We start from the raw sequence: 288358 nt of genomic DNA on the forward strand, positions 1-288358 counted from the left end.
TGATATGCCACACCTGTCAGGTGGATGGATTATCTTGACAAAGGAGAAATGTTCAGCTTTTGGTGCATATGGAAAAACACTGCAATCTTTCATTTCAGCTCATGAAACCAACACTTTACATGTTGCGTTTATATTTTTGTTCAGTATAATTAAAATGAAAAGCTGAAATGTCTTGAGTCAATAAGTATTCAACCCCTTGGTTATGGCAAACCTAGATAAGTTGCTTAACAAGTCGCATAATACGTTTCATGGACTCGCTCTATGTGCAATAATAGTGTTTAATATGATTTTTTGAATGACTACCTAATCTCTGTACCCCACACATACAGATAATTGTAAGGTCCCTCAGTCGAGCAGAATTTCAAACACAGATTCAAGCACAAAGACCAGGGAGGTTTTCCAATGCCTCACAAAGAAGGGCACCTATTGGTAGATGGGCACAACAAAAAACAGATATTGAATATCCCTTTGAGCATGGATGGTGTATCAATACACCCAGTCACTACAAAGATACATAACTCAGTTACCGTACAGGAAGGAAACCGCTCAGGGATTACACCATGAGGCCAAACTACAGAGTGAAAAGAAGGACGCCTGTACAGAAAAAAAACATGCATCCTGTTTGCAATAAGGCACTAAAATAAAACTGCCAAAAAACTGGCAGAAGTTAACTTTATATCCTGAATATAAAGCGTTATGTTTGGGGAAAATCCAACAGAACACATCACTTAGCACCACTGTTCATATTCTCAAGCATGGTGGGGGCTGCATCATGTTATGGGTATCTTTGTCATCGGCAAGGACAAGGGAGGCTTTTAGCATAAAAATAAATGGAATCGATCTAAGCACAAACAAAATTATAGAGGAAAACCTGGTTCAGTCTGCTTTCCAACAAACACTGGGAGACAAAACCTATGTCAAGGTTTGAAAATGGCTGTGTTGCAATGATCAACAACAAACTTGAGAGCTTGAATACATTTTTAAAGAATAATGTGCAAATATTGTACAATCCATGTGTGGAAAGCTCTTAGAGACTTACCCAGAAAGACTCACAGCTGTAATCACTGCCAAATGTGATTCTAACATGTATTGACTCAGGGGTGTGAATACTTAGTGGTTCGTCCTTTAAAAGTTGCAGCGTACTGCAGCACAGCTTGAGTGGTGCCGCAGATATTATTTAAGTGCCATCCACTGATACCATTAATGCTAGTTAGTGCTAGTTTGACCACCAGAGGGCATCTTTGAGAAGCATTTGATTGCCTTCAATAGTGGTTGTACTAGAGAAATTAAAACCTTTTTTAACATTAGTATATGGGACTGATTAAGAAATTTTGCTTAATTAATTTGATTAATATTATGGTGATTCTATTCCAAGAAAAACCCTCTGGGTTTCCGTTAGGATGGAACGGAAAATATGGCGCTGTACAACGTGACAGTCAGGAGTAGGCTACAGTACTGGGCTATTTAGCTAAAGAATCCCCGTGGTGTGCGGGCACGCGGGAGACCGGAGTTCCCCATGTTTGTCTCAGAGCAGCGCGAAACGGTGCTAAAATAGTTGTAGGCTATTGCGTCAAATCCTATTGCTTCTAACTTCAATATGCTCTTTAAATAAATAAGACCTACACCACTTTTAACAGCACATTACTCAACACTAGTGAGACTCATGTCACCTACGGTAGGCCTACAGTATATCTAAAAATGATGTGACTCTCTGCCAATAATTAAATATAGAGGATTGGAGGATACTAAATTAAAACCAAAAGCCGCCTCATGGGTCTCCCAGTGGTGGCCGGCACGGGTATCTGTAGCAACGCTTTTTGCATTGCGATGCAGTGACTTAGACAGCTGCATTACTGGGGAGGCCCCATCCACAAAGTATCAAAATACAGAGAGGTGTTGGCAAAGGTATATTGTCCTGCTAATAGCCCATAATGGGCTATTATAATACTGTACATGGTGTCCAGGTCAGGATAACCAAAACATTTCTTTATTAAAGACTATCAGAAAGAATGTTGGTACTTATTTATTTTGATCCAAATTCATGAATGAGTGAGTCACTCAGCTTTATGTAGGTGCCGCTATATGACTGTGCCATGAACTTGATAATATATAACGATATTTCGGAGGTTCTTTTGTTTTCAAAAAAGCGAAAGTGAGTGATTTGTAAAGGCCAAAATAATATTTGTAAAGGCCAGAACATTTATATCTGTTTTTAGAGGGAGAAAAATGCTGGGCCAATTGTGCGCCGCCCTATGGGACTCCCAATCACGGTCGGATGTGATACATAATAATACTTTTTGTTGTATTATTTGTTTAGTCTTTTCTGGTGGATTAAACTGAAATTGCAACCAATCATGGCCGGTTGTGATACAGCCAACCTAACTAAGAAATACATTTGACGATAGAATTCTACCCCTACCCTCCTTCTAGGCAAGTCTATTGTCCAGCTACCTGCTAATAGCCATAATGGCGCTGTACAACGTGACCGTGTGTGCTTGAAATAGTATTTTCCAGAAAGCAACTTTGTTCCTATATTTCTGTAATTCAGTGATATTTATTCCCATAGTAATTAGTTATGGATCCATAACTAAATAAACATTGGCATTTTGAAAGAGTATTTTTATCATTTTATTAACGAAAGCATAAAGATGCCATTATTAGTTACATTGTTTAAGTTTGAAAGTGCAGACTGGCACTAAGAACAGCGGGAACATTTCCCTAGTCAGCGCCATTATTAGTTCAATGCCCCTTAGTGTTGCTCTGTGCTACCCAGTGTGGCGTGTGCTCTATCTCCCCCTTGCGCTGGTCTGGAGACATGAAGTGGTGACGCAGGGTACTGTACTAAACCACAAATTACCTCCAAGTACCGCAGCATAATCGCAAAACTTTTAGTGGAGCAACCACTGTATGTACATTAGATATTTCTGTATTTTGTTCTCAATACATTTGCAAAAATGTCTAATATTGTATTGAGAGTAGATGGGTGAGATTTTTTTCTATTGAATCCATTTTGAATTCAGGGTGTAACAAGAAAATATGGAATAAGTCAAGGGGGATGAGTTTTATATTTTGCCAAATTCTGTTTCCTCCGTTTGGTTTTCCAGGTTTCTGTTCTCCCATTTTTTCAGGGTTTCACTCTCAAATGCACACTTTTTTTAAAAATAGAAAAACAACTAAATTGGATGTTCAGGAGACTACAACATTTTAGACACTTAGATTTTTGGTGTAGTTACCCTTTAATTCCGGTGTGCACCTAGGGTGTTTTTGTACCGCACATGTGATAGTAATTTAGGTCGATCTGCTAAATGACAAATCTGCAATCTGTAATTTAATAGTACAGATTGCAAAACAAATACCCACTGGATTGATGCAAATAATTGAGAAGGTTTTTGGGAAAGCCTTTCCATCTACCGGAAGATTTTTCTTTAGCATCACTGCTAACGGCTACACAAAATGGTAGCTGCGCACAACGCACATTCACACACATGGAGAATTCTTGTTGCCTCTTCAGAAAGTTGCAGAAAATACGAATCACTAATGCATTCTGTTCATGTCTTTTGATAAATTTGGGCAAATAATAATACATTTAGTTGACTCCCTACTAAGTTCAATACGTTGTTGAATTCCGTTTTATTGTCTGGATTCCGTGATTCCATCCGCATCACAGATTTTATAAGGCTCTACTCCCCTCATGCTGCAGCTTTAGCTCATCACGAAATAACAGTAAAATACTGTGAAAACCAGCATGCTGCAAACGTTCTAAAACGTTTTGCCACCAGAGCTTGTTTTGTTGACATATTTTGCCCTCACGCACTGTTGCTCCTACGCACTAATCTGGCGAGCACCTTTGGAGCTCCGCCCAAGCAAGGCATTTGATGATTTTGGAACTTCCCCAAGTTTCGCATTTTAGGGAAGCCTGGTTCGAGATGAGGTTAAGTATCAGGTAACAGAATGCTGTTATAATTATGAATGGTAAAGCCAGGATAAACACAGTAACCAAATCAACATACAGTAAAACATTTACATTTCCTCTCAAGACAAGCAAACGTTTTACGTCTATGAAAACATTGACATTTACTAGCGTGATGTTGCTACAGTATGTGTGTGTGGAACAATATTGGCTTATTTCCCTTTAGCCATGAAACAGCCATCCACAAGTGAGTTACGTGGGCCTAGCTAAACTCAGAGAAAATGTAATCATAATCAACAGGCTATCCAACAATCTCAGCCAAACCCCCTAAGCATTCAGAGACAGCACGTCAAGCTGTGCTAAAATGTAGATCAGCACAACTCTCCCCCGAATAATTAAGGAAAATGAATGTCTGTTCAGATAATGGCTCAGAATTACAAGTAAATCCTAAAGGAATCCCTCAAAAACCATCATTTAAACTTCACAAAGCAATCGGGTTTTACTGCTAAGGCATTCAAATGGAAAAACAGGCCCTTTTCCATGAACAAATTTAGCTCATTGAGTATTTGGCTCACCTTCGTGGCAGTAGTTTCCCTTGTAGCCAGTGTTGGTGCAGTCACAGAGGACCTCTCCCTGGTGGATGGAGCAGAGGCCTCTGTTGCTGCAGGGGTTCTGTTTAATACACAGGTATTCCAAATCATTCTGAACACTCTGGCCATCCAGGAGCACTGGGAGGGTCTCCCCCAGCTTCAGGTTGGTGATCAGGCCCTGGAAGGGTGGCTCGTATTTGACGGTGCTGGACGTGAGGGCAGATAGGCGCACGTCTGGCGAGATGCCGCCTACGTAAAGGTCACTGGCCACCACCATCTCACTCCTCTTGGACTTGACCTCGGCCACCTTCTCCTCGTTGTCCACCACCAGGGTGGTCGCTCTATAGTTGCGGGTGAGAAGCACGCGGTGCCAGCGCTGGTCGTTGACGTGGGTCTCCGTGTGCAGGGAGGCCGGCTCCGCGCAGTGGATGGTGAAGCGCAGATGCAGCCGGCCGTCTGTGATCAGAAGCTCCAGGAAGTCACAGTTCCCTCCGTCGTCCAAGTAGAGTACCAGGGCCTTGCTGATGTTGGTCTTCAGAGTGAAGCTCAGCTCGCCTGTGACCTTGGCCTCCCAGCGGCCGTACCGCGCCCACTGGCCAGGGACTCCCTCGTACTCCAAGGCCGTGGCCATGACTATCAACAACAGCCCAGTCAATACCAGGGGCCACACGGCCCGGCCTTCACATAGCGCCTTGCTACTTATCATCTTCCACTTCTGGCCCTAATCCCTCCAACTAGGTCTTGTTGCTTTTAATCCACCACCGCTGAGAGAGGCAGAAATGATCTCCAGTCTACACGGTTGTTGTGTTTTCCCTAAAGTTTACAGAAATAATATGATTCCAATGTCTCTTTAGCTTTGCCTCTCTGTTCTGATTATCTTCTTAGCCTCTCCATTGAGTTGAATAAAAACAGGGAATAAATTCCCAAAATGTGAAATTGTGTCAGTTATTCTCCAGAGAACAGGCTACAGAAAATGTTCTGGAAACATGGTAGAATCCATATGTTTAGGAATCTAGGAAGTATAACATACTGTTGCCTATGTTTAGGAGTCTAGGAACTAGCACATTTACAAAAGCAAGTGAGGAGGGGATTGCTGCAGAATGTTGAAGTGAAGCTGGTTTGGGCGACAACAAAACTAATTCAAGGCTTTCTGTTCCTCTTCCCCTTCCTTATCAACCAAATGCCCTCGCCTCCTTCCAGCAGCAGTCCAGTCCAGTCTGGTCTCCAGGAGTTAGCTAGGCACAGAGCCAAGCAGAAACAGGTGCAGGCCCCATCTTCCTTAGTGTCCCACTGCTCTGGAATACACACAAGAAAAATATGTTAGGAGAGGAAAGAAAGATAACTGATAATCATATGAAAACTCCAGCGGCTGGAGCTACTGAAGCTATGTAAACGCACATAACAAAATAATGAAGTACCATAATAGGTTACAGAAATGTAAGCTCTAACATTCTATAATAACTAAAACATTGTATGTTTTTAATCTTCTGTAGTTACATAAATCATAATTAAATAATGACATAAAAACAAATAATGAAATATGGCACAGGAAAAAGAGAGAGCGAGAGAAAGAAAGAAGAATACTTTAGAATTGCATTGCTTTATTTATTAGTCCCCCCCGGCGACACAGCAGAGAAGCCAGAGAGGCAGGGGAGGAAAGATTATTATACTTAGAGACCAATGGAGGCTTGGAAGAGACTCGGGCCTTTTCAATCACGTCAATAGGGTGCGGGAGCTTCATTTGAAAGCACTGCAGATAGTATACTGACGGAGTGAGAGAGACGAAGACGCAGAGCTATCGAGAGAGAGCAGATTGCTGTGTTTATGTTGGGCATCTAATTAAAACAGGAAATGTCTTTTTAGCAAGATTACCATTGTAAGTACTGTGACCTTTCTCAAAAGGTAATCAGTTAAAAGTAACCAGGAAACACTGGGTGAAAGTAGTCTCACAACACAAAAGGACTGTAATTGTACAGTCCTCTCTTTATCAGGATGGCCCTGCTGTTGCACTTTGTCACTTTCCAGTGATCTTCTAAAGTGATTCCGTGTCCTTGAGTATGACATCTAACAGCAATCATCTTGCATAATGAGCGGTACATCTGCAGAGGGAGGGACACCTTTCAATTAAGAATAACTATCAGGGCCTGTCAGTTATCTGCTAAGGAGTGGATGAAAAGCTGAGAGGAAAGGGAACAATTCCCCCTTTTATGCATGCCGCAAAATGACAATATCAACATGAAAACATTTGGTGAGAACAACAGCAGACAATAAATATAATTTAAAAGTACCCACTTTCAATTAACACAATTATAGTCAAAGAGCCAGTGTGGTGCTGTAGTTCCAAGTTTCCCTTGCTGCTCCTTCTAATAAATGTAATCAAATCAAACTCATCTTGATTAAAAACAGGGCCATTCGCCGCTCCACCTCCAACCACCAGAAAATGCAACAGACCGCATGTCTTTCCAGACAAATCAGTCTTCGTCTGCCTCTAGGAAAACGCCTGCAGAATCAAGGAGCGAATTGCCTTCGGATTGTTAGATGAATTGCTATGGCCTGTTGTGACGGAGGCATTGTATCCCGCGGAACACAAATCTCACCGCTCTGATGCCAACGAAGGCACAGGCCTTTTGCATATTGGATTGTCACTTGAAAAGAAAAAAGGCTTATAGTGACAGCCTTCGTCGAGAAATAACACAGTAAAACACCCAAATCAAAGACAGGGGTTATGGAAACCAATTGATTGCAGAACCACAAACACACTGAATAAATAAAGCGAGTGCAGATAGGGGTTATAGTTGATGGACTTAAACCAACGGATCAACAAGCCCTTACATCCACCTGTTATTCAATATAAAAACAGCATTCACGTTTTGTTAGCCTGAAGTATCTCCACACAGCAGGCTAAACACGAGACCAAGCGCGAAGCCCAGAACAATAAAACATGTCTCCTTTCAGCTAGACAACAGGGGTGAAGCTGGGGCTTACAGGGCAGAGCAGAAAGCTATGTTCGGAGGAAGAAAAAAAAAGAAGTGATGAGCCCAGCCGGTTCAGTTTCCAGTGGGCTGAATCTAAAGAACATAGTCTAGAGAACATCCTTCCCAGATCTGCTTTGAGCTGGCGAATTCTCCCTCTCTGAGAGGAGAGGTATGAGCTGACAGGCTGGAAAACATGTTGCAATGCAGCAGGAATTCTAATGACATACCAGACACCAGAGAGACCAGACTTAACCACCGTCGCTGGTGGCCTTTATAAACACCGACAATTATAAATAAAAGCATTCAAAACTTGAGCTCATTAACAATGCATATCACACAACCAACCTTTTGGGGGAGGGCATGTTAATTGACCTTGCAGGAATACAAATCACTTTCGTGCCAACCCACTCTGGGTCGTGTTGAGTGGCTGGATACAGTGAATGCAGTGAATCTCCTTCTCTCTCTTGGACTGTGGCTGTGTAGGAAAGGGCAGAGCTCCTCTCAGATGTGTCAGAGTCAGAGTGGTGGGATGCAGGTACTGAACAGCCCTCTCCTTTTCCCTTCACTTCTGAACGCCACTGTTGCACCAAGGATCCTCCAACTCACTGAACAGAGACGGCTAGGTGATGGTGAGGAACCATAGTTGCTTCTGAAATGGCATAGTGCACTATATGGGGAAAAGGGTGCCGTTTCAAAGGCAGCCTAGGGGAATTGCAGCCCAACTGGGTGGGGGGGGGGGAAGGCTTATGCATTGTATTTTTTGTCTGAGCCACACCCCAGTCAAAAAGGAGAAATAGTAGACATATCATATATCGTCAAGGACAGTCTCACATATTTTGGTGAAAATTGAGGGGGCAGAGGGGCAGTGTAGTGTGTGAAGGAGGGGATTTGGAGCATTCCACCAGGAAGGGCAGGGCATATGACTTATAGATGAGATCTTTCAAATGCTCACATTTATTATTCACAGCAAGGAGGATATCTCCTACTACTGGCCTCCATCTTCAGTGCACTCAGAAAGGCAGCTTTGAAGAAAGAGCTAGTGGTGACCGCATCCAATGTTAACGCTCCTTGGCCAGGTTTTATCGGCAAGAATAAGATTGACTTATTTAGATAACAAATATGCCCATTTAAATCTGGTAACTATCCATGGCTAATGCAAATCCAGGCATCCCCAGTCCTAATCAAAAGAATGTATACCAGAGATGAAAATATCCAGAACTCTTGAAGACAGTCAGTGTGGGCCCGAAGGATACAGCTGTGAACACGCTACCCAACCTGCTCCACACCTCCCCGGCTCTGCACTAACTCCTCGTGGCATCTGTGTCAAAGTCCGTCACATTAGAGCACCACTACAGCTTTCTTCATACACATTTACCTACTTACAGAGTCCAAAACAAACTGACAGAACACTGCAGTCCAGACCCCACAATGCATCACTTCAGCTGGGCACAACACTGTGCATTCCAAACACGAGTGTTCGATAACAACTGAAAAGATTCTCTTTATTGCCCATTACTCATATACTGTATACAATATCTATAACGCATGCCAATGTCAAGAGGCCACTAGATGCACCGTTACTTTGAAGTCTATCTACAGAAGACCTTATAGGACGTACACCAAATCATGATAGACCAGCTACAGTATATGTGACTCATTTCAGGAAACTAGGCGCATCACGCGTCACTATTTCACAGGAGCGCCATTTGAACGTAAACTTTTTTTAAAATCAAAATACCTCCTGGAACATGTGAATTTAATGTGCCTTAATAACAAACTTGGATGCCATCTGTAAATACGAATAAAATCGTTAAATTGCGAGCCTAGTTGGTTTAGCCAAGGGAAAAAGTCAGCAACCTTCCCGTTAGCCATGATTGGCTGAGATAATGGGCTGGAAATGCCGAGAGATGAGTTCGGATTGGTCTGCCATGTAGCACCTTCTGTCTGTAACATGAGCTGGTCAGTATGTGTAGGTCATCCTTTCTAACGCAGCTTTTTTGAAAGATATCACGTAGTAGAACTGCTTAAGTGTTACTCTCCACTTTCTGGAGGACCGAGTTTTGAAAATCAGTGGAATTAGAGTATGATAGCTAAAGAGATGGGTGGGGCTAAAGCATAAGAGGGTGTGAACGATGCTGAATGAGTGTAGACAAAGAAGAGCTCTCCAGTAGGTACCAAAACATTCAAGGGCCATTTTCTCAAAAGTGAGGTTACAAGTTTATCAACTTTCAAAGCAGAATTACTTTCCCATTGCTCCTCAACTGTAGTATTTGATATACAATATTCTAGCTGAGTCTCTACTTTTATCCAATGTAAAAAACACTTTTTCAAATGTTGCTACATAAGACCGAATCAAGCCGGGCTGTCACAAATAACCTATAGTCAACCTTCTCTCAAAGGTCCACAGAACACCAGGGTCAGTAAAGTTTCCAGTCTGGCAGTAACTGGACCTTGTCATCCTGACCTCTCCAGAGAGATGAATAAAGATTGAGTAGAAACACGAGCCAGTCAGTTTCCATCCACCTGTACAGTCTTTGGAGCTGCAGGCCATCTGACCCAGCCTCTGTCAGCACTGTGCACTGCAGCAGCCTCTCTTCCTATGCTCTGTTTTCCCTCCGTGTCTCCCTGCACTTCCCTCCGCCTCTCTCTGGGCCAGAGAGATGAAACGGGTGGAAGGGCCCTGGGGAGCACCTCCACTGAGCCTGCCATAAAGAGATGCACCCAAACAGTGGAACGGGCAGCCCGCCACTGAACACACAACAAATAAATTACCAAACAAAGATTCATAATGGTATAGCACTTTAGGAGTGGACATTATTGTATAACAGTGAATCATCTTAATTCAGCAATTCATGTTTCACAGAAAGATATACAGTAGTTGGGAGGAACAGATGCGAGGAAAGGTCTGTTAATAGATTTGTGGTTAGGGAGTCATACTCAGCATTAGGCAAATTAGAACAAGCTAAAGGGCATTCCGGCTCTGTCTCTTGGGTAAAAAGCCAAGGTCAGCTATTATGTGCCAGGCTGTAATATGTAGATACAGTGAGGTCCAGAATTATTGGATCCCTTGATAAAGATGAGAAAATAGTGTATCAAATAAATAAATACCAATACTGACCTATATTGTATGCTCCAAAAATGTTTACAATTATTTTATACTAACACAATTGCTCAGAGGAAGACATTTTGCATTGGCCATCTCAGTCTCTGGACTTGAACCACATTGAAACCCTGGGGTTTGAATTGAAGAGGGCAGTCCATAAGAACAGATGAAGGATATCAGGATCTGGAAAGATTCTGTATGGAGGAATGGTCTAAGATCCCTCCCAACGTGTTCTCCAATCTCATAGAACATTTTAGAAAAAGGCTCTGTGTCGTTATCCTCGCAATGGGGAGGGTGCTGGAGTATTGAAAACAGGGGTGCCAATCATTTTGATCTGTATCTTTCTTAATAAAAAAAATATATATTATTATTTTTAAACATTTTAGGGGGTAGATCAGCTTTAATACTGCAGATAGATTGTGGCTTTCATCAATGTTGTTGTCTGCATCACTTTCTTTTGCATATATACACTACTGTTTAAAAGTTTGGGGTCACTTAGAAATTTCCTTGTTTTTGAAAGAAAATCACATTATTGGTCCATTAAAATAACATCAAATTGATCAGAAATACAGTGCAAACAGTTTTAATGTTGTAAATGACTATTGTAGCTGGAAACGGCTGATTTAAAAAGAAAATGGAATATCTACATAGGCGTACAGAGGCCCATTATCAGCAACCTGTGTTCCAACGTCACATTGCGTCAGCAAATCCAAGTGTATCATTTTAAAAGGCTAATTAATCATTAGAAAACCATATTGCAATTATATTAGCACAGCTGAAAACTGTTGTTCTGATTAAAGAAGCAATAAAACTAGCCTTCTTTAGACTAGTTGAGTATCTGGAGCATCAGGATTTGTGGGTTTGATTACAGGGTCAAAATGGCCAGAAACAAGGATTAAACAGGATTAAATGTCAGGAATTGTGAAAAACTGAGTTTAAATGTATTTGGCTAAGGTGTATGTAAACTTCCGACATCAACTGTATATACTTCAACAACATTCACATAATAAATATATATTATATTATATACACACACATAAGTCAATGCGGAAAAAGTTTCTTCAAGTGCAGGCGCAAAAACCATCAAGCACTATGATGAAACTGGCACTCATGAGGACTGCCACAGGATAGGAAGAACCAGAGTTACCTCTGCTACAGAGGATAAGTTCATTAGAGTTACCAGCCTCAAAAATTGCAGCCCAAATAAATGCATTATTTTTTATTTAACTTTTAATTTAACTAGGCAAGTCAGTTAAGAACTAATCAGTATTTACAATGACGGCCTACCAAAAGGCAGAAGGCCGCCTGCGGGGACATGGGGATTAAAAATAAAAATAAATTTAATAAAAATATAGGACAACACACAGATCACGACGAGACAACACAACACCACATAAAGACAACATAGGATGGCTGCAACAGGACAACACAGCACAGTAGCAACACAACATGGCAGCAGCACAAAACAGGGTATAAACATTATTGGACACAGACAACAGCACAAAGGGGAAGAAGGTAGAGACAACAATACATCACGCAAAGCAGCCACAACTGTCAGTAAGAGTGTCCATGATTGAGTCTCTGAACGAAGAGATTGAGATAAAACTGTCCAGTTTGAGTGTTTGTTGCAGCTCGTTCCAGTCGCTAGCTGCAGCGAACTGAAAAGACGAGCAACCCAGGGATGTGTGTGCTTTGGGAACCTTTAACAGAATGTGACTGGCAGAACGGGTGTTGTATGTGGAGGATGGGGGCTGCAGTAGATATCTCAGATAGGGGGGGAGTGAGGGCTAAGAGGGTTTTATAAATAAGCATCAACCAGTGAGTCTTGCGACTGCTATACATAGATGACCAGTTTACACAAGAGTATAGAGTGCGGTGCTATGTCCTATAAGGAGCATTGATGGCAAATCTGATGGCCGAATGGTAAAGAACATCTAGCTGCTCGAGAGCACCCTTACCTGCCGATCTACAAATTACGTCTTCGTAATCTAGCATAGGTAGGATGATAATATGAATCAGGGTTAGTTTTGCAGCTGGGGTGAAATTGGACCAATTACGATAGAGGAAACCAAGTCTAGATTTAACTTTAGCCTGCAGCTTTGATATGTGCTGAGAGAAGGACAGTGTACCGTCTAGCCATACTCCCAAGTACTTGTATGAGGTAACTACCTCAAGCTCTAAATCCTCAGAGGTAGTAGGTTGCTTCACCGAGTTCAAGTAACAGACACATCTCAACATCAAAGGAGACTGCATGAATAAGGCCTTCATGGTCGAATTAGATTTTTGGTTCCAACCGCCATGTCTTTGTGAGACGCGCAGTAGGTGAACGGATTATCTCTGCATGTGTGGTTCCCACCGTGAAGCATGGAGGAGGTGTGATGGTGCTTTGCTAGTGGCACTGTCAGGGATTTATTTAGAATTCAAGGCACACTTAACCAGCATGGCTACCACAGCGATACGCCATACCATCTGGTTTGGGCTTAGTGGGACTATCATTTGTTTTTCAACAGGACAATGACCCAACACACCTCCAGGCTATGTAAGGGCTTTTTGACCAAGAATGAGAGTGATGGAGTGCTGCATCAGATGACCTGGCCTCCACAATCACCCGACCTCAACCAAATTGAGATGGTTTGGGATGAGTTGGACCGCAGAGTGAAGGAAAATCAGCCAACAAGTGCTCAGCATATGTGGGAACTCCTTCAAGACTGTTGGAAAAGCATTCCAGGTGAAGCTGGTTGAGAGAATGCCAAGAGTGTGCAAAGCTGTCATCAAGGCAAAGGGTGGCTACTTTGAAGAATCAAAAATATATTTTGAACTGTTTGTTTACCACATGATTCCATGTGATATTTATTATTTTATAGTTTTGATGTCTTCACTATTATACTACAACAATGTAGAAAATAATAAAAATAAAGAAAAACCCTGGAATGAGTAGGTGTGTCCAAACTTTTGACTGGTACTGTATATTCAACAATCTTTTGTCTCTTAATTTCCATCATTAACAACTAAGTCGACAGTTCATACAAAAGGATTGTTACCTATAACCAGGATTGCCATTGCATTTTTGTCAAACAATTATTATTTTAGCAAACAATTATTGTGATTCATCCTATATTGTCCCAAACATCCTTACCGCCTAGCAACAGATGTGGGACACACACACACTCACACACTCAACCCCTTTCCCTCGCAATCAACCATAAACTCAGATGCTCAACGGTTGTTACATCCCAGAGCCCAACTCAAGAAAGGACTTTATTTACGAATGCATATACAGTTACAGCCAGGGTTGGGTAAGTTACTTTCTAAATGTAATCCGTTACAGTTACCTGTCCAAAATTGTAAATCAGTAATGTAACTTTTGGATGACCCCAAACTCAGTAACGTAATCTGATTACATTCCGTTACTTTTAGATTACTTTCCTCTTAAGAGGCATTAGAAGAAGACAAAAATGTATGTTACCAATTGAACGACATCTATTGATTTATCCTGCAATGTTAAAGTTCACATAGCTGGCCATATATGGATGTTACATTTTACTTTATGGGTTGGTTATGTAGCTTCTTCTAACCCATCGCTTTCTACTACATATACAGTGCCTTGCAAAGTACTCACCCCCCTAGACGTTTTTCCTATTTTGTTGCATTACAACCTGTAATTTAAATGGAATTTTATTTAATTTTCCTGTAATGGACATACATAAAATAGTCAAAATTGGTGAAGTGAAATGAAAAAAATAACTTGTTTCAGAAAATTCCAAAAAATAAACAACGGAAATGTGGTGCGTGCATATGTATTCACTCCCTTTTCTATGAAGCCCCTAAGTAAGATCCGGTGCAAACATTTACCTTCAGAAGTCACATAATTAGTTAAATAAAGTCCACCTGTATGTAATCTAAGTGTCACATGATCTGTCACATGATCTCAGTATATATACACACCTGTTCTGAAAGGCCCCAGAGTCTGCAACACCACTAAGCAAGAGGCACCACCAAGCAAGCGGCAAGCAGCAAGAGCTCTCCAAACAGGTCAGGGACAAAGTTGTGGAGAAGTACAGATCAGGGTTGGGTTATAAAAACTTTGAACATTCCACGGAGCACCATTAAATCCGTTATAAAAAATTGAAAGAATATGGCACCACAACAAACCTGCCAAGAGAGGGCCACCCACCAAAACTCACAGACCAGGCAAGGAGGGCATTACATCAGAGAGGCAACAAAGACACCAAAGATACCCTTAAAGGAGCTGCAAAACTCCACCGCCGGAAATTGGAGTATCTGTCCATAGGACCACTTTAAGCCGTACACTCCACAGAGCTGGGCTTTACGGAAGAGTGTCCAGAAAAGAAAGACATTGTTTAAGAAAAAAATAAGAAAACACACTTGCTGTTCACCAAAAGGCATCCCCAAACATATGGGAAAAAGTACTCTGGTCAGATGAGACTAAAATTTAGCTTTTTGGCCATCAAGGAAAACGCTATGTCTGGCGCAAACCCAACACCTCTCATCACCCCGAGAACACCATCCCTATAGTGAAGCATTGTGGTGGCAGCATCATGCTGTGGGGATGTTTTTCATCGGCAGGGACTGGGAAACTGGTCAGAATTGAAGGAATGATGGATGGCGCTAAATACAGGGACATTCTTGAGGGAAACCTGTTTCATTCTTCCAGAGATTTGAGACTGGGACGGAGGTTCACCTTCCAGCAGGACAATGACCCTAAGCATACTGCTAAAACAACACTCAAGTGGGTTAAGGGGAAACATTTAAATGTCTTGGAATGGCCTAGTCAAAGCCCAGACCTCAATCCAATTGAGAATCTGTGGTATGACTTAAAGATTGCTGTACACGGCGGAACCCATTCAACTTGAAGGAGCTGGAGCAGTTTTGCCTTAAAGAATGGGCAATAATCCTGGTGGCTAGATGTGCCAAGCTTATAGAGACATACCCCAAGAGACTTGCAGCTGTAATTGTTGCAAAAGGTGACTCTACAAAGTATTGACTTTAGGGGGGTGAATAGTTATGCACGCTCAAGTTATTATTTATTGTTTGAAGATGCAAAATATTTTTTGTTATGAAACAAAGTGGTAGGCATGTTGTGTAAATCAAATGATACAACGCCCCCAAAATCTATTTTAATTCCAGGTTGTAAGGCAACAAAATAGGAAAAATGCCAAGGGGGGGTGAATACTTCTGCAAGCCACTGTAATTGACATTTTAAACCAAAGTCTATCAAAATTCCAGTCATTATAAAACATGTTATCCCCCTTGATCTTCAAGAATAGGCCTTGGAAATATGGAAGTATAGATTAGCAAAATTGTTTTACCGGAGCATGACCCCAAAACTAGGGACTTATTAGCCAGCCCTACTGTGGTGTTTGTGATTTTGTTGTCATGGAGGACTGATTGGTCTCATTGAATTGAGTCGAAATATAAATGCTGCGCTCATGGAATAGCATGCTTTGAGCACGACTGAAAAGTGCTATTTACATGTAAAAAATGAATGCCATATTCTGCATTTGCTAAAGGCCTATTGTTTACCTTTTTGTTGGTGACACTTCTTCTCTTGATAATATGCAGCTGTTTAAAGGGCAGATCCACAGATGAAAGAACAAAACGGTTGCCCAGCCTCTGTTTTGTTAACAAGCTGAGGGATGGAGAACTCTTTGATTAACAGACAGACCTATGGATGAAAGGACTGACCATCCATGATATAAAAAGTATTGTTTTAACCATGTTATGAGGCTGTACAGTGTTTGTTTACATTTACAATGGTTTATAAACATTGGAGATAAACAAGCTTATATTTTGGGTTCTCATGGAGTGGGACAGGAACTAAGCTCATGAGGGACTTAAGCTATATTCTTCAAGAATCAATTATATAAATTGTATATATATATATATATTTATATACAACTTATAAGTCCAAAAATGGATGTAGCAACTACAGATTGCCCCTTTAAGTCTATCAAAATAGTGCACGTTTGAACATGTGTCCATAACAACTATGGATGATTTTTTTTCTCAGCATGAATTAGATTGATCAATAAAATACCCACTTTTATTCCATAGGCTTGGATCCGCATTATGCAGCTGTTACAAAAACACTTTTTTCACTGACTGTCCACTGGTTTCAAAAACAATGATTGATAGACAGCATAAACTTCTTGAATTCAACCATTATTGGGTTCAAATACACATTTAGATTTGTGAACAGCCATCCACAACAACCACAATCTGTAAGGCGCAAATAGCTAAATGAGAGAGCAGCAGTGTGATTCACATCACTGTGCTACGTAGATATCAATAATGAGTGATATCCGTATCACTGAAGACTACACCACTGCTGTCATCCTTACCTCCAAGTGTTTATTCAAGTCAGTTTATTCAAGTCATCCAAATAATCTTTGGATGCCGATAGAAGTCGCACCAAGACATAGCTTGGACTGTAGCCTAAAAACACCTTTTCCTGCTATTTTCCCGCGATCCATCAAAGACATTTGGTGTGTCATCATAGTGGTCTCTGACTTGTGGTCAGACTCGCTCAGGCGGAACAAACGTAAACGTGTGCCTTTTTTCAATGCTGATTTGAATGTCATTGAGAAAACAGAGTGCCAAAGATTTGTTTGCGCAAACATCCTTTCTGAATTGAAAAGTTATCTTCGAAGTAATCATCTCGTTTTTAAAAAGTATCTGTAATCTGATTACAATATTTTTGTTGGTAACGTAACGGATTACTGTTACTGTTTTTTTGGAATCCGTTACTCCCTATCCCTGGTTTTAGCTGTTTGGGAAAGCATGCAAGATTGAGCAAAATTGGCAAAAATTGGGAGATTTTATTATCCAATGTCAAGTCCTAGGTGATGGAGATCAGATACACCTCCTTCCCCTGAAACACATACTGGTCCGCCGTTGTGACCATTTCCCCAAGCATCTCTGTCCAGTCAGACCTTTGAATATTTTGTGCCACCAGGGTCTGATTGTCCGAGTGTGACCTCCCTCCCCATGGGTTACTGCAGCCAGTGTTGCCAGCACTGCCACTACCTGGGTGGGGGCACCCCACCGGAATCCCCACCGGCTAAGTACAAGGTCGTCAAGGTTCTCATTAGCAGCGTTGAGAATTTCCTTGTATATTATGCTCTCCCATCAGGGGGCTCTGGCTTTGTAGGACCAACCCTGCCAGGCAGGCTCATAATCTTGAGGGCGCTGTGCTGCTCTAGTAGATCTCTGTTCACATTCCTCTTTCTGTTTTGGCTGCATATAGGCAACTGTACAGTAAGCCCATGAAACAGTCCCTCCATCAGTGCTCAGACTGTCCGCAATAGGCTGACAGAGGCTGAACTAAGGGCTTGTAGGCCTGTTGTAAGGCAGGTCCTCACCAGACATCACCGGCAACAACGTCGCCTATAGGCACAAACCCACCGTCGCTGGACCAGACAAGACTGGCAAAAAGTGCTCTTCACTGACGAGTCGCGGTTTTGTCTCACCAGGGGTGATGGTCGGATTTGCGTTTATCGTCGAAGGAATGAGCGTTACACCGAGGCCTGTCCTATGGATCAGGATCAATTTGGAGGTGGAGGGTCTGTCATGGTCTGGGGCAGTGTGTCACAGCATCATCGGACTGAGCTTGTTGTCATTGCAGGCAATCTCAACGCTGTGCGTTACAGGGAAGACATCCTCCTCCCTCATGTGGTACCCTTCCTGCAGGCTCATCCTGATATGACCCTCCAGCATGACAATGCCACCAGTCATACTGCTCGTTCTGTACGTGATTTCCTGCACGACAGGAACGTCAGTGTTCTGCCATGGCCAGCGAAGAGCCCGGATCTCAATCCCATTGAGCACGTCTGGGACGTGTTGGATCGGAGGGTGAGGGCTAGGGCCATTCCCCCCAGAAATGTCCGGGAACTTGCAGGTGCCTTGGTGGAAGAGTGGGGTAACATCTTACAGCAAGAACTGGCAAATCTGGTGCAGTCCATGTGGAGGAGATGCACTGCAGTACTTAATGCAGCTGGTGGCCACACCAGATACTGACTGTTACTTTTGATTTTGACCCCCCTTTGTTCAGGGACACATTATTCAATTTCTGTTAGTCACATGTCTGTGGAACTTGTTCAGTTTATGTCTCAGTTGTTGAATCTTATGTTCATACAAATATTTACACATGTTAAGTTTGCTGAAAATAAACACAGTTGACAGTGAGGACGTTTCTTTTTTCCTGAGTTTATTTAGTGTTCCATTATTTGACTCTATGAGAACTGAGTAATTTTTAGAATAGCCATTGAGTAGTCTGTGTCTCTGAACATTTGGTTGTCAATATGCAGTTTATGAGCTACGAGACCTATACGCTTCCCTTTTAATCTATTCTCCTTGAAGATTGCAGAACGGCGCAAAGATCTTCACCCAATCTCACTCGTGAACTGATCATTCATGCCTATTTTCGTGCCAGCGAGTATTTTACCTAGGTTTTTACCCATGACTTTATCCTTAAAGAAAGCAACTTTGGCAACGATTGGGCGCTCATATACTCTTTCAGGAACTTCTCATTCTCGAATACCAGTAAGCACTGGATTTTCTCTCATAGATCTAGTCTGCATGTCAAGTAACGCTTCTCTCAGAAAGATGTTCTCCTTTTTAAGTTCATTAACGTCCGTTTCTATCGTATTGACTGTCCCTTTTAGCTCGTTTCTTTCTTTCTCCATTGTCACAGCTTTTTCGTCACTCATTTCGAGGCTCGACTTCAACCCTTTACTGACTAATTCAAGTATGCCCAGTTTGTCATTTATCAACTTTAACAGATCACGTTCCACACTTACCAGTCCTGGTGGTGAAAAGCATAAATCATCTGTATCTGTAGAGGAGTTGCGTTTCCTTTTAGAGAGAGATTTTCCTTGTTTACTCTCCGTCATGTTTAAGTGTTACTTGTTTTCGTAATATTTGTCGATACATTTCTCAAGCCTTATGATTTGTTTTGTTATCCAGATTAAATGTTATAACCCAAGAGTGTATGAAGTGCTAATATAATAGTCTAACTTACAGATATTGAATATTACGTTTTTTTAAGGCAATCTGCACCGCTGGGTTCAGTCCGCCATCTTGGAATCTACGTGCGCAGGCTGTTGGAATCTACGTGCGCAGGCTGTTGGAATCTACGTGCGCAGGCTGTTGGAATCTACGTGCGCAGGATGTTGGAATCTACGTGCGCAGGCTGTTGGAATCTACGTGCGCAGGCTGTTGGAATCTACGTGCGCAGGCTGTTGGAATCTACGTGCGCAGGCTGTTGGAATCTACGTGCGCAGGCTGTTGGAATCTACGTGCGCAGGCTGTTGGAATCTACGTGCGCAGGCTGTTGGAATCTACGTGCGCAGGCTGTTGGAATCTACGTGCGCAGGCTGTTGGAATCTACGTGCGCAGGCTGTTGGAATCTACGTGCGCAGGCTGTTGGAATCTACGTGCGCAGGCTGTTGGAATCTACGTGCGCAGGCTGTTGGAATCTACGTGCGCAGGCTAGATTTTTAAAATTACTTAATTAAACTGTACTAGTAGATCGACATTTGTATCAACATTTGTATCATTTATTTTATACAGTCTATTTTGCTCATCTTTATCAAGGGATTCAATAATTCCAGACCCCACTGTATATTACAGAAACTACACGTTTCATAAGTAGCAAGATACAATTGCAATGTTCCTGAAACAAATCAAATGATTGCACAACTCTAAGATGTGCAATGTTCCTACATCATTAAATTACTGAACGAATTGACACACAAAGAGATGCATGTACAGTGTTTGCAATTTGTGCACGCACGCACACACTCACCAGGGGACAAGTACAAAAGAGTATGAAGTGTCAGTAGATCTAGCACATGCACAGGGAAAGTGAGAGATGGTGACACTGAGTAATGGCACTTGATTGGAAAGACCAAGAGCCGTGAGGTGTCCCAGAGGAGTTGAGTGGGCCATAATTAATAGCGACGTTGCACATGTAAGAAGGGGATCACACGGCTTCAAAACGAGCCACTAAAATCAGACGTGGAGTGGCAAAGGAGGCTCTAGGACATAGGCTAGAAGCTAGCAGGAATAACCTGGGGCCTCTTATCAAAGGTGTGTGTGCACAAAAAAAGACTAAACCTTGCGTGTGCTATTTTCCCCGCAGAGGTTGGAATTGATCTATTTTGAACATGACAGGAAAGTGTACATATTTCCACCAACAGCACAGATCATGCGATACGCACAACTTCTAGCGGTTAAAGAATTGTAGTGCAAGCAAATATTGTTATTTTGGGGTAATGGTAGTCTAATAAAAATGCTAAAACGTAGGCCTAACGATGAAACAGATGCATTTGCCGTGGGTAAGGAGATCGCATAGCAGCACGCAGAATGTTTATTTAATTTTTATTATATTAGGCCTAAATTATTATCATATTGCAGGACATGTCTCTCCTTTTCTGACATGGTTTATTCTGCTACACAACAGATACTAGGCTACCATAGGGCAGGGCGATATGGCCAAAATAGCATATCATATGGTATTTTTCAAAATTGACGGTATGACGGTGTTTTATGTTTTTGATTATAAAAGTTCTAAATGTGCTTTATCAGTAGTGCGTGGCCCTAGTCTTTCCCCCATTCTGATTGTTTGATACTGTTCAATTAAACCTCAACCTAAAATACTTTTCTACATTTCCTGCACTCATTTGAGATCATTTCCTGCACTCATGTGAGATCATTTCCTGCACTCATGTGAGATCATTTCCTGCACTCATTTGAGATCATTTTCTGCACTCATGTGAGATCATTTCCTGCACTCATGTGAGATCATTTCCTGCACTCATTTGAGATCATTTCCACGATGTGAAAAAATACTAGGCCTTATTTTTAACCAAATGTTGCAATTGCGATTTAGATCAAAACACTTGGGTGAACTTCTGGAATCATGGAAATAGAATGTTTATTATAACTCTATAGTTAGAATATAAATAATAGTGGGCACTTTGAACACAGTGTTGTTTGACATGACAACGAATGAAAATGCCATGGACAAGTTATTGTGACAGGGTAGAAACCAAAGTGATGTTCAGTGTTTCCTAGGGGACCCTATAATCTTTGGCTACATTAAATCTTTATTCATATAACCAACATATTCATTCTTCGCCTATTCCTCTTTGATTTAGAAGATACTGTTGCACAAACATGCTGATTTAGGCCTCCACCAGTACTCAGTACTTTTATTAGCTAGCGAATTAGCATTAGTGGCTAACACGATGTAGCTTAACTTGCTAAGAAAATACAAAACTAGCTGTTTGCAGATGTAAGAAACAAACTAATATTGTAATTATAGAACGCTTGTGGATTTATGTTAAGATCAAAGTGGAAACAACATCATTGTCATCAACATTGTTGCATGTGCTGCATTGACCATGCAGACTGAACGTTAGTGTCTCATGGCCAAGCAACAACAAATGCGCTCCTTGAGTGACAGGATGGGACTAGGTCTGTGTGGAAAGCGGCATGGAGAGAAAGAGAGCGGAGAGGGATGACTCAAGTAGCGGAGTAAACTATAAAAATGGACGTTACACATGGCGTATTACATTTAACAAACCAAACATTCAAATACCGTTATAGAAGGTAAAGTTAAAACCCAAACCGGTCCATGCATAAATACCGGTATATAGTAAAATACGGTATACCGCCCAGCCCTAGGCTACCATTTATCCATCTCTAATTCAATAGTAAATAGACCGGTAGCCTATTTTAAAATGATTTGACAGTATGGATAGGCTACAGTATTGCTGTGTGATAGGATTAGGAGCGGGACATCATAGCCTATTTCATTTCAGAGCCTGTACCAAGGCAGGAGATAAAAACACAAGCATCTATTGATAAACAAAATATTGAACAACATCTCATCTCTTGCATAGTATGGGCTGTAGCATTTACTTTTAAATTGTTTGATTGTCTATTCAATCTTACAGAATGCACGGCCAGTGTATTTGCTCGGCCCTAAACTATGTGCTCTCTGTCAGCTGGAGCTGCATGGCAAATGGCCAGGAAAACAAGAAAAACAGAAAGGATAATGATATAAGGGCCAGTGGTAACTTGTATCTGTACAGGGTGAACTCTACCTATTATTGTCTTTAGGAATTCTGCCTTACCTGCAATGCTTTCATCCCCCACACAAGCCTTTGGATGCTGTAACATCCTGTGGAGATTGGGCCTGGGTGATCAGGTTAATGTGACTTGGTATCGTTTGAATGAGCAATGGTGGTTGGTTTTGGTTTGAAAGAGTCACACATTAAAATAGGACTGGGTGGTATACAGTATTTTACTATACACACACACACCGGTATAACCATGGATGGAGTTTTTACTTTACTTAATTTGTCACATACGCCGAATACAACAAGTGTAGACCTTACCGTGAAATTCATACTTACAAGCCCTTATCCAAACAGAAGAGTTAAGAAAATATTGACCAAATATAAAATTTAACTAGGCAAGTCAGTTAAGAACAAATTCTTATTTACAATGACGGCCTAGGAACAGTGGGTTAACTGCATTATTCAGGGGCAGAACGACAGATTTTTACCTTGTCAGCTTGGGGATACAATCTAACAACCTGCCACCCCTAATAATAAACAGCGAGTAGCAGCAGTATACAAAACAAATGGGGGGAGTCAATGTAATAGTCCGGTGGCCATTTTATTAATTGTTCAGCAGTCTTATAGCTTGGGGGTAGAAGCTGTTAAGGAGCCTTTTGGTCCAAGACTTGGCGCTCCGGTACCACTTGCCGTGCAGTAGCAGAGAAGACAGTATGACTTGGTTGACTGGAGTCTCTGCCATTTTTACGGGCTTTGCTCTGGCACCACCTATTATATAGATCCTAGTATTTGTTCAAGCCCTGCCACATTTGACGAGCGTCAGAGCTGTTTTAATAGGATTCAATCTTAATCCTGTATTGATGCTTTGCTTGTTTGATGGTTCGAGGGCATAGCGGAATTTCTTATTAGGTGTCCGGATTAGTGTCCCACTCCTTGAAAGTAGCAGCTCTAGCCTTTAGCTCGATGCGGATGTTGCCTGTAATCCATGGCTTCTGGTTGGGATATGTACGTACGGTCACTGTGGGACGATGTCGTCGATGCACCTATTGATGAAGCCGATGACTGAGGTGGTGTACTCCTCAATGCCAATGGATGAATCCTGGAACATATTCCAGTCTGTGCTAGCAAAACAGTCCAGTAGCGTAGCATCTGTGTCATCTGACCACTTCCGTATTGAGCGAGTCACTGGTACCTCCTGCTTTAGTTTTTGCTTGTAAGCAGGAATCAGGAAGATAGAATTATGGTCAGATTTGCCAAATGGAGGGCGGGGGAGAGCTTTGTATGCATCTCTGTGTCTGGAGTAAAGGTGTTCTAGAGTTTTTTTCCTCTGGTTGCACATGTGACATGCTGGTAAAAATTTGGTAAAACTGATTTAAGTTTGCCTGCATTAAAGTTCCCGGCCACTAGGAGCGCCGCTTCTGGGTGAGCATTTTCTTGTTTGCTTATGGCCTTACAGAGTTGGTTGAGTGCAGCCTTAGTGCCAGCATCGGTCTGTGGTGGTAAATACATGGCTACGAATAATATAGATGAGAACTCTTGGTCGATAGTGTGGTCTACAGCTTATCATAAGGTACTCTACCTCAGGTAAGCAATACCTCGAGACTTCTTTAATATTAGACATCGGGCACCAGCTGTTATTGACAAAAAGACACACACCCCCACCCCTCGTCTTACCAGACGTAGCTTCTCTATTCTGCCGGTGCATTGAAAATCCCTCCAGCTTTATAATTATCCTTGTCGTCGTTCAGCCACTACACTGTGAAACATAGGATAATTGTAGTTCATCAATTTTATTTTCCAATTATTGCATGTTAGCAAGTAGAATTGATGGCAGTGGGAGTTCACTCGCTCGCCTTTGGATTCTCAAAAGGCAGCCCAATCTGCGTCCTCTTTTCCTCCATATTTTTTTCACTCAAATAACGGGGATCTGGGCCTGTTCCCGGGAGAGCAGTATATCTTTCTCGTCGGACTTTGTGATGAGTAATCCAATTTCTGATGTCCAGAAGTTATTTTCGGTCATAATAGACGGTAGCATTAACATTATGTACAAAATAAAAATAAGTTACAAGCAACGCAAAAAAAAAAAAAAAAATAGCACAATTGGTTACAGGCATGTAAAACGTCAGCCATCCTCTTCGAAGCCATCTTAACATCCATTCAATGTTTGGTCTGATAAATGTGATACGCAACTCTGTGTTTAATGTCCGTTTCTATAGATTACTCTGTTTTCTAGTTGAGTACTTTCTCTATTCTCCAGCTGCATGCCGCTGCTTCCTACACCAAGCCCCAAGCACGAGTCAAACACTTTCTTGCCATTCACTCTGCAGTCTGCATGGTCAGATAGATGCAACAAGATGTTGGTGACATACTGCTTTCCACAAGCATTTTATAAATTACGCTATTAGTTTGTGTATCTTAATGTCTGTAAACTACTGTCTGCTAGTTTGTCATTTCTTAGGAAGTTGGGTCTTAAATAAATCTTGTTCACCGCTAATGCTAATCGTTAGTACATTTAGCAAGCTAGCCAGCTAACAAAGAGTCAGAGCATACGTAGATAGCTAATACAGTCTGGTACTAGGGCGGGTGTAGGCCTAGAATATGTTAGCTAGCTGGCAAGCTACAGTACAGGAGGTAGAAAACATGGACTGTAACATCCAATTAGGGTTCCCCTGGACACATCGACCAACATTTTTAGTTCAAACCCTGTCAATAATTCCTCCCTGGCTTATTCATTCGTTGTCATGTCAAGCAAGGTGCTGCCCAACTATAGAATTAGAATAATCATTCAATTCCCATGATTTCAACAGTTCACCAATTAACTAGGCCTAGATTCTTTGCCCATATCATGCAGCCCTGCATGACATTGTGGAAATGATAACAAATGTGCAGCAAATAGACATTTTAGAAAATCCTGAATTTTTTATTTATTTGAAGTTGGATTGAACAGTATAAAACAATCCGAATGGAAAAAGTCACATTGAAATCACGTATAATTTATGTGTTGCCACCCTAGGGTCATGAACTGATCATAAAGCATATTTACTACTTTTATTATTCAAAAACATAAAATACCGTCAAATACTGTCATACCGTCAAAAATGATGTGATATGTTGGTCATATAGCCCAGCCCGACCTTTAAATATTATAAATGGAATGAAATGCCTTTGTTCTGCCTCGTATCCTGTATCCTGTCCATGGAGAATGGTTATATGATATTTTCTAATATCCATTTCTTTTTTCATGCTTTGGCTTGGAACCATAAGATGTGTATGCCTAGACTGTAATGCCTGTTCATGCCTTGTATGTGATTTCATTCAGTTTATAAAGTTATTAAATAATACTTGCGTTTTGCATTCACTTCTCATGACCATTTCCTGATCTTAGTCAGCTAACCGCATAAAACATGGTCTAACTATAATATCAAATAGAGTCAGATAGTCAGGTTTATCAAATGTAGAGTGTTCAATATTATTTAGCACTACACCAGTGTTTGGCATGCTACATGCTACATGCATTTGTTGTTTGAAAAAAGGTCAATGCTTATTAAAACATTCTAATTTTAAATCATTCTGACCACACCGCTACCGAAATGTGATCAAATGTGCCATTGTGCTTTCTTTTAGAAACTGTCATGGCCCAGTTCCAACATTACCAAATGAACTCATTCAGCAAATGAGGGTGTTTTTGTTAACATACAAGGTGAATTGGAGGGTGTTTTACAGGCATGTTGTAACGCTCTTTCACGAGCGCACAAATATTGCATGGCACTGATTTGTCAATGAAAACATGCGTGTATGTTGTTGAGTGCAACAGTACGATAAATCTCAACAATTTGTTGAGCACACAAATCCTAGAATCTCCACATAAGCCAGAATTTAATGCGACATTTAATCAGAGTTAATAAATGAGGACCCAGGATTCTATTATGCCCCAAAGCTAGTGCACACACAATGTGTTCACCCTTTGGTTTGTTGGTCTGTATGTGGAGGTTGTTGGTCCTCAGAGTCTGAAACGTTGTGGTGGTGACTACACAATACATTTTAGTCATACTGCTTTTGCATGTAAAGAGAGCCATCTACAATGCTTTAAGACATTTTTCAAAATTGGTTGCGTTACAGCCTCAATTTTAAATGGATTAAATTGAGATTTTGTGTCACTGGCCTACACACAATACCCCATAATGTTAAAGTGTAATCATATCTTTTGACAATTGTACAAATTAATTTAAAAAATGAAACAGTTCACTTTTCAGAAAAGCTGAAATGTCTTGAGTCAATAAGTATTCAACCCCTTTGTTATGGCAAGCCTAAATAAGTTCAGGAGTAAAAATGTGCTTAACAAGTCACATAATAAGTTGCATGGTGTGTGCAATAATAGTGTTTAACAGGATTTTTTTATGGACTACCTCATCTCTGTATCCCACACATTCAATGATCTGTAAGGTCCCTCAGTCAAGCAGTGAATTCCAAATGGAGGTTTTACAATGCCTCAAAGAAGGGCACCTATTGGTAGATGGGTAAAAATAAAACAAGCAGACATTAAATATCAGTTTGAGCATGGTGAAGTTATTAATTATACTTTGGATGGTGTGTCAATACACCCAGTCACTACAAAGATACAGGTGTCCTTCCCAACTCAGTTGCCAGAGAGGAAGGAAACTGCTCAGGGATTTCACCATGTGGCCAATGGTGATTTTAAAAAACAGTTCCAGAGTTTAATGGTTGTGATATGGGAAAACTGATGATGGATCAACAACATTGTAGTTACTCCTTAATACTAAACTAAATGACAGAGTGAAAAGATGGAAGCCTGTATAGAATGAAAATATTCCAAAACATGCATCCTGTTCTTACAAGGCACTAAAGTAATACTGCAAAAAATGTGGCAAAGAAATGAACATTTGTACTGAATACAAAGCGTTATGTTAAGGGCAAATCCAACACATCACTGAGTACCACTCTTCATACTTTCAAGCATGGTGCTGGCTGCATCATGTTATGAGTATTATTGTCATTGGCAAGGACTAGGGAGTTTTCTTTTGTTGATAAAATGAAACAGAATAGAGCTAAGCACAGCCAACATCTTGGAATGCAGAACCAGGTTTTCTTCTAACACTGGGAGACAAATTCACCTTTCAGCAGGGCAATAACCTAAAACACAAGGCCAAATCTAGACTGGAGTTGCTTACCAAGATTGAATGTTTCTGAGTGGCCTACTATGAAAATATTTGTCAAGACTTGACAATGGCTGTCTAGCAGTGATCAACAAATCAACTTGACAGAGCTTGAATAATTTGGGGGAACAATATTGTACAATCCGAGCGTGGAAAGCTCTTAGAGACTCACCCAGAAAGACTCACAGCTGTAATCGCTGCCAAAGGTGCTTCTATAAAGTATTGACTCAGGGGTGTAAATACATATGTAAATGAGACATTTCTGTATTTAATTTTCAATAAATTAGCAAAAGATGCTAAAAACATTATGGGGTATCGTGTGTAGATAGGTGAGAAAAAGTATTTAATCCATTTTGAATTCAGGCTGTAACACAACAATATGTGGAATAAGTCAAGGGGTCAATAAGTCAATAAGTCAATAAGTCATTGCAATTAATTTGCAATGCGGTTAGCCCTGGCTGGGAGAACAGATTGTCCCTGGCTTGTGGCTGTTTAAAACCCTGCTGTTTGTTGCCGTTTCCATTGGCCTTGCGAGCTGTGCTGCCTGGAATTGCTAGAGTACCAGCATTAGCCTACATTGCTACCATCATGCCGCCAAGGTTAAATACGATTGGAGTAATAGAGAGGACAGTGTTTCACGATCACAGGTGGGTAATCTTTTAAAAATCAACAAAAATGTGTCTCAAAGCAATTGTTACCGCAACTGGAAAATAGCTTCAAGAGCTTTTTCCAAATACTGGGTGACTCACCTAACAAAAGAATGGACCAGAGATCTGGACCTCTCTGACCAGAGAGGTCCAAGAACTTTAGAACAGTTTGCAGTTCTCTCAGGGAGAAGTGGATGTCCTGGAAGAGACTGGCAGCAAGATTACAACAAACTAAGTCAACGTGAGGTGACATCAGCACTGTCTGTCAATCATTATTACAGATGCCTGGGAAAGCAGACTATCTAGAGCAGGGGTGGGAAACTCCTGTCCTCGAGGGCCTGATTGGTGTCACACCTTCACCATCCCGATCAAACAGCTAATAAATCAAATTGGATTCTAAACTGAAGATCATGATTAGGTGATTATTGGAATCAGGTGTGTTAGTTGGGGCAAAGCTGGGGCAAAACTGTGACACCAGTCAGGCCCTCGAGGACTGGAATTGCCCACCCCTGATCTAGAGGAACAATGCAGGAGAAATAACATTGAGGAGTCTCCACATGAGACCTGGACAGAGTCTGAGGGGGAAAAGTTTGAAAAATGAGCACCGAAAAGCTGCAGACGGATCAAAGGAAGTGTGGAAGGACCACCAGAGGGCAGGCTGGGCTCACGGATGGTAGCCCAACAAGGCATGGGAGACAAGGTAACCAGAGGCAATTGAGCACAGCTGACACTGCTAATGAGATATTCTCCTTCCCCTATAAGAGAGAGTATGGAACCAACAGGAAACGGGGAAGAACTAACTCTGGAAGATGGCCACCGAGAGAGAGGAGCTATCTATGAAGAACCATTAAGACGGTGACAATCCGGTGACTTTTGTTATAGTTTAAAAGACAATCATATTGTGTTCCTGTTTAATCTGGAGAAGAAGATTTTCATTGATTATGTTGGAGTGTTTGTGTTGACCAAATGCACTCAATATAGAATTGTGTTCAATCAAGAAACCTACTCCTGACTCGTTTGTTCCACCTTCCCACTTTAGAGTGACGCCCAATTAGTTGGTCCGCTCACAGAAGATTGAGGTGGAGCGCGCCCACAGGTCAGGAAAACCTGTAACCGGCCCAGGCGACAGACCCAGGGCAAGTTCCTCAGGTTCAAGAACAAGATGGCAGTTCTGGAGCGAGCCAAGAACTTGAGAGGAATCAACATCTTCCTCAACGAGGACTTCTCTAAAGCTGTGCGCCATGAAAGCTGCCAGAGAGCGAGGGGACATTTCTTACATCCACTATGGCAAGCTCATTGTTCAGCCTCCCTCCCAAAAGCCTGGGACGAGTGAGAGAGCCAGGCTTCCAGGTCAGTAGCGTCAGCCCCACATCACACACTAACAGGTGCCTGATTAACTGACTCTTACCTAAACCATGTTTATTTTTCCCCCATATTATGTCTATCGCCGATCAGCTACCCAAAGACCCAAGAACAGCCCGTATTAATAAATGAAGCCTTAGAAATAAGGTTAATGAAATATTCTTGCAAACATCGGATAGCATTAATATACTGGCCATCTCTGAAACGCACATAGATAATTCCTTTGATGATACAGCAGGAGCAATACAAGGATATACCATCTACAGAAAAGACAGGAATGCCTATGGGGGGTTGCTGTATATGTTCAGAACCATATTCCTGTAAAGCTTAGCGAGGATCTCGTGTCACATGTTGTGGTTGCAGGTTCACCTGCCTCATCTAAAGCCTGTTATTTCGGGGTGCTGCTATAGGCCACCAAAGCACCAACAGTCAGTATTTTAATAATGTGTGCAATGCTTGATAGTGTGTGTGTGTGACGTTAACAGAGAGGTCCTGAACATTGACTGGTTAGCAACTAGCTGTCCTCTCAAGAGGAAGCTTCTAACAGACTGATACCTCTAATATGACCCAAAGTTATCACTCAACCAACTTTAAGTGCATACCAATAGTGTTGAATCTGTGACATCCACTCGTATCTGATCATATCGTCACTCATGCTGCAGAGCTTTGCTCCGAAGCAATGTTTGTTTCCATAGGCTGTAAGTGACCACAACATAGCGTCCATGGCAAGGAAAGTCAAAGAACCAAAAGGTTGGGCCTAAAGTATTTTATAGGAGAACATACGTTTTCTCAGGACTCTTTTGTTGAAGATGTGAATAACGTATGTTGGTCTGAAGTGAATCCAGATGCAACATTGGAGGTATTTGTAAAATGATGTTCCCCAATTGTTGACAAGCATGCAGCTGTTAAGAAATTAACTGTGAGAACTGTAAAATCCCTCTGGATTGATGACAAATTGAATCATTTTATGGTTCAAAGAAACTATGCAAAAGAGGTGGCAAACAAGTCAGGTTACTTAGCTGATTGGTTATACTGTGAATTGAGAAATTGTGTGATGAAACTTGAAGAAATCGTATAACCAAAGCAAGCTGAATGACAGAAGCACAATGGAAAAAGACTTGAGTACCTTAAACGACATCACGGGCAGACAACTCAATTCATCTCCATCGTTCATCGTCCCTTTCTGTATTGCCAATCATTTCAATGACTATTTCACTAGTGAAGTAGAAAAACAGAAGGGAAATTTCAACTTTTAACAGTGAACCATCGTATTTTTGTATAAAAGATCTAATAATACTGTTTTGAATTTGGTCAAGTTAGTGTGGGAGAGCTGGAAAAACGATTGTTATCCATCAATAATGATAAGCCATCAAGTATAGACAACCTTGACGGGGAAACTATTGAGAATGGTAGCAGACTGTATTGCCACCCCTACTTGCTAGATCTTTAACCAAAGCCTAAAGGAGTGTGTCCTCAGGTGTGAAAGGAAGCTTAAGTAATTCCACTACCTAAAAAGAGTAAAGCACACTTTGCTAGCTCTGACAGCCACCCAATCAGTTTGCTGCTTGCTCTTAGTAAATTGATGGAGATAATTGGGTTTGAACAAATACAACGCACGTTTTCAGAGAAAAGTTAACAAGTGACTTTGAGCATGCATATAGATAAGGGCACTCAACATGTACTGCACGGACTCAGATTGGTTCAAATAAACGGATAGTAAGATGATAGTTGGAGCTATATTGTTAGATTTCAGTGCAGCCTTTGATGTCATTCATCAAAATTGTTATTGAAGAAACTCACTTGCTTTGGCTTTACATCGCCTGCCATCACATGGTTGGAGAGTTATTTATCCAATAGAACCCAGACAGTGTTCTTCAATGGAAAGTTCTCTAACATCAGATATGTACAGTGCGATGTCCCTCAGGGCAGTTGCCTTGGGCCGTTACTCTTCTCTATTTTTACAAACGATTTCTCACTGCTTACATGAAGCTAGAATGACTATGTATGCGGATGATTCCATACTCTACATGTCAGCATCCAAAGCCAGTCACTGAAATCCTAAATAAAGAGTTAGTTAGTATCAGAATGGGTGATAAATAATAAACTGGTCTTAAATACATCTAAAACTAAAAGTCTTGTGTTTGGTTCAAAACATTCTGTAAGACCTAAACCTCAACTGGACTTCTGCATAAAGGATGTGACCATTGAGCAAGTTGGGGAAGCTACACTCCTAAGTATATCATTGGATTGTCAGTTATCATGGTCAAATCATATTGACAAAGTTGTTGTGAAGATGTGGAGGGGGGTATGTCTGTTATAAAAACATGTTCTGCGTTGTTTACACAAATCAACCGTACTAGTTGTTTAGGTTCTGATCTTGTCCCATCTTGATTACTGTCCGGTAAAATGCTCAAGTGCAACAAAGAAAGACCTAGCAAAGCTGCAGCCGGCTCAAAACAGAGCAGCACGCCTTTCCCTTAACTGCACACACAGAACTAACATCAGCAACATGCATGCCAGTGTTTCCTGGTTGAGGGTTGACAAGAGATGAACGGTCATTACGGTCATTAAAATTCCATATTGGTCTGCTTAAATCAAATAACATTCAGCTCAGACACCCATACATACCCCACAAGACATGCCACCAGGGGTCTCTTCACAGTCCCCAAGTTAAAAAAAACCCGGATGAAACAACATACATCAGTTTTGGTTTGTATTGTTTGTATCATTTTGTTTTGTATTGTTTGTATATCGTTGTATTTGACATTTGTGTTACTGTCCTTGTCTATCAGTGTCTCGGTGTTTTTGTTACTTGTCATGATTCGTGTTTCTTGTGGACCCCAGGAAAAGAAGCTGATGCTTCTACAAAAGCTAAATGGGGATCCAAATAAACAAATAAAATGCTGGAGTACTTGTCTCTTTGAATCACCCTCATGGTCCCATCTCCATGCCCTACAAGGTACAGTATGTCAGCACCAGGGTATGCGTTGGCACTTATGGTTCTGTGGTTACTGTTTTCGGGTGCTATGTGACATTAGTTCCCCCTCATTATCCATACAGGAGATGGACACTGAAATGCAATGGAGAGAAGCAAGGCTATATGACGCCACACTGAGTAGAAAATATGCTGCAGCAATGAGCATCATATCTGTGTGCGACAGTGAGTAAATAACAACAACAAAAAGCGCTCCTCTCTCTCCCTCTCTCTCTTAGCCGGAAACAAAGTCATTTGGTGGCTGACGATCAAACGTATAGTACCTGCAGTAAGGGGAGTGTGAGCGACGAGCTCATGAATAATTCTGCGGCGGTGCCTGGCCACCTGTTATAGGGCTCTGCTAGGACACACAGAGAACCTGTGACGTGACCCAATGACATTAGGGTGACTGTGTGTGAGGAGATCTCTGCCTCTCACTACACCCCATGCACTAAGGGAGCACAGCAAAGTGATACTCTATACGCACTCTACACCAGTCAACCTTGGCCATGATGAGGAAAGTCAAGATTCTGGACAGGATGAGATCATCAGGTCCCGTTTTTGCCCTCACTGGATCCTCAGGGTCGGGCGATATGGTCTGAAAATCTTATCTTGATTATTTCACATTTATTGGCGATTCACGATGTATAAAGTACCAGTCAAAAGTTTGGACACCAATACTCATTCAAGGGTTTTTCTTTATTTTTACTATTTTCTACATTGTAGAATAATAGTAAAGACATCAAAACTGTGAAATAACAAATATGTAGTAACCAACACAGTGCTAAATCAAGATATATTTTATAATTTGAGATTCTGTGTAAAGCTGTCATCAATGCAGGGTGGCTACTTTGAAGAATCTCAAATATATTTTGATTTGTTCAACACTTTTTTGGTTACTACATGATTCCATATTGGTTACATCAGCACCTGTCACACCCTCTACTACTCATCCTGTGTCTCCCTAACCTGCCGCCACTCCCCCAGTGCTCCCTCTTTCTCTGTGTGTGTGTGTGATTGCAGATCCTCACCCGCTGCAACCTGTTCCATAATCAAGACCTCAACAAATACTCAGCCCTGCCATTTCCATGCTGCCAGATCGTAACCTCTGCTCAGTCAGTTTGCGTTTTTAGCTGTTTGTTCCTGCATGGATACTGTTTTCGTGTTGTGCCTGTTTTCCCTTGCCTGACACTGTTTTCCTCTCCACTACAGTTCTGTCCACTCGGACTCTGGTCCCTGTCTCCAGTCCCACGTCTAGTCTGTCCTGCTACTCTGTCCTGGACCCCCCACTCTACTGCTTCCTTGGATTCCTCTCCGGACCTTCTTACCCAGCCCCAACTCCCCTCACTCCAGCCTCAGCCTCAACACCTGGCTCCCTGCAACCCGCCTGAGATTTCCCTGGCCTGCACCCCATCTTCACCCTGTTTTTCAAGAAATACCTTGGCATTCAGGCCCTTTACTCAGTACTTTCTTGAAGCACATTTGGCAGCGATTACAGCCTTGAGTCTTCTTGGGTATGATGCTACAAGTTTGGCACACCTGTATTTGGGGAGTTTCTCCCATTCTTCTCTGCAGATTATCTAAAGCTCTGTCAAGTTGGATGGTGAGCGTCGCTGCACAGCTATTTTCAGGTCTCTCCAGAGATGTTCGACCGGGCTCTGGCTGGGCCACTCAAGGACATTGAGACTTGTCACGAAGCCACTCCTGCGTTGTCTTGGCTGTGTGCTTGGAGTCGTTGTCCTGTTGAAAGGTGAACCTTCGTCCCAGTCTGAGGTCCTGAGCACTCTGAAGCAGGTTTCATCAAGGATCTCTGTGCTTTACTGCGTTCATCTTTCACTCGATCCTGTCTAGTCTCCCAGTCCCTGCCGCTGAAAAACATCCCCACAACGTGATGCTGCCACCACCATGCTTCACCGTAGGGATGGTGCCAGGTTTCCTCCAGATGTGACGCTTGGCATTCAGGCCAAAGAGTTCAATCTTGGTTTCATCAGACCAGAGGATCTTGTTTCTCCTGGTCTGAGAGTCCTTTAAGGGCCTTTTGGCAAACTCCAAGTGGGCTGCCATGTGCCTTTTACTGAGGAGTGGCATCTATCTGGTCACTCTATCATAAAGGCTTGATTGGTAGAGTGCTGCAGAGATGGTTTTCCTTATGGAAGGTTCTCCAATCTCCACAGAGGAACTCCAGAGCTCTGTCAGAGTGACCATTGGGTTCTTGGTCACCTCCCAGACCAAGCCCCTTCTCCCGCGATTGCTCAGTTTGGCTGGCCGGCCAGCTCTAGGAAGAGTCTGTGGTTCCAAAGTTTTTCCATTTAAGAATTATGGAGGACACTGTGTTCTTGGGGACCTTCAATACTGCAGAAATGTTTTGGTACCCTTCCCCAGATCTGTGCCTCGACACAGTCCTGTCTCTGAGCTCTACGGACCATTTCTTTGACCTCATGGCTTGGTTTCTGCTCTGGCGTGCACTGTCAACTGTGGGACCTTATATAGAAAGGTGTGTGCCTTTCCAAATCATGTCCAATCAATTGAATTTACCACAGGAGGACTCCAAACAAGTTGCAGAAACATCTGAAGGATGATAAATGGAAACAGGAGGCTCCCGAGCTCAATTTCGATTCTCATAGCAAAGAGTCTGAATACTTATTTAAATAAGGTATTTCTGTATATTTTTTTCATCCATTTTAGAATACGGCTGTAACGTAACAATATGTGGAAAAATTCAAGGGGTCTGAATACTTTCCGAATGCACTGTATATACACACAGTTGATTATTGTGATACAGGCATTTGGAATATCACACATTTGAATTAATCAAATTAATTCGCTATATAGCCCAGCCCTACCAAAGGCGTGCCAAACTGGCCAGCTGACAAGCCAAATACTTGGATATGAGGCCCAGGGCAAAACACTGCATTTAAACATTTTGTGTTATAGATTGGGCCATTTCAATGTAAAAAGCCCAATGAGCAGTAACAGTTCACAGGAGCACATCAGATTTGGTGTCAAACGAAAGCTAGGAGTCTACATTTTTTAGACATTAAGGCATATATACATTTTTCAACCATTTTCCATCATAACGTTTTTAAATAAGCAAAGCTTTGATTTCTGGCCAACCAGATGGAAAAGGAGTCTTAGAAAAGAAAACCTTTTCAAACAGGTGTTAGAAATACATCAAAACACAATAACGTTGAAGTAAAGACCCCTGACAACTAATCAACATTTATATTTAGTATAAGTTCAAGAAATACGTTTAAGAAATATTACCTGGTGTCTTGTCATTTTGTTACCAAATTATTATTTTTTCTAATTTCTCTCCCTCATGAGGGGGATAATGAAAGTTCACAAAAGTAACAGGTAAAGTTAGATTAAATCATAAACCAATTGGTTAAGTAATTCAAATGTGTCATTCTTTTACCAAATCGGTAACAGAATGACAAAAAAAATCTCCAACAGAATGACTGCAACTGAATTGGCTACAATGGGAATTCGTAGTAGTCAAACCACAGTTAGGTCACCTGCTACTGTCCTCCCTTCCACTGGCCTACTGTTATGTTCAGCCAAATGTTTTCTTTCTTTTTCTGTCACGTGGTGGTGAAAGCAAAGTGTTAAAACAGTCTGGACAACCCCTCCCTCTCCCCAGTTAAAGTCACCTCTCCCGTCTCTTACTACCCATGAGCTCCCTCTCTATCCATTTACTCTAACCAGCCCTCTCACCCACTGAACACCGACGGACACCGGACATAGAAAAGTAGTTGAACTTTGGTCAGTCCAAATGTTTCACAAGTTTGGACAGCACAGTATTGTAGAGCACAATAGAGTACAGTATAATTTACTGTCTTGTACTGTACTTTACTGTGCTTTGCACTTCCGGTGCTGTACTGTGATGTCCAAACTTTTGACTGGCATCTTTGTAACGTCCAAAATCGAAGTCTCAGTGCCATTCTGTTATTACCCATACACACCACGTATTCGCTCATCAGTCATCTCTAGATTAATACAGAAATGATCGACAGATGTTGTTAACCAAGAACTTGTTCACACAAGCCCATTTTTAAAAAAAAAATACAGAAGTAGTGTCTAAGTGACAGTTAATAAAAATACTGAAAACCAACTTGACCCAATTTCAATTAATCTCATTAGTATACAAAAGGGATAAATCTAGTCCAACCGGAACAGGAACAACTCTGGGTATTAATGACCACTGTCATCTGCTGTTCACATTCTAACGGACACCACTATACTGCATCTGACAGTGAGAGAAGAGGAGAGAAGCAGAGGCCTGGGCTGAGAGAGAGAGAGAGATTGGCATCAGCTACAGTCCAGTCCATACATCAGCCAGCCTATTGCTTATTGGCAGGATGTGTCCTCTGTCATGGTGGGGGAGCCCCCAGGGTTGAGCAGAGCAGTTCTTTCTCAATGGGAAAACAGTGTTGTACTAGAAACAATCATGTCTATGGTACGTGAGGACAAATGAATCAAGGATGTGTTGTATAAAACCATTATAATCAAATATGTACAGCCATACATTTAAATGGAGAACGAAAGCTGAATTGCTGTAGGGTCTAACGACCTAAGTCACCTACTGTACAACTACATTCTTAGTCAATGAATGGTAATGCAGTGGCCATGTGTCATCCTTGCTTTGAGCGGACTTCATTTGATTAGTTCCCTTCAGTTCCGCTCCACGACAAACTGTTGCAACACTTTTAAAGACGCTGTACACGAATATGTTCGTTCATCAGCATAAGACCCCATACTGCGTTGAGGCACGCAAAAAAAACACGGTACATCTGGAACCACTGTGTACTGTATACAGGTGACTCGAGCTAAGTGACCATAGAATACGTGCAGTACAGCTCACCGGACAGTCCTACTGTAACTCAAATACATCTGAGCGTGCTCCAGATTCTGTTGACTACAGCATGGGCTCTAGTTAAGCGTGAGCATTTACGTCAGTCCCAAGTCGTTCCACAAAATACAATATACCAGGGGTGAACTGTACAGTATACAGAATGGCACCAGTCACTGTCACCCCCGTATAGTGTACAGCCCCCCCCCCCCCCCGTAAACTGTACAGCTCACCCCCCGTAAACTGTACAGCTCACCCCCCCCGTAAACTGTACAGCTCACCCCCCGTAAACTGTACAGCTCACCCCCCCGTAAACTGTACAGCTCACCCCCCCCGTAAACTGTACAGCTCACCCCCCCCGTAAACTGTACAGCTCACCCCCCCCGTAAACTGTACAGCTCACCCCCCATAAACTGTACAGCTCACCCCCCGTAAACTGTACAGCTCACCCCCCCGTAAACTGTACAGTCCCCCCCCCCCGTAAACTGTACAGTCCCCCCCCCCCCCCGTAAACTGTACAGTCCCCCCCCCCCCCGTAAACTGTACAGCTCACCCCCCGTAAACTGTACAGCTCACCCCGCCGTAAACTGTACAGCTCACCCCCCCGTAAACTGTACAGCTCACCCCCCCCCCCGTAAACTGTACAGCTCACCCCCCCCCCCCCGTAAACTGTACAGTCCCGTCCCCCCGTAAACTGTACAGCTCACCCCCCCCATAAACTGTACAGCTCACCCCCCGTAAACTGTACAGCTCACCCCCCCGTAAACTGTACAGTCCCCCCCCCCCCCGTAAACTGTACAGCTCACCCCCCGTAAACTGTACAGCTCACCCCGCCGTAAACTGTACAGCTCACCCCCCCGTAAACTGTACAGCTCACCCCCCCGTAAACTGTACAGCTCACCCCCCCGTAAACTGTACAGCTCACCACCCCGTAAACTGTACAGCTCACCCCCCCCCCCCGTAAACTGTACAGTCCCGTCCCCCCGTAAACTGTACAGCTCACCCCCCCCGTAAACTGTACAGCTCACCCCCCCCATAAACTGTACAGCTCACCCCCCCGTAAACTGTTCAGCTCATCCCTGTGTATTGTACAGCTCACCCCGTAAACTGTACAGCTCAGCCCCCCCGTAAGCTGTACAGCTCCCCCCCCCCCCCCCGTAAACTGTTCAGCTCATCCCTGTGTATTGTACAGCTCACCCCGTAAACTGTACAGCTCATCCCTGTGTATTGTACAGCTCACCCCTGTGTATTGTACAGCTCACCCCGTAAACTGTACAGCTCACCCCGTAAACTGTACAGCTCACCCCGTAAACTGTACAGCTCACCCCGTAAACTGTACAGCTCACCCCCCCGTATGCTGTACAGCTCACCCCCCCCGTAAACTGTACAGCTCCCCCCGTAAACTGTTCAGCTCATCCCTGTGTATTGTACAGCTCACCCCTGTGTATTGTACAGCTCACCCCTGTGTATTGTACAGCTCATCCCTGTGTATTGTACAGCTCACCCCTGTGTAGTTCACACTGTATAGGAATGATGAACATCTAATTCACCAGACATGAATTCCAATCTCTCCATCACTAATGTTGATGAAGTGTCTAACCACACAGCAGCATACAGTAGTAGCCCATCCTCTTCAGTGAATGGAAGGACACCCCAGTGAGAGGCTGATGAGTCCATTATTCATGGTGTTCTGACTGGCCATGTAGTAGCCCTAGATAACTGTGGAGAGGGGTTAGGAGTTCAATGGGACACTATTTCCTCTTGAGGAGTGCAAAGCCAATTTAAGGGAAATTTCACGATAAATGTATGCCAAACAAAAAAACTTTGATTTCAAAGTTTAATTAGTCATACAACTATATGCACAAAGACTACTTTTAACAATTTCTACTAACATTTTCCAAAAACAAATTTAGTGGAACTGTGCAACTTTGGTAATGGAATTATGGTAAAAATTTCCCTCAGATTTTTATGTGACTACATTTTCCAAAAACTCTTAAATCTCTGCTCCAAATTAAGATTCCAAGAGGTCCGCAGAAAGAATGGGGTGTCAGCTATGATATGACACCTTGACTTTAAAAAAAAATCTATTTTGGTTATTTAACTACAGTAAGTGAAGTGGATTTACACCCGCTAACGGAATTGAGGTAACAGAATTACATCATGGGTCCCTGATCTGTACTATACAGAAATGCATAATTATGGTTATGAATGTCATTTCACAAGTTTGTACATCACAGCGCAGCACAACAGAGCACTGTACAGTACAGCCCAGCAGAGTAGAGTTCAGCACTGTGCAGTGGAGTAGTGGTTGTCGACCGGTGTGCAGCGGTGTGCGGAACTTTCCCTAATCTTGATGTTTTCGGGGGGTTTTTACACTCCCTTATAAAACGTGACCTATGGAATGTGTTGATATTAGGGGTCATTACTTCAACATTGTGTTCTGATATATTTCCGATACTTGCTACGACCAGTAGATGTTTCTTAAGACCCCTTTTTCCATCTGTTTACCCAGAAATCAACGTTTTTTACTTGCTGTATGCCTAATTTTGAAGATTTGGAAAATGTTGGTGCTCATGGGTCCTTTTTTGATGGAAATACCCCCTTCGCGGAGTAGTCTTGTAACTGATCTGGAGTGTGTGTGTGAAGCCTGAAGTGTTCAGGGCGAGTCAAGTTAACTGGAGCGGTGTCAACAGATCGCTGATGCACTGCGGGTGGCACATTAGTAGGTCATGCTGTTACTGTAAGTCCTCTATACCACACCGCTGTGAGTTTGATTACAAAGACAATCCTTACACCAAATGATCTGTGTATCCTTCTAACAGGTGTTCCCCTTCATGGCAAACGCTTCTCCCATACCGCAGTGTGAAATCAGGCAGAGTGAAGTACACTTCTGGAATGTGGCACAAAAATCACACACTAATTCACATCCCACTGATTCCAAATCAAGTCCTTTGTAAAAAAAAAAAAAAAGACAGTAGTTTCCTCTCTCTGCCTTCGTCGAGACGCCGAATATGATTTAGCTTACCTTCCCCATTTGCCCTGTACCGTCCTTCATAGCGATCACGTTGTCCGTTCCACCCAGTGTCTGATAATAACCGTGTTGTGGTCGGGGAGGGTGGGGGGAATCATCAGCACGCGCTGTGGGAGGTTAGCTCCCCTCCTGCTGGCTCATCTTGTCTGCCATATTGTGTGTGTTGGGGGGCCCACAGGGTTTGTGGGAACATGAACTCTCTGCCTTCCCCACTGAGACCAAATGGCTCTCTGCTGAGGGTGGCTCAGTGCCGCTGTGCATCACCACCCTCTGCAGCTCCACATGGGCCAGACACTCGTACTTGAACTAGAAGAGCTCCGTCTGCTTCCAAACGACAAACTACACTGCTATGCTCTTTGATTCAGGCACAGTGCATAGAACATGATGGTGTCTGATCTCCAGATGATGATGCACTCATTCAACACGGAAAAACATAATCAAAGATTCAAGCTGGGAATGGGTGTGGGCTAGACAAGGTTAACGCCAGTGGAGGCTGCCGAGGTTGGGTCGGCTCATAACAAACGGCTGGAACTGAGCTAATGCAATCAAACACATGGAAACCAGGCGTTTGATGTTGTTGATACCTTTCCAGAGGATTCCCCTCCAGTCATTACTCCTCCCCGAATAAGGTGCCACCAACCTCCTGTGGTTAACAGATCTGTGAGGTAAGTCATTACTGCCTTAAAACGTAATGTAGGCTAGGACGATCCATATTATACACAACTGGTGTCATGTGGGCAGTTGTGGACCAGAGAAGAAGATTAGGCTTTGACTGATAACAAGCCTACTGTAGAGCCTGGCTGGAGGAAAGCTTTTGTTTGCGTCTATTCAGGTTTTTTAGCTTCGAATCAATAGTGAAGCAACAATACATGTCAAGTTACTAGCCTCTCGGCTAGAGACATTACTGTTCACAAAGAAAATCACTCAGCCCTCTGACATGCATGTCCAGCTGACACTTACGTCCAGTGACAGCCACACACAATACCTTTCACTGGGGACGGTGTTCCAATGTATGACACAATAGCATAACACGAGCAGTGCATCTTCGCTTTAAAAGATGCGAGTCAACCCGTCTTGGTGTTGCCCGTGTTTTAAAGGTTATCGAGCGCCTTTTAAAAGGAAAATGCTCACTGGCCATTGAAAGAGTTGTAATGAAACAATCCATTTTTAAAAATGACACCATACGGTAAATGATACGTTGAGGAATATATTTTACGTGATTATGGTAAATGATGGAGGGATCCGGGAGATAAGAAGAGATTGTCCCATCATTTCTCTCTACCCTGGAATGTCACCATCCATCAGCGGCAGAAAGTGATATTTCCTGGAACAGCTCGACAGGCTATCCTTAGGCTGGCCATAGACCAGGGCCGTGATTTATGATCCTCACAACCCCATAAAACTCAAAGGCCCAAGGGAGAGGGGAAAAAAAGACATCCTCTGGCAACCCCCATGTTGCCAATTATGGTTGCAAATGAATAAATCCCTGTATGGCCTTCACTTTCAATTGACACTCTTGTGTGGCCCTCATTGCTCATCTCCACACACAACCTTCTCACCTCCGGTTCTCCGACTTCTCTCCAACCTGCCAGGGGTGGCATCACACCCTGCCTACGCTTCTCCTGTCATCTCTGGCTGTTCATCATGGCCTCCAGATGGGAAGCTTTTCATTTGTGGACAACGTCTATGCTCTGCTACTCAATACCAATAAATTCCCGGGCAACCATTTCCTAAACACGAATACAGAGATGGGAGCCACAGAACAGAATTGGCAGAATTGGTTAAAAAGAGGAGAACTAACACATCTATTGCCCATTTTCCTCCTTCCGTTTCCAATACAGTTTCATATGCACGGCACCGTATGTATGAATGAATGAATAACCAGTGAATACACATGTGTATGGTCTCAGTTGGCCACGCAGAACGGACACAGACTCAGTGAGAAGCTCTCGGCGGGTACACACAGTCGACGGCTCATTCTCTATGGGATTTTATGGTGCTTTGGGTGAGAGGACATTACCAGAGGAAGCGGAGTAGACAGAAATGTACCGTGTAAATAGGAGAAGTGGGTGGCTGCATGGTGTTGAGGACTCAGCCCTCCTCTCGCTGTCTGCTCAGCCTTGGAATCGGCTAGCTGTTAGCTGTTATGGCATAATACTAGAAATAATGGCTTGTGGTGTTGGAGTTGAATTCATACCAGCAATTCCTTTCAGTGTGAATAATAATCTCCACATTAAACGTTAAGTATCAGTTTGAAATCTGCACGGCCCTAGGACCAAGCCGGGCCACTTTTAACACAAACACCCGATGACAATGTTCTGACACCATATTCTGGAGGGGAACATCAGACCAATTGATAGTGTCTTTTGGCTGGAGTTGACATTATGAAAAGAGATGGCTTCTTTTGAAGGGGAAAGTCAGTGCAACCAACAAACTGTGAAGACAGTGAATAGGACTCGGAGGCCTACTTACCAGGTATTGGAGTCCTGGTTAAAGACCGGTTCTACAGACAAAACCATATGTCTACATGGCATATTTCTACAGACAATGTAGCTTTAATATCTCTTCACATCTATCTTCACATATTCGGACATTCCCCTGGAGAATATAGTTCCATGTTCTCTTTCCTTGTGGAGAAAGAAAACATGCATACACTACCATCTGCAGATTTGATTCAAACAGCCAGCGAAGAATTCCACAGCATCAGTTGTGAAACGCCTCTGCGTGTTCATGCAATCTTATCAAAGTAACGATCAATCCACGAGCAAGCCCACCGCCCACACGTTTTACCTTACCCTCTCGTATATCAACCCCCACTTAACCATCAACCCCCCACTTAACATTGATACAGACGGTAACAGACGGTAGCAAACGTAAATCAGGCCTTAGACCATTTACAACCTTTCAAACTAGAAAATCACACACAGAACACTCAAATCAACAGAATACTTCAATATCAACTATCCAAACGGGGGGAAAAAACATCTTAAAAGAAAATAATACAGTTTAAATTTCTAAAATCAGAGGAGCCGATAACTTTTTCTCCTATTCCTAACGAAATGCTTACTCATGTACTGCTGGCTTAGAGATAAATCCAGACCTTCCACCGCAATGGACTCACACTCCTCCCGTTTTGGAACATTGAGGAAGAGCTGCTCCCTCCCCGATGCGTCAACACTACAGCCTTGTATTTAACGGCAATATTTAACAGCCAGAGTCATCTGGAACTATGGTGCACAGGAACAGCACAGCACAGCCATACATGGGTAAAGAGAGACAAGAGGGTAGTGGTGATAAGAGATGATCTGTTCCTCTCTACTGCTGATGCTGCGAACTCTCTGCCATATATGCGAGCCAGGAGAGATTTGCATTGTTAAGGAGGCCTGCAGTCTGCTCTGCATGTGTTAAATGAGTGAACACTGGGCGTGTCTGTTCAAAGCAACGGCCAGCAACAGCACTGGCCTTCTGAATCGGTTAGCATCCCAATCACGTGACTCCAACCAATGCTCTCCAGCCTCTCCTGGCATTATCACTCTCATACCATGACTGTTTTTTTTGCCTGCTACAATACGGCTCCTATTTGGTTTCCCAGGACACAATGTGACCATCAGCTACTTTAATAAAGTCACTGTGTAAATACAGGATGTTCACAGATCAGGTCACAGTTACCACTAGCTACCAGATCTTCTTCATACCTCTTGGGCTTGTAGGTGTAGGGCTGTGTACAAACTAGGGGTGACATTTTGACAGGAGGAAGAGAAAAAAAATGACCATAGCATTTCAAATACTCATCACAGCACTTCATTCAAATGAGTGACACAGTAGGCCCTACTGCAGCTTGTGATAGCGTCGCATGCTTCGCAAGTTACACACACGAGAAGTGTTTTTGGTGTCATTTACACATTTTTGCATTCTCAAAATGAGGCCCTTGGTCCAACATGGTATCTGTGTAAACACGACAGGCACTGGGAGGACTGACATAACGTGTCTCGGGAGAATATTGAAGTGTGAAGTTTAAATTTAGAAACTAGAGACTTGGCACTGCATAACAAAAAAACACCAGATGCCAATTCTTAGAGGAGCCATTAAACAGGTCCTGTAAACAGCCAGATTGTTTACTTATGTTAAATATATCTGTGAACGTCACGATTCAATTAATACATCAAGAGAATTGGTTTGTTTTTCCACATGGGTACAATTTGTACAGGATGTAAAAAAATGAAAGTTTAAAAAAAGTATTATGCTGTTATGAAATTATTTTAAAAAATTCATCAAGTGCCACATAGATGTGCAATAAGATGTTGGTCGCTTAACTGTTTTGTGGCAGAAGATAAAGAAACCAGGGTTTGCACATTAGTCTGTGTCTGTGTGCATGTCTACGCATATTTAAAAAGTACATGTTTGTACATCTTATATACAGTATATAAAAACTCACCTCTTGAAATTAGTGGATTAGTCGTTTTTTTGGGCTATTTCAGCCACACCTGTCGCTGACGTGTGTAGAAAATCGAGCACACAGCCAATCTCCATTCTACATCGGCAGTAGAATTTTCACGAGATGTAATGTAATCCATAGAATGTGTATGACAGTTCAGACTTGCAAAGGCTGCCTGCGATGGATTTGTTATTATAAATGTTTATACTGGTCATAATGGTCACAGTGTGGTAGTCTTTTCGACATTTCATTGAGCAAAAGTATTAAGGAAGTAAAAGCCTGTCTATAAAAAGCACCGGTTGTGTTCAGTGATTGAAGCAAATAAAAACGCCTGGGCTATTAATTGTAGTTTTACGGTATAACATTTTTGATTTGGCTAATTTTTCAATATAATATACTCTACGGGCATATCAAAGTTCCAGAATGGGGATCAAAATTACAATCTGGTTCTTTGAATTTGACCTGTGAAAGCCTAACACTGTAAGATCGTATTTCATAACTTTGCTAGTCCTGTTGGCAATAGAGCAAGCGTTCAAATGATGCCCACCTGACCCTGATTGCAATTTATAAAATGGGCTGTATTTGGATTTTGTAAACAACAACGGTAATTGTGTGATGGCGAGGATGCAGAGCTGTGTTCCATAGAAAACAACTACAAGTGTGCTTCCTCTGGTTCCTCAACGGCACAGCTAGGAGAGCTCATGTAATCTCATTAGGTGCACACTTTGGAGAGGTGTGTGGTCACCAGTTAGTGCGGAACTGGTGCGTTCAATCGCTCTTTAAAGGATTCCTAGGTGTAATAAATATATGTGATAAATATGCCAACTTTGATCAATTATTATGCTTTTAGATACAAAATGGCAAATATGTCAACAATCCTTCCCCCAAAAGACCATTCTAGTGATTACATTTTGAGAAAATCCCAAATATATATATATATTTTTTTTTTTCTGGTTTCATGAGGAATCACTCAGAATGTATTAAAGGGAGAACCAAGATTACAATGACTCACCAAGGGGAATTAAACCACCGACAAACAAACCAGGCTAGGCATAACCAAGCCGAGTAGTTGGCCTTTTTATGTGGAAGAAAGAAAACACTTTCATTCTACAGCTGTATTTGTCACCTCTACAATGGGACGGCAGCTAGCCTAGCGGTTAAGAGCATTGGACCAGTAACCGAAAGGTCGCTGGTTCAAATCCCTGAAATTTGGAAAAATCTGCAGTTCTGCCCTTGAGCAAGGCAGTTAACCCACAACAACATCTTCTCCCCGATTCTCAGTAACAATATTGTCAGTCTGACCCTAAAACAAAATTGTCATTTTCAGGACTTTTATTTTATTTCACCAGGTAGGCTAGTTGAGAACAAGTTCTCATTTGCAACTGCGACCTCGCAAACCACCCTTAAATGTGATTCATGTTCACACACAGGTAAAGATAGGTCAAGCCCTTTCACGGAATAACTCAGAGGAACTTCAAATGTGTGAACAAAGGTTTAAAAAAAATAGTACTGTAGCACATCTTGCGGTTTTGCAAAATAACTCAGCTTTCTTACTCACACACTGAAGCATAGGTGTGAAGTAGTGCACACTGGGAGTGGTAGAGCAAATAATGACAATTACTGTCAAAACGCATATACTAATGCACAATCATCACAACCGAAAATAGCTATGATTTGCAGGTATCAGATCAATGCAGTAGCTCTCTCTGTGAAACTCAACCAAAATTGCACAGCTCTCAAATTGCCACTTCAGCACCGAATTCAGGATATGCCAAATGCCCAACTACATGAACAGGCATTCTGAAAAGGAATTGGTTGGAAATACATTCCGTGGTGTTTTTCCACAACAAGATTTTTTGAATTGCAGAGATATCCTTAAAAGCACCCTCCAACACGTCACACAAAAGACCATTATGAATTACAGTGAGAAGTGTCATTTCATCCTCCAAAACATGTAACACAAAGCAGGACCGTGTCTAGCTCCTAGAAGCAGAATAAGTCAAATCAAACAATGATTTTGCTACTGTGTTTTTTAATGACTCCGTCATTTTTCATGCTCATTGGGTCACTATCGTGTTATACATTGAGGTCCAAAAGTATTGGGACAGTGGATTTTTTTTTATGTTGTTGTTTTGGCTCACTTGGGATTTAAAATGATACAATGACTATGAGGGTAAAGTAAGAAAGTTAGACGCACAAATATCAATCATTCCCCAAAAATAATTTTAACCTCCCCTGTTATTGTTATAGTGAGAGGTTGTCATGTCTTGGGGGTATGGTATTTGTGCGTCTAACTTTCTCACTCATCATTATTCACGATTCATTCAGGATTATCCGTAAACATGGTACAGTAGCAACCACATTAATGTAGATGTGTTTAGAAACATATTCTATTCTTATTTACAATAAAAGTGACTCCAAAATGGTACAATACATTATTGACCATTCATTTCTATTGAAATAATCTGAAACACGACCAAAACAAACAGAAAATGCATCCAACAAATGTGTAGTCACAAGCTTGATGTGGTGATTGCGTGCTATGAACATGGGACCAAATACTAAACTTTTGACTACTTTAATACACATACAGTTGAAGTCGAAGTTTACATACACCTTAGCCAAATACATTTAAACTCAGTTTCTCACAATTCCTGACATTTAATCCTAGTAAAAATTCCCTGTTTTAGGTCAGTTAGGATCACGACTTTATTTTAAGAATGTGAAATGTCAGAATAATAGTAATGATTTATTTCAGATTTTATTTCTTTTATCACATTCCCAGTGGGTCAGAAGTTACCAGACACTCAATTAGTATTTGGTAGCATTGCCTTTAAAATTGTTGAATTGGGTCAAACGTTTCGAGTAGCCTTCCATAAGCTTCCCACAATAAGTTGGGTGAATTTTGGCCCATTCCTCTTGACAGTACTGGCGTAACTGAGTCAGGTTTGTAGGCCTCCTTGCTCGCACGCCCTTTCTCAGTTCTAACCACAAATGTTCTATAGGATTAAGGTCAGGGCTTTGTGATGGCCACTCCAATCCAATACTTGTTGTCCTTCAGCCATAACTTTAGAAGTATGCTTGGGGTCATTGTCCATTTGGAAGATCCATTTGCGACCAAGCTTGAACTTCCTGACTGATGTCTTGAGATGTTGCTTCAATATATCAACAACATTTTCCATCCTCATGATGCCATCTATTTTGTGAAGTCCATCTGTCCCTCCTGCAGCAAAGCACTCCCACAACATGATGCTGCCACCCCTGTGCTTCACGATTGTGATGGTGTTCTTCAGCTTGCAAGCCTCCCTCTTTTTCCTCCAAACATGACGATGGTCATTATGGCCAAACAGTTCTATTTTTGTTTCATCAGACCAGAGGACATTTCTCCAAAAAGTACTATCTGTGTCCCCATGTGCAGTTGCAAACCGTAGTCTGGCTTTTTATGGTGGATTTGGAGCAGTGGCTTCTTCCTTGCTGAGCAGCCTTTCAGTTTATGTTGATATAGGACTCGTTTTGCTGTGGATATAGATACTTTTGTACCTGTTTCCTCCAGCATTTTCACAAGGTCCTTTGCTGTTGTTCTGGGATTGATTTGCACATTTCGCACCAAAGTATGTTCATCTCTAGGAGACAGAACACGTCTCCTTCCCGAGCGGTATGACGGCTGTGTGGTCCCATGGTGTTTATGCTTGCGTACTATTGTTTGTACAGATGAACGTGGTACCTTCAGGCGTTTGGAAATTGCTCCCAAGGATGAACCAGACTTGGAGGTTAACCATTTTTTTCTGAGGTCTTGGCTGATTTCTTTTGATTTTCCCATGATGTCAAGCAGAGGCACTGAGTTTGAAGGTAGGCCTTGAAATACATCCACAGGTACACCTCCAATTGACTCAAATTATGTCAATTAACCTATCAGAAGCTTCTAAAGCCATTACATCATTTTCTAGAATTTTACAAGCTGTTTAAAGGCACAGTCAACTCAGTGTATGTTAACTTCTGACCCACTGGAATTGTGATACAGTGAATTATAAGTGAAATAATCTGTCTGTAAACAATTGTTGGAAAAATGACGTGTGTCATGCACAAAGTAGATGCTAACAAACTATAGTTTTGGCAAGTCGGTTAGGACAAGAACTTTGTGGAGTGGTTGAAAAACGAGTTTTAATGAATCCAACATAAGTGTATGTAAACATCCGACTTCAACTGTAAGTAAATTTAAACAAATACTTTTGGTCCCCTAAAACAGAGGGACTATGTACAAAAAGTGCTATCATTTCTAAACAGTTCACCCGATATGGATAAAATAACCTCAAATTAAAGCTGACAGTCTGCACTTTGACCTCATAGTCATTTTATCATTTCAAATCCAAAGTGCTGGAGTACAGAGCCAAAACAACAACAAAAATGTGTCACTGTCCCAATACTTTTGGAGCTCACTGTATTTTCACAAGCAAACATCTCTCCCTCACTATTCCTAATGAGAAGTTGGCCTGGGACAGTGTGGGATGTTATCAAGTCTCCAGACAAAGGGGGAGAGAACAGGCACCTGGTTAAATAAAGGTGAAATAAATCAATAAAAAATATATTTTTAAAGGCAGCAGGGGCAAACGACCCTCATCCCCTCACACATCCCCTCAGAGCTCTGTACCAAAACAGCTGAGGTGCGCCTGGGGCTACGACATCTTAGCCAGGATCTGAGAGCCTCGCATGGGATCAATGAGCATTGGCATCGATGTGCTATGGAGGATCTACATATAGGCAGGAAAACACTCGAGACAAGCTGCTATAGAAGAGGCAGCCTAAGGCGAGGGCACAAGCATTTTTTTGCAATGCGGCATAGGGATGGAATTCTCTGTGCGTGTACTATACCAAATCAGCATGAGTCGCTCTCCCAGGAGGAAAGCCTGCAGAGACAGACAGTGTGAATTGAAATAAATGAGTGTGCTTCAGTGTTTACCAGCACAGGCCCTGCTCACGAGTCAGTGGGCCATCCGAGTGTGACAGGTGTGGTGCCTGGGCCCAGCACAGAGCGGTGTGATGGATGGACACCCAGACAGCTGCTAAACATCTCTAGATCTACACGTTGCCTGATGCGTCGCTCACTGACCGATTGCACCCACGTAAATCTCAGGTCTGGTCAATGCGACACGATAAGCAAGAGGCACTGGGGAAAAAACAGCAGATTGATCATTTTTTTTCTCCATCTTACCTTGTTTTTGTAATAGGTGAATCCTTTCTCTGCCTCCTTTTCGTTTAATCATGTCCTTCTCCTGCAGACCCATTTCCCTCCTGCCTTCAGCCAGATGAGTAGGAGTCTTTATTGAATAATGGCTGTGTTTGCCTTGGCTTTAATACATATGATCCCCAGTGTGACCGTCCCTAACAACAGAGTACTGATGGATACTTTAAATGTGCTTTACAGCAGTGGGCCAACATTGGTGCCTTTCTGTTGGGGTTGCCATTTGTTTCCATGGACTACCAGGTACCTGCATAATGTATTATCCTGACAGGCTGACATCCTGTTTTATATCTCTAAGGGCATGGACTACACTGGGCACATTTTGTTTAACAGCACAGTTGGAGTATTCTGCCCTCCTGTCGGTCACACAGTAACAGTGATGTATCAGCGGAAATACTGACAGTTGCAATGTAACGTTACACTTCCCAGTGTGGGAGCTTAACTGAGATAGGACAGCTTTGCCCTCTAAGAACACACTGCAAGTTCACACAGTATCACTATTGTCTATTCTTCCTCCGACTATGACGTTTCATTATCAGCCTATTACACAACTCACGGTGATGCTTGACGCACAATAACCATGTCATAAACAAACATGCGCGAGTTTACCACAACGCCTGGGCTAAATCCATGTACAAACTCACGCAGGAGTTTGCTATCTAAACTTCCTGAAAGAAGAAGCGTCTTACAATGCTCACTGCACCGGCTTATGAATTGTTACTGGTCGAGACAGACAAACTGACTCAATACAACAGGTGTTGTACCTAGGATATCTTTATTCTAATTTAAACATGGGCTACTCCCAGAGAGCCACACACTCTCACGTCCAATGTGTTGCCACATCCTGAGACGCACTAGCTCTGACGACAATGAATCAGACCGGCCTCTCTCTATTCTCCAGCTCTCTCTATTCTCCAGCTCTCTTGCTCTCTCTATTCTCCAACCTATGTTCCGCCTATGTGGCATCTTAGCAGCCCCTCAGGGTTCGCAATGACTGGCAGGTATTTTGGGCTGTAATTTCCTGCTTCTAATAGGTACCAATCAGATACTCCGCATCATTCACCTCTATTAACGCAGCTTGTTTTGTTCAGTCATCTCCAATTTCCACTCCTGGATTGTAACAGTATCCTTCTGGATACAAATACAAATCAACCTTAAGTGGTTCCTCAAGAAAATAGCGCAGTGACCCACATGGGATTTTAACCAATAGTGTTTTGTTGGTGACAAGGCCCTCCGGACTCTGCACTGCTCCCTTCAACATAACGCCTCGTATTTCCTTGTGCACTGGGGACTTACGGAATTTAGCAACTCAGTCCAGTTAGTAAGCAAAGTTCAACAGAGACAAACTCCCAGAATGAAATAAATAAAGCAAGGGTCCCTGAAGGTGTAGAGAGAAGCAAATATCTAAACAGTGACCTTTATTCCTCTTCATCATCCAGGGAAGCGATCCCCGTTTGGCTGTATGTGCAGCTGGCATGCGGCTGAGTCACGCGTCAGGCCTGATTAAAAGCAGCAGTTCTCTCCGGGCAAGCCCTATTTCTTTCGCAGGGCCAGGAGTGCAGCGGGCCAGGGCCACTATGTTCAGTCTGTGGACACGACCTTGGTGGGGCATGATGGCGCGAGAGACCCAAGCCAGGGCACCACAGTGTCTACAACCCCATCAACACACACAAACCACACGCATGTTATCTCCAATTGGGCTCATCATTATCTCGAGCCCTACACCTTGTCCCCCCCCCCCCCTATTGGATATTGACTGATATGCTTTGACTGAAATTTCTTGTCGAGAATCAAATCTACCTACAAACCAAATATTGCTGCATCACAGTTGATTTTCTAGAGCCGTCAGAAATAATACACATGTTGAAAACGGGTGTATATCAGATACCAAAGTAGTTTTAGAGATAAATCATCAAACTATCCTAAAATATTCCTAAAACAAAAATCCCTCTATGGCAACAGTCCAACGCTCAGTTTTCCTTATTATACATATAGCAGAAACCATTACTGTCAGATGAAGGCTGTGATCAAATCAGCTCTACTGCATAACAGCGCTGGCATTATGAAGCAGCCATGTTCCTTAAGACAACAGATGGTACAGTGTTCAATGCAGTAACATCCTTAGGGTGGTAAAGACATCCAGCAGCTTTCCACATACAACTGGTGCTTAAAGCTTTGTTCAAGAGCTGGGACATTCATTCGCTGTTCACAAGTGTAGTGCTGAAACGAGATACCATAGCACTGAGCAGAGCAGCCTTCCCTCTTTCACAAGCTTTTAGATAGAGATGAATGTAAATAAGACAGCAGAGTGTTTTGCTATTGCTTGGATTTACTGTACGGCAACCGAATAAGAGACTAATGAAAATAAGCTTATTCTTTCCTCCTGCTCCTTAGACTAAACTCATTCCCATCAAGATGTCGATTGCCACTGGCCATCTAAGACAATTACAAGGTCATCTCTGTCACGTCTAGACTGTTAATTTGCACCCTTCTCCCGGCAATTAAAACACAAGCACTGGGCAAGAAGACATGTCATTAGTGGACTGTAAGGAAGCGAATGAACCTGGGGCAAAGAATCTGTCGTAAAATGTTCCTTCACAAATCCAGCAGTTATACTGACCTCTTCCAGAGCCACCTCCTCACATCATCTATATGGCGTGTTATGATATGTCCAGATAATGCGATTGTTGTGTTGTTTTTATACTCAAGCTGCCCTCCTGGCCAGGCCTCTCTCCTAAAAAGAGATACGATTATTTTCTGAGGTGATAAATGGCTAAAGAAAGGATATCATTGTAGCGGGAATAACAAGCTTCCTTTCTGTCCATCGGCGTGAGTATCAAATAGTAAAGAGGTAGCCTCTGTTTGAACAGGTCTGATTATCGGAGCTGCAGGCTACACTCGGCCACTAAATCAGATGGTCCATCAAGACGGATATCAAAAACACAAATCAACAGAACATATCTGTAAGCTATTTAAACATAACATTTAAGGCCTCCCGAGTGGCGCAGTGGTCTAAGGCTGTGCCACTAGAGATTCTGGGTTCGAGTCCAGGCTCTGTCGCAGCCGGACGCGACCGGGAGACCCATGGGGCGGCGCACAATAGGCCCAGCGCCGTCCGTGTTAGGGGAGGGTTAATGAGCATTGAGTGGGCATTGTGTCAAGAACCAGTGCGCAGCTTGGTTGGGTTGTGTTTCGGAGGATGCACGGCTCTCGACCTTGGCCTCTTCCGAGTCCGTACGGGAGTTGCAGCAATGAGACATGACTTACTACCAATTGGATACCACGAAATTGGGGAGAAAAAGGGGTAAAAAATGATGAGAAAAAAATACATAACATTTAATCATTCTGCAAGTCTTATTGATCATCATAGAAGCTAGTCTGGCAGTGTCTGGAAGTTCCAAGTATACAGTGCCTTCGGATAGTATTCAGAACCCTTGACTTTTTCCACATTTTGTTACATTACAGCCTTATCCTAAAATTGATAAAATACCAAATGTTCCTCATCAATCTACACACAATACCTAATAATGACAAAGCAAAAACAGATTTTTTAAACATGTTTGTACATTAAATATCACATTTACATAAGTATTCAGACTCTTTACTTAGTACTTGAAGCACCTTTAGCAGCGATTACAGCCTGGAGTCTTCATGGGTATGACGCTACAAGCTTGGCATACCTGTATTTGGGGAGTTTCTCCCATTCTTCTATTCAGATCCTCTCAAGCTCGGTCAGGTTGGATGGAGAGTGTCGCTGCACAGCTATTTTCAGGTCTCTCCAGAGTTGTTAGATCGGATTCAAGTCCGGGCTCTGGCTGGGCTACTCAAGGACATTCAGAGACTTGTTCCGAAGCCACTCCTACGTTGTCTTGGCTGTATGCTTAGGGTCATTGTCCTGTTAGGTCAACCTTTGCCCCAGTCTGAGGTCCTGAAAGCTCTGGAGCAGGTTTTCATTAAGGATCTCTCTATACTTTGCTCCGCTCATCGTTTCCTCGATCCTGACTAGTTTACCAGTCCCTGCCGCTGAACAACATCCCAACAGCATGATTCTTCCACCACCACGCTTCACTGTTTCCTCAAGATGTGACAATTGGCATTCAGGCCAAAGACTTCAATCTTGGTTTCATCAGACCAGAGTATCTTGTTTCTCATGGTCTGATAGTCTTTTGGTGCCTTTTGGCAAATTCCAATAGGCGGTCATGTGCCTTTTACTGATGAGTGGCTTCCGTCTGGCTACTCTACCATAAAGCCCTGATTGGTGGAGTGCTGCAGAGATGGTTGTCCTTCTGGAAGGAACTCCCATCTCCACAGAGGAACTCTGTCAGTGACCATTGGGTTCTTGGTCACCTCCTTGACCAAACCCCATCTCCTCCGATTGCTCCGTTTGGCTGGGCGGCCAGCTCTAGGAAGAGTCTTGGTGGTTCCAAACTTCTTCCATTTAAGAATGAAATGAAGACTAAGGAGATTATTGTGGTCTACAGGAAAAGGAGGGCCGGGCACCAACGGGGCTGTAGTGGAGCAGGTTGAGAGCTTCAAGTTCCTTGGTGTCCACATCAACAACAAACTACAATGGTCCAAACACACCAAGACAGTCGTGAAGAGGGCACGACAGAGCCTATTCCCCCTCAGGAAACTAAAAAGATTTGGCATGGGTCCTGAGATCCTTAAAAGGTTCTACAGCTGCAACATCAAGAGCATCCTGACTGGTTGCATCACTGCCTGGTACGGCAATTGCTCAGCCTCTGACCGCAAGGCACTACAAAGGGTAGTGCGTACGGCCCAGTACATCACTTGGGCTAAGCTGCCTGCCATCCAAGACCTCTACACCAGGCAGTGTCAGAGGAAGGCCCTATAAATTATCAAAGACCCCAGCCACCCCAGTCATAGAATGTTCTCTCTACTACCGCATGGCAAGCAGTACCGAAGTGCCAAGTCTAGGACAAAAAGGCTTCTCAACAGTTTTTACCCCCAAGCCATAAGACTCCTGAACAGGTAATCAAATGGCTACCCCTCTTTTTACGCTGCTGCTACTCTCTGTTTATCATATATGCATAGTCACTTTAACTATACATTCATGTACATACTACCTCAATTGGCCCGACCAACCAGTGCTCCCGAACATTGGCTATCTGCATCGTGTCCCACCCACCACCCGCCAACCCCTCTTTTACGCTACTGCTACTCTCTGTTCATCATATATGCATAGTCACCATATCTACATACTACCTCAATCAGCCTGACTAACCGGTGTCTGTATGTAGCCTCACTACTTTTATAGCCTCGCTACTGTATATAGCCTGTCTTCTTACTGTTGTTTTATTTCTTTACCTACCTATTGTTCACCTAATACCTTTTTTGCACTATTGGTTAGAGCCAGTAAGTAAGCATTTCACTGTAAGGTCTACACCTGTTGTACTCAGCGCATGTGACAAATAAACTTTGATTTGATGACCTTCAATGCTGCAGACATTTTTGGGTACCCTTCCCCACATCTGTGCCTCAACACAATCCTGTCTTGGAGCTCTACGGACAATTCCTTAGACCTTATGGCTTGGTTTTTGCTCTGACCTGCACTGTCAACTGTGGGACCTTATATAGGACAGGTGTGTGCTTTTCCAAATCAAATCAATTGAATTTACCACAGATGGACTTCAATCAAGTTGTAGAAATCTCTCAAGGATGATCAATGGAAACAGGTTGCACCTACTTATGTAAATAAGGTATCTGTTTTTAGTTTTTAATACATTTGCAAAAATTTCGGAAAACCAGTTTTTGCTTTATATTATTTTATACTAATACAAATGCTCAGAGAAATTCACAGGTAATAAAATCCATCAACAACAAAAATGTCAAAATTATTGGCACCCATTTCAAAAATTCCAGCATTGACCTCTTGCAAGGATAATGGCATAGAGATTTTTTCTAAAATGTTTATGAGATTGTAGAACACATTGGGAGGGATCTCGACCATTCTTTCCAGATCATTGAAATCCTTCTGTCTGCGCTTATGGACTGCCCTCTTCAATTCAAACCATAGGTTTTCATTGGGGTTCAAGTCTGGAGACTGAGATGGCCATTGCAAAATGTTGATTTTGTGGTCAATTAACCATGTCTTTGTGTATTTTGATGTGTGCTTGGGGTTATTGTCTTGCTGGAAGATCCACTTGAAGCCAATGTTCAGCTTCCTGGCAGAGTCAACCAGGTTTTGGGCTAAAATGTCCTGGTACTTGGTAGAGTTCATGACGCCGTTGACCTGAAAGTAACAACAGCGAAAATCCACTTTTTTAAGCAGAAAGATGACGCCCAGAGCTTACCCATGATGTCGCACAACGATTTAAGTCAATAAGTCGTCGTTTTAGTCAAAGTATGATATATTTGGGCTTGAAGTGGGAAATCCGTGTCAGTGCCATAAGTTTCCTCAAATGAGATGACGTGCAAATACTTTTCAGACTACGTTTCTTTTCAGGACTGGGTATAATTTGAATGTTACCACCCACCAACATGGCATTGTTTTTTAATCAGAAACACCTACAAAGTTCTCCCTCTTCGCGAGTCGCGACTGAGCTGAGCCAAACAGCCTTTCTACTTCCACTAAGCTTCCACTAAAATTGGATTTACAAACTTGTTGTTGCACGCCCACTTTTTTAACCAGACAACAATCATAATCCATTGGTTAATTTGTTCATTTTCACTTGTTTTTTTTCCTGGTCTGTATTAAAAATATAACATTTTATAAATAATAATTGAATGATAGGATTGCATTTTTCATCCCTGCCTCCCCTGTCACCCCAAGATGAATGGTTTTGAACACTAAAGTTCTGCTTTGATTGCTGCAGCTAGGAAGCACTACTTAACTACAAGTGTCTAGTCTATAATGAAAAGGCACAGAAAGAAAACGCAAGGAACTCGTTAATCTACTGCATTTTGTTGTGCCGTCGGTACATTTGTATTGGTGTTTCGTCCGCTCAGGGTGCTGTTACATATCATTGAGGGGCATGCTATCATGGGCAAAATCATTGTAGCCTTTCACTTCCCCTGTGGGAACCATGAGCACGGGCTGTCTTGGCTTTGCTGTTCCGCAGCCGAATAGCCCATCAGCAGCCTACCAAAGGTTACACCTTGTCCATTACAATGTAATGTCTAACTCGGATCGTTCACTAGTTATCCATATTCACTTTTTCTATGGCGGATTCGCGGCCGCAATAACAAGGGCCCCAGGACAAGTGGAAGCAAAATAGCCCCATAACATCCAAGATCCACCCCCATATTTTACAGTAGGTATGAGGTTATTTACTGCATGCATATGCATCCTTTTTTCAACCCCAAACCCACCACTGGTGTGCGTGGTCAAAGAGCTCTATTTTCATGTCCTATGACCAGAGCACCGGTTCCAATTCAAGTGCCAATGCCGTTTATCAGACTCCAGGCGTTTACATTTATTGGTTGCTCTCAATAAAGGCTTTTTTATGGCAACCATTCCAAAGAGGCTATTGGCACGGAGGTGGTGTTTAATTGTAGATTTGGCGACCAGAAGATGCACCCAAGTTCTGTAATTCTCCAACTTTGGCCCTTTACATTTTTTCTTTGCCTTCCGAACCATCTTTCTCACTGTGCGTGGGGACAATATACACACTTGCGTCCAACACCAGGCAAGTTTACTACTGTTCCAGTGGTTTTAAACTTAAATGTTGCCGTAAGTGGTATATTTTTGCTATTTTTTGTACCCATTGCAGGATTTATGAAGGTCAACAACATTTGTCTCTATTTGTGAGCTCTTTGCCTTTTCCCATGGTGATGGATGACAAAGGGATTTTACATGTGTTACCTCATTTGTATACCCCAGTGAAACAGGAAGCCATGGAAAACCACAATACAACAAAAGTTAAATGTTAATGCAGATTGAATATTTTGGATTGATTTTTAAGAATCTTTAAGATGCCAATAATATGTGCATAATCTTTTGGAGAGAAAAGGTATTACTTGTTAAACAAAATATATTTATTTGAGCAATTGTATTAGTATAAAATAATAATTAATTTTTTTTGCATAAAATATAGCTCAGTATTTTATTTATGTATTTTCTACAGTCATTTTCCCTCATCTTTATGAAGGGTGACAAAAACTTTGGACCTGATTGTATGAATGAGTGAGGCCCAATGTTGCTGTCAGTGTCTCTGCTGTGACCCACCCTGGATAAGTTGTCCACTGGGGTGTGAGGTCCAGGTGTGATGATGCTACTTCATTCAAGTTGCAATGCAGACGTTTTTATCTCAATATCAAATCATATCTCAGTAACAATTAAGTACTTTACTGTGTTTGTTTTCAATTAGAAAGGGGGAAAAAATTGCTTCTTAGAAAAGGGCAATTTCTCAAGCAAGAATGTTGCTAGGACTGTCTGTAATGACTTTCCGAACAACTCTTACACTAAAAAGAGCATTATCATAATTTTCACAACATTATTCCAACCATTATTCATAAAACAAATTAGTGCTGTTTTTACATCCCTTCCAAATGAACCTTTTGTGAACTGCTGTGTTAATCATTTCAAGTAACAGTGGACCTAATTAGTGAGAGAGAGTAGTTGTGGGCCTTTGGTAAGAAATCACATCGCAGGGTCTAGGACAGGGTCCTGCCCCCTCCCCTCCCCTCCCTGGGTGCATGTTTTGGTTTTTGCCCCAACACTACACAGCCGATTCAGATAATCAAAGCTTGATAATAAGTTGGTTAATTGAATCAGCTGTGTAGTGTTAGGGCAAAAACCAAAATGTAAGCCCAGGGGGGGGGGGCCCTGGACCGAGTTTGGGAAAACCTGATCTTGGGCACCTCTACCGGCTGAAAGTAAGGTGTCGATGGTGTGTTACCCTCATCTGGCAAGGCGATGGGGTGGAGAGAAGATGCGCCGCCAGAAGTCTGGAGTGACCTTGTGTGTTTAAGTTCAGTTACCTTTCAGAGACCGGGAGATGCCCCCAGGTGGACTGCGACTATGGAGTCTGTGTGTAGCCAATGGCTGGATCAGTAGCTTATTTAATTCCAGAGGAAACAAACGTGACAAAATTACATAACTGTCATTAATGGAGGAGCTGTGCCTCATCTACAACACTGAGCACCACCTTGACAATAGTTACACTGAGCACCACCTTGACAATAGTTACACTGAGCACCACCATTACAATAGTTGTCAAGTGTTAAACGACCCAATGCCTACAACTGCTTATAGGCTACGCTAGTAATAAAGTCTAATTCACACCATTCATCATTGCGTGATGTGAGCCAACAGACAAGCTATCCCTGCGGTCAATATTGCCACTTCTACTACCCATGCAATGAGACGAATGTATCCTCTCCCCTATAGGATTTTGACTATCCTCTCTCCTCAATTGATGCTGCTGTAACCCAGACAATGCAGAAAGAAACCGAATGACTCGGAGAAGCCCTCATTTATAGCATAAACATAACGCATGTCGTATTACTTGACGACAGTCGATGATTTTTGTCGATTGGAAAGCAGCAACATTATTATTGTAGACTAGTGCAGACAATCACAGGTCTGATGATAGCGAGGTCCATAGCCTAGGCAACTGCAAAGCCATACCACGGGTCGGGGAGTCTAGGGGAACAACCTTTACTATAAAACACCTGAACCAATATTGAAATGTTTCTTTATCGAGGTCATTCCCCATGGAAATATTCAGTGGTCTTACCTGGCCATTATTCTGTACTCCAACACCCGATACACAGACAACGTGGTTTGTTAGAATTATCCCGGAGTTCGCGGCAGAATTCTCGAGGTTTTGAATATTTAAATAGAGCATGTAGGTGAAACGCTGCAGACTTCTTCGTCTTCTGGAAAGACATGCAGTTATGAACCCAGTCGAACCCCCGGAATCCCCGCATTAGACAATAGTTGTCTTCCTCCACCGCATTGAAGACAGCAGCAGAATCATCACTCCCCCCCGACTCAGCGGTGCTGATGGTTCGGTATTGGGTTGAGGGCGCGGTCAACGGTAGTTGACCAATCATGTGCACTCCCAATGAAATGTACATGTGCATTGCCATGGAGGACAATCACAAATGTATTGGGTTGAACCTGTAGTCCCATCTTTCTCATTACCCTGTCAAATACATAGCAACATAATTGGGACATTTTAGTGATGGATTTCATCGAATTTGATTGAATAGTCAATTGAAGGACAGGTGTAATGGTGGGAGGAACTTCTGAGCATTTCGGGTATATAACTTAACCAGTGCTATTAGTTTTTTTTGTTCTTTAAGCCTATTGTATACCCTATTTCACATGCTAAATAGTCTGCTTTCATGTGTATAAAAGCTGCACACATGATAACTGGCCTTGGACCTAATCCAAGCCCTTTATTTTCTCTCTCAGCTCCATAAAGCTGTAAATGCAGTGTGACAACACCATACGGCTTGACCATCTCCCTCAATAATAACCTTGCTTGCGTTATTAAAAAAACCGACCACAATATAAATAGGACTAGCCCTTGTGAGATGGCTTCAGTTTTCACAGGCCAGTAATAGCCTACAGGATACCAGAGGTGGAGTTACTATGGTGACAAATCGTCAGCTGGCACCAGGTAGCCTACCAAATTGGAAGTTGACAGGAGCCAGTAACACCTGAAGGTTACAAGTTTGCAAAATTAGTGGTTCAAATAAAGACGGCACAAAAGTACTAAACATTATTTCTCAAACTGAATATCTACAAAAGTCCAACACAACAAAATGCTCTAAATTGGAATCTGTTTGAAAGACAAAATTATTGATTTTGCTCTATTATAAAATATAAAGAATGTTTTTTGCAATATGAATAGATTTCAAATGATAGGCTATTATAAACTGGGTGGTTCGAGCCCGGAATGCTGATTGGCTGACAGGTGTGGTATATTTAAGCAATAAGTACAGAGGGGGTGTGGTATATGGCCAATATACCACGGCTTAGGCCTGTTCTTACACACGACGCAACACAGAGTGCCTGGATACAGCCCTTAACCATGGTATATTGGCAAGTGTAAAACAACCCAATGCCTACATCTGCTTATAGGCTACACTAGTAATAAAGTCTACCCGGGGTATACAGACCGATAAACCACGGCTTTCAGCCAATCAGCATTCAGGACATGAACCACCCAGTTTATAAACCATAGGTATGACAAAACATTTATTTTTACTGCTCTAATTACATTGGTAACCAGTTTATAAATCGCAATAAGGCACCTCGGGGGTTTATGGCCGATATACCATGGATAAGGGTTGTATCCAGGCACTCCGTGTTGCGCCTAAGAACAGCCCTTATCCGTGGTATATCGGCCATATACCACCACCCCTCGGACCTTATTGCTTAAGATTAAAAAGTGTGACAGTGTGACAATCCCGGAGAGCACCGTCTCAGCTCTGTATTGAAGTTCCTAGAAACCACTGCTCAGAGTAAATTAATTGCCTTCCCTCATGGGAGCATCACTTGGGAGTAACAGAGCAAGACAGATAATTGCTCAGCATATTGTATGTACACAGGTAGCAAAAAGTCCAAAGTACTTTGGCATGATGCCATTTCTATTCTATGATGTAGAACCATAGAAGATCTTTGTGCCTTTTAAAATTGTACAACAATATAATGTAATCAAACATGAACATGATTGGCTAGCTGAGAAAAGAACCTCAATTTACCTAGTCATCAACAATCCACTCCCACATTTTATACACAAACATAGGGCTACACTAAAAACAGGAAATGTGAAAGAAATATAGAACGCTAAATACCAGTGGTAGCCAGTGTTGACAAAACCTCACCACCTAGCGGAGAAGCAACCTTCAGCAATCATGAGCCGTATACAAGCACATACAGAGATATGCATCTACTGTACTCCAGGTTTACCTACTGTGAAAGCTCTGGGCAAATAATACTATGGCTAAGAAGGCTGAGAGAATGAAGGAATTAATTCATACGAAAATAAATACACAAATCAGCACAACATGTAATGACTGGATCAAAGTATCATTAGCAAGTAAACATATAGTTACACAATCCTTCCTCAGGTTCAATAGCTCTAAAACTTGGGAACAATGTGGACATTAAGAAAGTCCGAAAAATGTGCAATGTTCTTAGCGTGCATTGTATATCCAAACATGAGCAAAAACACTATCACACAGATCTTCAGAGTGTCATTGCTGTCGGTCCGCATTTAAGTTCAGCTTGGCAGCATGGGAAACGTTTGTGTTCTCGTCAATGCTGGTCTTCATTCTGATGTGAAAATTAACTAGTAAGTGGACCACAAAATTCAGGAAAAAATAAATGCAGTCTAAACAGGATTGCTTTAGATAGGAATTGTTTAGAGACTACTTGAAAACACTTGCAGCTAGAGCATTTGATCAGGAACATTGCTCACACTAGGAGATGTTGACATGCATAGTGTACAAAACATTAGAGACAGGTTCTTTCCATGACAGACTGACCAGGTGAAAGCTATGATCCCTTATTGATGTCACCTGTTAAATCCACGCCAATCAGTGTAGATGAAGGGGAGGAGACGGGTTAAAGAAGGATTTATAAGTCTTGAGACATGGATTGTGTATGTGAGCCATTCAGAGGGTGAATGGGTAAGACAAAATATTCAAGTGCCTTTGAACGGGTTAAGGGAGTAGGTGCCTGGCACACCGGTTTGAGTGTGTCAAGAACTGCAACGCTGCTGGGTTTTTCACACTCAACAGTTTCCTATGTGTAGAATGGTCCGCCACCCAAACGACATGCAGCCAACTTGACAAAAGTGTGGGAAGCATTAAGTCAACATGGGCCAGCATCCCTGTGGAGTCCACACCCGACGAAGTGAGACTGTTCTGATGGCAAAAGGGGGTACAACTCAATATTAGGAAGGTGTTCCTAACATCTTTTACACTAGATTATTCCAACACCTATACCCTGCATTATCCTAGCCCTCTTGCCTCAAAAAGGTGGACATGAAACACTTCATCCTCCAGAGGGTCAGGTGCTTCCTCTGCAAAGGCTAGGGAGAGAGAAAGGTGTGCTGTGTTAAGCTCACCAAATCAGCCATATTGAAGAACCGCAGAGCTCAAAAGAACTTGCACTGAACAAAAATACATTTGTATAACTATGGTAACTGAACTCAGCAAAAAAAAAGAAACATCCTCTCACTGTCAACTGTTTATTTTCAGCAAACTTAACATGTGTAAATATTTGTATGAACATGACAAGATTCAACAACTGAGACAAACTGAACAAATTCCACAGACATGTGACTAGCAGAAATTGAATAGTTAATATTCCTTCGACAATAAAAGCGAATCCGACCATCACCCCTGGTGAGACAAAACCGTGACTCGTCAGTGAAGAGCACTTTTTGCCAGCCCTGTCTGGTCCAGCAACAGTGGGTTTGTGCCCATAGGCGACGTTGTTGCCGGTGATGTCTGGTGAGGATCTGCTTACAACAGGACTACAAGCCCTCAGTCCAGCCCCTCTCAGCCTATTGCTGACAGTTTGAGCACTGATGGAGGGATTGCGCATTCCTGGTGTAACTCGGGCAGTTGTTGCTGACATCCTGTACATGTCCAGCAGGTGTGATGTTCAGATGTATTGATCCCGTGCAGGTGTTGTTACACGTGGTCTGCCACTGCGAGGACGATCAGCTGTAGCGCTGTCTTAGGCATCTCACAGTACGGATATTGCAATTTATTGCCCTGGCCACATCTGCAGTCCTCATGCCTCCTTGCAGCATGCCTAAGGAACGTTCACGCAGATGAGCAGGAACCCTGGGCATCTTTCTTTTGGTGTTTTTCAGAGTCAGTAGAAAGGTCTCTTTAGTGTCCTAGGTTTTCATGACTGTGACCTTAATTGCCTACCGTCTGTAAGCTGTTAGTGTCTTAACGACCGTTCCACAGGTGCATGTTCATTAATTGTTTATGGTTCATTGAACAAGCATGGGAACAGTATTTAAACCCTTTACAATGAAGATCTGTGAAGTTATTTGGATTTTTACAAATTATCTTTGCAAGACAGGGTCCTGAAAAATAGACATTTATTTTCTTGCTGAGTTTATATACCTGTTTGTGAAAAGCCTCAAGTATTGCACTTGAGAATTTGAGAAACAGAATAACAAGTGGTCTACAGTAAAAAAAAAAAAAAAAGTTTAAAAAGGTGATAAATGTAATCTTAAATCGCCTAGTCACATTTCAAATAGATTGGACAGGAGCCATAATCTAATTTGTACCAGTTACGGATTTAAGATAATAGGCTATGCACTAAATTGGCAAAGTGCCATACCTAATTGCACTAAGCTGTAAAAAGTATGGTTCATTTGCACCAAGACCAAGTTTGAGACATCCAGGTAAAGATTGAATGTAAAAGAAAAGAGGTGAATTGAGTGGTGTGCTTGTACCTCTGTGATGTAGAATGTGTAGGGGCTAAACCATATCAGGATCGTGACTGGCACTCTTTGTTGGTTTGCAGCACTCAACAGCAAGGCGGCTGCGACAGTCTTTGTGACAGCTCACCCCACAGGCTAGAATGGAGAAGAGAATGAGTGGTTACTCTGAGGTTAAATCTTTAGTAACATCTGAAAACAGATAGGATTGTTACTGGTATTGCTATTGTATTGCTCAATAGCTAGTGTATCCTTGGCTTCCTATAGACAACCCCACCCCTTCACGGAGTACCTTAAATAAGGCATCTGTCTTATTTTAAATACAAATAAATAAAACCTGCACTTCTTTTCCTGCTAGCACTGACTTTGCTGATAAGTTCGAGAAAAATGTTCTTACCACAACTGTGATGTGGTTGTCTCACCTACCGATCTTAAGATGAATGCACTAACTAAGTTGCTTTGGATAATGACTAACCATGCCAAAAAAAATATTGCTTGTGTGTTCAAATACACAATAGGTTTTGCTTGAGGTATAGTGCAAACACTCTCACTGAGCAAGAGTATCTGGTAAATAACAATCTCTGAAATATACACTGAACAAAAATATAAACGCAACATGTAAAGTGTTAGTCTCATGAGCTGAAATATATATATATATTTTTTTTTACCAGGTAGATTGACTGAGAACACATTCTCATTTACAGCAACAACCTGGGGAATAGTTACAGGGGAATGAATGAGCCAATTGTAAACTGGGGATGATTAGGTGACCGTGATGGTATGAGGGACAGCTTGGGAATTTAGCCAGGACACCGGGGTTAACACCCTTACGGCAAGTGCCATGGGATCTTTAATGACCTCAGAGTCAGGACACCCGTCTCACTTCCCGTCCGAAAGACGGCACCCTACACAGGGCAGTGTCAATCACTGCCCTGGGGCAGTGTCAATCACTGCCCTGGGGCATTGGGATATTTTTTAGACCAGAGGAAAGGGTGCCTCCTACTGGCCCTCCAACACTACTTCCAGCAGCATCTGGTCTCCCATCCAGGGACTGACCAGGACCAACCCTGCTTAGCTTCAGAAGCAAGCCAGCAGTGGGATGCAGGGTGGTATGCTGCTGGCAATTAAGTTAAATACATTTTTTTAAATCCCAGAAATGTTCCATATGCACAAAAAGCTTATTGTTGTGCACACATTTGTTTACATCCCTGTTAGTGAGGCGTTTCTCATTTGCCAAGATAATCCATCCACCTGACAGGTGTGGCATATGAAGCGGATTAAACAGCATGATCATTACACAGGTGCACCTTCTGCTGGGGACAATAAAAGGTCAACACAATGCCACAGATTTAAAGTAGAGAGCTCTACTATAAGCCACATCTTATTTTAGAGAATTTGGCAGTACGTCCAACCAGCCTCACAACTGCAGACCACGTCATCCCAGGACCTCCTTTCCAGCGTCTTCACCTACGGGATCATCGGAGGGGGGGCAGGGGTGCTGAGGAGTATTTCTGTCTGTAATAAAGCCCTTTTGTGCAGAAAAACTCATTCTGACTGGCTGGGCCTGGCTCTCCAGTGGATAAGCCTATGCCCTCCAAGGCCCACCCATGGCTACGCCCCTGCCCAGTCATGTGAAATTCATAGTTAAAGGGCCTAATGAACTTATTTAATTTGACCTATTTCCTTATATGAACTGTAACTCAGTAAACATTGCATTTCCATTTTTGTTCAGTATAATAATCTACTAATATATTACATACCGTTGTGCGTGGGGCGCAGGAGGCGCGGAATTCTGACAGATCCGTGCATTACTGTACCTTCACACATCTTGTAAAACCCCCGGATCGGTCACTTTTAGCGTTTAAAGGACAGGTTAGTGGTGACTTTCAAAATGATACCGATTGCCGAATGATCATTTTATCCAGATTGCACGAAGCAATTCAAGTCTATCGTAAATCAACAGTGAGCAGTTAAGTCTTGTCTGTAACTATCCTTTTCAGCATTCTCAGGAGTCAAGTCATTTGCAGACAACTTGATTGGTTCAAAACCATTAGTACAGAACAGACCTAAAGTATGAAACAGAAAATGAAGTGTCCACCGAAAGAGATTAAATGTGAGAGAAGCACTTTTAACAATAGGAAACAGAACCGGTGTGGGTGTGTTTTGTTACATAATATTACCATCAGCACCCTTACTGTTCTACATCCTAAATGGTGTTCTCTGAAAATCTTATCCCACAAGCTCAACCACGCTAGTCATAATTTGAGCATCCTCTGATATGGGGGGGGGATCTATACATAATTTGTACACACAGGTCTTGGTACTAAATATTTACACCATATTGTTTCATATGTATTCACTTAAGATTCAATAATGATTAAAATAGCTTTTACATGGAGTCGTACATAGTTGAAGCGTAGGCATTCTTACAACGCCTTTACAGTGATGGCAAAGTGTAGGCTTCATGCAGGTCATCTCTCAAAACGTGTTTATGAACCCCCATCTTGCTGTTCAGTAAAGAGCTGGCCTTGGTGACGTAGTCGATCATCTCCTCACTGATTCTACCATCTCTGAGCGGGATTATTTTACGAATTATCTTTGAAAGACCCAGAGAAAGGAACCTGCTTTGTTTAGTTAAGATGCTGGCCGTTATGACTAATACCGTAGCTTGAATTATTAATTTACTATATCTATCATGAATAGTTATGACTTGTGATACTCACCGACTCTTGTCCAGGTCATCAAACTTGCAGAGGTATGGGAAGTTGGTCCTAATGATCTCAATTTCCTCCTGAGAGATGTAGCAGTCTTCATCGGCGTCGGAATTCTTAAACACTAACTGAAATTATGACCAAATAAAGGATCATTGTCATGTTTCATAATTACATTTAATGTGTTGAACAGCCTACCTCAACCATCTTCTGTATGTGTTTATTGCTGATAAGGTTGGCTTTGGCCTTCACTGAAGATGTCCATTCCTCTATCACAGGCAGGCTCGTGGAAAAAGGACAAACCAAAACAGAATTGTGGCAAGTAGGACTTTCCTCTAGATTACACATAATTTCACCTCGCCTGGCGGTGCATGGCTCCCTCTGCAGGGACAGCTGATAGATCTCTTCCTCTGAATGGTACTGGTCCAGAGATACCGGACAGGAACAATACACAAAAATAAAATGCTAAAGCTAACCGGTAAAACAAATCTATCAAGTCATTCAGTATCAGTCACCCGGGCCAAACCATGAGCAGGTTGAAACCATGAGCAGGCATACAGCTGCTGGGTCTTGTCCAGGTTGACCTGGGTCTTCTCGCAGTCGCTCCAGTTGGGCAAGGCCACGTGCACTGCTATCAGGTCCTTGAGGTGCACTCCCAGGATGGGGAAGCGAAAGCCCGTGCTCTCTGAGATACGCTGGCGATACTGGCTGTAGTTCCCACAGGAGGTCACAAGCTCCACCAGGTTGTTGAATGCCTGAGAGAATAGGGATGTCACAGAATGATAGACATCACTTAAGTTCGCCAGCAAGAAAAACAAACATTTCACTCAAACAGAAGGGTGAACTAACAAAAGACTCACTGACCAACAACCAAAATGAAATAAGTTAGGAGGGGTTGTGAAAGACACTCATCATGCTAGTCCACTAAAAGTTGACTAGCAACAACAACTGTAAACTAAAAGACACCTAAAAAGGTGGCACAAACCTCAATCAGACAAAGGATTATTTTTCTAGAAATCAGATAGGGAGAGTCCCTCTACATCTCTCAAGAGGACTGGGCCAGCTACTCTTAAATAGCACCTGGGCAGGCAAAAAACCTTCCCACTAACGTGATGGCAACCAGCACAGGTGGAACACATACTGACTAACGAGGTGACACCAACCAGTGTGCCATGTGCGCTAAAGTGCTATACATGCTAAAGTCCAACCTCAAAAGATAAATGGAAAAACCAAAGCCTGTCGAGCAGAATCCAGTGGATATATAAATAACTGGGCCACATTTTGACATTGACCTACATTCAAAATGTAAACGTTTAGTTGTAACTGATAAATGTATGTTTTCAGTCTTCTTAACTAAAATATTATCAAAAGTCCTTACCTTGCTCACATCGTTGCTAATGTGGGACTGTGTGTCTTTGAGGCGTCCGATGGAGCTGTTACTGAGACCCCCCACTACTGCCATCAGAGTGGTGAAGTTCTGCAGCTGTAACATCCTCTACAGAGAGACCAGAGAAAAAATATAACCCATCTGAGCACTAACATCGCCAACAAAAGCACAACAGGGGACACAAGACAGACCAACGTCAAGAGGCAGTTTGGGAGTTGACTATTTTTCTGACCTGGCGGTTGACTCTCTTTCTGACCTGGGGGTTGACTCTCTTTCTGACCTGGGGGTTGACTCTCTTTCTGACCTGGGGGTTGACTCTCTTTCTGACCTGGGGGTTGACTCTCTTTCTGACCTGGGGGTTGACTCTCTTTCTGACCTGGGGGTTGACTCTCTTTCTGACCTGGCGGTTGACTCTCTTTCTGACCTGGGGGTTGACTCTCTTTCTGACCTGGGGGTTGACTCTCTTTCTGACCTGGGGGTTGACTCTCTTTCTGACCTGGGGGTTGACTCTCTTTCTGACCTGGGGGTTGACTCTCTTTCTGACCTGGGGGTTGACTCTCTTTTTGACCTGGGGGTTGACTCTCTTTCTGACCTGGCGGTTGACTCTCTTTCTGACCTGGGGATTGACTCTCACAGACCTGGGGGTTGACTTTCTTTCTGACCTGGGGGTTGACTCTCTTTCTGACCTGGGGGTTGACTCTCTTTCTGACCTGGGGGTTGACTCTCTTTCTGACCTGGGGGTTGACTCTCTTTCTGACCTGGGGGTTGACTCTCTTTCTGACCTGGGGGTTGACTCTCACAGACCTGGGGGTTGACTCTCTTTCTGACCTGGGGGTTGACTCTCACAGACCTGGGGGTTGACTCTCTTTCTGACCTGGGGGTTGACTCTCTTTCTGACCTGGGGGTTGACTCTCTTTCTGACCTGGGGGTTGACTCTCTTTCTGACCTGGGGGTTGACTCTCTTTCTGACCTGGGGGTTGACTCTCTTTCTGACCTGGCGGTTGACTCTCTTTCTGACCTGGGGGTTGACTCTCACAGACCTGGGGGTTGACTCTCTTTCTGACCTGGGGGTTGACTCTCTTTCTGACCTGGGGGTTGACTCTCCTTCTGACCTGGGGGTTGACTCTCACAGACCTGGGGGTTGACTCTCACAGACCTGGGGGTTGACTCTGACAGACCTGGGGGTTGACTCTCTTTCTGACCTGGGGGTTGACTCTTACAGACCTGGGGGTTGAGTCTCACTGACCTGGAAGTTGATTGACTGACCTGTGCGACCCTGATGAAGTGGGAGATTACTGCAGCCCTCTGGGGGGCGATGGGCTTGCTGAGCACCATCAGATGGATTCACTAAGACACACTGTTGAAGTGGGTGATGAAGCGCTCTAGGATGGGGTTGTCTACTGTGCAGCCATGCATCACAAAACGGTGGTAGTCCTGGAACTGGAGGACAAGGAACCATTTTAGACACACTGTCCAATATATACATATACACACGGTCAAACGTGCACACAAACACACTGTCTCTCTCACACAAGTACAAATACAACGTATACTGCATAATTCAGCCAAAAGCAAATAAGTCAACTGAGTGAGACACAGAAAGAAGCTGGCGAACAGAGCCACCTGCTGGCCAGCCACACTCACCAGTATCCTACAGATGGACATATACTCCATGTAGGTGAGGTGCTCTGCTAGTTCAGATGAGTCCAGGTGATGAAAGAGGAGAGATGTCTTCCTCTTCTTCAGTCAGACTGAGCTTGTCTTCTCCACTCATATGACGGCCTAGAGAGAATAAGAAAGGAACATAAACTGTAGAAGTAGAACTACTGTGAGAGTGGCCGGTTGTAGATGCCCTCGTGCACTCTGAAATTCTTTATACTGTATCATTTAAATGGTATGCTAAGCTGTCACTGTGAGAAGACTATGGCTGCCTGGCTGCTTGCCTGCTACTATGCTTGTATGATTGCCTGGCTGCAGACAGGCGGCACTTACACACTGTCAATGTTGATGAGTGTGTTCTGGTGCTCCTCTCCCTGCTGGGCCAGCTGCTCCTTCAGCCCTCTGATCTGCTCTGCCAGCTCTGGGTTCAGATCAACACTGCTGGGAACTCACTGATCCAGTACCTTATGGAGAGACAGGGTTAAAAGGACAGAAAGGCAGGAAGAAGTTAGTATTGTCATTTCTGGCGCAGAGCCAGAGAGTATGGAAATCAGATACCTACATGGATATTACATATAGCAATACATACATTAAATATATAATATACTGTGCATTCATGGCAATAATGGCTATCATTCAAGAAAGTTGTGAAGAGGGCACGACAACACCTTTACCCCCTCAGGAGACTGAAAAGATTTGGCATGGGTCCTCAGATCCTCAAAAAGTTCTACAGCTGCACCATCGAGAGCATCCTGACCGGTTGCATCACAGCCTAGCACGGCAACTGCTCGGCATCCGACTGTAAGGCGCGACAGAGGATAGTGCGTACAGTCCAGTACATCACTGGGGCCAAGATTTCTGCCATCCAGGACCCATCTACAAGGCGGTGTCAGAGGAAGGCCCAAAAAATTGTCTAAAACTCCAGACACCCAAGTCATAGATTGTTCTCTGCTACCGCAGGGCAAGCGGTACCGGAGCCCCAAGTTTAGGTCCAAAAGGCTCCTTTTTTTGGAGGGGGGGTCCAAAAGGCTCCTTAACAGCTTCTACCCCCAAGACATAAGACTTCTGATCAATGAATCAAATTGCCACCTGGACTATTTACATTGACCCCCTCCCTTTGTTTGTACACTGCTGCTACTTGCTGTTTATTATCTATGCATAGTCACTTTACCCCTACCTACAACAGACAGTGGCTCGGGTGGTTTTTGTCCTTGATGATCTTTTTATACTGTACCTACAGTTGAAGTCGGAAGTTTACATACACCTTAGCCAAATACGTTTAAACTCAGTTTTTCACAATTCCTGACATTTAATCCGAGCAAAAATTCCGTCTTAGGTCAGTTAGGAACACCACTTTATTTTAAGAATGTAAAATGTCAGAATAATAGAGAGAATGATTTATTTCAGCTTTTATTTCTTTCATTACATTACCAGTGGGTCAGAAGTTTACATACACTGAATTAGTATTTGGTAGCGTTGCATTTACATTGTTTAACTTGGGTCAAACGTTTCGGGTAGCCTTCCACAAGCTTCCCACAATAGGTTGGGTGAATTTTGGCCCATTCCTCCTGACAGAGCTGATGTAACTGAGTCAGGTTTGTAGGCCTCCTTGTTCGCACACGCTTTTTCAGTTCTGCCAACACATTTTCTATGGGATTGAGGTCAGGGCTTTGTGATGGCCACTCCAATACCTTGACTTTGTTGTCCTTAAGCCATTTTGCCACAACTTTAGAAGTATGCTTGGGGCCATTGTTCCGTTTGGAAGGCCCATTTGCGACCAAGCTTTAACTTCCTGACTGATGTCTTGAGATGTTGCTTCAATATATCCACATAATTTTCCATCCTCATGATGCCATCTATTTTGTGAAGTGCAGCAGTCCCTCCTGCAGCAAAGCACCCCCACAACATGATGCTGCCACCCATGTGTTTCACAGTTGGGATGGTGTTCTTCAGCTTGCAAGCCTCCCCATTTTTCCTCCAAACATAACGATGGTCATTATGGCCAAACAGTTCTATTTTTGTTCCATCAGACCAGACGACATTTCTCCAAAAAGTACGATCTTTGTCCCCATGTGCAGTCGCAAATCGTAGTCTGGCTTTATGACGGTTATGGAGCAGTGGCTTCTTCCTTGCTGAGCGGCCTTTCAGGTTATGTCAATATAGGACTCGTTTTGCTGTGGATATAGATACTTTTGTACCTGTTTCCTCCAGCATCTTCACAAGGTCCTTTGCTGTTGTTCTGGGATTGATTTGTACTTTTCGCACCAAAGTACTTTCATCTCTAGGAGACAGAATGCGTCTCCTTCCTGAGCGGTATGATGGCTGCATGGTCCCATGGTGTTTATACTTGCGTACTATTGTTTGTACAGATGAACGTGGTACCTTCAGGTGTTTGGAAATTGCTCCCAAGGATGAAGCAGACTTGTGGAGGTCTACAATTTTTTTCCTGAGGTCTTGTCTGATTTCTTTTGATTTTCCATGATGTCAAGCAAAGAGACAATGAGTTTGAAGGTAGGCCTTGAAATACATCCACAGGTACACCTCCAATTGACTCAAATTATGTCAATTAGCCTATCAGAAGTCTTTGGCCATGACATAATTTATAGATTTTCCCAAGCTGTTTAAAGGCACAGTCAACATAGTGTATGTAAACTTCTGACCCACTGGAATTGTGATACAGTGAGTTATAAGTGAAATAATCTGTCTGTAAACAATTGTTGGAAAAATGACTTGTGTCATGCACAAAGTAGATGTCCTAACCGACTTGCCAAAACTATAGTTTGTGAACAAGAAATTTGTGGAGTGGTTGAAAAACGAGTTTTAATGACTCCAACCTAAGTGTACGTAAACTTCCGACTTCCTATATTTTCAGATTACCTCAACTAACCTGTACCCCTGCACACTAACTCGGTACCGGTGCCCCCTGTATATACCCTCATTATTGTTATTCTTATTGTTTTCTTGAACTGCACTGTTGGTTAAGGGCTTGTAAGTAAGCATTTCACGGTAAAGTCTACACTTGTTGTTTTTGGGCACATGTGACAAATAAAGTTTGATTTGATTTTGATTTGACTTGAGATCATATGCCTTCACGGAAATACTATACCTATACCATATTATACTATATGTAAGCCTAAGCCTATTGCTTACAGGGAAATCATATAAATCTAATCAAATGTTCTTGGTCACATACACGTGGTTAGCAGATGTTAATGCGAGTGTAGCGAAAGGCTTGTGCTTCTAGTTCCGACTATGCAGTAATATCTAACAAGTAATCTAACAAATTCACAACAACAACCTTATACACACAAATGTAAAGGGATGAATAAGAATATGTACATATAAATATATGGATGAGCGATGGCCGTGCGGCATTGGCAAGATGCAGTAGACGGTATAGAATACAGTATATACATATGAGATGAGTGATGTAGGATATGTAAACATTATTAAAGTGGTGTTATTTAAAGTGACTAGTGATACCTTTATTAAGTCCATTTATTAAAGTGGCCAGAGATTTGAGTCTGTATGTTGGCAGCAGCCTCACTATGTTAGTGATGGCTGTTTAACAGTCTGATGGCCTTGAGATAGAAGCTGTTTTTCAGTCTCTCGGTTCCAGCTTTGATGCACCTGTACTGACCTCGCCTTCTGGATGATAGCGGGGTGAACAGGCAGTGGCTCGGGTGGTTGTTGTCCTTGATGATCTTTTTATACTGGACCTACACTACATGGGTTGGTGTTGAAACACAAGCCCAGAATCTCACAACTAAGACCTGAAACAGTTCTTTCTCTGTAGTGCTCTATATTCACTCACTTGATAAGATGGCAGATTTGTGACCCGCGTTCAGGCGGACAGTTTTCCTCCAGAGACCTGTTTGCGTGGTTAAGGAGCAAAATTACTTTTCCACCAAAATTGATTAGAATCCCTTTGTCTGCTAAATCCTAGGGCCATCGCTATATGTCAAAAATAACCCTCTGCTAGCATCTGGCACATCTTTTTTTTTTAAAGAGAATAGTAGTGTGTCATTTGTCTGAAAGGATACTTGTTGGAGAGTTTCTTGGCCAGGTCAGCAGAGGAGATGTACCAGGGATGTAACATGAGAAACATTTGGACCAGAGGCCTGCCTTCATTATCTACCAGGAGAGGAGAGACAGAGATACATGGATGAGCTACACTGAACAAGACAAGCCGCCAGATATTGTGTGATTAATTTAAATGGAAACTGCTGTAGTTGTGCACACACACAGAAAAAACGATCAAAATGTTATCTAAGCAAGCACTGTCTTCAACTAAAATCAGACACTACACCAAAAGAGAGGCAATTAGGGAATCCTTACCAAATGCTTTGACGCAAGCATCCGTAAGATCATCCGCTGTCGCTGACTGATCCAATTTGATGAACTTCATCCTCCTCTGGTTCTCTCTCCAACGCCTCTTCCTGTTGTCTCCTCCGTTCGCACATACAGTGAGATTGTGATGAGGTGTGGGATTTAGAAGAAAGGCTGTGTGTTTGCTATTCTGTTGGGCAACCTTCCAACAGAGCCCTCTGATGAGTCTGTTAGTCCTCGGGCAGGCAGCTACCCTGCTCCAGTCAACAAGCCAAGCAACTCTTCCTCTTTCATGAGGATTTCAGTTTAAGTGTGCTCTCTGCCTCACCTTAACACATGAACGTTGGTATGGTCATGAAAACAAAAAAAGACTCTCCGATGGGTATGTTCTACCCATCTGAGAGTAGGCCTAGCAAATTGGTATTCATCTGTTCGCTTACTGATGTTAATACAAAATGGTCTATTTTTGTGATAGAAGAACCTGCAATATTGCAATATTTTGGTGTAATAATTCATCCTTCCACATCAATGTTTGATCTGATTATAAATGATGAAAGGAAAAGATAATCCCAGCCAAATGATTACCCGTCAGACAGAGATCAAAGTGTGTTGGTGGCTGTTCAATCTTTCCCACATATTAAATAAATGTCAAGTTATCTCAAACACAATTTGACATTGCTCTGTTTTGCATACATTTCCTGACCTATTAGATACAGTAGATGAGTCATTACAACGGTATTCCCAGCACTTGACACCACAACCAGTCTAACAACCAATTTATATTAGATCACAAAAATGTCTTACCCTCTTGAATTGACCCCAGCAGTATTGTCATGAGGTGTGTAAAACTGGAAAATGGTCTGTCATCAAGTGAATAGCAAACATCAAGAGTACTTACTTGACCCTGTTAAGACCTCATTAACTATCTCACTAAATGTAAATGTTCATGCTGTATATTAAAAGTAATTAGGATTCCATCAGAAGACTACAAAAGCTGTCTGAACCCCTCCATTCCATAGCATATTCAACCCAGTTTGTCTGACTAAGTGACAGTTACATATATCCCTTTAGCTGTCTCTGTTTCCTTTTCGCTGAGCAATTTAGCGCGGTCACGTTCCCTTTTCTTGACCGTGCCACAGTGTCAACCACCTTTCCTCTTAATAAAGTAAATGCGCTAGCAAAGTACTGCTGTGGTGGGGTGTGAATTCAATTAATTATTATTAAGGTGTCCTTGGCCAGTTGAAATAACAAAGCACGTGCGTGTTGTCATGGAAACACGTTTGTCTCCCCTCTCTCTCTTCCTGTCAACACACATACGCACACATATTCTGAGGGTGGGGGTGTAATCGTTTCCTTTCTAGTTATTCAATTTTTTTGAGGTTGCAAATCTGTGTTTCAAATATATTTCCTATTTTAGATTCTTCAAAGTAGCCACGCTTTGACTTGATGACAGCTTTGCACACTCTTGGGCATTCTCTCAAACAGCTTCACCTGGAATTGTTTTCCAACAGTCTTGAAGGAGTTCCCACATATGCTCAGCACTTGGCTTTCCTTCACTCTGCGGTCCAACTCATCCCAAACCATCTCAATTGGGTTGAGGTTGTGTGATTGTGGAGGCCAGGTTATCTGATGCAGCAATCCATTACTCTCCTTCTTGGTCAAATAGCCCTTACACAGCCTGGAGGTGTGTTGGATCATTGTCCTGTTGAAAAACAAATTATAGTCCCACTAAGTGCAAACCAGATGTGATGGCGTATCGCTGCAGAATGCTGTGGTAGCCATGCTGGTTAAGTGTGCCTTGAATTCTAAATTAATTACTGACAGTGTCACCAGCAAAACACCCCCACACCATCACACATCCTCCTCCATGTGTCCTGGTGGGAACCATACATGCGGAGATCATCCTATCATCTACTCACAAAGACACGGCAATTGGAACCAAAAATCTCAAATTTGGACTCATCAGACCAAAGGACAGATTTCCACCGGTCTAATGTCCATTGTTTGTGTGCTTTGGCCCAGGCAAGTCTCTTCTTATTATTGGTGTCCTTTATTAGTGGTTTCTTTGCAGCAATTAGACCATGAAGGCCTGATCCACGCAGTCTCCTCTGAACACTTTATGTTGAGATGTGTCTGTTACTTGAACTCTGTGAAGCATTTATTTGGGCTGCAATTTCTGAGGCTGGTAACTCTAATGAACTTATCCTCTGCAGCAGAGGTAACTCTGGGTCTTCCTTTCCTATGGCGGTCCTCGTGATAGCCGGTTTCATAGTGCTTGATAGTTTTTGCAACTGCACTTGAAGAAACTTTCAAAGTTCTTGACATTTTCCGGATTGACTGACCTTCATGTCTTAAAGTAATGATGGACTGTCGTTTCTCTTTGCTTATTTGAGCTGTTCTTGCCATAATATGGACTTGGTCTTTTACCAAATAGGGCTATCTTCTGTATACCAACCCTACCTTGTCACAAAACAATTGATTGGCTCAAACGCAATAAGAAGGAAAGAAATTACACAAATTAACTTTTAACAAGGCACACCTGTTAATTGAAATGCATTCCAGGTGACTACCTCATGAAGCTGGTTGAGAGAATGCCAAGAGAGTGCAAACTGTCATCAAGGCAAAGGGTGGCTACTTTGAAGAATCTCAAATCTCAAATATATTTTGATTTGTTTAACACTTTTTTGGTTACTACACGATTCCATATATGTTATTTCATAGTTTTGATGTCTTCACTATTATTCTAAAATGAATAATAGTAAAAAATAAAGAAAAACCCTGCAATGAGTAGGTGTCCAAACTTGACCGGTACTGTATGTCTGTGTGTTTTCACCATATGCTTGTTCATCCAGATTCACAACTTGCCTTTCTGTAGGCCGTCATTGTAAATAAGAATTTGTTCTTAACTGACTTGCCTAGTTAAATAAAGGTTAAATGCCGACATATGCATATGACAACGAGATAACATTTTTGGAGAATATTTGTATTCTCACATATTTTAAATGCATCTGCAAGATAACTATAAAGATAAAGTCAATTAGATGATCAAATAACACAAATTCCATTTGAGCTGATGTACTCAGAGAAAATCCTGCTCCCTCTGTCCAGGCCAAGGGGTCATTTCCCATGACCCTATTCTAATGATGTCTGTAGTACTCACTGTTTCCTACTACAATGAGTACTACAGTTGTGGCATAGGAGGAAGATTGGAACATTGTCAACCAAGAGATCGTGAGTTCAGATCCCAAGTGAGGAAATTACTTTACAAATTAACATGCCCATTGTAACCATGTTTGTCAAATATGTAAGTTGAAAACATTTTATGTTAAAAGCACTGTGTGTGTCACTAGTTCCATATCCTTTTTTTTAAGGAAAATGCCCAAATAATCATTTCTAGTGGAATGAACATATGAGACAAGCAAACACATAATTTTAAGTTGACTGAATGTTTTCTCAAACTATTTTTTTTTTGTTCAGCTAACACTTGGACCGAAAAGTTGAGTAAACAAAAACAAAAACCTATGGAACCAGTTACTTAATAATAATTAATTGAAACAACAACTTTTTTTGTCTTTTTTTTTACAGTGAAGGAGGGTGTTGATTACTGGAAGTCATTGGAGTACAACATGTACTATACCCTTTCATGATATTAATGACAAAGACCGCAATTGAAATGCAATACAATCATGTTTTTTGTTGCAAGTATTGTATATTATATATAAAACAATATAATTTAATCTCACAAGAAACGCAATCGTTTATGTACATTTAAAGTGGTCTTGTGTTGTTGGAAATATGGAAGGCTTGGCTCATTCCCTGCCAGTACCTCTACCGGATGTAACCCTTCCTTTCTCTTCTTTGTAACATGTTTTTTTTTGTGAAATATTGCATCTTGTTATTTTCTACACTTTTCAGATATTGAATTGTTGAGGTCTTTCAGAAATGGTTAACATATTTTAAGAGTTTAAAACTTCATTCGGTTTTCAGTATGAAACGTTCTACTGCTAGTAACCTCACTGCAGGGACAAGACGCAGTAATGATTACACCATCCTAATGTAGAAAGGTCACTGAAACAAATATTGCCTTTCCCCTAAAGCTGTGGTCTTGCTCGGTTTGTGTCAGGCTACAAGTGTCGGCTACTGGCTCCTGACATTAACCACACATGCCTTTCAAATATCATGGCCTTTGGGACTGGGTTAGAGCTGCTATTAATGGACCAGGGCTCCATGATAGTACTGCAGTGACTCTTGAAAATTGCAGAGGAGGAGCAAAGCACGCTGGGGGCTGTAGTGAAGAGACACAAATAGGATACAGTTCTTCATCCCAGTGTAACAGAGAGAAATAACCCGAGGCGTCTGGCCACAGACTAGTAGAACAAATTCACAGCTATTACTTTACATTTTAAACCAGCTGAAAACTTTTTGCATCTCCATGTCTCTTTTATATGCCTCCAAATAAATGATTTTAATTTGCAACAAGTACTGTATGCTTTACAATTCAATTCATATTCATTTAGTTTCTAGACTGCAAGATGTGAAACAGGCCTAATCTACACGTATTCCTATGGAATAATAGGGACTGAGTAGTAATTGGCTCTCTATTTTGAGTACGCCCCGCCTTCTTCTCAATAGTAATGATCACTCCTATAAATAGGGGAACATGACCCATCCATGTGGCGTCTTCTGTAGTAGTGTCTGAACTGGGTGGAAGTGTCCTTTTATTTTAAGAAGGGAGCCGGTGTCAGAGCCGACACAAGAGTAGCATTATGTCAAAACCGTTGTCAGACCACGACAGAAAGAAGCAGATCTCTGTGAGAGGTCTTGCCGGCGTGGAAAACGTGGCAGAGCTGAAGCTCGCTTTCAACAGGCATCTCCATTTTACGCTGGTCAAGGACAGAAATGTGGCATCCAAACGGGATTACTACTTTGCTCTCGCCAACACCGTGCGCGACCACTTGGTGGGCAGGTGGATCAGAACCCAGCAGTACTACTATGAGAAAGATCCAAAAGTGAGTTAAACTATTGTGACGTTCGTATCACCTGTAGCCTACTAAAACCCATAGAACAGAATTTTAAAAAAGTATGAAATAGAATAGAATGTAATAGTCAAGAAACATATAGAAATGAAAATAACAAATGGAATAAAATGTAAAAATGTTCCATTTGGTTTCACGAAATAATGCAGAATTCAATGGGCAATATATGGGGCATACTGTAAGCAAGTAAATAACATATTGTAGTGGTCCTGGGTATCCCATACAGGTAAAAAAAAACCATCATACATTTGAAATACATTTGTACATATATTGCAAAACGTATGTCATATGTATCCTGAAAACGCATCCCCCAAAATATATCTTATGTCGTATTTCAATTAAATGTAACATAAAATAAAGTAACAAACGCTTTACTGCCTAATCTGTAAATATTTTAATTAAAACAATTCCGGAAGTGAAATGAAGTTGTTGAATCATTTAGATTTCTGGAGCGTTTATATACCCCACAATATTTTATGAATATATTATTGTGTACCTCCGACCTCAGGTAAGAAGCCTAATGTACCAGTGGCCAGACGTATTGTCAGGATAACCATGCCAATTTAGGACAAAGGGGTTTAAAACATCGTCTGATCTCCATGGCAATTTAATATGACACATATTACACATAATGTATACCCTTGACTTAACACTGAGTGAAAATGACAGATTTGAAGCCTGATTTTAGGTTTTCCCTTGTCAACCCCAGCAAAGTACTGCTGTCCACAGAAGGACCCTGTCCCTGGGTAAAATCTATTTGCCAAATGTTGCTTTGCTGCGTGCAAGCGGTATCACCTTCTAATGTCACTGTAATGTTACGCCATGACATTTCCAATCCCCTAGCGCTCCTCGGCCATCGGGAGTTGTAATTCTAGACCTCTCTGTGACCTTCTGTCTCCTCCTCTCCTGTACACATACTATAGTGAATACAGGAGCCTATATACTGTAGCTACAGTTGTAGCAGAGATACCAATTGACATCAACAAATGTAAAGTAACGGGGAACAACTTTTGTTTCCACGTCTTCATTGATTCGTTTTATCAGACGGAGCCTTCTATCTAGTTATGAATCAGCTTCTTCCATATCTATCTTATTTATGCTAAATCCTTACAGACGGTGACACATAGTCAGTACAACAAGAGCAAAAGCCGGAAGAAATGTTGACACAAAAAAAGATGTGTATCACAAATATCATATATAATATTATCTTTGTAAAATAGTTATTTGTGTGTGTTAATACCATGTTTATACCAACTAGGGTAATTTTACTCTACATCAGAAAGTGCTGCCTGTACAGCACATGCCCTCTGACCTTCTATTTTATCACCTCATCCAAGGTCAGCTGGTGGTTATGGTGTCCCTCGCTGAAAGGTCATAAGTTATTCTCTCAAAGAAAGGTCAAGATAGAAACCCATATGAGCAGGGAGGGCAAGAGGACACCTAATCTGAGAAAAAAAACAGGAGGCTGGTTAGAGTCTAAATGCATGAGAACATAGAGAGCTCTTCTCCTTACATGCCAAAAACGACCATTAGATTAGATGCACATTCTAATGCATCTAATAAATCTGCATATGATGCGTTATTGGATGGGAAAATGTAGGTGCGGCGGCTCATTAGAATCTTTTGGGGCATGGTTTTCGCCCATTTTTTTTTTTTTGTGCAACCGTGAGTGAGAGTGTCTTTCCAGTTTATGTAATCTGTTATACTGTTACATATACTATATGTTTATTGCCAGTGGCGGTGTCTTGTGAAAGACTCATGTATGGCCTTGTGTCTATTGAGAACAATTGACAAAGTACTTCTCAATTCTCTCCTCAGGGAACAAGAGCTAGCACACCCGATTCTACTTTTTAATAGACAAAATAATTAAAACCTTTTGGAATTTCAACAATATAATATGGCTATTAAACCAGAATAAATAAAACCTGTATCTTTCTTCACATAACCTTTGAGATTGAGAAAGGTTCTTTGTAGAACCTTTCTCTATAAAGAACCATAAAAAAAGGGTTCTATATAGTCCTCAAAAGGTTGTAACCATAGCGGAACCCTTTTTTGGTGTGATATATATAAAACTCTTTTTAATGGTTCTTTATAGAACCTTAGGAAAGGGTTCTTTACAGCACCATGCAGCTTCCATTTAGAACCTTATGAGCATGGTTCTTTATAATGGCACCAAAAAGGCTTCCGCTATAAGTCAAAGAACCCTTATTTGGCACTATATAGAACCATTGGTTTTTGGTGTGAAGGGTACATGCAAAGATGTTTTCATACCTTGATGTAGGAGCTCCTCTCCGAAGTTTAATACAAATAAAACAACAATAACAAATGCGCTTGGGCAGCCAGAGGCGCTATTTCTCCTAATGCGGATCCCAGCTTTAACCCAATGTATCCAAATGACTCCCAATTTTATGATAGATGGTCATATTTGTTTCGTACACATTTGCTCGATTTGCACACATTTGTACAAGATGGTGCGTTTTGTAGTAAAACATTTAGAGGGAAACAAGTGTATCCAATGCCTACTCATAATTAGTTACAACCACGAGGCCTGCCATTTTCACATATGTTGATGTTGGGGTGGTGCTGGAGATGATGAATTTTTGAAATGTCCCTTTAAGTAATTTATTACATTTGGTAAATTAGCTCTCTACATACTTACACTACTGTATCAATTCCCTGATACAGTTATGTTTTCAGACCTCTCTTTCACTATTCATGGGTATCACACTCAGACTAACCTTTACAACAACCCCAGCTGAAGCTATTTTTACCTAAGCCAAAATGCCAGTGTTACGTAACCCCCCCCCCCCCCCTCCTCCCTGCCCTCTATCCCGTTCTCTCTCCTCTTGCACCTCTTCTTCCTCTGCCCGAGAGTGTCAGACCTCCCTGTAAAACACCAAGAGAGAAAACGTGACATTTCAAAGGCTAAACTAAGGCTCAGGTGTCCGATTTCCACATGCTCCTTTCTAATGGCAGAACATAAAAAGTCTAGAAGTATTCTAGGAATCTCCTTGAACGTTTGAATGGGTGCCCCTACGGTGAAACATTGCTATGTCTGACTCATAAAACTTGTGTCAACATTTGGGTTCAGCAACAGACTGTGACTAATTGGGTAGTACTTGTACGGCTAGAGATGCAGTACATCAATAAGACGGTCATACTTTTAATATTGTCTCTTCTGTGCTTGTTAGCTGTCCTATGGTATCCCTCTCATCTCTCTCTCCCCTTCCTCTCCTGCCCTCAGCGTGTGTACTACATCTCGCTGGAGTTCTATATGGGTCGCACCCTGCAGAACACCATGGTGAACCTGGCGCTGGAAAACGCCTGTGATGAGGCCATATACCAGGTGAGGGATGCTCACATCCATACATCATGTCATGGATTCTGGCCAACATAGCGAAATGGGATTTTCATTGCTGTAGCTAACCCGTGGCAGTCAAACTGACTGCACCTCGTTGTAACAAACAACTTCATTTTCAAATTTGTCAAAAGGTCTAGCTGAAAGAAATACACTGAAGAAGAGTTTGTAGTGTGCCTAGACTAAAGACTGTAAGTTGTGGGTGGATGTTAAAAGGTCCAATGCAGCCATTTTTATCTCAATATCAAATCATTTCTGGGTAACAATGAAGTACCTTACCGTGATTGTTTTAAATTTAAATGGTCAAAAAGAAACAAAAATAGCTTCTGAGAAAAGAGCAATATTTCAAGCAATAATTTTGCTAGGACTGTCTGGGAGGGGTTTGAGTGGGCAGGGGAAAACTGAAAACGAGCTTGGCAGAGAGTTATTGGCGGAGAGTTTTGGAACTCTCTTTCTTATTGGTTTATTCATGTATTTACCGCCTGGTGTTGTCACCAGACAGGCCAAAACTCCATCCAACCAAAACAGGCTGACATTTCAGGCGGCCTTTCCAAACAGCTCTTACACAAAGGGCATCATCTTTTTCACAACTACACAGTATTATTCCAACCTGATCGTGTGGAAAGATATATAAAACACAGCAAAATCACATTTTTGACTGCACTTGGCCTTTAACCGCCAATTGTGCTCCAGTAAGAGAGTGACCAGGACAAGATTCCAAAGAACATTTAACCATATTATAGGCATCAATCCGGCTCTGTTTAAACTGGATACCATTGCCACAGAGTTGTGGTTTGAACTTGGCTTGACCTGAGCCCCTCTGTTCCGTAGCTGGGTCTGGACATGGAGGAGCTGGAGGACATGGAGGAGGACGCAGGCCTGGGAAACGGTGGTCTTGGACGTCTTGCCGGTAAGCTGCCTCGCTACTTTCTCTCCCGGAGAGTGTGACATTCTTGTGCCTTAGACAGTTTAGATCACCAGAAGGATCTAAACATGATATACGTGGTATAACAGGATCAGAAACATAAGTTCAGTTGGCCAGTGTAACCCTAACCTAAACCTTTCCTCAGCATGCTTCCTGGACTCTATGGCTTCTCTGGGTCTGGCTGCGTATGGGTACGGTATCCGCTATGAGTTTGGCATCTTTAACCAGAAGATCGTCAAAGGATGGCAGGTAACATACGCTCAAATGCTTTTGGGGGGCTTTTCCCCATCATTTCCAGACCATAAGACAGAAGGAAGTACTGTGAAACAACTTGTTTTGCTGAAAGTGCCCGACAGACTGTTATATAACCAAATGATTGACAGGTTGAGGAGGCTGATGACTGGCTGCGTTACGGCAACCCCTGGGAGAAGGCCCGACCCGAGTACATGCGCCCCGTCAAGTTCTATGGCAGAACCGAGCACACCCCAGAAGGTGTGAAATGGGTTGACACTCAGGTGAATAAAGGACAGGGGTTGGGGGTGAGATTGAGGGTGCATATGAGGAAGACGAGTGAGTGAGTGAGTGAGTGAGTGAGTGAGTGAGTGAGTGAGTGAGTGAGTGAGTGAGTGAGTGAGTGAGTGAGTGAGTGAGTGAGTGAGTGTTTGAGAAGGGAGATGAAAAACAAGGTGTTGATATGGCACTGGATGCCAACAATGAACCATCATTGAACTATCATTGAATCATCAATAAACCATCAATGAATCATCATTGAATCAATCATCAACGAACATGGATTCCGTTAGCAGGTGTCTCTAATCTCCGTCTCTTGTACTTGTGTTGACAGATAGTGCTGGCTCTGCCATACGACACCCCTATCCCCGGCTACAGAAACAACATTGTCAACACCATGAGACTGTGGTCTGCAAAGGCCCCATGCGACTTCAACCTGAAAGACTGTAAGTGTCTTACAGAGGCCAAGGCACTATGTATGCGTTGCTTGAATAAATGTTTTTGCCTTGACTGGCTGCAATCCACCATTTCATGTGCTTTAGTTTGTTAGATCAGCAAATTGCTAACATTACTCATGTAACTCGTGTTACGTAATTGGCTACTGGGAACCGTTGCCCTGAGGGTGTCTTTTTCCTTGTCTCAACAGTCAACGTCGGTGGGTACATTCAGGCTGTGTTGGACAGAAACTTATGCGAGAACATTTCCCGTGTGCTGTACCCCAATGATAACGTAAGAATATATCTGAATTTCTCTCTAATATCCAGGTGCAGTGTCGGTTTTGATTGTATACTGTACATAGATATTATAGATACACTGTAGAATACATTGTAACAGGTCTGCTCTATACTCTGTATTTCTTCTCTTCAAAAAAGAACTGGCATTGACTGGAATTTGAAATCTTATGTATTGTGATCACAGGAGGTTGGTGGCACCTTAATTGGGGAGGACGGGCTCGTGGTAATGACTGGAGCGGAATCAGTGGAATGGTATCAAATAGTCGCCATTCCATGTACTCCGCTCCAACCGTTACTATGAGCCGCCCTCCCCTCAGCAGCCTCCACTGATTGTGACGCACTCAAGACGGCGACAGACAGATATACAGGTCAGTCTGGGCTCACCTCCTATATGTCTTCCTCCCCAGTTCTTTGAGGGCAAGGAGCTGCGTCTGAAGCAGGAGTACTTTGTGGTGGCCGCCACCCTTCAGGACATCGTCCGGCGTTTCAAGGCCTCCAAGTTTGGCTCCAGAGAGATCGTCCGCACAGACTTCGCCCAGCTGCCCAACAAAGTGAGAACTCCCTGGTGGTGATTCAAACGTATACGTAATTGTCTCCATTTCACTTATGTCTTCATGTCACTGGCTTAAGTATCATTTTTGTTGTCTTGTTCTGATGTGATGGTTTTGTATTCATACTTGTGCATCTCTGTATTTATAGTGGTAGCACTTTCTAAAGTTATACTGTATCAGTATAGTTATACTGTGATTTAATGTCTGTCACATCCAGGTTGCCATCCAGCTGAATGACACTCACCCTGCCATGGCCATTCCTGAGCTGATGAGGGTACTGGTTGATGAGGAGAAGCTGGATTGGGACAAGGTGAGTGGAGGAGATGACTAGGTTCTGATGTGTCAAACTAGGTAGACTGAATTATTTTCATAGAGCTCGCCAGCTTGTAGTCCTAAAAAAACTGAAATGAGTTAACTCTGGTTCTTTAAGTCATCCCTATGGGGCAAATGAATGGGGAAAGAATACCGTTTTGGGATAAACACAGAAAATAAGATTTGAGGTTAACACAAGCTTATGACAACTTATACTGTATGTTCTATGAGATATCAGTCAGTTAGCCAGACTTTAATGAATTATGAAGTCTGTGATTTTTAAAATGTATTACAAAAATGCTTCAAAATTCATAAAAAGTGACATTAGCTGATGAAGATGATGTCATGGAACAAAACGTATCAGATCTCCTAAGCCTGTGTTTACCACAGACCTTATTTTCAGCGTTTATCCAAACACCTCAAACTCAATTTATTTCCTCATAGGCTTTGGCCAAGAGCCATGGCAGAGTTAGTGTCTACAAAAAGACACCATTACTATTACTCTCTACTGCCCTGGACAGTAGTACATCCGGTATTACTGCCCACGCCATTTCATATGTAGTTGTACTTCAGTAATGATACCAGGAGGGGGCAACAAAGACCAGCATAGTAGAATGTGTTGGCTTGGGCCATCGAGATACATAGAAAACTAGGGCCCAAAAGCCTGTTTTAGCATGGGCAGCGCCATTGAGGACTTTCACCATTTTGAAATATTCAACTTGGTGGGACTTCCTATGGGTTAAAGAAGGATCACATAATTCCATCCGGGTCATCAGGAGGGATCAGCCAATGAATGATGCTCTTGAGCAAACATTCCATAACTGCAGGTGGCATTAAGTCGCCAACCTTGGCTTTAAACCTGTTCAAATAACACATTCCAGGTGGCAGTATGCACCCTTTCAGTTTGTTTACCAACTCAGAAGTAGTAGAAGTCGCCATAATGGGACAGCTACAAAAGAGTCGTCCTCTAACCTTCTCTACTGCTTTGGCACACACTACAAATAAATATTTAGCACAAATGTGAAGCTAAGACTACCATTCATTTATCCGACTTCTATCACGAGAGGATCATGAACCACCAGGGAAATACATCGTATTATCGTACCTCTGTCCTTGTGTGTTTCCAGGCCTGGGATGTGTGTGTCCGTACCTGTGCCTACACAAACCACACCGTGCTGCCTGAGGCCCTGGAGCGCTGGCCCATTGACCTGTTCCAGCACCTGCTGCCCCGTCACCTGGAGATCATCTTCGAGATCAATCGTCGCTTCCTGCAGGTATGTACGTGCGGCAGGTGGCAGCAAGACTAAAGGTGCCGCATAGGAAGTGTTATTACAGATCAGTGCTCCTTACGCTTTGTCTAACTGGAGCTATTGTACCACAACATGTTATTAGAGGCTAAACTTTATTGAAATCCGCCCTCCAGTACGTTGCCTCTAAGTTCCCTGGCGACCACGACCGTCTGCGCCGCATGTCCCTGATTGAGGAGGGCGGATGCAAGAAAGTCAACATGGCTCATCTGTGTATCGTTGGATCCCATGCTGTCAACGGCGTAGCCCGCATCCACTCGGAGATCCTCATTGCCACTCTGTACGTGTCCTACACAAAACGCATACGCATCACATTTAGGCTACATTACATGTTACACATTTGGCAGACGCTCTTATCCAGCGTGACTTGCAGTTAGGGCCTTCAGCTTTAGGTAGTTAAGAGAGACAACCACCTATCACGGTCTTAAGCCGTTTTTCCCCCCCTCAATAAGTAGCTAAATACACATTTAAATCAGAATATTTCAAAGTAACACAGACGCATCAGGTGTCAATTGATGGATTAGTCATTCAATGCGTGCACATTTTCAAAGGATTCGTTTGAAGAGCTGAAGCAAACTAATTTGATATATTTTGGGCTACTGCGTGTTCTGTGTGCAGGTTCAAGGACTTTTATGAGTTGGACCCACACAAGTTCCAGAACAAGACCAATGGCATCACCCCCCGTCGCTGGCTGGTTATGTGCAACCCCGGCTTGGCTGAGGTCATCGCAGAGGTAGGGGAACTGTTGCAAAAACAGTTCGAAAGTAGCACGACTTTTGCATTGGATGTAGCCATACATTTGAAATCATTTTGACCGTATGTTTATAATATCAGTGTTGCAAAATAGATGTTTCTGTTCATGATGAGAGCGCCAGTAACCTGATGCTTGCACGCTAACATTTCTCATGTCATCTCTTTTGTCAGAGAATTGGAGAGGAGTTTGTCCGTGACCTTGACCAGCTGAAGAAACTGTTAAAGTTCATTGATGATGATGCTTTCATCCGTGACATCGCCAAAATCAAGCAGGTGAGTCTCACGAAGTCACCGACACGTCGTTTACCAAGATACTGTAGTACGTCACAGGAGGCTGGTGAGGGAAGGACGGCTCATAATAATGGCTGGAATGGAGTGAATGGAATGGTATCAAACACATAGAAACCATGTGTTTGATATGTTTGCTATCATTCCATTAATTCTGTTCCAGCCATTACTATGGGCCCGTCCTTCCCAGTTAAAGTGCCATCAGCCACCTGTGGGTAGTACTGTAAGTAATTTGACAAGTTATGTGCCTACTTCACACCCCCATCATATCCTCCCTAATGTAGGAGAACAAGCTGAAGTTCGCTGTGCACCTGGAGGAGCACTACAAGGTCAAGATCAACCCCCAGTCCATGTTTGACTTCCAAGTCAAAAGAATCCACGAGTACAAGAGACAGCTGCTCAACTGTCTGCACATGATCACCTACTACAACCGTTAGTACTTCCCTGGTGCTCTCTCTCTCCCGCTCTCTCTGTGCTTCTCCTTCTCTCTTTCTCCCTCTCTCTGTGCTTCTCCTTCTCTCTCTGTGCTTCTCCTTCTCTCTCTGTGCTTCTACCTCTCTCTCTGTGCTTCTCCTTCTCTCTCTCTCTGTGCTTCTACCTCTCTCTCCCTCTCTCTCTCTCCCTCTCTCTCTCTCTGTGCTTCTACCTCTCTCTCTCTGTGCTTCTACCTCTCTCTCTCTCTGTGCTTCTACCTCTCTCTCTCTGTGCTTCTATCTCTCTCTCTCTGTGCTTCTATCTCTCTCTCTCTGTGCTTTTACCTCTCTCTCTCTCTGTGCTTTTACCTCTCTCTCTCTCTCTGTGCTTTTACCTCTCTCTCTCTCTCTGTGCTTTTACCTCTCTCTCTCTCTCTCTCTCTGTGCTTTTACCTCTCTCTCTCTCTCTGTGCTTTTATCTCTCTCTCTCTCTCTGTGCTTTTACCTCTCTCTCTCTCTCTGTGCTTTTACCTCTCTCTCTCTCTCTGTGCTTTTACCTCTCTCTCTCTCTCTGTGCTTTTACCCTCTCTCTCTCTCTGTGCTTTTACCTCTCTCTCTCTCTCTTTCTCTCTGTGCTTTTACCTCTCTCTCTCTCTCTCTCTCTCTGTGCTTTTACCTCTCTCTCTCTCTCTCTCTCTCTGTGCTTTTACCTCTCTCTCTCTCTCTCTCTCTCTGTGCTTTTACCTCTCTCTCTCTCTCTCTCTCTCTGTGCTTTTACCTCTCTCTCTCTCTCTCTCTCTCTGTGCTTTTACCTCTGTAATACTATACACCCCTCTGTCTCTTTCTCAGGTATCAAGAAGGAGCCAAACAAGCACTGGACCCCAAGAACCATCATGGTCGGAGGAAAGGTATGTTTGGCGCCCCTCAGCCTTCACAGTAACAGCATGTAGTTACGGGAAGTAAATATAGAACAATAACTTACATCCACAACTCATTATGCAACACCCTCTCCCCCATCTCCCAGGCTGCCCCAGGATACCACACAGCCAAGATGATCATCCGTCTCATCACAGCTATTGGTGAGGTTGTCAACCACGACCCCGTGATTGGCGACCGCCTCAAAATCATCTTCTTGGAGAACTACAGAGTCACCCTGGCTGAGAAAGGTGACCGACTAACCCAAAACCCCATGGGTCTCTGTTGTTGTAACGTCTGACTAGACGTAACGTCTGGTATAATGTGTAGTTTGCCCTCGTCCTCAATCTACAATGCTCTCCTCTTGTACTGTATCCCTCCATCCATCTTTCCTTTTCTCTCTTCCCTCACTTTCTGTTTTTGCCCATGCTTATCATTTCCCTCACACTCCTTGTCCCCTCCCAGCCATCCCCTCTGCTGACCTGTCTGAGCAGATCTCTACAGCTGGCACAGAGGCCTCTGGCACTGGCAACATGAAGTTCATGCTGAACGGCGCTCTGACCATCGGCACCATGGACGGAGCCAACGTGGAGATGGCCGAGGAGGCCGGAGAGAAGAACCTCTTCATCTTCGGCATGAGAGTGGAGGATGTGGACGCAATGGACGCCGGCAAAGGGTGAGCGGGAAGACATGGACATGGGGACAGGGAGGGAGAAGAGACAGCGGGTTAGGGTAGGGACAGGGAGGGAAAGAGAAACTGATCCACGGGAATGGGAGTGCTGGGGAGGAGGGGGATACAGAAAGGGGACAGGCTCTGCCAGAGTCCGATACACAAGTGGCAAGCTGTAGATCCTGTTTGGCCAGGTCTCCCTTGTATAAGAAATATCAAACTCAACATACTGTATGTTTTTCCTGGAGAGCGCGTCAATCAGAACTGCGTGCTTTTAACACTGGCCTTTGTCTTGCACAGATACCACGCCTCTGAGTACTACAACCGTATTCCCGAGCTGAAACAGGCCATGGACCAGATCGCTGGTGGCTTCTTCAGCCATAAGCAGCCAGACCTCTTCAAGGAACTTGTGGACCTGCTGATGCACCACGACAGGTAATCACACACACACACGCACACACACACACACGCACACACACACACACGCACGCACGCACTCGCAAGTATTTTCTTCAATGTATTCTTATCTAATGTTTTATGCACAGGTTCAAGGTGTTTGCTGATTACGAAGCCTACATCAAATGTCAGGATAAGGTCAACGAACTGTACAAGGTCAGTGTTATGGTTAAACAACATAGGCTGCCTGATTCAGGTATCCGTCCATACCTTATCATTAATCTCCTCATTATCTTTCCTTCCGTCCTGTCTGTCCCTCTCTCTAAAAAACAGAAACCCAAGGAATGGACCAAGATGGTGATCCATAACATTGCAGGCTGTGGTAAATTCTCCAGCGACCGCACCATTTCCCAGTACGCCCGGGAGATCTGGGGCATGGAGCCCAGCCTGGAGAAGATCCCTGCCCCCGACGAGCAACTCAAATAAGCTGTGCGTCCACTCCACACAGTTCCCTTCTTCACCACTTACCCCACCACCCCACAATAAGCACCATTAATAAAGCACTTCCCACTGGGCGCACATTGGTAGAATCAACGTTGTTTCCACGTCATTTCAATGTTGTTTCCACGTCATTTCAAGTAAATGATGTTGCACCAACGTGGAATAGACGTTGAATGGACGTCTGTGCCCAGTGGGTTGAATAACTTTAGTGATTGATGTCCGTTTGACTAGTCTGTTTCATACATAGAGTTCTGGCTGTTCACATGGCTCACACCATCATTGTTCAAACCCCTTATCACGACATGCATTGAGCCCACAATAGCAGTAAATGAGAAATGAAGCAATGCCTTCTGTTTAGTGACAACAGAGACATGAATTTACCGGTATGCACTGTTCTGTCACTAATCAGACCATGCAGGTATTACAGTCTTAACCGCTGTTGTTATGGAGATTCGTTTCTGAACGAGTTTGTGTTTTTTTTTCTGCAGTTTGAGCTATATGTATTTATCTTAGCTTGAATGCCGTCAATATTGTACATGCATTCTCATAGCATAGGCTCTAGTCAATGATGAGAACCATCCTTCTTAAGGAACTGCCATGATTGTGACACGTTTGCTCCTCCTACATCCGCCCACCCCATCAACCTGATATGTATGGTGCCTAAAGGACAACCTCCGTGCAAACTCTCTTCGGGGACATAGGCCTGCATTAATATGTTGATCTGTATCTAGTCTTTTTACTCAATCAGATAGAAAACCAAATGTTAAACAGCTGTATATTTGTCAACCTGTGTAAATGTTTTGACCTAAATAAATTGACGTATGCATATAGTCCATTTGAAGACCTCTGAGGGTCAGCCTGGGAACCAGAGAAGAAGAGCCGTGGAGGGGCGGGATAACACAGCTGCTCCACAGACAGAGGAAGTGTCAGTGATTTGTTGAGAAACCCACACAATGGCCTTCCCAGCTGTCTTTTTGGGATGTTCTTCATACTAAGACAATAAAGTATAGTAGACCTTTGGCTTTTGTTCATCACACACAAAGATTCCACTGTCAGCATGTGTACTCGAGATATGTGTGTATCTTAGAATTGAAGACCACAAGCTCAAACGATGAAACAAGTATAGTGGCCACCTACATTGAAAGGGGCTCTGCTTGGTCATACTGACATGGTCAACATTGTCAGACTGTGTGTTGATAAGTAACCCCATAAACAGAGGTGCAACACATTGCAAATGGAAACCATGTGCCTTCCAAATTATTTGCTGCCCTTAATGTATTTATAAAGGCATGCACACATACAGGACCAGTCAAATGTTTGGACACACCTACTCATTCAAGGGTTTTTCTTTATTTTTTAAAACTATTTTCTACATTGTAGAATAATATTGAACACATCAAAAATATGAAATAACACATATGGAATCATGAATTAACCAAAAAAGTGTTAAACAAATCAAAATATATTTGAGATTCTTCAAAGTAGCCACCCTTTGCCTTCATAACAGCTTTGCACACTCGTGGCATTCTCTCAACCAGCTTCACCCGGAATGCTTTTCCAACAGTCTTGAAGGAGTTCCCACATATGCTGAGCACTTATTGGCTGCTTTTCCTTCACTCTGCGGTCCAACTCATCCCAAATCATCTCAATTGGGTTGAGGTCAGGTGATTGTGGAGAGGCCGGAAAGCGGGCTGCCTTCTGAGAATTCGAAGGCAATAAAATAAAAAAACACTTCCCTCAATTCTGCAAGCAAATGTGCAATCTTTGGACAATAAAATTGACGAGTTACGGAGAAGATTAAACTACCAACGGGACATTAAAAACGGCAAAATCTTATGCATCACGGAGTCGTGGCTGAACGACGACAATATCAACATACAGCTGGCTGGTTATACAATGTACCGGCAGGATAGAACTGCGGCGTCTGGTAAGACGAGGGGCGGCAGACTATGTATTTTTGTAAATAACAGCTGGTGCACTATATCTAAGGAGGTCTCGAGCCATTGCTCGCCTGAGGTTGAGTATATAATGATAAGCTGTTGACCACACTACCTACAGAGAGAGCTCTCATCTGTATTCTTCGTGGCTGTTTTACAGCCCACCTCAGCCAGAGGTTGGCACTAAGATAGCATTGAATGAGCTATATTCCGCCATAAGAAAACGCTCACCCAGAGGCGGCGCTCATAGTAGCCGGGGACTTTCATGCAGGGGAACTTAAATCAGTCTTACCAAATTTCTATCAGCATGTTAAATGTGCACCCAGAGGAAAAGAACTCTGGACCACCTATACTCCACAAACAGAGACGCGTACAAAGCTCTCCCTCGCCCTCCATTTGGCAAATATGACCATAATTCCATCCTCCTGATTCCTGCTTACGAGCAAAAATTAAAGCAGGAAGCACTAGGGACTAGATCAATAAAAAAGTGGTCAGACGAAGCAGATGCTAAGCTACAGGACTGTTTTGCAAGCAGACTGGAATATGTTCCGGGATTCCTCCAATGGCATTGAGGAGTACACCACATCTGTCATTGGCTTCATCAATAAGTGCATCGATGACGTCGTCCCCACAGTGACTGTACGTACATAGCCCAATCAGAAGCCATGGATTACAGGCAGCATCCGCACTGAGCTAAAGGGTAGAGCTGCCGCTTTCAAGAAGCGGATTACCAGGACGTGTACTGCGAGCATGCGCTGACCAACTAGCAAGTGTCTTCACTGACATTTTCAACCTCTCCCTGTCCGAATCTGTAATACCAACATGTTTTAAGCAGACCACCATAGTGCCTGTGCCCAAGAACACTAAGGTAACCTGCCTAAATGACTACTGACCCGTAGCACTCACGTCTGTAGCCATGAAGTGATCTGAAAGGCTGGTCATGGCTCACATCAACATCATCATCCCAGAAACCCTAAACCCACTCCAATTTGAATAACGGCCCAACAAATCCATAGATGATGCAGTCTCTATTGCACTCCACATTACCCTTTCCAGCCTGGACAGAAGGAACACCTATGTGAGAATGCTATTCAGCTCGTCAATAAGCTAAGGACCCTGGGACTAAACACCTTCCTCTGCAACTGGATCCTGGACTTCTTGACGGGCCGCCCACAGGTGGCAAGGGTAGGTAACAACACATCCGCCACGCTGATCCTCAACACGGGGGCCCCTCAGGGGTGCATGCTCAGTCCCCTCCTGTACTCCCTGTTCACTCATGACTGCACGTCCAGGCACGACTACAACACCATCATTAAATTTGCTGATGACACAACAGTGATAGGCCTGATCACTGACAACAGCGAGACAGGCTATAGGGAGGAGGTCAGAGACCTGGCAGTGTGGTGCCAGGACAACAACCTCTCCCTCAACGTGATCAAGACAAAGGAGATGATTGTGGACGACAGGAAAAAGAGGACCCGGCACGCCCCCATTCTCATCGATGGGGCTGCAGTTTAGCAGGTTGAGAGTTTCAAGTTCCTTGGTGTCCACATCACCAACAAACTAACATGGTCCAAGCACAGCAAGACAGTCGTGAAGCGGGCACAACAAAACCTATTCCCCCTCAGGAGACTGAAAATATTTGGCATAGGTCCTCAGATCCTCAAAAGGTTCTACAGCTGCACCATCAGGAGCATCCTGACTGGTTGCATCACTGCCTGGCATGGCAACTGCTCGGACTCTGACCGCAAGGCACTATAAACGGTAGTGCGACCGGCCCGTACATCACTGGGGCCAAGCTTCCTGCCATCCAGAACCTCTATACCAGGCGGTGTCAGAGGAAGGCCAAAACATTGTCAAAGACTCCAGCCACGGGAGAGCACGTGATGCCGCGGAGCTGAGCAGACGTTGACAAACCGAGCTCTTCAAAGTTATTCTATTATTACCTAAATAACAACGTTGAAACAATATTCTAACATCGGCTGATAAATTTTCAAGTACTTACCTTCCCAAAGAGCCATGGACCTCCGACCGAGAGGCAAGAAGGACGACCAAAACGTGGTTGATTCCCAAGATAACGATAACGCTACAGCTAGCAAGATTAGCATTAGCCCTCATAACTCAAACGACAGTTCCAGACTGTTGCTCTCGGCCTCTTGCGAGCCTGCCGACATGCTGGCTACTCTCCTCCGGGAAATTCAGGATGGTAACAAAGGCCTTTCTATGAAAATCGATAAGAAAACGGCTGAACTCCATTCTTCCATTGACGACCTGAAATCCTCCATGAATGATCTCCTTTTGAGAACGACTGAGGCAGAGTTGCGCATTAGCACAGTTGAAGACACCATCGCTCGACATGACCAGGTCTTGATACAACTGCAAAAGGACAATGCCTACCTAAAAAACAAGGTAGATCAGATGGAGAACCAGAGCAGACGTAGTAATATCCGTGTGGTGGGATTGAAAGAGGACAGCGAGGGCCGTGACCCGGTCCGTTTCTTCACTCAATGGATCCCGGATGTCCTAGGCACAATCAACTTCACCAAGCCACTGGAAATCGAACGCGCCCACAGAACATCAGCGCCGAAACCCCGGCCAGATGAGCCCCCACGGGCCGTCCTGATCAGGTTCCTCCGTTTCCAAGACACAGAGAAGGTACTGCAACTCGCAAGAGCCAAAGGAGACATAACCATTGATGGCAAGAGGGTCAGCCTTTTCCCGGATATGAGCGCGGATCTCGCAAGACGTCGCAAGCAGTTCAGACCTGCCGCCAAAGCACTGAAGGAGAAGAACATCATCGGCTACCTCATCCACCCTGCGCGGATGAAAGTTCAGTACAAAGGCCGAAGCCATCTCTTCAACACACCGGGAGAAGTGTACACTTTTCTCAAAGAACTGAGCAACGTCTGAGCCAGGACGGTCTCTTTGGGGGATAAGATGCAGTTTGTTTGTTTTCTCTTATCCGGACTGAACCGCTGATATCCTCCGGTCGCTATAATTGATTTGTACATTTTCAACTAACCGTACCTTTCCGGGGTGAGTTCTATTACATTTACAGGAGAGTATATTTTGGTTTAGTCCATATCGCTGGGCGAAGCAATAAGTGGGTTTAGGCCCACTGCTTTCCCCCTCATTTATGTTAATCTTTCGAAAAGAGACTCAAGCAGCCCTTACCGTGGGCAGTAAATTTTCAGCCATAAATGTCTATTCACAACGTTTGTTTTCAATTTAGAGAGCTCGCAGGTTTTAGTTTACGCCAAGGTTTAGCTAGTAAGAGCAAGATGGAAAGCGAGCAGCAACGTATCTCTACAAGTGTATTCATGTTTGATTGTTGGGATTGTGGTTTTAGTCTAACAATCGGGGTGGGTGGGATTCTTAATTTTTTTCCCCTTTTTTCTATGTTTATTGTTTCCTCCCTAAAGAGACACATAGGTCACTTCTGTGTTAAAACCAAAGTTGAAACATTTCCTAACTATCTACATATGATAGATTTCCATTCAGTTACATACTTGAAACCCAACTATGCTTAATCCACTAAAATATGTCACATTCAACGTAAAAGGTCTTAACAGCCCGATTAAAAGGAAGAGAGTCTATACATACCTTAAGAAATTAAAGGCTGACATTGTGTTTTTACAAGAAACACATCTCACAGCCAGTGAACACAAGAAATTGAAGAGGGAATGGGTAGGACAAGTTGTTGCGTCCTCTTTTAACTCCAAAGCAAGAGGAACTGCAATTTTGATAAGTAGACACATCCCCTTCTGCGTCAACAACACCATCTCTGATCCCTCTGGCAGGTTTGTTTTGGTGCAGGGGCATATGTTTTCAGAGTCTTGGACCCTATTGAATATCTATGCTCCTAACTTCGATGACCATATGTTTATTCAGAATGTCTTCCTTCAGGTTGCTCAAGCACCACCAGGATGGTTACTGGTTGGAGGAGATTTTAATTTTTGTTTAGATACAGTTCTTGATAGGTCCTCTGATAAACCCTCACTTCTTACCAAAGCCAGCAAGCTCACCATGTCATTCATGAAAGATCTCAATTTACTAGACATCTGGAGACAGTTGCACCCACAGGATAGGGACTACTCTTTTTATTCACACCCACACAAGACACACACACGCATAGATAACTTTTTAATATCGACACAACTGTTTCATAGAGTGTTAGATGTCGATTATCTCCCCAGATTGCTTAGTGACCATTCTCCCCTGGTATTATCAATCTCCATTCCTACCAAGGTAAATGGAGCGTATAGATGGAGACTAAATTCTACACTCCTAAAGCAACCTGAATTTTGTGCATTCATCAAAGAGCAGATCAATATTTTCACTTTGACAAACAAACCCTCCGCTCATGACAGTTTCATTCTTTGGGACACATTGAAGGCCTATCTGAGGGGACAGATCATTTCCTATACTAAAGGGCTGAAGAGAAAACACGGTGCGGAACTGAGTGCCCTTGAATCTGAAATCTCAGAGCTAGAGAAAACCTACCAAAGAGGCCCGACTAAAGATCTATACAGGCTTTTGGTAAATAAAAAACTGAAATATAATATTCTGAACACATATCAAGCTGAGAGGGCCCTCACTAAATCAAAACAGCGTTATTACGAGCTTGGAGAGAAAGCTCACAAAGTATTGGCATGGCAACTGAAAGCAGAGGAAAGTAAGAGGACAATTAATGCTATAGAAACTCTTACTAATGAGATATCTTTCGACCCTACTGAAATTAATAATACTTTTAAGAAATACTATGAAGACCTCTACACTTCCCAATCAAGCGATGATCTATCAGAGATCGACTCCTTTCTCGCCTCTCTCAACCTCCCATGCCTGTCAGGGGAAGACAGCGAGCGCCTGAGTGAACACTTCTCAGTTCCTGAATTGTTGGAGGCCATTAAATCCTTACCTTCTAATAAATCTCCTGGGGAGGATGGCTTCCCTCCAGAGTTCTATAAAGAATTTAGGGAGCTGTTGGTCCCCTACCTTATGGAGGTACTTAAAAAAGCCAGGGAAGACAACTACTTTCCAGAGTCTTTCTCTCAAGCAGTAATTACTGTAATCCACAAGAAAGGGAAAAATCCACTAAAGTGTGCCTCATATAGACCAATCTCTCTCCTTAACACAGATTGTAAACTGGTCACCAAGATGCTATCTAAGAGACTGGAGTCATGTCTTCCCCTGTTGGTCAACCCAGATCAGACTGGCTTCATAATTAATAGATTGTCCTCCAATAATCTCAGAAGGTTCTTTGATATAATTCACCTTGCTAACAAAAACAAAATACCTAGTGTCGCAGTCTCCCTCGATGCTGAAAAGGCCTTTGATAGGGTTGAATGGCCATACCTCTTCCGCGTCTTGGAAAAGTTTGGTTTAGGCACCGTGTTTGTAAATTTGATAAAATCACTCTACAAATCTCCTAAAGCTAGGATTGCTACCAACGGGATTACTTCCTCCTCTTTCCCTCTCTATAGGGGGAACAGACAAGGTTGCCCAATTAGCCCCCACCTCTTTGCCCTCGCCATCGAACCGTTGGCTGAGGCTATTAGAACGTGCCCTGACATACATGGCTTTGAGGTGGGCCCCCATACCCATAAATTATCACTCTTTGCGGACGACCTTATCTTATTTCTAACAAACCCAGAACACTCCCTCTCTCACTTGCAGATCCTGCTACAGTGTTATAGTTCTTTCTCTGGATATAAGGTCAATTTAGATAAAAGCGAAATCTTACCGTTGTCTGTCTTTGACCATCATACCATCAAGCACAAGTTTCCTTTTAGATGGTCGCCTATGGGCTTCACATATTTGGGCATAATGGTGGATGGTAACCTGAACAACCTCTATAAACTCAATCTGGCCAGTTTGTTACAAAAGGTGGAGGGTCACCTTTGTAAATGGATGGACTTACCTCTCACTCTACTGGGTAGAGTCAATGTAATTAAAATGAATGTCCTGCCCAGATGTCTATATCTGTTTCAATCTCTCCCTATCCCTGTCCCCGCAGCATTATTTTCCTCTCTCGACAAGATGACCAGACGGTTTATCTGGCACGGCAAAACCCCTAGGGTTGGCCTGGATAAACTGACCCTGGATTACAGTCAAGGAGGCTTAAACCTCCCCAATTTTAGAATGTACTACTGGGCAGCACAGTCTAGGTTTCTGGCTCAGAGGTTTGATAAGGCTCCCTCTCCCTCATGGTTGAACATTGAAAAGCTTGAGGTAAACGATGACACTGGGGCAGAATTGTTTTACAAATGGGACAGAAAATCTATAAAAACCATCACAGACAACCCTTTAATCATACATTCAGTCCTGACATGGTGCAAACTGCAAGAGCTGTTCGGACGAAGGGGATTCCTTTCCCCTAAAACCCCTTTATGGAACAATAGATTGATTCCTATGTTTTTCCAGAATAGTAACTTTAGACCATGGTCCGATAAGGGGATCACTCTTCTGGAACATTGTTACGAGGAGGGAGTTCTTATGTCTTTTGATCAGCTGAAACAGAAATACCACTTGCCTAACAGGGACTTCTTTAGCTACCTACAACTACGAAACTTTATTAGGGTGTCTCTCAAGGGACAATGGAACCTACCTAAGATGTCACCTATTGAACAACTCTGCCACGCAAACCAACCACTGTTCAAGACCATTTCCCGTGTTTACGATGCTCTTATGTCAGGACTAACACTGCCTGGGCTAGATAAACCCCGACTTAGATGGGAAAAAGATCTGGGTATTGATCTTGAGGAGGGTCTATGGAGTGACCTATGCAGGAATGGTGTTACATCCACACTGAACTCCAGATACAGACTGATCCAGTTTAATTTCCTCCATCAGCTCTATATCACGCCATCTAGACTGCACAAGTTCAACCCTGATATCTCCTCCCTATGTTTTAGATGTGGCTCAGATGAAGGAACATTCCTCCATTCCACTTGGCAGTGTTCAAAACTACACGGTTTCTGGCAGGGGGTATGCGACACCATATCCTCAATTCATGGGGTTGCATTCCCTTTAGACCCGGAGGTCTGTCTACTGGGCAACTTTACTAACACCAATCTTAGGCAAAGCCATACTATAAAGCTAACAGAAATATTGCTAGCGATTGCCAATAAATGTATTGCCTTGAAATGGAAATTGGATTCCCCCCTGCCAGTTGCAATGTGGCTATCAGAAGTTAATAGTTGTATCCCACTGGAGAAAATCACTTACCGCTTGAGGAATAAGTTAAACACATTCTACAGAATTTGGCAACCTTTTATTGACTATATGGAGAATCTCCCCCCACATCACATTGAATGAATCTCTATATTATCCTTATATAATGTTTCACACGTAATGTATAATATGTAGCCTACGGCAGGTGACCATATGATCCAAGGTCTCATTATAATCTTTTTTTATTGTATGTTTGTTTGTATATATAATTATAATTTGTTTGATTTTTACTTTCTTTGTTACGCTCATCTGTTACTGTCACTTTGTCCTATTGTTGTCTAATATCTTTTCACGTTTGTCTTGAATGTTGTTAATTGGAAAATGCAAAAATAAAATATAAAAAAAAAGAAAAAAAAAAGACTCCAGCCACCCTAGTCATAGACTGTTCTCTCTGCTTCCACACGGCAAGCGGTACCGGAGCGCCAAGTCTAGGTCCAAGTGGCTTCTAAACTGACATAAGACTCCTGAACATCTAGTCAAATGGCTACCCAGACTATTTGCACCCCCCCCCCCCCCCACACCACTGCCACTCTCTGTTGTCATCTATGCATAGTCACTTTAATAACTCTACCTACATGTACATACTACCTCAACTAACCAGTGCCTCCCGCACATTGACTCTGTACCAGCACCCCCCTATATATATTTTTTGAACAACCATGAACATGGAGTACTTGGAGAAAAGGTTTATAGAGCTCTGGGTGGTGAAGAGCAAGATGTGGCCGATGGATGGAGAGCCATACATGTTTTCCTTAAGGGTCTGACCAATGCAACCACCAATTGGGGAGAGATAACCAAATGTGTTCAAAAACCGAAAGAACCGTTTGTTTAATTTGAAGAAAGGTTTAGAGCAGAAATTGTCAGACACAGTGGGTTACCTGACATGGAAGATGAAGATGCACTCAATTCCTCCAAAAATGGGGCAATCACTCATCAGCTGATGCAATCCATACATGATGATTTCCGAAAACTTTTGTTTCCTCAACTAATGACTGGGAGAGAAAAAAACTATGGCGACATCATCGACAGGTTGTCACGACTGGACAGGGACATCAATCAACATAATAAACCGGCTGTCATCAGAGTTGTGCAGGTTCTGAGTGAAACCAACAACATTATTCGTTCAGCAGAAGAGAAACCTGCTGTATGTCATTATTGCGGGATTTCTGGTCACTGGCAACGAGAATGTCGGAAAAGAAAACGTGTTCTTATGAGGAATGACCAGGAGAAGCAGGGTCCGTCTAAGGGAGAATGGAATCAAGACAACAGCCCCAAGACACAATGCTGATGTAGAAATTGAAGAAGCTCTCTCCGGCTCAGCAGCAGAGTTTGCTGGAGGTAAACTAATAGACCCCCTCTTACGTCCCATCTCAGCTGGTGTACATATGAAATCGGATGGAATACATTTGAACATTATGGTTAACAACTTTGCAGTAGATACGGGTGCTGAAGTCACTCTATTGCCCATATCCTATACAGAACATATGTCCTCAGTACACGGGCAAAAAGATTAGAGCAAATGGAGGGGGGGGGGGGGGGAAATGAAACCAAGCCATTACCAATTTCTATTGGACCAATGAAGATTGATGCAGGGGTGTGGATAGGCTCATTTGAACAACCTAATTTAGGCCTTGATGTTATTATGCAACTTGACTCTCCGTTGAACATTTCTGAAGGGAAGGTGACTTGGCAAATCAGGCAGCTGCAGGGATCTACAGTTCAGAACCATCCTATTTGGACTACGAAGAAAAATGAGTGTGGAACTTTGGATATGGAACCAGTGTGCTTGACACTGGTGTCAAAACAATATCCCATTAGCAAGGAAGCTATGGCCGCTCCAAAAGTAGTGATTAAAGATCTATGGGACATGGGTATACTTGAAAAGACACCATGTGATCCAGCTACTCTGATGCTTCCTCCAGATACCATATTACTTGAACACGACTGTTGTGAGTTGGTTTTGGATCTGCTGTCTGATGGGTTTATTAAGAGTCATTCGTTGGAAAACCCTGAGTTTATCTTATACACAGACGGTTCAAGCATTGTGGAGGGGGGGGGGGGGGGGGGTAGTGTGGAAGGCAGGCTGGGCAGGTACTACATTTACATTTACATTTAAGTCATTTAGCAGACGCTCTTATCCAGAGCGACTTACAAGTTGGTGCATTCACCTTATGATGTCCAGTGGAACAACCACTTTACAATAGTGCATCTAACTCTAAGGGGGGGGGGGGGGGGGGGGTTAGAAGGATTACTTTATCCTATCCTAGGTATTCCTTAAAGAGGTGGGGTTTCAGGTGTCTCCGGAAGGTGGTGATTGATTCCACTACAATGGACAATGTGATAGTGACAGACACGTTAAATTTGACAAAAGCAGACATTCACTTTATGAGTGACACAATGCTTAACTATTGCATACAACTCTCTAATGTAGTAGGGGAAGCAGACAGACAAGTTAAAGAGGCGTGGGGAATAAGTCCCGAGGGGGGGGCATGACGTAGTACCAGGACAGTGGGTATTGGTAAACAAATATGTAATAGATACATTAGGGTGAAAATGGGAAGGTCCTTATCAAGTTTTGCTCATAACGAGGTCAGCAGTAAAAGTCCAGGGAAAATCACGATGGATACATGTCACTCATTGCAAGGTTGTCCATTTTGATGACAAAGCGGAGCCTGGAGAATAAAGAACTGATTGATTAGCAATTGGGGACCAATCTCAGGTGAAGACGCACAGTAAGATGATCAGAACCTGATAATCTTCTATGTTGTACACCACAGTCATCATATTAGGGATATCTAGGCGAAATGTCCAACTTTTTCCTGAAAATCGGGACATGCTTACTTTGGGAAATCTATGTGAAATATCCATTTCTCTTCAAACCAGGACATGTTACTTTCACCTTTTTGTTTCCTTCATTACAGGTTATGAGAATCTACCATCTGTTATGCTGGTGAATGAGGACCCAAAAGCGACTTAATAGAAACAGAGTCTTTATTCTAGTCTTAAACAAAAAACGATACTCCTGGATATTATCTTAGGTAAATCCAAAACAGGAAAACTGAAATCCTCTCGTCAGTAGAGAGGAACGACTGGAGACGCGACCACAGACTGCAGGTCGCTTCGGGAAGGCACAGGCCGTAGCTGACATAGACACCTGCTCACACGCAGCATCTGAAGAAGGCAAAAACACGACAGGGCGGAACAAGGACACAGAACAGCAAACATCAAACAAGGATCCGACAAGGACAGAAGCGGAAAACAGAGGGAGAAATAGGGACTCTAATCAGAGGGCAAAATAGGGGACAGGTGTGAAAGAGTAAATGAGGTAGTTAGGAGAATGAGGAACAGCTGGGAGCAGGAACGGAACGATAGAGAGAGAGAGCGAGAGAGGGAGAGAGGGTGGGGGAGAGAGAGGGATAGAAAGAGGGAAAGAACCTAATAAGACCAGCAGAGGGAAACGAATAGAAGGGAAGCACAGGGACAAGACATGATAATCAATGACAAAACATGACACCATCTGAAGCAATATTCCTTGATCCAAGGACTGTACTTGAAATGATACAAGATCACCGGTGAAGTGTTCATTAGAGACGTCCTTATCAACTGGCGGAACGGAAGAAGAAAATCCTCACTTCCGGCAGACTGTCTGAATATAATTTCTAATAGTTATCTATGTGGGACTGATACCAGTGTGGAAGAGCTGGTCACTTTTAAAGGACTTGGTGAATGATTCCCTTGCCAATAGGACGATTGAATATTATTGTCTTGTAGACAATTATTTTTTTGTGAGTTTCCTCCTAATACAGGATGTGGTAGGAATCATGACACCTGTTAATACTTGTTTCTATAACTTTGTTTGAAATCTATTTCTTATTGTAACAGCATGTAAAATATGCCCTTTGTGTTTTATAGAAATGCAAGGTGTTTCATGTGAATGACTTTATGCTTACAGCTAATGTTTTTTATACTGTCTATTTTTTCATGTTTTCTACTGTTTTCTTAAAATACATTTAAAGTATATTTATTTTTTAAATGGTCTAGGGGGAAGAACATTTTGAAGATAAATACACAACGCGGAGGATGAGAGGTTAATAGAGGACTAAAGGTCAAGAGGACAAAAAATCAATAGAGTACTAGCAATTAATGGAAAAAGTATTTTTTCTGTAGTAGAGGATTAATGATCAATGGGTCAGAGACATGGGAGGAATATGTCTATATATTGAGCCTGAAATAGGATACTGGTTATTTGGCCATTGGCCCAGTTTTATTGCAAGGAATTCCAATTGGTCAACCACAGGCTAGGGCAGGGTTTTAAAATGACATACCTGTCCCTTTGCTCTGAGGAGAGAATCACTGAGGACAGGGCAGAATGAACATCTACCTCCCCACATGATTTGTCCTCTTCGAATAAACCTATTTTCCTCCCCCTGATTTGCTTTGGGGTCTGTGTTATTGAAGAGTAACATCAACTGCTAACAGTGGGGAACTAACGACAAAGGTTAGAACTAAAACAACAAAGGTTAGGTGAACTAAAACGACAAAGGTTAGGTGAACTAAAACGACAAAGGTTAGGTGAAATTATGTAGCATGTTAGGGGAATTGGGTTAAATGTAGAATAAGGGTTAGCTAAAATTCTACAGTTGTCCTTAACTTGACCCGAACATGCAACCTTTGGATTGCTAGACTGTCACGGATTACGCCTCCCATCCTCCCTGACCAACTTCCCTACAAATTTTAAGGTAAGAATTTCACTGTACTGTTTTACAGCTGTTGTATCATGTACACGTGGTGAATAAACCTCAAATTGAAACTTTTGTTTCCCCCCCCTATGCACGTTTATGCATAATTTCCGTTAGGGGACGTCTGCTATGAGTGCGAGTGTGCAATAACTCAATTCGCGCATGCACTCCTTCTAAACAACACCATTTTAAGAAACTTTGGCAAAGTCTACAAAACACAGCCCACACTGTTTCTTACAGATTTTAGTTTATGAAACAGGAAACTGTATGGAGATCAAATGTTTCATCGATGAGAAAATTATATATATTTTGGTAGTGAGTGGAAACGCCAACCGGATGCTTCACGTTTATACATCCGGTGAAATATCTGGCTCATTCTACTATCTGAGACATGGCGATGCGCACGCGTTAGTCCTTTTGTGTGACAACTACAACTCCCACATAGCCCAACGGCAATCTCAGAACCGACCGGCGGATCCCTTCCTCCGTAACCAACTTCCCCAGTATTCAATCAAGAACCTCTACTCAAACAGCAGGCATGTCTGGGCTCATCAGAACTATTTCAACCCGCACTGCTCCAGCTCTGCGCGGACCTATGATCACCCAGAGGGCCAGTGTCTTCACCAGACCGGCTAAAGACCCTCTCGGCCCTGTTGTAAGTAATTGTATCTGTATTTTTCATACAGACAAGAAAATCATTAGTAGCTAGCTCGTCGTACTAGCTGTGGTGGCATACATCGCTATGTTGTTGGGCCTGTTAGCCCGCTAACTAACTAAATCTAGCTGAATTTTTATCAATTAATTATTGTCCTAATTCCACTTTGGTGGGGTAACATCGCAACGAGACATGAGTGTTGCATAGATGTCTTATTTTAGCCAAAAATCCATTGGACATTTTTGGACTGGAAGGTCACGTTAACGTTAGCTAGCTAGGTTAGTTCGTGACAGGCAAGGATGCATAACTACCTTGCCAACGCCGGCTGACACTGACAGATCGCGGTTCTGTTTTGCAGTTTTGTGGCTATATTCCATATTTTGATAGGAAACTATAGGTATTTATAATGTAAAACGGTATTCTATTATTGCTATTGTGATAATTTGCTAACGTTTTATTGCGTTAATCTCCAAGGTCGTGTTAGCTATGTAGCTACGTTAGCTAGTTAGGTAACATTGCTAGTCACTGATGACTCACCACATGACACGGAGCCTCAATTTGAGGCAATCTGTTCTATACATTTGATCATTCTGTAACGTTACACAACACCCTGAACATGGCACCTTGCCTGGAATAATGTAACCATGTTTGCGCTCTCTCCCTTTCTGTAGGAGACAGTCATCGGACTGGGGATGTTCGCAGTGGCTATCCTGGGACCTTCCGGTTGGGTTCTCGCCAACATTGAGAACTACAAGAAGAAAGAATAACTTAACATGGACTCTTGTCTTTTAACTGGGACGTCCCGTACATTCTCTACTTACTCAAGACCCTCCTGGGACCATCACTTCAAAAACTCCTCTTAAAACCATGGAACAAATCCCCCAATCTCCATGAACTACCTCTTCACTCCCGTCTGTCTGCCAATAGAATGGCTGCACAACATCTCAAGATTTGTGAATTTTAATTGGCTTCTTCAAGTATGTTACGATAATGATAATAAACATATTTAAACTTTAAATGGTCATGTTAAGTGATTCTCATTCATGCCAACACCACCCATTAAATAGAATAGAGAAAAATAGTATGTAAGAGCTGTCTGTTTAATATCAGTGGCCACCAACAGTATATCAGGTTCTTATTGCTTTACTATGGGTATAAACCATTTCACATACCTGCAAGAATGTTCTTTTTGGGTTATGATGTAAGAAAGTACTGTAGCACTGATACTCTTGAAAGGGTCAAGTTGTCATCTCAATTATGATTTCATCCAGCCCCTATCAATACCACCATCTGTTGGCCAATAGCTGCTGTTACAATATAATACGCTGCTATAGAAATGAACATACTATTGTGCACCTTTGTGCTATGTCAGTTATTGAGACAAGGAGTTTGCTTTTGTATGGCTCAGTTTCATTTGTTAGTGTAGATTTGGATTTCATATCTAAGTCTGTGCATTTGAAAGTTTGAAATTATCTACAGAGTTGTGCTCCTATGACCCCCTGAAGTACTTATTGAATATGCCGGTCTCGTATTTAACGCTAATGCCATCAGGTTAAAACAGACAAAAGGAGTCAAGAAGTTTCTTTACTTCATTAACTAAATTAATCTATTGTAATTACTTAAATGATCATAGTGGAGTAGGAAGTGGAAAATGATCTGATGTATCATGATTAACTGAAATGAGGGCATCAGAGAAACGTTGCAGTGCATGATCGCTGTTCAACTCAGCTTTGTCACAAAGGAGGGTTGAAAATGTCAGGTTCCTCCAGTCCGAGCACCATGTCATAGAAAGTCATACTGAGGATCAAAAAAGACAGGTGGTCACAAAAGGCTCTTTCGCAATTCATTTTATTCCTCACATCCTTTTTCCTCACCTTCTCAAACCACATTGACCCAAGGATCTTCCTCTGAACCAGGGCTCCTGTAGCACCAAACCCTTCGAAGGTAAGTGGTACACAATCTCCATTTTAGGATGTTTTGTATGATTTAACACTCATTAAACATGAGCCTTGTTTGAGCCTTCCTCATGAGTAATTGCAGGTGTAATATCATGCAGTAAAAAAAAAAGCGAACATGTTTGGTGTTCGCCAAAAGGCATGTGGGAGACTCCCCAAACATATAGAAGAAAGTACTCTGGTCAGATGAGACTATGCGTGAACCATCCTTAATCTCTCGTTTTGTCATCAATTTGACCTAGCATCATTTACTGAGTGGTGTGTGTCATGACGGCTATAAGCATAACGACCAAAATAAAGACAGACTAACGGCATAGAGTGAGTCATCACCGAGGACGAGAAGTAGAATGTCAGAGAGGACTGGATCATGGAACCTTTTACTGTATGTAAACTAGAGGGTCTGAGTTATTCGGTGATTCAGGACTTGCACTGACACTATGGTGCATTGGTGGAGGAGATGAAGACACATGGTCCAGTACGGAGTATTTTTCTATTTCATTGAAGCACACACAATGGACAACTGGAACTGAATGGAGGTTATGGAACAGGGAGGTTGTTAGAAATAGATCCCATGCCTTTGAACAACCTTTCTGTTGTCTGGGAATTGTTTGAGTAGTTTATCATTGCCTGTTATAAAATGGAGGAAGTGAACCTTGGGGCCTGGTGGCTGATGGTATAGTGCTAGTAGCTTTGTAAGGGGAGGCTGGGGAGAGGATTATGTCTGCTGCAGCTCCATACAGTGGGCATGCTTTGTGCTGTGTAGTATGCAGATCTTTATGGTTGTCCAGCTAGCAGTGGATGGTGTTGTGATTGTGGGTGAATAACCGTATTTGGCTTGAATACCATCGTGGAGATTATATATTAGAAATTTTCACAAAAACATCATGTTTTAATTAAAGATTATTTATTTTTGTAGGTATCAGATTCAAACATACATACAGTAATATACCTATGGATAGGTTATAGTTTATTAGTAACTGGGTGGTTCGAGCCCTGAATGCTGATTGGCTGAAAGCCGTGGTATATCAGACCGTATACCACAGGTATGACCCTTTTTTTTTTTTACTGCTCTAATTACATTGGTAACCAGTTTACAATAGCAATAAGGCACCTTGGGGGTTTGTGGTATATGGCCAATATACCACTACTACGGGCTGTATCCAGGCAGTCCGCGTTGCGTTGTGCATAAGAACAGCCCTTAGCCGTGGTATATTGGCCATATACCACACCCCCTCGAACCGTATTGCCAATGCCGTCCATCAATGGTGGTGAGACTGTAAAAAAAACATATATATACACACACACACACCTCTCACTAAGGCCAATCCTAAACTTAAAGGTTTACCCTCAGAGAGAGCAAGAGAGCGCCAGAGAGAGGAGACAGAAAGAGGGCAAAAAAAGAGAAATTGAGAGTGAAAGAGACTGAAAGAGAGAGAAAGAGAGAGAGAAGCATGAGGGCAAGCAGTGGCATTGAAGCAGTAGCAACCTTAACTCAACACCCAACGACCTCAGAGAGATTTGTAAATGTACATTTGAAAATGTAACCACTATCAATTTCAAAGATGGAGCTATAGGTGTAAGGACTGACAAGACCATGAATTGTCAACCCAGATCAGAACACAGATGTTCTGGCAAAGGCCGAAAGGCAGAAACGCTAGTACAATAAATAAATAGTGTTACGTTGCAAGCACAGTGTAGAGGGGATTCTTTTGATTTGAACTAATTTTTTCCCTTCTCCAATGCACCTGAAAGGGTTGATGTACGTTAACCCTTGAAATGTGCTTTCACTTTGTGTGTGACTGTGAATTCAAGTCAGCTTCCAGGGGTGTTTAACATCTGTGTGTTTTGTTGGGAATTGTGAGGAAGGTCAAAGTGTCATACCTTCTCAAGATTAAATTATTTTTTAAATGTTATCCATACCCTGTTGTGATGCGGCAATGTACAAGTACAGAAGCAAGTCATATGACGGAGTTGTTGAGTACCTTATTGCTTTTGTAGTACCCGCATACTGCATGTACTGCAATCTGTGTTATATCTTGACAAAACACTGCAATACTGGTTTAAATACACTTTCCCGGGTTTAGCGTATCATAGGTATTTATTTTTGCTTGGTTGATGGCTTACGGTACCTGACATGGAAGACTCTTCTGATCTCTGAAGTGCGTGGCCGTGTGCTTGATTACCCCCATGATTGCATGGAACTTCCATCTCATATTGCTCAAATGAACAGCAAACCTGCTTTCAAAAAGAAAACAGATAAAGCAACACCTCACGACACAATGCCTCTCCCCGATTCGACCTAGATCGTTTGTGTGTATGCATTGATATGTACTGTAGGCTACGTCTGCCTTTTTAAAATTGATGTCGTTCTGTCCTTGAGCCGTTGTCATCTATTAAATGTTCTGTATTGTCATGTTTCATTTTGCGTGGACCCCGGGAAGAGTAGCTGCTGCTTTGACAACAGCTATTGGGGATCCTAATAAAAATACCAAAAAGTTCACTGATTATTGATTGCATTCAAATGTAATCCCAATTAAACAAAAACATTTAGCAATATTTGAAAGACCTGTTACCATCTAGTGGTCTTCAATGCAAGGAACATTGGCATTCATTGCAGACGATAGTATTGTTAGTGTGAGATACAGTGTAGGACTCAAGAGCCTTTCACCTTCCATATACCTTCGTAGACTGTCTGCAGTCTGCTCATCTTGCCTGATCCACACTAGGAAGGAAAATCGGATTTATTCTTGACCTTGGTTTGTTTTGCTGGAATACATTACCTGAATACACATTTCAAGAGGAAATGTAAAACCAGACTCTAGACTGGGACCTGTAACAGGTCAGACTATGCACAACTCCATTGCGAGACAGAGGGGAGACCGACTGAATGACTATGTTATCCTTCCATGTTATACTCATTCAGTTGTTACAAAGTGAATCCATGCGGAGCTGACCTGCAATTACAGAGCAATCAGTGGAGGGTCAGGTTCCACGGCCACACCCGGCTCTAACGGTGCTGGAGAAGGAAGGGCCTCCCTCACACGGCCTGCTTTGACACGGCATGCACTTGGAAGAGTTCCACACCAAACTATTAGCCAAGGAAATACCATCAGAGGTTTACAAGCATCGAATAATGATAGGAAGCAGTTAAGGTTTATTACTGTGTGTGTGTGTGTGTGTGTGTGTGTGTGTGTTTTATAAGAGAACATGTGCGTCAATGGACATGCACCGCCTGGTCCGTTTTATCGGATATAAAATAGTGAACATGGATAATCATGTCTTCTATCAAATTGGTGAACGAGGCTTCTTGACCCAAGTTGATGGGAACAGGATGAGGTAATGCAGCGGTACGATTTCTTTTCCCAGAGATCCACCCTTCACCTGCCAATGGACTAACAAATAATAATCCCTTACCAAGAGAGGGCTTCTTTTCCCCATAAGTGCTGCGAGTGAGTCATGTCTAAGGCCAGGCATACTGTAAATGCAAGATAGATGGCGTTCTATCCGTGACTGACGAGACAGACGTTCGTTCAGTTCCATATTCTTCAGATAAAAGGCTGAGTACTCCCTGACGTGACAATTGATGCGAATGGACAAAGAGTCTACCGCTGGCCGTCAATATTTACTGTAATTCTGTTTTAACAGGGCTTTTGACCTTGCAAAGACGTGCAAAGCAGATGTACTGGAACAGAGAGCACAGAGATGCCAAATTGATCTGAACAGTTGAATGAAGCATGGAGAAATATCTCACAATATTCCCTAGGAAGCAATCACTTCTCTAGCTTTTGATCGCCACAATTCAGATTGATTTCCAAGGATGTGAAAAGTCAGAAAGTACATTTTTTGCAAAATATTTTAAAAAAAGTGGTGAAAATTGGTTACTCTTTTCTTGAACCCTCCATTAGCCTTCACAAGGCTGTTATAAAGTGGACATGACAGATATCTTTAAAGAGATGCATATCAGTTTCTGAGAAAACAAAATGCGGTTTCTCAAGCATTCGCTCTCCCTGCAAAGGCTGGCAGTCTGGGACACTGACTTACAAGCGTCACTTTTAAAAAGGACCCTGAATGCAGGATTTGTGTGTGAGCCAGTTCAACATGTTGCAATGCGTGTTGAGCTTTAAATGAGTTGGAAACACAGTCGCCAATAATATCACTATTTGGAATAGGATCAAATCTACAGCGGTCCTGTCACAGTATCGAGGTGTATTCCAAAAATCACTCACTGGCTTGTTTTAAAATTGGTTTGACAGAAGTGAAATAATATGAAAGCACGTGTTTCAAATTTTAGCATGTCAGGATTTACCGGTGAGAACTAGCGACACATAACTGATAGTTGATCAGGGTCATCGAAGGGAAATAAATGTGTTAGCGATGATGAAAGACAGATGAATGTCTTGGAAAAGTCTTGCGAGAAGTCAGAAAGAATTGTTGTTTTGACATTGAACCACCGTGTGAGCAGCTGGAGTACTACAGTGTCAAACGTTTCATGTTTCCAGTGTGTACATCAGACACATTTTGACACTCATAAACTCGTGTATGCCTGTTTCTTGTACAGTACCAACAGTCTACCTAAACTATAGACAGTGTCCTTAGCAGACACAGTCTAGTACACTATTCATTAGTTTGTGTGTACAAAGGAGCATTTTTCCTAACTCGTTCTCTGTTACACAAAAGGTAAGAACAATGTTTCCCCTGGTTTCTGTGGTCCCATATCTCAAGATATTGGAGAAATGGCACGCTCAGTGTTACTGTCCAACAGACGTATCACAGCACACACACACACACTTCAGATACTGGAAACAAACAGTGTGTCACAAGCAGGAAGTTCCCCAAAACCAGTCATACCTCAACCCAATGGCTAAGGATATCTCAAACATACACCAAAGCCCTGCACAGAGGATGACCGCTTATGTTAAAATGATATGAATAAAGATTTATTTTATCATATGAACAGGTGGATATTTTTTTTCTCCATTTTATTTAACAATCTATGACAATCTCACATTTTTTCTAGCATATTCCAAGAATGGACATGGGGGGGGGTCTTTTTTTTATTGCTGAATGTGAAATGAAATACACTTTCACTGACCAAAAAAATAAAATGTCTGCTGCTTTGTTACCATGCACGCATCTAACCTTGACCACAAGCACATGCAGAGGAGAGGTGTTCAAACATTTCAAGCGGGGAGGGAAGAAAAATAAAAACAGGACGAATCTGGCAGCACTTCTATCGAGTGAGGAGAGGGGCAAAATATCACATTTCAACTAACTAAGGAAGCACTGTCTACTTTTGCATTTTTCAAACACAAAATTAGACCCAGACTGAAAAACCGGAAGGAGAGAAAATCCATAGGGGAGATGAGACAGAAAACCATTGTCTATGTGTCTATGCCACTCTGCCTTCATCATACCGCAGTTACACGTTCGGTTTCAAATCCTACTTGACAGTTTGGTTGTCATCTAGATTAACCTGATGATTTGTCCTGGTACAGTCATTTGAGTTTTTTGGTTGTATTTCAAAATGTATATGACCAGTTCTGCAAGATTATCAACTGTTTTCTGTCACCACAATTCAAATGCATAGCCAAAACAAGCTCCTGCAATATTTTTTGGAGTGGAGGACAGAGAAGTTTGAACAAACAATTTGTTAACTTTTAGTGACATACTTCATAACAGGCAACAAATCACTATCCTTATCCACAAGACTGAGCAGCACTCGACGTTAGTGTATGAAACCCTATAAAGTGGTTAGTCATTCCTGTAGACTTGCGTGTTGTCTGCTTGGTCTCGACACAGTGAGATAATTCATGAACCGCCCCCCAAAACAAATCTATGAACATGAATCTGTGAATGAGGAAAATTGACAATTTGAGCAATGGCTGCATAAAATATAATAATGATGTAAATATGTATTCATATCATGTTTCTTCTTCTACACTACAGGCATTACATAGGTTTCACACAACACACTACAGTCACCTCTTCGAAAATGATGTCATCAAACAGAGCAAAATGGAAAGTTTGCATATTTTGGCATTTTATGACCCTCCAAAGTTTCACAGCTATTTATCTTGTATTGGTGTAGTGTGTTCTGTTCTGTTCAACACTCTGCTTTACTTTTCTCTAGATGGGAGTGCTCAGAGGAATAGCAAGTTGGGTGTGACCTTAATGTCCTTGGGGGGACCTTAGTCTTAGGTAGGTCTGATGGTGGAGGGGGGGCAGAGGGGTGGGTGGAAGTCCTGAGACGCTGTGCGGCCCTTTACTCTGGCCACAGGGACACAATGGACAGGTGAGGAAGAGGAGGAGGCGGCATGGGGGTCATGGGAGAAAGTCTCTTTGTATTGAGCCACTATCACTGATGGCAGACTAACTGCTACTGTACACTGACAAGTGGCATTTCTTCTTCTTAATCACAGATAGGCCAGGATGTTGGAGGCTTACCCTGTTGGGACAAGGAGGGGCCATTAGACAAGCCTTACCCTGTTGGGACAAGGTGGGGCCATTAGACAAGCCTTACCCTGTTGGGACAAGGTGGGGCCATTAGACAAGCCTTACCCTGTTGGGACAAGGAGGGGGCCATTAGACAAGCCTTACCCTGTTGGGACAAGGAGGGGCCATTAGACAAGCCTTACCCTGTTGGGACAAGGAGGGGGCCATTAGACAAACCTTACCCTGTTGGGACAAGGAGGGGGCCATTAGACAAGCCTTACCCTGTTGGGACAAGGAGGGGGCCATTAGACAAGCCTTACCCTGTTGGGACAAGGAGGGGCCATTAGACAAGCCTTACCCTGTTGGGACAAGGAGGGGGCCATTAGACAAACCTTACCCTGTTGGGACAAGGAGGGTGCCATTAGACAAGCCTTACCCTGTTGGGACAAGGAGGGGGCCATTAGACAAACTTTACCCTGTTGGGGCAAGGGGGGGCCATGAAGTAAAACCTTACCCTGTTGGGACAAGGATGGCCGGGGTGGGGTGGGGCAGGTTAGGTGAGGCAGCTGTAAACACACATCAAGCAACAACATGCAGAACTCTCTACCCAACAGAACTCTCTACCCAACAGAACTCTCTACCCAACAGAACTCTCTACCCAACAGCAGCACAACCCTGGAACCCAGGTTGGGCCTCACTGTGCATCAGCAGCTTTCCTTGACTGATTCAGCTTGCTTTGGTGGCCAATAGAGCAATGAGTTGGTACAACACACACACGCCCACACACACTCCTTCACTCAGAGAGCAAAAAGGACCTGCGTTGCATTTATCAGATTTTCCATTGGATGCCAAAAATGATAAACCCTATAGGCAAATTATATTAATGTAAACATACACCTTATGATTAAGTGGTTTATATTGCATGATGTGGAAGGGGAGGAGTAACGTTCAAATGGGGCTAGACTCCAAGAAAGAAAAATAAAAGCCAAAAGAGAAAACGTGTATAAAAAAAATGATGTCCATATAAGAAAAGGCTACAAAAACCTCCACTGGCCCTCTGGCATCGGCACACAGCAAAAACCTCCACTGGCCCTCTGGCATCGGCACACAGCAAAAACCTCCACTGGCCCTCTGGCATCGGCACACAGCAAAAACCTCCACTGGCCCTCTGGCATCGGCACACAGCAAAAATCTCCACTGGCCCTCTGGCATCGGCACACAGCAAAAACCTCCACTGGCCCTCTGGCATCGGCACACAGCAAAAACCTCCACTGGCCCTCTGGCATCGGCACACAGCAAAAACCTCCACTGGCCCTCTGGCATCGGCACACAGCAAAAACCTCCACTGGCCCTCTGGCATCGGCACACAGCAAAAACCTCCACTGGCCCTCTGGCATCGGCACACAGCAAAAACCTCCACTGGCCCTCTGGCATCGGCATACAGCAAAAGGCACCACAATATTACTCTATTTTTTAAGTAGTGAAAAAATTGGCACGTGTTTTTATGCTGTAAATCAAAATGTACATATAAATAGAGTTTTCCCTATAAAAAAGTCTTTGCTGTTAACTAGTAGACAACTTTTGCTAAAATGAAAATAAATATTTCATTTGTTTAGAATATCTGTCAGTTATATAAAATAAAAATATTTCTTATAGGTGCAGGTTTATAGTATATAGATTTTTTGTTGGTAGGTCGACTTCTTTCTTTAGTGGGGTGCATTGTCCGGTTTGGACCGCGAGTGCGTCTGTCTGGTCTGTACGTTCCCGCGTGCACCGTGCCGCCCCGTAGAGTGCGACTGAGAAGTCCGACTGTCGGCTGGCCTGTAGATGGTGGAGGGCTCTGCGTTCATATTCTGCATACTGAGGAAGGGCGTGCTCTCGCCCTCTTCCTCCTCCGACTCGCTGTCCGTCAGGCAGCTGCGAGAGCCGTAGTCCCGTGATGCCTCGTATCCTCGCGGCGCTACGTGGCCGTTCAGCCTGGACCTCCGCAAGCGCCGACCCCCACCACCACCGCTGCCAGGCCCACTTCTCTTTGGTTGCTCTCGGGAGGACAGGTACTCCTGCGTGGTCTCGTAGTCTTCTTCCTCAGCCAGCCGGTAGGGGCTGGAGGGCAGGCTGCCCGTGCTGTCGTTCAGGTAGGTGCGGCGCTGCTGCCGGTAGGGCTCCTGGCGCTGGATGTCGTGCAGGGGCACCTGGTAGCGCCGCAGCAGAGGCTGGTCGTCCTCCAGGGGGTAGGGGGTGTGGGCGGCTGGCGGCAGGGACATGGCCTGGCTGGTGTTGGGGGAGGTGATCTGGAAGATAGGCACCTGCGGGGGCAGCGAGTAATGGAAGTCCACTGGAGAGAGGCGGGCCGGCGTCGTCAGGGCCGACACATACCTGTGGTGAGGGTGAAGATGGGAGTGGGGAGTGGGGAGGAGAAGGGCGGGGAGAGGAGAGAGAGGACCAGGCCAAACAGCAGCAGCGGAGTTAGATGTCATGTCTAACAGAGTGACGTGGGACAGGGACCCACCATCCACAAACAGCAGTAAGAGACGTTGTTGAGTTATTGAGCAGAGGTTTGTCAGTTGTGTGTGGATGGTGTTTGTGACATCCCTGTTTGTCTGTTCATTCAGTCAGTTTGCTATATCTTTGTTATGTTAATAAATGTGTTGATCTTATCGGTTAAATGTGACATTTAGCCAGTGTTGGGGAAGGTACTCTGAAAATCTAGTTTACCAAGCTACCAATGACTTCACACTAGAAGAAGTTATGGCACACTACAGCTACACTTAAGAAACATATCGTTTACTTAACTAAATCAAATCAAATGTTGTCACATAAGCTGAATACAACAGGTGTAGTAGACCTTACGGCGAAATGCTTACTTACAAGCCCTTAACCAACAATGCAGTTCAAGAAATAGAGTTAAGAAAATATTTAGTAAATAAACTAAAGTTCAAAAAATAATTTAAAAATCGAATCAATCAAAAAGTAACACAAGACATGTACATAACAATAACGAGGCTATATACAGGGGGTCAATGTGGGGGGGGGGGGTACAGATTAGTCGACGTCATTTGTAAAGGGACGACGCATAGATAACAAACAGCGAGTAGCAGCAGTGTGAAAACAAAGGGGGGGGTCAATAGTTCGAGTTACTTTGAAAAAGTCGCTCACTACATCCAGGCTAGCCTACATGTAGTTCAATACTCCCCAACACTGCCTTTCGCCTTAGGGAGGGTTATACCTCAGAAAATCATCAGTGTGTGTGTGTTGCGCTGACTTTTGTGATGCTTTAATGTTTAGATTGTACAATGTGTTGACATGTCCCACTAAACTAGTGTCCCTCTCCCCCAGTACAGTCCCTCTTCCTTCGTATGTTCTATGGCACTGGGGGAAAAACACAGTACCCCCTTTAGGAAAAAGCATCTGAAAGATTCAATGGCAAATCTAAAATAAAGTTAATCACTGTTCCACTGTAATCCTGTTGGAAAGATTAGCATTGTTCAGTCCAACGTTAATTATAGCCTACTGTAGCTATTGGATGAGCGCACTCTCACCAACTTAAACACTCTCAAACTAAAATCTTAACATCGTAATTGAAACAAATGAGTGGTCATTGGTTTCCAGCTGAACTGAGTGAATAGAAACCAACGTTCTGTAAACGTCTCTAAACCGCTGGAAACGATGAAGATGTGTCCCTGCAATAACACCGGTGCGCGATCTTAAGGCATACAGCAACCCAGGCCGGAGGTCACAGTAGAGTTGACAACCACAGCAGAGACCTGCTAGCTAGAGCTCCACCCCAGAGATCCGATCTGTTGTTCTGCCCTCCGTGTCTTAATGAAGCCCTTACGGTATTCAGCCTCCTGTTTTGCTGCCATACAGAGTTAGGGGAGTACAGAACAGAACAGCGGGCTTGACACAGCAGATTCTTCACAAGAAATACAGCTGCCTGTGGGATCTCTCCTGTCGACCGGCTTGACACGCAAAACACTTCACACTTAAACACAGGAAAATACAACTGGATATAACTTAATTTTTTATATACCTACAATATCCTTTATCAGAACAAGACACAAGAACAGTAGCAATGTTGAGACCCGTCTGTCCTACAGTAGGCCTATCTCATCATGTCTGCCTATGATCTAGTATTTGCCATTGACACTTTCAAAGTGCCCTCGCTGGCCTCTAGGGGCTGATAGAGAGCCAGCTGTTAAACGAGGCCTCCTATGGTGGGCACTAGAAAATGCCCCGGTGCCATAACCACAGAGATGGGCCGTGTTCCCTTCCCTTCCCACCTGTCGCTGTGCGGAGAGTCCCCCAGCGAGTCGAACGAGTCCCCGTACTGCAATCCCGGCCGGTGGGGCACAGTAAAGCCACAGTGTGCGGCACGCCTGGCCCGGGCCTCCATGCACGCAGGACTGTTGCATTTACTGGTCCCCACGGAGGACGACATCATGCCCGGCGAGTCCGAGAGGACACTGTCAGTCCGCTCCAGGCTCCACGTCCGCTCCTCGTGTCTGAGACAAGAGAGGACCAAAACGTAGGTTTGAACCGGAGTATAGTCCGGTGTGCACATGTGCGAATAATTTTCCTGTGTGCATGTCAAAACATTTAGCTGTGGACGTTGCGTGACGGGTTACCTGTGAGTGGATGAACGGGCATGGGTATAGGAGTTGTGAGATCTGGAAGACGCGTGGCTGCCGGGGAAGGAGGCCACTGTTCCGTGCCGTATGACACGCTCCGTTGCAGGCACATTCTTTGAGATGTACTAAAAACACACAGAGGAAAAGGGCTTTGGAGAGATGGCACGAAATCGTGTAACTTCACGCACATTACTACCACAAAGACTGTGTTGACAGATGTGAAGCGCTGTTGATTGACCACATGGGTGTGTTCTGGAAGGAGAGGCTGAAGGCAGTTAACCGGTGACATCCCTACCCTTCAAGAGAGTACACATGGTCCACTATAGGAAAGTACAATTTCGGATCCCACGGTACAAAAATTCCACAAATGAACATTTAAATAAAAAAATCAACTTACCCATTCATTAAAACCAGTAACAGATCAGTCAGTAAAATAATCAATGAATGTGTGACTCACATCTACCATGGGTATCTCCTCAGGGCCAGGTCCTGGGTGATTGGGTCCGTTCGCTAGGTTCCGGTTGGGGTGATCTGCACACATGTTCTGCTGTAGGTGATTGTGCATCTTCTTCCTCTGTTTCCTGTGGAAGAGAATACCCCAGTCACTCACATATCTCCGCTCCAGGGATAACAGTCTATGCCAGGGTCTATCAAACGCAACTAAACCCATTGTATACTGCCCCTGGGCTGACTTACTTGGTTTTGCAGTAGGCCACTACACACACGATTCCCACCACCAACAGAGCCACGCAGATACCCGTGATTGTCAGGACTCTTTTCTGATAGAGCTCCTCCGCCTCTGTGGACACAGGCACAGACACAGGCACAGACACGCAAAAGTACAAGGGGGAAAAAAGAACAAAACAACATCAGCCCCTTGAAGTCGAAGGTGTTAACACCATCTGTATCCCATCACACCATATCCTGATCCTGATCCCACACCCCTGCTCCTGTCTCCACAGGTTCTATACTCCCACACTAACCAATACAGCAGATGCTGCTCTCCCTCCGCACATGTATCAAAGCAGTAGACGTACTGTACGACTGTTGTGAACGTTCGGAAACATGAGCTAGCTGACAGTCCAACTCCAGCCCCTTATTATAATGGCTAATGAATAAAAGCCCGTTTTAAAGCTAGTAAATATGAATTAAATATGAATATGAGTTATTACAGGAATAATTGTGGTTTCAACATCCAAACAATTTAGACGGCTGACATTAACTGGGAATTTGTACAGCGTTCTCTAGACATGTATATGATTGACATTCAATTGACATGAAATGTATTTGAATCGCCGTAGCATATATATGTGTTGCGCAAATGCAGTGTGAATTGTTGGGCTGGGTTTGCTGTAACTCATGTCACTGTTCTGGATCACTGTTCTGGAGGCATCGCTCGAACGGAGGTCTGCTCAAAACAGGTTGAAAACAGAAAAGCTGTCCCAAATCTGCTGCTCTGATTGTAAGAGTGCATTCATCCAAGAGATGGCGTCTGACTGAAAGCCCATCAGATCAACACAGCTAGACAGAGGCCGCTCAACCGGCCCGCTCTGCTAGACCATTTTGCACAGAGGCACTCAAACAAGCAGAATCGCAGGTAAGGCTTTGAACATGCTCTACATTCAATGCTATAAATATAACACAAATGAACGCAAAAAAATTAAAAATGTGAAACTATTGTTATTGCATGTCGTTTTACGTGTTTGTTTTTTTAATGATCAACTAAAAATAAACTAAGACACATTTTCAACCACTTTCCTTTCCCGTAGAAATGTTCCTGTGAGGAGAGGAGGACGTGGCTTAACCAGGGGAGAGTGGAGGGAAAGAGGGAGCAGGCCAGGGGGAAATACTGATGGTAGTAGTGGGCCTATGATAAATAATGTCATAAAAATGAATTGTATTTGTACTGCTCCACCCATCGGAGGTTGCCTCTCTCTCACCCACTCCCTTCAGTCACCGGCAGCACGGGCAATTTTACATCCGCCTGTCGCTGCAACTCTGTTTTCTGCCACAATAAATAAATCAACAAGGCTAGAATTGATTTACGGTGGAAAAGAGCAATAGGTCAACCATATTGGTTGTTATCTAGTGATAAAGAATTTTCAACAGTGAGAAGAAACATTCTCGGAGCCTCACACAAATTTACCTGAATGTAGTTCCAAATTAGATTTGGGATTTTTTTTTTTACAGCGAGGTCTCATAAGAAAACATAAACACTCCAGCATCACGGGCAATTCCTCGGGAAAGGAGGTACTGAAAGAACAGACTATTTCTGTACGCTCTAAATAAGGTATGACATGCTCATACCACAGTAACTTCATTCAAAAGAGTCCAGTCACACAAAGCATTCTACTGGTACAGACAATTCTCGACCATAGTAAAGAAACGGATGGGTGCAGGTAGAATAGAGCAGGTTGACTTGCAAAACTCTATAGTGAGGTTTCAAATGAGAGGAGGTTAGAGGTTAGAGGATAGAGGTGAAGTGTTGAGGGGAGGAGGAGAATGACACAGTTAAGGTGGGCAGCATGGATGTTGGGGGAGGGAGGGGGGGGTAGTCAACTGTAAACCTGGCATAGCATGCTAACAGGGGGCAGAGGTAGAGGGGAGAACATGAAGGCAAATCCTGAAGGGTTTGGTTGATAGAGGAGAACAGGGGTGTCCTATTTGCAGCACTCATTCCTGAGCTCCTGTCTGTGTCTCAGGGATGTGGCGAGGGATTCTGGTGTCGGCTAATACAAGTTGGAACATGGTACAGTTCCTGCTTTATAATAGGTGGATCATTAAAACATGTACCATCACTATCAATTAAAAGTACAGTACGGGAAGTACTGAACAGTGTGTGTGCCTGTGTGTGCGTGTGTGTAAGAGAGAATGAAAGAGTGAGAGAGATGGAGGGAGAGTGTGAACGAGAGAGAGAGGGAGGTGTGTGTGTGTGTGTGTGTGTGTGTGTGTGTGTGTGTGTGTGTGTGTGTGTGTGTGTGTGTGTGTGTGTGTGTGTGTGTGTGTGTGTGTGTGTGTGTGTGTGTGTGTGTGTGTGCGCCTAAGGAGGGCTGAGGGGTTATACAACTCTTCCAAAGTAATGTAATTCAATTCACACTAGTGTTAACACTAGCCAGGGTGTGTGCCAACAGAAACACATGAAACTACGCACTCGCACTGTTTATCCTGTCGTAAACAGCGGGCGTGCGGACGGCCACGGAGGCTTACGCAGATAAGTCTGAAGTCATCAACCCCGGAGAGAAGATTCCAGAGGGAGTCGAGACTCTAGTAGGACACCACTTCTCCCTGAGTGGAGGATGGATGGAGGGGGGGGGATCTAGCGAACTCCATAAAGGGAGGATCCATGAATCAAGCAGGCTTCCATATTGATTTCTACCTGCTCTACAGGTCTATAGTCCCTTAAAACCAGTTCATCAAGGAGAACTGGTACATGCGTTCCTGTCAGATTGTTTACATGGCCGAATGTACTGTGCATGTGGTGATGAGGGCTGCAGGTTAGGACACCCGTGGTAATGTTAGAGGGAGATTCGGCTCCACGGGGCAGCCCAGTGAGTTACGGTTATGGTTGATTGACAGATTGGTTAACCAATCAATGGGGCCGTTTACTTTAGAGTCCAGAGGGAATGGAAGCAATGTCAAACAGAACGGAAGGAGATCAAAATACACAGCTCTAGTCAAGCTGGGAATTAAAAGGAAGGATTGTTCCATACCCATAAATTCAATCCCAAGATGCTCTGCCATTGCAGAAAGTTGACAGTTGGGGAAACAACATCGACAACAAACAAAAAAAAGAAGAAAAAAAAAGAAGAGACCAGTTTAGGAGAGACGCCTTCCAACATAGATAAACAACAGATAAATCCAGTATGTGCACTGAGCAACAGGACTGACGGGACAGTCGGAGACATGGACGGTGAGTCAACAGTTACAGTGACGGGATGGAGCTGGACAACCATCAAGATAAGACGACCAAAACATCCAAACAAGCGCCACACACACAAGACAACAACAAGCAGTTAGTCAATCTAGACTATGGCATGCAAAACCAGACATCCACTGATACATGGGATCTCTGGGCCAACCGTTAAGGGTAGATTAAGACACAGCGCACTACTTAGCTAATGAAACATTTTATTACCGCTACAAATGGGCCTCTAGTACAAGAACATAGTTTTAAAAGTATAGATTAGACGTCCAGTTAGTAGATTAGAATGTATCGTCCTGATTATAAAGGGATGTTAGACGTTACATAGTCCAATGTTACTGTTCCATTCAGCACAGGCAACTCCGTTCAGGGAGGATTTGATAGGACGTGACATGTTAACAGAAAAACCTTACCTGTTTGCAATTGGAATACAACATCAGATCAATTCACATGGTCTGGCATTAGAACCGTATGGTGGTGAGGGGGGGGCTGACCGCTAGACAATAAGGGCATGTACTGTAGGAGACGTGGAACCTGCGACTGCACTCACAGAGGGATACGTGTCAATTTGAAGACAAGAGTCCGTCTCAGCAATCAGTCACTCAACCTCGTCTAAGGACCAGCACCTTGATACTATTGACAAAGTGGAGATGATGCTTCACCTCATCCGCACAGAAAAAAGTGGCCCAGTCAGATTGAGGGGGGGGGGGGGGTTATATTGCATGGGAAATCAAGGCCATGGGGAGAAGTGGAGAAGGGCTGCCTGCACCATTCAAGCTTCTGAGCCCATACAGTACATCTGAAAGCTCACTCGCTCTACACAGGTCGCAGCAAATCCCTGCTGTTGTCATGACAACATGCTCTTGGGTAAGCCCCAGCCCGGCTGATGGGGTCCAGCTTTCTGTACAGGAGTCAACGAGATCTCTGGTGTAGGGGAGACACCCTGATAGGAGAAGGGAAGGGAACTCATACGTGGGATGGATGAGGTTTGGGAAGTGAGTGTGGAGGGGTGGAGAGGATTCTGTCTGCTTCTATATAGTTCTGTTTTGGCCTCAAAACTAACTTCACAGCATGATAAGGATTACATTGCTAGCCCAGAAATGCTGAAGAGGCTGATTGTATATGACAGTGGCTCTACAGTCTCCTCCATTATTCTACACTGTTTAGGGTAATCACACGAGTATCGATACAGTCATTCGAAATGGGAGAATCCTGTTCTAGCAGGTCAAGTTAACCGTTTGGAAAATGTAGCCAACAAGCAAATGTAGGTTACGAGATGCATTTCTTCTCTGGCTGACTAGTAAAGTAAGTACATTTCGGATGTACATGGTTTTGATACAATGCTGTCACCGGAGTAGTCCTGACCTCGATTGTCTGTGCACACTTGGAACACGTTTAGAGAAAATTGGCGCCCAGAAATGACCTCTCCAGTGTGCTTTCTGAATTTAATGACATGTCAGATCTCGCACTGGGAGAGGGTGGAGAAAGGGTTTGAGCGCCACCCCTTCCGTCTGCCTTTTCACTCATTCACTCTGTTATTAAGTGGAGCCTTAAGCTTGTTCCCACTGCTACTCTTGTGTACACGCATAATCCTCTCTCAAAAAGGATCACGCATGACTGGGAACTTTTTGGAGAAATTTCGACAGATCCGATTATGATAAACCATTTATGTACTAATGAATTAATTACATCCCTGGTTGGTGGCGACGTTAATGAAATATTTGGTCCGGTCTGATGTCTTTACAGTATTTTAAAAGTGTGGATATCTTAATGGAAGAGGTTTGAAAGCGTCACCCACACATCCTTTCTAGGTCATCTCAGCATGTTATTTGAGGGGGGAAAAAGTCTTCGCTCGGTTGACTAGAGTTGTCAATGAATACACTTCTTGAAAAGGAGAGGCAATTGTGTTAAATCTCAGTTCCACTAAGGTTAAACATAACATTACAGTAAGATAGATGTAGCTGTAGAGTGAGAGGGCTCCCACACACTGCCTTCTGCTCTGGGCTAGCACCTCAGTACAGTTGAATACAGTACCAGGCTGTAATGCATGGACTCTGGTAAAGGTCTGTAGGCGCTGACATTACATACGGTATACGTTTTGCAACTGAACAGTGTACATGAGTAGTCTGTCTCTTTAGCTAACATTCCACTCCTTTTCATTGCCAAAGAGACTGGCCTTTCGGGCAATCTCAACATTCAATAGATGGGTTAGCTGACAACGTCCCGAAAACAATGCGCACGCTTCAGAATGGGTGAGTTGTCGTGATTCAGGATGGCCAGATTGCTAGCAACAATGACAAGAAACTGCCACGTGGGGAAATCGTAAGTGACTTTCTTCAGCTAGTTTCATCTTGTTCTTGATACCATGTCTTGTTTTGAGGTGTTTTGAGTTATTTTATGTCTATGCTAATATGGCTAAAATTCACTCGCTAGCTAACCAACTGTATCGATGTGTTTGAGAGACAACAAGTGGTCATTGTGCACATATATGCATGTCTTCAATAAACATTGGCGACTAAATATAGTTGACATGTTGTCAACATTCTAATCCGACCCACCCAGTTTTACCCCATAGTTGCGCACGCGTCGGTTTTGTTGCAAAAACAACCAACCCATCTAAATGCACTTGGATTTATGGCAGAGTTGCTCATTGGTTGTTGGAAAAACCACCGTTCATTTTAAAAACACTTGAGGGCTGTGTTCTGTGTAGGCTTACCCTGGCGTGACATTTTGATAACCGTGTAAATCTCTCTAGGACAAGGTGACTTTTATCAATATATTCTCCTATATTTACCCCCCCAAAACGAAATGCTAGTTAGCTGCTAATGTGGCTACCAAGAACTACAAATGCCATGATCATCTGGACGAGACTGCCGAATCGAGGCAAAGGTAAGAATCTCTGGATCAACTATCTAATGTTAGCTACATTTAGTAATGACTAAATTGGCTACATTTCTTTAAATTGACAATTCTGTGAACTGTCTTGTACAAGTTTTAAATTGACACAATATCTTTTAGCAAAGGTGTCAACTAGAAATGACGATTTGTAGTCTTGCATTATGTCTACATTGATGCTAATTAGCATTTTCAAATCTGAGAGTAAATAGAGCCGAATATATTGATAAAAGTCACCTTGTCAGAGAGATTTACATGGTTATGAAAACGTTACACCAGGGTAAGCCTACACAAAACACAGACTTTTTTTGAAGCGTTTTTAAAATTCCCTATGGGAAAAAATGAATGGTGGAAAAACGATTGGAACTATTTCCCTGTTTGACCGCTAGGTTTAATGGGTATTAATGACACCTCCACTGTGGGGCTCTGTGATGCTTACAGATATGCACTGCAGACGACTACAATATTGCAATACTATAAATCATTTGCCATGACATGACATGACATGACATTGGAAACAGGCCCAATGTTTAATCATACTGTGTACTTTTGTAATTGCATATCGTAAATTTCCCCTTTTGTTCATGCAAAACTAGAGAACCCTACGTGACATTTGAAGAGCTACAAGTAAGCAGACACAGATTTATGTTTTGTTAATGTAAATCTCTTTTGGATACATAAACTGCCCTTTAAAAAAAAAGTACTCACGGATAAATACTAGTTAACAAACATAGGAGTCATGTTGAACTGCAGACACTGGGGAACATAGCAAAATTGAGTTGGGGCAGAAAGGTATGATCCACATAGTGTGCGGACATACATCAGAGCCTATAGCTTCGAGGCATGACCTGCCGAGCTCAAGTTCTCCACATGCCTCTCTCTAATCTGGGTGTAATTGTGAGGTTGATGGATATGCTTGCGGGGGTTGCCAACGTGGAGTGCCGGTACAGGGTTTTAAGTCTGTAGCCCCGGGCCACTAGTTCTATTCACTACCGCACTGCAATTACAGGGCAGGAACTCAGAGCTGAGGAGGACCTCTGTGAGAGCAGGCAGCCAGGGTCTGTTGTTTTACTGTGTGGATGGCATTCTGCTGCTGCTAAAGCTTTGGACTTGTCCATACAATAACAGCGACGAGTATTGCAGGGAAAGCTAAGAGAGTGTGTATGTGTGTGTGTGTGGGGGGGGGGTCAGGGAAAACAACTGTGAGAATGGCATTCTCCACACATGTCCTGATCCATGATGTGACTAGTAAAAGGTAGGTGTCGTCATTGCAAACTGCCTGTGCATTTTATACCTACCAGCATGTTCCGTATATAGGTGATGCAATGCCCAGATGCTTACTTTGCTTATTGTATTCCCATGGGATTTAGAGATGATACATGGACGGATAGTCTTAACAATAACAGATTGACAAAAGATACAAAGAAACGTGAATAATGACCAGTTAAGAGTCGTCAGGCAATTTGCATTACAATTAGCAATGTCCGTAGGCTAGATCAGGTGTCATCAGCCTAATGCTTAACAGCCGTGTCACCCTAACATTCATGTTGGATAACCAACGCAATATGACTCAGGGTCTTTCTGTCCATGGATCAGCACTAATATTAAAATCACAGACGACTGTTTGATTCGATTTCATACAAGCGTGATTGTCACGTTGTTTAGAGAGGGTTTGGTGTTGTATCGTGCGTTTGTCATTAGACTGCGCTGGCGTGCAGTCAACTAGTAGTAGGGTTTTCAAACAGCTGGAGGTACACTCAGCAAACCAACTCAGCTCGGGTTCATTCCAGCAGAGCACGTGCAATTACTGTACATATCAACGTCAAGGACATTCAGTACCAAGTCACACGCAGACGTCCAGTGTATGCGTCGCTATGCTAATTCTCTCTAATGCAGTAATTTGTTCTAAAATTAGAACATCAACAAATTAACGGTGTTGGTCTGAGGGGAGCGTCGCCACGGGACAAGGTAGTTGAATTTGATGAGTCAACAGACACAGATGGTAGAATAACAACTATGAAGGGCAACACAACACGGCGCCCCATGCCACATGTCAACGTGCAGGACAGACAAGACAGGACAGACAAGACAGGACAGGACAGACCGACAGAAGAGGAAATGGACATACGGTAGAAACTGGCCATAACGTAGTTTTGACAGCGGTCGCCAGTAAAGTCATTCGGACACCTGATGGAAGGAAACAAAACCACAAAAAGAGAGGGAGGAGGAAGGGATGAGGGAGTGAAAGAGAGAGCACGGGTGGGGGGGGGGGGGTATCGAGAGGAGAGGATATGCACAAGAGACAGGGAGGAGGTGAAGGGAGAACGAGAGAGAGAGAGCGACAAAGAAAGAGAGAAGCAGAAAAACACCGAATTAGAACCGCAGCAACGCCACGGACAGTAGAAGCAGAGTGATCCCACTGGTGACACCATTGTGCTGCACACCACCCACGGCTTTGGTTGACCTGAGAGGGAGGAGGAGGAGTAGGAGAAGGAAGGAGGAGGACTATAGAGGTAACCCAGTGACAACCGTGGCTCTGTTCTCAGCTGTGGGTGTCATGTGAACATACTTTTGTAAGGATTGGGCATGCGCAATCGTAACGGCTCAGTCTGCAAGCACCGTGGGCCGAAGTATCCATCCGGACATCTGGGGGGAGGAGGAGAGGTACAACGTAATATGGAAAACACAGCAGTGAACTCTGTATACCTGATAGAGGTTATATTACAATATGCAATATTATGGTGGGGCAGAAACGTTCTTCTACCTGCGTCCCTGCTTCAGTGTGCTAGACATTACAAAAACATTGCTAGGTTTTTGGTTTACTTGCTTAGTAAATTAACTGGGTTAGCAATCAGTGTCGCTCAGCAAGGGTGGAATGTCTCTTGCTGAACAGAAGGCGGTTGACCAGGAGGACGTCTTTTTTCAATGGTTCTCTCTACCATCCTAGTTCGGCTGTATCCTTTGTCAATCAAGTGCCACGAGTTCAAACATATTAACATGTGCGAGAACATTTCCACTCACGAAGGCAACATTTCCACACCGCCAGCTCTTAGCAAACAAACTGCAGCAGTAGTACCCAACGGCATCTGTTGTTAAATAATCAGGAACTTGGAAGCATCGAAATAGAAAAATTGGGATTGAGGCATATAGCTGGATCAACATTAGACAAGTCTTGAAGCGCTGACAACATCCGGATTCTGGAGTTAACCATCACTTTAATAACAAAACTGTCCCTCTGCATTGGATGGCACTTTATAAAACATGGCTAGGCAGAGTGAGTAGGAGGGTACACTGTTCAAAATACAGAAGCATTCCCTTTTTTCCCTCCCAGTCTCTCTTCCACTCCCTCTCTCTGAATAGATCAAATTTTGCAGATATTATGGCGCCAGTCCCTCCCCCCCGTGCTGCAGACAGGCTTTAACTGACAGGTCAGAGGTCATGGAAACAATGTTGCCCTGATGGAGAGTGCCAGAGGGGTGGGCCTACATGGGTTGATAGATTTTATTATAGGGTCATGGATTTTCAGGATGCCCAGCTCACCTGGGCTTATAAGACACTATTTGCTGTAGCAAAATAAAATAATAATCACTATAAATGCACACACACACACATATAGATATATAAAATAAACATACATGTATACGGCAGTGAAAAACAATTGAGGAAACAAACCCCCAAAAAATGTAAGTTCCCAACTTACATGTGAGCTCAAGTGGCCCATGGGGACAAAAACTACCCACTAATCACACCATCCTCCTCGCTTTCTCTCTTTCTACCCTCTTGACCTCTTCCTTCTTCACATGGGGTTGCAAAGAGCCCTCCATCTTTTGACTTGGGTCACGTGTAGAAGAGCAATCAGTCTGTTACATATTTTGAACTTTATTAGGAATTATTTTATTTATTTTTTAAGCAGGAGGCTCCCGGCCTTCGCACTCCTTCTTATAGCAACCGCATAGATTGGCCATGACATTCCTTCCAATTTCTACCTGTCAGGTTCGGAGGAGTGCATTTAATTTGGTCAAGACAGTTGACTCACAGAGTTACGGTGTCACGCCTCATGTTGGAAAGCTCTGTTGAGTTTGCTCTTTAACCACCACAACCATATTAATGGGGACACCTGTCCACTTAATCAAAACGCTGCAGCGGCCCCTCTCACGATCATTCTGCTCTTCTTCTTCTTCTTTTGTCTCCTGCCTCCCTCTCATCAAATCAGGATGTGCAGTTCATTGAGCGGTACCAGCATTTCACTTCACACTCTCTCTCCACCAACGGGACTGCCAATCCAACAGAGGCAATTCCTCATGATTTATGAGATTTATAAAATGCCTCCCAGGAGTATTATGCTATTCCATGCCAAATGACTCATGCTGAGTGATATGTTAACCTGGGGAACACACAACAAAGGCTTCTGAACAATGCTCTGTCACTGTAAAATCAACAAAATGTTGAAATCTGTCCTCATAAAAGAACACACTGATAGAGCACATATTGAAACAAATCAATATCGGTTTTAGTGTTTAAACAGGATTAAATATCTGTCAACATAAACCAAGCAAACCCATACACATAGCCGACTAGCATTTAGGCAAAACAAACCCCTTAGACTAAAAGACACAGTATTGAACCCAAAGGCAGTTAGCAGTCAGCTATCTGATGAGTGTTCTCCTTAGCGAGCCCCTTATCCTTCATGAAGAATAATGGCCTGTTGAGTCTTCCATGTACAGTACCTCCAGCCTATAGTGCAGAGCATAACAGAGCTTGTGTACTCTATCCTGATTCGTGCCATTCACTGTTCATGTCGGTGTTTTTTGTCCCCGACTTGCAGGAATCCTTATCGAGCAGACATTGCTGATGTGGCTGATATTGTGTAGTATGAAATCCGGGCGCTACATGTCAGGGAAATAATTACCTTCAGGGTCATTTGTTAAACTTTCCCTTCCCTCTAAAGAACTTTATACTTCAAAAGTGAAGGGCATAAAAATAGGGCCAGCTGTCGGCTGGACTTGTTCAGATGGTGAGTAATACCCGCCGAAGCCTGGCCTATATTGAATGAGATGGCTTTGGGGGCAACAATTCCCTGCAGGCCTCCCCTGCATTATTCAACTTTTCTGGACCCGTGCCTCGACCGTGAGTGAGTTAGCTGCAGCAATTGAATTATTGCTCCCTCCAATTTGTACACAGCTTATTGAATGGCTGTTGCAGCCACGCAGCACTGCTTACCGAACAGTGTTCCTGGGGCCAGCTGAACACACACAATGGCTGGCCGGTGGCCCTCCGCACCATTCTTCACCGTGGACCAACGTGGAAGCATATGTGATATTTACATAAATGGACCAAAGCTCACTGTAATAGGATGTGATAACGTAATTATAAAGATGTAGGACACAACAGTCCCCCCACTCTTTCCCTGGCACAGGCTGTGATATTGACGCAAACTGTTACTACGCAGGAAGACCGCGCCGTAAACATTCACTTGTTCTGAGACCGCTGCGAAGACGACACCCAGTGTACAAAAGGCATGTACTCCGTGTACATTCTTGCATATGCTGTTATACTACAGCTTCTGCACACCTACACATGTCAAAAGGCAAATCAACACGCTCACACTAGCATATAGCTAGTACATCCGGTACACACGCGCGAATCAAAAGCTGATCCCTAGAAAAGGTCAATCAGCTCACCGTGGCCACATTCACAATCAAGAGAAAAACATTTCTCTTCTAAAAACAAAAATGGACTTTGCGCACTTGATTTAAAACCAATGTTGTACATCTTGACCCTCTTTTCAAAGGTCTTGTGATGTAAGCAACGATCCTATTTAGCTCGCTAGAGGCCTCCGACTGGTGTAAATATTTGTTCCTTACACTACCAGTGAATCATGACATTTATAAAAAGGCCTTTTCATGGGCGAGGCTCCTGCACGCTAAACGTAGGCTGAGAACGACGAGCAGACCACAATCTAGCCTCCTTATCAGCAACCAAAGTATACATGAAAGAGACACAAACCCTTACAATAGACATCTGCACATATTGGCAATGCCGTCCTGTAATCCTCAGCTATGCCGGGCCTCCTGTAAGAGAGAGGGGTCTGGAAGGTGTGCTAAGAGGAAGATGGATGGGGGGGATAAAGGGAGATTACAACCATACGAAGGGGATAGAGAAAAGGCCTCTGCTATGCTGGAGGAGAGGGTTAGAAATCACTTGACATGACCGGAGTCTTGATCCTGCAATCGATCTGTCATTACAAGAGCAAAAGGAGACAGCGGCTGAAAAACAAAAGACAACTGTCCAAGTAGAATTCAAAATGTTGCCATGGGACGATTCCAGAAATAGCGGCGAGGACTCACTTGCAGGAGAGCTGATTGATACCATGTATAAAGTAACAGTCGCCGCCGTTCACGCAGTAATCCTTCTCGGTGTCGTTGCATCTTCTGGCGTGGCCCGAGCCTGGCGATAGTGTGGTGGTTACTGTCGAAGGAAGAAAGAGCGACATGTTAGCAACACAGACATAAGAGTACTATAGGCAGTTAGAGCTCCGTTACTGGAGTAGAGTACAATGTATATTCTGTCATCTAAATAATACTTGAAACTAAGACGGCTCCATTCGCGGGACATAGGTAGAAGAGTAGAAACACAGAACGGAACATGCTACAATATACACTAGCAGTCAAAGGTTTTTTCAAGGGTTTCTCTTTACTTTGACTATTTTCTACATTGTAGAATAATATTGAAGACATCAAAACTATGAAATAACACATATGGAATCATGAGGTAACCCAAAAAAAATAAGAAGTGTTAAACAAATAAAATAAAATGATATTTAACATTTTAGATTCTTCAAAATAGCCACCCTTTGCCTTCATGACAGCTTTGCACACTCTTGGCATTCTCTCAACCAGCTTCACGAGGAATGCTTTTCCAACAGTCTTGAAAGAGTTCCCACATATGCTGAGCACTTGTTGGCTGCTTTTCCTTTACTCTGGGGTCCAACTCATCCCAAACCATCTCAATTGGGTTGAGGTCGGGTGATTGTGGAGGCCAGGTCATCTGATGCAGCACTCCATCACTCTCATTCTTGGTCAAATAGCCCTTACACAGCCTGGAGGTCTGTTTTGGGTCATTGTCCTGTTGAAAAACAAATGATAGTGGGACTAAGCGCAAACCAGATGGGATGGCGTATCGCTGCAGAATGCTGTGGTAGCCATGCTGGTTAAGTGTGCAATGAATTATAAATAAATCACAGACAATGTCACCAGCAAAGCACCCCCACACAGTCACACCTCCTCCTCCATGCTTCACTGTGGGAACCACAGATGCAGAGATCATATGTTCACATACTCTGTGTATCACAAAAACAGTGGTTGGAACCAAAAATCTCAAATTTGGACTCACAGATTTCCACCGGTCTAATGTCCATTGTGTTTCTTGGCCCAAGCAAGTCTCTTCTTATTATTGGTATCCTTTAGTAGTGGTTTCTTTTCAGCAATTCGACCATGATGGCCTGATTCTAGCAGTCTCCTCTGAACAGTTGATGTTGAGATGTGTCTGAACTCTGTGAAGCATTTATTTGGGCTGTAATCTGAGGTGCAGTTAACTCTAATGAACTTGTCCTCTGCAGCAGAGGTAAGTCTGGGACTTCCTTTCCTAGGGCGGTCCTCATGAGAGCCAGTTTCATAATAGTTTTTGCAACTGCACTTGAAGAAACGTTCAAAGTTCTTGACATTTTCCAGAATGACTGACCTTCATGTCTTAAAGTAATGGACTGTTGTTTCGCTTTGCTTATTTGAGCTGTTCTTGCCATAATATGGACTTGGTCTTCTACCAAATATGGCTATCTTCTGTATACCACCCCTAACTTGACGCAACACAACTCATTGTCTCAAACACATTAGGAAGGAAAGAAATTCCACAAATGTACTTTTAACAAAGCACACCTGTTTGAATTGAAATGCATTCCAGGTGACTACCTCATGAACCTGGTTGAGAGAATGCCAAGAGCGTGTAAAGCCGTCATCAAGGAGAAGGGTGGCTACTTTGAAGAATCTCAAATATAAAATACATTTGGATTTGTTTAACCCTTTTTTGGTTACTGCATGATTCTATACGTGTTATTTACATTTAACATTTACATTTAAGTCATTTAGCAGACGCTCTTATCCAGAGCGACTTACAAATTGGAAAGTTCATACATATTCATCCTGGTCCCCCTGTGGGGAATGAACCCACAACCCTGGCGTTGCAAGCGCCATGCTCTACCAACTGAGCCACACGGGACCGTTATTTCATAGTTTTGATGTCTTCACTATTATTCTACAATGTAGAAAATAGTAAAAAAATAAAATTCAAATAAAAACTTGAATGAGTAGGTGTCCAAACTTTTGACTGGTACTGTATACTTGTACTGTATGCAATGAAGGCAGTGCATAAAGACAGGTGCAGGAACTTTCCACTCCAGATGGCGTGGTCAACCAGTTGCTCTTTTGTGAGTGATTTTATACACAATACAAGACATAAACACTGACTTCTCATTCAATCACTCATCCTCCACATAAAACGGTCACATCTTTCCTTCCAAGAATTGCATTGTGTCTCTCAGTAGTGTTGACACGGACTCAAGACGCTCTATGTGCAAAGATAAATATTTCCCCCTGAAGAGCGTAGGAGTCCCTGTTTATCCCTTGATTCAGATCTTTGGAATGAAATGGCCTAAATGTCATGCCGACTAATCCTCCACTGTTATGTAAATAGTGCTAAGAGGTTTTGGGATGAGGCCTGAGGAGTGGCAGGACTGGGCAAGGAGAAGAGGGAGAAGAGGGAGGACTCCTCTGTCAAACGTTGGGATGTAGCCTCTGTACACGGGCTAGACTTCAACCCGCACCTTGCTGGGGTGTGACAACATGTTTGTGTTTGCCATATTGGAGATTGATTGACAAATGCATACTCGTGAATGTGTAGCCTACTTCCGTACATACAGTATTGTTATGATATGGGGGGAAAGGTTAGTGTTGAGACATAGACAATCATACCGTCTAGGTTACACGTCCACACTCCATTCCCCCAGGGGGCAGCAGCAACCTTGTCTGGGTGCTGAGCCTGGTTGATAAGCACATCAGGTGATCGTCAGTCAGCGTCTCAGCTGGCACGTCGTGAGGCTGCTGGTTTTGTTTAGGTTTGTTTTTGAGTTTTTAGTTGGGGCATGCCTTTTGTCATTTTTCCTTTTTGTACATATTTATGTTTCATCCCCATCTGAACCAATAAGAATCCACTTGGACTGGCCGACCAAGAGGTTTAAGCTCGGTAAGCCCTTAACTCGGTAAGTTGCTGTCTCCTGGGCATATGTGCATCCAACCCCTAGACAAAGCGAGTGCAACAATATCCGTAGGCTAGTAACGGGTTTCGTAAAACAGTACATTGGTATACTTGCAATACTAACTCAATTCACTTATCAAAATACCTACCCAAATTCAATTCCTGCGTGCAGTAATTTGATACGTAGTAAATTCAGTTGGTGCTGTGGTGGCCATGGTGAAAACAATATTACACAACACACACACGCACCAGACACACATGCATGCGCGAACGAACGCACACACACAAAACAATGCTGCGTCACCTTTCGTCACGGTGTTGTCCACACATTCATTCCAGCTATTGATTTCAATTATCACTATTGGCATACATAGGTAGAGGATGAGAACGGGGCAGAGAGAAAGACATTGCTGCTAACCTGACCTGTGATCAGCATGTGATGAACAAGGGCGTTGCACATCTGTGGTCAACTAAACATCCATTTGAACTTAGCCCTGAATACGCTGCACATGTTCTGTTGGATAGCACATGTAACCTATTCTAAAGCAAAATACACATATTTGCAAGAACTCTTTTCAATAAATGGGGGGGGGGGGGAATCCGCCAACTCAACAGGAATGCTTTTTCTCCGAAAGTGCACAAAGCTTTGCAAATACGTTCTCTGAAAGTGCACAAAGCATTGCAGAAACCTGTTGCAGCGAATCATACAATAACAGATTGTGCGAAGGACAAATTATACCTGTAGCCAGATTCCCCCCCCCTCAACTCTCCAGTTAACTCACTCACTATCCATTGCATGACATGGCAGGGAATCGAAAGACAACATCCAAGAACAAAATCACTGTACACTTTGCTAATAATAGTGTTCTCACAGCTCCCTCAATTCATACATGGAGAGGCGCCCGTTGGCCCAGGTCCAGCTGTAGCAGAGCGTGTATAGTGCTGTCTGTCAGAGGAGCGGAGGTGCTCCCACCGTGCCAGGAAGGAGAGAGTTTACAGTACCCAGGCTCTACTACTTGTTTATCTGTGAGGGGAACTAATGACGTGGGTTAACCACTGCATATTAAACTTAATTGTCGCAAGTGGGCGAAAGCACTTGTCTCTTTAAAGACAGCTTCGTTTTAAAATCACTCTCTCACACGCTCCCTCGTCTGTTTTATCAAATGATCCTCTTATTTCCTTGTTGACTTAAGAGGCCCAGTGCAGTCAAAAGCTTAATTTGTCCTGTGTTTTATATACATTTCCACACTATGAGTTTGGAATAATACTGTGAGATTGTGAAAATGATGTTGATGCCCGTTTAGTGTAAGAGCTGTAGGAAAAGGCTGCCAGAAATTTCAGCCTGTTTGGCTACGTGGGTTTAAGTTAAAAAAGACCAATAACAAAGAGTTTGCCCTCCTTTCTGATCGTTTTCAGGTTACACATCCCTCCAATTAGGCGCCTCTCTCAGACAGTCGTAGCAAAATTGAGAAATTGCATTTAGCTAAGAAGCCTTTTATTATTTTACCATTTTCATTGAAAACAAATCACAGTAAGGTACTTCAACTGTTATCCAGAAATTAATTGATATTGACATAAAAATGGCTAAATTAGACCTTAGACTCTTCTGAGAGAGGATCTGAAATGTGTAATCGTGATTTACGAGAAAACATTTATTCGGACAAATAGCTAGCTGTTTTGTATAGTTACACAAACTGTGCTGTTCAGGGAAGTGACTATAATGAATCAGACAGTGTGTGTATTTTGCACCATACTGTGTTTGTGGAATAAATTCAGCGTCTGACTGAGTTAGTGTAGAACACCAAATATGTCCTTGCCTACATGTGATGATCAATGTAGACAGTTGAGTAATACTTCCACACTGTTAACGCCATCCTGTCATCCAGGAGCACTCCATTCTTCATTACAAACCCTTCTATAGACGACTAAGTACCAATGGGATTTTTTATTCGTCGCAATGTTGGGTTATTGGATTGTAGGTGATTTAAGTGCCTTTGATAATCAGTGAAGGAAGAGAGCTCATTTCGCAAAAGATGGGAAAAAAAGTATTCCTTTTCAGGTCTTGACATAGAATTTCAAGTAGATTTAAGTCAAAACTGTAACTTGGCCACTCAGGAATATTCAATGTCTTCTTTGTAAGCAACTCCAGTTGAGATTTGGCCTTGTGTTTTAGGTTATTGTCCTGCTGAAATGCATCTCCCAGTGGCTGGTGGAAAGCAGACTGAACCAGGTTTATTTTGCCTGTGCTTAGCTCTATTCCGTTTATTTTTATCCTACAAATTTCCCTAGTCCTTGCCGATAACAAGCATAACCATAACTTGAAAATATGAAGAGTGGTGCTAAGTGATGTGTTGTGTTGGATTTGCCTCAAACATAACGCTTTATATTCAGGGCATGAAGTTAATTTCTTTGCCATTTTTTATTTGCAGTTTTACTTTAGTGATTTGTTGCAAACAGGATAAATGTTTTTGGAATACTTTTTATTCTGAGATGGCGTCCTTTTCACTTTGTCATTTAAATTAGTATTGTGGAGTAACTACAATGTTGTTGATCCATCCTCAGAGTTTAATAGCTGTGATAGGAGAAAACTAAAGTGTTTTAAAGCCACCATTGGCCCCATGGTGAAATCCCTAAGCGGTTTCCTTCCTGTACGGCAACTGAGTTATGCATCTTTGTAGTGACTGGGTGGATTGATACACCATTCATGCTCAAAGGGATATTCAATGTCGGTTATTTTTTGTTTACCCATCCACCAATAGGTGCCCTTCTTTGTGAAGCATTGGAAAACCTCCCAGGTCTTTGTGGTTGAAAATGTGTTTGAAATTGACTACTCGATTGAGGGACCTTACAGATAATTGTATGTGTGGGGTACAGAGATGAGGTAGTCCTTCAAAAATCACATTAAACACTATCATTGCGCACAGAGTGAGTCCATGCAACTTATTATGTGACTTGTTAAGCACATTTTTACTCCTGAACGTATTTAGGCTTGCCATAACAAAGGGGTTGAATACTTATTGATTCAAGACATTTCAGCTTTTCATTTGTTATTAATAAAAAAACATAATTCCACTTTAACATTATAGGGTATTGTGTGTAGGCCAGTGACCCCCCCCCAAAAAATCTAAAATTGTATATATTTTAAATTCAGGATGTAACACAACAAAATGTGGAAAAAGTCAAGGGGTGTGAATACTTTCTGAAGGCACTGTATTGTTTATACAGCATATCAACATGTCTGACAATATCATCATTTTGTGGATTTTCAATCCATTGATCTTGCAATTCAGCTATTCAATACAACCATTCAGTAGCTTCAGGGAAAAGGAACCGGAATCAATACTAAATCTGGGTGTTATTTTAGAAAAATGTTCAAGGTGCCTTTAGGTCTCTGAAACGTCTTTAGGTCTCTGAAATAGCTCAGTAACAGTATGGTGAGGCTGAGGCCAGGTCTGTTCCTGTTCTGACCGCTACAGACAACCTGCCACTCCTGACTGGTGCAGGGTTGAATATTGTACCAACCCACTATCCATACAACCAGAATTCTGACACGTTTTCCTGAGCTTGTCGACTGTACTGTGAATACCTGCTGAGGCAGCATGGTATTCACAGCCGACTGTCTGAGAGGGAATGTTGAGCTAAGACAGCTCAGTGTACAGAGAAAACCAACTGCTTCTCATGCATCTAAATAAAGTAGCATTCTCTTCAATGCCAACTGATGATCAAGACAGGGAGAAAGTGGACAACACTATTTTCCTACAAAACACATAAAGGAAATGGGAGGAAAAAAAAGATTCTCGTTACCTAAGGAAGTTTGGATTGTAAGATCTCTCCACTCTCTCTCTTTGCCTCTTGCGTGCTGTCGTCTTTATAGCAGAAGACACTGACAGTGCTTTTATGTGCATTTATCCCCAGGAGACAGTCCAGGAATGGGGATGCTATAAATGGGTGACAGATGAGACGCTTCATCCTGATCACAGCGTCTAGTGCAGGGGTATTCAACTCTTACCCTACGAGGTCCGGAGCCTGCTGTTTTCTGTTTCTACCTGATCATTAATTGCACGCACCTGATGTCCCAGGTCTAATCAGGTCCCTGATTAGAGGGGAACAATAAACACATGCAGTGGAACTGGCTTCCAGGTCCAGAGTTGAGTTTGAGGGGTCTAGGAGATAGAAATAGGGAGCGTTCCCTCTCTGTACAGCATGCCCATATTGTTGGGTCAGTATCTCCTGGCTCACAGAACCGTGGCTGGGTCAGAATGGTGTCCACTGGCCTTGGAGCCCGTAGAGCCTGTGGCAGTTAACCAATCAGGGAGCAACTGCATTCTCATGTGCCTGGTTTCTCATGTTTTGTAGCCATGTGGCTGAGTAAGTCAACCCCATGACCACGTTAGTTCTCCCTTCAGCAGAGGAACATCCTGGTCCTGATCCTCCAACTCCAAGTGAAGGTCAGTTCCCCTGTCGAAGACTGGGTTCGATGATGTGCTCTCATTCCCGTAGGGTTAGGTCAGTTTACCTGGTCTATTAACCTCAGGTTTCTTCTTCCCCAGTCTTGTGCCGACTGGATTTTCCACGGTGTTAGCTCGAGCCTAGTGGTTTGGCCAACAGGCTTCACCCCGGAGTTTGATTAATCCTTCATGGCCAGAGAACTGAAAATAAAAAGACTGGGGGTGCAAGAGGGGCCATCTGGAAACCTTCATAAACATGTCTGTCTTTCCGCGCTCTCTATAGGCTTCTAAAGAAAGGCCGTAAAAATGAAAGGCCCTGTTCCGCTGTGTTTTTTCTCCTCTTCTTCTTCTCTCTTCCGGAGGCTAGCCCTGTTCGGCACCTCTCAACCCTCAACAATTGGGAGTGATTACAGTATATTCAGCACATCAACAGAGTTGTCATCACTGGGGCCACACAGAGTCAGTGGAGGAATCTGAATTTTACCAACCCAGAAATTGTCTTGTGTAAAAAAAAAAAAAATCTAAAAGATACTGTTTGGAAATGATGCAAATACTGCTGCAAAGCAAGAATCAATACTAAGATGCAGACAATAACTGTAATTAAATATTCTCAGCAGCAGATTCCGTAAGGCTCTGGTCATTACTCTTCTCCGTGAATAGCATGAAGTAATCCAGTTCTGTTTCGGGGAAGAGAGCTATTAAAGATGGAATAAGCAGCTAAGGACAAACATGTTTCTACCTCTGAACACAGCATAGCGAGACAACCAAAAACACTGAGGAAAGACTCGAGATGTCTAGTTTAGGTGGGACCCAGGTCCGATTATATAAGTCACCACTAGCCATCGTAGCCTACATCTTAACTGGAATGAACAAAGTCCAGGTCGTGGGAAAGAACATGGTTGGTAAGAGAAAAGGTCCAAAAGTGCAAGCCCCAAGCGTCAACTGACAAATGTATCTCCAAAAACCCTGACATATTTTACGGCTAGTCAAGTCTATATACCAGCAGCAGAGTAGAAAGCCCTACATAAACACCCTCCTCAGTCCTGGCTAGGAATTTCAGACATGTCTCTTGTTACAGCTGGGACTGGGATCTCTTATCACTTTGCTAGGGGTCAATTTATACTGCATGCATTCTTCCTGCATCGGTGTGGTTTCCATTATGTGTAACATCCCTGTTTTCTTTCCCCAGAGAGATTCGAGCAGTCTCTCCATTTCAGTCCTCAATGTGCATGGGTACATATATTACGGGAAGATAAATGAATACATAATATGGTAGCTGCTGATAACAAAAAAATAAAAAAAGTAGTTCACAACATTTCGGTAGCAATGGTTCTCTTACACCACAGGGCACCCCGGTTTCACATCTCAATGATAATATGACTGGTTGCCAGGTTGGTGCTCGTCTGACGCGTGTTGAGAGCGCGTGTGTGTGTGAATCTGGGTACGGTCGGGAGGCAGGAGATGAGCTGCATCTTCTTTGTCTCAAGGCAGCGGTTCTAAAAAAGGTGTTTAACTGTTGTACTCTGTTGGAATATCTGAGCTGCGAAGCTCAGCAGGACCATGTGCTCCAACAAACAGCGGCACTGACAAATCAAAAAAAAAAACGTACGCAAACACGGCGAACACAAAATAGTGCGCTAACCAACCACCGCCCCCCCCCCCCCCCCCCCACCTCCCCCCCCACCTCCCACACACACACAAACAGGGCCAGTATCTATCGTGTGGTTCTTCGTACATTTCACAAGTTGAACCAAGTTCAATGAGACTGCTCCACCATCAACAGCCTGAGGGGAACTCGATCATTGTCTAGGCAAAAGGCCAGAACAGAACATTATCTCTACCAAGAATTTGAGAGACACATAAACAGAACATTACTAATGATAATTCACTAAAAGCCTGTTTCAAGAGGAAAGTGACCATCATTATTTCAAGGGCCATCCAGCTGGATAGAGAGAGGCGGAGTGCTTGAAATGTACAAAATGGAGTCCGTTCTGAACTTTATCCTAATCTCCCCTCTCATCATGTTTTCATTTATATTCTTGCCTCTTATTGCCCTTTCTCAACAGCATAGCTGATATGCCTGGTCTTGCCTGCCACAGTTGTCTCTGCATTAAGGGGAAATCAAAGAGCGCCACAGCATGCGATTGCACAACAGCCAGTCATGTAAACAAGCAAAGTGAACATACTGAGGAGGAGGGGCTGGGTGCTGGCACTGTCAGGCAGCAGGGCAGGTTGGGTGTGCAGCAGAATGGGTATAGTCAGGCCAGGTGTTGGCTGGAGCAAAGGGCCTGCAGCGGAGAGGGATGGTCCCCAGAGTGTCCTACTTTCAGGAGGACCCAGGGGCCCCGTTTGCGGTCCCCCCTGCCGTCCCTGCTCTGTTTGGTGTAGCTGTAGTGTATGACAGTGGATAACTCTCCTCTTCCTCACCCTCCTCAGATCCAGGCCACCGGGGGTTTTGGAGCATGTGAATGTGGAACCCTGAGCTGGCACCGGGTGCAGCAGCAGGAGACAGGCACCCAGGCCCAGGATGAGAAGGAGGAGGGTGGGAAGAAGCAAGAGGAGGACCCTTCCGGCCCCGGAGCCCAGCCGGGTGCCCAGCCGGGGATTACCACACAACGCAGGGAAACCCAACCTGGTGCCACCCTCAGCCCCCTCCTCACCAACAGACAGCAGCACAGGGATTGGATACACACAGAGATCCATCCCATTGCCTGTTCAATGCACTGTCCCTTCCCACAGCAGCTTGCCCTGGTAACAGTGGTAGAGCAGCAAGGCTTTGCAACCCTGAACCAGATTCAAAATACTCCCATCTCTTTGTTAGATCCACTGGAGTCCCCATGAGAAAGTATCCCCTTCGTGCTTCATGCGCAAGGAAGCATGTCCGCTCTGGATCACACCTCGCCCATGCCTCAGCCCTCCGTCCCTCCCAAATACGCGCACTGCCCACGCACTCTGGCGGCCATGAAATTGGACATCAGAGCACTGCTGCGTGGTAGCAGATGGTGCTGGTCCACTCCATGGCCAGAGGACAAACTAACAGTGGAGGGAGTCACTGAGCACAGAGAGGCCAAAGCAACCTGACCCAGCCCAGGAGCACCGTGACAACTCCAGCTCCTACTCCAGCCCCAACCAGATCCCAGCAGACCAAACACCAGGGGCCTCAGTTATCAACTATGAGTACATTTCATATTAAATTCTGGCGTACGTGGAGATTATAGGATTTGCAACATATACATTTTCATTGATAAAATCAGAGACATATTATATTTGTGCGGTCTTGAAAGAGCTTCAACCCCAGATGGAAAACACCCTCCATCACCTTTTATGGTAACAAAAACACCCTCCATCACCTATTATGGTAACAAAAACACCCATCATCACCTTTTATGGTAACAAAAACACCCTCCATCACCTTTTATGGTAACAAAAACACCCTCCATCACCTTTTATGGTAACAAAAACACCCTCCATCACCTATTATGGTAACAAAAAACACCCTCCATCACCTATTATGGTAACAAAAACACCCTCCATCACCTATTATGGCAACCATACATTTGTTGTGTGGTTTTAACTGAGCCATGATAGTTCCTAAAAGAAAGCGCAATGGCAAATTTGATCACATTTCTGTAGAGATGTGGGCAGAACGCTGCAGTGGCTTTTCCAAACTAAAAATGCTAGCCACCGAGCTAGTGCCAAACACTGGCCGAGCATTCTGCAAGGGTCATTGTTTTTTTGAACAGTTTAAAAGTAAATGCTACTGCCCACACTTTTTGAACTGTTGTTCAATATGTTGTTCATCAATACATGACTGTTTCTTACCCCTTTTTTCTCCCCAATTTCGATCTTGTCTCATCGCTGCAACTGCCCAACGGGCTCGGGAGAGGCGAAGGCGGAGTCATGCATCCTCCGAAACATGACCCGCCTAGCCGCTCTCCTTAACACCCGCCAGCTTAACCCGGGAGCCAGCCGCACCAATGTGTCGGAGGAAACACCGTTCAACCGTCTAACTTTCGAGCATGCTTGGCTATTGAATGAGCGATTGATAAATGGTAGCCACCTAGTCGAAGAGTAAACTAAACATATTAGATGACATGCTGCTATGGCAAATCCATCGGTGTTATCATTAGGCCTGTTTGAACGTTTTTATTAGCCATTATTATAAGTCCTGTCCATTAAACACATCCCATTTCCCCCAAACAAACAATAAGCCTATTTGCTTGCAACACAGTTGACCAACCTTCTAGAAGTTATGCACATGCATGGTTTGAAAATCGTGTGATGATACGCACACTTTCATCAAGTTCAAAATTGATAAATACCAACCTTTGTGGGAAAACTGCCGCAGGCAAGGTTTAGTATATATTTTTTTCCGCACGCAACTTGATAAATGAGGCCCCAAGCCCTCCTAACCCGGGCCCCAGCCCCAGCCCTTCTAACCCGGGCTCCAGACCAAGCAGCAGTCCTCCTAACCCGGGCTCCAGACCAAGCAACAGTCCTCCTAACCCAGGCTCCAGCCCCAGCCCTCCTAACCCGGGCTCCAGCCCCAGCCCTCCTAACCCGGGCTCCAGCCCCAGCCCTCCTAACCCGGGCTCCAGCCCCAGTCCTCCTAACCCGGGCTCCAGCCCCAGTCCTCCTAACCCGGGCTCCAGCCCCAGCCCCAGTCCTCCTAACCCGGGCTCCAGCCCCAGCCCCAGTCCTCCTAACCCGGGCTCCAGCCCTCCTAACCCGGGCTCCAGCCCTCCTAACCCGGGCTCCAGTCCTCCTAACCCGGGCTCCAGCCCCAGTCCTCCTAACCCGGGCTCCAGCCCCAGTCCTCCTAACCCGGGCTCCAGCCCCAGTCCTCCTAACCCGGGCTCCAGCCCCAGTCCTCCTAACCCGGGCTCCAGCCCCAGCAACAGTCCTCCTAACCCGGGCTCCAGCCCCAGTCCTCCTAACCCGGGCTCCAGCCCCAGTCCTCCTAACCTGGGCTCCAGCCCCAGCACTAACCTGGGCTCCAGCCCCAGCACTAACCTGGGCTCCAGTCCACCTAACCTGGGCTCCAGCCCCAGCTCTAGTCCTAACCCCAGCTCCAGTCCCAGCTCTAGTCCTAACCCCAGCTCCAGTCCTCCTAACCTGGGCTCCAGTCCCAGCACTAACCTGGGCTCCAGTCCACCTAACCTTGGCTCCAGTCCCAGCACTAACCTGGGCTCCAGTCCACCTAACCTTGGCTCCAGCCCCGGCTCTAGTCCTAACCCCAGTCCCAGCTCTAGTCCTAACCCCAGCTCCAGTCCTCCTAACCTGGGCTCCAGTCCCAGCACTAACCTGGGCTCCAGTCCACCTAACCTTGGCTCCAGCCCCGGCTCTAGTCCCAGCTCTAGTCCTAACCCCAGCTCCAGTCCCAGCTCTAGTCCTAACCCCAGCTCTAGTCCTAACCCCAGCTCCAGTCCCAGCTCTAGTCCTAACCCCAGCTCTAGTCCTAACCCCAGCTCCAGTCCCAGCTCTAGTCCTAACCCCAGCTCCAGTCCCAGCTCTAGTCCTAACCCCAGCTCCAGCCCCAGCTCTAGTCCTAACCCCAGCTCCAGTCCCAGCTCTAGTCCTAACCCCAGCTCCAGTCCCAGCTCTAGTCCTAACCCCAGTCCCAGCTCTAGTCCTAACCCCAGCTCCAGTCCCAGCTCTAGTCCTAACCCCAGCTCCAGTCCCAGCTCTAGTCCTAACCCCAGCTCCAGCCCCAGCTCTAGTCCTAACCCCAGCTCCAGTCCCAGCTCTAGTCCTAACCCCAGCTCCAGCCCCAGCTCTAGTCCTAACCCCAGTCCCAGCTCTAGTCCTAACCCCAGTCCCAGCTCTAGTCCTAACCCCAGCTCCAGTCCCAGCTCTAGTCCTAACCCCAGCTCCAGTCCCAGCTCTAGTCCTAACCCCAGCTCCAGTCCCAGCTCTAGTCCTAACCCCAGCTCCAGTCCCAGCTCTAGTCCTAACCCCAGCTCCAGTCCCAGCTCTAGTCCTAACCCCAGCTCCAGTCCCAGCTCTAGTCCTAACCCCAGCTCCAGTCCCAGCTCTAGTCCTAACCCCAGCTCCAGTCCCAGCTCTAGTCCTAACCCCAGCTCCAGTCCCAGCTCTAGTCCTAACCCCAGCTCCAGTCCCAGCTCTAGTCCTAACCCCAGCTCCAGTCCCAGCTCTAGTCCTAACCCCAGCTCCAGTCCCAGCTCTAGTCCTAACCCCAGCTCCAGTCCCAGCTCTAGTCCTAACCCCAGCTCCAGTCCCCCTAACCTGGGCTCCAGTCCCAGCACTAACCTGGGCTCCAGTCCACCTAACCTTGGCTCCAGCCCCGGCTCTAGTCCTAACCTCCGCTCCAGCACCAGCCCCAGTCACACTCAAGGGGCCACGGTCACACAGCCCTGCAACTCAACCCCATTGGTGTCCACTGACCAGCAGCATAACATAGTGTAGCTCCCATCAGTGCTTCCCTCTCTCTGCAGATATAGAAAACAAGCCCCGGGAAAGAATCATCCACTCCGCCCCAGCAGACTTAATGAAGTGATGAATCCTTTCACCAGCAACAAGAGACAGAGGCATGAGGAAACAAAGGTGGGGGTAGGGGGACAGCTGTGGCAGGCAAACTACAAAAAGGCAACAGTCCTGAGCGTTAGGCAGTGGAATGGTAAATATCTGTTCCTCGTGACCAGAGACACCTTTACCTACCATAGTGCAACACGCCTTGAACAGACACACTGGGCCTGATCAGAGTAGCAAGAGGTCACACAGGCCTCTCAATGGCCAACTCTCTGGGAATGTCACCACACACACACGGAAATCTATAAAACCACCAAACCAGTGGTCGAAACAACAAAGCAGTCAACTTTTTGTTAGGTTGTATTTAAGTGAAGTGGATCCATTTGTGGTGATTGAGGGCCCCTGTCAGGGTGTTTTCCGGTGGACTGTAAATACAGAGGGCATGAATCTCCCTGAGTGAGGGCCTGCTCTACTCTGACATGGCCACCGCCGCTCGCCCACACCAATCAATGCCTATCGATTGGCTTACGGGTACTTCACATTCGGCCACGGTTGCAGCGAACATCCCAAAAAAGATTTGGAGCGTCATTTGAGCCCAGTCAATCTGGTCGTTTGTGATGTCACGGGGAGTGAGGTGTCTGTTTTTCACAACCCAGAAAAAGGAGGGAGAGAAAGGGGCGGTTTATCTCGTTTAAACATACTATGTATCCTGTAGCCTATATTAGAATGACACGTCAGGACGTTTAGTACAGGGAAAGAAAGAGAATGATAATATGAGAGAGAGAGAGAGAGAGAGAGAGAGACAGAAAAGGCTAAATGTGTTAAAAATAGTACTAACTAGATGTTGCTAGAGCAGTCATGGCGAAACACCATCAGCGGCCAGTTTACCCCATTCACGAAAATGGTTTGCTCCTACAGACAGTGAGTCACGTGGCAGTGGCTTGCTATATAAAGCAGGCAGACCGGCATTGAGACATTCAGTTACTATTCGGTTGAATGTAAGAAATGGGCAAAACGAGTGACCTAAGCAACTTTGAGCATGGTATGATCGGTGCCAGGCGCACCGGTTCCAGTATCTCAGAAACGGACGGTCTCCTGGGCTTTTCATGTACAACAGTGTCTAGGGTTTACCGACAATGGTGGGGCAAACAGAAAACATCCAGTCAACGGCAGTCCTGTGGCTGAAAACAGCTTTCTGATGAGAGAGGTCAAAAGGAGAATGGCAAGAATCGTGCAAACTAACAGACGGGCCACAAACAAAGAGCGGCCCAGTACAACAGTTGTGCGCAAACAGCATCTCGGGAACGCACAACTCGTCGATCCTTGTCACGGACGCGCTACTGCAGCAGACGACCACACCAGGTTCCACTCCAATCAGCTAAAAACAAGAAGAAGACGCGCCAGTGGGCACGCCATCACCAACACTGGACAACTGAGGAGTGGAAAAACATTGCCTAGTCTAACGAATCTCAGTTGTCTTTGCGTCACGCTGATGGCAGAGTCAGGATTTGATTGAGTCCATGGCCCCATCCTGCCTGGTGTCAAAGGTACGGTACAGGGGTGGTGGTGTAACGGTGTGGGGACTGTTTTCCTGTTAAGTCCCTTAATAACAATTGAGCAACGTTTGAACGCCACACCTTGTAGAATCTTGTAGAATCCATGCTGTTCTGGAAGCAAAGGTGGGTCCGATCCGGTACTCTATAGATGGGTGTACCTAATAAACTGAATCTATATGGTTTTGTACGAGAGGGGCAGATGTTTGACTAAAACATTTACATGGGTGGGGGGGGAGTGTGTGTGTGTGTGTGTGTGTGTGTGTGTGTGTGTGTGTGTGTGTGTGTGTGTGTGTGTGTGTGTGTGTGTGTGTGTGTGTGTGTGTGTGTGTGTGTGTGTAAACTGCTGTTGGTAGACCCCAGCATGACTGAGGAGGTTGGAACAAAAATCCGCCGCCCAGCTGCGTTTTCCATCAACACATTCCTGGGAGCTCACACGCTCTCCCTTTCTCTCTGTGGGGCTGTGTAGAACGACCCCTAGGGAAGCGATCCTTAGCCCGCAGACGCACGAGCGCCTCGCAAACGCTCATCACAACAGGGCAGCCTGCAGGAGATGCACAGGGGGCTTCTCTCCCTCTCTATGAGCTTCCCTTGCCATGTGGAGCAACCAGCAGCGTCTACCACCACTGTCCTGTACCAGGAGTCACATGCACCGGTCCTGTACCAGGAGTCACATGCACCGGTCCTGTACCAGGAGTCACATGCACCGGTCCTGTACCAGGAGTCACATGCACCGGTCCTGTACCAGGAGTCACATGCACCGGTCCTGTACCAGGAGTCACATGCACCGGTCCTTTACCAGGAGTCACATGCACCGGTCCTGTACCAGGAGTCACATGCACCGGTCCTGTACCAGGAGTCACATGCACCGGTCCTGTACCAGGAGTCACATGCACCGGTCCTGTACCAGGAGTCACATGCACCGGTCCTGTACCAGGAGTCACATGCACCGGTCCTTTACCAGGAGTCACATGCACCGGTCCTGTACCAGGAGTCACATGCACCGGTCCTTTACCAGGAGTCACATGCACCGGTCCTTTACCAGGAGTCACATGCACCGGTCCTTTACCAGGAGTCACATGCACCGGTCCTGTACCAGGAGTCACATGCACCGGTCCTGTACCAGGAGTCACATGCACCGGTCCTTTACCAGGAGTCACATGCACCGGTCCTTTACCAGGAGTCACATGCACCGGTCCTGTACCAGGAGTCACATGCACCGGTCCTTTACCAGGAGTCACATGCACCGGTCCTGTACCAGGAGTCACATGCACCGGTCCTGTACCAGGAGTCACATGCACCGGTCCTGTACCAGGAGTCACATGCACCGGTCCTGTACCAGGAGTCACATGCACCGGTCCTGTACCAGGAGTCACATGCACCGGTCCTGTACCAGGAGTCACATGCACCGGTCCTGTACCAGGAGTCACATGCACCGGTCCTGTACCAGGAGTCACATGCACCGGTCCTGTACCAGGAGTCACATGCACCGGTCCTGTACCAGGAGTCACATGCACCGGTCCTGTACCAGGAGTCACATGCACCGGTCCTTTACCAGGAGTCACATGCACCGGTCCTGTACCAGGAGTCACATGCACCGGTCCTGTACCAGGAGTCACATGCACCGGTCCTGTACCAGGAGTCACATGCACCGGTCCTGTACCAGGAGTCACATGCACCGGTCCTGTACCAGGAGTCACATGCACCGGTGCACCACTGCAGTGGTCTGTGACACGTTTAAAACATGAACGTACACCTCACCTGAAGGCCAGTAAAGTATTCAGATAAGACCTTATCAATGACATTAAAACAGAAGGGAAATATGTACTGCATATGGACATCCCACTGTATAACTGCACAGACTCAGACTGCAGACAAAAAAGCAAGTCCTGCTTAAACTGCATACCAGAATAGTGATGGACTAACTAAATCATTAAAACCGGCCACCCACTCTGCCATCTGTGCAGGAGAACTATAATTGCCACTTTGTCCAGGTACAATGTGGTTTTTTTTACTGGTGAAACACAGCGACGTTGGTCAAAATCTCCATAGAAGAGCAGCTAGTGCCACCGTACATCACCTTCACCCTCTTTTTAAATATGCACGAGAAGAGCAAGTTCACCGGCGGCGTAGTTATAGCAGATAAACACAGCAGTTGTTCTCTCCCCCCCCCACCAACACCAGATTTTGTGAAACATGTTCTGCAGCTCTTCCTATTGGATAAATGGCACTAGCATGGCGTGGCATGGTCACATTGAAAATGCTACTTTGTACAGCACTGACGAAGGCATCAGGCTGAAACATATGTGCCTTTGTGTTTCTACTTGTAGCGCCCCCTGTGACCGTTCGTATTCTCCCTAGCACGGATTCAATAGGCAGATTCTTTTTGCATCTCTGCCTCATTGGGGTTATTATTCCTTTTCATGGTACGAGTACCTTTTGAAGTCTATACATTTATTCTCCGACACACCGACCACCTTTCTTTTACGCCTGAGCGCAAACCCTCATTTAAAAAAAAAAATGTCATTTTCATTTCACCTTTATTTAACCAGGTAGGCCAGTTGAGAACAAGTTCTCATTTACAACTGCGACCTGGCCAAGATAAAGCAAAGCAGTGCGACAAAAAAACAACACAGAGTTACACATGGGATAAGCAAACGTACAGTCAATAACACAATTGAAAATATGTATGCAGTGTGTGCAAATGAAGTAAGGGGGTAAGGCAACAAATATGCCATAGTGGCGAAGTAATTACAATTTAGCAATTGACACTGGAGTGATAGATGTGCAGATGAGGATTTGCAAGTAGAAATACTGGTGTGCAAAAGAGCAGAAAAAAAACAAATATGGGGATGAGGTAGGTAGTTGGTTGGATGGGCTATATACAGATGGGCTGTGTACAGCTGCAGCGATCGGTAAGCTGCTCTGTCAGCCGATGCTTGAAGTTAGTGAGGGAGATAAGTCGCCAACTTCAGTGATTTTTGCAATTCGTTCCAGTCATTGGCAGCAGACAACTGGAAGAAAAGGCGGCCAAAGGAGGTGTTGGCTTTGGGGATGAACAGTGAGATATACCTGCTGGAGCGTATGCTACGGGTGGGTGTTGCTATGGTGACCAGTGAGCTGAGATAAGGTGGAGCTTTACCTAGCAAAGACTTAGATGACCTGGAGCCAGTGGGTTTGGCGACAAATATGTAGCGAGGACCAGCCAACGAGCGCATACAGGTCGTAATGGTGGGTAGTATATGGGGCTTTGGTGACAAAACGGATGGCACTGTGATAGACTGCATCCAATTTATTGAGTAGGGTATTGGAGGCTATTTTGTAAATGACATTGCCGAAGTCAAGGATCGGTAGGATGGTCAGTTTTACGAGGGTATGTTTGGCAGCATGAGCGAAGGAAGCTTTGTTGCGAAATAGGAAGCTGATTCTAGATTTAATTTTGGATTGGAGATGCTTCATATGAGTCTGGAAGGAGAGTTTACAGTCTAGCCAGACACCCAGGTATTTATAGTTGTCCACATATTCTAAGTCAGAACCGTCCATAGTAGTGATGCTAGGCGGGCGGGCAGGTGCGGGCAGCGATCGGTTGAAGAGCATGCATTTAGTTTTACTAGCGTTTAAGAGCAGTTGGAGGCCACGGAAGGAGTGTTGTATGGCATTGAAGCTCATTTGGAGGTTTGTTAACAGTGTCCAAAAAAGGGCCAGATGTATACAGAATGGTGTCGTCTGCGTAGAGGTGGATCAAAGAATCACCTGCAGCAAGAGCGACATCATTGATATATACAGAGAAGAGTCGGCCCGAGAATTGAACCCTGTGGCACCCCCATAGAGACTGCCAGAGATCCGGACAACAGGCCCTCCGATTTGACACCCTGAACTCTATCTGAGAAGTAGTTAGTGAACCAGGCGAGGCAGTCATTAGAGAAACCAAGGCTGTTGAGCCTGCCTATAAGAATATGGTGATTGACAGAGTCGAAAGCCTTGGCCAGGTCAATGAAGACGGCTGCACAGTACTGTTTTTTATCGATGGTGGTTTATCATCGATACTGGCTTTCTACATTGGTAATATCAAACAGCTGGTGTTTTAGTATAAATAAAAACCATTTATTGTCTAGGGCATATATTTAAGCAATAAGGTCTGAGGGTGTGTGGTATATGGGCAATATACCACGGCGAAGGGCTGTTCTTACGTACGACGCAATGCAGAGTGCCTGGATACAGCCCTTAGCCGTGGGATATTGGCAATACACCACAAACCCCTGAGGTGCATTATTGCTATTATAAACTGGTTACCAATGTAATTAGAGCAGTAAAAAATAAAATGGTTTTGTCATACCCGCGGTATACGGTCTGATAAACCATGGCCTTCAGCCAATCAGCATTCAGGGCTCGATCCACCCAGTTTATAAAAAGGAATAGGGAATAGGTCTATTAATGCTTTACTTTATAAAACATTGCTCCACAAGAACTACAGGGCTCTACAATATTATGCCTGTAAATCTCACTAACTCTATTCCCCATCTCTCATGTCTTGTTAAGTCATGAATCCAGATTGCTCAAGTGGTTAGTGATGTTTAGTGCGCTCCAGTTTTTTCCCTTGTAAAAAGTGAAACTCAATTTAGCTGGTTTGCTTCACTGAAGTGGCCGCTCCACCATATTTCAGGCTACTCCCAGGCTGCCCTTTCCTTGACCTGTGACCTTACAGCCTCGGACCACATGCACACACACAGACTTCAGACGGACCACCATGCTCAGGGCCCTCCCCAGCGGCTGACCCCAGACAGGGAGGGAAGCCTTGGGCTGGCACAGGGGAGCAGTCCGGTGGCTGGATGGTGGAGGAGGGAGGGCAGAGTGTGTTGTGTTGGGGCTGGTTTTCTCCAACAGAGCAGACTGTTCAGAGGCAGCCATGTGCTCTATTGGATCCCTCTGGGGGAGAGGAATGATGGCTCTCTAGAGCTAGGTGCTGTTTGTCTTCATTACCCATAAGCCTTACATCTCAGGGTCTCACACACGCGCCCGGGGGGGATCCAATGGCGAGCGCAAACACACACACACACTTCCCGTTCCCCTCTGTGTTTACCCTAGCCTTGTTCAACCTCTATGGGACAGCAAAACCGGAGTGCCGGCCAACATTACTAATGATCTCAATTACCACAGGCAATTATCTGCAAAAGCTGGTGTGCGTGACGTGTGTGAGTGTTTGGACTGGAGTGAGGTGATACGCGGCGGGGGAGGGTTCAGAAAGACGTGTACCATGATGCCGCTAGTGCAAAGGTGAGAAAATGAGACTGGGTGTCACTATCCCAGCGCCTAACTAGCTGTGTGCAGTGGAAACAACATGTTATTGGCTGCCTCTGTGGACAAAGCCGGCAAACTCGGACTGCATTCTAAAATGGGCGTGAAACAGTCTCCTCTGCAAAGCAGCTGGGCTCTACTCCTCATCTCTCTCCCTTTACTCTCTCTCCCCCTTTACGCCCTCTCTGTCTCTCTCCCCCTTTACTCACTTTCGCTCAGTCTCCATCTACCTTGCTCTCTCTCGGTCTCTAGCAGGCACACATACGCAGGTAATACCGCGGCTACACACTGCTACAGCAACACACTGCAGCAGGTAGGCAGGCATACACCACAGTAGCCATTCACCACTGCAGCCATTTCTCTTATGACCTTAGGATGAAACACAACCGAGGCAGTGACTGGGATGAATCCTACTTCCCTCTGTTCACATGAACAAGAAAGCATGTTGTACCCGATAAAGGTTTCCTTTGAAACATTCCTTCCTACCCACCTGTCAAAAGACAAGCCAAGGAGCACAAAACTATAGTAGGTCTAGATCTTAGCACATGCATTCAGTTCAAGGCCTTCTTCTTTCATTCATTCATATAGACATTCAAGTTTTTTGCCACCTTTGTTCGCGTCAAGCTTCCTGCCACATTGTTGGCTAAACACAGCAAGGCAGGTTTACCTCCGTATTCACCATATTTGCTGCCATTTGTTTATTGATGTCGTCTGGGTGAGCCCCTCCCTCAGCCTGTGGGCATATTACCCTGATGACCCTGTCTTGCCTCCCCCCCTAGAGCACGGCGGAACTAGGCGTTCAGTTGGAACAGAATGAGACTTGTCCGTGAGACAGCTAGTATTTATACAGAGTGCGAGAGACACACAGCCTTCCTCTTAGCAGCCAATCACTCGTCCTGGCACAACACAAGGGAGACATGCGATGCCGCTGTTGGGAAGAACTAGGAGAAGAGATCCAAGGAAGTTCAACCGCTGATAGACAGACGGCCACACACACACACAGAGAGACAAGAGAATACGCGAACACCAACACACAAAAGAGATTGTTGTGTCACACTTATCAAAGGGAACCAACATTCTTATGCGGGGACATAGACTTCTGAAACTTTGCCAGAACGTGAGAACTCAGCTACATGGATGAATCAAGAACAACAGAAACCACATCTCGACAAAATCCAACACGCCATCTCATTGCTAATCTATGTTCCAGCCAAACACTCAACAACATGCCAGTATTCCCCCTACTCTGACAGACAGTTAGGCCATGCCTCAGTACTCACTGCTTTGGACATGAACAGTGCTGGTGGAGTTGGAGTTCCCCAGAAGGTTCTCTGCCACACACGTGTAATTCCCAGAATCCTCCAGCTTGGCTTTGCTGATCTGGACCCTGGAGTTCTTCCTGTGGCAGAGGAGACACAAACAGCTTAGTCGGGGGAACCAAAACGACATGGAAACATAACCCGTGGCTGGGGACAGAGATGTAGAAAGACAACACAGCAGGGCTAGAGGCGCCTAGCCTAGCAACAGGAACGGGGCGTCTCCGTACAAGCCAGACTTGAGTGGGATAGAAGGCAGTTAGATGCAGTTACTTTCAGCAGGGTAGAATCTGACAGTTATCAAGTGTGTTATAAAAGGGATCCTTGGTTTTATGATACCTGCTCCCTGTACCAGAAATAAGCACTCACACACCTTCAAAGTGAAGTGATTGTTAAAATACATAGCCGAGAGAAGCTATGGACACAGGAGTAAATGTAGGCTATAGGAACGTAAAGATTTGCGATATGGAACACGGTGCGTGGAATCTAGGGCCCCGGCCTATTCATCAACCCAGTAACCAACTTTGATTTTAAAAAGCCCCCCTAGTCTTGAAAACAATTCTATGCCGCAAAGTATACTTTCTGTTATTTCACTAATTAATGAATTTGCTCATAACCCCCTGGCATAGCACATTATCATCTCATAAATAAATGTTGAAGTCTCTACGTTGATGTTTCACTTTCTAAAATGCTTTTCATCCTTTGGGTCAGCTGGTAAAAGCATTAGGAGAAAACTACTGAAGGAGAAATGACTGCCACGCCGCGACTTGTGACATGTGTCTGTTTTGTTAATGGTACCACATGCTAAATGTGTTAGGAGCTTCAAGGGATTGTAGATGTACTTACTGGCTGGACTTTATTTTGACCTCTCTGCTTTTCTTGAGCTCACTGCCATCTTTGAACCATTTGTAGGTAGGGCTGGGGTTCCCCGTAGCCTCACATTTGACCATGAGCCTGCTTCCCTCGTCCACCATCAGTGGGTTCCTCGTTCGCTTTAACTTTGGGGCAATAGCTAGAAAAGAGACAGAGGAAAAATAGTTAAAAGTATACATTTTGCTACCGATTGGTGTTCACTATTGGAATGAGTTTAAGACGCGAGACAGAAATACAGAGAGACAGAAAGACAAAAAAAGGCACAAAAACAAACATGTCAGGTCACCAAGTGCTCAGCCATCCATCAACACTCTCGTATGGCCAGATGAGGTCACCAGAGCCACTGCCAGCTAAGCCTCTCTCATACAGTTAGACAAAGTCGGTATCGCTGTCAAACAGGGTACATTTGACATCGTCTTCAATCAAAGAGGAGCTCGTTTCAAGTATTCACAACGAAACCAAACACAAAAAAGGTATTTGGAATGATATGCTCCAACGAACACAACAATAAACAGGACAGGACAGAGATGAACTGTTCCCAGCAGGGTCTCAGAATTTCACAATCGCTCTCAGAAAAAAAAAATGCAAGAACCAGTAACCGCTGCTAAGGCCTCTACGACCATTAAACCATGATCTATTTCTTTCCCTCATCTATATTTTGAAATTTTTGTCCATAGAAATAGTATACTAACGTAAATAGTATTACCAAAGATGTAGCTAGATGTGCACTCGTGGAGGATTTGCCACCAACGTTCTTAAATGAACTACTATACACAATGGGGATAAAGTGTAACACTTTCACACACATGTTTGTGAACTACCTTTTATCAGGACAGAATGACCATTTTACTACCAATTATAACAGCCAAGTACTTATCTTTTTGTCCATCTCGGCGTAGACAGAAGTAGTTCTGTTAGCTACCTTCTATCACTGGGATGACTTCTGTTCTCCACTGAGCCACAGTAAGGAACTTTGATTTAAAAGGCTAGGGGGTAACGAAGCCGAGTTAGCTGATGAACGCACAACACATGTCCATCAAATGTCCAGGGTGAAACCATAGATCACATTGTCACGGCCTGTCATTTAGGTGACCAGAGACTATTACAGCAAGACCGATGCTTGGAGGGTTAGTTAGCTAGAGGCTTTTCCATCTAAAAAAAGGACCAGTTCAAATAGGGTGTCAAATGAAAGCTAAGAGTTGATATAAAAAAAATTAAAAAGGCATATATACACACATTTGAAGCTTTTTCCATCATAACATTTTTAAATAAGCAAAGGCTTTGATTTCTGGTCAAACAGATGGAAAGAGGGTCTTAGACAACATCTACCAGAAAAAGTCTTACAAAATAAAGGCCCCTGCCAACTAATATCAAAACATATTCATTTTGGGAGTAATGTTTTTTTCCCTTCTATAAGTTTTAGAAACATTGCCTCGTGCCTTCAAATTCCGTTACCAAAAACCCACATCTCTTGAAGATATTTTCTCATTTATTTTCCTCATGAGGATATTGAAAGTTCACAGAAGTAACAAGCAAAGGTAGACCTATCAATTAGTTAGTGTTTTTGCTGATATCAAGTTTGTTTATGAATGATTAAGTAATTAAAACTCGTAATTCTGTTACCAAATCTGTAATGGAATTAGGAATTGTAGTTATAAACCACAGTTGGGCCACCTACAGTCCTCCCTTCCACTGGCATACTGTTATATATTCATAACCGTTTAATTTCTGAAAACAGTCTGGACAAACCCTCACTCTCTCACTCTTCTCTCTCTACAGTTAATGTCACCTCTCCTGGCTCTTTCTGACACCTACAACCCACCCTCTTTCCATTTACCCTAACAAGCAACCTTACCCACTGAATACCGACCGACACTACATATCCATTGAAAAAGTAGTTGAAATTTGGTTCAAAAGTAGTTGAAATTTGGTCATTCCGCCCTGGCCGGACCAAATCTTAACCAATCACAGAGGTCTATGTTTCACAAGTTTTGACAGTACGGTAGAGAACAGTACATAGAGCACAAGTCCAATCTTCTGAAACATAGATGTCTATGGAATGGTTCAGATTTGTTGTGGTCCAAACAAATGTGGTCTTGTTTGGAGGCAGAGCTCAATACAATAATAGCCAGTGTGTAGAATAATACCCAAATATGCAAAAGAAGGATATTGCATATTTCTACCTTTGTGTACCTATTCAGGATACATCACCACGAAGAGAATGATATTCATTTCTATAATTATGCATTTCTATATAGGACAGATCAGGGACCCATGATGTAATGCTGTTACCTCAATTCCGTTAACGGGTGTAAATCCACTGTAGTTCAATAAGCAAAATATATATTTATTTTTCTCCCAAACTCAAGGTGTGATGTCATAGCTGACACCTCCATTCTTTCTGCAGACATCTTTGAATCTTAATTCGGAGCAGATATTTAACTTTTGGAGTTCTGGGAAAATGTGGACGCAAAATAACTGAGGGAGATTTTACAGTCATTCGGTTGCCAAACTTTGCATCTGCACTGTTCTTCAAGTAAATGTGTTTTTGTAAAGAGTTCAGTGGAAATTGTTCAAAGTAGTCCTTGTGCATAGAGTTGTATGGTTTGTTTAACTTTAAAATGCATGCCAATCAAAAACCGTTGATTTCAAAGTCAAAAATCGGAGTCAAAGCGTAATTCCGTTACCATGGAATTACCCCAAGCTAGACATCAGGGTCAGCCCAGCTCTGGGAGGATGGATGGATGGATGGGTAGAGGGAGGGAGGATGGGCTGTACAGTTGGCGGTCTTCTCCCTCCCTATGGTCTCTGGCCTGTTCTGCTGTCACAGCTGACAGCTGCACTCGTGTTAGTTGAGGACTGGGATTCCCCCAGGGTACAGAGGAGAGAGGTGAACAGGGTGAAGGGGAGGGGCTTCTCAAGGTGAGGTTGCGGTCTTTCTCCCGCCTTCTCTTTCAGACACATTATCACAGTAAGTCATCATGAAGTACCTCAATCTCTGACTCTTGGAGCACAATTGGAGGTGTACTTAGAGCCAGTTGGAGCTACAGTATGTTTAGCAGGGCATCTATCATGGTACAGCTAGGTATATAACTGACAGGCATTGATTCTGGTGGTATTGGTAGGCATGGATATCTCAAAATGTTGGCTAGGATCGTGGCAAGTATCTCAAATACAACCCATCATGGTAATTGGTGAATTGAGTATAGCTAGCTATAATTCCAATGGTTTGGCTGATAATAGGAAAAGAAGAGCAATTTTTACATGGCTAATGTATTGTTAAAATGGAAACTCATTCAATATATTCTGATGAAGAGGCCAGGGAAAAAGAACAGTGGTGTAAAGTACTTAAGTAAAAATACTTGAAAGTAAAGTACTACTTCAGTAGTGTTTTGGGGTATCAGTACTTTTACTACAATACATTCCTAAAGAAAACAATGTACTTTTTACTCAATATATTTCCCGGACACGCAAAAGTACTCTTTACATTTTGAATGAATTTTGAAGCAAAATTAATTTTGACAGGAAAATGGTCCAATTCACATCCCTTGTCACCGTGCTGCCTCTGATCTGACTCACTAAACACAAATCATTTGTTTGTAAATTATGTGTTGAGTGTGCCCTTGACTATGCATAAACTTTAAAAAAAAAAAATATTAAACTAGGAAAATCATACCGTCTGGTTTGCTTAATAAGGAATTTGAAATGATCTATACTTGAGCAATTACATTTACTTTTGATACTTAAGTATATTTAAAACCAAATACTTTGACTTTTACACAAGTTACTTTCACTTTTATTTGAGTCATTTTCTATTAAAGTATCTTTACTTTGACTCAAGTATGACGAGAGATTACAAATATTCTGGACAAGTTGGAATTGACTGATAAATTGGTCTACATGGAAAACTAAAGGCATAGAAAGTCATACATGAATGTCCATGACAGAATTCAAAAGGAATTTTAGACTGACCAATGTAGATATTTTCAAATACTTGCAACTTAAAATGTTCATATCAAGACATTTCTATTTGAAATCTTTTGGACAGCAGACCAATCTCCAAGGAACACTGAGTCTGAAAAGGATGTTCATATGATAGGCAAGATGCACAACATGGCCAAAAGTATGTGGATACCTCTTCAAATTAGTGGATTTGGCTATTTCAGCCACACCTGTTGCTGACAGGTGTATAAAATAGAGCACACAGCCATGCAATCTCCATAGACAAACATTGGCAACAGAATGGTCCTACTGAAGTGACTTTCAACGTGGCACCGTCATAGGATGCCACCTTTCCAACAAGTCAGTTCGTCAAATTTCTGCCCTGCTAGAGCTGCCCCGGTCAACTGTAAGTGCTGTTATTGTGAAGTGGAAACGTCTAGGAGCAACGACGGCTCAACATTTACATTACATTCAGTCATCTAACAGACTCCCATCCAGAGCAACCCACAGGAGCAACCAGGGTCAAGCGTCGTGACCAAGGGCAGATCTCCCACCAAGTCAAAACGGGGACCCGAACCAACGACCTATCGGCCACTGGCCCACGCTTCCAATCTCCAAGTCACCAAGCCCCCCCCCCCCCCCCCCCCCCACACACAGTTCCCCCGTGAGCTGCCCCTCAACCATCCGAGACCCCCCCCCAATCCCCCCAAAAAACCTCTCCATCCATTATTTTTGGACCAGTCGTCACCAGTCGTACATTTACTGTTAATTCCTGTCATTTAGTTACATTAATTTCTGTTCATGAGTGGATCAATTAGGCCTACAGTCATTTACCATTCTCAGAGTGGAAACATTGTTTGCAGAGTTCACAACCTGCTACACAAACAAGTTCTGATTTATTCCCTACCATCATTTAAATGTTTTCATTGTATTTTGCTTGGAGCGCTCCAAGCAATGAGCATGTGTCTGCTTTCTGTGTCCTCGATGGAGTGCGTGCCTGAGCACGCATAGAAGTAGACTAACTGGCCTGCTGCGCACAAATGTAGGAAAGTGCCCATTTGGGGATGTCTGATTTCTGATCTTCTTAACTAACTAGTTTTTCTGACATTTTTTCTTCACCTGACACAGAAAGTCAACGAAGTCAGTATTAAAAAAAAGTATCCATTGTGAATGACAATAGTTCCTCACAGTATTTGAAAAATAGCTCCAAAACTCTCTCCCTCGATAATCTCTAGGCCTCGGTGTGAAAGAGCAAAATGTCATGCTCTGAGAATCCCATATATCCAGTGGAAACGTCATAAAATACCTGAACACATTTCCCTTTGCGCAAAAACAGCTGCGTCTGTCCTGAACTCACTGGCGTGGGAAACTGAGGGACCGGAATAGGCTAGTTGATACAATGTTGCAAGTTCGCCAGCGACAGCTTCGGGCCTGACCTTCCTATGTACAGTCATTGGTCCGGGCCCAGTTGATTTGAATGAGTTGATACAATGTTGCGCTTCACTAGCGATAGCTCAAGTCAAGACAGATAGAAGGGGAGGCAGACAGGCACAGTAGAGATTGAGATAACTTCCATTGCAGGTTATAGGCCTACTGCTACATTGGCCTAAACTATCTCTTAGTTGCATGTGCTCATTTCTTTAGCCGCCAATGGCCCACTGTGAATCAGTTTGTCCATATAGCAGAGGCTGGTTTTTCATTTTTCATTCCGATTTGTATTATTAAAAACACGTGACATTGATTTTGAGAAAGAAAAGAAAAATGAAAAACTATTGAAATTAAACTGTCCCACGAAAACGTGCATATGAATATCATAACTGGCACGCAGATCAGTAGAAATGGTACTGTAAGATAAATTGTAAGTTTCCCCAAACGCTTCCTAGGAATAGAACGTTGTGAACAGAGCGCACAGTTCTTTGTACTGCATAATTACAATGGGTGTGTGTGAAAGAGAGAGCGAGAGATAACGAGAGGGGTGTTGTAACTAAGATCGTGCCTATTAAAACTGAGCACAAAGAGACAGCTATGCATTACAGCACCAGTGGTTGTAAAGCACCACTCACTGGGCTGCGCCCAGCACTGTGTTGCTTGCTAGACTAGTGGGCTAGTACACCTACACCTAAGTTTAGAATTGTAAACTAATCGAAAATAGAAGTAGGAAACTATTGCGAGCACTTCTCCAGATCACTTGATATCCACCACATGGGGGAGAGAAGAGGGAGAGAAAGGGACAGAGAGGGAGACCCGACTCAACTCAAACTAAACTGTCTGTCGTACAGCAGAGCGTGTGTCCAACTCCAAACCCACACAACTGAATAGATAAGAGCATATCATGAGCACACATCATCTGGCACCTGTATCATCCCGCGGCTACCTACTGGTGAACCAGCGTTTGAGTTGTGCGGTTGCAATATCAACAGTCCCTTATCTCTGGTATATCTTGGCATGCATAATTTAAGACTACATTGTGTGCAGCGCAGTGGACATATAATGCACAATGTCCCAGGAAATACTTTCCGCAACCTAGGCCTACAGGCCATAGTGAAAACATTTGCACGCAAAAATGCAAGGCGATGCAGTCGCATACTGTAACTGGTATAGCCCTCTGGGTAGAAAAAAAAAGGAGACAAGCACAGACACAGATCAACTTTTTGACACAGATCAAACTCGGCAAAACAAATAAAAGTCCCCACTGTCAACTGCGTTTATTTTCAGGAAACTTCACATGTGTAAATATTTGTATGAACATAACAAGATTCAACAACTGAGACATAAACTGAACAAGTTCCACAGACGTGACTAACCGAAATGGAATAATGTGTCCCTGAACAAAGGGGGGGTCAAAATCAAAAGTAACAGTCAATATCTGGTGTGGCCACCAGCTGCATTAAGTACTGCAGTGCATCTCCTCATGAACTGCAACAGATTTGCCAGTTCTTGCTGTGAGACATTACCCCACTCTTCCACCAAGGCACCTGCAAGGTCCTGGACATTTATAAGGGGAATGGCCCGATCCAACAGGTCCCAGACGTGCTCAATGGGACTGAGATCCAGGCTCTTCGCTGGCCATGGCAGAACACTGACATTCCTGTCTCGCAGGAAATCACGCACAGAGCGAGCAGTATGGCTGGTGGCATTGTCATGCTGGAGGGTCATGTCAGGATGAGCCTGCAGAAATGGCACCACATGAGGGAGGAGGATGTCTTCCCTGTAACGCACAGCGTTGAGATTGCCTGCAATGACAACAAGCTCAGTCTGATGATGCTGTGACACACCGCCCCAGACCATGACAGACCATCCAACTCGATCCTGCTCCAGAGTACAGGCCTCGGTGTAACGCTCATTCCTTTGATGATAAACACGAATACGACCATCACCCCTGGTGAGACAAAACCGCGACTCATCAGTGAAGAGCACTTTTTGCTAGTCCTGTCTGGTCCAGCGACGGTGGGTTTGTGCCCATAGGTGACGTTGTTGCCGGTGATGTCTGGTGAGGACCTGCCTTACAACAAGCCTACAAGCCCTCAGTCCAGCCTATTGCGGACAGTCTGAGCACTGATGGAGGGATTGTGCGTTCCTGGTGTAACTCGGGCAGTTGTTGTTGTTCCCATCCTGTTCCTGTCCCTCAGGTGTGATGTTCAGATGTACCAATCCTGTGCAGGTGTTGTTACACGTGGTCTGCCACAGCTGTCCGTCCTGTCTCCCTGTAGCGCTGTCTTAGGCGTCTCACAGTACGGATATTGCAATTTATTGCCCTTTCCACATCTGCAGTCCTCATGCCTCCTTGCAGCATGCCTAAGGAACGTTCACGCAGATGAGCAGGGACCCTGGGCATCTTTCTTTTGGTGTTTTTCAGAGTCAGTAGAAAGGCCTCTGTAGTGTCCTAGGTTTTCATGACTGTGACCTTAATTGCCTACCGTCTGTAAGCTGTTAGTGTCTTAACGGCCGTTCCACATGTGCATGTTCATTAAATGTTTATGGTTCATTGAACAATCATGGGAAACAGTGTTTAAGCCCTTTACAATGAAGATCTGTGAAGTTATTTGGATTTTGACAAATTATCTTTGAAAGACAGGGTCCTGAAAAAGGGACATTTCTTTTTTTGGTGAGTCTAGCAGCTTAATACTGTATATAGCTGTAGATAGTATACACTGCATAATGAAACGATACATAGTAAGCTAGTGTTTTGATGGTGGACTGACTATTATTTGGCATTATAAACTGGGAGGTTCGAGCCCTGAATGCTGATTGGTTGACAGCCGTGGTATATCAGACCGTATACTACAATGTAGAAAATTGTACAAATAAAGAAAAGTCCTGGAATGAGTAGGTCTGTCCAAACTTTTGACTGGTACTGTATATGTGTGTGTATATATAATTATTTTACTACATGTACTCTATTTTACATGCGAGTGAAAATAATTGTAAGTAGCATTACTGTTGTCCATTAGTTTATTTTAAATCAGGGGAGAGCGGTAGGGTTGGGATTTTTATTTTAAATATACAATTACGGTATCCAATACAATCAAAAATACTAAATAAATAATGGGTAATGCCTTCAATTAAAACTGAACATGTAGGTGCACCAAAATAATCACCGGACGTCCTCATTTGGGAGGGATTGCCCCACTTCCCCGACCTAGTAAAGAAGACAGGCTGTCTGTCCTAAAAACCTATATGGAAGAGAATGACTAATATTTCTTCAATATCCCTCTGTGGAAATTGCTAAGTGATATTGAGCTCTTCAGAATGTAGTGGGGTTTGATGGAATGTTTATTGCAGTAATGCGAGTTCCCTTTAAAGGATTGCAGATAAAGATGGTCCACTACAACACAACACAGAGTAGTAGTGTTCAGTCTGCAGTGTGCTCGGACAGTCCACTTATAACGTGCAGTAAGGAACTATTTGGTCTACGTTCAGACAGTCTACGCTTGTTGTTCACTACCCCTCAGTGTTCACTGAGTCAGCCTTTGAATTTGGAACTAGCCTTGATAATTCTGCAAAGATATTGACAGTACTTTATACTCGTGCTACGGACTATGCTCTCTAACGCCATACCTTTGTCAGAATGACTATGTACATAGAAACAGCAGAGGCCTTTCTGAAGGATTACAGATACAGTACAAGCTTTATTCTCTCTAGTACAGTGTGGAGTAACAGCAGAACAGCTCGGCCCTGCATCCTACAGGGAAGAGAGGGGAGCTGCTCTGTCCTATGTAGGCTACATGTCCTATGACAGTCAGACCCTACACCCCTGCCTGGCTCTGAGATCCCTATGCGGAGCCAGCGGTCATCCTGCACAGCCCAGACATGATGCACAAGGAGTCGCTAGAGCGTGATGAGCCAAGTAAAGCCTCCCCGCAGTCAAACCCTCCCCTAACCCGGACAACGCTGAGCCAATTGTGCGCCACCATATGGGACTACCGGTCGGTTTTGACACAGCCTGGGATCGAACCCCAGGCTTTAGTGAAACCGCAACATTGCGACGCAGTGACTTAGACCGCCGCGACGCAGTGCCTTAGACCGCCGCGACGCAGTGCCTTAGACCGCCGCGACGCAGTGCCTTAGACCGCCGCGACGCAGTGCCTTAGACCGCCGCGACGCAGTGCCTTAGACCGCCGCGACGCAGTGCCTTAGACCGCCGCGACGCAGTGCCTTAGACCGCCGCGACGCAGTGCCTTAGACCACTGCGCCACTCGGGAGGCCCCGATCAGCAGTATTTCAAACTCCAAATGATACTGAGTTCTGGCATCATCTTTGCATTATTGCTGTCGAAATGTCACCATTCTTTTTTTGACAGGTTTACTTATAATGCTTGGATCAAGTGGTTGTTTCAAATTCCTTACTGAATGCAGTTCTTGTAAGTTGTTCTGAATATGGTAGATGATATTAGAGAATGAAAAAGCAAGGTTACCTGAGGAATAGCGTGTAGAAATACAACATGATGGAACATTATTGTTCTGATCCCAGGGTAGAACCTGTTCTTGTGGGTTAGCCTATGTGGTCCCCCCCTCGTTAGTCCAGTCTAACGTGGCAGAACTGCTCTCACAAGGATGCCTGTCTGACCTGGACTGTACTGGAGCAGGCCCAGATCCAGACAGCTTCCCTAAACAACCCCAAAAGTGTTATACTTTAAACAAAGATGCACTTTCTGGGGTTCCATCTATAATTGAAAAATCTATAAAATTTTCAGTGTTTAAAGGGATACTGCGAGATTCCAGCAAGTGGGCCGTTTTTTCAACTTACCCAGAGTCAGATGAACTCATGGATACCATTTTTATGTCTCTGATGGCAGTATGAAGGAAGTTACAAATAGTTTAGCGAGCCAATTCTAACTAGCGTTAGCGCAATGGCTGAACGTCTACAGGTGCGCTGGCGTAATCGAAACGACCTTAATTGCCAGAATGTCACAGTATCTCCTTAATAAGAAGAGGCCAAGAAGCTGCTAGTTTAAAGGAACAGTTACGTAAATCAAAATAGTATCAGGAAACAACTATACTGGTGAATTTAACTCATCAGTAGCTCATCCTTTTTTCTGTCCATTGGAAATCCATGACAAGAAGATGTGACAATAACTATCATGTACAACATTCACATTGATGAAACAGCCATTGACAGCTCTATAAATCTGGGGGAACTAACAACTAATCAAAAAGGTCCAGGTTGTGCCAGCTCACTAATCAGATTTCATTGAAAATAAATTGAAAATATCACTATTATGCAGATACCATAATGCTTTTGGCGTCAATCTTTAGGAACACTAGTTACAGTGCGTTCAGAAAGTATTCAGACACCTTGACCTTTTACACATTTTGTTACGTTACTGCCTTATTCTAAAATCTACACACAATACCCCCATAATAAAAAAAGCTAAAAAACAAGTTTTTAGAAATGTTTGCAAATGTATTAAAAATAAAACAGAAATACCTTATTTACATAAGTATTCAGACCCTTTGCTAGGAGACTCGAAATTGAGCTCAGGTGCATCCTGTTTACATTGATCATCCTTGAGATGTTTCTACAACTTAGAGTCCACCTGTGGTAAATTCAATTGATTGGACATGATTTGGAAAGGCACACACCTGTCAATATATGGTCCCACAGATGGCAGTGTATGTCAGAGCAAAAACCAAGCATTGAGGTCGGAATTGTCCGTAGAGCGCCGAGATAAGGATTGTGTCGAGGCACAGATCTGGGGAAGGGTACCAAAACATTTCTTTAGCATTGAATGTCCCCCAGAACACAGTGGCCTCTATCATTCTTAAAATGGAATAAGTTTAGAACTTCCTCAAACTGGCCACCTGGCCAAAATGAGCAATCGGGGGAAAAGGGCTTTAGTCAGGGAGGTGACCAAGAACCTGATGGTCACTCTGACAGAGCTCCAGAGTTCGTCAATGGAGGAACTCTGGAGGAAACCTGGCACCATCCCTACGGTGAAGCATGGTGGTGGCAGCATCATGCTGTGGGGACGTTTTTCAACGGCAGAGACTGGGAGACTGGTCAGGATCGAGGGAAAGATGAACGGAGCAAAGTACAGAGAGATCCTTGATGAAAACCTGCTCCAGAGCACTCAGGACCTCATATGGGGCGAAGGTTCACCTTCCAACAGGACAAGCACGAGTGGCTTCGGGACAAGTCTCTGAATGTCCTTGAGAAGATGCCATCAATACAATTTGCCCAATTTTGTAAGCACCATTCTACCCTGACATTTTCAGAAGTTCTCCTAATCCATTGCTGATTGGAGCACCTGTGTATATACCAAGTTTTGCAGGGAGTGGCTAAGGGTTTAGAACGTCTAAAACACATTATTTTTATCTCTAAATTATCTGAGCCATTTCAAGAAGAGCTGTCAGTGCCATCTGCACTTGCTGGAATCAAACAAGGGAATGTCTAAATCAGAATAAAGACCATGCATCATAGATCAATAGGACACGTTATTTTTAGTCCAACTCCAGCTGCACACATCTCTCACAAGCCTTGTTAGAAAACACTTAGAGAAGACAGAGCCTCAGAACTGTCAACAACTTCCTGTTAGGTTAAAAAAGGAGGGCTAATGATCATTCTCACTGCAGGGGGTAAACTCACACACGCACACACAGAGTGAGCTATCGCAGCCAGCCAGATGAGGCAGAGGGAGATAGGAGCTCATCCTCGGGTTTAACCTCAAGGTGTTTTTGCTGCAATGGCGACAGAGTTGGCGGAAAGTTATGGGGATCTCCAGCCAACTTTGTTCGTTATGTAATGTCCTCAGACTAATCCTTGGCTGAAAACATCCCAGCTTCTTACTGCTGTAGGCTCCATGTATCCTTGTGATTCCCGATAACAAGATAAACCAACCACAATACAAAATAAACAACCCCAGCCGACAAACAGTAAGGAATCTTCACCCATGACAAGATTACCAACGGCGTACTCCTGTACCCTGCTCTTCTCATTATGTCTGGTTCAGCACATAGTTTTGTAAAGGATGAGCATTGAGGAAATTCATGTTAAAATCGAGACTTGTAAAGAAAACAGTCTAGAGGAAAATACTGTGCTTGATTTACATACAGTATATCCGCTTCTACTACCCAATTCAGCGCAGCACATAGCCTGAGGAAAGCCTAATAAGCCATATTCCCAGGCTCTGGGAGTCAGTCAGTCAGTACGACAGAATGTTCCGGTACCGATACAGAGGTCTGCCCTTGCTACCAGCTAACAACAAACGTTCCCATAACTTTAGAGTCTCATTAGGTCATTACCTAACGTTTTCATATGTTCCAGTGATGCGCAACGACTGTTTATTAATGTCAAATGAAACACGGTTGCCATGTTCTCAAAATATAAGATATTAATGTTCTAGAAACGTTCCATGGGAACGTTGCAAGAACATTCCTGTGCGTCTGTCGTCGTGACGTCGCCTGATGGTCCCAAAGAAACGTCCCCCCCCCCCAAAAAAAAAAAATATTGTTTCATTACACATCACTCCTTGTTACTGTGGCAGAGCCCATCAAGGCTGTGATTGGTGAACCACGGAGCTATTCGCAGCTCTTTGTTGGCAAGGTTAGGGACACACAGAATGCTTTTAACAGTGTTTTCAATTTACATATCTGATACACATGACTACAATGCACATGTTCATTTATATACAGTAATTATTAGTCAACATGTCCTCCCCTGGGATTTGAACTCACAACCTCTTGATTCACAGCATTCCTATTTTTCTGCTACACCATCATGTCTGTGTCAGTTTCTGACTATTCTCTCATCATTGATTTGAATGACTTATTTCCGCAATTTTAGGGCTTTTTGTATAGCGGTCTAATGTTGGTGGGGGCATATAACTTTGATTTAATGTTACTCCTGAATGAAAATAGTTTTTCTTGAGTACTTTTACCAGAGCTGAGATGTACATCAAAGTGCATTCACCCTAATTGCTTACACCTACAGTGAGGGAAAAAAGTATTTGATCCCCTGCTGATTTTGTACGTTTTCCCACTGACAAAGAAATTATCAGTCTATAATTTTAATGGTAGGTTTATTTGAACAGTGAGAGACAGAATAACAACAAAAATATCCAGAAAAATGCATGTCAAAAATGTTATAAATTGATTTGCATTTTAATGAGGGAAATAAGTATTTGACCCCTTCTCAATCAAAAAGATTTCTGGCTCCCAGGTGTCTTTCATACAGGTAACGAACGGAGATTAGGAGCACACTCTTAAAGGGAGTGCTCCTAATCTCAGTTTCTTACCTGTATAAAAGATACCTGTCCACAGAAGCAATCAATCAATCAGATTCCAAACTCTCCACCATGGCCAAGACCAAAGAGCTCTCCAAGGATGTCAGGGACAAGATTGTAGACCTACACAAGGCTGGAATGGGCTACAAGACCATCGCCAAGCAGCTTGGTGAGAAGGTGACAACAGTTTCTGTGATTATTCGCAAATGGAAGAAACACAAAAGAACTGTCAATCTCCCTCAGCTTGGGGCTCCATGCAAGATCTCACCTCGTGGAGTTGCAATGATCATGAGAACGGTGAGGAATCAGCCCAGAACTACACAGGAGGATCTTGTCAATGATCTCAAGGCAGCTGGGACCATAGTCATCAAGAAAACAATTGGTAACACACTATGCCGTGAAGGACTGAAATCCTGCAGCGCCCGCAAGGTCCCCCTGCTCAAGAAAGCACATATACATGCCCGTCTGAAGTTTGCCAATGAACATCTGAATGATTCAGAGGACAACTGGGTGAACGTGTTGTGGTCAGATGAGACCAAAATGGAGTTCTTTGGCATCAACCCAACTTGCCGTGTTTGGAGGAGGAGGAATGCTGCCTATGACCCCAAGAAACCATCCCCACCGTCAAACATGGAGGTGGAAACATTATGCTTTGGGGGTGTTTTTCTGCTAAAGGGACAGAACAACTTCACCGCATCAAAGGGACGATGGACGGGGCCATGTACCGTCAAATCTTGGGTGAAAACCTCCTTCCCTCAGCCAGGGTATTGAAAATGGGTCGTGGATGGGTATTCCAGCATGACAATGACCCAAAACACACGGCCAAGGCAACAAAGGAGTGGCTCAAGAAGAAGCACATTAAGGTCCTGGAGTGGCCTAGCCAGTCTCCAGACCTTAATCCCATAGAAAATCTGTGGAGAGAGCTGAAGGTTCGAGTTGCCAAACGTCAGCCTCGAAACCTTAATGACTTGAAGAAGATCTGCAAAGAGGAGTGGGACAAAATCCCTCCTGAGATGTGTGCAAACCTGGTGGCCAACTACAAGAAACGTCTGACCTCTGTGATTGCCAACAAGGGTTTTGCCACCAAGTACTAAGTCATGTTTTGCAGAGGGGTCAAATACTTATTTCCCTCATTAAAATGCAAATCAATTCATAACATTTTTGACATGCGTTTTTCTGGATTTTTTTGTTGATATTCTGTCTCTCACTGTTCAAATAAACCTACCATTAAAATTATAGATTGATCATTTCTTTGTCAGTGGGCAAACGTACAAAATCAGCAGGGGATCAAATACTTTTTTCCCTCACTGTATCCAGTTATTTCAGATCTACACAAGTGCCTGGGAAGAAGGGCTTAGGGTTTGTGTCTGGACAGGGCCTATACTGGCCTAATAAGCACACGCCTTAGGGATAACCCTTATTGGGACAGTGGTTTGGGCATTAGTCATCGGTGCTCGTGGCCTGGGTTTGAGACCTCCTCGGGGAGTCATACTGTATATTGCTAAGAATGCGAGAGCAGTATGTTAATGTCATTATTTGGCAATATTTACAACACCCCGAACTTACCTAATTAAAATAAGTCCCTTGTCGAAAGATGAGAATCAGTAGGATTACCCTTTCAGCACAAACGATGACCACATTTCCACGACCGCTCATAAATGATCCGTTTTGATTCATTCTACATAGCTGAGTGTCTGTCCATCGTCTTCTTGAAATGCACTTTGAAGTAAATCTCGGCTGTGTTAAAAGCACACACTCATGATCATTGATCATAGTGCTTCAGGGGTAACATTAAAACGGGGCAAAATGATCCACCAACATTGGACCACTATACAGAAAGACTTCAAAATGGCTGAAAAAGTACATACATTCCGTGTGTGGCATTCTCTTCTCTTTCATGTCAACATAAAGCAGATAAAAAACTGCCTGAACATTTTCAGGAAAAAAAAGAAAAGAAAAAAATCTGTCAAATACCCCAAAGCCATACAGCATGAAGCAGGAAGACTTGGATAAAACTACAAACTACAACCGTGTGTAGAAGAAATGTAGTCACAAGCAGTACAGTACAACAGATATGAAAAGTGAGGTGGCACAAACTGAAGAAACAGTGTGCTACTTGGAAGCTTAACATAGTCGTTTTCCCTCCCCTAAGAGTCTTCAAACGGAGTCGCAGGCTCTCTTTGAGGTGCTGTTTTAGTGGTTTTTCCCCCCCTCCAGACAAAGCACTGCCGATTATCATCAGGTTCACTATAACACAACGCTCCTCTCTGAGTCAATAGCCACATTGTCTGACTGGTGACCAGAGAGATAGACAGGAACACCACACGCACACAGATAAACGGGCTGTACTAATAATAATTGTTATTATGCAGTAAAATAACAGGCCGACTGACCCACCAAACGGGGAAAAAAACAGCTGTTTCATAATGGACCTGGGAAATGCAGAACTATTACCTAAGGGCAATTTTAAATTAGCAGAAGAAATCAAATGTTACTTGTCACATGCTTTGTAAACAAAAGGTGTAGACTAACAGTGAAATGCTTAGGGGAGAGCTGTACGAAAGTAACACGGGGTGAAAGTAACATGGCCATTTTCTCAGATGACACAGAAGCTTGAATGACGTAGTAAAGTCAGCACTTTGCTAAGGTGGAGGATGAGCTCTCTGCAAAGAAACAGCCCCGTCTGACCATGTTCTGCAGAGTTATCGACAACATTTGGTTTTGAGCGATGGAAGTAAAACACTGACCCGGAAGTGTTTTTCAGTTGTAAAGTTGTGTTTAGTTGTTTAAGGTTCCAAACATATGCATTTTCTTACCCTATCTAGTGACTAAATGACACCATATGTTTAACGTATCATGCTAGCTAGTCTTAGGTGATAGCCTGGGAGAAGTTACAGGAGAGACAAAAGTAACATAATGTAAACTGATGACCTGGAATAAAATTAAGTAAATGTTTAAGCACAGGCCACATATTGCTTTTATGTTAGCAAATATCAACAAGGGACCGAATGTTACAAAATTAAATATGACATCATTAAAATGATGTCTTAATCAATCGACTTGGTGGATCAGTTTCTCACAAGCTTTTATCGACAGGTTAGTGGTTAAAAATATATTTTTGATTCTGGGGGTCAATTACGTTATGTCAAGTCATGGACATGTGATAAGCAAGATGAGTTTGCTGTTGGGAAGAGAATAAAGACGTTTATTCTATCAAGACACGAGGAGCACACCTGATTGGTAGGGCTAAGCATGAATAGTAATTAATAATGGTGAAAAACATCTCCAACTACATTCCCATTTAAAGTGAGATGAAAAAATTGTTTAATATAGCTATAATGTAATCCATTTTAGTTTGATTAATATTGTTAATATTAATATTAAGGCAAAAATATTGTGGTTGAGCAACATTGCGATGTTGACGCATGGTTCATTTTCATACATTTCCTATAGCACTAATTATAAACCTATAGCACTAATTATTCAAATAGACGGAAACATTAAATTATGGCTGATAGCACATGACTTGCCTAGTTAAATAAAAGGTTGAAAAAATAAATAATACAATTAAATTTGTTGAAAGCAGAGAGCATTAAAAACTAGAAACATGAAGTTAAGTCCGCCCTAACGCATGTACAAAGTAACGTTGCGGGAGTTCTGTTCTCGGTCCATTACCATAGAATTGAAGTTACATTTACTAATAATAGAGTTGTTTGTCATAAAATATGGTGTCTCAAGCTCTATCGATCTCTGAGTAATTAGGAAAAAAACTAAAACTGTTACTTTTGTCCCGGTTCTCCCCTACTCATTCCTAACAATGCAGAGAGAAAATCAGAGAATTAATAACACGAGGAATGAATAGAAAATCAGTATTGATTACTTGGCGTTATACAGTACACGGGTCAATCAGCCATAGTTAGTTAAATCTACTGTCTTTGAAAAAAGGGATAGTGTCATGGAGTCCACATAACACCAGGCTAGGATGACAGATTAAAAGGATAGCTGCCTGCAGTTAAGGGAGAGGATATACGTCATCAATTTGGGTACCAGGCATGTCCGTATGTCGCCCAATGAGAGTCGAGTGTGGAGACGAATGGTCAGTCATCCTGATGAGCCCTTCCCAGCTAGCTAGTTTATATGCTGGGCTGGCTAGCTGGCAACAACAACAGCATGGCGCTGGTTAAAACTTGTAAAAGAAAGTTATGTTCATTTTGAAGGGCGAGGGAGAAATAAATGGTAGTATTGGTCACCATCTGGATGTCACCGTGACATGCCAATTAGCTGAAGTAACAAGCCGGTGTTAATGACCAGTGCAACGGTGTTGGGAGGTGCTTTGCTGACGTGAGTTGCATCCCACCGGGCAATTACATGTCGCAGGCTGTATCTAACGTGGCCAATTTGTTCATTTTATTTAGAGTAGGATAGCAGCCTGCATGAGAAATATCGTGTAATATTGGGAGTAACCATCTGGATGTTACCGTGATACAGTCTACACTGCTCAATGGGGAGAGTTTGCGCTGCAAGCTGGGAGCACAACACAGGGCACGGTGTCCTTCACTCCCGCTTGCCGCAGTAAGGAGATGAAAGTAGCTAGGATAGTGTCGCCAATATCAGGCCAGAGAGACAGCTAAAGCACATGTGTTGTAGGCTAGCGATTTGTACAACTAAGTCATTAACGTCTACATTTCCGTAAAATATAATTACTCTGATAGAAACGGAATGATTCTGAACACTCTCCAAAGAAGTTAAACAAATGTCTAACAGAAGTTTCTAGCCACAAGGACAAACTAGCTAGCTGGGAAGGGCTCATCAGGACGACTGACTGAACCGAATCCGTTCGTCTCCCCTCGACTATCGCTGCGCGACATACGTCATCAATTTGATATGCCATCAATTTGGGCACCAGGCGTGTCATCTAAACTCTGGGCCTGATTGTGCCCCCCCTCATAACTAACTAAAACAAAAGTATGTCCCTTCTCTTAATTGTGTTAACAGCTTTCAGGCACATTTCAGGTCAAGAAGATGTAGTATTCTATGAGACTTTGGTTAATAACCTAGATCTGAGAAACAGATTAGAAAACAATGGAATAATCAGCACATTAAAAAAGAGACGAGGAATGGAAGCTCCAGTTTTACAGCGGACAAGGCTGTGAGCCCTCAGCCGTGGTGGTGTGACTGCTGCGAGGGGAGAAACCTACGTACGGGCCAGGGTGAGTGGGGGTGGGGGTAGAGAGCGAAAGACAATACAATGCCTTGTCTGTGTGACCTGCTGATATTTCTGCGGTATCTTAGATCATAGTGCGATTTCAAAGGTCTCTGATTGAGTCTCTCTCCGGGGGCCTAGCATTTCAGACACGGCTTTAACACCCTAGTGAAGGCAGACTGAGGGGCACAGGCCCTCTTTTATAGCCTCTGGAGAGGGTTCACAGGCTGGGTTACTCACACAGCCACAGACGCTTTAGCTTTGGCTGAAAACCTCCCACTATGACACAGAGGTTAACAAAAAATCCTCCCAGTCCAGTGAATTCATGGTTAAACCTGCCATGTGAGACTGTGTGTGGACCCAAATATCCAAGACCTGTCCGGTCCGGGTCCAAATTCTAACTTGTCTCTCGGGTCCAGGTCCTGTTTGATGGAAAAATCGGGTCTCGGGTCTATGTAACTACAGTCAATAGCACCTGACCACAGCTATGCATAGCCTATAACATATTTATTTTACGCTAATAAGGTGAATTTATTGAATTATATAAGGCCTAGCCAACATATAAATAAATACCTATTTGTAAACCAGAAGAGCAACTTGGCTGATTAACATTTCACTCCTGTACAATCGGGTCTGGTCTAAACCTGGACCTGTTAGGGTCGGGTCTAGGTCTGGTTGTCATCGGGTCCATTTGGGTTCAGGTCTGATTGTTCTCGGGTCCATTCGGGTCAGGTCCCAATTTTTTTTAAAGTTCTGGTCTGTTCGGGTCTGGATCTGATTGTCCTTCGGTCTGTTTAGGTCCAGATCCAACTTCTTGGACCGGAGTAGACCTCTAATATGGTATCTAAAGAGAATGTTGAATCATTCCTTTAGTGTGGGACATAGTTTAAGTGGAGTATGACAGATTGGGGCAGGCATTACCTGCGAAACGCGTGTCAAACTGCAGTGGCATGTTGCGGCTTGCAGCAGCAACCAGTGAGAGAGCACATTGCTGCGTTTGTGACTCAGAAGACAGCAGCTGCAGTGCAATTCAAATAGCAGAGGGTTTTCCTGCGAGGAATGAGAGAACCACTTGACAAGGGAAACACTGCCACTAGGAACTAAAGCTGAGAGACAGTGGACGGCCCTGGGTGTGTTCTGTTGGGCCATGTTTACTGTACACTGAGGAACATGGTTACTGTGTAATACTGTACCTCACTATACACCGTATGAGCGAAATGTTTTTGCTTCGTAAGCCTCGTTTTCCCACTCCCTTGAGGACATGGGAAACGAAACTAAACAGTCGTTTCAGGCTGCTGTATGAGACACGTTTGCGAAAGTGAAATGTGACGAAAACAATTGTTCCGCGCTGCGGCCACTGTCAAGATGTTCCCAAACCAGCTGTGTGTTGCAGTGGTGTGCGCAGTGAGGTCCCCAGCTCATTGAGGGCTTTGATTTGGGCTCGCACGCAAAAGGCACATTCGACCACACCAACAGATGTGCTGCTGCATGTATGCTGCCCACATTAGGAATCACTTCCATGTGGCAAGCTATGACAAGACAAGGTGATACATTCTTTCACGGGCCCTGCAGTCTCCCACCATTCCACCACACACATACACCTACAAATGTCCTCTCCATCGAGTCATTTTTACCTGTTGTTGGATCCAATTCGCTCTCCTCTTTCTCTTTGCGCTCTCTCTCCTCTTTCCGTGCCCTTTTCCCCCCACTCTTTTTCCCTTTCTTCTCCTTCTTCCTGCCCTCCGACATGCTGTCAGTTGAAAGTGTAAATCCTCTCAGGAAAAAAAAAAGCGCTGACAAAAACAGGTAGTCCTGTGAGGAGCGTGTGGCGCTAGACTCTAAGCTTGTCAGAGCGTCTCCCCTCCTATATAGACTCGCGCCAATCACCCACAGTAGGGAAACACCTACTTACAGCAAGGCAAAGAGAGCGAGAGAATGAAAGAGACGACCGAAGAGGGGAGAGAAAAGTACGGAGACCGCGCTGAGAAAGGGGAGGGTAGTATGAGAGACCTAGGGGGTGAGCAGGGAGGCATTTCTCATTGCTGTATAGGCAATTAACTGTTCCCTGCCTAGAACTATCCGATAAACACAGCCTCTTCTAGGCCCTCAAGCTGGAGCCTTCCTCTCTCGCCCCTCTGCCCTACACTTGCGTGTTCACACGCGTAGGGGCTAACTAGACCCTACGTTAGCCACTTCGACCATGCCAGCAACGCTGTCGGCTTCAGGGCGAAGTGGAATCACATAAGGCACCACATTATTGAGTTTGCGCAATAAAAAAAAAAAATATGCAGAGGCGTGCCTAATGATATACCACGTGCATTTGTTTATGTCTGATTTCGTCATTTGACACGTGTATAAGATTAAATACCTCCCTGATTAAATGTTTAACTATTACTGAGGTTTACATCTTGTAAAACGACAGGAGGGATTTGTTTATTCGAATTTCATGCTTGTTTAATTATTTAAAAGTGGAACATGAATTGCATCATTCAAATCACCAGTGTCCCCCGAAGTTGATGGTTTTATTGATCCCCTCGCCACTGTCAGGAAGTCACCCTCGAGTTTCGTCAGCAACACGTGACAACAGAGGGCCCTCGGAGCGAGTTGATAGGGGCAAGGGGGTGGTTTGAGATTCACAGAGACCACAGAACAGAGGAGATGGCCCATATAGCAGGCCACCTGTAGCCTCCCCCAGCCCCAGATACCTCTAGCCTGGAGCATATCTGGTCTTTATGACTGACCCATGCACCCCTGGAGAGGGGCCAGTTAACCCCTACCCCATGCTGACCACCCAGCTCCCTTTGGGTCTGCCCTGTGCATGTTGGTGAGGGGGTCTCTAAACAATAACATGTTCCCCAAACTCACATAATCTGGTTCTGATTTAGGTAATAAACACTGAAACCTAACAAGAGGATATGCATTGAAAACAATGAAAACTAGAAACGTCACAATGCATGACATATATGCATGCTCCTTACACACAAACATCAATTTACTCTCCACACCTCTCACTCTCCCCTTTTCCCTCCTCTCTCTCGCACTCTCTGCCCCCTTTCTGCCTCTCCCTTTCTCCTCCCTGTGTCCTCCTACCCTGCCGTGTTGTTAGCAAGCCCCAGCATGTCTGTGGTTGCGTCTCTCTCTGCCGGCGCATCGTCATCACCAACCTGAGGAGCGAGCTCTGTTTCTCTCTCACAATCACACACACACACACACACATGCAGTCTGTTTTACACATCCAGCAACACTGCACAGCAATCATACAGTATAAATTACTGCTGATATAGCGATGTAATTAAATCCAATAGCCTGAAAAATAAACGTTTTTCTGATCTCAGAAGCTTGAAGAACCACTCACACACGCCTGTCGGAGACAGACAGGTCGAGTGACGAATGAGGTGAGCCCCTCCCCTCATTAAAAAGAGCCACTCGCCCGCCCTCTGTTCATTCTCGAGCATGCCGAACTTCCGCACACTCTTGCGAGTAAGGGTATGCAGTAAGATATCTCACTCATGAGAACCCGGGATTAAGTTCTCTTTCAATTATTCAATTATTCATCTCACATGAAGTATATAGCCAACTCCCGTATCGCAGCATGCAGGCACGAATGGTGAACTGACAGTGCATGTAGCTCATTCACTTTGTAGTAAAACGGTTTAAAAGGAGAGATATTTCATCCATGATTTCCAGTGGCTCAAAAGGCTCCTGTGAAATAGCCTCAAGCCCACTAATCCCATGATGGGACTAAAGGCTTCGGAACTGGACGTACGCGACGTTCCCCCTTCATGAAACGTATTTTCCCACTGTGTTATTGTCGAAGAATATATGACAGGCCAAGATAGTGATTAGATAGACCTTAAAGAGATTCTCCGGTACTTCTGTATACTTTTTAGTCAGTAGATCTGTTTTCGCACTCACAAGCCAAAAGTGGTCCTTGAAAATTGCATAGTACGTCACATAGAGTATATGCAGATATGTGCACGATGCCATTGCTCTCGCTCTCTCTCTGCTGTGTACATTGAGCCTTTGGGCCCTCCCTGCAACCTCATAGGATAATGCTGGGTAGGCCTCTCGCTAGCTGTCACTCAATTGCGAGCGGCTGAAGCTCATTGGCTAGAACTCGATTTGCTAGGGGACTGTAATTCTTCTCATAGATTATGTATGTCTGAACTACACATTGAAACATCCAGCCCAAAGCGGTAGGCTCAAAAAAATGCTTTGAGTCGCCAGAGAACCGAAGCAGGTCTTTAACAGTGGGAAAGCCTTCCCTCAGTCAATAAGGTCCTGTAGAAAACCTCTGACACAGAACATTGGTAAGGAATTATCTGTTTTTGGTCACACCACTTGTTTCCATATCGTGAATGTGAAGAAGGAGCCCTGGTGCTCAGTCTCAATGACTCCGAGCGGTAGGCCTGTCACATCCAGATTTAAGCACTCACGGGACAGGCCCAGAGGGCCATGGTTCCTGAGTGAGGGTGGAAAATCTCTCTGTTCGCTTGGGTCACAGGAGATGCCAGGGCTAGTCATACAGCAGAAAAAGGATCTCTCTTATCCGGAGCTTGCCTGGTCATCGAGGGGTTACCAAGATGAGGGATGAGCCTTCTTCCCTCACTCTGGCTAAAGTGGGGAGTAAAGCTAGCACGAAGAACAATGGGTAGTGTGCATTTTCTTGTGATGAAGAGATCTACGGATGCTTGACTGTATTTCCTCCAGATCTGTTTCACCACTTTTGGGGATGGAGTCTCCATTCCTTTTAAAGGGGATTCTCCCTGGATAATAAGTCTGATCCTACATTTAGTATTCCCGGGACATGCGTTGCGAGTAGGGACAGTATGTGTGCCCTGCTCCACTGAATAATCCTGATGGATAGTCTGTAAGCACAGGGAGCAAGTGCCACCCTGGTGGTTGATGTAAGCCACCACAGTCGTATTGTCTGTTCTGATCAAGTCGTGACAATTCCAAAGGGAGGGTAGAAAGTGTTTCGGTGAAAGAAACACTGCCAGAAATTTGAGGTAATTTTATGTGAGCAATGCAGAGTTTATTGCATTCCCCTCCTGAACGGCGCCCCAGCCCGTGAGTGGCATGTCTGTCATCACCACCTTCCTCGTGCCACTACCCCTAGGGGTGCCAGAAACAAAGATTGAGGGGCTCTTCCAGTGACAGAGAGCCAAGAGACATGCAGAGGATACCTTTATCTGACAATTGTGGTGATGCCGTGTAGACATACGTTGGGCAGACACCCAGTACTGGAATTTTCTCATCCTCAGTGGGGCAAGAGGTACTACTGAAATGGTGACCGAGCGCCCTCTGTGGAAAGGGAGAGGCACTGTCGAAACGACCCAATTAGTTAATCTAAGAGTGTTGAATGATGAGAGAGAATCCAGCATTATGCCTATATATTCTATTCTCTGTGTTAAACAGCTCTTTTTTTCTGATTGATCTTGAACCCCAGCTTGGAGAGGGGGGTTACAAGGGAAGCAATGTCTCTTACTGCTTGCTCCCAGGATGGGGAGCAAAGCAGGTAACTGTCTATGTAGGTGGAGACTCTCAGCACCGTGATTCTCAGGGGTGTGAGGGCACAGCGTTACCCTGAAGAAAGCTGTACGAGTAGCATGTTTTTCAGTCTAGGAGTCTCTTTTGACCGTAGCAAGGTGAGGCGTAACCGGTCAGTTTAGCCAACGAAACGAGTGAACAGTTAAATGTACTACACGAGAGTAAGCTGGCAATTCCACCGTAGATGGGAGAGCCAGTAGCAGCCGGCATCCTAGCATCGTTGGGTGCCAGCAACAAGAGTGAGGGGGTTTGAGTGCCTGCCTCAGTGGCCATCATACCTTGAAATCAGGGAGTCAAGGTTGGACCGTGGTCAAGCCAGTGTTACCCTTCCTACGTACCTAATAAGTGGAATAAGTCCTGCTAACCTAGTAGCATCTGCTGCGAATTAGCCTTGACAGGCGTGAGCTAGCTTATTGGGTGCCTCATGGCCAGTGTTGGGGGTACCGCATTTTGCAGAAACAAGTAATATAACAGTTCGTATTACTCCAATTGGAACAGTATTACAGTTACTGATCAAAGAAATAGGTTGTTACGTTTGCTATCATTCCCTTCCTATTACAGTTATTGATCCAAATGAATATTTGTGATGATTATTCCCTCTGTTGAAGCAATGTAAAAACAAACAACAACAAAAAATTGTTTAAAAAAATCCCCGCCCCAGATTCTAATTGTTTCCGTCCTCTCACCAAGTTCCTGTTTACACACGCACACGCTACTACTAACTGCTTTAGTGAGGGAGATGAAACATGTGCTTTCTCAGTGTGGAAGTACTGCCACTACTTTGATTTGGTAGGACCAGTGTTGGGAAAAGCTACTCTGAAAATATAGTTTACCAAGCTACCAATTATTTTACAAAGGAAGAAGTTCAGCTACACTAAAGCGTCCCTTTAAAAACTATAGTTCACTGAACTAAAGTTACTTTGAAAAAGTAGCTCACTGCATCCAAACTACTACGTGAAAAACAAACCGTATGGCGGTCTGAAATGTCGTATACTCCAAATTGCACAAACAGATCACGTTGGGGTCATATGTTAACAGAATGTGTATTTTAGCCTATTAAACACAACAACTAGGTTTCAAGTGAGAATTATAGACATGTTTGAAGCCAAAAAAGAAAGGAAATTATTGCACCCATATTTTATTAGATTTTTGCAAAACAAAGTAGTGTGTAGTTCCAGTAGTTAGATGGACTGCTACATTGCAAAAAGTCATGAACTACTGAAAACCTTATGTACATTTGAATTTAGTTCAACTACTACCAAGCTACTGCAGAATGTAGTTAAATTACTAGTTGAATTACATGTAGTTCATTACTCCACTACACTGGGTAATAGCCTAGCTAGTAAGCACAATGTTAGCCGGAGGAAGCTAGCACTTTGTTAGTTTTGCAGTGAAGCTAGGACAGTTGGTCTAGTCAATGTGGTACGGCGGGGTGTGGGCTGAGTTAACGAGAGAGAGCGCTAATAATTCTACCCTTTCCGGTGGTGAGCTACCCAGGTTAACTAAGCCGTGCAGCTAAGCTAGCCAAGTTTCAGTATCAAGCCGTGTGACGCTAGCTACCACAGGAGACAAAGGGAAGAACAAACTGAAAAAAACTAACTTACCCGAAGCAAAAACTATCCTTTCGATAGTCACCCATCACAGAAGTTGAGAGCTGAAAAACCTGCGTACGGCGGTTGCGAATAACTGAACAGGAAAACAGATCAAGTCGTGCTGAAGAGAGCTTAGGTTATTTATAATAAGGGTTACATGGGGGAAAATATCGGACATATCTGAAATGAAAATGGATGGCCCTCCATTCAGCAAAATATTTTGGACCTAAACCCTCCCTGAACACTTGAAAAAAAACTAGTGACCCTCTATATCCAAAACAATAATTAAAACAAAGTGGATAGCAGAGAACATGTCTACCATTTACCCTCACTTCTTGGATAGACCAGAGCCTTAGATATGCAGTTTTAGAAACTGTTCTTCGTCCTGTCATTACATACCAAAGCGGGAGTTTTTTTTATAGCACACAGAGCTGCAGGCCAGAAGGTTGTGGGTTCACAGACCACAATGGACAAGAGTAGGGTTGGAAAGATCTCCTTCATAGTAAAATAACGAATCTAGCATGGTATTTGCAGGTCCGAGAAAAAATATCCTGTTATAAACATTTCATGCAATTCTAAGTAATTTGACATATTTAGTGGAATCTTTTTTTAATACCACACAAATGACCGGAATTACAGGCTAAGAATGGACAGAGACATGGGCCTATGTGTTCATCTTATCATATTTCTACAATGCCAAATCAGTGTGTCTTGTTTGCAATGAAACTGTCCCTGTTTGCAAATAATAAAATCTGAGGCGTCATTAGGAATCTGAACATGGTACTTTCAAAAGTTAGGCCTACTTTTCCACCCCAGACAGTGAGCGTTGAAGCAACAACAACAACAAACAATCTTCTAATGTACAGAAAGTTACAAAGGCTGACTTTGACAATGATATCCCATATGCATCGGAGTCATGTCTTTCCTGGGTATTTCACAGCTTGTTTCTAGCATAAAGAATCGTGGACCAAAGCACTGTTATAGATCTATATAATTGGATCCATTTTATTTTCTTCAACATCTTAAGCTAACAAGGGGTAGGCCTGTGCTTTTTGACATTTTCTTTAAGAAGAGGTAGGTCTATGGCAGACCCTCTCATACCCCCTCAATTGGAGTCTTGGTTTTAACTTAACAGACCTTCATTTCCCTGGGGGAAGGCTATTTAAAAAGAGTGCATGGTGGGTTGACGAATTTACAGACAAATCTATGGATATAGCAACCTATAGCCTAATTTTGTCTGTCAAACAGTCTAATTAAAATGAAGATTGTTTGAATGAATTATGCCTACTCGAATTTGCCTACTTTCAGCACCATGAGCTGTTCATTTCCGATTGATTGTGCTGCAGCTGTTGCTTCAAGTTTCAGCACCACAATGTAAGTTACTCGAATCTGGCTTATTGTGAGGTCAGTAACTCTGATAACTACATAATGGGCATGAAAACATATCGTTTTGAATCAAATCTATTATAGTAGTAGCAAGCTATCAAAGTTGACCTCCGGTCCTTCTCATCTTTGCACTCTCCTTCTCAAACTGAACAGAACATAGGCTTCAGGCTAGTCTGAGCGCAAGATTTTTTGGACCAGGTCAAATAAAAAAATATTTCTGGAAGAAACCTTTGGTTAAGCAGCACAAACAAGTTGTTGATCAGAAAGAGCAGAGCAGACCGGGCTCAGGGTTGGAATATCGGTTGCCGTGTGTAATGCAGCCTAGTTTTATTTACACCATCCCAGCTATCTTAGAAATATAACTGTGCACTGTGCTTCTGCGAGCATACACTTCATAGCCTATAGCATGTAGATCATTTGATTGACACCACACTAAATAGCCTATAGGCACAATTTGATATTTCGTGCCCAGCGGAGAATCAGAGATGAGGGGCGGTATCGGGCACACATCGATATATAGCCTGATAAGCAACTAATTTTTAAAAAATTATTGAAATGTCATCAATTACAAATTCCCTGACCCTCCCCTGGACTAGTTAAAAAAATATACTAAACCCTCCCCTGGACTAGATAAAAAAATACTAAACCCTCCCCTTGACTAGTTAAAAAAATATACTAAACCCTCCCCTGGACTAGATAAAAAAATACTAAACCCTCCCCTTGACTAGTTAAAAATATATACTAAACCCTCCCCTGGACTAGATAAAAAAAATACTAAACCCTCCCCTTGACTAGTTAAAAAAATATACTAAACCCTCCCCTGGACTAGATAAAAAAAATACTAAACCCTCCCCTGGACTAGATAAAAAAAATACTAAACCCTCCCCTTGACTAGTTAAAAAAATATACTAAACCCTCCCCTTGACTAGATAAAAAAATACTAAACCCTCCCCTTGACTGAAATTTTAAAAGCATGCCCCTCCCCCATTTTCCTCCAGGTAACCATTCTGTACATTTCGATCTGTCCCTTAGAGTAGTACTTTTCATGAAGAACATAGGTGAGAATGATCAGATGGTGGGTGAGTGGCTCCTCATAATGAGGGGAGGGAATCACCTCATTCGCCATTGGACCTGTCTGTCTCCGATAGACGTGTGATTGGTTCTTCAAGCTTCTAATGAACGCAAGATATCGAAACAAATAATTGAAAGAGAACCACCCATGACTAAGCGAGGTTTTACATTGATGAGATTGGCAGGAGATTCTCGAGAGATATCGAAAAAAATTCAGAGAATAGACCGTTTACTATAATGTAAACTTGCGAACTTGTCATGTCTCGAACGCTACCTCTGGAGGTCGCTTAAGACATCCGCCCAGCAGTTGCCCCCTTCCAATTGCAGTAAAATCCGCTTACTTTGAAATTGATGCTGTAGCTTTATGGGAATCTCAGAAGACAAGCAATCAACAGGCCAGTGAATTAGAAACTTTTTCACTCGCATTTAGCTTTTTGTCATGTCATGATTTGCTTGATATTGCACATGCTTGTCAATTGTTGCATTATACAAGAGTGTAATATGGTTTTGTTGCATTAATCAAGAGTGTTATATGGTAGATGCATAGTTCGCATGCTTAGCCTACTGGCTACTGGGCTACTGTGACATTTACGGTACATTTGAGCTGCGAAACCACCTTTACATACAATAAATGACTCTGGGCTGTGGAAGTATTGTACATTGACAACGTTAGGGCTACCCTGTAACCAACAGACTAGAACATCCAATGAAACTGGCTTAAGTTCAACTCAGCATGACTCATCTTCTGGTTTGGTATCAGGCCCCTCCCGGGGGGGAGGTGGGGAAGAGGGGGCCGTTCGTCATGTCCCAACAGGTAGGCCCGCTCACCGCAAATCTCAACTCAGGGAACTTGAAACGCCAAATAGAGCCCAGGTGCACAATGCCAACTTGGTCCAGTCCCTCTCTCTCTCTCTCTTTACCCCACACTTAGCATCGCTCCCTCTGTTTACATCTCCCTCTTCTCCTCCTCTCTTACAGTTTCTACATGGTGATCTAATTTGTCAGCGGGGATGACAGAGCAAGCAGGACTTGAAGGGCTTCGTTGTGTCACGAATCAACCCCTTCCCTCTTCCTCCTCACCCCCTCTCCCCTCCTCCTCCTCCCCCTCTGTTGAGCAAGATGAGACTCGTTACCGTGCCTCTGCTGTCCTCTCTGGCACTAGTGTCTGTGTGTATGTGTATCTGTGTGTGTGTGCGTCACAGACTGTCAGTGTATAATGTAACAATACTAATGTAAAGTAATGCAGGTTACATTAGAAGGAAGTACCGGAGAATAAAATGACTCAGGCAGGAGGTGGGGTTTAGTTAAACAATCTCAGTGTTGTAAGTGTAGTGTGTTCTTTGATAAGGACATGTCTCAGCCATCTTGACAAAAATAGAAGGAAAACAAATATGCTACGGGACTAAATGTGTCACTGTTTTCCTCCCCACTATGTTTCTGCCATGACATGAAAATCCTGTGTTGTGAAATTGAAGGAGAGGAAGAATAACATGTGTGTAAATTGATGAGTTCTCTGCCCATGGCCCCCAACCTTTTCCTCTCTGCTCCCCATGAACTCTTGTTTTCAGGCAGGGCCACCACCATGCAAATGGATGGAAGATTAAATAAGGGATAAGAGCAGTCCATCCTGCCTAAAATGGCTGCACTTATCCATGTGTGTGGGCGTGTGCCTGGGAGTGTGTACTAGCCTGGGGATGTTGTGGGTGTACCAACCTCACTTTGAGGGCGCCTACTCTTCATCCTGTTTACAAACAAGAAAACGCGGCTATGTTTGACAGTGGAGGCTGGTGGGAGGAGCTATAGGAGGACGGCTCATTGTAGTGGCTGGAATGGCACAAAAAGGAACGGAGTCAAAGATGTGGTTTCCATATGTTTGATGTGTTTCATACAGTTCCATTGATTCCATTCCACCCTTTACCATGAACCCATCCTCCTATAGCTCCTCCCACCAGCCACCACTGATGTATGATCACATACACACACACACACACACATCTGCAGACTACTATGGAGAGACCTGCAGTATTAAATCTTTATCTGAGACTCTACAGACACAGGAGGCAGATGGTTAGAGTCCAAGATGTTTAATAACAATCCAAAAAGGGAATAGGCAAGAGAATGGTCATGGACAGGCAAAAGGTCAAAACCAGTTCAGAGGTACAGAATGGCAGGCAGGCTCGAGGTCAGGGCAGGCAGAATGGTCAGGCAGGCGGGAATGGAGTCCAGAAAAACAGGCAAAGGTCAAAACTCGGGAGGACTAGTAAAAGAGAATAGAAAAGCAAGCGCACGGGACACCATGCTGGTTGACTTGAACATACAAGATAAACTGGCACAGAGAGTCAGGAAACACAGGGATAAATACACCAGAGAAAATAAGCGACACCTGGAGGGGGTGGAGACAATCACAAGGAAAGGCGAAACAGATCAGTGCGTGACAATCAGTTCATGTCAGTACAGCTCACAAAGACAGAGACCCAGTCACTAACTGCTCTACTAAGTAGAAAGGAAAGAAAGACAGATACTACACGCAGCTAAGTTTCTCTCTCTCGCACACACACACTAGCCTTTTGGGAACCTAAGTGAGATTTTGGTCCATTAAGCCTGGCTTGCAGTCGGCCTTCCAATTCATCCCAAAAGTGTTTGATGGGGTTGAGGTTAGGGCTCTGTGCAGGCCAGTCAACTTCTTCCACACTGATCTCAACAAACCATTTCTGTATGGATCACGCTTTGTGCATGGGGGCATTGTCATGATGAAACAGGAAAGGGCCTTCCCAAAACTGTTGCCACAATGTTGGAAGCACAGAATCATCTAGAATGTCATTATATGCTGTTGCGTTAAGATTTCTCTTCACTGGGGCCTAGCCCGAACCGTGAAAAACAGCCCCAGACCATTGTTCCTCCTCCACCAAACTTTACAGTTGGCACTATGCATTCGGGCAGGTAGCGTTCTCCTGGCATCCACCAAATTCAGATTTGTCCGTCAGACTGCCAGATGGTGAAGTGTGATTCATCACTCCAGAGAACGAGTTTCCACTGCTCCAGAGTCCAATGGCGGCGAGCTTTACACCACTCCAGCCAACGCTTGGCATTGCGCTTGGTGATCTTAGGCTTGTGTGCCGCTGCTCGATCATGGAAAGCCATTTCATGAAGCTCCCGACGGACAGTTCTTGTGCTGACCTTGCTTCCAGAGGCAGTTTGGAACTCGGGAGTGAGTGTTGCAACCGAGGACAAATGATTATTGCGCTACACGCTTCAGCACTCGGCGGTCACGTTCTGTGTGGCTTACCACTACTTGGTTCGGGTCCCCGTTTTGACTTGGTGGGAGATCTGCCCTTGGGCACAACCCTTGACCCTGGTTGCTCCTGTGGGTTGCTCTGGATGGGAGTCTGTTAGATGACTGAATGTAATGTAAATGTTGAGCCGTTGTTGCTCCTAGACGTTTCCACTTCACAATAACAGCACTTACAGTTGACCGGGGCAGCTCTAGCAGGGCAGACATTTGACGAACTGACTTGTTGGAAAGGTGACAGCCTATGACGGTGCCACGTTGAAAGTCACTTCAGTAGGACCATTCTGTTGCCAATGTTTGTCTATGGAGATTGCATGGCTGTGTGCTCTATATTTTATACACCTGTCAGCAACAGGTGTGGCTGAAATAGCCAAATCCACTAATTTGAAGGGGTGTCCACATACTTTTGTATATAAGGTGTATGTGATGGGATGTATAGACATTATGGACAGTATGTGTAAATATAGTATATCTGAAGAATATGTAGGATAGAATAGTGTATGTACAGCAATAGTTGAATAGGATGGCCTTGACTAGAATACAGTTCCATGTCTATATACTAGAATACAGTATATACATATGAAATGGGTAAACAGTATGTAAACATTATTAAAATGACCAGTGTTCCATGTCTATATACGTAGGGCAGCAGCCTCTAAGGTGAAGGGTTGAGTACCCGGGTGGTAGCCAGCTAGTGACCGCGACTTCAGTTCAGGGCAGGGTACTGGGTGGAAGCCGGCTAGTAATGCCTATTTAACAGTCTGATGACCATGAGATAGAAGCTGTTTTTCAGTCTCTCGGTCCCAGCTTTGATGCACCTGTATTGACCTTGCCTTCTGGATGATGGCTCGGGTGGCTGAGGTCCTTGATGATCTCCTTGGCCTTCCTGTGACACCAGGCACTGTAGATGTCCTGGAGGGCAGGCAGTATGCCCCCGGTAATGCGTTGGGCAGTTGCCGTACCAGCCCGACAGGATGCTCTCACAAACTTTTACAGATGCACAATTGAGAGTCTTGGGGGCCAAGCCAAATTTCTTCAGCCTCCTGAAGGCGCTGTTACGCCTTCTTCACCACACTGTCTGTGTGGGTGGACCATTTCAGATTGTCAGTGATGCTGTGTATGCGGAGTAACTTTAAGCTATTCAATTTCTCCACTGCGGCCGTGTTGATGTGGATGGGGGCGTGCTCCCTCTGCTGTCTTCTGAAGTCCACGATTAGCTCCTTTATTTTGTTGACGTTGAGGGAGAGGTTATTTTCTTGGCACCACTCTGACAGAGCCCTCACCTCTCTGTAGGCTGTCTCGTCATTGTTGGTAATCAGGCCTACCACTTTTATGTCGTCTGAAAATGTGATGATCGAGTTAGAGGCTGTACTCCCTGTCCATGCAGTCATAGGTGAACAGGGAGTACAGGAGGGGGCTTAGCACATACCCTTGTTGGGCCCCTGTTTTGAGGATAAGTGTAGTGCAGGTGTTGTTGCCTACATTCACCACCTGGGGGCAGCCTGTCAGGAAGTCCAGGACCCAGTTGCACAGGGCAGGGTTCAGACCCAGGGCCCCGAGCTTCATGATGAGCTTGGAGGGTACTATGGAGTTGAAGGCTGAGCTGTAGTCAATGAACTGCATTCTTACATAGGTATTCCTCTTATCCAGGTGGGATAGGGCAGTGTGCAGTGCGATGGCGATTGGATCATCCGTGGATATATTGGGGCTGTATGCAAATTGCAGTGGGTCTAGAGTGTTGGGTAAGGTGGAGGTGATATGATCCTTAACTAGCCTCTCAAATCACTTCATGATGACAGAAGTGATTGATACGGGGCGATAGTCATTTAGTTAATTTACCTTCGCTTTCTTGGGTACAGAAACAAGGGTGGACATGCAGACTGGGATAGGGAGAGATTTAATATGTCCGTAAACATTCCGATTGGTCAGACCAGCGTTGAATAGACCTAAGCACGAGTACTTCCTGTTTGAGTTTCTGATCTGATTTGCCAAAGTGAGGGCGGGGGAGGGCCTTGTAGCCATCCCAGAAAGGAGAGTGACAATGGTCAAGAGTTTTTGAAGCGCCAGTACTACAGGCAATGTGTTGACAGAACTTCGGTAGCGTTTTTTTCCCCTTTATTCAAGTCCCCAGCTACAATAGTTTCCAGTTTGCACAAAGTCAGTGTAGTTCCTTGAGAGCCGTCATGGAATCGGCTTGAGGGGGAATATACACGGCTGTGACGATGACCAAAGAGAATTCTCTCGGGAGGTAAATTTGGTCGATTGTGACGTATTCTAGGTCGGGTGAACAAAATAACTTGAGTTCCTGTACGTTACCACACTGAGTAGTTAATCATGAAACATACACCTCCGCCTTTCGTCTTCCCGGAGAGTTCTTTATTCCTATCTGTGCGATGTACTGAGAACCCAGCTGGGTGTATGGATGGGAACAGTATATCTGGAGAGAGATATGATTCCGTGTAACAGAGTATGTTACAGTCCCTGATGTTTCTCTGGAAGGAGATCCTCGCCCTGAGCTTGTCTACTTTATTGTCCAGGGACTGAACATTATTGAGTAATATACTCGGAAGTGGTGGATGGTGTGCACGCCTCCTGAGTCGGACTAAAAGTCAACTCCGACTAATTATTCTCTCCCGGCGGCGTCTTAGATAAGTTCAATCACCGTGGGGGGTACGAACAAAAGATCCAATTCAGGAAAGTCATATTTCTGGTCGAAAAGCTGGTGAGTTACCGCCGCCCTGATATCTGAAAGTTATTTCTGGCTGTATGTAATAATTCAAGAAACGTTCTGGGCTAATAACTTGAGAAATAACACACACACAAAAAATACTGCAAAGTTGCTTAAGAGCCAGAGACAGAGTGGCCATGTCTATCGGCGTCATCTTACTAATCTAAAAATTGTTAGCTGACATAGCTAATTGAGTGACTGTCAGTGACTGACATAAGAGAAACATTGCCGATTCACAACCAAGTTTGGGGGGCCAGCTAGCGGCCTGGAGCTCTAAGTGACCGCTTATGTTGCTTATGCCTGCAGCCGGCCCTGCAGCAGGGACACACACAGGCACTATAATAAGTATGATAAGTGTACCACATTAAGCATTTGATCGCAAAAAAAAAATACAACTTTTACATTACTGTGTAGTTTACCAATAATGTTCTGATGGTGAAGTGGACATACTTAGTATTCATATCCAGAAAGAAGAAAAGGTATCACCAAAATACATTTTAATAGAAAGTTAGCAAAAATAAATAAGATCTTGCTACCATGGAAAGGTAAATCCATGTCTATTTCTGTAAAAATCACCCTGATTAATTGCCTACACCGAACTTGTTTTTTAAAATTATATAAGCAAAAGATATTCACTTTATTTGGAATGGAAAGCCAGACAAAATTAAACGGGCCTATTTATATAACGAAATATCAATTCGGAGGGCTGAAATGAATAAATATTAAAGCATTGAACCTCTCAATAAAGGCTTCAGTCATACAGAATTTGTACTTAAATCCGAACTGGTTCTTACAGCCGGTTAGTAATGGCTCACGCCATGTTCAAAAATTGCCTTTTTCCCTTTATTCAGATTAAAACCTCTCACTTTCGGTTATTTGAAAATGAAATAATCTCCAGAATATCGCTATTTTTAAAACAAGCCATAGAAAGCTGGTTGCAATTTCAGTTTATCCACCAGAAAACAAAGAACAAATATTACAACACATATTATGGTTAAAATCTCATTTAAAATATAAAAAACTATGTTAAAAAATTTAATATTTGTTCATAATATCATAAATACGACTGGTGGAGTTAGGTCACACACGCAGTTTACAAAACTACAGTGCATTCGGAAAGTTTTCAGACCCCTTGACTTTTTCCACATTTTGTTACGTTACAGCCTAATTCCAAAGTTGATAAAATATTTGTTTTCCCTTCATCAAATATACACACAATACCCCATAATGACAAATCAAAAACAGGTTTTTAGAAATGTGTGCAAATGTATAAAAATTGTAAAACTGAAATATCACTGACTTAAGTATTCAGACCCTTTACTCAGTACTTTGTTGAAACACCTTTGGCAGCGATTACAGCCTTGAGTCTTCTTGGGTATCTCATACCTGTATTTGGGGAGTTTCTCCCATTCTTATCTGCAGATCCTCTCAAGCTCTGTCAGGTTGGATGGGGAGCATCGCTGCACAGCTATTTTCCGGTCTCTCCAGAGATGTTACATCAGGTTCAAGTCCGGGCTCTGGCTGGGCCACTCAAGGACATTCAGAGACTTGTCCCGAAGCCACTCCTGCGTTGTCGTGGCTGTGTGCTTGGGGTCGTTGTCCTGTTGGAAGGTGAACCTTCGCCCCAGTCTGAGGTCCTGAGCGCTCTGGAGCAGGTTTTCATCAAGGATCTTTCTGTACACTGTTCCGTTCATCTTTCCCTCGATCCTGACTAGTCTCCCAGTCCCTGCCGCTGAAAAACGTCCCCACGGCATGATGCTGCCACCACCATGCTTCACCGTAGGGATGGTGCCAGGTTTCCTCCAGACGTGACGCTTGGCATTCAGGCCAAAGAGTTCAATCTTGGTTTCATCAGATCAGAGAATCTTGTTTCTCATGGTCTGAGAGTCTTTAGGTGCCTTCTGGCAAACTCCAAGCGGGCTGTCATGTGCATTTTACTGAGGAGTGGTTTCCGTCTGGCCACTCTACCATAAAGGCCTGATTGATGGAGTGCTGCAGAGATGGTTGTCCTTCTGGAAGGTTCTCCCATCTCCACAGAGGAACTCTGGAGATCTGTCAGAGTGACCATCGGATCCTTGGTCACCTCCCTGACCAAGGCCCTTCTCCCCTGATTGATCAGTTTGGCCGGGCAGTCAGGTCTAGGAAGAGACTTTTTCCATTTAAGAATGATGGAGGCCACTGTGTTTTTGGGGACCTTCAAGGCTGGAGAAATGTTTTGGTACCCTTTCCCAGATCCGTGCCTCGACACAATCCTGTCTCGGAGCTCTACGGACAATTCTTTCGACCTCATGGCTTGGTTTTTGCTCTGACGTGCACTATCAACTGTGGAACCTTATATAGACAGGTGTGTGCCTTTCCAAATCATGTCCAATCAATTGAATTTACCACAGGTGGACTCCAAGTTGTAGAAACATCTCAAGGATGATCAATGGAAACAGGATGCACCTGAGCTCAATTTTCGTGTCTCCTAGCAAAGGGTCTGAATACTTATGTAAATAAGGCATTTGTGTTTTTTATTTTTTATAAATTTGCAAAAATGTCTAACAACCTCTTTTCGCTTTGTCATTTTGGGGTATTGTGTGTAGATTGATGGTGAATTTAAAAAAAATTAAGGCTGTAACGCGTTAAGGGTCTGAATACTTTCCAAATGCACTGTATATGGAAATGTCTGCTCTATTCAAAATTACAGCAAAATTGGAAGAGGCAAGTGGAAGGGGAAGAAGGTAAGGAACTTGTCTGTCGGCCATTGATGACCAAAATTGGTTCAAGAAAACTGTGATAAATAAAAAAGTATATCAGGACCCAAAAATTGACAGCTGCGCCATACAGGTTGCAAAATAGTTGGGAGGAGATTTTTGATGTACCGATTCCATGGCACATGGTTTATGAACTGATACTTAAAACAACGCTGGATTCAAAAACGTACGTTTTTTTCAATTTAAATAATTATACGAAATTATTGCAACCAATAGACTGTTATGTATATGTGGGATACAAATGTTGCTGCAAAGAGACAGAACCATTAGATCTGTTGTTTTGGTAATGCCCATATGTAGCTTGTTTTTGGTTGCAGGTTCAGAAATGGCTGAAGAATTGTAACATTTACCTGGAGCTAACTCTGCAAACAGCACTGCTGGGTAATCTGAAAAGCCATAGTCCATTGATCAATAATATAATTATAGTTTTTGTAAAAATATTCATCTTTCATTTACAATCTGTAGAAACTATGAGAATAGAAAGGTTCAGAACGTATTTTTCAAAGGAAGATGGGAGGGGTTGAGGATAGCTGAAGGTTGGGCCTAAAAACAAAAAAAGAGAACTAATGTAAAATATACATTGTCCGTAAAATGTATATATGTATAAGCTGGAAGTAGAAGCCTCAATATTGTTGTCAATTATTTTACTCCAATTAGGGGTGGGGTGGTAGGATTAGGATCAATTAATAAAGAAGGACAAAAATATTTTTGAAATATATATATGGGGGATTGGAAATAATGCCGACAATTACATTAATAGAAGCCACAATCTATCTGCAATATTAACGCTGATCCACCCCCTAAACATAAAAAATAAAACACAGGCACACAGAATACTCTGACCCTCTTTTCTACTCCATTAGGAAGCATCTGTTGTTTCTCAACAGTCAGGCCTCGGGGCAGTCCTGGGATCGGGCTCTGGTGGCGGGGCCGAGAGAGAGGGCTGGGTGGGGGGGGGGGTGCCTGATATTAAGAGTAAATAGAAATAATCTGGCTCGAACCCCAAAAAGTTCTGGCTTGGATTCCCTGGATGTCCCGCTCATAAACCCTGCACAGACCCCCATCTCTGACGGCATCCTGGGCCAACATCCAGCCCCAACACCCATCCCCATCCCCACAGCCCCTCCTGCAGCCTGCTCTGCTCTCAGATCAGACCAGATAGCTGTCTTGTATGATGAAGCTGCGGAGCGCTCCTCCTTTCAGGGCCCCTCTTTCCTATACCTGCACATCGTCACACAGACAGCACGCCGCTCATCAGCACTTTTACCCTTTCACAAGCACACTGGTTTATCTTTCAAGACCTAATGGTTTAAAAACACCCATCACAGTGTTTACATCTGTCTGCTTTTCTGCAAGCAAAGTGTGTGGGGGTTGTGGGGGGTGCAGAATGGGGACTAGTCCCTGCTTTTAACACTTGTCTGTTGACTTGACTTTGAGAGGGGAAGCAAAGGGCAGCAGTGGGGAGAGGACACCGCAAAGAGAGGTAGGGGGTGGGAAAAATATAAAAAGATAGAGAGGGAGTATGTAAAGGATCAGGTAAAGCAGTGTAAGACACAGGCTTGACAAGCAAACAGTCTCGTTATCAGATAAAACAGTCCTAGCTGCTTCTTAGTCACCTTGGAACAATATATTTATCTGCTTGCTTAGATGACCATACACTGAGACATGGTCTTGTTAAACCACCGAACTACACAGGCAGGTAACTATGTAATTACCATTCTACAACCTGGATCAGCCAGCCTTTTGAATTTCAGGCCTTAGACTGACACAGGGCATATATCTCCATGTCCCTAACAGTCTGGGGGATGCGGATGGTGTCCCTGTATCTGTGCAGCTGTGAATGACACAGTGAGGTTGAATGAGGTGGGGAGAGGCAGCCTGGTCTCATAGGCTAGACATAACATAGTAAATGTAAATCCGGGACACTCAAATTAGTATTATATGTTACGTTTGGTATGGTTACATAAGACACATGGTTACTTTAAACGTTTACTGCAGTAGACTAAATCAGAGTCACACAGAGTGATTATTGGTAGTCTTAAACAAATCTAATTTGAAACAAAAGTATACACCTCACACACAAGGTTATGGGCTTAAAAAAAGAAGAAGACTTAAAATGTATTCTATTTTGAGTTTGCATCCCAATATTACACTTTATGTACATCACAGAAGGCTGAAATATAATCGTTTGACAGAAATTTTGGATGGGTCCGTTTTTTAAATAATCTTTATTAATTATGAAATTATGAAAAATATGAATAACATTCCACCCATGAGGCCAAAGAGGGCGCTTTTGGTCATTGACTGCCAAAAAGGTTGGTCTGGTTGGATGGGTTAGTGTATAACACAAACATTCGGCAAACCAAAGGTTGCGAGTTTGAATCTCATCAAGGACAACTTTAGCTAATTAGCAACTTTTCAACTACTTACTCCTTTTTAGCTGCTTTTTAACTACTTAGCATGTTAGCTAACCCTTTCCCTAACCCTAACCCTTTTAGCTAACCCTTCCCCTAAACGTAACCCTTTAACCTACACTATATACGCAATACCAGTCAAAAGTTTGGATACAGCTACTCATTCCAGGGTTTTAACCTTATTTCTACATTGTAGAATAATAGTGAAGACATCAAAACTATGAAATAACACATTTGGAATCATGTAGTAACCAAAAAAAGTGTTAAACAAATCAAGATACGTTATATATTTGAGATTCTTCAAATTAGCCACCCTTGATGACAGCTTTGCACACTCTGGGCATTCTCTCAACCAGCTTCATGAAGTAGTCACCTGGAATGCATTTCAATTAACAGGTGTGCCTTGTTAAAAGTACATTTGTGGAATTTCTTTCCTTAATGCTTTTGAGCCAATCAGTTGTGTTGTGACAAGATAGGGGTGGTATACAGAAGATAGCCCTATTTTGTAGAAGACCAAGTCCATATTATGGCAAGAACAGCTCAAATAAGCAAAGAGAATTGATAGTCCATCATTACATTAAGACATGATGGTCAGTCAATTCGGATAATTTCAAGCAATATTAAAAGTTTCTTCAAGTGCAGTCGCAAAAACCATCAAGCACTATGATGAAACTGGCTCTCATGAGGATCGCCACAGGAAAGGAAGACCCAGAGTTAGCTCTGCTGCAGAGGATGAGTTCATTAGAGTTACCAGTCTCAGAAATTGCAGCCCAAATAAATGCTTCACAGAGTTCAAGTAACAGACACATCTAAACATCAACTGTTCAGAGGAGACTGCATGAATCAGGCCTTCATGGTGTAATTGCTGCAAAGAAACCACTACTAAAGGACACCAATAATAATAAGAGACTTGATTTGGCCAAGAAACACGAGCAATGGACATTAAACTGATGGAAATCTGTCCTTTGTCTAATGAGTCCAAATTTGAGAGGTGAAAGGATCACCTCCGCATGTGTGGTTCCCAATGTGAAGCATGGAGAAGGATGGGTGATGGTGTGGGGGTGCTTTGCTGGTGACACTGTCTGTGATTTATTTAGAATTCAAGGAACACTTAACCAACATGGCTACCCCAGCATTCTGCAGCGATATGCCATCCCATCTAGTTTGTGCTTAGTGGGACTATCATTTGTTTTTCAACAGGACAGTGACCCAACACAACTCCAGGCTTGGTAAGGGCTATTTGACCAAAAGGAGAGTGATGGGGTGCTGCATCAGATGACCTGGCCTCCACAATCACCTGACCTCAACCCAATAGAGATGGTTTGGGATGAGTTGGACCGCAGAGTGAAGAAAAAGCAGCCAACAAGTGCTCAGCATATGTGGGAACTCCTTCAAGACTGTTGGAAAAGCATTCCAGGTGAAGCTGGTTGAGAGAATGCCAAAAGTCTGCAAAGCTGTCATCAAGGTAAAGAGTGGCTACTTTGAAGAATCTAAAATCTAAAATATATTTTGATTTGTTTTACACTTTTCTTGGTTACTACATGATTCCATATGTGTTACTTAGAGGTTGACCGATTATGATTTTTCAACGCCGATACTGATTATTGGAGGACCAAAAAAAGCAGATACCGATTAATCAGCCGATTTTTTTCAAAATATATATATTTGCTAAATGTCTTCACACAGTTTGCAACGAGCCAGGCGTACCAAACTGCAAGAGGAGTGACACAATTTCCCTAGTTAATATTGCATGCTAACATGAATTTCTTTTAAATAAATATGCAGGTTTAAAAATATATAATATATATATTTTTTTTTTAAACAATCGTTTGATGAAAATGTGTATTTGGTCTTACTGCTATTAGCCCATACAAACGCATTGAATACAATAGATGGAACTACAGTCCCCAAAATGTATCTCAAGGAAGTTTGTTCTGAAGTGTCTGTTCTATATCCTAGAGATATAAGAAAGTTCAGGATATATTTTTTTTTTTACATGTATTTAAGTCCTTATTTTTGGGCAGGAAACGGTCTCCATATATACCTCTATTCATTTTTTCAACTGGTACCGGGGACCTTCAGACGAGTCTTGGCCGGTGGGAGTCCTAGTGCAAAACAACATGTACAGTTGAAGTCAGAAGTTTACAAACACTAAGTTGACTGTGTCTTTAAACAGCTTGGAAAATTCCAGAAAATTATGTAATGGCTTTAGAAGCTTCTAATAGGCTAATTGACATCATTTGAGTCAATTGGAGGTGTACCTGTGGATGCATTTCAAGGCCTACCTTCAAACTCAGTGCCTCTTTGCTTGACATCATGGAAAAAAGGGGGAGGCTTGCAAGCCGAAGAACACCATCCCAACCGTGAAGCACGGGGGTGGCAGCATCATGTTGTGGGGGGTGCTTTGTTGCAGGAGGGACTGGTGCACTTCACAAAATAGATGGCATCATGAGGGAGGAAAATTATGTGGATATATTGAAGCAACATCTCAAGACATCAGTCAGGAAGTTAAAGCTTGGTCGCAAATGGGTCTTCCAAATGGACAATGACCCCAAGCATACTTTCAAATTTGTGGCAAAATGGCTTAAGGACAACAAAGTTAAGGTATTGGAGTGGCCATCACAAAGCCCTGACCTCAATCCTATAGAAAATCTGTGGGCAGAACTGAAAAAGCGTGTGCAAGCAAGAAGGCCTACAAACCTGACTCAGTTACACCAGCTCTGTCAGGAGGAATGGGCCAAAATTCACCCACTCTACTATTATTCTGACATTTCACATGCTTAAAATAAAGTGGTGATCCTAACTGACCTAAGCCAGGGAATTTTTACTCTGATTAAATGTCAGGAATTGTGAAAAACTGAGTTTAAATGTATTTGGCTAAAGTGTATGTAAACTTCCGACAATTTTGTGAGAAGTCCGATTTTCGGGATGTCTCATGGTCTGACAAACCTTTCACCGCAGATGCGGAAGTGGGACATAGGCAGATGTGGTGGATTGAGATGCATCCAGTGCAAAACCCCCCCAGATCTCTCTAGTTTAAATTGACAGATATTTATACGAAACGTAACATATCATGCTAAATGGATTGTCGCAGATTTACATCCAGAATAATACGAAATGCTCTGAGACCAGGTTGGAAAAGAAGAGCTGCTGTCTGTCAGAATGCTGGCAAAGCAGCCCTGCAGGGGAGACACACACACACAACACAAATCAATGTGACTGACATCTGGAGGCCTCAGGAAAGGAAAGGGCTATTTCTCCCAAGGTCAGTTTCACCAAGGTCAGCTCAGATTCTGAGCTGCTGAGCAACAGCTGACATGATAGAGACGGAAAGACAACCCAGACCAAATTGACTCCTCCATTTATTATGCTGCAAACTGGTGAATGGATTCCAATCTAGCATGGGCATTTAGTGAGGGGAGCAAAAAGTGTGCGCTTCAGGAGAGAGGTGAAGAGTGAGTGGGAGAGCAAGAGAGACAGAAAGAGAGCGAGAGAGATGAGCAAAGAGGGAGCGAGAAAGAGAGAAGGAGCGCGAGAGAGAAAGAGCAAGCGAGCTAGAGAAGGAGAGAGTATTTAAGTGTTTAATTAGGAAACGTTCCTGGGTGGATTCGGCTCTTTGACGTTTCCGCAGCACACAGCTGTCACCATGGAAACCACACTCGGAGAGGCTAGAGAGAAGGGGAGTGAGAGAAGGAAGGGAGCGAGTGTGTGAGAAACCAGCAGAATGGAGAGCGGAGAGAGAATGTGTATGCGAGAGATACAGGGACAGGGAAGGAGAGAGGAAGGGAAAGAGAGAGACCTATTGGGCGGTTGTAGTCTGACAACTGCACCACTTCATAACACAGCTGTCCATGAAGGAGAGGACGGAGAGGAGGAGAGAGGGAGCCTTGGCTGGGCTGTGCTGAGCCTGCTGGGAAACACTGCAGCAGCACCATCTCTGAGTGGGGGAGAGGAGAGACGACAAACACCAGCACTGGGCATGCTCCACTTTCAAGGCCAGCAAGAAAATGAGATTTCAGCTCTTTAGTCTCTTGGCTCACTCGGCTCTCTGCCTCCATCCCATCTTCCATCTGTCAGTTCAGTCTTTATAACTACATCATACCACTAGCCCTCTCCATCTCCTGGAAATGGCTCTATAATAAATGAAAATGGACTGATTGATCTATTAATTGATTGATCTAATGATGGATTGATTGATGAAGACATGTCTCCCTCTTATGGCCCAGCGGCTGACTCGTCTAGTGACAGAGACTGGGCTGTAAGAGAAGAGATGGGCATAGCAACACAGCAGCCAATAGGGCGTGCTACTGCAATAGCAGGGCAACAGAGCATCCACACACAAACACACACAGAGACACAGATTCTTGCGCAGCTGACCTTGTTCGGACATACAATTCATCCCATTCAAAATCCTATTTTCCTTAACAACTAACCCGTACCCTTACCCTAACCCTAACCTAAAAGCCTAACCCTAGCTCCTAACCCTAAATCTAATTCTAACCCTAACAGTAATTCTAACCTTAACCCAAAACCCCCTAGAAATAGCATTTGACCTTGTGGGGACCAACAAAATGTCCCCAGTTGGTCAAATGTTTGTTTGTTTACTATCTTCTTGGTGACAGGGTGCTACACCTTACTGTAACTAGTGATAAGACACAGATGATATCACTGACTAGAGGTTTACGCCCCAGCCTCGCCTACCCATCTGCCTCTCTGGGGGTTTGACGGTCTGCAGGCCCAAGCCACACCTACCCTGTTAGGGAAGGCACCCTCACCTCTTTCTGACAAATCACTGGACATTCACTGACCCCTCTATCAGTGCTCTGTCAGAACTACAGTGTGTGTGTGTGTGTGTGTGTGTGTGTGTGTGTGTGTGTGTGTGTGTGTGTGTGTGTGTGTGTGTGTGTGTGTGTGTGTGTGTGTGTGTGTGTGTGTGTGTGTGTGTGTGTGTGTAAGTCTGCGCGTTCGTGTGCATGCGTGCGTGCTTAAAAGTTGTGTATGTTGTGTATGTGTACGGTTATGCTTTGACCACAGAATAAAGATATTCAAGAGGAGGATGTCAATTGCCAGTTAACATTTTGTTTTTGAATGATCATTTTCTGCTTGTTGAGGATGTTGACGATAAACAGTTTGAACCAGCAGTGCAGTACTGTATGTGTGGGCAACGGTGGGTCTGCTTGACCAGACCGTAGTCTCAGGGGGTTAACCATTAATCCTTAGGAGTCTATTGGTGCACCCGTGCGTCAATCTAAGTAACATAATAACACAAATAACTACAAGTGTCACGGGACTCATCTGAAGGTAACCCACATAAACCAATGGAAGTTTAGAGGTCGTTTTGTGCCCCCAAAAAATAAATGTGCCCCAAAAAAATATATCTATATTTTGTGAGCTTTTTTATATCTTATAGGACAGACACTTCGAAACCTTACTCCTTTCATGATACATTTTTTTACTGTCTTCTTACCATTTATAAATATGTTATTCAGAGCATTTCTATGGGCTATAGTAGTAAAGGCTTAGACTTTTAGAGGTCCATAAACAGTGACTCTCTGTAAACTGTGTGTCAAGGACGGACAACGTCCCTGAAGTCTTCATTGCAATACATTTGCATTGTCAAGCAGCCCCGCCAACCGAACCGACATAGGACAATAATAGCCGGCCGCCACCGTGGCATTAAAATAAGTCTTAATCAAAGAGGCTCTATTATGAGAATGACTGTGATCTCCCTCTCAGCAAGAGTCACTTCTATCCTTAGCTTGACAGTTGATGCCCCCCCCCCCCCCCCCCCAAGAAAGAGATACAAAGGCCTGGCTACCTGTGTGTGTGTGGGGGGGGGGGGGGGGGCAGACTGTCGTTGTAATAGAAGCAGAAGGAGATCTACTCCTTTTCCTGCTTTCTCGCTCACTCACCAAGATAAACAGACTAACACTCTCCCACATACTCTCACAGTTTAGCAAACACACGCCCACATAGGCCAAGGCCTTCACACAAACACATATGTGGGCTCTCAGCAGAGAGCGACACATACTCCATCCAAGTACCCTCAGACCCGCACGGCTGTACACATCCTCTTACAGCCAAACGCAAAGACACTAACACACTCACACTCATACATAGATGCATAGGAGGTCCGTCTATGTAAACACAATTAAACCTGTAAGTACACACAGCCATAAATTCCTTGGACAAACTGGACATTTTTGATTTACAGTAAAAGTACAGCTGTAGTCCAGAATGTATTCTATTTTTCTGGCCGGAGAGTTCCCATTAGTCAAGTTAATAATATGAAATCTGGACTGAATTTATTTACATGTCGGCGTATCACAGCCAAGGAGCTATAAAACTAGGAGTTATTTGAACTGACAATAGTGTCAAGTTGAGAAACATGGGAACAGGTCTAGTTCTTATCAGCCCCCCCCCCCCCAGCTCCAAAACCACACACAGACGTCCGCTCTCCGCTTCGCATTCTTCACATCAAATCAAATTCCTCACGCGCTCTCAGCTCATCCTTAATCTCCAGAATGTGCTCGGAGAACAGCACAAACATGTCACAGTGAAGAAGCTGCAGAAAGCCTCACTCTCTCTCTCTCTCTCTCTCACTCACTCTCTCTCTCTCTCTCGCTCTCTCTCTCTCTCTCTCTCCACTCCTCTCCACCGAGAGAGAGAGAGCTCCTCACTCAAAATATTTGCATTTCTGCTTTTGCCTCTCTGAGCCCAGCTTTGCCTTATCGAGGGGTCTCTCGCTTATCTCTTTGTTTATTTTTCACCGATGCAGACCTTTCCTGTGTGGGCCAGGAGTATGGTCTGGAGACGTTGGCTTAGCGTGAAGGGGCCTTAGATACAGTGAACAGGGGGGTAAATAAGAGACCGGGGGTAGGAGTGTGGACGCTGACGAGGGTGCCAGGACACCCCGGCCCCGCTCTGCTCTGGGATCTGACAGACAAGGCTGACAGGAAGCCGGGACTGCGGCTGGGCCGTCTCACAGCGACAGGCAGACAACAGTCTCCCCTTTGCAGGCGCTCCAGAAACAGCACAGCACCATGCCCATATCAGCTACACCGAGGGACCAATCCACAGAGCCATGGACATGCCATCCAAACCAGCAGCACGGAGGCAAAGCAGCACGGGGACGGCACACTACTTTTCCCTCCGTTCATTCATAGCTGTATTGCCCATGTAGGCAGAATCTCTGGCCCTGCCAACAAGCGAGTGAGTCAGCATTGGGTTAGTTATGGGGAGCCTTAGAACCATACTGTTACTGTATCTAAAACAACGTACCCGCCTGTTCCCTAGCCAGCTATATTTCAGCTCGGTTCAGTATAGTAGTGGAGAAAAGGTACATTTTCTCACAATATACCAGCAGGAAAATAACCAGCAACAGTGTTAAATGCGGCAACAGTCACCAGGTACACATCGGAAAGTAGTCAGACCCCTTCACTTTTTCCACATATTCTTACATTACAGCCTTATTCTAAAATGGATTGAATACTTTTTTTCCCTCATCAATCTACACACAATACCCCATAATGACAAGGCGAAAACAGGTTTTCAGAAATGTTTGCAAAAATATAAAACATTTAAAAACAGACCCTTTGCTATGAGACTCAAAATTGAGGTCAGGTGCATCCTGTTTCCATTGATCATCCTTGAGATGTTTCTACAACTTGATTAGAGTCCACCTGTGGTAAATTCAATTGATTGGACATGATTTGGAAAGGCACACAACTGTCTATATAAGGTCCCACAGTTGACAGTGCATGTCAGAGCTAAAACCAAGCCATGAGGTCGAAGGAATTGTTTGTAGAGCTCCGAGACAGGATTGTGTCGAGGCACAGAGCAGGCAGCCAGGCCAAACTGAGCAATCGGGGGAGAAAGGCCTTGGTCAGGGAGGAGGCCAAGAACCCGATGGTCACTCTAACAGAGCTCCAGAGTTCCTCTGTGGAGATGGGAGAACCTTCCAGAAGGAAAACCATCTCTGCAGCACTCCATCAATCAGGCCTTTATGGTAGAGTGGCCAGACGGAAGCCACTCCTCAGTAAAATGCACATGACAGCCTGCTTGGAGTTAGCTAAAAGGCACCTAAAGACTCTCGGACCATGAGAAACAAGATTCTCTGGTCTGATGGAACCAAGATTGAACTCTTTGGCCATGAAGCATGGTGATGGCAACATCATGCTGTGGAGATGTTTTTCAGCAGCAGGGACTGGGAGACTAGTCAGGATCGAGGGAAAGTACAGAGAGATCCTTGATGAAAACCTGCTCCAGAGCGCTCAGGACCTCAGCCTGGGGCGAAGGTTCACCTTCCAACAGGACAAAGACCTTAAGCATACAGCCAAGACAATGCAGGAGTGGCTTCGGGACAAGTCTCTGATTGTCCTTGAGTGGCCCAGCCAGAGCCCAAACTTGAACCAGATCAAACATCTCTGGAGAGACCTGAAAATATCTGACAGAGCTTGAGAGGATCTGCAGAGAAGAATGGGGAGAAACTTCCCAAATACTGGTGTGCCAAGCTTGTAGCGTCATACCCAAGAAGACTCAAGGCTGTAATCGCTACCAAACGTGCTTCAACAAAGTACTGAGTAAAGGGTCTGAATACTTATGTAAATGTGATATATCCGTTTTTTATTTTAATAGATTTACAAAAATGACCAAAAAACAGTTTTTGCTTTGTCATTATGGGGCATTGTATGTAGATCGATGACGGAAGAAAACAATTGAATCCAGTTTAGAATAAGGCCGTAACATAACAAGATGTGGAAAAAGTCAACAGGTCTGAATAATTCCCGAATGCACTGTACGTGATACGAGGCTCGTTTACTGTCAGTGGGGGCCGTTGAGGTGGTGAGAAGAAACATGCCTAGACAATGAGCAGCAAAAGGACACATCCCATGTGTGGCAAATACAGATGCAATCAAGAGGAAAGGGAAACAGACAGGGTTCACTCTGTGGATCCCCTGAAATAACTAACTCTGACTAGGTTACCATAGGTCTCTATAAGGGATATCATCCTGCCATTGAAAGCAATACGACCACACAGCCACCTATAGAACGGAGTGTTATTGATCTGTAGGCTCTGCTACGCTGATAGGTGATGGGGTCAGTGTGTCAGTCTGGGGGTCAGCTAGAACACAGACACACAGACACACACACACACACACAGCAGCTCTGCTCTCTATCTTTCAACAACAAGCCGAGCAGGGACCAGACGGAAAGAGGGCCTGTTTGTGAAGGAAGATAAACACGGTGCTGCAGCCAGTCCAGTCCACTCCAGATTACAGCAGCTAAATAATGAGGTAGAGCCACGGGTGGAGGGAGAGAATAAAGAGAGGTGAAATGACACCGTAACCTCCTGCTCCCTGAAGGAAACACACTCACTCTTACTTGCTCATTTGACCTTTTCAAATAATATCTCTCATTGCATGTATACGAATTTCCCACTCAATTCAAAGGAATGTTCTGGCACAGTAGCTACAGACAGTGAGTGTGTGTGAGAATAACTGAACCCCAGGACTGAGAGGGAGGGAGGGAAAGAAAAATAAAGAAAAAGACAGGTTGAGGCTAGATAGAGAGGGCAAAGTATAGTAGGCATTGAGATGTCAGAGAGAAAAGAAAGAGAACGAGAGCAGAGTTTCCAATTATGTCATTGTGGATTGAAACGCGCTATCGCTTTCTAAAAGACATAAACACCCAGGAATGCTTGCCCTGAATAGGAATTGTTCTGGGGTCCTGATTACGAAAACTCAAGGCTAGCTGTTGATATGCGCATACAAGTCTGTCTCTGTCTGCATGCCATTGTTTTGGCAGATATCTACGGAGAGATATGATGATGCGAAACAGGCAAAGTGCTGTCAAGTCACGGATGTTGACAATTACTGCCAATAAACACAACAATAAAGATGTGAGCAATTAGCACCTACTCCTTGAGCCATGGCAGGTTTAGATACATTCAATAGCATCAATATGGTGGATATCACAAGACCAAGTTAGCAATTCCCCTATTCTGCATAGAATATACCTTTCGTTTGTTTGCTTTATGCCTCCATAAAGAACAAGAGCTGCGCCTCCAGCTGGAAAGTGTCTCTTTCACTGCTGCAAAGGGGAAACAGAGTTTCATCTCGGTCCACCTCCTACCACTTCTAACAACAGTCATTCATTCATTTTCAAGCCGTTTCATGTCAATGCACACCTACAACATACCTGAGGAAACAAGCCCTCTCTCAGGCTATGTGGCGTGTGTGGGGTGAACATGGCCGGACACGTTCCTTAAACACACCGGGAAGCGCCCAGCGGGAGTGCCGGCAGCCTCTATCCTCCGCACGCTGCACACAAACACTGTTGCCCTTCCCATGGTCCTTTGTTCCTGACGTTTTGTTGGAGTCAAGTTCCTGTCGTTGACACTCTCTGCTTCCTCTGAACATCTATCATTACAAGTCAGGAGGACACACTCGGACACACAAACACACACACACACACACACACACACACACACACACACACACAGATGCATACGCACACTTGCTTCATGTCTGCACGGTTATACTAATGCATAAACAACCATTCAAATGTGAACAAACAAGTTCAAGTAAGCACCTTGACACAGACGCATATTAACAAGCATACGCATTCCCACAGGAAATGAAACAGTATTATTCAAAGGATTAGCACATACTGTATACATGTGTGCATGCACACGCATCATGTGGATGAATGACCATAGGGGATTTTTCCTTCCTATTAGATTGATCAGCTCATTACACAATATTGAGTGGGGGGATGTCCTGAAAAGGGATCTGTGTTACTTGCAGAGGTTTACTACATATATAAATCTAGGTTTCATAACTGGTTTCAGTGAATTGCAACATCTGATTCCATGTCTGTCCGCAATTGAACCGTCACAAGGAAGTCTTGTTTTTTTTGTTGTTGTTTTTTGCATTGCCTGATTTTGTCAAGACTGATATTCCCAATTAGTAGGCTATATGATTAGCATGAGACGCCAAGACGTCTGACACAAATATTTAACTCACCTTACAGGACATTCAGGCTATGCTTATAACTTCCTTGATGCATTTCTCCTCGAATTGAGAGAGAATATAGCTGTATTATCACTTCTGGAAAACAAAACCCGACTCAAAATGAAAAAAATGCATCATTAAAAGGAGACATTTAATCTGTTTGGCAAAAATAATTTTCTGTGATTGCAGCTTGAGTGAAAGAGCTCAAATATGTTAAATATCATGGTTCTGGCTTAAGCCATTATGAGAGAAAGAGAAAAAGAGTGATGAAGTGCCTTGAAGCCGTTTGACCAGGAGAATACAGTAGAAAGCCACACAGGCAGCAGAAATTACATCAGAGGCTGGAAGACAGAGGAGAGAGAGAGAGAGAGAGAGAGAGAGAGAGAGAGAGAGAGAGAGAGAGAGAGAGAGAGAGAGAGAGAGAGAGAGAGAGAGAGAGAGGAGAAAGAGGAGAGAGAGGAGAGGAGAGAGAGAGAGAGAACCGACTCAAAATGAAAAAGTGCATTATTAAAGGAAACATTTAATCTGTTCGGCAAAAACAATTTTATGTGATTGCAGCTTGAGTGAAAGAGCTCAAATATGTTAAATATCGTGGTTCTGGTTTTGATAAGCCATTATGAGAGAAGGAGAAAAAGAGTGATGAAGTGCCTTGAAGCCGTTTAACCAGGAGAATACAGTAGAAAGCAGAAAGCCACACAGGCAGCAGAAATAACATCAGAGGCTGGAAGACAGAGAGGAGAGAGGGGAGAGAGAGGAGAGATAGAGAGAGAGGAGAGAGAGGAGAGAGGAGAAAGAGAGAGAGAGGAGAGAAAGAGGAGAGAGAGAGAGAGAGAGAGAGAGAGAGAGAGAGAGAGAGAGAGAGAGAGAGAGAGAGAGAGAGAGAGAGAGAGAGGGGGGAGAGAGTGAGAGAGAGAGGGGAGAAAGGGGAGAGAGAGAGAGAGAGAGAGAGAGAGAGAGAGAGAGAGAGAGAGAGAGAGAGAGAGAGAGAGAGAGAGAGAGAGAGAGAGAGAGAGAGAGAGAGAGAGAGGAAAGTAGTGAGTGAGTCAGTTATGAAAGGTCACCTACTGTGCTGTCCTTTAGCTGCCTGTGAATCTGCCTGACACCTGACTGGCATCTATGGGGATGAGGTCTACTGCAGTGGGGAGGCAGGCGGGTGGCCGGGCACACAGAGTAACTGATGAATAGTTGATGAGCGGCTTCCGGGCAGAAAGCGCTGGCTGGGGTAAATCAATTCTCTCAGCTACCTTCGTACTCAAACCTCCGGCCCCCAACAAATACACACACGTGCAACATGCATGCATGCATGCGCACGAACGTACACGCACACACGCACAACGGCAATTAATCACAGAAACATGCTCTCTCTCATCCACTTACCTTAATCAATAACACTAGCTTAAATAGACTATAGATAAATGAATCAATATTCTGAAATGGCTACACTAAGTCACTATCACATAAAGTGACTACCGCGTCAGCTACTTTTAATAGGCACCATAGCTGTACATACAGTAGGAGTAAATACAGAGTCACCTCTGACTCCAAAGGAACATATTGTGAGACCTTCCACGCTGTGCTCACTTAGGTTGATTTGGATATTTGATTCAATATTTCCCTGGCTAGTTTGTGAAGGGAGGGACTGCAGCACAAGATAGCGGAGAATTACTGAATAATTAAAGAGTGAGGGTAAACTTCAGTTGCCTTCGGAAAGCAGCAGGAGACTGGACAATTAGTCCCAGCAGCCTGGCCAATAAGCACAACCATAGGACACTGGCCAATCAGCTTCAAGCTACTGCTGGACATTGGCCAATCATTTCAGGCTGCTGGATGCAGCAAACACAAAATGAAGGGAATCTAACAGGTAAACATATCTTGGGCTACTGTAATAGAACTTCAAGGCTGTTGAGGGATCAACATGATTGACAGCTATTCTAATGCACAGCTGGAGTTGGATGACTGAAGGTTTAGCCAAAAACACACACGTACACAGGCCTAACAAATGGCACGTTCTCACACAAACACAACCCTTGGTAAAATCCTCTCTCTGTGTTGCCTTCCATGAACAATATACAGTATAGCCCCCCCCTAAAAAAAATGAGTAAATTGAATATTCTGCTTCTAAAATAAATATATGTGTGATTGTGTAAGAGTACAAGCAGCCAACAGCCAGTGAGGTAAGTCCTGTGGCCACAGCTGGATTGTACATTCAGGTTGGCTCTAGGGCGCAGTTTTCCTTTTGTGTAGACTAGTATTCAAATATGTGGGGCAGGGAAGAAAACAGCTTCACTGACATTCCAGCATGACTCAAATAACTTTTTGGTCTGTTTCCCCCTGGCTGCCAAGAATCCTGATCATATACTGCCTCTATGTGGTGAATGCAATGCTTTCTTCATTGTCTGCTAAGAATGACTGAGTCGTGAAGAAAAAAAGCATAGGTAAAATATGTCAGCTGTCATCAACAACCGTGAGGTCATTTCCTGTTTGTTAAACTGCTAAATATTGTCCATATGGACCTGTTATTCTCAATTGCCATTAGTATGTTCTACATGGACATACAGTGCCTATAGAAAGTCTACATCCCCTTGAACGTTGTTCACATTTCGCTGCCTTAAAATTACTTGCAGATGTAAATAATTTTCATTACCATTTTATTAACTCTTAGGGCAACATAGAGTGCCTTCGCAAAGTACCTTTGCCAAATTTGGACCTCTTCGATATTTTGTTACGTGAAAGCCTTGTTCTAAAATTGACTAAATTGTATTTTTCTGAATCATCAATCTACACACAACACCCCATTCTGACAAAGCAAAAACTGGTTTTTAGAAATTTTGTGAATTTATAAAAATGTTTTATCTGAAATATAACATTTACATACAGTTGAAGTCGAAAGTTTACATACACCTTAGCCAAATACATTCCAACTCAGTTTTTCACAATTCCTGACATTTAATCTTAGTAAGAATGTAAAATGTCAGAATAACAGTTGAGATAATTATTTCAGCTTTTATTTATTTCATCACATTCCCAGTGGGTCAGAAGTTTACATACACCCAATTCGTATTTGGTAGCATTGCATTTACATTGTTTAACTTGAGTCAAACGTGTCAGGTAGCCTTTCACAAGCTTCCCACAATAAGTTGGGTGAATTTTGGCCCATTCCTCCTGACAGAGCTGGTGTAACTGAGTGACGTTTGTAGGCCTCCTTGTTCGCACACGTTTTTTCAGTTCTGCCCACAAATGTTTTATGGGATTGAGGTCAGGGCTTTGTGATGGCCACTCCAATACCTTGACTTTGTTGTCCTTAAGTCATTTTGCCACAACTTTGGAAGTATGCTAGGGGGCATTGTTCATTTGGAAGACCCATTTGCGACCAAGCTTTAACTTCCTGACTGATGTCTTGATATGTTGCTTCAATATATCCACATAATTTTGCATCCTCATGATGCCATCTATTTTGTGAAGTGCACCAGTCCCTCTTGCAGCAAAGCACCCCCACAACATGATGCTGCCACCCCCGTGCTTCACGGTTTGGATGGTGTTCTTCGGCTTGCAAGCCTCCCCCTTTATCCTCCAAGCATTATGGCCAAACAGTTCTATTTTTGTTTCATCAGACCAGAGGTCATTTCTCCAAAAGTACAATCTTTGTCACCATGTGCAGTTGCAACCCATAGTCTGGATTTTTTTATGGCGGTTTTGGAGCAGTGGCTTCTTCCTTGCTGAGTGGCCTTTCAGGTTATGTTGATATAGGACTCGTTTTACTGTGGATATTGATACTTTTGTACCTGTTTCCTCCAGCATCTTCACAAGGTCCTTTGCTGTTGTTCTGGGATTGATTTGCACTTTTTGCACCAAAGTACGTTTATCTCTAGGAGACAGAACGCGTCTCCTTCCTGAGCGGTATGACAGCTGCGTGGTCCCATGGTGTTTATACTTGGGCACTAATGCTTGAACAGATGAACGTGGTACCTTCAGGCGTTTGGAAATTGCTCCCAAGGATAAACCAGATTTTTTTTCTGAGGTCTTGGCTGATTTCTTTTGATTTTCCCATGATGTCAAACAAAGAGGCACTGAGTTTGAAGGTAGGCCTTGAAATACATCCACAGGTACACCTCCAATTGACTCAGATGATGTCAATTAGCCTATCAGAAGCTTCTAAAGCCATGACATCATTTTCTGGAATATTCCAAGCTGTTTAAAGGCACAGTCAACTTACTGTATGTGAACTTCTGACTTCTGAATTGTGATACAGTGACTTATAAGTGAAATAATCTGTCTGTAAACAATTGTTGGAAAAATTACTTGTGTCATGCACAAAGTAGATGTCCTAACCGACTTGCCAAAACTATAGTTTGTTAACAAGAAATTTGTGGAGTGGTTGAAAAATGAGTTTTAATGATTCCAACCTAAGTGTATGTAAACTTTCGACTTCAACTGTAAGTATTCAGACCCTTTACTCAGTACTTTGTTGAAGAACCTTTGGCAGTGATTACAGCCTTGAGTCTTCTTTGGTATGATGCTAGAAGCTTGGCACATCTGTATTTGGGGAGTTTCTTCCATTCTTCTCTGCAGATCCTCTCAAGCTCTGTATTTTTAGGTCTTTCCAGAGATGTTCGATCTGGTTCAAGTCCGGGCTCTGGCTGGGCCACTCAAGGACATTGAGACTTGTCCCGAAGCCACTCCTGCATTGTCTTGGCTGTGTGCTTAGGGTCTTTGTCCTGTTGGAAGGTGAACCTTCGGCCCAGTCTGAGGTCCTGAGCACTCTGGAACAGGTTTTCATCATGGATCTCTCTGTACTTTGCTCTGTTCATCTTTCCCTCAATCCTGACTAGTCTCCCAGTCTCTGCCACGGAAAAAGATCCCCACAGCATGATGCTGCTACCACCACCAAGCTTCCGTCTGGCCACTCTACCATAAAGGCCTGATTGGTGGAGTGCTGCAGAGATGGTTGTCCTTCTGGAAGGTTTTCCCATCTCCACAGAGGAACTCTAGAGCTCTGTCAGAGTGACTATCAGGTTCTTGGTCACCTCTCTGACCAAGGCCCTTCTCTCCTGATTGCTCAGATTGGCCCAGCTCAGGGCGGCCAGCTCTAGGAAGAGTCTTCCATTTAAGAATGATGGAGGCCACTGTGTTCTTGGGGACCTTCAGTGCTGCAGACATTTTTTGGTACCCTTCCCCAGATCCGTGCCTCGACACAATTCTGTATCGGAGCTCTACGGACAATTCCTTTGACCTCATGGCTTGGTTTTTGCTCTGACATGCACTGTCAACTGTGGGACCTTATATAGACAGGTGTGTGCCTTTCCAAATCATGTCCAATAAATTGAATTTACCACAGGTGGACTCCAGTCAAGTTGTAGAAACATCTCAGGGATGATCAATGGAAACAGGATGCACCTGAGCTCAATACTGAGTCTCATAGCAAAGGGTCTCAATACTTATGTAAATAAGGTATTTATGTTTTTATGTTTAATACATTTGTTTTCGCTTTGCCATTATGGGGTATTGTGTGTAGATTGCTGAGGGAATTTTTTTTTTCTTCATCCATTTTAGAATAAGGCTGTAAATGTAACAAAATGTGGAAAAAGTCAATGGGTCTGAATACTTTCCGAAGGCACTGTATGTACCTATTTTTTGTCAACATTTCTCAGGCTCAGTAAATTTGGTTTAGGATCATTGATGAACAGCGGTATTTAAACCTTGCCTCTGATTTTCTTTGCAAACTTAAGTCAGGACTGAGACTAGACCTCTCAAGAACCTTCAAATCCTCTTGGAAAGCCATCCTGTTTTGTCGTTTGCATAAATATAATATAATAAAGACTGTTTTCCTTTAACTTTTTACCTGGGATTTGCTCCTTTCATATTTCATTTGATCCTAACAAATTCCCCAGGTCCTGCCGGTGACAAGCATACCCAAAACATGATGCTGCCACCTTAATACTTAAAAATACAAAGGGATCAACAACATTCCATTCAATGTAGCCAGTGTTTAAAATCCACTCCAAATCATCCATTATGTTTGCAACAAGGCTCTTAATTAAGTAATACTGCAAGACAACACAGCAAATAAATACACTTTTTTGGCCAAAATTAAAAACGACAGTTTTGGGCGAAATCCAATACAAAACAACAAAGAGTGAAACACTCTCTATTTTCAAGTATTGCGGTGGTAGCATCATGTTATGGGTATGATTGTCATCGGCAGGGACTGGGGAGTTTGTCCGGATCAAAAGAAATAGGAAAGGAGCAAAGGAGCATTCGACATAACAACTGTGATACATAAGAAGCTTAAAATAATAAATCCAATACAGTCAAAGGGATAGTGAAGTGCTACGAGAGGCTGGTCACGGCCCACATCAAGGCCAGTGAGCCAGACACACTGGACTCACTCCAATTTGCCTACCACTCCAACAGATCCACGGAAGACGCCATTTCCATCGCTATTCACACAGCTATAACACATCTGGACAAGAGGAGCTCCTATGTGAGAATTTGGTTCATTGACTACAGTTCAGCAATCAACACAATTGTTCCCTCCAAGCTCGACACCAAGCTCAGAACCCTGGGTCTGGACACCACCCTCTGCAGTTGGATCCTGTACTTCCTGATGGGCAGACCACAGGCTGTGAGGATTGGCAAAAACACTCCCCCATGTGTGTGTCCTCCGTCCTCTGCTGTACTCCCTGTTCGCCCACGACTGGGTGGCTTTCCACAACACCGACTACATCATCAGGTTTGCTGACGACACCACAGTTGTAGGCCTGATAACCAACAACGACGAGTCAGCCTATAGGGATTAGGTAAGTGAACTGGCATTGTGATGTCATGACAACAACGGCAGCAAAACAAAGGAGCTGATTGTTGACTTCAGGAAGCAGAAGGGGGAACATGCCCGATCCACATCAACCGGACTGCAGTGGAGAGAGTCAGCCGTTTTAAGTTCCTCGTCGTCCACACCACCGAGGACTTGAGATGGACTAACAACACCACGCTCTTGTCAAGAGGGAGCAACAATGTCTCTACTTCCTAAGGCCGTGGAAGAAATTCGACATGCTGCCATGGGTCCTCTCCGAATACTACCGCTGCACCATCAAGAGCGTCCTGACCGGTTGCATCACGGCCTGGTACAGGAATCGCTCCACCCATGACCACAAGGCCCTCCAGCGGGTGGTGAAGACAGGCCTGTACATTACTGGGACCATGCTCTCACCCATCCAGGATATCTACTTGAAACGGTGCATGAGGAAGGCCTGCAGCGTCATCAAGGATCCCACACACCCCAGACACGAGCTGTTCTCTCCCTTATTGTCGGGCAGAGAGTATCAGAGCGTGAGGTCTGATACCAACAGGCTCAGAGGCAGTTTCTATCTACAAGCCATCAGACTGCTGAACACTTGAACTGGACTGACCACCTGCTCTGATTTTCCGCACCTTAGCACACATACACTCACGCACACACACACCCACACAGAAATACACACATCCACACACACACACTACACACACATCACAACTGTTGCTACCAGACTTGTTATTATGATTAATACTGCACAATTTAAACACTTGCCCCCCATCCCTCTTCCCCAAAACAAGTGTAAATATTGGACTATAAATTGTGCCTTCCTGTATTATACTTATACTAAAATGTTTATTCTATTCTACTGAGCCATTTACTTTGCGTTCGTATTCTAATCTTTTATTATTTCTTATTGTTGCTGCGTTGTCGAGAAGAAACCTGCAAGTAAGCACTTCGTTGAACGGTGAAAACTTTAAACTTGATATGGAATTACTACAACGACTTGTTGCGGTCTGGCAGCGGAAGCAACAAGTTAGAAATGACATAGCTCTGCTAATGGATTCATCTAAATATCTCATATCAGAATTCACTCAGCCACAGCATTGCCTTTGTGGGCTGTCTGAAGCATTGTGGAAATGAATTCACAACTCGTCAATGACAAGGTATTATGGAAGCTTGGCCTAGCATCACTCCTTATCCCTCATAACCCCAGAAGCTCTCTGATCCCACTGGGCCTGGACACACACTCCGTCTCACCATGGACTCACAGGACTGCTGTGGTGATGGGAAATCACTGTATATTCCACTAGAAACCAGGGATCATTACAGATATCATCTTTAGCCTTCACCAATGGTAGAAAACACGTCAGTGGCATTATCTAAAAACAACCACTATCCATAAACAACCCCTGTGTCTTCATGTGAACCCTGTTCGTCGGAGCTCTTACTGTGCCTTTGAACCTTTAATTACTCTCGACCTTTAATCAAAGGTCAAAGCACTCATTTGATGGTCTGGTTGGTACTCATTGACTATGGTTTCCTTTTGACTCATTCCATTACTAGTAATAGATTGTGTGGCTCCACGTCTATCAGTCAATGTGAGTAAGTGTAATTGCATGAGCGATCCAGGAAGAGGAGAGAGAGACCATTGAAAATAGCCCTGCCCTCTTTTCCCGTAGCTTGTGGTCTAGCAGTCGTACATCTGGCTGGTGACAGAGCCCTGGAGAGTAGAGGAAAGAGGCAGCGAGGCTCAGTGTATAAATACATCACCCAGGGAACACACACAACACCCTACACAAACATTGATCATCATGTGTGACCTGAATCAATAACAACTCCTTTCTGAGGATCCCACTGCTAAGTCAGCCCCCAGTCCATCACACAGCGGCCTTTCTGACATCCGCAAACCCCTGTTGCCTTACAACTACAAACTTCAAAAAGTCTAAACTCCATTACTATGCAATTGATCTGCAAATAATGCAAATACTTAAATGCTATCTAACAATAACATGTCACAACAAGTTAATACAATGCTGTTACTAGTATACATTGTTACTGTACAAGTATAAGAGCAACACAACAGCACTTTGTGACATCTGCTGATGTAAAAAGGGCTTTAAATAAATATATTTGATTTGATTTTGATTTGATTTGAATGTCCGCTACAGGTAAGTGATTTATAAGATCCTCCTGTATTGCTTGTGGTATTATACAAAAACAGCCCAGATGTGAGCACAGGCACTCTGTGTATGATCTGAAGCGATGGAACAACATCCCATCTATCCAGCAGTAAGGAAGTTGGACAAAGAGATGCACCTGATGAAGCTGCTGCCTACAGGCCTCCCAAACGGCAGCCAGGTACCAGTCTCTACCAAGAGAGGTTCTCATCCCAACCTATCAAAATCTATTTATATTCTATTAACCCTAGTGGTCTTCACACTACAGTTCCAGTAAAAAGTTTAGACACACCTACTCATTCAATGGTTTTTCTTTATTTGGACTATTTTCTACATTGTAGAAACAATGAAATAACTATGAAATAACACATATGGAATCATGTAGCAACCAAAAAAGTGTTAAACAAATCAAAAAATATTTTATATTTGAGATTCTTCAAAGTAGCCACCCTTTGCCTTGATGACAGCTTTGCACACTCTTGGCATTCTCTCAACCAGCTTCATGAGGTAGTCACCTGGAATGCATTTCAATTAACAGGTGTGCCTTGTTAAAAGTTAATATGTGGAATTTCTTTCCTTCTTAATGCATTTTAGCCAATCAGTTGTGTTGTGACAAGGTAGGGGTGGTATACAGAAGATAGCCCTATTTGGCGAAAGACCAAGTCCATATTATGGCAAGAACAGCTCAAATAAGCAAAGAGAAATGACAGTCCATCATTACTTTAAGACATGAAAGTCAGTCAATCCGGAAAATGTCAAGAACTTTGAAAGTTTCTTCAAATGCAGTCGCAAAAACCATCATGCGCTATGATGAAACTGGCTCTCATGAGGAACGCCACAGGAAAGGAAGACCCAGAGTTACCTCTGCTGCAGAGGATAAGTTCATTAGACTTAACAGCCTCAGAAATTGCAGCCCAAATAAATGCTTCACAGAGTTCAAGTAACAGACACATCTTAACATCAACTGTTCAGAGGAGACTGCGTGAATCAGGCCTTTATGGGTGAATTGCTGCAAAGAAACCACTACTAAAGGACACCAATAAGAAAAAGAGACTTGCTTGGGCCAAGAAAAACGAGCAATGGACATTAGACTGATGGAAACCTGTCCTTTGGTCTGATGAGTCCAAATATTCGATTTTTGGTTCCAACCGCCGTGTCTTTGCGAGATGCAGAGTAGGCGAACGGATGATCTCCGCATGTGTGGTTTCCAACGTGAAGCATGGAGGAGGAAGTGTGATGGTGTGGGGGTGCTTTGCTGGTGACACTGTCTGTGATTTATTTAGAATTCAAGGAACACTTAACCAGCATGGCTACCCCAGCATTCTGCAGAGATATGGCATCCCATCTGGTTTGCGCTTAGTGGGACTATCATTTGTTTCTCAACAGGACAATGACCCAACACACATCCAGGCTGTGTAAGGGCTATTTGACCAGGAAGGAGAGTGATGGAGTGCTGCATCAGATGACCTGGCCTCCACAATCACCCGACCTCAACCCAATAGAGATGTTTGGGATGAGTTGAACCACAGGAAAAGCATGCAACAAGTGCTCAGCATATGTGGGAACTCCTTCAAGACTGTTGGAAAAGCATTCCAGGTGAAGCTGGTTGAGAGAATGCCAAGAGCGTGTAAAGCCGTCATCAAGGAAAAGGGTGGCTACTTTGAAGAATCTCAAATATAAAATACATTTGGATTTGTTTAGCACTTTTTTGGTGACTACATGATTCCATATGTGTAATTTAATAGTTGTGATGTCTTCACTATTATTCTACAATGTAGAAAATAGTAAAAATAAAGAAAAACTCTTGAATGAGTAGGTGTGTCCAAACTTTTGACTGGTCCTGTATATCCTGACACTAAAAATCTACCTCTAACCTCAGATTCCCATTGCAGTCATACCAATCCATAAAGCCTACCTGTTTGAATACCAGATCATATCTGTTCCTGATGTTATTTGTGTGTTGTGCCACATAGCTGTGCTCTGTGCCAGAGTGCTCTATCAGTTCACTGCTGTACAGAGCCATGGGCAAATCCATGCCTCCCACCTCACTGCAGCTGTGACCTGTCAGCAGTGGGAGTAGATACTTCCCTCAAGTGCCATACCAACACTATTTTGCAGTTGTGTTCTTCTTCCTATCATATGTGCTGGTACTTATTTATGCAATGTTTGTCTGGATATGAAATGCATGCTATGCAGAAAGACAGCAAACATTCACACACAGAGTTACAACCAAGGATAAGCACAGAGCAAAATCCCAAATAGAGAGACACACACACACACACACGACTCATACACAGACAAATACATAGGCTAGAGGGTGCTAATATGTAGGTCTCCTCCATGGGGTCTATGAGTAGACAAAAAGCTAGGGCCCCCCGCCACACTAACTGCAACTACAGTCTTTCAATCTAGGCTGAGCCATAAGGGACTGTCAAAAAACACTATTCTTATCCCAAAATGTGAGCTAAAAAGGCAGACGTGACACATTTTAAATCCCAGTCAGTCAGTGTGCCCGTGCTATACTTCTGTCTGACTGCCTGTCAACCCAGAGAGGAACAAAGTCAACCCCTGCTACAACAGCCACTCCATCTGGAGCCTCCTATCAGACCTCAGAACAGTTCTAAGACAAATCACATCAAATAAGAGCACAATAGTCTTATTAATACCTTCTGAACTACAGTTTGGTCCTGTATAAACTCTCTCGTCGTATTTAAAACCAAACTGCCAACTCAAGAGGAAATGTACGTGAGAAATGTTCTGAAATAGCAACCCTCAGTCACTTTGGTAGAAACTGCAGTCCCTCCTTGTCAGTAGCACAATCCACCCATCAACCAATCAAGTGAGGAACAAGGTGTGCCTCATTCGAGCTGGAACAGAGAGATGCTGCTAAATGCTGAACCTGGCGTGTCACAACTTTAACTCAAGACATTCAACTTAAAATGTCCTGCTCAACAATGCAGTAACCACCCCCCGCTATAGTATTAATGGCATGGCAATACATCATCTACATCAACATCAAGCTCTATATTCAGAAATCTTCGCACGATTCCCATTTACTCCAGTCTTAAGCTTAAACTGGAGCTTAAACGTGCATGTTGCTAATGTCCAGGAGCTGTAAGCTAGTGAATTGCATTTAGAACTGAAACCACCCTGCAAGTCACCTGAGTAAGAGTATAAAACTACAGACCATTAAATTGTCAGGTGTAGCTCCATTCCAGGTGGTATTATGAAGCAGTGGAGGCTGCTGAGGGGAGGACAGCTCCTAACAATGGCTGGAACGGAGCAAATGGAATGGCATCAAACTCATGAAAACCATGTGTCTGATGTATTTTATACCATTCCACTTATTCCGCTCCAGCCATTACCATGAGCCTGTCCTCAACCATTTCAGGTGCCACCAACCTCTTGTGATATGAAGATCCTTCGTGATTTGAGTCATCACGTGAAAGGTTGTCAGGCTCATCCCATTTAGGCCTTCGGCAACTCTGCTGGCGCCAAAGAATCAGCAAGAGACAGCAACTCTGGTCAGTTGCTGGCGCCAAAGATTCAGCACCATGGACAGGGGTTTAAGTTGCTATTTTGCCAGTCAGTGTCACAATTCGTTATTGGAGCTGATACATTCGACGAGAGCATGACTCAGAAGATCACCAGACAGACTGACCACACATAGGAATGAGATCATTTCCATGAGGGGAAATTCAGCCATTTCCTCGAGGTCAAGGAAGTCGGGGAGGGTCTTAATTTGATTCTGGCTGCACGTTGCCGTCTTACACATAGAGCATATGCAACGTTACGTACGCTGCTCAAAACGTGGTAAGAAAGATCGAGCATTGTACATCCAATTGACCTATTTCTCTCGATGGCTGAGCCTAGTATCCTACTACCGCTGCTTTACTTCCGGGATGTGAACATAGAAGGTGAGGGCCAGGGCCCATAAAAATGACAGCCCCTGCTTGTGCGAAAATCAATTTCACCCCCTGACCATAGAAGTTTGCTTCCTTAATACGCAGAGAGCAGCATAGTGTGACGTTGATGGGGAAGTAGGCTACGGGATCGATGCATCCTAACTTGTGTTGAAAGGGATCCACTGCCGGCACGGTCGCTCTGAAGGCCCAGAACAGAAGCGCAAAGCACCCAGGGTGCCTCACCATAGATGTTCATGGAAATATGAAACATATTGAATTGACATGTAGGCTACTACTGCCACTTTAAGAAACGTGACCGTACGTATGCATTTTGCAAATGATATTATTAAAAAAAAATTGGCATGGAGGACAGATTGCCACGAGAATCAATATACACGTGTGTGCGTGCATGTGTATATGCGTGTTTATGTGTGTGCGCCTAGGCCTACTGCATCGAAACTCGCATTGATGCAACGCCTGCTGCACCGCGGGTAATTCATTGTTTTAATCAACCAAATGATCCACGCCTTGCGTTTCTGAAATCAAAGATGTAAAGTGTGTGTGTGTGTGTGTGTGTGTGTGTGTGCGTGTGTGTGTGCGTGTGCGTGTGCGTGTGTGTCAATGGCATCATGAAGACTATTCATACCTCTAGCCTAAATGTTTCTATATTCGAATATTGCAGCAGAGATGCCCCATGAGCACCCTTTACCATCTGTTACTCACTCTCAAACATGAAATCACTATTCCACATGTAGCTAGACATATTGACAGGGGAAGAACGTATGGCCAGTTGCAGCTGAAGGAAGTACAGTCATAATCATTTGATATGCTTTGCCAGGTTCGACTTCACTGGCAAGATTAAAGAATAAACTTACCGCAGTTTTCACACAATATCTTCCCAACATCTTTTTTTAGATTCTTCCCACTAGTATCTAGGGGAGCATACGATGCCTTGAAAACCAAGGGATCCTCGGTTGGGTCCATGAAAAAAATGTACTTGTGATTCTTTATCACTGTGGTGCACGGAGCCTCCGATCCGAATTCCCCCACGGTGACGAGCTGCTCTCGTCCCAGACCCCCGCTGTTCCGCGGCCACACGTCCAGCACTTTGACACTCACACCGTACGGCTCCGCTGAGACGTTCAGAGGCGCGGACTGCACCTTGCCCTCGATCACCACAGCGGATTTGTAAGCCTGGTCCTGCAGGGAATTCAAACTCGGGGAGTAGCAGGCGAAGGAGACCCCGATGACCAGCATGGATAAATGTACTGAATCAAGCCTCATGCCGCCTGCTTTGGCTCGGTGGTGGCTGATCGCGTTGCGGCAGGGCTCTCTGGGCTGCGGGGCGATGGCGGTGGACCTGGGTTGAAGGAAGAGACAGCAAATAGGCTCCAGTAGCACGGCGGCGCGGCAGACCTTGCGTAAGTGTCCATGCCATCGGGATCCGCTGCTTTTTCCAATAATTTTGCAATGTGGAAATACCAGCTAGGAACCGGAAACCGCGTAATGAGGCTGGGTTTAAAATCCCATCACTGCATTCGGCTAAAAATACATTCTAAAATGCAAGGGATTCATGGATTCTCCCCATCAGAAGATGCTCATATGCTGCCATAGTAGCCTATCCGCAAGACGACGCCAGTCTATCTTTGCCCAAAAATTGCAGTGGTCGGGTGGGCGCCGTGCTCAGCACTGATGGTTTTCTTTATCATTCGCCGCAGAGAAAATACGCCAAATGCTGCAGTGAACAATTCGTTTTATAGTCCACTTGCAAAAAATGCATACGATTCATGCCCCTAACGAAACAGTGTTTTGTTCCACGGGTAATAAACCGCCTTTTCCCACCGCCCTGTCTCTCTCCGCCTCCCCCACTTACCAGAGACGGAGAGAAATATGCCGATTGCGAAGGGATCCACCACAAAAAGGATATTTAAGATTGGAGCGCTATGATATAGCCTACCCCGATACCAAAGCTCGGTCACCACACTCCCCCAAACGCCGACAAATGACAATCACTTCATGCTCTTCCCCATCACCAAACGGTTTCACGTTCAAATTTAATAATGAAATAAAACAGAAAAATGCATCACGCGTCCCGTTTTCAAATTGCGTATTACAGTCGGCAATAGGCCTATCCCTCAGAAAAAAATATATATAAAAGATCGCTTGAAAAAGCAACTGCAGTCAGTTCAGCAGATAGAAAGGGGTTTCGTCTGCGATGACTAACGCTGTGAACGCGCGATTCAAAGCCTCAGATTCTTCAACAGACTGTTTCGAATGAGTTTTGCGTCTCATTCCATTATGAAGTCATGCCCTGCCTTCGGGCCACATTCGTCGTTCTGCCTCTGAAACAAAAACAGATGCTGAGGCGCTGCATCAAATCCATACAACTAAAAACAGCTGCGAATGGGCTTTAAAGACAGGAGAACACACAGCTGTCTTTCATGCATGGACAGACACTTGGTGCATATTCAAATATTGTTGTGTGGGCTGTCAATGAGACATGCGTAATGGCATGGAGAGAAAATACTCAATGGGAATTGATTATATATAGCCTACACATTCAGATGAGGAATAATGTTCGACTTGTTTGAAGTGAATATGTCAACTAAGTTATGGGTCAATATTGTGTTGGGCTTAATTTGAATGCGGAGAAAACCACTGGACACGAAGCTGAATGCTTTCACGAAGGGCGACATCTGTTGACCAACAAACATTCCCCAGAGCAGGTGAGGAACGTGAGGTCATATTCTGAAATTATCGCCTCGAATGTGACCATTGTTTTAGCATCATACTCAATACAGACAGATATTTGCAACACAGCCTAAAACATGCAGGAGGTTGACTAAAAACATCGAAGGAAAACTTCTCCCCAGCCTCCCCACTGGGCACACACTGGTTGAATCAACGTTGTTTCCATGTCATTTCAATGAAATGACGTTGAACCAACGTGGAATAGACGTTGAAATTATGTATGTGCCCAGTGAGCAAGTCTGTCTTTCATATCGCCCCATCCCTCCTTCAGAAACTCTCATGCACACCGTTGACAAAGTTTGACACAGGTTCTACAACAAATAGGCCAACGAACGAAAGGCTAGATGAGCATGGGAAATGGCCCATGAGCTTTTGGGCTTCACATGGAATGCACGAGATAGGAGAGCAGGATGGCGCTGTCCACGGTGCTGAAACCGCATCCCGTCAAAATGGAGATGCAATTTACCTGCACTTTCATGAGGCTCTTTGAAGTGGTCTCTTCAGTTGTTGTCTTATATATTTAATATACCAATTAAAAATACATTTCCCTTGCAATTTAAATGTAACCACCACCCAGAATAGTCTTACATTAAACCGCCCGTGTAGGCTAATTAACTTCTAGGAAAATGTGATACTTGCCCCCCACACAAAATAATATAAGTAGTGTAATGTCTCTGACTTTCAGGATAAACAGGTAGGTTTTATCTTACGATCAACTAAAGAGAACCTACAAACTCACCCAAGTTACATTATTAGGCCTACATGATTGGGATATGCGCAGGGAAACGATAACATCCTTTATTTTACCCCAGAAGAGCAAATTACACATCTAGGCCTACAAAGTTTTCAATGAATAAACATGTGTTCAATTAATTTAAAAGGTTTGTTCAATGAATGACGATGTATATTGTTTCCGATTAAATTGACCTAAGGACTAAATGCCTTCTGAAGTGGAGGGATCGATTTGGTATAAGAAGCAACGCCAGCTTGTGGTTCTCTTCAGACATGTATCGAGAAGGTATTAGCGGGTTTGAGAAATCTTAAACTGCAATATCTACAAATAAACAGTGCGAGGCGCACGCCTCTTGCAGTTCACCCAGTAACTGAGCGTGCTGACATCACAGGACAAGCGTGCGGCGTTGAACTTGTAGGCTACGTGCATCCCTCTCCATGCCACGACTCGCTGTTTCTTTCCATCTTGTGAAGCGGCGAATCCCGTGAGGTAGCACCACTGTATAGCGTTGACAGTAGGACTACAAGGAGTTATTCACCTTTTAATTTGTCGTGTCTGTCTGCTACGAGACTACGCCGAAGCTGTTCAGGCGCTCTGCCTGCAGACTAAGCGGGGTAAGATATGCCTGTCCTTGTTGCACGTTAATAGGTCTGTGACGATGGGAAGAGGACGACGGGTTTATTTACATGTCATTGGGTTCATTACTGCAATCCTCTCACTTAATCGGTGCCCCCCGGTTTGCAAGCGATTTCCCTCAGCAGTGGACATTTGGCAGCCTAAACATGATGGACGAGGTTTCCGATAATATCGAAAGTGTTGCCAATCAAGCCATGTTGACAACCGGCACTGCAGTGAATCGACAGCAGCGTATAAGACATGTCTGCAGAAGCCTATGGAGACTGACAACTTATATAGCGCCCTCGGGTTTGAGTCATACATTCTTAGAAAAAAAGGTGATATCTAGCACCTAAAATGGTTCTTCGGCAGTACCCAAAGGAGAACCCTTTGTGGTGAATTCTTTTGAATTCAATCACTTTTTGATAACACCCCTTTTGATTTGAACAAACCCTTCCATACATTGTAGAAGGGCTCAGAAAGTTACCTGAATGCCAAAACATTCAAGAGACAAAGGTGCTCAAAGTTTACATGTTTTGCATACCCCACCATACCATCCCATCCCACTGGGCACAGACGTCAATTCAACGTCATTTCATTGAAATGACGTGTAAACAACGTTGATCCCCAACTTGAGTGTGCCAAGTGGGAAGAGGCATCCATGTCTTCATCACTGGAAAAAATTAAAGAGTTGAGATGTATATAATTTAAAAGCTTACAAACAGGGTTGTCAAACTTTTTTTTATAATTTCGAGGAAAAAAGTTGAATAGAAAATGTGACATTTTATTTTACCTTTTACGTCAATTTGACCCATCTAAGAACTCGTAAATATTCGCCTATGTTGTAGCTTAGAGCCTATTTTACACAATTCTGAGGTTTTTGTGTTGTGCCCGCCACCGTTTAAGGGTGGGTGTCATGTTTTGGCTGATAAATGTATTAAAATGGGAATAACATTGAACTGTCAACTTACAAATGGTACCACGAAGATGGTTGACGGTCCACACATCAGAGAATGTTGACTTGAATGTGAATATCTGTTTTAAATTATACCGCCAGTCCTCCATGGGAAATCTATTCAAATCATAGAAATATAGATAATAAATGGTCATGTCTATTCTATGTTGACATTCAACGTGGGTGGACCAGCGGCCAATATTTATGGTAGTAATTAGATGTAAACATTTCAACACAATTGACATTTCGATAGTGTAACCTAGAAGCTAAATTGCAGTGGTCTGAAGAGAGAGAATTCATAGAATGGACCTATTTCTATGATTTGAAATGTATTCAAGAGCATGTCGAGTCCCAACAGATGGCGGGAACAACACAAAAACCTCAGAGGATGTAGAGTAGGATCTAAGCTAAAACGAATGTGAATATGAAAAACATCTGCGTTTACGCGTTTTTAGATAATCTACGTTAAAAAGGTTAAAAATGTACGAATAAAAAATAAATCTAGAAATGATTACATATTTTGACAGCACTGTTTGTAAGCTTTTAAATGATATTAAAACTCAACTGTTTATCTTTTCCAGTGATGAAGATATGGATGTCTCATGGTATGGTGCATGAGATATGCAAAATGGGTCAACTTTGAGCACCTTTATCTCCTGAATGTCATGACATTAAGGTCTACAAAGTCACATTCAAACCACTTCTTCGATGGGCAAACATGTATGGAAAGTTGTGTTTAACTCAAAAGGGATGGTACCAAAAAGTGCTTCAATTCAAATGGATTTACCCTTTGAAGAACCCTTTTTGGTTCCAAGTAGGACCCTTTCCACAGAGGGCTCTACATGGAACTCAAAATGGTTCTACATGGAACCAAAAAGGGTTCTCATATGGGGACGTCCGAATAACCGTTTTGGAACCCTTTCTTCTAAGAGTGTAGCATAGGTTACCTCTATAACAAACAGGCTATTTTACCTTGAGAAATGACAATGTTGTCACATGGATTCACAGCCCTGTAGCCTAGTCAGTGTTTTCTGCATCATCCTTTGGCAATCCTTTTACTGACATGACACCTTTTTGAAGTGTTTTATGAGATTGCTGGACATGTTCTAGAGCCCTCAAACTCAACTCTGGACCTTGAAGCCAGTTCAACTGCTTTTTCCCCCATTGTTCACCTCCTAATCAGGGACTGGTTTAGACCTGGTTCACCACGTGGGTGCAATTCACTATCAGGTAGAACAGAAAACCAGCAGGCTCCGGACCTCGTAGGGTAAGAGTTGAGTACCCCTTGTTCTAGAGTATTCAAACTTGATCGTGTGGGTTTTGGAATAAGCATCCTGGGCCAAATGAGCCAAAAGATCAAAGAATGTGTATGAACTGATCATTACCTTCTATAATATTGACAAATGATCCAAAACGAACACACAAAATTAAACGTACATATACCAGCATATGAAAATGCAAATGTGACTCCAGGGAAGGTGGGACAAACTTTTCAAACTGCATTTTAGAGATACTCTACTTCATGAAACATGCATGTATATCGCCTTCAGACTAAATTAGTATAATATTTGCTACTGAGTGAGAAAATGCAGAACATTCCTCGATTTTCAGAGGTGGATCTGTTTTCTGTGTTTTTCTGCTTCTTTCACCCTTGTGCCCATGAAGATAAGTCCTCCTGTTGTGGGGATGGTCAAACGCGTGAATCCAAATAATAACATATCAAGGGACCATTGAACCAATGTTCTTGTCCATCACAGTTCAAAATCTTTGGACTCATGAAGAAGACAAGTTCAGAAAAATAATTTTGCACATGAGAACATTCTTATGACAAGTGGAAGCAGAACACCAACCTAATATTTAAAGAAGTGTGTGTGTGTGTGTGTGTGTGTGTGTGAGAGAGAGAGAGAGAAAAAGCTGCCATGCCAAAGGAGGATGCACAAAATACAAACTTAGGGAAAAATAAATAAAGCCTGAATGTTCTTAAACTCTTGTTGGCTCAGTACAAAATCAGCTACACATTTTCATCTTACCTGAGCACAATATAGTCTGATGTGTGCATCCCAAACGAGGCAGTGGGATAACTTAGTCGAAGGATAGGAATCACATACAATAAATACAAAAATGCTGTGACCAAATTCTCACAGGCCTCTGCACTGATGGACGAGGGAGAGAGAAGCTAGACACGATCATATATCCATGGAATTATATTGTTGTTAAATAACTTGCCTATAGGTAGGACGAACGTGTTCTGGGTGCTATTAAGTTGCAAATGAGACTGAAGCAATACAACAGTGTTTTTCAGCAACATCATGACCGTTTCCTTTTCGATATAAGTTTCCCTTCGGTCCACTTCTTAAAACATTGAACGTATACAATATCACCTTTCACTTAAACCTTTGAGTCTTGTTGACACATTTGTAAACAATTTGTAGCCTATGATAACGTTTTTAAACTTGGTGTCTCAGATAGGCCTATCAATTTTTTTCAACAAATGTCCCGTAATATACTATTACTTTCCTCGAGCAACTGTGACAATGTTCATTTAATAGGGCTATTTTCCACTTTCACAAATAAATGAATAGGTACACAAAATCTGTCCAGCAATGTGGAAAAAAATAACCAATGTATTTGGGCTGCATGAAGCCAAATGAAAAACACTTTAAAGCAAAGTCTATTCAGGAATAATACTATTTTCACTGTGATGACACAAGACCAGCTAAGCCACTGCAATCATTTTTGTTAACTAAACAATTACAAATAGGCTACATTAAGGTGCATCTACCGCTCGTGTCAACGTCACTTTTCAAATGAAAATATTTGTCTCGTTGACAATAGGCCTACAGTGCTCAGACACCCAGGTTTCAGTTTTCAAAGGAATTGTGTCAGAGTAGGCTACAGGCCTATAGTTCCCACTGGCATTCAGGTATATATTGCCAAAATGATCATTTCCAGAACGATCAATGTATATCATTCGATGGCCTGCATGTGGGCTAGACTAGAAAATGGAAGTATTGAATCTGTTTATTTATTGATAGATTTTCGGTAGTTCCATAGGCCTGAAAGAGTGAATAAAGCCAGCGCACGAGACACCGTATTTGCAATTTCCTCCTTCCTCGGGTGAACATCAACATCCTGCATATCAAACGAAGATGTGTGTCATAGATTAACGTATTAAATTACATCTGAATAAGAAGGAACTTAACAATCAAATTAGCATCTTATCATCGACCTATTAGATCAATTTAATTCCTTCCAATTGTTTTTGTCCCATAATAGTTACACTTATTTGTATGCGTGTTCTTCTATTCCAATACACATTTATTTGATCGCAACGTTAATCGCTAATACTTTAGCATTTTTGGGGTGGACAAATACACAGTTTAACACTTCCCTTACACGCTGACAATGGCAATAGCTATTTTTCACCAATGATGCAGCCATTTAAAAAGGAATGTACATTTGTTGAAGTTTAAAGACAATAGAGAATAACATTATTCAGCAAACATAATTATGTAGGATTAAACATTTGTATTCGATTACACACGACATATTGTTACTTTTGTTCAATAAAGCATGCTATTTTACATAGGCTAACGATGGACTAGATATAATTGCACCTTTTTTAATTCCCAAAAGTTAGAAGACAATTAACCTGTAAATAGATGCGTTATTTAGATAACATCCGAAAAACACAATTCTGAAGGCTGTTCATTTGGACGGATGGATTTAATTTTACGACTAGGATAATAATAAGCTAATTAATAGGCTATAGGCCTACACATCTAGTTTTTGGCTACCAGTTTAACCACTTCCATTTAAAAAATAAAATAATAATGTTGTAATGTCAATTATCATATTTAAATATGTAAATTTGACATGTTAAGTTGAATTAAAATATAAACAAAATGAACGAAGTGATTTGTGCAGTTTGGAGCTCGTGAGATCACTAGGCCTACTATTTTCGTATTCAACCAAGAGAATTGGCTTTAATTTACAAAATAATCATCAGATCAATGTAGACCTAGGCCTATAGACCTGAGAATCGATTATGTATCACAAAAGTGCACAATCATGACATGTAGCCCATATTCTAGTAGGCCTAACAAATACTCTATTTGGTAGACCTACTCTCTATTTGGTAGGCCTAACAAAACGAATGGTAACGGTTCTCTAAGTAGACTACATAGACAGGAGTATGAAAGAAAGACGCACCATGACTGCGTGTCTGTCTAGGCTTAAATTGAATCATATCATCCCAAGGTCGAAACAGGAAAGGTTGTTTAGGACAACTGTACATACAAACGAAAATAAATAAGCCAAACCGAGACACTTAAATCAACAGACCGTTTTATTAAACCTAGCAGCCGTAGGATTTGTGGTCTTTTTTTTAGGCCATTAGCGACCTGTGCCTGTGCAGACAACGTTCTTGTATTTTGTTTCCAAATAGGGGTTTCTCTCACAATACTTGTAATAGAGAAGCGGCACAGGTTTCCGAATCAAGGCTTTCAGATGGTAACAGTGAAGGTCAATTAGTAGGCCAACATTGGATAGACTAACAAGGCGTGAAATATAATTGGTGTGAAACCCAATATCTAAGTATAATAGACGGTGCAGGGTATTTGCACGCCGCACGGGCAACCCTATCGCTTGTAGCCCAATGTAAAATGTTGCCTTGAACGTGAGCCTCTGGACTGGATTGAAGCCACCATAAACTGTTAGCATTCTATGTATGGCTTGTGGGAAACAGAGTTCTTAGTTTTTATTTCACCCCTTTTTCCCACTGCTTTCACCCCATCTTTTCCCATTTCCCATTGCATCATAAAAACATAGCTAGGCATACACACAACACATTCACAAACATAACAGTGCCGTAACCTAGTAATAACCCGTTATTGAGGAATAATAGGGCTACGTGTTTTCCATTAGCAAAGGTAAGCCATTTTTTACGCATACGGTTTTACGCGTTAATGTTTTACGCAGACGATTCAAGTAAAATACGAAGTTTTACTGCACTTCTGGATTGCACTTCATCCAATTTGATAGTCAACATAATAACTTCGATTTCAGTTTTGAAGTAGGAAGCTTGCATCACAAAGAATAGCCTGAGCATTTAAACGGTGATGAAAATAGGCTATTCCTGTATTAATGCGTCACGATTGTATTTAGGCCTAAAGGATAATATAGAATTTCCACTTTGAGGCCGTCTCGATAGATATTCTTCTTGTATTTCCCTCTGTGTAGATCTCGCGAGAGTGGTGGCGTGGCTGGCTGACTGTGGGGTTGCAGTAGACAGAGGGAGAAGGCAGGCAGGCAGCATCATGGCGGACAGAGACAGTGGAAGTGAGCAGGGAGGAGCAGCCACGGGCCCGGGCGTCGGTTCCATGCACCCAGTGACAGGAGGGGCGGGCTCGGCTTCCGGGCTGCAGCACGAGACGCAAGAGCTGGCGTCGAAACGGGTTGACATTCAAAACAAACGTTTCTACCTGGACGTGAAGCAGAACGCAAAAGGCCGCTTCTTGAAGATAGCCGAAGTCGGGGCCGGGGGAAACAAGAGCCGCCTCACTCTCTCCATGTCAGTGGCAGTAGAGTTCCGTGACTACTTAGGGGACTTCATCGAACATTATGCCCAATTAGGTCCGAGCAATCCGGACATCGCACAGGATGAGCCGAGGCGAGCACTTAAAAGCGAATTCTTGGTTCGGGAGAATCGGAAGTACTACATGGATCTGAAAGAGAACCAGAGAGGCCGGTTTCTGAGGATTCGACAGACCGTGAACCGGGGGCCCGGTTTGGGATCCACGCAAGGCCAAACGATTGCTCTTCCTGCCCAGGGACTTATTGAGTTTCGTGACGCTTTGGCTAAACTCATTGACGACTACGGAGTAGATGACGAACCTGCGGAGTTGCCCGAAGGGACCTCCTTGACAGTGGACAACAAACGCTTTTTCTTCGACGTGGGCTCCAATAAGTACGGAGTGTTCATGAGGGTAAGCGAGGTGAAGCCAACATACCGCAACTCTATCACCGTGCCCTACAAAGTGTGGTCCAAATTTGGGAATACGTTCTGTAAATACGCGGAGGAGATGAAGAAGATCCAGGAGAAACAGCGGGAGAAAAGGGCATGTGAGATGCAGCAGCAAGAGGAGATGCATGCTGATGATGCGGACGAGGATTGATATAGCGCAAAAACATGCAAAAAAAAAAAAAAAAGAAGTAATCAAAATAACAAAAAGAGAAATTATAATAAACTTTACTGTAAAAAGAAAGAGATCTAAAGATTTAACTGTAATTGTTTAACTCCAAGGGAGCACCACCCACAAAAAAGAAACCTACACAAACTGACAGTTATGACATGTTGTCACCCATCGCTGGATGTTACCCACTTACCCACCATTAATACAGTAAGCGGCTGCTAAACAAAGTAATAACATTATATATGAACCGTGTTTCCTACTTGATGACAGATGATAAAGAACTGCGTGTTTATTTCCCTTATTAACCAATAACTTTTGTACACGTTAAAGCTATTATAAAAAAGTGTTTGCAATTTTCAAATGGAATTATTGCCGAGTTATAGAAAGTCCTTTTCTTGTGAGCTAATGACTTCAGCACAAATCAGATATTTTAGTTTATTTTTTATTTTTAACCAAAATGTAAAACCCTTTTAACCTTTTAAAGGGGTGTCATTGTGTACTTGCCACCCTATTTACCTTTACCTGTGAGTAGAGATGTGTTTACACAAATCATACATGTATGAGGGCTAGGCCTGCATAGGAATTTTGTTTAGATGTCATGCAGTCTGAAAAAGGTACAGAGGCAATGTCATGCAAGGGGAAAGTGGTCACTCTTTTGTGCAATGCATTGCATCAAACTCGGAACACATTGAACCGGTCAATGGAACTCGACATGAATACCTTCAAAAGGATTATTACTGTTGTAACTTCAATTTGAAATTGAAATTGTCGTCATGCGGATTGGTATACTATAGACTACCTTTGTGTCTCGTTGTCATGCGATGTGTTTAAAAAAAAAAAAAAAAAAAAAAAAGGTACTCGTCTTAGATTTAAGTGCAGTGACAACACGCAGCAAATGACATGACAAGTGCTCGAGAACAGCACATTTGTAATATAGAGCACTCAACCCTGCTAGCACCACCGAATTGGCTTCGTGGTCTATTGAGTGCTAAGAAGAAAAAGTAAAGCATGGTTTTGTGAATCTGAAATGTACGTCAATGTCAGCACTTATGGAACAGATGTTTTCTGTTTGGGGAACTTGACTCACAAAAAGGAACAGAAAATATCAGTCAACCAATAGGATGCCAAGGTGCCAATGAGTGTTATTGCTGCATGTTTACCTGTACAACGCCGAATGTTGGTTTTCCAACATTGTGGCTCAAGGACCTCTCTCCAAGCTGGTTTTCATCCCTGCCAATGCTCAACTCTTTAGCTTGAATGCTGGTATGACTCTGGATATCTCATCGAGTTTCATAAACCGTGTCAGTTGTTTCCAAAGAAACGGACAATAATCAGACCATGACAAATTTGCCGTAGTATTCAGTGAAAAGATCACCTGGCAGATTGAATGGAGTGAAAAGCAGCAGGCCTAACTGTCCTTGAGCCCCCCTGGTTGGAGCTACTGGTATTAATGATACCCAAATGGGTGCGTCCTCTTCGGCATATAAACAACCCGGTGCCTTACACACTCCGCATGCTTACATGCTGGCCTGGTGCTTTGGATCACGACCTGGTTCCCCCCTTTCTGCGACCTTCCTTCCCCAACCTCTCCCGTCCCCAAGCTGTCCAGGTATCGGCCTACATGTAAGCATGGAAGGGGGTGGTCACCTAGAAGACGGTGCGGAGAAACCTGCTCTTCACAGGCCCAAGCCCGGTGAGGTGGACCGGAGAGCAGTGGCTGATTGGAAACATCACCGTGGACTGGATTCAGGACGCTTGTTGGAGCCCCCCCTTTTTGATATTTTCTGTGTGTAGTTCTACGACTTGGGCAGTAATGTGTCATTTGTAAGTTGCTAAAGACCTCAATTACAGGGGAGTAGTAAGCATGTCTTATTTTGTTTTAGTTTTTAGTTTGAACTTTTCAATGTTATTCCACATTATTTGTAATTTTGAATGTTTTTTTTGTTGCTCACAGAGGATATTTTATTTTTTATTTTCAGTGCAACATTTCATTACTGTGTGCAATATCCTATGTGCCAATGGTGGCAATATATGTATATCAATTAAATATATGATTAATATTTGAAAGCATGTGGCTGAATTCCATGTTTATTTCTCTTCAAGGTTTTATTTGCCTTTATCTGCACTTAAAGGTCTGGGAGGAGAAATCTATCTATCAAAGCAAAGTGTAACTCTGCCTGATGAGGGGCACAACCAACGCCATAACGTTCACACTAACTAACATGCTAAGGATGAGGAATAGTGTTGTCTGTCTCGTGGGCCTCTATCATCTCTCCCTCTGGCTTGGGAAGAGTGAAGTGATGGGGTAGGCTGATTGTAGGGGCTGAGTTTGGGTGAAAAGAGGAAGTAGCATGCAGCAATGTTTCCTGGTTTGCTTTAAAATTGGTGCTTTGGTACCAGTACGATACTTATGAAGGTGTGTGGTTAACTCCTGTCTTCAGTGGTTGTTTGTAGCACATTGCTTCCCTAACTGGATGGAATATCTGACCAATAATTTGTTAGAAATTATATATTTTTTCTCTCTCTTACGTTGCTTCCCTTTTCAAAGACGATTATGGGTTAACTCATTCGGTGGTGATGCATCGAATATCATTTATGTACATTTTACAAATTTGAATACAGATTTAATAAATTTTAATTGACCCACATCTGACAAATGTATCTTCAATATGTATGTGCTTTTTCTCATGAGGTTCTCTCCTGTAAGAGATGGCAATGTAGGATTGCCAAACCGGGCAGGGTTTTTCTACTCGCTGTCTATTTGGGTTATGGACATTGGTAACCTCCAGAAAAACTGCAGCTCTTCCATCAGATAATACTGTATCATGTGGCCTATTTCATGTTTGTGATTGATTTACTTACGATGTAAATATTGGTTATACGGTCGGCAGTGCTTTTTTTGATATGCATTTTGTGTTTGATCCTAGAAGGATTCTGTCTTTTTTTTGTTTTGCCTAACAAGGGCTTAGACACACACACTCACAGCTCAACGTTCTACCACCTTGTGTAGCAGCTCATTGGGTCTTATGTTTCCATGTCATGAGCTCACAATGGACTTGTGGACACTGTAACCACCTGATTAGACTGCAAATACTGTATGTCAAAGTCCTAACAATCTGCATACAACTCAAATGTGTGTGCGGACCTCCCATTGACATCAATGTGCGATTTGAAGTGCGAAGGGTGCATAAATCTATAGATGTTTGAAGATATTTGTCACTGCTGGACTACTAGAGCAACCACCACCTGCACTGCCAGTGGAGAGACTAAAATATTCTACTGATTTCATATTTTTAGAGTTGTGAGAAGCTTCAGGACTAGCAATGATTATGTATTATAAAACACTACTTCTAAAGAAAGGGCATCACAAGGTTATGATTACTCTTTTACAATCCCCAGTGTTAAAGACTGTTTGTTCAAGATCTTCACTACGTGTGTAGGTTCGCATTTGACGCAGACATCCGAGCTTGAAGGTCAAGCACATTCCTTTCTGGCTGGTGTTCGAACAGAAGGAGACCTGCTATTTGAGATGCAAAGGCAATGTAAACATTGAAATGTAATGCTAAGAAATGTACGGGTCACAGGAGGTTGGTGGCACCTTAATTGGGGAGGATGGGCTTGTGGTAATGGCTGGAGTGAAATTAATGGAATGGTAGCAAATACACCAACACACAGTTTCCATGAGTTTGATGGCATTCGCTCCGTTCCAGGGATTATTATGAGTTGTCCTCCCCTCAGCAGCTTCCACTGGTACAGGTATGCATTTACATTGCCTGCCCAGTATGTTTAGCCAAATTCATTATTCATAGACCCAAAATGGCCACATGGCCTACTTATAGGAGGGCAAACTCAGCACTGCTACAGTGGCAATATATATGATTCTTACGATGACAAATTCATTCAAGTCTACTGCAGTATACTACAGAGTGATATATGTTGTGTGTTGTGCTGGCACTAGTCAGCTTGTGCTTTTGGCCAGCATGTGTCTCTATCTAACCAATCCACAATCTTCATAGTGACATGGGTGTCTCATGTCTGGTGACTCACTCTTTTGAACCAATTGGTATCAGAAGTGCAAGGAGGCCATTGAAGTGTCCCATCGGGACAGCACGATGGACTTGTGGAGACATGCTCAGTACAGCAATGACCTCGACAAGACAAGAGGCCTGAGCTTCTTGATTTAATGTTTAAGCTGTCGGACTGACAGCCTCAGGGCCCTGCCCGGGTGCAACTCCCAATCTGGCTACCTCCTACAATATTTCCTACAATATCATAAGGACAAATGGAAATTGTAGATGAATTGCAAAGCCTTGCCCTCATCATAACTCAATTTCAACTGCATCAAAATAGTCATTCCACTTCCCTTTTTGCTGGGTGAGGGAAATGAACCAATGCTGCCCAAACGCTCAGTCTTAACGCAAATATGCCTCGCTTGAGATACGGTTTTGGAAACAATTGGAATTTAACTTTCATATGAGTGGGAAATAATGGTGAATGAAATGGTCCAATCGAAATGCAATCGCAAGGTGAGAGGATGTGGAGTAACAAATGATATGTATTAACCCTAGATGCCTGACAGGGGGCGCTGTTTATAAACCACCATGCAGCGCAGCCATTTTGGTAGCTATAGAATAGTGTTAATTTTGGCACTGTTTTTTTTTAGATTTTGTCTTAGTCATTATGACTAACATATCATTCATTCTTAGTCACATTTGTCATTTGAATAATGATTTAGTCTAGTTAAAATGACAAACAGTGGGTCATTTGCATCAACTAAATGCCCTTTCATTTTATTCACATTACATTTGTATTCCCTCATTAACCTATAGTAAACATAAATCACTGACTTCCATGTGCACAAACATACATAACCTTATCTTACCAACATATTAACTATAATTCCTATAATAACATATCCTATTCTCTTCCCAACAGCAGAAATATGACAAACACTAGCTATGTTTCCATCCAATTGGCAACAGATTTTCATGCAAAATATTCTAAAATGTGCATAAATCAAATATCAGTATTTTCCTACTTCGATATGATGGTTATTATATCGATATTTGTGCATAAGTGTTTCCACCTCCATTTGTCGCATAATTAGTTTTACCATCACAAAAAGATCCCACCATGTTTAGCTGTTTTGTCGACATTTGGAAAGTTTACTGACACATTTGCTGTTTTCTATCAGGCCTGAAGTGAATAAAAAAATATATGTGCTCGAGATAAGCTCGATGTTCCTTTCCAAATAAATATCGAATGTCTTATTCTGGTGACATGATGATTGATGCTTGACTGCTGTTTGACAAATGCAAATATTATCATGTAGACTATCCTACCCTCACAGCCTACCCGCACTGTATATGTTGTTGGCTAGAGTGCAGGTGCCAAAACCAGAATGGGCACATTTGCTATTTAACACAACAGTTTTTGTGACAAAACTATCAGTAGAGTTGAAAATGGGATGGAAACACATTGAAGTTTAGATTTTTATTTGGTACATGAAAACTTAAACGAAAAAGTACATTTTGTGTGCACAAAAAAAGTACATTTTGTGTGTATCGCGTCATCACGCACTGCCTTTTATCTGTAACAAATCCGTTTGGTGGAAACACCACTGGTGGGTAAATGCATATATTTTCTTTATGCAGATTTTAGAATATTCACATGAAAACGTTAATGACTGTTTCGCCCAGTGATGTAGTCGAATCTCTATGCCTCGAGTCCGAATCGAGTCCCAAGTCCCCTATGCTCGAGTCAGAGTCCAAGTCCAATGGTCGAGTAACGAGTCCCTATGGCTGAAGTCCGAGTCCCAGTGCAGGAGTCCTGGTCCAAGTGCTCAAGTGTGAGTCACATTAACTCAAAATAATGTTATTTACCCAGTCAGAAATAGTGTTGTAGCACGAGGGATTTAATCAATAAATAGTTTGTTTTCCTTTTTCATGCCACCAAATGTTTGCATATAGGCTACTGTTAATGTTAGCGTGGCCACGTTCAGTTGCAAAACGTTCTCGAACGTTGCAGATAGAAATCCATGAATAGAGCCAACATTATTCCTTATTTAAAATGGCAAATGGTATGTTTGTTCTACACAGCACATTTCTATCTGAACGTTCCAAAACGTTGCTTCCTGCTGAACGCGCCCCAGTTGATTAACTATAGCTAGCTAATGAAGTAACATGACTGAACAAGGTGTAGTCTTAACAAACGGACCGCAAGTTAGCCTAGTCTTAGATTGGCCAGCGATATTCCTTATTGAATGTAAAATGTGTCCCACTAATGCACGATAGAAAGAAAAAACGTATAGCGCCGGTATTGTGGGTCATATCTTTTGAACAGTAATGGCTAACCACTGAGCACAGACATCAGTTCAACATCTAGTTTTGATTGACATTTGGTTGAGTTGTCAACTAACGTGAATTCAACGAGAAATCAACAAAAATGTCACCATGTCATTGGATATAAATTAAAGGTTGGGTGGAAAAAAAAGCCACAATTCCCTTAAACAATTCCCTTAAATTGATGACTTTTGCTAATCCAATCAGTACTCCACGTTGATTCAACGTTCAACGTAAACACATGTATTTTGGGGGTTGAAATGATGTGGAAACAAAGCTGATTCAACAGTTTTTGCCCAGTAGTTTTCTCTGAGGAAAAGAGGGAGAATACTACTTTGGCTACAGAACCTGGCTATGAAAGTGTATCTAACCGACCTGGTCTCAACCTGTATATATATCCGATACACTCCATTTACTATGTTACGTTTCGTATGGTATGTATTAATTTGTGGATATTCATCACCCATTTTGTCTGATATGTTACGAATCACAACTTGTATAATATATTGAACAAAAACAATTGATTTTACTGAGTAACAATTGATGAGGAAATCAGTCAATTGAAATAAATAAATAAATTAGGCCCTAATCTATGGATTTCACATGACTGGGAATACAGATATGCAAAATGGGACTCCCAATGGGCCTCAAGATCTCGTCACGGTGTATTTGTGCATTCAAATTACCATAGATAAAATGCAATTGTGTTCGTTATCCATAGTTTATGCCTGCCCATACCATAACCCGACGGCCACCATGGGGCATTCTGTTCACAACATTGACATCAGCAAACTGCTCGCCTACACAACGTCATACACATAGTCTGAGGTTGTGAGGCCAGTTGGACGTACTGCCAAATTCTCTAAAACGACTTTGGAGGCAGCTTCTGGTAGAGAAATGAACATTCAATTCTCTGGCAATGGCTCTGGAGGACATTCCTGCAGCACGCTCCCTCTAAACTTGAGACATCTGTGGCATTGTGTTGTGTGACAAAACTGCACATTTTAGAGTGGCCTTTTATTGTCCCCAGCACAAGGTGCACCTGTGTAATGATCATGCTGTTTAATCAGCTTCTTGATATGCCACATCTGTCAGGTGGATGGATTATCTTGGCAAAGGAGAAATGTAAAGGGATGTAAACAAATTTGTGCATAACATTTTAAAGAGCTTTTCGTGCATATGGAACATTTCTGGGATCTTTTATTTCAGCTCATGAAACATGGGACCAACACAATATGTTGCATTAATATTTTTTTCAGTATAATTGTGCTTATCATTGAAAAGTTCTCATTCTCTCCAAAAACTCTTGTCCAGAATGTCATCTAATTTTAGCCAACTGAAATGAAAAATATTTTTCAGTTAGTTAATAGTCTTTTCTGGGTCTCCTTCGTCAATTATAGTCTTGCCAATTGCCACTTTTTCAATAGGTGTTTGACAAATCGTTTTAATGTGGCTGTTTGTGTGTTCACACGTGGCAAGCATTTTGTACATTCACTCTGCCAAAAGAGTACAGAGTTACAGTCACTCGCCCTTCTAGATAACTTAAAATCAGTCTAATCAGATCTTGTGTCTAAGTCTCCTAGGCTAGCTTGTGCTAACCAACCTCTTTTGCCAATTAGCTTCAGCTTGCTGGTGTGCGACTGTAGCAAAATTGGTTTGACGTTGGATCGCATATCCCTGGGGCTATATATAATGTAAATGGGACAATATTTTCAGTTAGTTGTCTAATTAAACGGTTATTAATATTTGTATATGGATTTCTACAGTTTATAGTGGGTTTGAGGTTAAGTCATAAAAATGTGGAGCTATTGACCTTTTAAAATATTGTCCCATGTAGAGTGCATTCGGAAAGTATTCAGACCCCTTCACTTTTCCCACATTTTGTTAGAGCCTTATTTTAAAAATGGATTGAATTGTTTTTCCCCCTCATCAATCTACACACATTTCCCCATAATGACAAAGCAAAAATTAAATATAAAATAACATTTACATAAGTATTCAGACCGTTTACTCAGTGCTTTGTTGAAGCATCTTTGGCAGCGATTACAGCCTTGACTCTTCTTGGGTATGACGCTACAAGCTTGGCACACATGTATTTGGGGAGTTTTTCCCATTCTTCTCTGCAAATACTCTCAAGCTCTGTCAGGTTGGATGGGGAGCGTCGCTGCACAGCTATTTTCAGGTCTCTCCAGAGATGTCAGATCGGGTTCAAGTCCGGGCTCTGGCTGGGCTATTCAAGGACATTGAGACTTGTCCCGAAGCCACTCCTGCGTTGTCTTGGCTGTGCGCTTAGGGTTGTTGTCCTGTTGGAAGGTGAACCTTCGCCCCAGTCTGAGGTCCTGAGAGCTCTGGAGCAGGTTTTCATCAAAGATCTCTCTGTACTTTGCCCCGTTCATCTGCCACTCGATCCTGACTAGTCTCTCAGTCCCTGCCGCTGAAAAGCATTCCCACAGCATGATGCTGCCACCACCATGCATCACCATAGGGATGGTGCCAGGCTTCCTCTAGACGTGACACTTAGAATTCAGGCCAAAGAGTTCAATCTTGGTTTCAACAGACCAGAGAATCTTGTTTCTCATGGTCTGAGAGTCATTTAGGTGTCTTTTGGCAAACATCAAGCGGCCTGTCATGTGCCTTTTACTGAGGAGTGGCTTCCGTCTGGCCACTATCATAAAGGCCTGATTGGTGGAGTGCTGCAGAGATGGTTGTCCTTCTGGAAGGTTCTCCCATCTCCACAGAGGAACTCTAGAGCTCTGTCAGAGTGACCATCGGGTTCTTGGTCACCTCCCTGACCACAGCCCTTCTCCCCCGATTGCTTAGGTTGGCCGGGCAGCCAGCTTTAGGAAGAGTCTTGGTGGTTCCAAACTTCTTCCATTTAAGAATGATGAAGGCCACTGTGTTTTTGAGGACCTTCAATGCTGCAGAAATGTTTTGGTACCCTTCCCCAGATCTGTGCCTCAACACAATCCTGTCTCGGAGCACTACGGACAATTCCTTCAACCTCATGGCTTGGTTTTTACTCTGACATGCACTGTCAACTGTGGGACCTTATATAGACAGGTGTGTGCCTTTCCAAATCATGTCCAATCAATTGAATTTACCACAGGTGGACTCCAATCAAGTTGAAGAAACATCTCAAGGATGATCAATGGAAACAGGATGCACCTGAGCTCAGTTTCGAGTCTCACGGCAAAGGTTCTGAAAACGTACGTAAGGTAAGGTATCTCTGTTTTTTTTTTGCTCTGTAATTATGAGGTATTGTGTGTAGATTGATGGGGGAAAAATGTGCTTCATCAATTTTAGAAAAAGGCTGTAACTGTAACAAAATGTGGAAAAAGTCAAGGGGTCTGAATACTTTCCGAATGCACTGTACATTGTGTAATTTACTGATGATCCCAACTAAACCCCATAGGGCTATCTTATAGAAGGCCACAGTATGAGTCATACTACCCATAGACCCTATCGGTCAAACAAGAAAATGGTTCCAAACATTTTTCCACCATGCGTTTTTCCTATAGGGGATTTTAGAAACACTGTGTTTCGTGTAGCCTTACACTGGCGTGATGTTCTGATAACCACGCACATCTCTGTAAATAGACAGAACTCTGGTGAAATCAACAGTTTCGTCGTCATTATCCTTGGCACTGGCACCATAATGTAAAAATACATGTAGTAAAATGAATCAGAGAAGGTGATGGTTGACAGACCAAATGGCTTCCGGCCAGTCGGTGTTGAGCGTCTGGGAAGAGGCTACAGAGACAAGTGGGAACGACGGGAACTTCTGTTATGAGTGTGGGCACGTACTGCCTCTACCTGAGCTGGAGGACACAGCCTTCTGTTCCGAACATGTGGAATGGAATAGGAAAACTAACAAGGTGTTGGAAAGAAGAGTTTGAGATTGAGGACAAATTGCGACATAAAGGGAGATGGGGTGTCGAAGAAAACTGTGCAGAGTAAGAAGTACGCCAGACCGGCTTCTGGAAGAGAAATGGAAGTGAACGAGGACGATTTTAATGGAGGTGGAAGGTGTGGCGAAGAGCACGGAGTCCGAGCCTTGTATTGATGGACATGATAAAGAGGAGTAGGAGGAGTGACGTTTTGGGAGAAAATGGATCCTTGGCTTTTGGCGGATCCATTTATGGTTTCAGGGTGGGTGAGTAAGGAGTTGGGTGCAGTTGAATCAGTGAGGGTAACTCGTAGTGGCCTTGTGATATTTGTTTGTGTTTCCTCTGACCGGAGGGATCGGGCGCTCTGTGTCACGCGACTTGGCTCAAGATCTGTTTCTTACTTTGCTCTTAGGAACAGGGCGCCATTGAAAGGAGTGATGTCTTGGGTAGCATGAAGTGTGCAGATGGGTGTTACAGGTGCCGTGTTTGTGGTCATGTTGCAGCAGTGTGTAACAGGGAGATTACAAGATTTGGGAAGTGTGCATGAGGGCATGGGACAGAGGAGTGTGTGTGTGTGTCAACTGTAGGGGTGCCCATGTTGATAGGAATCGGAAGTGTCCGGTGTAAGAGAGGCAGGTTGAGTTGGCCAGAGAGTAGTACAGAAGGTGTCGAATGCTGAGGCGATGAGGAAAGTAGAGGAGGATGGGTCAAGGATGAGGGATCCTGAGCGTAATGCTCCTTTAGTCCATTATTGGGCTAGGGAATCAGCGGAGGATGGAGAATGTCACTTATTCATTTTTTTATTCAGATTTCAATCTTCTAAAAAATATCTAAAATTCACACAAAAAAGGTGTTGATTGTTCGCCATCCTCCTCTCATTCAGAATCTACAACTTTCATTGTCATGGCATGCTTGGTTAAATAGCTATTGACAAGAGAAACCCAATACATCCAATATAAAACTAAACGTTTACCTTGGTGCCTATAACCGAACCATATACAGTTGAAGTCGGAAGTTTACATACACTTAGGTTGGAGTCATTAAAACTTGTTTTTCAACCACTCCACAAATTTCTTGTTAACAAACTATAGTTTTGGCAAGTCGGTTAGGACATCTACTTTGTGCATGACACAAGTAATTTTTCCCAAAATTGTTTACAGACAGATTATTTCAATTATAACTCACTGTATCACAATTCCAGTGGGTCAGAAGTTCACATGCACCAAGTTGACTGTGCCTCTAAACAGCTTGGAAAATTCCCCAAAATGATGTCATGGCTTTAGAAGCTTCTGATAGGCTAATTGACATCATTCAAGTCAATTGGAGGTGTACCTGTGGATGTATTTCAAGGGCTACCTTCAAACTCATTGCCTCTGCTTGACATCATGGGAAATCAAAAGAAATCAGTCAAGACCTCTGAAAAAAGATTATAGACCTCCACAAGTCTGGTTCATCCTTGGGAGCAATTTCCAAACGCCTGAAGGTGCCACGTTCATCTGTATAAACAATAGTACGCAAGTATAAACACCATGGGACCACGCAGCTGTCATACCGCTCAGGAAGGAGACACATTCTGTCTCCTAGAGATGAACGTACTTTGGTGCGAAAAATCCAAATCAATCCCAGAACAACAGCAAAGGACCTTGTGAAGATGCTGTAGGAAACAGGTACAAAAGTATCAATATCCACAGTAAAACGAGTACTATATCGTCATAACCTTAAAGGCCGCTCAGCAAAGAAGAAGCCACTGCTCCAAAACCGCCATTAAAAAAAGCCAGACTACGGTTTGCAACTGCACATGGGGACAAAGATCGTACTTTTTGGAGAAATGTCCTCTGGTCTGATGAAACAATTTAGAACTGTTTGGCCATAATGACCATCGTTATGTTTGTAGGAAAAAGGGGGAGGCTTGCAAGCTGAAGAACACCATCCCAACCGTGAAGCACGGGGGTGGCAGCATCATGTTGTGGGCGTGCTCTGCTGCAGGAAGGACTGGTGCACTTCACAAAATAGATGGCATAATGAGGGAGGAAAATTATGTGGATATATTGAAGCAACATCTCAAGACATCAGTCAGGAAGTTAAAGCTTGGTCGCAAATGGGTCTTCCAAATGGACAATGACCCCAAGCATACTTCCAAAGTTGTGGCAAAATGGCTTAAGGACAACAAAGTCAAGGTATTGGAGTGGCCATCACAAAGCCCTGACCTCAATCCTATAGAAAATGTATGGGCAGAACTGAAAAAGTGTGTGCGAGCAAGGAGGCCTACAAACCTGACTCAGTTACCCCAGCTCTGTCAGGAGGAATGGGCCAAAGTTCACCCAACTTATTGTGGGAAGCTTGTGGAAGGCTGCCCGAAACGTTTGACCCAAGTTAAACAATTTATAGGCAATGCTACTAAATACTAATTGAGTGTATGTAAACTTCTGACCCACTGGGAATGTGATGAAAGAAATAAAAGCTGAAATAATTTGTTCTCTCTGCTATTATTCTATTCTGACATTTCACATTCTTAAAATAAAGTGGTGATCCTAACTGACTTAAGACAGGGAATTTTTACTAGGATTAAATGTCAGAAATTGTGTTTAAATGTATTTGGCTAAGGTGTATGTAAACTTCTGACTTCAACTGTAGATTACCACAGTATAATAACCATAAAACCTAGCGGTCAAACAAGGAAATGGTTCCAGTCCTACAAGAAATACAGCCCTTATTTGAAGTCTTTCCAAAATTCCCTATGGGAAAAATAAATGGTGAAAAAACTATTGGAACCATTTCCCTATTATGACACCTCCACTGTGGGACTCTATACCTATGTAGACAATACTTTCCTGTGGATATTTTGTCTCAAATTTCGAGGAGCTGAAGAACAAACCGCACAGACAACCAGTACAGTAAGTTTAAATGTAATTTTATTCAACATTCTGGCATATAAGAAACATTTACACGATTTTGCAGGTATTCATTTCAGGCTGTATATCCAATTAATTGTGTATTAGAGCCTGATTATTCAGACTCACTCCAAACGTCGTCGGCTGAGTTTTGAAATTTGGCGCGACATAGTCAATTAGATAACCACAAACATTTTAGTTGCCCGATATTATGACTTCTGCATTCCTTTTAAAGAGGCTTTCCTTTCGAAATATAAGGTCTCTAGAAGTTATACTATCTTTGTGAAGGTCCTAAGAAATGTGATTGATTGCTTGCTAATAATCTCATAGACCAGACACTTCTGCCAATGCGCAATCAGGGGACAAATGGTGCTTTCACAACTGGGAACCAGAAAAACAACGACGTCAGTGAAACCGTGACGTCAGTGATATTCAAGGTCGGAGAAGTCGTAGCACTACTGCCGCATTCACGTCATGTCAGGAAATCCTAAACACGACCTTCCTATTGGGAAAAATGCACGTGAACGCCCCTGCAAATTTTAATTCCAACTGTGAAACTTGGTTATAATCTCTGGTCCCGGCGGTTTATCTGTCCTCCCGCAAAATCCCTCTAAAATCTAATCCGTTAGCCACTCACAGGGTATAGGCTACCGATCCCTGTCCATGGTTCTGAAATTGCAATTTTACACGGTTGCCTATCGATGGGCTATCAGATTATGTGGTGCTAGTGCATATAGTAGCCTACATCTTTGCTTCAATGGATACATGTTCATTTTTTGTTTTCTCTTAAACCTAACATTTATGTTTCAAGAAGCTATAGGCCTACGGTGTCGCAATGCTGCTATTTAGAATGCTGTCTGGCGGTAATAATGTATTCACTTGTTCAGTAATTAAATTGGGACATTTAAAAATTGCACATTGTAAAATGAATTGTCCATGCAACAGCATACTAATCAGTAACTAATATATATATATATATATATATATATATTTTAAGCCTATATGTAACAGTATAACTTTAGTCCGTACCCTTGCGCGAACCAGGGACCCTCTGCACACATCAACAACAGTCACCCACGAAGCATCGTTACCCATCGCTCCACAAAAGCCGTGGCCCTTGCAGAGCAAGGGGAACCACTACTTCAAGGTCTCAAAGCGAGTGACGTCACCGATTGAAATGCTATTAGCGCGCACCACCGCTAACTAGCTAGCCATTTCACATCGGTTACATATAGCCTACCTTAGCGGTCCTCGCACTCTATCGCAGCTTGGATAGAAAGTGTGTGTGTGGCCTAAAACCAGGCTTGATGCCAAATAATATAATCAGTCCACAATCAACACAACTGATTGTTTCATTATACAGACAATGCAGTCCAGCCTATCTATAGCTATATCTAGTATTTAGTTGCCTATCCTATTTATATGACACATTTGAACTTGGACCACGCTGTCGGCTATCCTTCTCATCACTCGTAGACTTACCACTGTTCACAGAAGGGTAGTCGATCTCTGTCACTATTCTCGAGGGGAGGAAGAGGAGCAAAGCCACTGTCTTTGCGGGGCCCGGGCAGTGAGGTCTCTGTCGGGACTGGGAGGCTGCTAGTACTAGTTGCTACATAAGTAGGCCTACTCGCTTCCACCTGCCATGGTGTTTCGTTAGTTGAAGGAGGTGGTAGCTTTGCTGATGTGTTGATGCGTTTTTGTGCACCACTTGATCTTGCCTTTTGTGTATCCATCTTGAACAACGCACTCACTCTCCATCCAACTTGATTCATAGAACTTTTTGGAACTTGATAGCCAATTAGGGGAGGAAGCTGAAGAGGTCTGCCGCCGGCGCCTCTGAGAAATATTGTCTGTCTGACTCATCTACTACCATGTAGATTGGACAACAAACACATCGCTTGCTACACATGGAGATTAAAAAGGAAGGTTACTGTCAACATTTAAAAAAGTACCCAAATGTCATACTTGAGTAAAACTAAAACTAACGATACTTTAATAGAAAATTACTCAAGTAAAAGCGAAAGTCACCCAATAAAATCCAACTTGAGTAAAAGTATAGTATTTGGTTTTAAATATACTTACGTTTACAAAAGTAAATGTAATTGCTAAAATATACTTCAATATCAAAAGTAAAAGTATAAAGAATTTCAAATTCCTTATATTAAGCAAACTCATAGCCAGGGGCACGCTCCAACTCCAACATGCTGACCAGACCGGACACGTGACGTGCGCGAGCGCCGCAAAATAAATTTAGAAATCCATGTTATTCAATTATTGCACCCACACTGCTCGCGCGCGCCAACGAGCGTCTGCGACGCCAAGAGCTAAAATAGAAGTCTTTCCTATTTCTGACGCAGATCACGCTGCAAGTCCTGCCTCTCCCATCTCCTCGTTGGTTTATAGAAGCAGGTACCCACGTGCCATCTCCTCATTGGTTATATATACCCACGTGGGTGATTGAAAGAAGAACTGTTGTGGTAATACAATGAAAGTTTAGATGCGATCACCATATAAGTTAAACGATGAAAAAGCCTGGAAGGAGGAGAGATGACTAGAAACGATTCGGTTGGCCGTTTTATGTGTGGATTAATTGTCGGAGTAGAGGTCCTTGTGCATTTCAGGTCAAATAACAACTCAATGTTTATATCCCAGGACAAATTAGCTAGCAACAGCAAGCTAGCTAAATAGGACAAATTAACGTTAGCTAGCAAGTGCAAGCTAACTAGCTAAATTGCCATACATGTTTAATGCTTTTCGACCTGTCCCCAAATTAATGTCATTGGTTCAGAGTTTGTTTTGATATTTTAACCTGCGTTTTCGTGATCGCGTTTGGTGTGGGGGGGGCAAAATAAATTTATGCACGATGGCGCAAGATGGCGCACGCGCGCAGCATGTGTTTAGTGAGTCCGCCAGATCAGAGGCAAGTAGGGATGACCAGGGATGTTCTCTCGATAAGTGTATGAATTAGACAATTTTTCTGAGTTGCTATAAACATTCAAAATGTAACAAGTACTTTTGGGTGTCAGGGAAAATGTATGGCGTAAAAAGTACATAATTTTCTTCAGGAATGTAGTGAAATACAAATAAAAGTTGTTAAAAATATAAATAGTAAATTAAAGTATAGATACCGCAAAAAAACACCTTAAGTAGTACTTTCAAGCATTTTTACTTAAGTACTTTACACCACTACATTTAGGGGACTGCAAGGTTTCTGCTACACCAGTGTCTCGATCTTTCCCACACGCTGAACTCAGACGTCACACACCAATGAAAATGGCCGCGGTTTCGCCTGTCAATAGTGAGAATGGTTCTTGCGTTCCTTCCAAGCACATGACCGCTCCAAGTCGTTCCTCTTAAAAAACAAGTATTTCCTCCGATCACAATGACATGATGTGAACGTGGCACAGGTTGATCCCCTTGTTTACGACTTGGAATTCCGAGTTGGATGACCGTTCAAAACGTTTTTCCCCCACTCAGGGCTTCTTTTTACCAGAGTTCCCAGTTGTCTTGAAGACACTGAAATCAGATGTCGGAGATTTCCAAGTTCTCAGTTGTCTTGAACAATGCAGAAGTTAGTTTGATGAGGAGGATGCTACGCCTGAAAACCTTTGGGGGGTGGGAGAAGATGGCGGCGTTAAACCGGATCCTGAAAACATGTCATTTTAGTCCTAAATCCTAATCTGATTTTTGAAGTGGTATTTTGGGGCGGCAGGTAGCCCAGAACGTTGGGCCAATAACCGGAAGGTTGCTGGATCGAATCCCCGAGTTTACAAGATACAAATCTGTTGTTCTTCCCCTGAACAAGGCAGATAACCCAATAAGTAAACATTTGTTCTTAACTGACTTGCCTAGTTTAAAAAACAAACTGAAAACCATCATCCTTGTAGTCTTTTCAAATAGGCTACAACCAGCAGATGGTGCAATTGGTTAAAGCAATATGTTGTGCTGTGATGGACCTTGAGGAGTGATGCTTCCAGAAAGACACTGGGCGCGTTCCTTGCTGATGTCTGCCAGATTTCATTACGCCTGATAGGTATTTTACGTATCAGCTAACCACACATTATAGCAATCTGTCGGTCGATAGCCTCTGCCAAGTCTCCAACAACCAGATGGTCCGGTTTTCGGGGCAAATATTAAGAGTGCCTGTGACATACTTTCGCCTTTGGACTTTTACAAGGCGACATTCCATCTTAACTTCACATTTACTCGTTTTTTTCCTTCTCGTCAAGGCCAGTATGTAGGGGATCTAGTTTCAGTCGATGACGCGGCACGCAACCATTGGTTGATGCATGCAACGTATGAGCAGGGTAACGCGAGCAATGACTTCAGTATATGGGAAACAACAGCTCTTACTATTAGTTTTACATCAGCGCAGGTACAGGAATGGTTTACAGTAGACTGTCCATTGTTGTCCATTGTTTGTATTTAAATGGTATCATCATTGTTTTCGAAATCGATTTTTTTTGTGGCTTAAACCTATCCATATAATTTTACTGATTAAATGAGACAAATTGCAGTCATGGATAAAGACATTTTGGGAGAAAAAAATACCTTAATTTACAAGCCAAAGTGTTTGACCACCAGAGAGTGCTATTCACTTGAATTTGAAACTTGGAAGTGGGGCATTGTGTAAGCTAGATATTGGCATCTCTGAAGACAACTGTAGACTTATCTTTTTCTATGTGTTAGTGTTTCGTTGGTTAGTTTGGTTTTGAGAAAGCGATAGAGGGGTTATATGGGATTAAGGGGACAAATATGGTCTGAAGAGGACTAGAATTTTATGGGGGGGAGGAGCTATGTATTCAGGGGAGGTGGAGTGCTAGAGCTTTTGAGAAAATAAGAAAAGAGGAGATAGTTTGCGGAGGAGAAATGTGACAAGTAAAAGCAAAATGTGCAATTGGATTGTTAGAATTTAGAATTTTTTTGGAATAGCAATCAATTTGCACAATCCAGGCAATAGAAACATGGTTTTCTAACAGCAGCTGGTATTGATCTCTCTATTTCTGTTCAACAGGATGCTGTTACTTCTTTTACAGCTAGCTTGGCTGAGCTCTGTTTCCTGACTCCCCCCACCACCACCACCAAGATAATTATTGTGTGTGTCTTACAGAGAGGGAGATAGAGTGAGAGACAGCTCATGGAATGCTGTGATGTCATCAGCTCAGTCCTACACAAAGGCAAGGAGGAGGACACACAAGCGCACTCACTCTCCCGAGTAGTTACTCTGCCGTGGAGCGTCTGCACCCCACTGTGAGTACATCCTCCTTAAACAACACATCCTTTCTCGCACACGTTCTGCTGAATTCTCTATCACTGGCTCACCCGCTTCTCTTCTTTTTGTCTTTTTTCCCCCCACCAAGTGTTGAGTTTAAACCAATCTGTTTTCCAGCAGTGACAGTTCTCAGTCTCAGGCTACCTTTGTCTCCCTCCAAATGTTGATTGTGCTGTTTCCATTGTTAATATGACCACCATGCCTAGTGAAGTCCTTTCAGCCCCTCTGTTAGAGCAGCGTTCTACTCATGCTGTCCTGGGATGTGACCTTGTAGTTTGGTTACAGCCCAACAACGACCATGTTAAAATGGAGCAGCCATCTCATGGGAGTTTGGGAGAAAAAAAAAAGGAAGGGCGGTTGGAAAGGGATGTGGGGTGTGGGGGGGGGGTTACTGACGGCAGAAAAATGCCCCATTCCTTTGGAATCTCCTCCCATCCAGGGCCAGACAGCCGCTCTCAGAGCCCTGACTATGGCTTGGGTGAGGAAACCAGGGTTTGAACTCTATCGTTCGTCTGAAGAAGGGAAAGGAGATTGCTGTGATTTACTATGCATTGAAAAAGAAGGCAATGAGCAGTTACATCTTATTAAGAGAAGAAGAGACAAAGGGGGAAAAAGTAAGAAAATAAATCAAAAGACAAGGAAGGCCAAGTGGCTAGGAGCACTGAACAGCAGCATGATTAGCATACAGCAGGGAGTGCCAATCATCTACAGTGCTGACAGAGGTTGTGATGTGTAATTTTCCCTGATGCAGATTCACCCAGCCATGGCTGCCTGATGAGTACTGAGGACGACTGACGTGTGTGGAGGGAGGAGGGAGTGTCAGTGCAGAGGACGTCAGAGGCAGCTGTCTACAGCTTGTGAATGTGACATTGGAGCCTCGATCTTCTTCTTTTCCTCATGAAGCTTGTTTAGAAGCCAACACGTCTTCAGGAAACTGTCGACCCAAGGAGTCAGGACAGTACCTATCCACGCCCTGCTAGACTGGGTAACCTGCTGGAACAGCCCCTACCGCCTTACCCCTCCACCTCCAGCCCGCCGCCACCATGCTGCAGCAGATACTAAAGGACATGTACATCGATCCTGATGTGCTGGAGGCCCTGAACGAGGACCAGAAGAAGACCTTGTTCCTGAAGATGAGACAGGAGCAGGTGCGGCGTTGGAAGGAACGTGAGGAGAAAGAAGTCCATAGACCAAAGCTGAGTACAGGTACTAACTTCATTCCTCCCTACCTCTTCTGCTGCCTCTCCTGCTACATCTTCACACACAGGGTCTGTGTGACAGGAGGCTGTGTAACTTTTTTTTGCCCAAAAAGTATCGTTATCTGCTTATGAAATAAGTCTACAAACACGTTTCATTGAAACCTACCCATCTGATCTTTCTAAAAGGCAGATACATCAGACAAGTGTCCGATATGTTGGTGCGGTATTGTTGTTGTTGCTGTGGATTAACTAATAGGGAGCTGCCTTGTGAAGTTGAGCTGCAAGCATCTGGCTTGCCTCTGAGAAACATCCTGTGATGTGCTTTAGGCTACCGCCAATGTATTCAGTATCAGTCATTTTTGTTGTTGGCAGGCCCTCTGTATGCGGGTCTGTGTCTGCCTGCGAGTAGGTTATGCACTTTGTTTCAATGAGATGGCATTATCTGTTTATATTATGAGTGTCAGCAGGGCTAAGAGAGTAGGTAATGGCTGAAAAGACTACTTGTCTTTTGTTAAATCACTACCTGCAGTTTCTCACCAGTGGTGCCATTTACCATCACAATAGGAACACTGGAGGGTATGTGGAGGTAGCTCGGCCTCATGTAGCATCACCGGGGTGAGAGAAATAGGTCTTCAACTCAGGTTTCTAGTATTTGTATTTTTAATGGATTGCCATTAGCTGCTGCCAACGCAGCAGCTACTCTTCCTGGGGTCCAGCACAATTAAGGCAGTTATACATTTGAAAAACATTGCAATACATCCGTAACAGATTTCACAACATATTAAGCCTCAACTCTAATACCACTTATCTATAAAACAAAATCCATGTGTACATGTGTGTGTATAGTGCGTATGTTATCGTGTGTTTGTATGCATGTGTCTATGTTTGTGATGCTTCACAGAACCCGCTGTTCCATACAGTGTATTTTTATCTGTTTTTTAAATCAAATTTTACTGCTGTCATGAGTTACTTGATGTGGGATAGAGTTCCATGTAGTCATGGCTCAATGTAGTCATGGCTCAATGTAGTATTGTGCGCCTCCCATAGTCTGTTCTGGACTTGGGGATTTTGAAGAGACCTCTGGTGGTATGTCTTGTGGGGTATGCATGGGTGTCCGAGCTGTGTGCCAGTAGTTCAATTAGAAGGCTCGGTGCATTTAACATGTCAATAACTCTCACAAATACAAGTAGTGATGAAGTCAATCTCTCTTCCACTTTGAGCCAGGAGAGATTGACATGCATATCATTAATGTTAGCTCTCTGTGTATATCCAAGGGCCAGCCGTGCTGCCATGTTCTGAGCCAATTGCAATTTTCCTAAGTCCCTCTTTGTGGCACCTGACCACACGACTGAACAGTAGTCCAGGTGCGACAAAACTAGGGCCTGTAGGACCTGCCCTGTTGATAGTGCTGTTAATAATGCAGAGCTTAATTACAGACAGACTTCTCCCCATCCTAGCTACTATTGTATCAATATGTTTTGACCATGACCATTTACATTCCAGGGTTACTCCAAGCAGTTTAGTTCCCTCAACTTGCTTAATTTCCACATGATTAATTACAAGATTTAGTTAAGGTTCAGGGTTTAGTGAATGATTTGTCCCAAATACAAAGCTTTTAGTTGTTCAAATATTTAGGACTAACTTATTCCTTGCCACCCATTCTGAAGCTAACTGCAGCTCTTTGTTAAGTGTTGCTGTCATTTCAGTTGCTGTGGTAGCTGACGTGTATAGTGTTGAGTCATCCGCATACATGAACATACTGGCTTTACTCAAAGCCAGAGGCATGTCGTTAGTAAAGATTGAAAAAAGTAAGGGGCCTAGACAGCTGCCTTGGGGAATTCCTGATTCTACCTGGATTTTGTTGGAGAGGCTTCCATTAAAGAACACCGTCTGTGTTCTGTTAGACAGGTAACTCTATCCACAATATAGCAGTGAGTGTAAACCCATAACACATACATTTTTCCAGCAACAGACTATGATCTATAATGTCAAAAGCTGCACTGAAGTCTAGCAAAACAGCCCCCACAATCTTTTTATCATCAATTTCTCTCAGGTAATTAAAAGTCATTTGTGTAAGTGCTGTGCTTGTTCAATGTCCTTCCCTATAAGCACGCAACAAGTATGTTGTCAATTTGTTTACTGAACAATAGCATTGTATCTGGTCAAACACAATTTTTTCCAAAAGTTTACTAAGGGTTGATAACAGACTGATTGGTCGTATATTTCAGCCAGTTAAGGTTGTTTTACTATTCTTAGGTAGGGGAATAACTTTTGCTTCCCTCCAGGCCTGAGTGCACACACTTTTTAGTAGGCATAAATTGAAGATATGGCAAATAGGAGTGGCAATATCATACGCTATTATCCTCAGTCATTTTCCATCCAGATTGTCCGGTGTCTTGTCATTGTTGATAGACAATAGTTTTTTCACCTCTTCCATACTTACTTTACGGAAATCAAAATTACAATCTTGTCTTTCATAATGTGGTCAGATATACTTGGATGTGTAGTGACAGCGTTTGTTGCTGGCATGTCATGCCTAAGTTTGCTAGTCTTGCCAATTAAAAAATCATTCAAGTAGTTGGCAATATCAGTGGGTTTTGTGATGAATGAGCCATCGGATTCAATAAATGATGGAGCGGAATTTGCCTTTTCCCAAAATGTCATTTAAGGTGCTCCAAAGATTTTTGCTATTATTCTTTGTCGTTTATCTTTGTTTCATAGTGTAGTTTCTTCTTTTTTTAAATTCAGTCTAGTCACATGATTTCTCAATTAGCCAGACCTATTTGACATCTCTTTTGCCTCATCCATCTCAACCATATCTTTTTACAATTCCTCATCAATCCACGGGGAATTAACTTATTTTACAGTCATTTTCTTAATGGGTGCATTCTTATTATTAACTGCGATAAGCAATTTCATAAATTTGTGAAGTGCAGCGTCTGGTTGCTCGTCATTACACACCACGGACCAACAAATATTCTTCACATCACTACAACACTTTTATACACAACATTAGGCTCAGCCTTTGGAACTTTGGTTTTCCTAGCTGTGGCTACTATATTGTGATCACTACATTCGATGGATTTGGATACTGCTTTCAAACTACTTTCTGCAGCATTAGTAAATATATGATCAATACATGTTGATGATTTCATTCCAGTACTGTTTGTAACTACCCTGGTAGGTTGATAACTTGAACCAGGTTGCAGGCACTAGTTACAGTTTGAAGCTTTCTCTTGAGTGGGCAGCCTGATGAAAGCCAGTCAATATTTAAATCACCCAGAAAGTATACCTCTCTATACATACATTATCAAGCATTTCACACATGTTATCCAGATACTGACTGTTAGCACTTGATGGGATTTAGGTGCGGCAGATGAACCTGTAGTCATATTACTTCAACAGTATTTAACATGAGATTCTCTCTAAGCTTTACAGGAATGTGGTTCTGAATATAAACAGCCACACCTCCACCTTTGGCATTTCTGTCTTAATTGTAGATCTTATAACCATGTATTGATACCACTGTATCATCAAAGGTATTACCTAAGTGAGTTTCAGAGATTGTCAGAATATGAATGTCATCTGTTACTAGCAAATTATGGATTTCATGAACCTTGTTTCTTAAGCTACGTATGTTAACGTGGGCTATTTTTTTTTTAATTCTGGGATGCTTGATTGTTTTCATTGCTTTACTGGGAAGCTTAGCAGAGGTAGACATGCTCAGGTTATTTATTAGTGCAGGGTGAGCTGCACACAGTGGACTTCTTACTAGGGCACACCACCTCAGTGTTAACAGTATTACTCTGGTTCATAGGTATATGATTACTGCATACAATAGCTGTAGGATCAGCAGAGGCATTCAGGGCAGTAAGAGGGACATACATTAGATTACTTACATTGTGTCTTCCAACTCCCCTAGGATAATGTACATTTGCTGAAGCATTATCACAACTCAGATACACAATGGTAGGGATTAAATGAGCTAGACTTGGGTCATTGATAAGACATTGTCTCAATGCAGCCTTATAATGCTGTGAAAGGATCCAGGAACCCAAAGGATTCGGGTGGATCCCATCCTCCTTATAATACAAGCTTTGTTTCCAGAAGGTATCAAATTTGTCAATAAATGTTACACCCACGGAGCTGCAATAGTCACGTAGCCAGTTATGGAGGGCTAAAAGTCTGCTGAACCATTCAATGCCACGATTTAGAGAGGGCAGGGTGTGTGTTGGTGTCAAGTAGAGACCCAATCAGTTCTTTAAAATCAATCTAAATCTGTTCTGAGCTGCTCTTCATGATGTCATTTGACCCCACATGAACCATGACAGTATCAGCCCCAGGTGACTGACTGACAGCCTTGGGAAGCAACCTGGTGATATCCTGAACTTTGACCCCACATGAACCATGACAGTATCAGCCCCAGGTGACTGACTGACAGCCTTGGGAAGCAACCTGGTGATATCCTGAACTTTGACCCCACATGAACCATGACAGTATCAGCCCCAGGTGACTGACTGACAGCCTTGGGAAGCAACCTGGTGATATCCTGAACTTTGACCCCACATGAACCATGACAGTATCAGCCCCCGGTGACTGACTGACAGCCTTGGGAAGCAACCTGGTGATATCCTGAACTTTGACCCCACATGAACCATGACAGTATCAGCCCCCGGTGACTGACTGACAGCCTTGGGAAGCAACCTGGTGATATCCTGAACTTTGACCCCACATGAACCATGACAGTATCAGCCCCAGGTGACTGACTGACAGCCTTGGGAAGCAACCTGGTGATATCCTGAACTTTGACCCCACATGAACCATGACAGTATCAGCCCCCGGTGACTGACTGACAGCCTTGGGAAGCAACCTGGTGATATCCTGAACTTTGACCCCACATGAACCATGACAGTATCAGCCCCCGGTGACTGACTGACAGCCTTGGGAAGCAACCTGGTGATATCCTGAACTTTGACCCCACATGAACCATGACAGTATCAGCCCCAGGTGACTGACTGACAGCCTTGGGAAGCAACCTGGTGATATCCTGAACTTTGACCCCACATGAACCATGACAGTATCAGCCCCCGGTGACTGACTCACAGCCTTGGGAAGCAACCTGGTGATATCCTGAACTTTGACCCCACATGAACCATGACAGTATCAGCCCCCGGTGACTGACTGACAGCCTTAGGAAGCAACCTGGTGATATCCTGAACTTTGACCCCACATGAACCATGACAGTATCAGCCCCCGGTGACTGACTGACAGCCTTGGGAAGCAACCTGGTGATATCCTGAACTTTGACCCCACATGAACCATGACAGTATCAGCCCCCGGTGACTGACTGACAGCCTTGGGAAGCAACCTGGTGATATCCTGAACTTTGACCCCACATGAACCATGACAGTATCAGCCCCAGGTGACTGACTGACAGCCTTGGGAAGCAACCTGGTGATATCCTGAACTTTGACCCCACATGAACCATGACAGTATCAGCCCCCGGTGACTGACTGACAGCCTTGGGAAGCAACCTGGTGATATCCTGAACTTTGACCCCACATGAACCATGACAGTATCAGCCCCCGGTGACTGACTGACAGCCTTGGGAAGCAACCTGGTGATATCCTGAACTTTGACCCCACATGAACCATGACAGTATCAGCCCCAGGTGACTGACTGACAGCCTTGGGAAGCAACCTGGTGATATCCTGAACTTTGACCCCACATGAACCATGACAGTATCAGCCCCCGGTGACTGACTCACAGCCTTGGGAAGCAACCTGGTGATATCCTGAACTTTGACCCCACATGAACCATGACAGTATCAGCCCCCGGTGACTGACTGACAGCCTTAGGAAGCAACCTGGTGATATCCTGAACTTTGACCCCACATGAACCATGACAGTATCAGCCCCCGGTGACTGACTGACAGCCTTGGGAAGCAACCTGGTGATATCCTGAACTTTGACCCCACATGAACCATGACAGTATCAGCCCCCGGTGACTGACTGACAGCCTTGGGAAGCAACCTGGTGATATCCTGAACTTTGACCCCACATGAACCATGACAGTATCAGCCCCAGGTGACTGACTGACAGCCTTGGGAAGCAACCTGGTGATATCCTGAACTTTGACCCCACATGAACCATGACAGTATCAGCCCCAGGTGACTGACTGACAGCCTTGGGAAGCAACCTGGTGATATCCTGAACTTTGACCCCACATGAACCATGACAGTATCAGCCCCAGGTGACTGACTGACAGCCTTGGGAAGCAACCTGGTGATATCCTGAACTTTGACCCCACATGAACCATGACAGTATCAGCCCCCGGTGACTGACTGACAGCCTTGGGAAGCAACCTGGTGATATCCTGAACTTTGACCCCACATGAACCATGACAGTATCAGCCCCCGGTGACTGACTGACAGCCTTGGGAAGCAACCTGGTGATATCCTGAACTTTGACCCCACATGAACCATGACAGTATCAGCCCCAGGTGACTGACTGACAGCCTTGGGAAGCAACCTGGTGATATCCTGAACTTTGACCCCACATGAACCATGACAGTATCAGCCCCAGGTGACTGACTGACAGCCTTGGGAAGCAACCTGGTGATATCCTGAACTTTGACCCCACATGAACCATGACAGTATCAGCCCCAGGTGACTGACTGACAGCCTTGGGAAGCAACCTGGTGATATCCTGAACTTTGACCCCACATGAACCATGACAGTATCAGCCCCAGGTGACTGACTGACAGCCTTGGGAAGCAACCTGGTGATATCCTGAACTTTGACCCCACATGAACCATGACAGTATCAGCCCCAGGTGACTGACTGACAGCCTTGGGAAGCAACCTGGTGATATCCTGAACTTTGACCCCACATGAACCATGACAGTATCAGCCCCAGGTGACTGACTGACAGCCTTGGGAAGCAACCTGGTGATATCCTGAACTTTGACCCCACATGAACCATGACAGTATCAGCCCCAGGTGACTGACTGACAGCCTTGGGAAGCAACCTGGTGATATCCTGAACTTTGACCCCACATGAACCATGACAGTATCAGCCCCAGGTGACTGACTGACAGCCTTGGGAAGCAACCTGGTGATATCCTGAACTTTGACCCCACATGAACCATGACAGTATCAGCCCCAGGTGACTGACTGACAGCCTTGGGAAGCAACCTGGTGATATCCTGAACTTTGACCCCACATGAACCATGACAGTATCAGCCCCAGGTGACTGACTGACAGCCTTGGGAAGCAACCTGGTGATATCCTGAACTTTGACCCCACATGAACCATGACAGTATCAGCCCCCGGTGACTGACTGACAGCCTTGGGAAGCAACCTGGTGAAATCCTGAACTTTGACCCCACATGAACCATGACAGTATCAGCCCCCGGTGACTGACTCACAGCCTCGGGAAACAACCTGGTGAAATCCTGAACTTTGACCCCACATGAACCATGACAGTATCAGCCCCCGGTGACTGACTGACAGCCTTAGGAAGCAACCTGGTGAAATCCTGAACTTTGAACCCAGGAAAACACAAAGTCTTTGCCCCAGGTACAGATATATGCATCACCTTTGAACTCCCTGTCACAATAGCCAGAATGATCCGGCCTCTGCTGTGTCTCGAAGCAGATTCCGAGGCCAGAGCCACAGAACTCACCTGAGAAGAGGGCTGCTGAGACACCGGATGTGTGCAGGACACAACAGCCAAAGGGACAGAGCTCTGGTGGCCCAGGCTGTGCCCAGGCAGTTGATTGACTAGGACAGGGAGAAGTAGCTGGAGGGGCATCCACAGCCATGGAGGGAACCCCCCCAAGCCCCCGGCTTAAGACAGCTGGTACAGGGGCTCAAAGTGATTTGAGAGTCTTAAGTCTGGACGCGGGGGGAAAAAGGCAGGCGCCCCGAGAACGATTCCTCTCCTTCTTTCTGGTTCCGACACACATCCGTTTACGTTCACCTGGAGTCGAACAATGAGCAGCCATTTTCTGGTTCAAGCTAATAGAGGGGTGCAGTGGCGGAAATGTATCATAGTCCGGGAAGGTCCAAATTAGGATCCTGTTGGATGTTTTGATAGGAAGCATTTAAAGATGCCGATAGTCTCATAGAATCCTTATTCAGTTCAAGGCGCTTGGTCAAATGTTTTATTTCTTCATGAAGAGTAGTAATCCTTTTTTTTTTAGCTGCATCAAGTTCAATACATTTTTCACGAATGAAGGTATCCATCGGACCTTTCTAGTCACTTCCAATAACAACTATGTCTGAAAGAGTAGGCCTACAGCCAGATCAGGATGTGACACTGCTATCTCATTTGAGGAAATTACATACTTACAGTTGACTCACCCTTAATTGATTGAATTGTTGGTTCACTAATCAATCGTTTTTAAAGGGGCATTATCAGTGAACACAGCCCATCTGAGCGTAAGCTGTCCACCCACTAGACACACACGCAACAAACAGTTGAAACAGGCGTAATGCTGAATCTGATGCACTCAAGCAGAATAGGTCTGGTTGCTTTTCCTCGTGTGTGTGTGTGTACAATGCCCTGATTAGATCATCTTGTTCCCAGTGAAGCACTAGTGTGTGCGAGGGAGAGGCAGGCTGATGTCTGGAATGTGTGTGCGTGTGTCGGAAAAACAGATAACAGATTAAAATAGGAACGCGCGATAGACAGAAATAGTGGCAGTTTCACAGAGTATATTTCGTACCCCTATGTTAGAGAGGGAATCATGTTTTCTTGTATTGTGTAGATGGCTCATTACATGCATAGCTACAAATAGAAAGAGACAGGCTGTAATTCTATCCTGAAACTGGTTTGGTGTACTGCAGAATCTTGCCTGTCTGCATTTTCTTTCTGTAGGTAGCCAGTCCCTGTATGAGAAATCTGTGTCGTAATGACTCGGTTCACAATGTACTTTCCGTTGGCATTCCACGGTTCACAATGTACTTTCCCTTGGCATTCCACCGAGAGAATCTGAGATCACAAGACAATATCCCCAGAGCTTCTACTTGAGAAGTTTGGTCGAGAGAGCTTTGTAACAGTGGATGAAAACGAGTCTCTGTGATGGCTGGCTGTAGGTCACTGTAGCACATGTCAGTTTGTGCATTGATTCTGCCTGATGTGTGCGTCAGGTCAGGAGGAAGTCTTTTCTTGGCTGCAGTTGACCACAATGCACTGATTATCAACCGACTGAATGTCAGACAGGGAGGGCGGGAGAACAGAGGCCCCTCTATCTGCTGACGACCAGGGCAGCTGTTCCTACAAGTCAATGGCCCCCCAATACACACGGTGTTACACACACTCCCCGATACACAATGCGGTGTTACACACACACACACACTCCCCGATACACAATGCGGTGTTACACACACACACACACACACTCCCCGATACAGACTGCGGTGTTACACACACACACACACACTCCCCGATACACACTGCGGTGTTACACACACTCCCTGATACACAATGCGGTGTTACACACACACACACACACTCCCCGATACACACTGCGGTGTTACACACACACACACACACACACTCCCCGATACACGCTGCGGTGTTACACACACACACACACACACACACACACACACACACACACACTCCCCGATACACGCTGCGGTGTTACGCACACACACACACACACACACACACACTCCCCGATACACGCTGCGGTGTTACGCACACACACACACACACACACACACACACACACTCCCCGATACACGCTGCGGTGTTACACACACACACACACACACACTCCCCGATACACGCTGCGGTGTTACGCTCACACACACACACACACACACACACACACACTCCCCGATACACGCTGCGGTGTTACACACACACACACACACACACACACACACACACACACACACACACACACACACTCCCCGATACACGCTGCAGTGTTACACACACACACACACACACACACACACACACTCCCCGATACACGCTGTGGTGTTACACACACACACACACACACACACACTCCCCGATACACGCTGCGGTGTTACACACACACACTCCCCGATACACGCTGGGGTGTTACACACACACACACATTCCCCGATACACGCTGCGGTGTTACACACACACACACACACACACACACACACACACACACACACACACACACACACACACTCCCCGATACACGCTGCGGTGTTACACACACACACACACTCCCCGATACACGCTGCGGTGTTACACACACACACTCCCCGATACACGCTGCGGTTTTACACACACACACACACACTCCCCGATACACGCTGCGGTTTTACACACACACACACACACTCCCCGATACACGCTGCGGTTTTACACACACACACACACACTCCCCGATACACGCTGCGGTGTTACACACACACACACACACACACACTCCCCGATACACGCTGCGGTGTTACACACACACACACACACTCCCCGATACACGCTGCGGTGTTACACACACACACACACACTCCCCGATACACACTGCGGTGTTACACACACACAGACACACACACACTCCCCGATACACGCTGCGGTGTTACACACACACAAACACACACTCCCCGATACACACTGCGGTGTTACACACACACAAACACACACTCCCCGATACACACTGCGGTGTTACACACACACAAACACACACTCCCCGATACACACTGCGGTGTTACACACACACACACACACTCCCCGATACACACTGCGGTGTTACACACACACACTCCCCGATACACACTGCGGTGTTACACACACACTTCCTGATACACACTGCGGTGTTACACACACACACACACTCCCTGATACACACTGCGGTGTTACACACACACACACACACACACACACTCCCCGATACACACACACACACACACACACACACACACACACACACTCCCTGATACACACTGCGGTGTTACACACACACACACACACACACACACTCCCCGATACACACACACACACACACACACACACACACACACACACACACACACACACTCCCTGATACACACTGCGGTGTTACACACACACACACACACACACACACACTCCCCGATACACACACACACACACACACACTCCCTGATACACACTGCGGTGTTACACACACACACACACACACACACACACACTCCCTGATACACACTGCGGTGTTACACACACACACACACACTCCCCGATACACACACACACACACACACACACACACACACACACACACACACACACACACACACACACACACTCCCCGATACACACACACACACACACTCCCCGATACACACACACACACACACACACTCCCTGATACACGCTGCGGTGTTACACACACACACTCCCCGATACACGCTGCGGTGTTACACACACACACACACTCCCCGATACACGCTGCGGTGTTACACACACACACTCCCCGATACACGCTGCGGTTTTACACACACACACACACACTCCCCGATACACGCTGCGGTTTTACACACACACACACACACACTCCCCGATACACGCTGCGGTGTTACACACACACACACACACTCCCCGATACACGCTGCGGTGTTACACACACACACACACACTCCCCGATACACGCTGCGGTGTTACACACACACACACACACTCCCTGATACACACTGCGGTGTTACACACACACATAGACACACACACACTCCCCGATACACACTGCGGTGTTACACACACACAAACACACACTCCCCGATACACACTGCGGTGTTACACACACACAAACACACACTCCCCGATACACACTGCGGTGTTACACACACACACACACACTCCCCGATACACACTGCGGTGTTACACACACACACTCCCCGATACACACTGCGGTGTTACACACACACTTCCTGATACACACTGCGGTGTTACACACACACACACACTCCCTGATACACACTGCGGTGTTACACACACACACACACACACTCCCCGATACACACACACACACACACACACACACACACACACACACACACACACACACACACACACACTCCCTGATACACACTGCGGTGTTACACACACACACACACACACACACACACTCCCCGATACACACACACACACACACTCCCTGATACACACTGCGGTGTTACACACACACACACACACACACACACACTCCCCGATACACACACACACACACTCCCTGATACACACTGCGGTGTTACACACACACACACACACACACTCCCCGATACACACACACACACACTCCCTGATACACACTGCGGTGTTACACACACACACACACACTCCCCGATACACACACACACACACACACACACACACACACACACACACACACACACACACACACACACACACACACACACACATACACACACACACACACACACACACACACACACACACCCCCTGATACACACTGCAGTGTTACACACACACACTCCCCGATACACACACACACACACACACACTCCCTGATACACACTGCGGTGTTACACACACACACACACTCCCTGATACACACTGCGGTGTTACACACACACACACACACACACACTCCCCGATACAGACTGCGGTGTTACACACACACACACACACACACACACTCCCCGATACACACTGCGGTGTTACACACACACTCCCTGATACACACTGTGGTGTTACACACACACACACACACACACTGGACTATAGAGTTAGATCCTTTCATCATCTCATAGTCACAGTTCACGTTGCAACACGAAGTGTTTGGAGACTGTTGCAGACCTAGTTTTGTGTTTCTTAGTGTGAAGCAGAGGAAATGGTGGTCTGTTACAAGCACAGGACCCAGGTGTCTGTGCAAAGCAGGAAGTGACTCCAGGCCCACTGGCTCCTTCCTTCCAAATATTAGCTGCGAGCACAGCAGGAAGCATGCAGGACAAGCATTGTGGAGAACAAATAGACAGCATATGGCTGAAAAAAATAAAATAAAAGGTTTTGTGTTTTTCATCTGTTCAGTCATATTTACCATTTAGTTTGGCGTGTATATACTGTAGTTAATGTGTTGTTGAATGTTTGTGTAACTATATTTATGTAGCGTGTATGTGTACATCTGTATAATATGTAGCACGTAGGCTACATGACCAGTGCTGTTATGACAGGTCTTCCGTACATTGTATGTGTTCCTGTGTGTGGTTAGGTCCGTTTTTGGTTTGTGCCTGAGCTTTGAGCACAGAACGTGGCAGATTGGTGACGTTTGCTAGTGGCAGATGATAGACTGCAGTGCAGGGTGGGGCGTCTTATTGCCACAGTAACTAGGCCCGCGTGATCCCAGAATGCGCCACAGATATGCAGATTTCAGGGATATAGTACGTACTAAATCAGAAATGGCACTGTTTGAGTTACAATGGAACATGACTTAGGCCCCGGGTTTATGAGGGTCTCAGAACAGAGGGGGTGTGATGTGAGTCAAGGCGTGAAGGAGTATCGGGACAGGGTTTCCCGAGAGTCCAGAGCACAAGTTTGACAAGTGTTTGTTGTCTGTAGTTAGTGTCTTGCGTTTTGAGAGAATTGTCTGTTTGCCTAGCTAGTATGTTTTGACTTGCCTGGGCTGAATTCAGGGCATGTCATCGTGGTTTGCCCCAGTGGAATTCCCTGCATTTGCCACAGGACAGGCTGGCAGAACCAGTTCACTGGTAATCTACTCTGGAGGGGTGCCTCCCCTTCTTTTCAACCAAAGCCCTCACGATTAAGAAAGCCTCATTGAGAACATTCAAGTTTTTCCGTTTTGTAGCAATCACAATACATACAGAAAACAACATCAGAATAGCAAAGGATATTTACAAAGCAAGTAGGCTGGATAGTTGCCTCTACTGATCGTGTGTGTGTGTGTGTGTGCTGCTTTTTTTCCACGAAGGAACATTTCTCAGCCTTAACCCAATGTAACCACGTCATAGTATTCAATGATTTTGGTAGCTTTTCTCTTGTTTTTTTCCCCCCCATCTGCTCTACTGCTGTCCATATATGGAACCCATCAATGTCTGTTTACCACGGAAACATAAACATGACAAATCTTGGTTTTCCTCATTTGGCAAGAATGTCTCGTTCTCTGTTGCGTCCAATAATATGACTCCAGTGTGTTTCGTGTCCCCTGTAGCCAACCGTAAGAATGTGAGCTGGTTGCTGGGCAGGGACGGTGATGTGGCGGTCATGGTGATTGGAGAGGTGGACGAGCTGAAGACTTCTAAACTCATCTGTTCTGGGCCTGTGGAGAGGAAAGCACCACCGAGCCTGCACAATAGCACACGGTACGGACACGTCAGCAATACCAGCAGCGATTTTTTATTTTTTATTTTTTTATTTTTTTTATTTTATTTTTTTAATATTTTTTACCTGCAGTTCTGTGGAGTTATAATAGTCCATGTCAAATTAAGTAGGAAGTTGGTTTTTGGCGTTTGCCATTTTCTATCATCCCTGTTTTGATTATCCTATCTGGTCCGTCTGTAGCCACCAAACAACCCCCCCGAAGAGCAACCTGGTAAACAGACCCGTCTCAGAATCTGTCAGAACTGGGAGAGAGAGCCTGCTTCCCAAAACACAGCCAGGGATACAGCTCAATTTAAAGGTGAGTGTGTGTGTGTGTGTGTGTGTGTGTGTGTGTGTGTGTGTGTGTGAGAGACCTTCCTGTTGCTGTCATTAATCTCGGACACAGCTGAGGGCCAGTGAGACGAGGGAGAGTCATTGCTCAGCAGCCAAATAAATCACCCCTTCTATCTCTCCCTCTCCTGACTGTTCCCTTCCTCCATCCCTCCCTCTTCTACTGCCCATTGTCACCTCCAACACGCGCACAACACCTCTCTCCCTTGCTCTTCTCTTTCCACCTCAGCCACATCCTATCCATCCCTCTCTTCCCTCCCCACATCTTGTCTTCCACTTTGTTTTGTACAGTTCATGTCATTCCTCTCCTCCCTGTTGCATTTGTGTTTCCCGCTGTCTGGGAGTCGGTGGAGGCTGCTGAGGGGAGAACGGCTCATAATGACGGCCGGAACGGAGCAAATGGAATGGCACCTGGAAACCATGTGTTTGATGTATTTAATACTATTCCGCTCCAGCCATTACCACGAGCCCGTCCTCCCCAATTAAGGTGCCACCAACCTCCTGTGCTGTCCCTAGTGTGTGTGCCACCCCTGTGTGTTTGCGTAAATCTGTATGTAAATTAAGTATTTTAATTGTGTATGAGGGGGAGTGGTTATTATGTGTTATAGTAAACCCTGCATATTTGGTTTGACCCTAAATATTTGAACCGAACCATGAAATTGAGAAGCGCGCTTGTGTCACATGTATTGTGTGTGGTGGGGGAGGTTGCCTCCGGTTTCACGCGATCTTAAAAAGAGGGAGAAGATTTTCAGCGTTGTCATGGCAACCCTTTTGCACATAGCGAGCGCAGGCCAGGGTGGACACTCCATCTTGCCTGTAGGGCATACCAGTGCCCGTCCCAGGCACCCGCGGGCTGGTACCGCAAACAGAACGTCAGAAATGTTTCGAGAATAGTCCGAATAAGCACAAGGAAATGAATCTAAATATATAGGCCTTGTGCAGGTCTATAGTGTGCTTACACTTTATACATTTGTTGCACGCCCGTAGCAGGTTCCAGTCAGAGAAAGTAAAGTGTGTTTAAATCTGTCAAACCAACTGACATGTTCCTGCTATTCCAACAGGAGAACACTGAGGAAGTGAGGACATTGCCCCCTCTACAGGTATGGTTATGTACTGCACGTATCACTGCTTTGTCCGTCTGCTCAGAAGCTATTAGTTGCCCAGTAATGCCTGTGTTTGTGTGTTCAACCCACAGGTGTCAGTGGGTGAGCAGCAGCCACCTGCAGCACTTGAAAAAGTAAGCATTACATAAACACGTTTGTGAGTTTGGCTTCCGTAAATCAGTTTGTGCATTATGCACATTGAGGACATTTGTTTTGTTTATGCCTTGATAAAGGTAGGTATGCAGCGACGTTAAAGGTAAACCAGTGTATTAATAGTCGTTTGATTCAGTATTTTGATTCCGTATTAATATTAATACTGAATCAAACTACTACTATTAATACACTGGTTTACCTGTTATGTTGGTAATAATTTTGTTTTTTAAATGCTACGCTCATTTAACACAGAGTTTAGGTATGTATAACGCTGTGCACGGTTGTAGAGTAAGAGGTTGGGTTATTTCCTGGGTTGGGAGGTCAAGCCATTTGATCGCCGCGACGATGATGATATCATCAGTGGCATATAATCAAGTGTCATGTAAGCAAAGACAGGAAAGTACAACCTTAATCTCGTAGTATTCCTGGCTGGGTATGGGGTTGAGAAAGCAACAAATTAGTCATTGTCTCAGCGGTGCTAGTAGTGGCAGGTTTCAGCCCGAATAGCCATGACACAGACATGGATGGTTCGAATTCGAAACGCTTGCTCAAATATCCTGGCTAAGTGTGGTTTGCATTTCACTAATCCACCCTTCGGCTCTCCTTAAATATGGCTTGAACACCTCTGACTCTTCTGGACACCCACACCCCTTTTTCTCTCTCTCTCTTTCTCACTCTTTCCCTCTCTTCCTCACTCTTTCCCTCGTTCCAGGGTGTGGAGGTTAGGCCAGCTGTCCCTTCACTCTCAGCCTCTCTCCAGAACCTCTTTCTCCCAGCTGTCTCTCTCTCTCTCTCTCTCTCTCTCTGTTCCAGCTGCTCCTGGCCTGGCCGCCTCACCCCTCATACTCTCTCTGTCTCTCTGGGGGAGCGGCTGAACTGTAGCAGCCCTCCAGTATGTATGTCATCGCTCTCTACCACATGCTGCAATGGGACCGGGGTTGGGGTGGGGTGGAATGAAGGGTGTTTCTGAGCGATTGTTTCGTTTTGTGTTCTTTTTGTTTGTGTATATGTGTGTATGTGTGCATGCAGGCTGTATCACAACCGGCCGTGATTAGGAGTCCCATAGGGCGGCGCACAATTGGCCCAGCGTCGTCCGGGTTTGGCCGGTATAGGCCGTCGTTCTAAATAAGAATTTGTTCTTAAATGACTTGCCTAGTTAAATAAAGGTCAAATAAATGTGTGTGTGTGTACGAGGAGCGGAATTGCTGGAGCTTGGTTTCTGGGCTCCTCTGGAGCAGATGGTTGATCAGGGTATTAAAACGCCAGAGACAGGAGAGGGTGTCAGTCACAGATGGATGAGATTGTGGGATTGTCTCCTGAGGTTTGCACAGGGGAGATCTCCTTCCCTCTCGTCTCCTACTGCACGCAGCCGATCCGAACCGCAGGAGAACACTCTATCACTCCGTTCATGCATCCTTACACACGACTCCTCCCAAACACACCGCTGCACGTCTCTGCCAACCCATGTCAAAGTCCTAATGCACAACCCCAGCCTATTGTTACATATGATAGGTCTGAGAGACTAAGATTCTGAAACCATTTGTTAAAACATAGATTTGGTTGTTATGTAGAATTCATGTTCATTGTAACTGTACTACCATCCAAATGACTATGATCTCTGGCAACGGTATTTGGAGCTGATAGTTGTTTGTGGGGGGGGGGGATTTGGTACTGCTGCTGCTACAGTGAGGGGTCTTAAGCTGTCGATCTGGGAGATGGAGAGGCAGGACGAGAGGCAGGACGGTAGGGATGGAGACACCCTGAGATTAGGAGGGCAGAGGAGTACGGCAAATAGGATGGATGCAGAGGTCGCCTTAAACCTGCCCTTAACTCAGGCCTGGGCAATTCCAGTCCTCGGGGGACTGATTGGTGTCACACTTTCCCCCCCCATCCCTAGCAAACACACCTGATTTAAACTAATTGTATTTTTAACTGAAGATCATGATTTAGTTGATTATTGGAGTCAGGTGTGTTAGCTGGGACTGGGGCAAAAGTGTGACACCAATCAGGCCCCTGAGGAGTTACCCAGGCCTGCTTAGCTCATGGTGTCTGCACCCCATGTCTCATTTTATTTTGGGGGATACTTACTGTGTATGGAAGCATGCCATCAAACCTCTCAGTAACCTAAAGGCATTGGATTCTGGTAGAACGATAGCTGAACATGCAAATCAAATGGTATGAATGAATCGGACACTGACTGTTCTCTCCTGTTTCCCCAGCAAGCTGAGTTGAAGCAGGATTTAGAGGTCGATGCTCCAGAGGAGAAGCCAGCCCTCTCGTCCTACAGACCTCACTCAAGAGCTGGCACTGCCAACCCGAGGCTGGATACCGCGCTGTCCCCTGTCCCCAAGAACTTCACCGTCACACCATCCCCTGTCCTCAGCTCCACACCATCCCCTGTCCCTACCGTCACACCGTCCCCTCTCCCCAGCACCGTAACAGTGTCTCCGGTCCCCGGCATTGTCACACCGTCTCCTGTCCCCCGCAGCAATGCCATCCGAGACGCTCTAGAGAAGAGCACTGCCAAAGCGTGCGCTTCAGAGAAGACCATCACGCCCTCTCCCGTCCCTAGCTCTGTCAAAACGTCCCCTGTCCCAAGCTCCACTCCGTCCCCTGTCCCTAGCATCTATTCACCGTCCCCTTTCCACAGGACCATCACTCCATCCCCTGTGGCTAGCAGCGCGGCCATAAGGGACGCTCTAGAGAAGAGCACCACCAAACCACATGGTCCGGAGAAGATGACCGTCGTCCCGCTGTCCGTCACAACCAGACTCCACCCCGAGGAGCCGGCTGAGCCCCACCCCCAGGAGACACCCAGCAGCCGAGGTAAGAGAGTAGAGCAGAATGGGAGATTGGGTCCCCTCCATAGCGATGTATATAGATCTCTACTTGGATATGACCTGTTTTAGCATGGACATTGCCATTAAGGGATTCTACCATTTTTAAAGCAGTCAACTAGGTGGGGATTTCTATGGGTTGGGAGCGATCAGCCATTGACCAGAGCATTGTCTTCTTCAAACTGGGTTTGTAAATGGCTTTAAGCTATATTATAGTGGCCGCAATAAATGAATGACACATAATATTTTGGTTCAGGACTCCAGCAGTGCAGGTGGCGGTAAATCACCAATATTAGCTTTATACATTTTTCAAACACAGAAGAACATTTATACAGCATCAATGGCACAGATGCAACATTCCAACACTGAGTGTATTGAGATGGTTGTGAATGGTGGGAGTAACACATTCGGGCCCGGAAGCATGCAGACACCAGGACACATTTTTATTGAACACTTTTGGTAATGAAGTTGTACCCCCCCCAAAAAAGGCAGCCCCCACATGGCAGGGAAGAGAATTGCCTATGTGACAAAGATGATCTGACATCGAATCCCTTTTACCTGGTGTGTGTTCATAATGGACAGTTACACCATGGTTCTGCAGTAGGCCTCTATAGTGTAGGTTAGGCTTTCCTAGTGCAGTTTGCGATGGGGATTCATTTGCCCAGCGTCCTAGCCAAGTGCTGCCTCAGCCCACTGGAATCTTTATGAACTGGCAGACTAAAAGCAGGCCAGTGCAGCCTTGGGGGGGGGAAGCAGTATCATGGTCCCACATCTCCTCTGCCTCTCTATTGGCTACTCGCTCTCGGGCTGATCTCTTACTATGTGTGTTTGTCTAACGTTTTCCACAGTCCCTCTAAACGAACATGACTTTCATCAGTGCATGATGATATATGTCTCTTGTATCGCTGAGCCGCACAAATAGTGAGTTATTGACTTTGCCCTTGTAGTTCATTGCTTTATGGCAGCGTCTCTGTGTCTTGTTGCAGATTTTATTTTATTTTATTTGGTCTCCCCTATTCCATGGAATTCCTCAGTATCTTAGCTTGTCTAACTGTGTAATATTAGGAGTGAGTTTAGTATCAGTCTAATTAGCAATGTTTGGACAGCGTTCCTCTGGGTGAACAGGATAGGCTGGTGGTTTTGATCAGCGGCCCACATCCCAGCTCGACAGACAAGTGACCCAGTTCACAAACCAAACACAGACTGAGAGGGAGCTAGACCAGCACCATCCAGTGGACCTCTGATCACACTGCAGCCAGTCCTCTACCAGAGTTAGTAGGAACAAAACTGTCTGCCTCTACAGTCTCCCCCTGCTGGATGTGTACTAACCTTACAATGAGATGAAGAATTGTGTTTCTTTGTCCTGGTTGTGGAACCTGTAATTCAACTAGAACATATTCATGGTTTGCATGTTTCTTCACAATATTGAGACATTTCAAGTGAAGATGGCGAAGTCGTATGTCATTTGAATGGGTTAATTATTTTCAGGTGTTTTTAAATAATATACATATTTTTTGTATATATTTCCTATCTATCTCTGTGTGTGTGTGTGTCAAATCACATTTTATTGGTCACATGGTTAGCAGATGTTATTGGGAGTGTAATGAAATGCTTGTGCTTCTCGATCTGACAGTGCAGCAGTATCTAACAGGTAATGTCTAACAATTCCACAACAAAACCTAATACACACAATCTAGTAAAGGAATGGGATGAGAATATATGGATGAGCAGTGACAGAGCGGCTAAGATGCAATAGATAGTGAAGGATACAGTATACAGTTTATACATGTGAGATATGTAAACATTCTTAAAGTGTCATTATTAGAGTGACTAGTGTTCCATTTATTAAAGTGGCCAATGATATCAAGTCTGTAGGTAGGCAGCCGCCTCTCTGTGCTAGTGGTGGCTGTTTAACAATCTGATGGCCTTGAGATTGAAGCGGTTTTTCAATCTCTCTGTCCCAGCTTTGATGCACCTGTACTGACCTCGCCTTCTGGATGGAAGCGGGGTGAACAGGTAGTGGCTCGGGTGGTTGTTGTCCTTGATGATATTTTTTGCCTTCCTGTGACATCGGGTGGTGTAGGTGTCCTGGAGGGCAGGTAGTTTGCCCCCGGTGATGCGTTGTGCAGAACCCACCACCCTCTGGAGAGCCCTGCGGTCGAGGACGGTGCAGTTGACGTACCAGACGGTGATACAGCCAGACAGGATGCTCTCAATTGTGCACGTGTAAAAGTTAGTGAGGGTTTTCAGTGACAAGCCACATTTTCTTTCAGCCTCCTGAGGTTGAAGAGGCACTGTTGCGCCTTTTTCACCACACTGTCTGTGCGCGTGGACCACTTCAGTTTGTCGGTGATATATAGACAGAGGAACTTAACTTTCCACCTTCTCCACCGCTGACCTGTCGATGTGGATAGGGGCGTGCCCCCGATCATCTCTTTTGTTTTGCTGACATTGAGTGAGAGGTTATTTTCCTGACACCACACTCCGAGGGCCCTCACCTCTTCCCTGTAGGCTGTCTCGCCGTTGTTGGTAATCAAGCCTACCACTGTAGTGTCATCTGCAAACTTGATGATTGAGTTGGAGGCGTGCATGGCCACGCAATTGTGGGTGAACAGGGAGTACAGGAGAGGGCTGAGAACGCACCCATGTGGGCCCCCAGTGTTGAGGATCAGCGGAGTGGAAATGTGTTTTCCTACCTTTACAACCTGGGGGGCGGCCCGTCAGGAAGTCCAGGACCCAGTTACACAGGGCGGGGTCTCAAGCTTAATGACGAGTTTGGAGGGTACAATGGTGTTGAATGCTGAGCTGTAGTCAATGAACAGCATTCTTACATAGGTATTCCTCTTGTCCAGATGGGATAGGGCAGTGTGCAGTGTGATGGTGATTGCGTCGTCTGTGGACCTATTGGGGCGGTAAGCAAATTGTAGTGGGTCTAGGGTGGAGGTGATATGATCCTTGACTAGTCTCTCAAAGCACTTCATGATGACAGAAGTGAGTGCTACAGGGTGATAGTCATTTAGTTCAGTTACCTTAGCTTTCTTGGGAACAGGAACAATGGTGGCCATCTTGAAGCATGTGGGGACAGCAGACTGGGAAAGGGATTGATTATGTCCGTAAAACACAGCAACCAGCCCGTCTGCGCATGCTCCGAGGACACAGCTAGAGATGCCGTCTGGGCCGGCAGCCTTGCAAGGGTTAACGCGTTTAAATGTTTTACTCACTTCGGCCACGGAGAAGGAGAGCCCACAGTCTTTGGTAGCGGACCGTGTCGGTGGCACTGTATTGTCCTCAAAGCGTGCGAAGAATTTGTTGTAATTTGTCTGGGAGCAAGACTTCAATGTCCGTGACGGGGCTGGTTTTCTTTATGTCTGTAGATCCTGCCACATACGTCTTGTGTTTGAGCCGTTGAATTGCGACTCTACTTTGTCTCTATACTGACACTTTGCTTGTTTGATTGCCTTACGGACAAAATAACTACACTGTTTGTATTCGGCCATGTTTCCAGTCGCCTTGCCGTGATTAAATGCGATGGTACATGCTTTCAGTTTTGCACGAATGCTGCCATCAATCTACGGTTTCTGGTTAGGGAAGGTTTTAATAGTCACAGTGGGTACAACATCTCCTATACACTTCCTTATAAACTCGCTCACCGAGTCAGAGTATACGCCGATGTTATTGTCTGAAGCAACCCAGGAAACATATCCCAGACCACGTGATCGAAGCAATCTTGACGCATGGAATCCGATTGGTCAGACCAGAGTTGGATAGACCTAAGAACGGGTGCTTCCTGTTTTAGTTTCTGCTTATAGGAGGGGAGCAACAAAATGGAGCCATGGTCAGATTTGCCAAAAGGAGGGCGGGGGAGGGCCTTGTATGCAATCCGGAAGTTAGAGTAGCAATGGTCGAGCGTGTTACTCGCTCGTGTACTGCAATCGATATGCTGATAGAATTTAGCAAGCCTTGTTCTCAGATTAGCTTTGTTACAATCCCCAGCTACAATAAATGCAGCCTCAGGATATACGAGATCTTCAGTTTCTTGGCAATTTCTCACATGGAATAGCCTTCATTTCTCAGAACAAGAATAGACTGATGAGTTTCAGAAGAAAGTTATTTGTTTCTAGCCATTTTGAGCCTGTAATCGAACCCACAAATGCTGATGCTCCAGATACTCAACTAGTCTAAAGAAGGCCAGTTTTATTGCTTCTTTAATCAGCTCAACAGTTGTCAGCTGTGCTAACATAATTGCAAAAGGGTTTTCTAATGATCAATTAGCCTTTTAAAATGATAAACTTGGATTAGTTAGCACAACGTGCCATTGGAACACAGGAGTGATGGTTGCTGATAATGGGCCTCTGTACACCTATGTATTCCATTTACAATCAGCCATTTCCAGCGACAATAGTCATTTACAACATTAACAATGTCTACACTGTATATATATATATATATATATATATATATATATATATATATATATATATATATATATATATATATATATATATATATATATATATATATATATATATATATATATATATATATACACAGTACCAGTCAAAAGTTTGGACACACCTACTCATTCAAGGGTTTTTATTTATTTTTACTCATTTCTACATTGTAGAATTTTTACATTTACATTTACATTTAAGTCATTTAGCAGACGCTCTTATCCAGAGCGACTTACAAATTGGTGCATTCACCTTATGATATCCAGTGGAACAACCACTTTACAATAGTGCATCTAACTCTTTTAAGGGGGGGGGGGTTAGAAGGATTACTTTATCCTATCCTAGGTATTCCTTAAAGAGGTGGGGTAGAATAATAGTGAAGACATCGAAACTATGAAATAACACACATGGAATCATGTAGTAACCAAAAAAGTGTTAAGAGACCGCCATGGTTGAGTGTGTACGTGTTGTTCTTGTAGGTACCCATATTTTATGTATGGGAGAGTCTATCGGTGTTTACACACAGTGTGAGGGAGTTTGTTCATGTTTGTTACTACCTCTGACAGGTTTTATTTGGGGGTTTAATGTGTTTGTTTGTGTATATAAGATATGAGTGTGTTAATGTGTACATTGACCTATGTCCATGCATGTTAATGCATGTTGATGTGTGTGTGTGTGTGTGTGCAGCCCAAGGTTGGGGGGGTTGGGATAGAGAGTAGGTGATAGTGTGCGTGTGAGTATGTGTGCATGCGAGTGTATCAGTCTCCTGCAGCTGCTGGCTCGCTGAGTGTGTGTGTGCCTCGCTCTCTCCCTCGGCTTGCCTTTCCTCTCCTCACCTTCAGAGAGAAGGACACACATTCCAGCGCTGCTTCCCGACTCTGGCCCGGGGCGACGCTCGGCCGGAGCTGATAAGTGACAGGGCCCCCAGCCTCCACACAGCGCCGTGCCGGGCCCCCCCACCCCTCCCCCTCCCAACCCTGACCCTCCCGCGGCCTGGCTCACTGCACAGACGTGCCGCTCCGGAATTCTGCCCTCTGCCCCACTTCTGCCCCCCCCTCCGTGCCAGAGAGGAGGGGGTATTTAAAGAGCTAGGCTTGCTTTTATTTTGGTGCTGGTGGGTGACACTGCAGCCCCCCTCTCTCCCCCACTGCATGTATGGGCTGGGACTGGGCCGAGGTGTGAAGAGCGGGAGCCGCCTCAAAGGTCTGTCTGAAGACAGTGAGACAGACAGACAGTCACTGTATCATATTGACCAGTGACTTCGAGCAGAGGGAAAGTCATGTAACTGTGATCAGGTGTTGCCAAGGTTTTGTACAAATGGCTGCACAGTTAGGTAACCCGCGGAGCGGACTGCTTTTCTTCCCACTCCATTTGTGTTGACAGAGCTGAGAGTCTATCGGCTTGATGTTTGGCTTTTTGGTTTCTGGTAGAACGTTCTGCGTGGGTTTGGGCAGTTCTTTGTTAAGACAGGTTAGGTTGGCGTCTAGTTTCTAGAGGTATCGGGTTCATCTTCCTCACAAGGATGTTTTCTCAGAGGGATAAAAAATATACATTTTAAGAAAAAGCATAATTCTTCTTACTATTCCCTCACCGTACCCACATGTAATGGTCAGGAATACGTTGCACGCTTGCATTCTCAAGCGCAGGCACACACATACTCCTTGTGTTTAGCATTCCTATCAGAACCAACACCAAAACCCAAGCACCAAAAAGCCTCCGACCACGCGTGCCTGTGACTCTGTGCCTGTGTGTATGCGTGCGTGCGTGCGTGCCTGTGTGTATGCGTGCGTGCGTGTCCAACCTCGATCGCTGGAGCCTATCCAGGGTTTCCGTGGTGACCACACAACACAGCGAGACAATCAGAGGCAGGCCCACGCAGTGCGGCGAGAGGACATTAACACAGGAACCACGGGTCAGGGGGCAGAGGAAGGGAGGGGGGAGAGGAAGGTGGCGGGAGGGGGACAGAGGCAGGGAGGGGGGAAAAGGGAGAGGGTGGTGGAGGCAGAGGGGCAGAGCTACAGGGAAAGGAGGGAGGGAGAAAAACAACAAAAGAAAAGTAAAACCTTTAAAGATAGTTTGGGCCTGTCTCTTTCATGCCTCACCGCTAACAAGTGTTTGCTTTAAAGCTTCTTTGGCCATAGAACTGACTGCCTCTCCTGGGCTGCACACACACCCTCTACACTAAACACAGACCCTCAGTGTCTGAATCGAATGTGGTGGGGTTAGTCGGGTGGGTGGATGCGTGACTGAGTCGGTGAGCATGAGGGTGTGTGTATTTGTGTGAATGTGCTTGTCTGTACGTGTGTGAGTATAGTGGGTATCAGAAGTGTTCACCCCCCCATGGATTTTCTTTCTTCACATTTTGTTGCGTTACGAAGTGGGATTGAAATTGATTTCATTTACGTTTTTATCACTGATCTACACAAAATACTCCATCATGTCAAAATGGGAAGAATTATACATTTTTTTTCAAATGAATTAAAAATGAAATAAGTAAAATATAGTCATTGCATAAAGGAAGTATTCACCCCTTTTTGTTTAGGCAAGCCTAAATCAGTTCAGGAGTCTAATTTGTCTTATAAAATCACGTAAGTTACATGAACTCACTCTGTGTGAAATAATAGGGGTTGACATCATTTCATTGACTACCTCTTCCTCTGTCCCCCGTGCATACAACATATGTACGGTCCCTCAGTCAAGTATTGCATTTTAAGCACAGATTTAACTACAAAGACCAGGGTGCTTTTTAAAAGCCTCATAAAAGAAGGGCCGTTATTGGTAGAAATACCAAATCAGATTTTGAATATATCTTTTAGTAACGATGCTGTGGATGATGTACAGTCGTGGCCAAAAGTTTTGAGAATGACACATATTAATTTCCACAAAGTTTGCTGCTTCAGTGTCTTTAGGTCTTTTTGTCAGATGTTACTATGGAATACTGAAGTATAATTACAAGCATTTCATAAGTGTCAAAGGCTTTTATTGACAATTACATGAAGATGATGCAAAGAGTCAATATTTGCAGTGTTGACCCTTCTTTTTCAAGACCTCTGCAATCCGCCCTGGCATGCTGTCAATTAACTTCTGGGTCACATCCTGAATGATGGCAGCTCATTCTTGCATAATCAATGCTTGGAGTTTGTCAGAATTTGTGGGTTTTTGTTTGTCCACCCGCCTCTTGAGGATTGACCACAAATTAAGGTCTGGGGAGTTTCCTGGCCATGGACCCAAAATATTGATGTTTTGTTCCCCTAGCCACTTAGTTATCACTTTTGCCTTATGGCAAGGTGCTCCATCATGCTGTAAAAGGCATTGTTCGTCACCAAACTGTTCCTGGATGGTTGGGAGAAGTTGCTCTCGGAGGATGTGTTGGTACCATTCTTTATTCATGGCTGTGTTCTTAGGCAAAATTGTGAGTGAGCCCACTCCATTGGCTGAGAAGCAACCCCACACATGAATGGTTTCAGGATGCTTTACTGTTGGCATGACACAGGACTGATGGTAGCGCTCACCTTGTCTTCTCCGGAAAATCTTTTTTTCCGGATGCCCCAAACAATCGGAAAGGGGATTCATCAGAGAAAATGGCTTTACCCCAGTCCTCAGCAGTCCAATCCCTGTACCTTTTGCAGAATATCAGCCTGTCCCTGATGTTTTTCCTGGAGAGAAGTGGCTTCTTTGCTGCCCTTCTTGACACCAGGCCATCCTCCAAAAGTCTTCGCCTCACTGTGCGTGCAGATCCACTCACACCTGCCTGCTGCCATTCCTGAGCAAGCTCTGTACTGGTGGTGCCCCGATCCCACAGCTGAATCAACTTTAGGAGACTGTCCTGGCGCTTGCTGGACTTTCTTGGGCGCCCTGAAGCCTTCTTCACAACAATTGAGCCGCTTTCCTTGAAGTTCTTGATGATCCGATAAATGGATGATTTCGGTGCAATCTTACTGGCAGCAATATCCTTGCCTGTGAAGCCCTTTTTGTGCAAAGCAATGATGACGGCACGGGTTTCCTTGCAGGTAACCATGGTTGACGGGAAGAACAATGATTCCAAGCACCACACTCCTTTTGAAGCTTCCAGTCTGTTATTCGAACTCAATCAGCATGACAGAGTGATCTCCAGCCTTGTCCACGTCAACACTCACACCGGTGTTAATGAGAGAATCACTGACATGATGTCAGCTGGTCCTTTTGTGGCAGGGCTGAAATGCAGTGGAAATGTTTTTGGGGGATTCAGTTCATTTGCATGGCAAAGAGGGACTTTGCAATTAATTGCAATTCATCTGATCACTCTTCATAACATTCTGGAGTATATGCAAATTGCCATCATACAAACTGAGGCAGCAGACTTTGTGAAAATTAATATTTGTGTCATTTTCAAAACTTTTGGCTACGACTGTATTAAACCACCCAGACACAACAAAGATAAAGTTGTCCTTCTGAACTGAGCTGCAGGACAGGAAGGAAACTGCTCAAGGATGTCACCATGAGGCCATTAGTGATTTTTAAAACAGCTACAGAGTTCAATGGCTGTAATGAGATAACTGAAGATGCATCAACATTGTAGTGACCCACAATAATTACCTAAAATGAGTAATAAAAATTATAATATTAATACAAATATTCCAAAACATTCATCCTGTATGCAAAAGGCACTAAAGTAATTCAGTAAAAAAGAAAGACAACAGAATATACTTTTTGGCCTAAGTGCAAAGCCTTATGTTTGGGGCAAATCCAACACAACACATGACTGAATGAATGCCTCCTTATTTTCAAGCATGGCGGTGGCTGCATCATGTTATGTGTATGCTTGACAGCGGCAAAGACTGGGGAGTATTTCAGGATTTAAAAAAAACTGGTTGGAGCTAAGCACAGGCATAATCCTAGCGGAAAACCTGGTTCAGTCTGCTTTCCATCAGACACTGCGAGATTAATTTACCTTTCAGCAGGACAATAACCTACAACACAAGGCCAATTTGCTTTCCATTAAGAGAGTGAAAGTTCCTGAGTGGCCAAGTTACAGTTTTGACTTAAATGTCCTTGAAAATCTATGGCAGGACTTGAAAATTGCTGTCTAGCCATGATCCTCAACACCTTGAAAGAACTTGGCGTGCAAAGCTCTAAAACTAACCCAAGAAGACTCACAGCTGTAATCGCTGCCAAAGGTGTTTCCGACATGTATTGACTCGGGGTACTTATCTAATCAAAGTATATTAGTGTTTAATTTTTAATGAATCAAAAAATATATTTTTTTTTCTTCCACTTTCTTATTACAGAGTATTTTGTGTAGGTCGTTGAGAGAAAATGACAATTGAAATCAATTTGAATCCCACTTTAACGTGATAAAAAGTTAAGAAATCCAAGGGTGTGTGTGTGTGTGCTCACACATCTGTGTCCCCCGGGGACGGCGCTATAAATACTCGGCTCCTCAAGCCTTCTGGTGTCTGAACAGCGTCTGTCTGCTCTCCATCGCTGTCCCCGTGGCCCTCCTCTGCTCCTCCGCTCCCATCCCTCAATTATACCCCCTCCCAAACGTCGTGCCTCTCTGTCTCACACGCACATGCACACATGCACACACACCAACTACACCCAGCTGTGTTCCCTGCTCCTCTTCCTATGAAGATGATCTCCAGTCTGGCATACTACAGCCTAGGACGGAAGAGTTCGGGAGGGTAGAGGAAGAAGGAAAGGGCGAGCAGGAGAAAGGGGGAAAACACAGAAAGAGGAGATGGGATCAGGGAGAATGTTCCGTGATGGCCGTAAGGCTCACAGACTTCTTTTTATTGGCATTCCCAGTTACGGGGATGCGTGACAACAGACCAAGACATAGCAACCATAGTGCACTTCAGCTCCGTTCGTTGATGCAAAAGGCACCTCTAACCATTCATCTAATGTCTGCCTCTGTCTCTCTCCCAGATATCCGCGTGATGGCAGCCTATCGCAGGGCCATGTCTGAGGATGTGGTGTCTGAGGGGGGCGGAGACACCTGTTCACGGAGTGGTCGGGTGGCTCAGCTCATGAAGAACTTCTGTGTGAAGAGCCCCACGCCCCCTGCACAGATCCCTCCTCCCCGCGGCAGCAAACCCCCCATCCCCACCAAACCCAACCACCTGCACCTGGTTGCCAGCCCCTCACTCAGGTAATCCACAGGACCTGACCACCAGGGCCACCCGCTGTCCTCCACCACACCCCACCCAGGCCCCACTGAACACTGCTGGGCAGCCAGCCTGGGGGTCTCGGCAACTGGGGACAAGGACGCAAGGAGGCAGGCCACAAGGCTCTCAGGAACACAGCCAAACCTTTGACTCCATTGCTGTTACTCCAAAAGCAAAGCAATGAGAGTAGAGCTTTTGCCATTTTTACCTGTGTGCCATGTTTTAATACTTAGTTTTATTTAGTATTTTAAATTGTACAGTACTGTAAATTCTCTCTGTGGGGAAAAGGTGAACCAAAAGCGTTGATTCTAGAACAGCGTCTTCCTTTTTTTTTGTTTCCTGCTTTTTTCATATTCAATGTATTATTGACCGTATCATACCATGTATTCTTCACCTGTCGATATACTTTAAAAAAAATAATCTTGTCATGTACAAATACCACTTTATTGTTACATTTGGCGCACAATACGTTCACAAAGCTTTGTGCAATGTTATCAAGGTCATAAACCTGTTCTTGAGATTGCAACAAATCATGACAAATGTCAACTTGAATGACGCAGTACATTCCGTGTGCTAACAAATGACAGAGCCAAATTGATCGTACACGCCTGTCATGACCAAGGAGATGGGTAGAGTACAGTATGGCTGGACAGACGGGTAAAACCGGATGAGTGATGGGAGGTGTTTCCTCCTTAATGTACGGCGCTCGTCACCGGGAGTAGCACCGTCAGCTTGTTTACTGTCACATCTCCCCTGACTGCCACCTGGCCGAACAAGCACCTTGCGCTATCTACCTGAGATTGACCAATGACAGTGCCAAACGCCTCTGCTCTGTGTCCCAGTGGACCGAACACTGGCAAGCCACACGGTCCGTGCCAAATAATACTTGTTAGCTGTGGTTAACCTGTCTGTTATTTTTCTGAATCTCACTTTTGATTGGTTGCACTCTGTTTGTTTTTTTTACTGTTTTTTTTACTATGTTAATTCGGAGAGCGAGAGTGATGGTCTGGGTGTAACGAGTGTGTGTTGCCCCACACAAGGTGTGTGTTGAACTATGTGTGTGATGTCAGGCCTGTGTGGCGCAACCACAGTGGAACAATAAAATCATTTGACCCCTCCAAGCACTAGTGATGTGAGTTTTCCAAGAGGCAAGGCACACACCGTGTGTGTGTGCCTTCTGCATGATTCTCTCTCTCTATCCACTTTATATCCAGGATTTTTTTTGCGGCACAGAAATGTACACCCGGTAAACTTTGGTTCCTTTTAGATTCCATGAGTGAAATTCAGAGTGAAAGTAGAGGGAAAAAACTCCCTATAGGCTTCCCCTCCCAGATCCCTATTTGGGTAGTTAATATAAAACATAAATTCCCTCATTTAACCTCTCTTGGCTGCCCCCTGCTTGCCAGTCAAAGCAAAGCATTATACCTCTGAGGAGACGCAGTGCCAGCCCGCGAGGAAACGAGGGAGTGTGTGCGAGAGAGGGAGAACGACAGAGAGCGAGAGAGAGTTATTTCACTTTTTTTGTTTATCCATTTCACTTGCTTTGGTAATGTAAACATATGATTCCCATGCCAATAAAGCCCATTGAATTGAGTGAGTGAAGCAGTTCTGGTCAGCCCTAAAACACAGTCTGACAGGCTATGGATACATTTCAGATGACACGACAGAAGCCATTTAGCACCCTGTTGATCATAACTTTCAAGTTAGTTTCCCGAAACCACAAACAATCCTATCTATCTAACATTGTATTCAACAAAGTCACATTCGTGCATGAGTGTTTTTTAAATAATTGACTTCAGTTTTGCAGCAACGTAAACAAACAATGGCGTGTAACCTCGGGGTAGTAAACATGCCCTCTTCTGATCAACATGTGTTTGATTAGACTCATACAGACAGAGTGGAGGTAGTTCTATTGTTTGGGAGGACAAGGAGGAGTGGTGTTGATTTTGACGTGGTGGCAGCAGGAGGGCCCTGTGATGTCATGGAGGGTTTTATCACAACGCAGTCGGGGGGGGGGGGGGGGGGGTGAGACGCTTTGGAAGTCAACACATCAGCATTGTGGAGGATTTCCACACATCCCGCCACACACGCACAGACACACGCTCGCACACCAAAACACACTCGTGCTTACACGGACACTCGCACTGAAACGCACTCGCAACCCACACGAACACTCGTACTGACACACAGCCATGCGTGCAGACACTCACACACAGAGAGAGACACACAGTGATACACGAGACTGTGAGACAGCGCCTCGCTAGACCTCTCTCTCCCTGTGAGCCCAACAATGGCTACGGCTGTTCTCTGACGCACAGAGACGTCGCTGAGCAGTTTCCAGGCGAGTGCTGGAGGCCCTTGGTACCCCCCCCCCACACACACACACACACACTACTCCTCCTCCAAAGAGCCTGGCCACCGGCACCATTGGGGCCCTCTGATGAGAGGTAAAAAAGGGTCCGTTGTTGTTGCGGAGCAGGGGAGATGGACGCCTCTGTTTTTCTCCTTCTCTCTGCCTCTATCTCCTGACGCCCACGGAAGGGGAAGTAAGGAACTAAAGCCAAGCAGAGCCGAGGAAGAAAAGCACTGCGTTATGAGGCGTTCCACTGGCCCCCCACCACCCCTCTCTCCCTCCACCAGCCCCATCCCCCCCAGCCTGGAGGAGTGGAGCAGAGAGAGAGGAGAGAGGAGGGTGGGGGCCAAGGCCATGTGATACGGAGAGCATGCGGGCACGGCTTCACCCCCAGGCAGAGCGAGCGGGGGCCTGCTGTGTCTCTCCTGCATGATTAATCTGGCTGAGGGGCAGGAGGACTGCCACAGCCCTGCCTGTGTGGTTAACTCCCTGCTCACCACGTCCTCACCATGTCCTCACATGCTCACACTAGCACACACTCCGAGATGTACACCTAAACGCACACACCTCTGTGGAAGACTGTAAAATACGGTCGGCGGGAGACAGTGGATTCACCTGCATAGAGAGCTCGGATTCAGCCTCTCCGAGGTCCTACTATACTGTCGCTGTACTTTGCTTTAGCCAGCCTCCCAAAGTCACGAACAGAGCAATATACTGTATATCCACTGCCACTGTTATTTCTACCTACGGACAGGGTTCCCAGGCATGGCTACAGACATGAATAAAGAAGCTTTAAAAAGCCAACCTGTGGGAATGTCCACTGGACATGTGCTAGTTTCATGACATGATGAGGGACCATGTGATTAGCCCCCAGGTCTGTGACCGTCGTCTCATGTGACCGTCATCTCATGTGACCACCCTTAGTCATGTGACCACCCTTAGTCATGTGACCATCATCTCCTTTGTCTCCGAGGCAACTTTGTGCCCGGTGTTTAATTATTTTTTACGTCTAGTTCACCCGAGGCAGACAGAGAGATTTGTCATACTCCTCCTTGTCTCTCAGACAAGGGGCACCAGTTATGTCATGCTCACAAATCACCATGACGGATACTCAGCACCTTCGGCATCGCCGCGTTGTTTTAAAAAGTTACTCAGATATTCGCACCAACTTGACGTGACACATAGACGCAATACAAATATTAACATATCCTTTCAAACGGTGTCTTATATTTGGCCACTGGTCCGTTCTGGCGCTGTCCGGGCCTAGTGTTAGGTGTTTTCAGGTTGGTGTAGAGGCCTAGCACAGCACGAGGCCAGTGACCATGCAGCCAGGCAGGCATAGGGTTAACCTCCTGCAGTCCGCTTCGCATTGACTGGAAAGGAATGAAGTGTCAAGCGTGTTCTCACCGCAGCGAGACGGTCGAAACCCTGCCTCCTCCCCTCCAGCCGTCCCTCCACCCTCCTCCTCCTCCTCCTCCTCACCCCCCGCCCGCCTGCCCGCCCCCAGCAACCTCCCACAGCCGTGACCAAATTATTTTCTAGCCTCCTGAGATTCGCCTCGCCAGACAAAAATCTGCAGCGCAGCCCTGATTCAGTGCACAAACACGCAACCTCCCTCGTCTCTCAACGCCTCTCTGCCGCCACTTTGAAGAAAATAGGCCTTTTTTTTTTTACAGGGCCTCCACTAGGATGGCTCTGTCTGTTTACACTCGACAGATTTAAATGCTCCCAAAAACAGCACCCACAAAACAACTCTGCCTCCTCTCTCACAAGGTCCAGTCTCTCTCTCGCCTCTCTCACTCCATGTTTTTATGGCTGTTTTAGGGTACCATGATTTTAGAATGTTGTGTCAAAAAGTTGGTAATGACACAGTTAGTGTTTCGATCTAAAAAGTGCCCGAGTGTAAAGGGCGAATGAGAGTACGAGAGCGAGAAAGGGAAACCAAGACAGAGTGAGGATGACACCCTGTGATTGAGGGGAGAAGAGAGCAGGGGGGAGAGAAAATAAGCCTCTCCAGTGGGTAGGACACACAGCCCTGCCAAACTGCTTTTAAAAAAAAAGCCCTCTGTTTTATTTATAGTGCGGTGTATCCATGGCAACCGGAGAGGTCAGGCAAGCTGGGTCTGCGCTTCACCCTGCTCTGGGGATTAGGATTTCACAGAGGTTCTCAGATGTGCGGAAGGTGGGCAAGAGCGGCTCACTGCTCGCCGACGCAGGCAGCCCCGCTGCCTAGTGGGAAAGCTGGGCCCTCCGAGGGAAGAGAGGGGGAACAGCCAAGAGCCCAGGGAATTCTCTGGGAATAGCGGTGTGTGTGTGTGTGTGTGTGTGTGTGTGTGTGTGTGTAGGGGGTAGACTCATTCGCATGGAGAGAGGTGTGGAGCCAGATTTAATGAGCTAGGCCCTGTTCCACAGGGCTCGCTGGAGTTTGTTATGTATTTGGCTTTGTTTTTCACTCTCCTTTTCACCCAAATACAAGGACAACAAAAGGTCACACAAGGCCAGGGAACGCTTTGTATCCGTCAAACTCGCCTTATGAATTATTTACACACACCTTCATTTACCCCTGGAAAGACATCAGTCTTGGCTCTCTATACAAAATATAGATACACATACAGCAGCAATTAAAGGGAAGATAAAACTGTTCTGAAACAGGTTGGGAAAGTATTCTAACTCATTGTGACCCAATATAAGATTGAACAGTGAAAGACCAAACTGATATAGTGAAATTGTGATTCTGAGCAGAGTCATCTGGGAGGGTCATTATCCAGTGATCCTGAGAGACCAACTGTGTTGGAGAGACGGTGTACTATCGTCACTGCACGTCCAACCAGAAGAAGGAGAGCTCTGTGAGGCAGGGAGGGACATTTTTGTGGCCTTGTTATTTTCATCCCGAGGACTGCGTGAGAGAGCCCTCCCAAATCCTGGCGTGGGAGCCAGTTGGAGGAGACCAGCGTGAGGGAGAGGGGAAGAGAGCGAGGGAGAGGGAACGAGAGAGACACGGAGAGGGAGGGGGGAGAGAGGGGAGTGGGGGGGGGGGTTGATTTGCCCTCCAAGAACTGCACCATGTGAGTGTTAGTGTACAGACCAACAGATTCCTCTCTGGGGCATGGGACGCAGTCAGCGTTGCTAGGAGACAGGCATTGGGGCTAGTGATGCCGTGCGTGGAGGTTGATAGTCTAATATGGAACTGGGATGGGACTCACTCTACCACTAAACCCCGTCTAGGAGTCAATGTGACAGGAAAACAAGCAGCACAAGATATGGGTGGCATCCCAATGCTGGAGTGTGTAATGTCTCGCCCTATCTCTAGGGGTCACCATCAACACCTGCGTCACATGGCTGGTTCAGCCAACATGGCCTCTGTGAGCTGTGACCACTCCAATAACTGTGGTTGCCAGGATACCGTAGATGTTGCGATCACATGATGGCTGTTGTTGCCTGGGGGGGGGGTCGGTATGGCGTTCTGGGAGAAGGCCACAGTTCACGGGGGAAGGGGGGGGGGGGGGTTAGAGAAGGGGGGGTGTCCATGTTTCTAGGAAATAAGCTCTGCCGGTGCTGGCTGCGTGTTAGGTTGTTAGAGTGAGTGAGAGCAAGTGAAGCTAGCCAATCAAGTTCATTAAGCATGCCGGTCCAGAGCATGGAGATCAGGTCAGGGTTGTGCTCATTTTAATCCTCACCGACACTAGCTCAGATGACGGTGAGATTGAGGGGAAGACAGAGGGAAGTGAAGTATGTGAGGAACTCGGTAAGACCAGGGTCTGTGTAGCTCTGTCCTTTCCCCAGGCGAGGGAGGGAGCAGGTCGCGCCAGTGCAGACCATTCCAGCCTCTTTATGGAAGGGGACACAGCAGGAACACATTAAACTGTGCCCTGGGAACAAAGACCACACGTAGCCAGACCACTCACACACACGCACACCACACACCACACACGCACACCACACACACACACACACACACACACACACACACACACACACACACACACACACACACACACACACACACACACACACACACACACACACACACACACACACACACACACAGACCATTAGCCATTCAGAATTCACACCGAGTAACACTGATACATACAAACACACAAACTCACAGAGATTCTCTGAAATTTGTCTTTCAGTTTAAACATATGATAATGAGATGTAACTGTCAAATTTCAGTTACCCAATTTAGAAAAGATAGGTTGTGATAATCACAGGTATAAATATTGTACTACGGTTATTACCCAGCAGCTCTGACTTGTTTCTGATCTTAGCTGTAGGATGGAAAGTTAGGCAATTATCAATTGTGTTGTTATGATGACCAATCTGGCTATTTGGAAATGTTATGTGTCTGAAGGTATTGAGTGTGTTTGATAATGCTGATGTATCTGTATGGGAGTGTTGGGGTGTCTGTCTGGTAGTGTTGGGGTGTCTGTCTGGGAGTGTTGGGGTGTCTGTCTGGTAGTGTTGGGGTGTGTGTCTGGGAGTGTTGGGGTGTCTGTCTGGTAGTGTTGGGGTGTCTGTCTGGTAGTGTTGGGGTGTCTGTCTGGGAGTGTTGGGGTGTCTGTCTGGGAGTGTTGGGGTGTCTGTCTGGGAGTGTTGGGGTGTCTGTCTGGTAGTGTTGGGGTGTCTGTCTGGTAGTGTTGGGGTGTCTGTCTGGTAGTGTTGGGGTGTCTGTCTGGTAGTGTTGGGGTGTCTGTCTGGTAGTGTTGGGGTGTCTGTCTGGTAGTGTTGTGGTGTGGTGTCTGTCTGGTAGTGTTGGGGTGTCTGTCCGGGAGTGTTGGGGTGTCTGTCTGGTAGTGTTGGGGTGTTTGTCTGGTAGTATTGGGGTGTCTGTCTGGTAGTGTTGGGGTGTCTGTCTGGGAGTGTTGGGGTGTCTGTCTGGGAGTGTTGGGGTGTTTGTCTGGTAGTGTTGGGGTGTCTGTCTGGGAGTGTTGGGGTGTCTGTCTGGTAGTGTTGGGGTGTCTGTCTGGGAGTGTTGGGGTGTCTGTCTGGTAGTGTTGGGGTGTCTGTCTGGTAGTGTTGGGGTGTTTGTCTGGTAGTGTTGGGGTGTCTGTCTGGTAGTGTTGGGGTGTCTGTCTGGTAGTGTTGGGGTGTCTGTTTGATAATGCTGATGTATCTGTCTGGTAGTGTTGGGGTGTCTGTCTGGTAGTGTTGGGGTGTCTGTCTGGGAGTGTTGGGGTGTCTGTCTGGGAGTGTTGGGGTGTCTGTCTGGGAGTGTTGGGGTGTCTGTCTGGGAGTGTTGGGGTGTCTGTCTGGGAGTGTTGGGGTGTTTGTCTGGTAGTGTTGGGGTGTCGGTCTGGGAGTGTTGGGGTGTCTGTCTGGTAGTGTTGGGGTGTCTGTCTGGGAGTGTTGGGGTGTCTGTCTGGTAGTGTTGGGGTGTCTGTCTGGTAGTGTTGGGGTGTTTGTCTGGTAGTGTTGGGGTGTCTGTCTGGGAGTGTTGGGGTGTCTGTCTGGTAGTGTTTGGGTGTCTGTCTGGGAGTGTTGGGGTGTCAGTCTGGGAGTGTTGGTGTGTCTGTCTGGTAGTGTTGGTGTGTCTGTCTGGTAGTGTTGGGGTGTCTGTCCGGGAGTGTTGGGGGGTCTGTCTGGTAGTGTTGGTGTGTCTGTCTGGTAGTGTTGGGGTGTCTGTCTGGGAGTGTTGTCTGGGAGTGTTGGGGTGTCTGTCTGGTAGTGTTGGGGTGTCTTTTGAGTGTTCAGTTATTTATCTTTTGGGTTGTTGATCTAGTAGTGTTGGGGTATATGTTGGGTTTGGGGTATATATCGGTTGGTGGGGTATCAGTCTGGTATAGTATTGAGTTGTGTGTCTGGTATAGTGTTGAGTTGTGTGTCTGGTATAGTGTTGAGTTGTGTGTTTGGTATAGTATTGAGTTGTGTGTCTGGTATAGTATTGAGTTGTGTGTCTGGTATAGTATTGAGTTGTGTGTCTGTTATAGTGTTGAGTTGTGTCTGGTATAGTATTGAGTTGCGTGTCTGGTATAGTGTTGAGTTGTGTGTCTGGTATAGTGTTGAGTTGTGTGTCTGGTATAGTATTGAGTTGTCTGAGAGTCCTTTAGGTGCCTTTTGGCAAAATCCAAGCAGGCTGTCATGTGCATTTTACTGAGGAGTGGCTTCCGTCTGGCCACTCTACCATAAATGCCTGATTGGTGGAGTGCTGCCAGAGAGGGTTGTCCTTCTGGAAGTTTCTCCCATCTCCACAGAGGAACTCTAGAGCTCTGTCAGAGTGGCCATCAGGTTCTTGATCACCTCCCTTTCAAGGCCCTTCTCCCCCTATTGCTCAGTTTGGCCGGGCGGCCAACTCTAGTAAGAGTCTTGGTGGTTCCAAACTTCTTCCATTTAAGAATAATAGAAGCCACTGTGTTCTTGGGGACCTTCAATTCTGCAGAAAATGTTGATACCCTTCCCCAGATCTGTGGCTTGACACAATCCTGTCTCGGAGCTCTACGGACAATTCCTTCGACCTCATGGCTTGGTTTTTGCTCTGACATGACCTGTCAACTGTGGGACCTTATATAGACAGGGGTGTGACTTTCCAAATCATGTCCAATCAATTGAATTTACTACAGGTGAACTCCAATCAAGTTGTAGAAACATCTCAAGGATGATCAATGGAAACAGGACGCACCTGAGCTCAAATTCGCATCTCATAGCAAAGGGTCTGAAAACTTATGTAAAAAAGGTATTTATGTTTTTCGGTTTAAAAAACATGCAAAAATAAATAAAAACCTGTTTTTGCTTTGTCATTATGGGGTATTGTGTGTAAATTAATGAGGAGAATTGTTTATTTAATCAATTTTAGAATAAGGCTGTAACGTAACAAAATATGGAAAAAGGGAAGGGGTCTGAATACTTTCCGAATGCATTATATATATATAATATATAATGCATATATATATATATATATATATATATATATATCTTGCTTCTCCTTCATTTTTGAAGAAATGTTGTTGTTCCAAAATGTTCACCTTTCTCTCTCTTAGAGTCAACTGCTCACCACATTTTATACACTGTAGTGCTAGCTAGCTGTAGCTTATGCTTTCAGTACTAGATTCATTCACTGAT

At 43.9% G+C, this 288358-nt stretch overlaps 6 protein-coding genes and 1 pseudogene across 13 annotated transcripts in view; 4 read left to right on the forward strand and 3 right to left on the reverse strand.

The window, feature by feature from the left end:
* LOC139536951 (neurexin-2-like) overlaps positions 1–60352 on the reverse strand; it is a 322196-nt gene extending 261844 nt beyond the window's left edge. For all 5 annotated transcript variants that reach the window (XM_071337713.1, XM_071337712.1, XM_071337711.1 and 2 more), the window contains exons 1-2: positions 60098–60352; positions 4486–5795 (exon numbers count right to left, since the gene is read on the reverse strand). In XM_071337713.1, the coding sequence (XP_071193814.1) occupies positions 4486–5206 (721 nt within the window). In that variant the 5' untranslated portion in view covers positions 5207–5795; positions 60098–60352. The remainder of the gene's footprint in view (positions 1–4485; positions 5796–60097) is intronic.
* Positions 60353–61841: 1489 nt separating this feature from the next.
* LOC139536952 (RAS guanyl-releasing protein 2-like) lies at positions 61842–74948 on the reverse strand (annotated as a pseudogene).
* A 4590-nt stretch (positions 74949–79538) lies between these two features.
* Positions 79539–92557, forward strand: LOC139536942 (glycogen phosphorylase, muscle form-like). Its single transcript, XM_071337683.1, has 20 exons — positions 79539–79878; positions 83150–83251; positions 84095–84173; positions 84334–84437; positions 84572–84703; positions 85033–85144; positions 85345–85427; positions 85840–85983; positions 86201–86293; positions 87423–87569; positions 87719–87882; positions 88221–88335; positions 88527–88628; positions 88928–89075; positions 89906–89964; positions 90081–90222; positions 90437–90647; positions 90942–91076; positions 91187–91253; positions 91371–92557. The coding sequence occupies exons 1-20, from the start codon at positions 79636–79638 to the stop codon at positions 91521–91523; spliced, it is 2535 nt and encodes an 844-aa protein (XP_071193784.1). The 5' UTR covers positions 79539–79635; the 3' UTR covers positions 91524–92557.
* A 13321-nt stretch (positions 92558–105878) lies between these two features.
* On the forward strand, positions 105879–107120 carry LOC139536956 (cytochrome c oxidase subunit 8B, mitochondrial-like). The gene is made up of 2 exons (XM_071337722.1): positions 105879–106102; positions 106774–107120. The coding sequence occupies exons 1-2, from the start codon at positions 105986–105988 to the stop codon at positions 106867–106869; spliced, it is 213 nt and encodes a 70-aa protein (XP_071193823.1). The 5' UTR covers positions 105879–105985; the 3' UTR covers positions 106870–107120.
* Positions 107121–112978: 5858 nt separating this feature from the next.
* On the reverse strand, positions 112979–221097 carry LOC139536954 (pro-neuregulin-2, membrane-bound isoform-like). 3 transcript variants are annotated; one of them, XM_071337716.1, is made up of 11 exons: positions 219635–221097; positions 155191–155356; positions 154309–154427; positions 132282–132402; positions 128063–128121; positions 122828–122851; positions 119814–119916; positions 119575–119698; positions 119115–119242; positions 118770–118991; positions 112979–116865 (listed from the first exon to the last, which is right to left on the reverse strand). In XM_071337716.1, exons 1-11 carry the CDS (start codon positions 220041–220043, stop codon positions 116196–116198), a joined length of 2145 nt encoding a protein of 714 aa, XP_071193817.1. In that variant the 5' UTR covers positions 220044–221097; the 3' UTR covers positions 112979–116195. The 3 variants fall into 3 exon arrangements, with proteins under 3 accessions (XP_071193817.1, XP_071193819.1, XP_071193818.1); XM_071337718.1 differs by lacking the exon at positions 219635–221097 and adding an exon at positions 175718–176290; XM_071337717.1 differs by lacking the exons at positions 122828–122851; positions 128063–128121 and adding an exon at positions 128504–128580 and having other exon boundaries at positions 219635–221096.
* Positions 221098–221418: 321 nt separating this feature from the next.
* Positions 221419–232077, forward strand: LOC139536955 (transcriptional activator protein Pur-alpha-like). Of its 2 annotated transcripts, none has more exons than XM_071337719.1 (2): positions 221419–221485; positions 229055–232077. In XM_071337719.1, the coding sequence occupies exons 1-2, from the start codon at positions 221434–221436 to the stop codon at positions 229987–229989; spliced, it is 987 nt and encodes a 328-aa protein (XP_071193820.1). In that variant the 5' UTR covers positions 221419–221433; the 3' UTR covers positions 229990–232077. The 2 variants fall into 2 exon arrangements, with proteins under 2 accessions (XP_071193820.1, XP_071193822.1); XM_071337721.1 differs by lacking the exon at positions 221419–221485 and adding an exon at positions 222645–222857.
* Positions 232078–248242: 16165 nt separating this feature from the next.
* On the forward strand, positions 248243–280067 carry LOC139536943 (proteoglycan 4-like). The gene is made up of 8 exons (XM_071337684.1): positions 248243–248379; positions 249153–249607; positions 263757–263907; positions 264107–264224; positions 265318–265356; positions 265452–265493; positions 267732–268338; positions 278708–280067. The coding sequence occupies exons 2-8, from the start codon at positions 249445–249447 to the stop codon at positions 278932–278934; spliced, it is 1347 nt and encodes a 448-aa protein (XP_071193785.1). The 5' UTR covers positions 248243–248379; positions 249153–249444; the 3' UTR covers positions 278935–280067.
* Positions 280068–288358: the final 8291 nt, after the last annotated feature.

The sequence above is a fragment of the Salvelinus alpinus genome, chromosome 13 (genome assembly GCF_045679555.1).
Source record: "Salvelinus alpinus chromosome 13, SLU_Salpinus.1, whole genome shotgun sequence".
Taxonomy (NCBI): domain Eukaryota; kingdom Metazoa; phylum Chordata; class Actinopteri; order Salmoniformes; family Salmonidae; genus Salvelinus; species Salvelinus alpinus.

What these genes read in the sequence shown, in the direction of transcription:
- LOC139536942 (XM_071337683.1), top strand. Translation starts at nt 79,636, where the DNA reads ATGTCAAAACCGTTGTCAGACCACGACAGAAAGAAGCAGATCTCTGTG. An exon ending in TGCTGTACCCCAATGATAAC is followed by an intron (nt 85,428 to 85,839) that starts GTAAGAATATAT and finishes CTTCCTCCCCAG; the next exon opens with TTCTTTGAGGGCAAGGAGCT. An exon ending in TGGCTGAGGTCATCGCAGAG is followed by an intron (nt 88,336 to 88,526) that starts GTAGGGGAACTG and finishes CTCTTTTGTCAG; the next exon opens with AGAATTGGAGAGGAGTTTGT.
- LOC139536956 (XM_071337722.1), top strand. Translation starts at nt 105,986, where the DNA reads ATGTCTGGGCTCATCAGAACTATTTCAACCCGCACTGCTCCAGCTCTG. An exon ending in AAGACCCTCTCGGCCCTGTT is followed by an intron (nt 106,103 to 106,773) that starts GTAAGTAATTGT and finishes CCCTTTCTGTAG; the next exon opens with GAGACAGTCATCGGACTGGG.
- LOC139536954 (XM_071337716.1), bottom strand. Translation starts at nt 220,043, where the DNA reads ATGAGGCTTGATTCAGTACATTTATCCATGCTGGTCATCGGGGTCTCC. An exon ending in CACTGTTCATGTCCAAAGCA is followed by an intron (nt 132,403 to 154,308) that starts GTGAGTACTGAG and finishes TTCCTTCGACAG; the next exon opens with TAACCACCACACTATCGCCA. An exon ending in GCCCGTTCATCCACTCACAG is followed by an intron (nt 118,992 to 119,114) that starts GTAACCCGTCAC and finishes CTCTTGTCTCAG; the next exon opens with ACACGAGGAGCGGACGTGGA.
- LOC139536955 (XM_071337719.1), top strand. Translation starts at nt 221,434, where the DNA reads ATGCTTTCACGAAGGGCGACATCTGTTGACCAACAAACATTCCCCAGA. An exon ending in ACAAACATTCCCCAGAGCAG is followed by an intron (nt 221,486 to 229,054) that starts GTGAGGAACGTG and finishes CCCTCTGTGTAG; the next exon opens with ATCTCGCGAGAGTGGTGGCG.
- LOC139536943 (XM_071337684.1), top strand. Translation starts at nt 249,445, where the DNA reads ATGCTGCAGCAGATACTAAAGGACATGTACATCGATCCTGATGTGCTG. An exon ending in AGCCTGCACAATAGCACACG is followed by an intron (nt 263,908 to 264,106) that starts GTACGGACACGT and finishes GTCCGTCTGTAG; the next exon opens with CCACCAAACAACCCCCCCGA. An exon ending in GGATACAGCTCAATTTAAAG is followed by an intron (nt 264,225 to 265,317) that starts GTGAGTGTGTGT and finishes CTATTCCAACAG; the next exon opens with GAGAACACTGAGGAAGTGAG.